Source organism: Dreissena polymorpha, chromosome 5 (assembly GCF_020536995.1).
Source record: "Dreissena polymorpha isolate Duluth1 chromosome 5, UMN_Dpol_1.0, whole genome shotgun sequence".
Classification (NCBI taxonomy): Eukaryota; Metazoa; Mollusca; class Bivalvia; order Myida; family Dreissenidae; genus Dreissena; species Dreissena polymorpha.
The window spans coordinates 19,339,116-19,558,016 of NC_068359.1; the positions used below are offsets into that span (position 1 = coordinate 19,339,116).

Genomic DNA, 218,901 nt, shown 5'->3' on the forward strand with positions numbered 1-218,901 from the left:
CCTTAGTTACAGAGCTAGGCTAATTAACTTTTTTTAGTAACAATTGGGACAAGACCAACAACGGGCGCTCGATGCACCACATTGTTTTTTTTGCCGCCCTACCCATGTGGTCCATTATATTGCTCGAAGCAGACATATTGGAATTTTCATCGAAATGCGAACTGAAAAAAACTCTTGTTGTTTTTTTTAATACAAAATTAACAGACCGTGCTACAACCAACGTCCTACTATTGAGCTGATTCAATAAAACTGCCTTTAAAGGGGCCTTTTCACAGATTTTGGCATTTTTTAACTTATTCATTAAATGCTTTATATTGATAAATGTAAACATTGGATCGTAAAAGCTCCAGTAAAAAATCAAGAATAAAATTAAAAAAAGGAAAAGAACATTGCCCGGAGCAGGTTTCGAACCAGTAACCCCTGGAGTCCTGCCAGAGTCCTGAAGTAAAAACGCTTTAGCCTACTGAGCTATTCCGCCGAGTACACACACTTCACGTATTTTATACCTTATATAAGCAATCTTCGTAGTTATACAAAATTTAACGACAAAAACAGAACTCTCCAAATTATTCAATCGTTTCGCGTTGCATCGCTTTATAATTTTTAGGTTTTATAATCGTCAAAAGATGCATATAATGGCTATATTAAAGCATGGTAAATGTTCAGTATTACTGTTTCCTCACAAATATCATAACTAACACGAAAATTTGCGAATCTGAAACAACTTTTTTCAATTTTGTCAATTTACCAAAACGTGAAAAGATCCCTTTAAGCAGCACCAAATCATTGCGTTATACTGAATCTTTTCATTGTACCTCATAACATAGAAACGAAAAATCAAACAAACGCAATGGATTTTAGTCATAGCTATTTATACGATCTCTTTGGAAGCACTTTATAACATAACAACAATAAAAACAGGATTGCTACAAACACAAAAGAAACATTTAACATAAACGTGTTGGTTTAAGGTTCACATACACAGTTAGAATAGCAGCAAAATTGTACATTGTCGTTAACAATAAACTGCGTCACAATTAATGACGTAGAATTTGTTATATTTATCAGGAAAACTCGTTGTTATGCGTTAATAGGTATAACATTATCACACCCATGTTCGGGTATTTATCAGGAAATTTGATTAAAGTTAGCAAATAAAATGACAGGTAAGATACATGGCAAGTATGGATCTAAGATGTTAATGTTAACGATGGATATGTAAGAAACATATACACAGTTAGTATATTCAAGTTAATGGTAAACTTGGGTTGTATGCAATTCTTTTGGTGTTATTTTTTTATCTTTTGAAAAATGGTTGTAATGAAATTCAATAAAAATGTCAACGTTCCCGAGGGAAAAATAGCACCAATCGATGTATCTATTTTTCAAAAAAATAATTTCTAGCATTTGCGGTAAGTCAAATATTGTTGTATGTCGCTAGTAAACGACCGTCTTTTGAACAGAAACAAAAAGAAACTAAACATATACTGAGATCAATCATTTAAGCTTGGTACAAATGGAAGAGTTTACCTTCAAAAACGAAAAAATCACACATAAGTAGATTTACATAATTGTCGATACTAAAAGACATATGTTTTATCAAAGGCTATGCAACTGTTAAACTGGTGACTCAATGTTCCAAAAAAGTATTTAAGTTTCGATTTCACAAGGGTTGCCCTAAAAAATATGTGTATTACCTGATTTTTTTTATTTTATTTTACTGTTGTTAACAACAAGATGTTTCTCTTTACAAGAAAAAAGAACGAACATTTAATTACATTCAATTTAAAGAATACATGTGTAATATAAATTATTCAAGTTTTAATACAGTCAACTCCACAGACGTAAGTGTGATTCAACGACGTATCTTCATTCAAGGAAAATCTTAATATTAAATATATTACTACATGCATAACGATTTTTTACAATACACTGCTTATGATGCAAAATAACAGTTTCTGTTATTTTTATCCGATTCCTTGTCAAGAAACGTCCGCATAAACAATTTCCTGTGATACATAAAAGACTCTATTAAGATGCGAACCCTGAGTATTCCTAGAAACAACAACAACAAACGTAACGAGCAAGCACTAACGTAACGTAACGTGACATTTAGTATCACCATGGTCGCCACATTGATTCGACGTCGCCATTTCGTCCGAATTGTCTCTCATTGGCGAAGTTAACGTCACCGGTGTTGGCTCTTACACGTTTATTTGACATTAGATCAACTCCGTCCTCGCACGGGCGTTTGGGACTCGTACGTCGCCCGGTGACATAATCATGTGGCGGCGACGGTTCGTGGCGGAATTGTTCGGTCCGACTGTGCATTCTATGGTCAGTGTCCAGTCGCGCTTGTTGACCATTGACGTTAAAGTGCGAGTAATTCCCATTTTCATCGTGCGAAAACGAGTTTGAACTGTCACTTAGACCACTGTCGGAGTCACACGGCGAGGGAACCCGTCGGACGGGCGACGGAGCATGAACGTTACGCTGTTGAACGTCACCGTGGGTAGGTTCCGTTTTAATTGGACTTATACTGAGCGGTTGTGGCTTGATTTCACGTTTTGACGTCACATGAAAGTGTTCGCGTTGATGGTAATGTTGTGGGTAAGGGGTGCTCGACGCAACCGGCATGCTTAACTGTCCGAACGCTTGTTGTGACGTCACCGGTGACGTTATCTGCATGTGATAGGGCACTCCTTGGTAGACTGGGATCACCGGAAATTGCATCATACTGTTTGCTAGGTAGCCCATCACGCGCGTTTTCAGTTCCGGATTGCCGCCGTTGACGGTGTCGAGATAGCGTGCAATTTCCGCCGCGCACTCGTTGAATCCTGCCCGGTACCGGCTGATCATGTTTGGATCGGACGTCATGGCCACTGCAATACACACATTAAGACATTATGATTTCTTGTTCGTATCTTGTGTAGCGGACGGTTAATCAACTTGTATCATATGAACCAATAACAAAGCACATAAGAGGTATGATGTTGATTGTTAAAAGCGTAGTTTTGAGAAATGAAAGCATGTTTTTTTGTTTTGAAAACTTGAGAATATATTTCGGTAGAAATGAATGTGAAAAATTATTGAAAAGCAAGTTAATATAATCCGGTGTGGTCTAGTGGCTAGGATTCCTGGTTTTCACCCAGGCGGCCCGGGTTCGATTCCCGGCACCGGAAAGCCTGTTTTTAGTATTTTGAAAAGCGTTAAGCGCGGAAGAATATGACTATAGATAAACATTATTTAATTCACAACAGCTACATCTTCGAAATCATACTATTTTTGAGATTTGTCATGCAATATTTTCATTCTTCTAGTACGTTTTACTTACCGTTCATTTGCTGTCTTTGGACCATTTTCAGATGCTTTACGGTCATTTCGAGAATGTCCGCCTTTTCTAATTTGGAATACTGTGTCGTCTGCAAATAAACATGTAAATATGTTAAGTTCCGTGAAAAGTAAAATAACGAATACCGGTACAAGAGTTTCTGACATTAATATTCATTAAATGCTAAAATGTAAATGCCCAGCGTGGGCTGCATACTTACTTATAATCATGACGTTGAAGTAATTTGATTATTAATGTTATTCTAATATATGCGCCATCGAAACGGATCGGTTTCCAGCCTTTAGATGACAATATGTTATATGAGTTTGTATTAGAATACATTACAACGTGATTTCAGGTGGATCTTTAAGTCTATGTTTTACACTATAAAAATGGTTAAATATGTAACATTCGCCTAATTAACACCGCGCACATACAGTATCATAATATAAGTGTTCTCTGCAAGTTAAATTTACATCAAACACACGGTGAGCCATATTTTGTTTTTATGACCTTTTTACAGACTACTTCATTATGCTTACATTTTTTACGACAACGTAATTGCTTTTGGAAACGTATTTGATGCGCGCTCTGAGAAAACGGGGTCAATGCAATCGTCACAGGCTTTTTATCAGGGACGAAATTTTCGTCCTTAATGGATTTTTTGTATAAATTCCAGTATACCGGTTAGCGGAAATTGCAGTCCCTAATTAGCCTGGGTGGACTGCACGCACATGCATTAAAGGCCGTTAGCGCAGAGCACCGTTCTTTTTTTCCTGCAAAGAATCAAAGGGAAGTAACTCTTACATCTTTATTCATGGCCTGAAGCACGAGCGACTTCAGCTGCACGAGACAGTCGTTGATTCGCTGTCGTCTGCGTTTCTCCATGAGAGGCTTGTTGTTCTGTAAAGAAAGAAGCGATATGATCGGTATTGATACCAGTAAATGTTTCCTCTATACGGCATAGACCCGTAATATTGAGTATTATAGGTCATTCACATTATTATTTGCACGGTGCACTACATTACAATTTCTTCAAGAAAAAATATATCATATTTATTCACAAACATCTGTTTGCAAGTTCTTTATATTACGAAGATTTTACGAAGATTTGCCCACAAGTGTCGATAGTACAATAAAGCGATTTCTGCAGATGTATACAGAATAGTGTAGATCGAAATAGCAGGGGGCAGATACAGATTCCTTTTTTTATACCCCCCCCCCCACCCCACTAACGCCCGACTAGGTTGGGCGTTACAAACAGACGTGCAAATATGTTGCAATATATTATACGTTTGAAATATTCAATGGCAAATGAAAAGCATCTGATCAAACACGTTTATACAAAAGCGTCACACTACGACATCCTTACATATATTAAATAGTTATTTAATATTTGCATACTGGTCAGGGTTTCCTCAATGTCCCTTTTGAGCAGTATGATGTAGATGTTCTTAAAGTAACACAACAAATAACGTTGATTTCAAAAGCTTGGTTGCATGGAGATAACGACAGAGACCATTCAGGAACCCCTGCTAGCATACTGAGATATCCACGAAATGCGCGTGAGTGCGTGTTGAGATAGCGGGGTAGTCGCGATGCACACCTGTGCAAACATATATCACATTCATCCAAATATGCAACAGATTAGCAACCCTCTACAGGTCCCGTATGTGCACACGTGATTGACGTTTTCGACTACCAGAGACCGTCACTGGAAATCGCTGCTGTGAAAAGGGGGTTTAATGCATGTGCATTAAGTGCCGTCCCAGATTAGCCTGTGCAGTCCGCACAGGCTAATCAGGGACCACACTTTCCGCCGAAATTGGATTTTTGCTAAGAACAGACTTTCTTGAAACGAAAAATATCATAAAGCGGAAAGTGTCGTCCCTGATAAGCCTGGGTGGACTGCGCAGGCTAATCTGGGACGGCACTTTACGCACATGCATTAAACCCCCTTTTTTCGCAGAGCACGGCCCATTTAGTCACGTCGACTATTGGTATGCGAAGTACTATCCAGTCCACAGGGGCCCCTGTGATCAAGTCCGAACTGCGTAGAAACGTTTGTTTGAGCAAATATTTAACTATAAACGAGTAAAATCAAATCAAGTAGATCTCAGTTAGTTAACAGTTCTCTGGTTTTCGTGGGGATTGCAGAATGTTTCAATATGATGCATTAAAGCAATTCATTTCAGATGGTTATCATTCTTAAAAAATCTGTTGAACGTACGCGGTACAGTATTTCTTCTTAAATGTAGTTTGATGGTTTGGACATCGATAAGGTTCCACAACCGTATTCAAAGACTTGAAAGACAGCTTATTCTGCAGCAGCTTTGAATGATATATGGATTATCTTACTTCGATTTAATAGTTGCCAATTCTACTGAACATACTAAAAGAAAATAATTTGTACAAAACCCCAAATACTTCTCCATTTACTAAGAATACTATTGATGCTGCTGATGGCTGCTAATAAAGTTAAATACATGTACTTATGGGCTTCTATAAACTTTCCGATTTAATTTTTTTTACACAGTGTTGCACCGATACATTTCAACAAAAGTATCAGATACAAAGCATCCTTTGCCTACATACCCGTCTATTAGATGAGGAAACCTTCTCGGTTTTTTCAGGAGATTCATCCATTGTAAACGATCACGCAATGCTGTAATTAATTAACAATCCAGATAAAAATGTTTCTCCATATGCACTTTGCACATTCAGTGGTTTTGCGGCGTTTTGTTTATTTGTCGATTTATATATTTTATCCACTGCTTAATCCAAGCGCAACAGTTCAAATCTTCGGGGAACCGCAACCTGTTGCTATCATGAAATTTGTCCGTTTGCGGACTGACATTTCTCAAGACTTTAAACAATTCATTTTCACAATGTGAATTTTCTCAATTACTCGTTCCCACGATGATCGTTCATTATCGCTGGCCAATTAAATTGGCCAATTTGCAGCTAACAAGTGTCTACTCGACGCCGATTGGTCGAGTGTCTTAAATCCCGCCTACGCGCCTGTCAATCTTGCCGTAGAACAAACGAACCGAGGTGACCGCACGCGCGAGCCGAGGTCATCCGCATACCGATGCATGGGAAAGACACGCCCCCGAATAGAAACTCTTTAAACCGACAAACTAACAAATTTTCTGACCAAACGATGTTTCGTGCTTATACCTACTTACACTAACAATCGTGTTTATCTTGCGACGGTCGTGTAATTACGCTGCTCTTTTGTGCGGTCTCGCGACTTGGTAATCTGACGCACAGTAAGATATTCAAAACCGTGGGAAAACGGGCGACTTCTGTAAACTTTTTTGAAAGCCGACAAACGGTGTAGAATTTGACATTTATAGAATTACAAACACATATGGTTAAAATATTGTTCCATCGGATAATAAAGCATTTAAATGGTAGAGGTTATATTGATTGCCCGTTTTATATTAACAAAGAGAGCGGCGATAGTGCCTATATGCGTATTCAGCAGAGAATTATGTACATGTACGTCTCATTTTCTTTTTTTTAATTACGTATACACTTTACTATTAAATGCAGCTAATCACGTGATCTCATAAAACAAGTATTAAAAATTGAGTTCGTCAAAAAATTATCAATTGATAAGACATCCCAAATAGCGCAAATACTAAAATCAGAATAGTTTTAAATTGTGGATCATAACAGGTTGGATGTTATATGTGAAATACATATAACAGGTATCTGCAAACAACATAGAATGCAAATAAACAGACTGGCAAACACGTTTGTGTCCGTTAAATAATAAATTTGTTAGAAGATAATCAGAGAATTCATATTGTAACAAAGACTCGCTATGTAACAGTCATAATAAATAATTATTTCTCCCAAAGGCGTCGCAAAATAACGGCGCTCTTTAACGAAAAGCACCCAAAGGGTTTAGGTCACGCCTCAAGCAATGATGCTGCGAACGATTGTTTTATTATCTGATAGCAAGGCGCGGGAACGTGCGATAGCCCGTATTTTACACCGTTTTGTCTAATCTTATCGCGTGGCAATAGCCATATCGGCCCGATATAACACTGGATTACTCGGACAAGGTTCCGCGCTTTAGGTTGCGCATTTTGAGACATTTCTTTGGCACACAATTCGGTTGGAATGATAAAGTAATTCTGAAAGACTCGGTGATTCACTGCGAAGATTAAACCCATTCACGCATAGCGTCTAGAAAAAAGGCATTGGCAGACAGCGTATACCCAGATGAGACGCCGCACGATGTGGCGTCTCATCTTGGTCTGCGCTGTTTGCTTACAGGAATTTCTGTAAGAAAAATTCTTATTATATAGATAAATATACTAGACAACCTTAATTTTGGAAATAAATTGATCCAATTTAGAAGGATGGCAGAGTCCACTAGGCATAAATGGGTTAAACGCATGCCGTTCGTGTGCGGACTGACTATGATAGGAAATGAATGAGAGCGCTTAATATTGATAAATACGAAAACGGACCAACACATTGAAAAGTCTCGTGAACGAACGTACAAACCAGTCGAAGACGAATGTAAGCTCGCTACTTATGCGACCTGGGGCCATTCTTGTGATATACACACTCTCTTGTCACTAAAGTACCGCAACTTAACGCAGAGGTTTTCACAATGCTGAACCTGTCAATCTTAAATGTTTATTGATGTCGCATGTAAACCAAATGCGTTTTAGAACTGTACGAAGTAACTAAAGGGAGACAATCCAAATATAAAGCGATCGAAGCTTATAACTCTTTGTCTCCCTTGAATAGTATCGTTTGCTCCCCAGCTCCCTATCATTAAATGACGACAATGCTAGAAAACAATGAAGAATCGAATGGTTCGCAACATATATTTTCTTTGCGTTCACAATTTTAATATTCACACTTCAGTAAATTTTGTTCCAACATACTACACACATCATGTTATAGCAATTTACAAAGGTCTATTAACCAGAATCAAGTTTAAACAACAAATCTTAACTATCATGTAATTCTTCTCTTAGAACTTAACATGTAACTTATCAAAACAAAAGCCAGACATACATTCATTTGAATCAGCGTCACAAAACAAGCACTCTTACCGGTATTCAAATTTCCAAAATGGAAATCACCCCTTATTCTAAATAAAACCTTAATATCTTTCTATTTCAACAAAACATGACACATCAATGTACATAACAAATTCTATGAATTTACATTTACTGAAACTCACTTTCATCAATTTTACCATTAACAAAAATAGTATTAATTACACACATACTGTATTTACTCTTAAATACAATAGCTGCTTTTTAGACAAATGGAATATTTATGACTTAAATAATGGAGCAATAAAATGTGTCGTCGAAGGAATCAGTAATAAAAATCAACATTTCAACAATGTTTCAGTTGAGACAAAAGAACAACATTTTGCAAAAACAAAAAACATGTAAAAAATCATTACTAAATTTTAGTTCGAAACAAAAAGAGTCAAATTTATTTGAATGTTACTAAAACTTCAATACTCGAACCATATTTAAGACAATTGTATGTTCCTTCTTCTTATATAATTTCATTCATTATTTAATGGTTGACAACATAAAAAAATGTATTCCTAAATAGTTCAGAAAACTTGACAAAACAATGAACAATGCACTACGTGTGGCAAGGGACACAATTTCAATTATTATTTTAACAATTGATACATAATTATCTACCTTGATAGACAAAGGTGACTAACAAGTGCCATCTGTACTGGATTTTATACACATGTTTAGCCGCCATTTGTAACAAAAACATAAAAGCAAAAAAAAAATCTTTTTAATTTTAATTAAGTTTCTAACACATACTTAATAAACATAAATATAATAAAAATATAAGCAACAAGCCAAAAAATATATGCTACTATCTGTATTAAAAATATCAGCATCTTGCTAGTTAAAACTTTAAATATATTGTGGACCATTAAATGGGGAATTTTATTTTTTTTTTAAATTTTTTGTTTACATAATTGATGTTTACAGTTTTAATATTTACTTTATTCACAAATTAATATCACACAAATCAATAAAGTTGAAAGTGTTCAGTATTCAAATCGTTTGCAAATGACTCACATACAGAAATAAGTGTATAAACAAGACAAAAGCACGTCTGCTGCCGTAGATTCTACAAAATATAATTAAAGTAGAAATGTGTCACAGACTGCATTGAAACTTATTTTGATGTTATACGTTTTTGTAAATTTAGTTTATTAAGGAGTAAATGAAATGATTAATAAGTGTGAATTTAGTAATAATTAACGTGAAAAGACTCCTATATATGCCCCGTGCTCTGTGAAAAGGGGTCTGCACAGGCTTATTAGGGAAAACACTTTCCGCTTTTATGATATTTTTCGATTCAAGAAAGTCTCTTCTTCGCACAAATCTTGTTTAAGCAAAAAGTTTCGTCCCTGATTAGCCTGTGCAGACTTAACAGACTAATCTCCGACGACACTTTACGTACATGCATTAAATCCCCTATTCACAGAGCACAGCCCATATATACATTTATAAGCAGACAGTAGTAACCACTATCGAGCAGATAAAAAATGCACATCATCTGCCTTGCTGTGGAATCATGAAAATATTATTGATTAAGGATTTTAAGTTAAGAACTAGGGTTGAAAATTCTATTTAAACAAATAGCATTGGTTTATAATATTTGTGCTTGCAAAAGGGTGAAAAGGGAAAACATGTTTGCATTCATTTAACATTCACATGTTCAATTCTACAACAAAACAAAAATGCAAAACTTAAATGATCAGATTTATAACAAATCTATTTTCAAATCAACTTCATATCACACATGTTTTTAACAGTATAACAAAATATTATAGCACTTTTTAAACAACTCAGAACTAAAGGCCTAATTTAGATACAAAAACAACAACATTTGCCAATTATACAAGGAAAAACAATAAAAACATTCATGGTTTCATAATCTGTGGAAATGGTTTCAGAAATACAAGATTTCATTTGAAATATAGTGAAAATAAAGATGAACTACTCTACAAGGACAAATCAAATAGACTCAAACATATTCATCCTCATTTTAAACAGATGTCTTAGTAACGAGCTATTTTTACATGAACATACAGGGGTGTCAATTGGCCAAAATCTTAAATCCTGAAAATAAGCCTAGCATGTGGGGGGCCAGTGCCAAAAAAGGGTTAATTATTAATTTAATTATGTCAACTGTATTAACAATATGTCAAATTAAATAATTTATGTTAAAAATGACATTTTGTGACAAAAATCTTTAAATACCACAACAAAAATCCTCTAATTCATATCAACATCAAAATCAGTTTTTGAGGGCCAAAATCCTGAAATCAGGAATAATCCTGAACTTTGACACCCCTGACATACCAAATAGACCTCAAACAAATTCATCCTCATTTTAAACAGATGTCTTCGTAACGAGCTATTTTTACATGAACATACCAAATAGACCTCAAACATATTCATCCTCATTTTAAACAGATGTCTTAGTAACGAGCTATTTTTACATGAACATACCAAATAGACCTCAAACATATTCATCCTCATTTTAAACAGATGTCTTAGTAACGAGCTATTTTTACATGAACATACCAAATAGACCTCAAACATATTCATCCTCATTTTAAACAGATGTCTTAGTAACGAGCTATTTTTACATGAACATACCAAATAGACCTCAAACATATTAATCCTCATTTTAAACAGATGTCTTAGTAACGAGCTATTTTTACATGAACATACCAAATAGACTTCAAACATATTCATCCTCATTTTAAACAGATGTCTTAGTAACGAGCTATTTTTACATGAACATACCAAATAGACCTCAAACATATTCATCCTCATTGTAAACAGATGTCTTAGTAACGAGCTATTTTTACATGAACATACCAAATAGACCTCAAACATATTCATCCTCATTTTAAACAGATGCCTTAGTAACGAGCTATTTTTACATGAACATACCAAATAGACCTCAAACATATTCATCCTCATTTTAAACAGATGCCTTAGTAACGAGCTATTTTTACATGAACATACCAAATAGACCTCAAACATATTCATCCTCATTGTAAACAGATGTCTTAGTAACGAGCTATTTTTACATGAACATACCAAATAGACCTCAAACATATTCATCCTCATTTTAAACAGATGTCTTAATAACAAGCTATTTTTACATGAACATACCAAATAGACCTCAAACATATTCATCCTCATTGTAAACAGATGTCTTAGTAACTAGCTATTTTTACATGAACATACCAAATAGACCTCAAACATATTCATCCTCATTTTAAACAGATGTCTTAGTAACTGACTATTTCTTCTGTAGGGTGTCCCCCTATTAGTAAAAGTTTTTCAGTCCAATCACAGCAGGGGATAGATCTACCCAACCCAATTATGCCTAGTGTCTACAAAAAAGGCCTTGGCAAACAGCGCAGACCCAGATGAGACGCCGCATGATGTGGTCTGTGCTGTTTGCTTACAGGAATTTCTGTAAGAAATATTCTAAATATAGAAATAAATATACTAGACATCCCTAATTTTGGAAATAAATTGATCCAATTTAGAAGGATGGGAGAGTCCACTAGGCATAAATGGGTTAAACGTTTCGTGGACACAGTAAGGCAAGAGTCATCAACCAAGTAGGACAAGTTCTCAACATTACAGGTATAAATGAGCTGTGCTCTGTGAAAAGGGGGTTAAATGCATGTGCGTAAAGTGACTTCTCAGATTAGCCTGTGTCCGCACAGGCCAATCAGAGATGACACTTTCCGCTGTTATGATATTTTTCATTTTAAGAAAAGTTCTTTTTAGCAAAAATCCAGTTAAGGCGGAAAGTGTCATCCCTGAATTTTATTCTAAGAATTTCAAGACTTGCATACATACTTTTAACTGTGATCTCTGCCCGGTTTCATACATATTCTAAGACTCAAGAATAAAGAATAGACTTTGAACCAAGAAAATAATTCAGCGTTTGATAATACAGGCAACAAATGTTTCTTTTCACATAAATAAATTGTTATACATGAATAATTGTGTAGTTAGGTGGTAAATTTAATATCATATTGAAATGCATAATATTATTGGAACATTACAGTTTAAAAGAATAGTTTTTTTATCATTTAAATTTCCATACATGCACAAAGTGTCATCCATGACTTATCTGGGAGGACACTTTAAGCATATGCATTAAGCCCAATTTTCCCACAGTAAAGCTTAAATCTATTAATTATTTTCCAACTGACAAAAGGTAATAAAAAAACTTAAATAAACTTTTCAAAAGAAGCTCACATTCTATTATATTTTTTTTTTAAGGTCATATGAAAATATTAATTCGCAGCTATCATATTCTATGTTATTATACAACGCAGGTTAGTAAGAATACCAGTACACAGTTAGGGATATAGGACTTCACTGCACAGCAAGGCCTTGACAACATTAAGCTGAACGAGAAATTATCATGTATTGCACTGAAAATAGTAATGAAACAGAGGCATTTTGGGAGTGTTTTTACAATTTTTTTTAAGGACTTATTACTAAATAATAACAGTATGGAATGATTTTAGTTATATCTTTATTATAAATCAGCAAAAAAATATATTTATCATAACGACAAAACCTGTAAACTGTTTAGAATGCATGACTTGACGTTGCAAAAACATAGCCCTTTTTAACAGTAAAAAAACAACAACACATGTTTAAGATAAAAATGTTCGTAATGAATATATAACATAGAAAACTAGGCTTAACTTGTGATAAAATGCAATATCCATAAGTTTAAGTACCGGCATCTTGTAGAACTACAGAATACAACTCACAAAGTCTCTGAATAACAACACATTGTACCTTTCCATCACCAGGGAGCTTAAATCAAATATACACACACAACCTTCTACTACAAAGAAGAAGTTAACACACAATAAATTAGCCTCAGTCACTTAGAAAAAACCGGCCATACATACCGGTATGTGCAAAACGTATCAAATGGGATTAGCCTTTTCAAGCTGCGCAGGCTACAGGGACAACACTCTCCACTTAGACTGGATTTTCATTAATTAGAAATTTCCTTTTAACAAAAAAATACCATTAAAGCAGAAAGTGTCGTCCCTGATTGGCCTGTGCCGACTTCACAGGCTTATCTGGGATGTCACTTAAATCACATGCAATAAGGCCTGTTATCCAAGAGCACAGCTAAAATAATTTTCCAATTTGAATTTTGAACAAAGGATACTCGTCTTAACTTCATATAAAAATCAATATAAACATGGTTAATTTCTTGAGACTTACTGAAAACATTCTTAGCACACATACTAACCGGTATTCCATTTAATTTACAAACGCGAGGTACATTGATTAATCCAATATAGCCTACATTAAGCCATGTAATTTAACAATAAATTTTGCGAGCAGTACATAGTCTTTCTTTCGGTTTAAACGGTTTATTTTTTTACAAAGACAAAAACATACCATCACTGGACATGACATAAAACTATATATACACATTGACAAAACTGGTAAAAAAGTTCCTGATTACAAAATTAGTATTGCTCCAATGTAATCACATTTTCAAATGACTCTAAAATCCGTACACAATTTCAGCCTATTATAAACAAGAAGGTGAAAACAATCATCCATGACATTGAATAATAACCTTTCTCCTACTGGTACCTTTTTTGTCCATGACAATATGTGTCTTGTTCTGAGAAAACTGGGCTTAAATCATGTGTGTAAAGTGTCGTCCCAGATTAGCCTGTGCAGTCCGCACAGGCTAATCAGGGACGACACTTTCCGCTTTAATGGTATTTTTAGTTTCAAGGAAGTCCCTCCTTACCAAAAATCAAGTTTAGGCGGAAAGTGTCGTCCCTGATTAGCCTGTGCGGACCGCACAGGCTAATCTGGGACGACACTTTACGCACATGATTTAAGCCCAGTTTTCTCAGAATAAGACACAAATTGTAATGGAACCTTGGTCTGGGAAAACTGGTTTTAATGTTTGCGAAAAAATTGTTGTCCCAGATAAGCCTGTGCAGTATACACAGGCTTATCATGGACGACACTTTCGGCTTGAATGGAATTTTTTGTTTAAGGGAAGTCTCATCTATACCAAAATCCAGTTTAGGCGCATAGTATCATCCCAGATTAGTCTTTGTGAACTGCACAGGCTAATCTGGAATGACACTTAAAATATGCATTAAGCCCAGTTTTTCCAGAACAAGCCTCATATGATGCATTTCATGACACTTGCCGCAAGTCTTAACATTTGTGATGTCTACATAACAGCTGAATGCTTTAAGACTGAATGTTGGGAAAGAAGTTTGAAAGGCTCATTGGTAACAACCATCAGTTGACTTGGGGGGTTTCATAGTCTTAACCAATATATGTGTTATAAAGACCATTCACTTAATGACAAAAGCCAACCATCATGAAAAAAGATTTAAAGATTTTGTTAAGTGTATAACACGTGAAATTGTTACGGAGAGCACCCTCATACTTTCATATCCGCTCAGTGTGAGATTTGGCACGCTTTATCTTCAGTATTTTTGGTGATGTGCCTGGTTATGACACTGGTAGGGTTTCTTTATAAAGGACATACAAACTTCCAACACTAATAAGGGGAACCTTTTTTCACACACAGAAGACCAGATGGTTACATAATTTTTTACAGTTTAATTTTTGCATTGAACAATTGATAATCCACTTTATAAATTTGAGACAACAATGCACCTAATGTACCGAATCACAGTGCATAGTGACATAATGATGAACAATGAACCTTTTAGTCATAGCAATATTCCCATAAGAATATACTTGTTTCACTGTACAAGCATCTTCATTCTATCATCATAAACAATAACCTGATTCCTATGATGATTATCTATCAACCATATCAATACTGTTGCACAATGTAGCATGAATATATTCAAAACACATCTGTATTAACTCTATTGTTAAACTCAGGAATGGGTTGCGCTCTTCATGTGAACTGGTTACACTGAACTCTTGACGAGAACAGGTTTCTACTCTTGCGATACAAAATTTGTAGGCTATCATCCAGCCTATGAGGTGATATGATGCCATTAAAAATCGACTAAGTTCTTGTGACAAACTAAGTTCTCATGGGATACTCTAGGGACGGGAGGACAGGTAAAATCTGTTTTTTATTGCGGGGTCCAAAGACTTGTGGAGGTTTCTGCTCAACACTGAGCGAACGTCATTACAAAACCGTAGTGCGTCCAACATTGGAAGTAGACACAGCAAAGCCGTATCTGTGGCATCACTGAACCACGATGTGATGGGTATAGCATTGTCTGAAATTAAGAAAGAAATCACTTTTTAACACTGTATAAAAACAGCTATCAATTCTTATTACAAATGAGTATTGCTCTGGGAAAATGGGGCTTAATCCATGCGCAGGCTGCACAGGCTAATCAGACACAATACTTTTAGCCAACGCTGGATTTTCTTTTTAAGAGACCTCCTTTAAAGAAAATATTCACTACAACAGAAAAGTGTCATCCCCAATTAGCCTGTGCAGACTGCACAGACAAATCAGGAATGACTCTTTGCACATGCATTAACCATTTGCATGCTGGGAAATTTGTCGTCTGCTAAAATGTCGTCTGCTGAATTTCTAGAATAAGCATTTTCTTCGATTTTTTTCAAAGAATACTATCAGAATAGCAAACAGTTTGGATCCTGATGAGACGCCACGTTCTGTGGCGTCTCATCTGGATCCAAACTGTTTGCAAAGGCCTTCAAAATTCGGTACCCGCACTGAAAGAGTTAATTCAAACCCATTGTTCCCAGAATGAGACTAATACTGCATATTCAAAGTTAGCAATTCCTATTACAAACAAAATATAAAATATAACTAACAACCAACATAAACAGTACAAAACGATGTTTTTTGGCAACGATTACAATACAAGTTAACTTATTTATTGATAAAACAAAATGTCATGAGAAAATAACCCCTGAAAGTCACCTATTCAGGTATACAAAACTTTATAAAATAATCTTTAAGTAAACACAATTTCAATAATTGAGACACAGGTCGACAATAACATATTTTTGAAACTTCAGTTTTGTCTCAATATTCAACATTCTTTTCTACAAGTGAATATCAGATAATTGTTGCATAGTAATGTATACATGTATGTATGTAATGTATGTTTTTCTTTTGACCATGCAGTCAAGGATAACCCATGAAAGTACAAGCACTTATTTCCAATGGTGTCCTTTTGTTTTTGCTGAAGAGACAACAAGCAGAAGAGACAGTATTAAGTTACAAGGAATCCGGGTGCGATACCCTAGGTCTTTGTGAATAGATCCCTAGGTTCTTTTACATGCTCAGTGTATAGCATTGACACACGCAAGAATAACCGGGGTTTCATACCAGTACATCTCTAGTTGGGTGGGAAACACTTAAAGCATTTCTGAAATGTCCAGTGCCCCGGCCTGGAATTGAACCGGGGACCTCTGGAATGGTAGACCAGTGTGCTACCACTCGACTACCGCACCACCATGATGGAAGATTCCATGCAGACTTGATTAGGGGAGTTGCAACAAAGAAAATAAATGTAACCTTTTTTCCTCTGATTTTTACTTCAAACACTTAGTGGGAGTAAAACAATTACCAAATACAAGTATGGTACAAACAATCAGGGGAGAAAATCCCATATGGGCTAACTTGTCAGCTGATTTTGCCAACCCTGAGAAAGACTTAAAAATATATCTGAGCCACACTCTGCGAAATCCAGGCTTAATGCATGTGACTCAAGTGTCATCCCAGTTTAGCCTGTGCAGTCCACACAGGCTATTCAGGGACAACACTTTCTGCCTTCACTGGATTTTTGCTAAAAAGAAACTTCATGCGAAATGAAAAATTCCATAAAAGCGAAAAGTGGCATCCTTGATTAGCCCTAGCATACTGCACAGGCTTATCTGGGACAACACTTTATGCACAGGCTTATCTGGGACAACACTTTATGCACAGGCTTATCTGGGACAACACTTTATGCACAGGCTTATCTGGCACAACACTTTATGCACAGGCTTATCTGGCACAACACTTTATGCACAAGCGTTAAGCCCGGTTTCTCAGGGCGCCATTTGTATGCTCTTTTTTTCCTTTTTACGAGGCTTCACACAATTAATAAAAATGTTTAACAGATTCACTAGTTTGGCACTCAAAGACCATGCTGCTTACCTGGATATGCCCTATATGCTACTGGCGAGTTGTCCAGGATAAATATACTGGAGAGATCTCTATTGATAGCAGAGAGGTCCTTAGTGTAGCTACCTGCCTCCAAGTTACAATGCTGAAACAGATAGCATGAGTGTGTGTCATAAAAGGGTTGAAATAATCCAGGGTCCCACCAGCCAATGACCCCCTAAAATTTGGTGGTTTGCCTACAGATTCTATGAAAAACTCGTATGTCGTCTTTACAAAGTATTTTAAGAAAAAGGTAGGGTCAAATTTCGGCAATTTGGATCATTATCTTGTTTTCTTTTATATTAGATAAGTGTAAGGATCAGTTCACATTGATATTGGTTAACACCTCCCTCCAGGCTGTGCATTGACCCTTCCATGACGGCCAGCAATTTGGTATTGTGGTCTGTCATAAAGGCCAATTGTCACTTGCATCAAACAAAAGACTAACAGATGGTTATAATAATTGTTCGGCTGATATTGTTACTTCAGTTTCATTTTTACCCATATTATATCTCATATGGATATCGTCTAGAAGACTTGCTTTATGCAGATTTTTTCCTGGCATATCGACGGGTCCGTTAAACAAAACCATTCCCAAATATATAAATATTATAAACAGTTATGTTAAATTAGTTTATCCGAAATCAGAGAACTTTTTATGCGAAAAAATTCCCAACCCCAATATTGCATTTTTTGCAGGAATAGGCCTGTCATAGGTTACAGTGGCTGGCACTTAATGCAAGAAACACTTTTTTTCGGACTTTGCAAAGCATTGCAGCCAGCTGCCTTTTATAGAGAGCCTTTCAGTTTTCTGCGCAATTTATTTTAGAGAGCCTTTCAATTTGCTGCGCATTTCATTTTAGAGAGCCCTTAAATTTTCTGATACCTTACATTCCTTTGTATAGCGCGCAGTTTTTTACCTCCAAATCTCAAATTAAAAAGTTGGTGCGCATAATACATTGATACTACGCTTTCCTTGCTGTTAAATTGCAAATAATACATTTCGTAATCGTAAATAATCATAATAGCCACCATTTTTGTAATCCAGAAAACTACACCCTATAATCTTACAGACTGAAGGGGCCGTTGTCGAAACAACAAAGTCTGTAAGGGCAGATATGAACGGTGTCGCATTAGTTATGAACAATAAAATAAAATGTTGAATTTAAGTATGCAAACATTTATTTGTCTGTGTTTGTGCATTTCTACATTGGCAGCTTACGTTGGACTGGTAACGTAACCGTAGGTGTGAACAGGGACTTCTTAACAGTGCTCCAGCTAGGCCTAAATCGAAGGGCGCCGCGCCCTGCCCTCCCGAACCTCCGCCCTGCCCCCCCGAAACTCCGCCCTGTCCCCCCCCCTCAAAAAAAATAGTATTTTTTTAAATTTTTTTTTTACATATGATAATTCATAAATCTCTCATTACATTGTAATTAGTTTAATCCTCATTGTAGACATTATATTTGAATGGTTTAATAATAATGGAAATAATACAATTATTTATAACATATAAATTTACATGCAATAGGAAGCATTCCAGAAACACCTGCGCGCTCGAAAGTGCCCTTTTCACAAAATACTGCGCGTCGAAAGTGCCCTTTTGACAAAAAAGCCCCCCCTGCCCTTTTCAAATCCTAGCTGGAGCACTGTTCTTAAGTGTTTTCCAGTTTGGTCCAGGTTTTTGGCGCATTCATTGTTCATCACATTCACACCTGTGTAACGCGACAAACAATAACCCAACTTCATACTTGTCCAACATCATATATTAACAGTTTTACGTCAATACTGACATGTCTCAACAGCTGTCTCTCATGTGCCACAAAGTTTTATTCAGCATTCAAATTTAATTTCCCCAAGGAAGAATGACATGATGTACATGAATTCTTATTTTCTCATGTTTTACACGAAATGATGCGGACTGTTAATCTGTTGCTAGAAAATTACAAAATTGTCAGAAAAGTATAGTGCTATGCAACCCATGCTCCTAATCATAATGCCGTTTCCTATTTTGAATGCTTACCAGTAATTAAGCTTTCCAATGCACCGGATTATTGGATTGCGCAATAGTAAAATAGCGGCCATTTTTGGTCCGATTTGGTGGTTTTATTGTCTTTAAATATTTTGTTCTCCATTTTTGCATTAATAAAACAGCCTGCGCGCTAAACATAGGAGCGCGCTATACGAGGGAAAATTCAGTAAATATCCTTTTGGAGAGCTATTCATTTCAGAGAGCCTTTAATTTTTCTGAGAAATTCATTTTAGAGAGCCCTTACATATTCTGATAAAATTCTTTGTGGGATCCTTTAGATTTTCTGATAAACATGTCTTTTTATAATGAAAGAATGAGGAAAGACAACCATGGACAACAAATTAGATTTAAAACCTGCTTTATCTGATTCAATAATACGGGGTTGATTTACCTGTCTATAGTATCTCCGGTTTAATATACCGCGACTATTATCGAGCTTGTCGGCGACTGCTGCGCCGTATATCTCCATACTAGCCGTGAACACGACCAAGTCGTACCACTGACTCGCCTGAAACAAGGGAGACAACTGGGTGAGCAATTAGTACCATGGGCAGCTATGGTATTGTACACTGAGATTGTTTAGCCTCATTGTTTATAAATGGGCTTAATGCATGCATGTAAAGAGTCATCCCAGATTAGCCTGTGTAGTCTGCACAGGCTTATCAGGGACTACACATTCCACCCTTAAGGTATGTTTGTTTTAAAGGAAGTCTCATCTTTACAGAGCAAACATCCAGCAACAGAAAGTGTCATCCCTGATTAGCCTGTGTGGACTGCAAAGGTTTATCAGGGACAACAAGTGAACCACGTGCATTAAGCCCAGTTAACTCAGAACAAGGCTTCATTACAATAGCTGTATCCCCGAAAACTTGCCAGTCCTCAGACAAACCAGTATATCTGTATAAGGTCCCGCATAACATGTGCCAACGCTCGGCTGCGGATGCAGTTTTGAATAAATGAAAGCTTGTAAGATTACATTTTTTTAGGTCACAGTGACCTTGACCTTTGACCTAGTGACCCCAAAATAGGTGTGGTGTGTAGAACTCATCAAGGTGCATCTACATATGATGTTTAAAAGTTGTAGGTGGAAGCACTCTGATTTTAGAGCCAATGTAAAGGTTTCAGCACGACGCCAGCAGACGATGAGCTAGCTATGACAATACCTCGGGTTTTCTCCTAAAACAGCCGAGCTAAAACTTATCCATTGTAGCCAGCAGAGCTCCAGATAAGAGGCGTATCTGCATATTTACGCACTGTAAAAAAATAAATAAAACTCATTAAAAATCAGCCCAGTACGTCACAAAACGCAATACAAATCTTGGTACGTATTTTAAATCGATTAAAGTGCGTAACCTGTTTAACCAATAATCCAGTTAAGTTTTAAGTCTAAGTTAACCTTTGAATCAAAAGTAAGTCAATCAAAATAAGCTTGTAATAAAAATGGCGGCCCATCATGTTTGTGGATCTAAAAAGGGATGTTTTAAGCGACCAGCGGCTCCTGTGGAAATATTTTTAAAAAAGCTGTTCATATCGTCATTTTAAATTAATTCTGTTTGCATTTAATAATCTAAATAACAAAAAAAATATTTCTAGATTAAACACGCCATTTACTTTGTCAGTTTTCAATGGAAATGGAAAATACCCCTCAATATTCCTAAATAGTTTATGGCTGAAACAAAGGAGTAAAATACGCTTTAACAATAATATCAGGGGGTGAAATACCCTTTAGACTAAATCCTTATCTGGAGCTCTGGTAGCCAGTAAACAATACTGGTTGAGTATATACTTTATTTGATTTGATTTTCCAGACAACAGACATTATGATCAGTTATAAATAAGAGATCAGGGCTTTTTCTACTTTTCATGATGGACCACATTCCCAATCAAATTTGTTTTCCAAAACAAGAAAAAAAAACAATTTAGGACAAATGCTAAAAGTGACTTATCATTTATCAACTGAAATCTGCTTAGTTTACATTTTTGCCACAACAAAATTCTATATTTTAGTTTCACCTTAACTAATTATTTTTTTATAATTTCTAAAAGTGTCTTAATTATGATTAATGTCAATTTTCACTCTGAGTAACCATTTACAAGTACCCTGTAAACCTTTATCAATGGTTATTATACATGAATACATACATTGTTATTTTCTGATTTTAGGTACTCATGTGATGAAGTTTATCCCAAAGAGGAGAATGTCACATTAAGTCCTTAATTTCCAATGTTTGCATTTTTCAAAAATGGAGGAAAAAGGGCACAGGAGATAACAAGACTGTGAAGCTAGATGTGAGTTGAAACTTTCGCACAGACTGAAATATCAAATTCTGATATTAATTTTAAGGCCAGTATATATAATTAGTGATTTCTTATGACTCCAATATGAATTGTTCCCTTCAGATATTGATGTTGTGTACTCATTGCTTATTGATTGTCGTACATTCCAAGAATCTCTTGCTTCAACATATTTAAAGGTGCTTGAAAATAGAAGAGAGATAAAACTGCCGTTTGAATGAAGCCATTATTTACATATAAAATATTAAAGACAAGAATCAAATTATTATTTTTTTATTTTATGACAAAAGCATGTGTTACCGCAGAAAAGTTGAACAAAGTGAAATACGTTGAACTATGAAAGCACATAGAAACAGTTTCTTTGAAACTCTAAAGCAAATTTTGGTACTTACAACTTCCAAGAAATAATCTACATGAGGTCGTTTGTGGACGAAAAACCTGACTGGATGTCTGTCTATCATCACCTGAATGTAGAAATTAAGATTTGAACTGGAAAAAACCAGGCTTTATGCATGTGCATAAAGAACTTACTATTCCAGATTGTGCAGTCCACACAGGCTAATAAGGGACAAAACTTTCCACTTTTATTGAATTTTCATTAACAGGGGTCTCTTTTATACGTTTGTGCAGAGTCTGTGACAATACTTAATGCACATGCATAAAAAAGTAGTCATTCTATGCTGCTTATGTTTATATTCTTACTTCGTTTATCTCTGTGACACAATTGTATGTGAAATATCTAGTGTTTAAACGATGTACACATTGCAAGCCTGAATAAAAATTTGTCTTGTGTTATAAACATTTACATTGAGATTTAAACAAGATGCAGTGTTTTTTTTCACCTATAGGGGAACGGCGGCGGGGCCCGTCCAAAGGGGAAAAATGCGTTGTTTTTTAGGAAAAGGGGAAATTAAAAAATTCACTCTTTTATATGTAATGATATTTATTATATGAATACACATGTATGTATGAATGTAATATTCACAGCTGAATGTCTCCATCCTTTTTCTTAAATATATATCAATGATTTTTTCAACATTAGTTTCAGACTGTTCAGCCTTATGCACACTGAGTCTCAGTTTTCCTAGCCATTTTGAGTCTAATAGGGATTTGTTAAATTGATACATTGGCAAATTTCAGCATTTTTTTCAATAAAATGGATCAAATTGACATTTTTTTATCAACAAATATTGACACAATATAGAGATACATCAGACCTTTTCCTGATCATTTTGGGGAAACAATGCAATTCATGTGAAAAGTCCACTGATTTTGGAAAAACTAATTTAATATAACTCTTTATAATAATTCAAAATCATATTTATTTTAGTTATATACTTTGTTAGTTGTTAATGATATAAATTTGAGATATATTTCTCATTAGACAGTTCTTTCTAAAAAAAAAATAATTTTTTTTTTTTTAAATTCTGGAATCGATTTTTTCTACAAAATTGGGGAAAAATATATACTCTTTTTTTAGGGGAATGGGGCCGAATATCGGCCCCAAAATTGCCATAAAAAAACCACTGAGATGCTTTGTTTAATAACGCAGCTGCTCCAAGTATTAGCCTTGGCACTATTGACTTCTTGGCCCATTACAATAAGTCTAAGTCTAATAGGAGGTCAATGTCAAGGTCTAATGAGTTGAGGTGATATTAATGTGCTATAGTTGAATGGATTATAAAAGCTTTTTGGTAAGGAAGACTGCTATAAATTGAGTGGTCATTGGTTTAACTTAGAATATGGACCTTCTGAATTAGTCTATGTCGTTCCGGCTTACCATTTTGTCACTTTTTGACAGCACCCTTTACTTTTAGTGTTCCTAGAACTTTCCATAGCTAATAATACAGTCTTACCCCTCTTAAGCAGCCATTCAAGGGAAACGGCCAAATTGGCTGCTTAAGCGGGTAGGCCTCTTAAGAGGAGGTCGAGTCATAGGGAGTCTGGAGTTGATGAGTGCATGGCCAACTTTTCAATTTTTGTATAAACAAAATAGTACATGTGTGTACATGTACTAAACAATGTATAGCCTTTATTTTTTTATTTCTATCTTTCTAAAATCAGCTATAAAACAACATTTTCATTAAAAAAAATTTTTTATTCATCTTTCTAATCATCATCAATATCATCATCATCACCAGAATCAAGTCAATGAAAAAGAATCATTCTCATGATTCGTTGTTTACACAATGCGCGTTGTATGGCCTCTTATGCACTTAAGATGGGAACAGTTGTGAATCAGTTATGCATGAATAACTCCTGTGTCACTATCAATCGATAATTTAATGGGTTTATCGCAGTTTTATGGCTTTGTAATACCTACCGCACGAATTGGTCCCGACAGTGATCTCCTCCACGCTAAAATCATGGCCAGTTACTTAAGAGGCTGATAATAGCAATCAGGTGTAATCCTGGTAATCGTGCTTTTCATACATAATATTATAAAAACATTTTTTCGCCGCGTAAAAGGTTTTATCAAAATTAATATTGAAAACATTGTAAATATTAAACAAATATAAATGTTTTGTTTAATTCCCAAATGAGAATAAAAATTTGTAATCCGAAACACACTCCAGATTGTTTTATGTTAACGAGAGATTTAAAAATTCTAGCATCAAAAAAGTCCTCATGTATTTCCTTTGTCCCGACAAAAGCGCGCAAAAATTATGCACCAATGTACAATGTCACGCCATACCCATGTAAAATGTGTGCGTATTGATGTTTGGATAAGAATTTGTAGCACAGAGAACACGTAGATCAGTTGATTTCAGTTACAAGTTTCGTTGTTCTTTCTAACTTTTAACAAGAGTTCCGCGGTCGGAGATGACCGCATTGAAGCCGGATTTTTGATTTAAATGACAGGAAAGTACCTTTCGTGTTTTTGTCAATGCAATACTTAAATTACTGAAATATTGTTCAAAGGTCAAAATGAAATGTAAGTACTTTTCAAGGCATGAGCAAACCTTGTGTTATGTTTTGAATGCATGCATATACATGAACAACAATAACATTTAAGGTCACAAATATGAACTTGAATTGACAATTAGGAAAGTTTGATCTCAATTTTTTTATTAGCAAATTAGTAACATATTGTTTGAAGTTTCCATCAATTTCATTATCAAATGTAAGAAAATAAACTTAGATGAAATAATACTATTTATTGTTTTGCTTTCACATACCTACACAGAAATCCAGACAGCCTTATGATCACTCCAAAAGGTTTCTATCACACCAGTTCTAGCAGTGACCTTGACCTTAGAATGAATGACCTTGAAATGACCAGTGGTCATCTAAGTGTGCTTGCAAACCTTCATGTCAAGTTTGAAGACTCTATGTCCAAGCATACCAAAGTTATAACAATTTTAACATTTTAACATTTAAGGTCACAGTGACCTTGACCTTCAAATGAATGACATTGAAATGACCAGTGGTCATCTTCTAGTACTGGCCAATCTTTATTTCAAGTTTGAAGACTCTAGGTACAAGCATACCAAAGTTATAACATGAAATAAGAACTTTAACATTTTTACATTCAAGGTCACAGTGACCTTGACCTTCAAATGAATGACCTTGAAATGTCCAGTGGTTACTTACTAGTTCTGGCCAACCTTCATGTCAAGTTTCAAGACTCTAGGTCCAAGCATACCAAAGTTATAACAACTTTAACATTTTTACATTCAAGGTCACAGTGACCTTGACCTTCAAATGAATGACCTTGAAATGTCCAGTGGTTACTTACTAGTTCTGGCCAACCTTCATGTCAAGTTTCAAGACTCTAGGTCCAAGCATACCAAAGTTATAACAACTTTAACATTTTTATATTGAAGGTCACAGTGACCTTCACCTTCAAATGAATGACCTTGAAATGACCAGTGGGAATCTGTTAATCCTGGCCAACCTTCATGTCAAGTTTGAAGACTCTAGGTCCAAGCATACCAAAGTTATACCATGAAATAAGAACTTCAACATTTTTACATTCAAGGTCACAGTGACCTTGACCTTCAAATGAATGACCTTGAAATGACCAGTGGTTACTAACTAGTTATGGCCAACCTTCATGTCAAGTTTCAAGACTCTAGGTCCAAGCATACCAAAGTTATAACAACTTTAACATTTTTTATATTGAAGGTCACAGTGACCTTGACCTTCAAATGAATGACCTTGAAATGACCAGTGGTCATCTGTTAATCCTGGCCAACCTTCATGTCAAGTTTGAAGACTCTAGGTCCAAGCATACCAAAGTTATACCATGAAATAAGAACTTTAACATTTTCGAGCACGCCGCCACCCCCGCCCGCCCGCCCGCCCGACAACATCAATCTATAAGCCGAGATTTTTTCGAAAAAAATCCGGCTAATTAGCCGATAATTGTCATAAATGTGTGCTTGAAATAGTATGATTCAACACCTACAAATAATAAATTATAAATTAAGAATCTCTTTTCCAGGAATAATAGGTGATATTTGCATGGCGGAAACAAAAAGATCAAACGGTCGCATATTGCTTTTAACCGGATAACCCGATAATCTGCCGTTAATTAATTGCAATTTGCAAACTGGCTGTCAAAATGTTTATCACACATCATGCTTCAGTACTACAGAGCCTAAACCGCAGACTGGCAGTACGTATCAATTTTTTCGCTATTGCGTCGGTGTAATTTTGCCAATGTACATGACTAACTTACTTGCACGTGACCACTCATATGGGGGAAATTTAACATTTGGGATGCAAAATTGCTGGCCGCTGGGCGAGGAACGGGGTAACTCTTAAGAGGGGTGCATTATATAGTATTTATCGACGGTCGCGGCACAGACCGGCCGCCTACACGGGGCAACTGGCGATGAGGGCTGACCGGAAGTAGGGGTTGGACTGTACATGCAATCATGTGAACCACAGATATTCCTAGGTTTTTGATTTTTTTATAATACAAAATAAACATTAATAGCCTATTACATATAAGTATTTATTACAATTCAAAACAAATTTCTTGTTCAGCCTTTACAAACATCCTTCTTATTATTTCCAAATTTGATCCAAGAGAAGAAAAGCTGTGTTACCTTTAGAACAAAATCCGGTGGTGTACCAGGTTTCACGGTCTGTCGTATAACTCCATCATGGTGCGAGTGTATAAGAGTCTCGTCTAAATCTAGGACCAACGTCTTCCTTCGTAACATACCTTAAACACAATGAGGCGGCACTTTATGGTCAATAACCTCTATATTTTTTTTTAAAGACAAAGTGTAATATTATGGTTAATGTAATCAGTTGTGAAGGATTACTAATTGCTTACAATGTTATAGTCATTTAATATGAAATTTGGTTGAGTCATGTGGTTGACAGTAAATGCTGTATGATACACAATTATTTCATGCCAATAAATCTGCAAACAATAAAAAAAGTACTGTATTCACTTACATGTGCTATATTTGACACTTCAGTGTTCAAGTACAAATATTTCTAATAAGCATGCACTTAGAAAAATGGGCTTAATGCATGTGTGTTAGGTATTGTCCCACATAAGCCTGTGCAGACAGCACAGACTTATCAGGGAAGTCACTTTTGGAACCTATTCTGGATTTCATTTGGAAGAAGTTTCCCTTTAAAAAAAAAACTCTGTAAGAGTTGCGACGACTGCACTGGCTAATCTTGGACGACACTTTACACACATGCATACAGCCACCTTTTTCAAGAGCGAGTATCAAATATATCTTACTAAGCCTGTGCTTGGATAGAGGTGACAACGGTATAACTTCATATCGAACAGTCTGGTGCTGAATAACCTGTAGGAAAAGGAAAAACCTTTTGTTAATATCTGATAAAGATCACTTTATGATACCAGTTATTATTTAAAGTGTGTTTCTATTTTATAAGTATGAATTGCACTAAACATGGATTCTATCGTTGTTGGGTAATATTGTATCATATTTGTAATAATCTGGTACACTTATAACATGCTTATCTGATATACTGCTCATCATGAAGTATACTTGACATACCGATTAGCAGGAGTCTTATTTTCTGCCTCTTGAAACATGGGATGACATAAAAAACAAAAACAAAGGATGTCTAATTTTAACAGAATTAGATAACTGTTATCTATGTCTCTGATTTTAACAACACAACAATCTTTATACAAGAGAATATATTTTTATTAAAAAATCTAAACAATAAAGTCAAAGATAATGATGTTTTGTAGCCACATTAACATTGGTTATAAATGTATTACCCTGAATCAAATAAATCAATCAGAAATATACAGATCATGTAAAAAATCTAACACTTGCTACTGTTTACAATTTTGTAATATTGAAATATGATTTTCAAACTTTTAATTTAATAATAATGGGTAAACAATTTGTTAAAACAGACTTGTTCTAGAAATTGAGATTTAAGTATTCATTTTATGATCTATCAACATTTATCATTATAAAATTCCATGAAAAACTTAAGATCACAGAAGCTGAGCTTGAAATTTCAACTAAGTGAAACTTAGTGAATATTAAGACATACATTGTTTGCAAATTTGATCAATACAGGTGTGTAATATTTCAGTCTCATGCTCAAATGGGCAACTTTGATTTTGTCTCAAAGGATATGGGCGAACAGATAATTTAACAGCTATATTTTGTATTAGGTGTCTGGGTGCAGTGTTGAGGCTCTAACTATATTATATATTTATATAAGTGTTTTAGGGTTTCACAGTCAATAAGATTGCGCGTGATTGCTGTGAGGATACCGACAGAGTTTATTCTACCACAAAATATAAAACAAGATTGTTAATTGCACTTTATTTGGAAAAAAAAACATGTCTAAGAAGAATTGACTGTGGCAAACATGAGACAAAGTGACAGCAGGGCCCTTGCTACACTTTGGGAGATTGGGGCCGGGGCCCTTAGATGGGGGAATTTCGAGTCGTTTTGGGCGAAAAGGGGAATTTTAGGAGATCTTTTCACCAACCATTCAACACTTAAAATTGCTATATTTTAATGTAATTTACATAAATATACATTTAATCAAAGGTTAATAGCACGATACCAGCTGGCAACATGGATATAAAAGTGAACAAGAGATGTTTTTGTCAGAAACACAATGCCCCCTAATGCACCGCTTTTTTTTACTTTTGACCTTGAAGGATGACCTTGACCTTTCACCACTCAAAATGTGCAGCTCCATGAGATACACATGCATGCCAAATATGAAGTTGCTATGTTCAATATTTCAAAAGTTATTGCAAAACTTTACTGTATTAAAGTTTTTAATTTTCAACCTTTGACCTTGAAGGATGACCTTGACCTTTCACCACTCAAAATATGCAGCTCCATGAGATACACGTGCATGCCAAATATGAAGTTGCTATGTTCAATATTTCAAAAATTATTGCAAAACATTACTATATTAAAGATTTAAATTTTTGACCTTTGACCTTGAAGGATTACCTTGACCTTTCACCACTCAAAATGTGCAGCTCCATGAGATACACATGCATGCCAAATATCAAGTTGCTTTGTTCAATATTTCAAAAGTTATTGCAAAACTTTACTGTAATGTTAAAGTTTTGGGATAGAATGACAGACAGAAAGACAGGCCAAAAACAACATTATGAACATACCCCCGATCTATCGATCCAGGGGCATAACAATTATTAATTTTTTTTTTGGGGGGGGGGGGAAATTTTAGCTGAAATATGGTAAAAAAGTATACTATTTTAAGGGGTGAATGGAGCCGAATTTCGGCCCCAAAAACGGCCAGACGAGGGCCCTGGACAGTGACCTGATTTCTTCAGCTGGTTGCCCTGCAAGCAAGAGGCTTCTTACAGAATTTAACACACCTCACAGTGTTTTCTTTTTCGTTAAAATTGTCCCCGTTCTCAAAGGAAAAAAGTGTATATTTTTTCCCAAATTCCCAATTGAAGATTTCCAAAACATTTAGTTAATTTCCCATCCAGCTCTATAAGTTGAAACTGATAAACTTTAAATTTAACTTTAGCTTTGTGATTATGGTGGACGAACCAGTTATCGAACACCTAAGGAATTATGTTAAAATTGAAACATTTAAAAGAATAAAAACATTATGTTTTAACAAATGACTAACAGTTCAATCATTTAATAACTTATCTGTAAAGTTTTCCAGCAAATATCCATCAAGAATTCATAACAATGTTTCCCTGGTTATTGTCACCTCTAGCAGGGCTCACGCAACTGGGCGACTCTGGCGATTATATCGCCGCGGCTTCCCTGTAATCGCCCTGATCAAAAGCACCGGCGATAACCACTTCGCCCTAAAATCTGGCAATTATCATATCCGCAGCGCTATCAAAGTTGCTTCTGTTTATTACCGAATACACGCCGACGTCAATCAACTGACCGAATCGACGAAACTCCGCCCCACTGGCGTAGTAAATTACCTATTGAAAATTGATAAGCAACCATTCACAGCGCTCGTCATCCAGGTATTTGGCAGGGTTCTCTCCTGACTAATCAGAGCATGGGTTACAAACTCCATTTGGGCTAATAGAAAACATGCCGACACCGGCCGAACCACTTTGTTAACTGATGACAATTATCGCATTCAATGTCCCCAAAACAATGTGGATTAAAAGAATGTCGGTCTCTATGTATTAACAGGGGTGTGATTGAGGCAAAGTCAGAGGGGAGGAAAATTCTGTTGACTGATTTTGACTACGCGAATGGCGCGCATAACGCAATGACAAACATAAAAACAGACATTAAATAAACAACTTTTTGAACTTCATAACAATATTTCTTTACAAAAACCTGTTAAACTTCACATTTAACATACTGAGGATGCAAAGTAAACTGTTAAGTATTTATTGTGATCAATAGCAGCAGTTTTTCAATGTATTGAATTACAGTTAATAGACTAAATATAAACAAACACACTTGAGTGTTCTTCTGGTGTTAATGATGTATTAACTGAGTTAAATTAATATATTTAATTTGTTTACCTTTCAATATCTTGCATTTCACATCTTCACATCTTCACTCAGTTCAAAGCTATTTCAGTTAACTGAACAGCGTGACAAACATTTGAAACGTGGTCTTTTTTTGACAAACACATTTCAGTATTCCTATCAGACTAGGTGATGTCAGTCGTTTATTCGATTGCTATTTGTTATTTCAATAATCTTTATTTTCTCTTCGCAGCGGCGCCATTTACAAACAAATCACAGAGCGCATTTTAAGAACACGATTTTAATTGGAAGATTGGGAAACGACAGCCAATTATATGGCTCGTTTTAAAAATGCTTAGGCAGAATCTACCAGTGTAAAATGCGGAGAGATTTCGCGGGCCGCGGATATTTTGGGCCGCTTATGAAATACGTCCGCGGAATCGGTGGTAGCCCCTCTCCCCCACATTTTTTAAAACGAATTTACGCAAATCTCAGAAGTGACATCCGGGACAACCCGATCCGCGGAAATCCGCGGAAAAATCACACCCCTGATTAATTGGTATCTGTTCTTGGTAGACAGGTATGTATATTTTATGCTCCTCGCCCGTATTGTCTGTTTTTCAAACCGTGAAAACTTGCCTTTCGCGAGTAGTAGATGGCTTAAAATGGTCCCGGATGGGAAAAGATGAGTTGATGCCGACGAAAAGTGCGAACAATTAACGTATGTCCCCAATTATGATGAATCTTTATACTCATTATCTTTGTCATGATCATTCTGAATCGAGAACTCGGACTGTCAACACAAAATTGAAATCTGAAATGTCTCTAACGAGTTGGTTACAGGGCGATTCGCCCAAACCAAGTTCGATGAAACGTAAGTCGTTTGAGATTGACTCTGAATCTTATTCGTGTGACACATCTAAAAGGAGTTTTTCTTCATCACTAAATCAGGCATCTTTTGACTGGTATGTTAAAGATAGTGAGGGACTTTGGCACTGTAAGTTGTGTCGAGATGCAAAATTGGACAATCAGTATGCTAAGGGTCATGAGATTCCTGCAAAAAACACAAATCATGGACGACATGCTGCATGTGAGTATATTTTACGATACTGTTTTGTTTCGCTTAAAGTGATATTCTGCGCATATATCGAAAATAATACTTTAAGATACGCTCGCCAAAACGCTTGAAGTGATATTATGCGCATATAACAGTATATGCTATGTTTATAGGTGTCTATCGCAACCGGTGTTTATTTTTGGTGTTATCACTTCATATACACTTATATTTGTTAATGCATCATCAACATACTAAAACAATATCCCGGAAAGAGAAAAATAATGCATTTAATATCAACCCTACTTTCGTTTGACAACTGCTCATGTACGATGTAAATTTAGTTTTAGTGCAGAGTCTAGCAGACAAAACAAAATGGCTGCCGATGTAAACATGACCTATCATCGGACAGTTCATAAATACTACTCCAGTTTATACAAAGTCACATGACTATCACGTGACCTGGACTCGGAGAAAAAATCTGCGTCTGCTGCAATAAAAAATGCAAACGGAAATATCCTTTTTGGTGTGTATATTCAGGTTTTGATAAATGCATTCAAAAAGTAATAGCAAAAAACACATATAACCGTGTAAATAACAATAAATGCATTCCTTTAAACTGTTTTCGGCGCATTTTTTTCAAGCTAAGTAAGCAAGTTGGTCATGGACTTCATGTACGACCATTTGTTTATGGATGTGACATCATGTGCACTTTTGCGAATGTGCATATAGAACCAAAACAAAAACGTCCAATAATAGGTGCTGTTTGATAACAGGTACTTCCACGATAATATGCATGGTTTATTTGAATGCAAGCAGGGTTTTTTTTTTAGAAAAAGGGGAAGACGCTGGACGCTGGGTGAAAGGGGAAAATAGAGTGCGAAAGAGTCATATTTGGGAAAAAAATAAAAACTGTTTTAATCAATGTCTATAATTCGTCTTCTCTGATTTCAGGGGTTTTTCACCACTGTCTGCGCCTCTGGAAAATGGAGGCATTCCCAAAGCAAATCTAGATGACATTTTCCCCAATTAATTTACAATAAAGAAGTTTTCTGTCAAAATCATAAAAAAACGTTAACCAACACTAATGACATTTAGAGTGACTTCCCTTTATCCTTTACATTATAAATCATGTGCTTAACGACTCATATGTAAGGACGTTTAGTTTGTGGATTCTTCTACCAAAATTTACAGCGATAAAGTGCGAAATAATCTGCGTGACTTTGCAAAAATTAATAGGAACCGCAATTCGTGTAGGGGAAGACACCGACTATAGGCATCACTTTCTTAGTAAAAAAACAACAAAACCTGGCAAGTTACTGGAATGTCAGTAAATAGATAAGTTTCATTTTCAGGGAGCCTACAAGTTTGGATAACTTAGATTTACTCAGATCTTCGAAAAAAAATGCAAATAAATGCTACTCATTTCTGAATTTTTTAATGATTGTGTTCATAAACAGAAAGTAGTAAGGGGAAATATATTTCCATTTCACTTTTTTTAAGCTCAAAATATTATTATGAATCCTACAAGCGTTTTGATCGTGATCTATGATAATTGTTCATATACACCGAGCATTAAAAAAAAGCAAATACAATCTAGACATAAGAAAATAACCACAATGTTTCGATTTGTTTACAATAAACTCACAGATCGAATTTGACGTTTGAAACAGTAGCATATAAAACTCCAAATCTTCGCCGCCAATACAAAAAACCCACGCAACCCCATAACAAGATACTTGATCATGGGTGCAGATAAACCATTAGATGCCAGAAGCAACCCAAAAATTAGAGAAGCTTGTCGAGGATTTGCAATTTTGAAGTCAAAATTAGAAATTTGTCATTGCAAGTCTCCAAAGGCAGCCATGATTTCCCACAATTCGCAAATCTCGCGAGATAGGAGCACGCGACTCGAAGCAAATGGCGTCTTTAGCAACAAGTCACGTCAAGTGCTCTGATATGTGTCACGTATTGATTTTCATTTAAACGTGAATGAAAGTGAGGAAAAGGGTGGCAGTTGTGCTTACTGTAAATATGTTTTGTATTCATTGAAAGTAAACACGCCTGTGATAACACATTGAGTGCATTGTGTATTTAGTGTGATAGTTAATTGGATTTTAATCTTTATGGATTAAAAAGGTGGGTGGGGAATGGTAAACATTAGTATTGTTTTATATAAAAAAGAAGCCAAAAACTGTTTCTTGTTTATTTATTTTTATAAGAGTCAAACATGTATTACGTAAATAAATTCATACGTAAATAAAATAAGTAAACGTATCAATATATAAATGTATACATAAAAATTGAATATAAATAAAAATAATACCAAGTTTTTACCAATCTTTTTTATCATCAAGCACTGCATAGTTTTAATCCACTGACACAAAACAATAATTATTGTAAGCTTAAAAGAAAATCCAAGGTGTGACAACTTGGATACCAGTTTATAATCACCTTCAATCAGTTTCTGATGTTTTTGTTATCAACAACTTGACAGTCTTTTGATACAGATAGCTGTTTGTTATGCAGAGCAAAACAGTTTCTTAGCCTTTTGATTATTTAAGGTGTTTAATAAACAGATTTTTGAAAGAAACACGGGTATCTGTTGCACTTGCTGGAAATTAGAATGTCATTCTATGGTTTCACAATATTACCTTTGAGCGATGTTTTGTAGTAATTGCACACAGCCATAATATATGGATTTATAATAATTAAGTGTTTTTTTTTCTGCCCCCGGATCGAATGATCGGGCGTATATTGTTTTTGGCCTGCCTGTCTGTCATTTTGTCTGTCATTCTGTCTGTCATCAAAACTTTAACCTAAAACTTTGTCATTCTGTCTGTCATCAAAACTTTAACCTTGGTTAAAGTTTTGCGATAACTTTTGCAATATTGAAGATAGCAACTTGATACTTGGCATGCATGTGTATCTTATGGAGTTGCACATTTTGAGTGGTGAAAGATCAAGGTCATCCTTCAAGATCAAAGGTTAAATATATGGCCTCAAAGTGGTGCAATAGGGGGCATTGTGTTTCTGACAAACACATCTCTTGTTTTTCAAGAAAATATTCTTGACATTGGCATATTTTATGTAACTTTTGTGAGAATAATGTAAAAAGCTTCAGTAACTTTTGGAGGATAATGTCAAAAGCTTCACAGGGGAAAAAAACGTGAAAAGTGCTAGTCTTAGTACCAGTAGTTATTTTTTGTGTAACAGTTCTGAGAGAAATGGACCCCAGCCTTCAAATATGGGACAAAGAGAACCTTTAACTTAATTTGGGGATAACTTCTACACAGTAAAAGTGATAGGGGAATGAAATTTTCCGGGTTTGATTTTTAGGGAAGACTGCATGAATAAAAAATGTTTGTAGGGGATGAAGCCTTTGATAAGCCAAAACCACAAAAAAGCCTATTTAACATTTGCTAAAATTTATTAATAGTTTCAAAATAATTGTTTGTACATGTTATCTATTTTAGAATTTGTGTCTGTTAAAACAGTAGTAATGGCTGTATAAAAAGGTTTTTATATCAATATTATTTGCTCATTAATTTAATTGTTTTAATGTACATTATTTCTATTGTAGGATGAGTAAGACCATGCAATGGGGGACCAGGAAGGTCAGTTTGATACCAAGTTACATGAAGCTGTGAGGTATGGGGATATTGCGGAGGTCAAGGTTGCCTTACAACAGGGCTATGACCCCAATCTTATTGGACTCTATCAGTGGAATACGCTACATGAAGCATCGCATAATGGAGAAACAGAAATCCTACAGCTGCTTTTACAGAAAAAGGGTGAGCTTCATTACATTGTAAAAAGGATAAACATCAAATTAAAATCACTGTAATGTAAACAGTATATGTTTTTTGTGGTGAACAAGCACATTGCTTACCAGTTTTGTGTGTGCGTTTTTAATGGTATTACTTCTTTTTTTTTAGATTTAAATATATAATAAATAACCATTTTTACTCTTAAGTTCTTGCAAATTCTAAGTTTTTCAGACATCCTCTCTTTCAGCCTAGACAATTATTGTTCATGTCTCCTATTTTACAGAAACTCAGATTTTTCCCTTCAATAAATGGCTTAAAAGTTTTTAACAGTTGAATTTTATCTGAATTCTACACTTGTGCGTTCATTAGGTGACACATCGCACACGTTTTTACAACCTGATGACGGCCATTTAATCCTGCAGACAAATGTAAGAAGTCAGTGGACAGTAGCATTTGTGTTGTTGGTGTAAATTGGCATGTACCCATTAGCTAAAATATTATTCAGTTAGAATTATCATACTAAGTAAATAAATAGTTCACATGTTTTGAATCACTTTAAGTTTGATCTCAATTAAAGCCATTTGTGATAAATAACTGGCTTAATTAATTAATTAATTAATTAATTTGGTCATGCAACAAGGATGACAAATAGGCTGCACATATATTGTTCCATATTTTAAGATGCTAGATACAATTATTCAAATATCAACAAAATCATAATATCTACAGTCTATTTTATTTAAACTATACAAAGTCCTAAAGACAGTTTTTCAAATGCTGACCATCAGGTAATGCACAAGAATATTAAAAATAATCTCAATTTTTTTGGACACAGTCACTTATTTAGGGCATACTTTGGTGTATCTAAATTTTTGTACAAAAATAAATTTATTATTTGACATGTCCAAAATCTTAGAGTAGTAAAGGTATTTGTGTAACAAGTATCATGTATATGTATGAAATAGGATTCTTAAACTAAATACAATAACAGAAATTTAGACAGGTTAAACACATGTTTATAGAATGATGTAACAAAGATGTGAAAGTGCTATTTTTATTGCTTCTTGTTTTTGAAGTGTTTGTCTTTTATCAAGTTTGATGATACATGTAAAAACAAAAGAAACAACTTATCTGAAATAGCTCAGTTGTAAATGCCGATGTATAAAAGGGTTGTAAATCTAAATATTGTGATAGACTGCCTATATCTCCTTACTAAAGTAGATTCGTGGAAACACATTGTTGGCAGAACTCTATCCAGCTCGTCGTGTCCGTGTCTGTCGTTGTGTCGTTCACGTTGTGCTAAAACCTTAATATTTTGTTAAGGTTTTTAACATTGGCTCTAAAATCAAAGTGCTTCTACCTACAACTTTGAAACTTCACATGTAGCTGTACCTTGATGAGTTCTACACGCCACATCCATTTTTGGGTCTCTAGGTCAAAGGTCAAGGTCACTGTGAATTAAAAAAAAATAAAATTCTGACAAGCTTTCGCAGCCGAGGCGGCACCCGTTATGTGGTGCTCTTGTTAAAGTTTTCCTACGAGACATTGAACAGGGGTGAAGTGCATTAGGAGGTTCACACAATTATAAGACAGACAGGCAATTTTATTGGCAAATACACAGTACATAACCATATAAACATAGCACATATTTCATTAAAAAACCTGTTAGCTCTCAAAATAACAAATATTTTGTACAATATTTAGAAAAATAAAGCTAACACATAAAAAATTTATGTTCCTTATAGCAAGAGAAAAAATTTGAACTCTAGATGTGGTCTGGTAATAAAGATTGAATACAAAATGTTTGTTAATATTTTTTTGTGTCACAATATATTTCATGTGAATTTCCGACTAAAATATCCGAAAATTTACAAGCGAATGCGAGATTGACTTTGGGCAGCTTTGGAAGCATGACGTAGTTATCATGATTCCGTCGCTGCTAGCCAGTCAAGCATTCATTAACCCTTTGCATGCTGGAAAATTTTTCGTCTGCTAAAATGGTGTCTGCTGAATTTCTAAAATTAGCATTTTTTTCAATTTTTTTCAATGAATTCTATCAGAATAGCAAACAGTTTGGATCCTGATGAGACGCCATGTTCTGTGGCGTCCCATCTGGATCCAAACTGTTTGCAAACGCCTTCAAAATTCGGTTCCAGCACTGAAAGAGTTAAACACCCTTTTCACAGAGTGTGGCTCATATAATTTACGTTTACGGTAAGTGGCATTTAATAACAGAAATTATATTTAGCAAACACCTTTGTAATAGGTGCTTAAGGTTAACATCCACCATGGGAAATTCATAGTGCCTGGGACAATGTCCTGTAGGACAACTAACAAGTCTTTAGAGGGGTCGGCCATTTGGAAGATATCCTTGCGCTCCTGACAACAATCTTATACAAAAACAGCGATTTTTTTGCCCAAATGGGAAAAGTACCAGTATCAGTCCAATTGTGAAAAAAATTAGGTGGAAAACCCTGAAATTGGGAAAAATTGCATTGTAAAGTCTTCACATTGGGTTTGGTGTATTTGATTTTTTGCTCACAAATGCTTTAAAATTGATAACTACCGGAAAGTGTTGTCAAGTTGTCAATATTATTTTCACTTGTGTTCAAGCCATAGAGCTGCATAGGAAACTAACTAAATGTTGCATTTTATTTAAACAATTTTTTTTTCAAAACCTTGATTTTTCCGGATTGGGAAAGTGCAGTTTTCCCATTCTATATAAAGAAGGAAAAAAGGCTGACATGAAATACCTTTATCGCTGATTAACCTTAAGGAGGATTTTTTTTAATGATTGACACCATTTTGGTAATGGGGCAGTGGTCCTTTAGATTTGAAACAATCACATTGTAATGACTAAAATTGGGAAAAAGGTAATTCTTTAAAACTAAAATTAGGAAAAAGGTAATTCTTTAAAACTGAGATTAGAGATGATTTAATTGTTTTATTTACTTAAGTTTAACTTATAGAGCTGGATAGGGAAATGATCTATACATGCAAATTTATTATTTATATTTTATTTATATTTTTTGTATACCTGCAAACAGGAATTTTAGGCAGTCATTTAAGAAAATTAAATACTTTTGAGATTGGGAATTGGGCCAATTTCAGACCCCGAATTGAACTAGAAAAAATGCTGTAATGTGAAGCCAAATCTCAACATCGCCGTGTATCCCCTTGCAGGAGACCCGAATAAGGCTGACTACCTTCAATCTCGCACTGCCATGCACTATGCATCGGAGAAAGGTCATGTAACCTGCCTGCAGATGCTGTTGGAGGCTGGCGGTCGTTACGACATAAAGGATGCAGACGGAAAAGACAGTTTGGACCTCGCCACGCCAACATGTAGAAAAATACTGGAAAAATTAAGTAAGTTTGACATTATGTAAATAAATATTTGAAAGTGAAAACAATTTAGATATATGATTTGCATTAATGTTATCAGAGAGGGTTTCAGCAAATAGTTGTAAGCGTTTATTTCAAATTAATATTCGCTCTTTATCTCGACTTAACTCGCTGCAAATTTTCTTAGCGGGAGCGGTAATTGTTTAACCTGCTACAAAAGTTTGCAGCAAGTAAAGTCGAGATATAAAGAGAATTTAAATATGTTATAAACGCTAATCACTTTGTGGTCGATATATCTGGAAAGTGAGCGATATTTTAATAATAAACACAAGTAATAAAGGGTATAAAACAGCGAAAAATACCTTTCTCTGCATGCATGTCCCCATCTGTTTGGCACAGGATTACCCCATCTGGTTGTTCATTTTAGCATGAAAAAGAATGTGGTCATATTATAAAATGACTTTTTATTTTATTTTATTTGATGAAGTGTTACAGCCATGACTTTTGTCTCTAGATTCGATGTATGCAAACAATTCAATTGTTAATGAAAGTAACAGCTATACTGCAATAATTTTTTTTCAAGATAATGCCTATTTCACAATATAAATATAATAGTAAAAAAATAAATAATTATCATTTAATTTTTCAATAAGAATATAGGATCTTCAAAATAGACAATTATTATCATTACTATAATATTTTTTTCAATAACATATTTAACATTCAATCAAGACAGCATTCTTGTACTACTAAATTATTTTTTTAACCAACATGCCAAAGGAACTATTGTGCAAATATCATTAATAATGGATGTTTGCCCATATCTCTTTCTACATCATTGATCAAACATGTTTATTATTTATAGCGCTTAAAGCTGTTGGCAGTCAGGTGTTTAACCCATTATGTTAAGGAATTTGTTCATCAATTAATCAACTCTAGTAAAGTTTTGTGTAGATTAAGAAAAATTTACTACAAAAAATATTGATAAACTGAAACTGTTAACAAAAAGCATGGGTGAATGATATGCAGGCAATCTCCTACAAGCCCTTTGGCTCAGAATATCTGACTTAGTTCCAAGCCAAAATATGAGTATGTACAATATTGGGTACACTTATTTTTTAATACATGCTAGACATCCATATCAACTTCAACAGGGCTAGGTTTGTCTTATCTAAGATTTTAGGACAATTAAATGCTGGTTATGATGGACTTAAGCTAACATAAACAACAACATTTAATAATATGTAAATGTATACCAATGAGCAATTGGAAGATTTCAAGGACATGACAATTTAAAATCCTGTTGTTTTTAGCTCGGCGTTTTGGAGAAAACCTGAGGTATTATCATAGCCAGCTCGTCGTCCGCCTTTTGACGTCCGCCGTCTGCGTCGTGCTAAAACCTTAATATTTTGTTAAGGTTTTGAACATTGGCTCTAAAATCAAATTACTTCCACCTACAACTTTGAAACTTCATATGTAGATGCACATTGATGAGTTCTACACACCACACCCATTTTTGGGTCACTAGGACAAAGGTCAAGTTCACTGTGACCTTTGAAAAAAAAAAATTGTGACAAGCTTTCATTTCAAAACTGCACCCATCGCAGAGCGTGGCACCTGTTATGCGGTGCTCTTATTTAATAAGGCTGTATTTTTGTTGTCAAATTAGGGGCCAATCTCTGTAAAGGATATATTAACCCTCAATGAATGTGCCTAAAATTTCAAATAGATAGTTTCCAACCAAATTTTGTGTTGTTGTTTAATTCAAAATATCCTTAGCAAATATAATTAAAAAATACATGAGTACTTTGAATTAATAGTGTTGAAGTATTTTAGAGCTTTATTGGTATTTGTGTACTGATGGGTATTTTTAGCTCGGCTGTTTTTGGAGAAAACCCGAGGTATTGTCATAGCCAGCTCGTTGTGTCGTGTCTGTCGTCGTGTACGGCGTCCGCAAAACCTTAACATTTTGTTTAGGTTTTGAACATTGGCTCTAAAATCAAAGTGCTGCCACCTACAACTTTGAAACTTCATATGTAGCTGCACCTTGATGAGTTCTACACGCCACATCCATATTTTGGTCACTAGGTCAAAGGTCGCTGTGACCTCTAAAAAAAAAAAAAAAAAAATTCTGACAAGCTTTCATTTCTTCGAAAATGCACCTGCAGCTGAGCGTGGCATCCGTTATGTGTAGCTCTTGTTTAAAGAAAGCTTTACACTGATGACTGTTTCTTCATCATGAATTGAATTGGGGGTTAGTCAGATCAAATGCAAGGCCACTGTTACTAAAAATAGGCAAATAGTGTGTGTAGGTAGCTCACATGCAGATCAAGCAATAAATCGCGGTATTTGTTTTTATTAGCTCTGCTGTTTACAGAGAAAACCAGAGGTATTGTCATAGCCAGCTCGTCATCCGCCGGCGTTGTGCTAAAACTTTGACATTTTGCTCTTAAATCAAAGTACTTCCACATACAACTTTGAAACTTCATATATATATGCACCTTGATGAGTTCTACACCCCACACCCATTTTTGGGTCACTAGGTCAAAGGTCAAGGTCACTGTGACCTAAAAAAATATTAATTTTTTTTGACAAGCTTTCATTTATTAAAAAATGCACCCGCAGCCGAGCGTTGGCACCTGTTATGCGTTGCTCTTGTTTAAAGAAAGGAACTTGTTCACAGATGTTCTAGCTTTAAAAAAAAAACATTAAATCTGTTTACTTACAAATCTATACTGTTTTTGTAAGTCTTATCTAATTAGGGCAACAAGAAAAAAAGTCAGCTATCATTGTGTCTGGCTGGCTTTAATACTAATTAGCAAATTATAAACGCTTTATTAGTATGACAAATAGTTTCCAAATTACTGCATCAAGGAAAAGCGCCTTTTATTTTACTGATTTTAAATGATGATTATAGATTTAAAAACCAATATTTCGAACATTAATCTTAGTAAAGAGTGTTATTAAGTTTATTTTTAATAGAATGTTAACAATACAGTTGAATCTATGACAATTACTTTTTAAATCATCAGTTTACCAAACAGTGAACAAACTTCATTAAATAGTGAATATAAGTTTAACATGGAAAACCTGGTTTCACAGTATTGCTGTGTTTTCCATTCCAGAGATGAAAGACCTCATGCTCAATTCTGACAAGGATGCTGATGACACAAGTATGGTCTCTGACGAGGGCATAGCCAGCGACCGCACGTCTCTTGTCTCTAGCAGGAGATCTTCCATCGAGTCCTTCAAAGACAAGGGTCCCGGTAAGTGTGGTTTGTTAACTCTTTCAGTACTGGAACCCAATTTTGAAGACCTTTGCAAACAGTTTGGATCCAGATGAGACGCCATGGTGTCTCATCAGGATCCAAACTGTTTGCTATTCTGATAGTATTCTTTGAAAAAAAATGAAGAAAATGCTAATATTAGAAATTCAGGAGACAACATTTAAGCAGACGGCAAATTTCACAGCATGCAAAGGGTTAAAACTTTGATGATGTGAACTTGTGCACTTGATACTTTGGTTGGAATACAGGCATAACTGGAGTTAAAAATTATTTGTGCTAGAGATTTTAAACTTATAAACATATAACAACAAACATATAAACCAGCATGTGAATTTGCGCACATCCTTGTTTAGATTTTTGTTCATAACAACTTGTGGGTCATTTTATATGAAAAAAAATCACATATTATTGTATGTCACACATAATTCAAAAAGACAAAAGAACAATGTGGAGGTGTCCATGACACATATCTAGTTAGTACTATAGACGGGGCATTATAGGGCCTCCTCGATCCTCCCTTAAACATTCTTTTATGTCATACAGTTTTTGTTTATAACTGATTGTGCACCAGGTTTTTTCATTCACTATTAACCCATTTATGCCTAGTGGACTCTCCCATCCTTCTAAATTGGATCAATTTATTTCCAAAATTAGGGATGTGTAATATATTATTAAGAATATTTCTTACAGAAATTCCTTAAAGCAAACAGCTCAGACCCTGATGAGACGCTGCATCATGCGGCGTCTCATCTGGGTCTACGCTGTTTTCCAAGGCCTTTTTTCTAGACGCTAGGCATAAATCGGTTAATGTTTATCCTGAAATATCCAATAATAATTGACTACAAAAAAGCCCCTACCTAAAGATGTGCAAAAAGTGTTTCTGAAGGTTTTTTTAGACTATCATTACATGATTTGTGCTTTAATTAACATAAATCTTCAGAATGAAACCAAACCTATTCAAAACTAAATTTTACACCTAGATATGATTGAATCGATATTTGATCTTCAAGTTGTAAATATAAACTAAAATACTCTGTTGTCAAAACATGATTTGACTCAATAGATTTTCACTAGCTGGGGGCATAATTTGTAAGAGAACAAAACACATGTAATTTATTTACTTGAGTTTCTGATTCAATACAAAGATTATAGTAGGAGTAAGAGTTTGACTATTGAATGAACATATTGATATTTCTGTAGATTTTGAGAACATGATGTCATGTAATGGAGAAACTTTAAATTGATGTGTTATGCCTTTACCACTTAGATACATATTTTGAGGCATTTGTAGTCCCTTAGAACATTAAATTTAATTACAGACCTTTCATACTAGATTCAAGTTTTAAAGGCTTCATTTCCAACCCAAAGTTACTGATGAGCAGCAAACAGCATAAAACCTGAACAGACTGCGAGTTACTCACAGGCTGTTCTGGTTTTATGCTGGTTGCAAAAGCCATTTTCACTTTTCTACTTATGGGGGAAAGGGTTGCAATTCAGTTCTCCTTAACATTGGGAATAAAGTTATAGACAGATTTTTGTTTGCTTGATGAAATTAATGATTTTTTTTATCCTGATTATACATTTTATTTTTTAACATCACGCTGATTTGAGAAAAGAAAATCAAAATCATGTAACTTAAATTTTAACATGTTGATTTTTTATTGTAGTATTTAATTCCCGACTTGAAATATTTTGGATAAAAAGAAAAGTATGGCCACATGGTAACTGAATTGTAAAGATAAAAATATTTCAATGCATGCTCATTTTGTAGTGATAATACTAAGTTTTTATATGTTTGATACTTTTGTTTTGTTTTGTACTGATAGTTTTGTATATGAATCTGTTTAAGTTGAACCAATGACTGACAGATGAACATTTTAAAAAGCAAAGCAACCATTGAAAGGGGACTAAAAATTCTTTGACACAAATTGTCTATTCATTCCTATTACATAATTATGTCCCACCGTAAAAAATGCACCCCACACCCACCGCTGGGGAAATGAAATACCATAAGAAATTTTATTTGAAAATATAAATTCAAGTTATTTGCTGAGCCCAGCAAATCTAGGTAGTTTTGAAGAGTGGTAAAGTGTCAGGCAGCAGATCCTGAGTTTGAAACCCAAACCTCGTTAACCTGTGTAGTGTTTGGTAATTTAATTATTTCTGCAAATTATAAATGGGGATATTATCCTTCTACCTCTAAATCAAGTAGGGCAGCTAACTTTTACTGGCATAAGTATGTACAATAAGCATCGAACAACAACTAAGGTTGGCTAAGTTTGCAGTAAACTAAGGTTGGCTAAGTTTGCAGTTACAAAGACATAAAAAAGGTTGACAGCATTTACCTTATTTACATTTGTTTATGTTCTGGCCCATGTTACAGGATTTTAATATAGCCATGACAGTATATTTTATATGGTACTCTTTAAATGATTTCATTTATTTTCAGTACAGAAACAAAATATACATGCATAATTGTTCTGTATATACATGTACATTATAATGGTGTTGTGATATCTTCATTCTTAAAGGTCAGGGCCAGGTTAATATTGGCAAGCTATATATGACTGTAATATTGTTTAAAATGGTACAAACACCCAAGAAAACAAAGAGACAAGAAAGTGTTTATTGCATGTGCGTAAAGTCTGCACAGGCAAATCAGGGACGACACTTTCCGCTGTTTTGTTTAAAGAAAGTCTTTCTTAGCAATAATCCAGTTTAGGCGGAAATTATCGTCTGTGATTAGCCAATGCAGACTTCACCCATATGCATTGAACCCATTTTTCACAAAGCGTGGCCCTATTGTTTTCAGGTCTAGGGTACCTGCACATGAGTGTGGAATACCACTCCACAAAGTCCACGCTGAAACTCCGCATCTGGCAGCTTACGGACCTCCTTCTGCCACCCTGTATGTACATAGTATTGTTTACAAAGTTCAAAGTAAATAACTATGTTATGTGAATTTCAAATAAAACATCAAACTTTGAATGGATATCATTTTGATGATTTTCTTTAATAAAACTGTTTATTTTAAGTTTTTAATGTATTTTGTAATATTCTGTCTACATTGTATGCTTTTAGTAAAAAAATGAGTTCTCCCTGACTTTTTGTCCCCTACCGGTTTCACCGGAGGGGACCTATGGTTTGCGCTCTGTGCGTCTGTGAGTCTGTGAGTCTGTCACACATTTCTGGATCCTGCGATAACTTAAAAAGTTCTTCATATTTTTGTATGAAACTTAAAACATGGATCGATGGCAATATGGACATTATGCACGTCATTTCATTTTGTTCCTACGTCAAAAATTCTGGTTGCTATGGCAACAAATAGACTAGAAATACTGCTGAAAATGGTTGTTTTCTGGATCCTGCGATAACTTTAAAAGTTCTTAATATTTTTTTATGAAACTTGCAACATGGATAGATGGAAATATGGACATTATGCACGTCATTTCGTTTTGTTCCTACGTAAAAAATTGTGGTTGCTATGGTAACCAAAAAAAAACAAACAAAAAAAATCTGAAAAGGGTGGAATTTCTAACAATGGTGGAGCCGGTAGGGGACCATATTGCTTGACAATAGCTTTGTTTTTATTATCGATGATGACATTTTTTATCATTTGTAGTTTATTTTTTAACTGAAAGAAATCCGATTTCACATCCAATTTTATAGTTAAATTAAATTCAATGATGCAGCGTTATATGCAAGTTTTTTTTCTTTTAAATATTTTGTTAAAAAATATTTATACACCTGGTAAAACATCGTACAATGTATTGTTGAAAAAACACAGTTCATTCCAAGATTTGTTATTCCAACTCCCATTATTTGTGTATTTAAAGAGGATTTGTAGGAACATGGCTGCGTTGATCTAGTAGGTTGTATTGCATCAGTTGATTATGTTATTTAGTATTCCAAATGCCCTGAATACGATGTCACACAATCAACAAGTGCAATAGGAACACCACAGTAATGGAGGGCTTTTTTTCCTTCTGGGAGAATGGCCGTTTTTCACAATATTGGAAAATTCCTGACTCAAATTTTCACAATTTCAAGAAGTTCGCGACTCAAATGTTCACATTTTCAAGAAGTTCGCGACTCAAAATTTCACAATTTTAGAAAGTTAGCGACTCGTTTTTTTCACAATTTCGAACAGTTTGCGACTGCATGTTATTTTTTTCAATAAATGGTGCAGGGGGGGGGGGGGGGCTTCTATTGCTCCTCTGTATGTTTTTATGGAAATTTAATTTTCGTTTAGTGCTACATAAGATAACTTAATTGCAAACATACTTAGTGATTACATTTTTTGTTTGTTTATTAAAACTAACATTGTTCATTTACTTTTTCAGCTAATACTTCGATGATTCATTCAATATATGTCAAGAGTTACCTTCAACCTGATAAAAAGAAAGACTCAAAGCGGAAAACAGAGGAGGTCAAAGTTGACCAAAGTGAAGGTCACATCCACTGGCGACGCAAAAAGGTTGTTGCTATTCAACATGTCTTTACCCCGTCCACATTCAAATTTAGTCGGCCACTGGAATATGCAGGAATTACAGCAGAGCACATTAAAGAAAGAAACTTACAGATAGAGGTGTGCATAACGCAGAGATACTCGCATAGGAGCTTTCTGATTGGAATGGTGCGCATGTCTCTTAGATCTGCTGTGAAAAAAGTTGTGAAAGAGAAGTTGTCTCTTATTCCCTGTATGAATCACACGATTCCAGCAAATATGAAAGTGTACAGTGCCTCTCAGCTTGACATTTCAAGTGACAATACAATGCCTGGTGGTGAAATATTTTTCAGTAATCCCAATGTAAGAATTGTGCTTCCAGAGGACGCAGATAATGCAAGTGATAAAGCAGCTAGTAACCCCGATCTTCAGCGTAGAAATGATAGTGTTTTGTCACCCTCAACAGAGGTTGACATGAGCAGCCATTACAGATTTGTGTCTCAAGTGCCAAAGTTGGACCTTAGCAACATGGCGCTTGATGAAAGTGGGTACTCAAGTGAGATACATGTGTCTTTGCAAAGTGGACTTGAGAGTCCAGACTCAAACAGTTCAAGCAGCAATTTCTCCAGTACTGTGAACATTGCTGAATTGTACGAATCAAAGAAGACTAAACCTGTGCATGTTTTAGAGGGAATAAAAGAAGATAAATCACATCACCTTGATGGTTACAGTGACAAAAAGAATAAAGTTGATTCTGCCATTGAAATAACTGATATTGAAGATGAATCTATAGAATTAGTTACCATGGTTTCAGACGGTACAACGACTTTTTCTAGATCAAAACAAGAGAGTTCTGAAGAAGAAACACAACTTGAAATAAAAGTGGAATCAAAGGCTTCTTTAAAATCAAGCAAACATCAAAAACAAACAAACTTTGATCTGTTTAAAAAGAAACCACAAAAGACAGACACATTGTCAGGTAATGATTCCAGTGATGTGGAACCAATAGGAATTAAAATTGATTCAAATGCTCAGCTAAATATTATTAAAGACATATCAAAACTTAAGCAAAGACTTTCAGGTATGACAACTGATGTTAGTGCTAATAATGTTGAACCTGTAGAAATTAAAATTGAAGCAAATACTCTTCTTGATAAATCAGCAGACACTAAAAGAAAGCAAAGACAATTGGGAAAGAAATCAGGTGATACTGATACTGAACCAATTGAAATTAAAATTGAACCAAATTCACCAATAGAAGTGAGCGATGGAAAGGCAAAAAGAAATCGTAGGAAACTTGGAAAAAAATGTGATGAAAGTTCTGATGCTAAACCTTTGACAATTACAATTGAATCTAATTCCAAACAGGATGCAAGTATTGAGATATCTAAAGTAAAATACAAAAAGTCTAATGAAAAGTCTGATGACAATTCTGCTGAATCAAGGTCAAGATCAGAATCCCCACAGTGGGACTTCTATGACATTCCTTCAGAAGTTGTTGTTAATTCAACGGAAACAACTGCCAGTCCCTGGAAGGAGGGAGCAGCCCCTGTTATTCTCCCGATGGAAACTACTATGGGAATTCCAAATACCAAAGAATTTCGATCCTCATTTTCTAGGAACGAACATCCAGAAAGTGGATCTAAAAAGAACAAGAATTCTCCTAAACCTGGTCATGCTGTTCCAGTTGTACCTAGCATTATTGTTACTAAGCCCTCGTTTAAGGGAAAGCAAGGTGAATCACGCAATCTTGTTGAAGACTTTTCTGTAAATATTCCTGAATCATTGTCAAAGCAAAACCAATCAAATACCATAACAAGGTCTGAATCAGCAGAAATGTTAGAAGGAAATATAAGAGAGACCAAGCAGAAAGATGTTGATGTTAAAAAGGAAGAAAAGATGGGACTGAAGAAACTTGATAGAAAAGCATTTGTCAATGTTGGTAAAGCAATAAGTAAAAAGCCAGAGGTCCTTAAATCACAATTAATAAAAAATGATACGGAACAGATTGCAGACAGTGATTCGAAAGTGTCCATGTTTAAATCTAGGTTAAGGAAGTTACGAATTGGAAAAGAATCCAAGTATAGTGAATCAAAAGTAATTGTTGATAAAGCTGTTCCTAGTTTGTCTGCAAACACAGGGGCTGAAATAGGATTGACAGGAGTTAAAGTAGAAAGGAGTGAAGGAAATGTTAAATCAAAGACGAGCCATGTGACAAGAAGAGCCGAGAGGACTGCTTCATCTGTTTTCATAGACATGGAGAGGCTTTCATTGCAGTCTTCAGGGGCACATGTCATTGAGTTAATTGAAGAGGACATTAGCATTACAGAACTTGACGACAATGATCCACTGTTTACTGACAGGTCAGAAGCTACAACATTCCAGCATTTTACCGATATCGAAAGCGGGTTTGGCGATTACAAACTACCACAGTGCAAGTCGCCGACGCAATACATGGTCCCTATGCATGTATATGATGCTGATGATACAAGTTGTGATGAGTCCATGTCGTGTGATTATGTCAATCATTTAAATGAACCTGTTACTGAGTTATAAATAACGCTTACAAGCTGTTCCGTATCTTGAAAAAAAATACATTTATATTTTTGTTCCCATAACCTGCCTATTGCTTTCATTACATTTAAGTGTTGTTGCGAGGGAATTACTGCTTAATATTCATGATTAGAAGGTTTCAGAATCTATCTAACAGTGTATATGAAAAAAATGTAATTCAGGATAATTTGTATGCAATTTACATGTACAGGGTGCATCATTTACATATTAATGCCTCATTAATGCTATTAACAATAAGCTTTTTATAGCAACAAATTACAACTTCTAAGCCTTCAGAAAATTCAGTTTGACTAAAACACTTTTCATTAAACTATAAGATACTGAAACTTAGCACAAATTCAATGAAGTTACGAGGTAGGGTTTGATTTGCGAAATGTAATATTTGAAATATAATGAACTGTTAAAAATATATTTATTGTTATCATGTTTTTTGTTAATGAATATGAATGAATATTGTTTAGTTATTATGGATGATGTGTTTAGGCCAATTTTGCAATTTTAAGAACATATACTTCTCCGTTGATCGGAAATGTAGGGCGTTAAATTAATTGTTGATTTTAGCACGCGTTTGCAATATTATATTTGCATTTAGTGAATTTTTTGAAAGAGATGGTAGTTACTATCTCATTGAATATTCTTAGCCTTAGAATTGACTTTTTTTTATTTCACTTGTAAATAATGGACACTCACCTGATATTTGTTTCATGTGACATTTTAGATACCCACTTACTGTTAACATAATAGTACTAGTAATGCACTAGTTTCCATTATGATTATCGGTAAGTTTGATAGGAAAAAACATGTTTAGAAATACATGTATGCAAATGATAGATAAGAATTTTTTTTGCCTGACATACTTTTTAAAAATATATTCTCAAAATATACACAATCAATTAATCAATTAATAATAAGATAATTCAATTAATTAACTGATTAAAGGAAGTCTTTATAACGGATTCTTTAGACCTGAATATTTTGACTTACTAATAATGTATTTAGAATTACGCATTAAAATGATATTTTGTTATTCAATGTCGATTATGTTGAAAGATTCTAAATGGAAAGTACATGTCGTTTATTGAATGTGTGCATACTTTATAAAGATGCAGTTATATTGTGCTGATAAACTGTTTTAAGCAAGCCAGAAAGGTTTATCTGCTTTGTTTTTTACATAGGCTGTTGGTATGTTCTGGCTTTCAGCGCATGATATTCAATTTTAAACTGGTAGAATACAATATTTTTAAACTCGTTAAAACTTGTAAGGTTAAGTTTTAAACCCCATAAATAACAAAATACGGTCAGCCAAATATTGAAATATTTTGGTAAAAGAAGCTTTAAAATTAGTGCCAATTTTCTGTTATCATTGTAAAATATCCAATAGTTGACACAATGAGGTGGGCTTCTATCAATAAGGGAAGGAATTTTATCATTTCGGTCAGTCTACTTAAAATGGCAATTACCGTTTCAATACAATTGAACTGTTTCGTGCTAGTATTAGAGGGTACTATATCTGGTTTAGAGATTTTTTTTTTTTACTTTCAATACTTTGTCTTGCCGAAGGGGTATTTATACCTATATAGTAAGCATTCCCAAAATAGTTGTTTAATTATGTTTTCACAGTCAGGCAGTACATTGTGCATTTGTTTTATATTCACTAAGTTTTCGTACCAGATTCAATTTCATATTTGTAGTGAATGTAGTCAGAAAAGAGTTTAAGAAATTTTGAAGGTTAAGGGCGAGTAAATATTGTATGATTTTGGTTTGTATAATTTATAAATTTTTATAAATCATTCCTAAAATTTATATTTGACTGATGTTTTTTTTTACAACAGTACTTTTTAAAATTATCTATAGCAAAGAATGACATTTGAGTAATGTTTATATGGATGAATCAATAATATTTTGTAACCACTTAAGAGATGTTTTAGGTTAAATATGAAAAAATATAAACACAAGATATGCAGCTATTGTTTTGGTGCCTAAGATTAAAATTTTATGTAGTATTCAGTTTAAAGTGTAGAAAAAAACAAAGTCTTCATTTTTGTTATTATTGATGTCGTATATACATATTTTTTTCGTTTGGGGTCAGTCCTCCATTTCAATTTATCAGAGCTTTTTCTTATCATTTTGGGAAGATGACCTATATGCATGAAATTTTAGGGTCAATTTACAAACAATAATTGTTTGGTATGTAAATTTCAAGCAATTTGTGATTAAAGTTACTTAAAACAGTAAATTCCAAACAAAAAATCAAAATAATGGATATTGCATATTCACAAATCTTTATTTCAAGACATTTAATCTTGATTACTATACATAAAAAAGTAAAACAATAAATACCCCCCCCCCCCCCCCCAAGGCCCTGTATATAAACTTCCATTTTCTCTTTTTCACAGAAAAGAAAGATAGTAGCCATGAAACATTATTGATGCATAGGGACCAAAATGGTAATACATATTACGAAAAAATAATGTGCTGATTTGACGTTGTAATAACTGTATTCACTGGTGTTATAACTGTAGCTGAATTGCCATTAATTTTGCATGTGCCTTATAATAAACCAGGATGTGTTCTTAAAGGGACCTGTCCACAGTTTGATAAAATGACCAAAACAAAAATGTTTCAGAATTGTAAATTTTTGTTTTAGCTATGCTTTTTTGCATTTACATTTACCATGCTCACAAATATCCATTATATGTTTTTTTTGAAGATTTGAAAATCTGAAAATTATCAAGCGTTACAAACACAAAAAGATTGAATAATTTAGAGAGTTATATAAATTGCTTATATAATTTATAAAATAAAGCGTTAACTAAAGCATCACAGATGACAAAGTGGTTTAAGCGCTAGACTTTTACTCCAAGGGTTAGTGGTTTGAGCCTTAATTGGTCCGGATTACTTTCTTTTTTTTCTGGAAGTTTATTCTTGTTATATATCGGAGCTCGTTTAATAGTTCCAGTGTTTACATGTATCAATTTAAAGCATTTAATGACAAACTTCAAAACATACCAAAATCTGTGAACAATTCCCTTTATACATTTGCCATATGTGTAAAATTTACTTTTGCAGAGTTTTTTAAGATTAAATACACATTTCTAGACAAATTACGCAACTTTAATTGGATTATATTGACAGGCAAGCTTAACCAGCATACTGTTTTCGGCCAAGTCTTTGTCTCTAAAAAATTGAATCTAGTTTTGGGAGGAAACTTCATACTTCTGTATACAGTTTAATTATATAGATGTCATTTAGGTTTGCATTCAAGGTCAATGTCATAATTGGTAAAATTAGAAATGATTGCATGGTTTTCACAGAGCTTTAATACCTTAACTTGAATGACAAGAGTTTATTACCCAGTATTTACTTATATGAAGAGGTTGTCGTGAAATATTGCATTTATACCTTTATGGTGTTTGTATCGTGTCCACTTTTCATATTGAAGTATCCTTGTTTTTTGTTGTTTTGTAAACAGCATGCATTGACAGATCAATCTTGAGTCATCTTGTTATAGTTTCACATTTCCATCATATGTACAATATTCAATATTTCACTTGACTCTATTTGTATAATAAGAAATATATTCAAATTCTTCATTTTTCTTATTTTTAAATTAAGTATCGTTATTTTGGGTTCAATAGCATTTCTGCAGTTGGCTTATTAAGCTTTGCCTTGAAATAAACTGCAATAAAAACAAATAGCAGTTCAAAGAGGTTTTTTACTGCTTAGTAAAAAAGCAGTTAACAGTTCACACTTCATATAAAATTAGATCTATTAAACTTTTGACCTTTTACTGTACTGTGCCATCATTTATAATATAAATATTCAATGTAAAAGCTTGATTTGGCTGTTTCAAGTTCAATGATTATGTGTTTTGGGGGCATTTATTTGAGTGTTAACACAATGTTAACAGCTGTTGATTGATTTATATACATTCACATTTGCATGGAGTCATTAAATCTGGCATTTTTGTTTGTGGATTTTTTAAAATTATGTATGATATATGACTTAAGGCTGGAATGTTAATTGGGCATATGATTTTGTTGTTAAGTGGACCTGCCAAAAAATAAATAAATTAGTGTCAAACAAATAATATTGATTTCACAGTAATATCTGTTACATGTCATGTCCATTACATCTGGGTTAAGTAATGTAATCCTAAGCTAAAAAGAAGCTTAATTATAACGATTGTATTGTGCATATTTGTATCAATGTTTACTGTATTGGTTTGTTTCTTTTTACTACCTCATAACGCATGTGCAAATGTCACTAAACATGTTGTGCCTTGTCAAATTTGTGACAATCAAAACATACGATTACCAGAGGTTCAATGTTTGCCTTATTTATTTAAAGAAATATACTAATTTATTAAAATTTTATAGAAAAAATATAATTTATCTATATAATCATGTTAATAATAGAATACATTTATTATATTATTTAATAATTTCAGACTTGAACTTTAAATAATATTGATAATAGTCTTTATATTATTTACAGTTAATGGGATTATAGTTGAACATCAACCTGATATAAAATGGTGATGTTATTTAGTGTATTTGTATTTGTTTGAACGTTATTAAGCTTTTGAGGTACAATTATACATAAATGCACTGTAAGCATGATGTGGTTTGCTAATAACATTAACAAATTTATCTGGGTCTGATAATTTGAATGTTATAAATTTACCACACTTATAAATGTAACTATGATTAATATGTTATAAAACAAAGGCATAATTGAAAACTACAATCATCTAAAAGTAGAACTCAATGTATTAATCTGAAAGTTTAGACTTAAGACATTTCAAGATTGCCATACAAATATGTATACATATTTGTACATATATTTGTAGTCCCTTAGAAAGTTAAATTAAATTAAAGACCTTTCTTACGAGATTCAAGTTTTACAGGCATCATTTATAACCCTTAGATACTGATGAGCAGCAAACAGCATAAAACCTGAACAGACTGCGAGTGACTTGCAGGCTGTTATGGTTTTATGCTGGTTGCAAAAGCCATTTTCACTTTGCTACTTATGGGGGGAAAGGGTTAAAGGCATCATTAATAACCCTTACATACTGATGAGCAGCAAACAGCATAAAACCTGAACAGACTGCGAGCGACTGGCAGGCTGTTATGGTTTTATGCTGGTTGCAAAAGCTATTCTCTTTTTGCTTCTTATGGGGGAAAGGTTTAGTCAGTTACTTTGACCACCTCCTTTGACAGGGTGCTTAACACAGGTTCACCTGTATTTGATTTTCATTCTAATCTGAACTGGTTTTGTTTATTTGCTGTAGTTACCAGCTTGTTTTGATCATATCCATTTTCCCTCATTGCCTATCCCACTTACTTGAAATCTGATTTGATTGTGAACAAGGCAGTTTTGTAATATAAAAACACCACCTGTTGATATAAATATTTAAAAGAGTAATTCAGATTTGTTTCCAATAGATCAACTATATAAATCTTTACCTCCTGTCTATTGCCCGAATATAGATTGCTGTGATGTGAGAGGTCAAAATGTCATTAAAAAGTGTCCCTGTGGTAGAATCAATATTTCTGCAATACTTCATTTCAATCATTCAATATTAAATCAGTAAATGAATTGAGGAAAGATATTAATTGTAATTGATAACCATTTATGTGGCGTAATAGTCAAAGATCAATGAAAAAAGCAATAGTAAAAGCTGAAGAAAAAATGGCTACAAAAATAAATAAACATACAAATTATTATACTTGCTTTAAAAATCATTAAAAATAAAGATCCCCCTTACATAATTGTCAACACACAAGGAATGTGTGTTAATTTAAGTGTTTTGTATCGTTTTTTGGTAAAAAATTACTAAGCACTTATATACCTTAAAGCTTTTTAAGCTTGACTTTTCATTACATGTGTCTTGTTCTGAGAAAACTGGGCTTAATTCATGTGCATTAAGTGTCGTCCCAGATTAGCCTGTGCAGTCCGCACAGGCTAATCAGGAATGACACTTTCCGCTTTAATCGTATTTTTAGTTTCAAGGAAGTCCCTCCTTACCGAAAATCAAGTTTAGGCGGAAAGTGTCGTCCCTGATTAGCCTGTGCGGACTGCACAGGCTAATCTGGGACGACACTTTATGCACATGCATTTTGACCAGCTTTCACAGAACAAGACACACAGAGAAAGAGCTCTTCATCGAATAGTTTGAGTTATTCATCAAATAGTTGAGCTGTTCTACTAAATCATTTATTGGCATTGATGTCCACATAATTCTATGATTAAAGTTTGAATGCAACACTCCATGTACCACAGGTAGTCATACTGAAAAGTCACGCATGTGTAAGGAATGATTTTGTTAGGTCACTGGCCAAGGCCCATAACTCTGACTTGTAATTTAGCAAAATTATGCCCTTTTTGTATCTAGACATTTTTGGTTAACTTTTGTGTACTTAATATCTCCAGAATTATCATCTACAGGTATTGAAAAAAAACTACGCCGCTGCAGACAAGTTTACTTGTTTGTTGCAGACCAAAAATTTTGTCTGTGGTATCAACAAATCTGCACTGATAAATGGGTGTACATTCACATGTCTTGTGTACATGAAGTTGTTTTCTGCTTTAAAGGGGCCTTTTCACGTTTTGGTAAATTGACAAAATTGAAAAAAGTTGTCTCAGATTCGCAAATTTTCATTTGAGTTATGATATTTGTGAGGAAACAGTAATACTGAACATTTACAATTCTCTAATATAGCCATTATATACAATTTTCGACGATTTGAAACCTGAAAATTATAAAGCGTTGCAACGCGAAACGATTGAATAATTTGAAGAGTTCTGTTGTTGTCGTTATATTTTGTTAAACTACGAAGATTGCCTATATGAAGTATAAAATACGTCTGTTATACATACTTGGCAGAATGGCCGAGCGGTCTAATTGGTAGAGTTTTTACTCCAGGACTCCAGCGGTCAGTGGTTCGAGTCCCGCTGAGGGTTACATTTTATCTCTTTTTAAAATTGTATTCTTGATTTTTTACTGGAGCTTTTTAGATCAAATGTTTACATTTATCAATATAAAGCATTTAATGACAAACTTCAAAACATGCCAAAATCTGTGAAAAGGCCCCTTTAAGGCATAACATTACTTGCACTTGAAAAATACTGTGCCTTTGCTTATTTCTTGAAAAATACTGTGCCTTTGCTTATTTCTTGAAAAATACTGTGCCTTTGCTTATTTCTTGAAAAATACTGCGCCTTTGCTTATTTCTTGAAAAATACTGTGCCTTTGCTTATTTCTTGAAAAATACTGTGCCTTTGCTTATTTCTTGCTACTCTTTCTTCAGAACTTTTATTGTAGGTTTCTATTGCAATTTTTTATTCATCAGCATGTTATCTGTTTTGAAAAAAAGATCATAAAGTATATGCTTGCTTTACGGTTAGCATGCAAGATGGATTTCTGTTTAACCCTTCCCCACTTAGAAACAAAGTGAAAATGGCTATGTGCAAACAGCATAAAACGAGAACAGTCGGCGAGTAACTCGCAGTCTGTGTAGGTTTTATGCTGTTTGCTGCTCATCAGTATCTAAGGGTTGGAAATGTAGCCTTAAAAGCTTTAATCTAGTAAGTAAGGTCGTTAATTAAATATAACTTTCTAAGGGACTACCAATGCATCAAAATATTAAGTTGAAAACGAATCTATGTCTTTGTAATCATAATAGATGGTGTCTGACTAAGGCGGTAACTCTGCCCCACAAAAAATACACATTATGTTCTTTATGTCAAATTTTGGTTACAGTGCGCATTTTGGCAGTTAAAAACTTAAGTTCCATTTACCTTGACCATTCCATGTAGGAAAATGTAAATGATACTTTCAAAGGGCAAGGACAATCCGGTGGGCTGTGTGTTCTCTTCTTTCTCAGCTGCTTTTGACAAATGTATGTGCTGTATGTCAGTCTCCATACCCTGCTTAACCCTTTGCATGGTGGGAAATTTGTCGTCTGCTAAAATGTCGTCTGCTGAATTTCTTAAATTAGCATTTTCTTCGATTTTTTTCAAAGAATATTATCAGAATAGCAAACAGTTTGGATCCTGATGAGACGCAACGTTCTGTGGCGTCTCATCTGGATCCAAACTGTTTGCAAAGGCCTTAAAAATTTGGTTCCCGCACTGAAAGGGTTAAATTCTGCTATGCTAATGAATGGGATTAGTATGATACATGCAACACAGTATTTGACATTCAATGTATTGAAAGACTGTATGTTAACCCTTTTAGCGCTGGAACCGAATTTTGAAGGCCTTTGCAAACAGTTTGGATCCAGATGAGACGCCACAGAACATGGCGTCTCATCAGGATCCAAACTGTTTGCTATTCTGATAGTATTCTTTGAAAAAAAATCAAATAAAATGCTAATTTTATAAATTCAGCAGACGACAAATTTCCCAGCATGCAAAGGGTTAAGTTTCTTGTACACTTAATTAGAAAGTCATGAATACCATGTAGATTTGTTCTAACCATACATGACAATTATAACTTTCCTTTAACTTTACATGTTTATTATGTACATGTGTATAGTTGTTTAATTAAGACCCTCATTTTACTTATATTCTTAATATGAATAAAATAAAATAATTGTTAGTTTTATTTTTGGCATAATATATTGTAGTATATATGAGTAAATTAATGCTTTTCCTTAAATGTAAAATTATTATATGTAGTAATGTCATACTTTATATTTGTTTCATTTAAATGTAACACTAGTCTTAAATTTCTGATATTCTTCCCATTACTATTATTGCATTCATAATATGATGCAAAATTGCATGTACATGTACTGTTCTTTTTTGTTTATAATCATCTGTTATACATTATTTGACAATCATTTATGTATATACAAGAGAAGACATTACTTTGTACAAGTAAGCAACGTTATATGTACTAGATTACCCAAAATACTGTTAACACGTTTAATGCTTTATTTATTTCTTGTTATGTATTTTATCAACATTTTAAATATGTTCAAGGAAGAATGTAGTAAATTGTAAAATATATGTAAATTATTTAAATAGATAATAATGTCTTTTTACCATTAATATATTTCTGTGATATTAATAAGTGTCTTATTTTCTTGTTGGTTATACCGAATAAAATCTATGCAATTCTTAACCTGTTTGTATTTATTTACAGGTTTCTTGTGACAATATCCAAATTATTGAGTCCATCTGAACTATTATCCGACATATTACAGAACAGAACTTAATAGTTTATTTTGACTGATGCATATATACAGCTCATCAGCATAAACATACATATGCAATAACAGCATGCGTTTCAATTAAATACAAAACAAACATCATTTCGAAGAAAGATCGATTTTAAAAGGAATACAATAACCAAGGTCAACATGAAGTTATACATGTATATAGGAAAAACACACATATTTTATTGAGAAATAACTTGAATAGGACTAATCCCTTCCTACTATAATCTTTAGCAACATTGTAAAACTATTTCGTTATTAGCAATGTTTATTGTCCATCAACAATGGAATATAAGATCTGGTTAATATTTGTAAATGGAAATGTTTGTTATTGGGCTGTATTATGTCTTGTATTGCATAAAAGCTTAGGTCAAGCGTCCATTATTTTTATAATAAGCAGGGCATGATAATGCCCGAACACTGACGTAAGAAAAAAATCTGTTAAGATTTAATTTCATGCAAAAAATCCCTTAAACTGAACAGAGTGTTGTACTTCTACACATTACTTTGTTTATTTTTTTAAGATATGGTTCTTGCCTTAAAATTGACTGTTGACATCAAAGGCCAAGGCCTGCATTCTTCTCCATATTCTAGGAAGGACTAGCCTGCTCATTCAGGGATAACCAGTAGTCAACAATTTGAATAAGGAAAATTACTCTGAGATTCAAATAAAAGTAATAATCAGATAAAGCATTTCCAGTGTTGTTGATGTACTAAATTATATGGAAATAATATTGGTATGAAATAACGCTAATATTTACGCTGCTAACATTTTATTCTAGCAATATTTAACCAACATAATTTATGATTATCAGCCAGGAATGTTAAATATAAACATTAATTGATAAATTAAACGATCTTAAAAATTAGGGCTCCATCAATCAAATATTGTTTACTTCAAAGAAATGTATGACAAGCAAGTTACCACCAACAAAAAACGTTCACTTGTGCTTGTTGTTGAACCTTAATTGTGTCTCTGTGAAGAATGTGCTAATGTCCCCACAATCTACATGCCTAATGTACATGAAAGAATTTTCTGCTGTATAGAAACTGATTTGCAATTGAATAAAACTTATCTTTTTTCATGGTGCTACTACTTATGAACTTAAATTACAGTTTTTCATTCATCAATATTTTATCTGTTTAGAAAGTAAAGATCAGTGTCTTGTGATATGCAAGAAAGGGATCTAATGCCATATGATGCCAGCCTAGATCCATACCAGCCTGCACAATTGCAAAGTCAGGTCAAGGGCTACGATGTCCGTTCTGTTATACAGTATGTCCGTTCTGTTATACAGTATGTCCGTTCTGTTATACAGTATGTCCGTTCTGTTATACAGTATGTCCGTTCTGTTATACAGTATGTCCGTTCTGTTATACAGTATGTCCGTTCTGTTGTACAGTATGTCCGTTCTGTTATACAGTCACACAAGGTTTTGTGGTCTTATTAACAGACAGGGCTATTCTGGAGCTATGCTTGGCACAAATGACACAAGACTCATTTTCTCATAATGCAGATAGTGTATACTCATGTTCAGAGAACCAGATTGTAAAACCCATCTTATTAAATAACGTACCACAAATTTAAGTAAAATACAATTTTTTTAAGCAGATTATTCGTGAGTATTATATTCCTTGCCTTTCAAGGTTCATATCCTCTTTATTTTAGGAGCATACTGGTCACAAATGCTTGTTTGTGAACCTTAAATGCAGTTGTGTGTCGTACAATTATTAATAAGGTAGGGTCCTGGATACTAAGCATTTTTGTATCATATAATTTTTACAGGCCAAATAGCCAGATTGTCAGACAGACATCTCAAAACTTAATTTTATACATACAGATAAAATGTGATCCAACAGGAACTTTGCACTTGCTTTCTTTCTATTGCTGTAACCCATATCATTACCATGCATATCCTTGATAAAAACAGCACAAATTTGAGAAATAATAACGCACAAGACAAAGGTTGTATAGAAGAAACCTCTGATATATGGTTATAATGGCAAGTAATATATTTAAAATCAAGAAGGTGGTATAAATCACTATTACAACTTAATGCAAATCACATACTTGTTCAAACTGTCAAGTTTAGTTTAAGTTTTAAAGTACCAGTATTCATTTTATATCTATTGCTCAAAAACCAAAGGATTATTGAAATGCTCACTATTCCGAGTCCTTGGTACAACCAGTGCTTGTGGGGATTAAACATATAATCTACCGGTCCCTTGGCAGACGCTATATCCACTACACCTAGCTTTTACCCAATAGTTCGAACAAAAGAATCCAATCAGACCAGAGCAGTTCTCTGGTTAAACACTAGTGCCAGAAAAAAGCGGTTGCAGATTCAATAACCTGATGAACAGTACCTCACTTACTTGTCTTTTGCACGAGACATTTAACTGAGGTTAAGTGTACCAGATGCTTTACACTTGGGACTAAAAGACCCTGGGATGTCTCTGTAACTCGCACCCGTAACACAACTAACAAGCAGTTTGGGTACAATGGCCTTATGGGAAATTTCCCATGCAATCACGAAAAATAAAGTACACATACACCTATCAGACAAAACTGTTATCTTTGGTGCAGGAAAAAATGCAAATTTAAAGATACAGCTCAAAACTTGGCAAAAACAGCAACAAAATAAAAAATATTTAATACCTTTTATTTTTATTTATTCAAATCTTATATTAAGTAAATATTAATTTAAATACAATAAAAGAAATTATTCATTATTGCATATTTCATACTCAGTGTTTTGTCTCAATACAAATTCAAACCATGAGCGACAAAAAAGAAGAATTGACAAAGCCATCACCTCTACCCACCATTATATGAGAAATGAAGAAGAAATGAATGACAAAACATAGCAATTAAGTTATTTAGTTGACAACATCAGCTTTTTTGTTCTCAATAAAACCATGCACAATAATTGTTAAATAATTTATATTTATATTGAACAATGCATGAGGAAATACATTTATATATAAAACTAAGATATGATAGAAATTATTTGTTGTGTTGAGTTATCAATTGTGGCAATATAAAACTGAAACTCATAAAATGATTTATGGTTTTGAAAAGTTAAATAAACTAATATTCTTGTTTGCTGAACCATCATAAGATTTTTTTTACAGTTTGTTCATATAGTTAGAAAATTGTAACTCAGTGCTGTTATACAAAAATAGTTCTTGGTTTTTTGCTTTTAATGCTTAATTATGTGATATACAGTTAAAAACTGAAAACAGCGGTCAGACAAGGGAAATGGCCAAAGTGTCCGTTGTCAATGAGTGACCGCTATTCTCGGATCACCACTTTTTAGATGGTTGGTCAGTTTGTAGTATTGCCACGCCGTTACTCCTACCAGTCGCTCCCACACAGTGAAAAACAAAAGCTAATTGTCGATAACTAGGCCTAAGCATAATAACATACATAATTCCTATTAAATAATATAGAACAATGTCGTATAAATAAATTAAATTTCATAACTATTTTTAAACTGAATCAATGATTTTATCAACGACAGAATTGTTGTTTACTCAGGCGTCTCATTCATTTAGGAAATCGGAGTTTGTATTACATTCATTGGGATGAAACTGAAGTAAAAATTGTCATGTGTCATTGTGATTGACGTCACGTCTAAACTAACATAAAAGCAAGCAGATTTGCTGTTATAAACCAAAAGTACCTTATAACTGTATTGTTCTAATTCAAAGAAAAAGACGCCAAAATCTTGTAAAAAAAAATTGTGTTTGTTATACAAATTGTAATTCAATATATATTTTTCATGAACAGATGATCATTAATCTTTTGAATGCCTTCTAATAACCACTCTTGCCAACTTTGTGTTGTTTTAAACACCTTATCAGCAATAAAGATTATTTGACTTTGTCACATACTCATGTGAAGTCTTTATGAATGCAGCCGATAATTGCTTCTAATACACATTCTTATTGTTACGTGCGCGACTCGAAACGACTGACGCTGGTAGTTGTTTTCAGTTCAAACATAACTTTCTGAGTGAAATATACTTGCTGTTGGCCGTTAAGGGCAATTGACCGTTATTCACAAGTGTAATATAGAGTGATTTTCATCGGGGGGAATCCAGACCGATTGTTGTCTGCAATTGAAAGTTATTCTCAAGTGACTGTTGGGTAAGTTTTGACTGTACCGGTATTACATTTTATTGTATGGCTCTTTGGTTAACACATTGTCATTTTATACTGAAAATTAAGTTTATTCACTTCAATAAACACAAAAATACATATAGAAATGGATGAAACTCATCAAAAGTATTTGTCTCGTCTTTTAAGAAAAACTGATTCATATTGAACAAATAAATTAAAATATCACAAACACAAACTGATGTCTGTAAAATTCCTGTCTGCATTACAAACAGTGTTTTGTCAGCACGGACAGCCAAGTGGTTTAAGTGATATACTTTTACTCCAATGGTCAGTGGGTCGGGCTCAGGTGTGGCTTACTTTTACTCCAATGGTCAGTGGGTCAGGCCCTGGTGTGGCTTACTTTTTTTCTGTCTTTAATTTTATTTTGTTTTATACTAGAACTTCTAAGTTTCGATGCTTACATTTAACAATTTAAACTTCAAAACATGCCAAAATCTGTGGAAAGGTCCCATTAAATAACATACACAATTACGTTTTAACACATAAACATCTCTATAATAAAAAAGCAAATTTAGTAATAACTAAAATGTGTCTTAACATCTTTGATGAGATACAACCATGTCCAAGAGATGGCAGAGATTTATTGCAATGAGAAACATGATTCATTTTGAGTTTAACTCATTTCATGCAGAACATTTATAAATAAACTATAGCTTATAAACTTCAATTTCAAGTGTCAGATTTACAGTGAAAAATTAATTAAACTATCCTATGAAAATCATCCTTATATCAGGACACTTTCCAAGCCTTCAAATCTAATTCGTCCAAGTGCTTCACTTTCTTGCGTCCCCATAGCAACCACAGGAATCCTATGACTATACACAGTGCCGACTCCAAGTAGTAGCCGTCCAGCGTTGTAATACAAGTGCCACCAGCTTCCTTACAGGCCTGAAATTGGGAAAGCAAAACTCAAAAACTGATTGATACTTAATTTAAATTATTTTGAAATTATTACAGGGATGTAGCTAGCCATATACTGTTCAATCATTTATCGTCATTTTTGGATAAAAAGATAAAGTTGTGTCAGTTTTCCGATGTGTTTGTGTTAAATTTGTGGATGAGTAAACCCTGGAATTCAATTAAAATTAATTTCCCACTTATAATTTTACAGTTCTTTTATGGATTCATATCATTATTCCTGATTATTAGCGACTACCATGCCTCAACCACCAAAAGGAAATTGTGAAATGTGTGTATTTTAGCCGTTTTAGTCTAGATGGGTGAAAAGCACTTATATTTCCTTTGAACCTTTTATTACTTAGATACGTATTTTGACACATTTGTAGTCCTTTAGAAAGTTGAATTTAATTAAATACATTTCTTACTGCATTGAAGTTTAAATGCTTTATTTCCAACCCTTAATTACTGATAAGCAGTAAACAGCATAAAACCTGAACAGACTGCAAGTTTTAAGCTGGTTGCAAAAGCCATTTTCACTTTGCTTTTTATGGGGGAAAGGGTTAAGGGTCAAAGCGCAAGACTGCTGTTCCTGTGTAACCTTCCCATATCAGATACAATACACTGAAGCTAAGGCTGTGAAAATTAACAAGTGCCACCGGAAATTAAACGAAGGAAAATTCTTGCAAATTACAACTGGACAAATAAGCATATTATTCACTAAATTAACAATCCAGAATTAGCTGATAAGTTCGAATTCAGTGAACAGCCAACATAGAATGTTGTCTGAAAATAGTCTACTATTTGCAAACATTAAATTGTCTAAAAAAAAGAGAGTTCAAATTATGTGGTTTCGTTGAGCCTTGTTCTTTGAACACTGGTCTAAATAATGTGCTTAAAGTGTCATCCAAGTTTAGCGGCCTGTATTGTCTACATAGGCAAATCCATGACAACACTTTCAGCTTTTACGGAATTTTAATTAAAAGAAAGTTTCTTTCAAGCAAAAATTCCAGTTTAAGCCAAAAGTGTCATCCCTTGTGCGCACTGAAAATGCTATTCTGGGACAACACATATCAATAAAACCCCTTTTATCCATTGGGAGGCTAAGTTGATGACTCACATGGCTTTCATCAGCACTATAACACGATTGTTGGCTAGCTCCATCACATGACTTCCATGTCAGGGTATCCACCGCCCAGAGAGCTACAGTGGTCGGCCAAGTACCACCTTGAAACAGAAAGAAGAGAAATGCTCACTAAGGTAAAGATGTCAAGCATAATAGCAGTATCCCTTACCCTAAGCTTTAGTTTGAACCTATTTATTTTAGCTTGATTGTGACTGTAACTGCATTTCATTGAAGAAATTATAATACATAAATAATGAATCAGATATATGCCTTTTGAGTGTATTTAGAGCCCCAGTGGGAATGCTTGCTAGAAAATAAGCAATGTGGATCGTTTTTATCTTTAATGTGGGTATGCACGATTTTGTCAAATATTTATGACTTTATATAAAATGTGTAAAAAAACTTATTATACATATAATTCAGTATAAATAAAATTTAAGAAGAACATGTTGAAAAATGCGAAATAAACCAGATATTTAATTCTGAAATCAAAAATGTCTGTACAGTCGAATATCGCCAGTATCATGCATGTGAAATGTAAATCTAAATTTAGTTTTACGGATCATTTTAATTTCCTGCAACGAAATCTTTTCCCATGAACACTAACTCTGATCCATATAAAAAGACGAATGCTTCGGTTATTGCAGGAAAATATGTAAGAAATATCTTCGTCACAATCGGCTCAGGACGCTAATTTGTCTTTGCTGCATTTTATGAAATTCGTCTTTAATGTATATTTTTTCTAACCTATTTGTGTCATTCAAACATATTTTTATAAATATATTACAATTCAACACATATAAAAATTGTGCATACCCACTTTAAATAGCAGCATGACTTTATCTTGTTTTCACCTTTGTTACATTTGTAATAAACATTTTAATGTAAAAAATATTTCTTATTTGAAAACAACAATTATCTTATTTCACATTTACATATCATTCAAACATTTTAAAATTACTAATCATACTTATTAATAGATTTTAAATTCTTTGTTATTATTAACTATTTCAAATGTCTATCCACTAAAATTTTGCCCCACTCTGTTAAAGGCTTAATTTTCAAACCTATGGTACTGATGAACAGCAAACAGCATTATGCCTTAACAGAATGGGCTGTTCTGATTTTATGCTGTTTACATATAGCCTTTGTCCCTGTATAGTGGTATAAAGGGTTGAGTACTGACCCAGATTGGCCACAGTGTTCAGCAGGGTCATGTAGGTTCCACCGATGACCGGGTCACTGACCTTGGCGTGGAAACCCATCACAGAGACAAACATACAGTACACAAACACCTGCAAATATCAACAAAATAGTATCTGACACAAGTTTTAATGAAATCATTTTCTTTTCCAACATGAGTTAATAAATTAAATAATGAAAATTTACTTAAATTAATAAAAACATATCTTTGTTGTTCTACAACATAAATACAAAAACATCAAATTTTACTTAAAGATGTTGATTCAATTCTAAAAATTTAGTATTGATGAAAAGTCTTTTAATGTTGATGGCATCATTTCATCAAAACAACATATCATTCAGAGTGGTAACTTTAACTAAAATTTTGGGACTAAATTCAGTCCTATGCCCAATCTCTAAAATAATTTATTTTTTCCACATGCATGCCTTAAATTCCCAATTGAAGGTTTCCAAATATTTATTTTATCAACACATTCAATCATCTTACTATCCAGTTATAACAGTTCAACATAGGCAAATACAAAATTACAAACACTTTTAGTCTATATGTTTAAGCATTTGTAAAAATAAAGAACTCACACAATTTCCCCATTTGAGTCATACTGCCACAATGTTTCCCAAATGCAAAAGGCCACTACCTAATTACACAAATGTTGAAAAAAAACAGACTCTGACTCGATTGGACAAGGGACAGTAGCCAACTCTACAGCTTAAAATATTATCTTATGACAAAAACATATAAAGGACAATAATATTCCTTGTAACTATAGTAATACAGTGTTGTTTTTTGGTAAAATTAGGGGCCAAAACTTAGCCCCATTCCAAATCTCAAAAAAATTATATTTCCTAAAATTCGCAAATGAAGATTTCCCCCCAAAAATTGTATCCAACAAATGTAACATTTATTGCATTTCCCTTTCCATCTCTATAAATCGAACCTTTATAAATATAGTATTTAACACAACTTTTGTTGGAATTTTAAAATATTTGTAAGCAAAATAAAACAAACACATATTTCTCCATGCAAGTCGACTCAATGACCCGACACTATTCCCAAAAAGGTCAAATTTAACACTTTAATATCACAGCATGATATAACAGTGTCATATATGCTCACCTGGTGCACTGCATAGCTGCCCAGGATAAGGATATAGAAGTATGTAGGGAACACCCCAGGTGAGGTCTGTATGTAATGGGAGATGTAGACAATATAGGCATAGACAAGCCCCATCAAGATCCTGAAATGACCAAAGGATTATAAATAATGAAATCTGTATGTAATGTGAGATGTAGACTAAATAGTCTGAACATCGAAAGGATTCTAAATAATGAAATCTGTATGTAATGTGAGATGTAGACAAAAAAGTCTGAAACATTGAAAGGATTCTAAATAATGAAATCTGTATGTAATGTGAGATTTAAACAATATAGGCATAGACAAGCCCCATCAAGATCCTGAAATGACCAAAGGTTACTACATAATAAAATCTGTATGTAATGTGACATGTAGACAAAATAGTCTGAAACATCGAAAGGATTCTAAATAATGAAATCTGTATGTAATGTGAGATGTAAGCAATATAGGCATAGACTAACCCCATCAAGATCCTGTAACTTCCAAAGGATTCTAAATAATGAAATTTTTATGTAATGTGACGTGTAGACAATATAGGCATAGACAAGCCCCACCGAGATCCTGAAACGTCCAAAGGATTCTAAATAATAAAATCTGTAGGTAATGTGAGATGTAGACAAGATAGGCATAGAGTAGCCCCATCAAGATCCTGAAATGACCAAAGGATTCTAAATAATGAGATCTGCATGTAATGTCACATTATATGAGACGTAAAGATATAGGCATAAAGTAGTCCCATTTATATCCTGAAAAGATGAAAGGAACATGGAGGGTGGGAGGCTTATGAAAACTGAAGGTAATGGGACATAAGTTAAGATATAGGTATATACCAGTACCATCAGTATGATGAAAAGGTGAAACTATTTTCAGTGAAGTTACTACGAGGTCAGACAAAAAAGTCCACACTAGCATACTGTTCTAAACCAAACACATCCAAAAATGACCAACTCAAAAACCTATTTTTTTCCAAAATCATAAGACAACAAATTCACATGTTCAAGAAATAATTTTTTTTTTTTTAATTAATATAAAAGACGATATTTCATCCCAAAGGAATAAAATGATATTAGAGTATTTCATAGCTACAACTAGAACTTGATTCTATAACAAGAGCTGTCAGAGGACAACGCGCTCGACTATTTGAGTGCTTGACGGTATAACGTAAGCCATCACGGGGAAATGGTTCATAAATACTGGGGGGGTAGGGGGGGGGGGGAGTAGGGGGGGGGGGGGGTTAGGGAGAGAGGGGGGTATAATGTGGGGTGGGGTAATGTATTAGATGAATTAAAAAAAATAAAATTTGGGGGGGGGGGGGGGAGGTTGGGGGGTAGGGGGGTGAGAGGGGGGTATAATGTGGGTGTGTGGTAATTTATTAGATGATGTTTAAATTTTTTTATTTTTTTTGGGGGGGGAGGTGGGGGGGGGGGGGTTGGGGGGGGAGGGATTCTGGGTAGGGGCGTGGGGTATTGTTTGGGTGGAATCCATTGTGGTATTCAGATAAGTGTTGTTTTGTCAAAGTAATAATAAAATGTGATCATAAATAAAGAAGTTATGGCAATTTAAGCAAAATGTTCAATTATCTAAGTGTAAAAGGGGCCATAATTATGTCAAAATGCTTGATACAGTGGTCTGCTCTTGTTTATTGGTTGGGGTCATGTTGGTAAACAAGTATGCAAAATATAAAAGCAATATGTCAGAGGATATAGGAAATACTTGGGGTAGTACACAAAGTTTAACATAGATTTATCAATAATATGCATATTCTAAGTATAAAAGGGGCAATAATTCTGTCAAAATGCTTGATACAGTTGTATGCTCTTGTTTATAGCTTGGGGTCATGATGGTTAACAAGTATGCAAAATATGAAAGCAATATATCAAGGAACATTGAAAATATTTGGGGTAGTACGCAAACTTTAACATTTGCTGCATATTCTAAGTGGAAAAGGGGCCATAATTATGACAAAATGCTTGATAGAGTTGTCTGCTCTTGTTTATGGGTTGGGGTCATGTTGGTTAACAAGTATGCATAATATGAAAGCAATATGTCAAGGGACAATTAAAATAATTGGGGTAGTACGAAAACTTTAACATTTGCACAGAAACGGCACGGAAACGCCGACGCCGGGGTGAGTACCGGTAGGATAGCTCCACTATATATATTTCATATATAATAGTCGAGCTAAAAAAGGCTCCTATAAAAGGGTGTCCTAGGGATTCAAACTCATTAAGTCCCGTATCACAAACCAGCCACCATATCTGTTACTACCTACCACACTGTGATGCACAAGGCTAATTATCCAGAGGGAAACATTCAAACCAACCTAGGAGTTATGGCCCATGTGAACAGCTTCATAGGCCTGGGCCCCGAGGTGTATTGGGATATCAGCAGGGGCAGTATGATCTGTATGGGCACCATGGGTACGGCAAATATGGCCAGGGTGGTCTTGGGCAAACCGGCCTCAATCAGCTTCAAGCCTGATAATGCATCCGCAGCTGCAAACGTGACCTGTAAGCAACAGAGTTTTTTCCATGAATTCTTATGAGTCTCTTTCTGGGAAAGCTGGGCTTAATGCCTTGTGCTAATTTGCTAAAGTTTTGTCACAAATTAGTCTGTGCAGTCCGCAAATTTGACACTAAATTTATCAACTTTCGGAAAAGTACTGTAAACCTCGGCTTCGCCTCGGTTGACATCATTTCCTCAAGTTGGCAAATTTACTGATACCCTGTCAGACAAGTAATATTTATAGACTGTAAAATAGTGAACAGGCGGAAACAGGGTGCTATGTTTTTTTCAAATTCATGGGGGCACCGGACAATGGGAGAGTACAATGCAGTGTAACTTTACAAATAACAAAATGTGCATGATCCAGCATAAACTGTTAGTACAAAACTATTTGAGCCTCATTCAGAGAAAACTGAGCTTAACGCATGTGTGTAAAGTATCATCCCAGAGTAACCTGTGCAGTTTGCACAGGCTTATCAGGGACAACAATTTCCACCTCGACTGGATTTTTGTTCTATCAAAGCAGAAAGTGTCGTCCATGATTAGCCTGTGCAGTCTGGGACAACACATGTATTAAGCTCAGTTTTCCAAAAACGAGGCTCACTATATATTATTTATCACTATTTTTGTACAACAATACCTTGACAGTCAACAGGACCATGCAATGGGCAATGACAGGCTTGAGTCTGATGACCTTGTACAGCTGTTTGTACGTCTCCACAATGCTTTGATCAGGGTCAACCTCAGGGTCCACCTTCTCTGACTTGAATATCCACACCAGTGTCGTCGAAACAAAGAACACCAAACCCCAAAAGTACAGGAAACCTATAAATATTCATGACATTAAATGGAGAAAACAAAAAAACAGAACCCAGAAGAAAAGGAAACCTGAAAATGTTGATCAGTGCTCCAGCTAGGTCTAAATGGAAGGGAGCAGCGCATCCTGCCACCCTAAAGTCCCAACCTGCCTCCTCGGACCCCTTTTTTTGATCTACTAAGATTTATAAACAGAAATTCTATGGATGTTTAAATAAATAAACTAAGTTTTTACAATGAAAAAAGTTTTATTGATTATATAAACGAAAGAGAAAATACATGTAATATGACATGTATATATTATATATTACACATGCTAAATTGATAATTTGCCTAGGAAAATACCGGAATGTTCTTTTACAAAGTTGCCCATAGCTCATTTCAAATCCTAGCTGGAGCAATGAATTGTTAATGATATTAATTTCAGAAAAGGCAAATAATTCTATGTCAAAAACATGACAAATGCCACAGAACCACATTTTCAGATATGTTCAAGTGCAAATAACTCTGGATTGTGAGGATCATTGGGTATAAAAGTGTCTTTCCAGGGCTTTTTTTCCTTCTTTAGCAAGGGCCTTATATAGGCCCTTTCCCCAAAAAGAAAGGCCCCTTCCCTTAAGAATTTCTTTACAATGATGCAATTATCACCAAATTTCAAGCTCACTTTGGAAAATTTCTTCCTCTTTTTCAATATTTGTTTCCCAAAAAATGGAAGGCCCTTTCCCAAAATCAAGTGAAAAAGCCCTGCTTGTGCATCTACACTTCGTGGTGATGACATTAATTATCTAAAGTTTCAATTTAATATCTAGTTAAATGTTAAAGTAGTTTGCTCCATAAACATATGCCGACAGAACAACTTAGAGACCAACGGAGAGTGATTCCTAACTACCCCCTCCCTGATCATGTAAAAACGTGATTATGTTTGATTAATAAACAAGAGATGTGTAAATCAAAAACACAATGCCCCCTAATGCGCCACGTTCAAGCCATATATTTGACATTTTGACCTTGACCTTTCACCACTCAAAATGTGCAGCTCCATGAGATACACATGCATGCCAAATATAACTTTGCTATCTTCAATTTGCAAAAGTTATTGAAAAAATTTAACCAAGGTTTAAGTTTTCCACAGAATGACAGACAGACAGACAGACAAAAAATAACATACCCCTGATCATTCAATCCAGGGGCATGAAAAAAGACGCTGAAAAAACAACTTGAAACACTGTATGACAACCTACCGGACAGGGTGACGATGCCCACATCTTGCGGTACAGATCTCAGGTACTTGTTGCAGAAGTCTGCAGACTCCAGGGCCACAAAGAGCACATTCCCCAGGAAGTATCCCGCAGTCTGACCCACTGTGTTGCACGTGCTGGCCCAGCCCACGTTGCGTCTAGAGTAAGAATGGAAGAATGCTTGTGCTTAAAGTGTAATCCCAGACTAGCCTGTGCTCTTTGAACAGGCTAATCAGGGACACCACTTTCCTCTGTTATTACCAACTATCATTTTGCCTGAGAAAGAATGTTAGAATATAAGTCTTACCCTGGGAAAACAGGGCTTAACCCTTTGCATGCTGGGAAATTTGTCGTCTGCTAAAATGTTGTCTGCTAAATTTCGAAAATTAGCATTTTCTTTGATTTTTTTCAAAGAATACTATCAGAATAGCAAACAGTTTGGATCCTGATGAGACGCCACGTTCTGTGGCTTCTCATCTGTATCCAAACTATTTGCACAGGCCTTCAAAATTCGGTTCCCGCACTGAAAGGGTTAATGCAAGGTGTTCTTGAATGCTTTGAGCTGTTATGAGTTCATAAATACAGCTGAAAGCCGGAAGTTCAGTTATTATTGCAACTAGGCTTATTGCACGTGTGTTAAGTGTTGTCAACATTAGCTTGTGCAGTCTGCACATACTTATTAAGAACCACACTTTTAGCCTAGACTGGATTTTTTGTTTAAAAGAGACAACCTTTAAACGAAAAATTCCAAAAAGTGTGAAGTGTTGTCCCAGATAAACCTGTGCGCACATGCATTAGGCCCAGTTTTCCCAGAGCACAGCTCATATGGAAAGATTGTTAAATTAAGAAATGCATTATGATACTTGTAATACTTGTCATTTTATGATTGGTAATTGATAAAAGGACAATACGTTATTGGTAAGTTGTAAATCATGAAAAGAAGTCATAATTAAAAATGTTGCTTCTGTTGAGTAGATTCCGATGAATCCGATTGAATGATTATTATTTCACAATCAACTTGTTACATGAGTTCTATATTTTGATTGTAAAATATATCCTACAATTTGTGAATGTGAAATAATGGAATGCTGGGAATGTTTGTCAATAGAATTTTACAGTCGATAACCCTCAGATCCCCTCTAAACTTGAATCAAAACTGCAATTCAAAGAATATTAAGATTGGTTGGTGCAATTAAGTACCAAGCAATTAAAAATATCCATAATATCCAATCTGAAGATTTTACAATGCAAATTTTCAATTTCAGGGTATTTGTATCTTTTTCCAATTGGCATGGTACTGGTACTTTTCCCAATCAGGCAAAAAAAAATTGCTGCATAAAGCCATCTATAGTCACTTCACGTCTGATTGAGAAAGGGAAAAACAAACTAACCTTGCAAGCATGGTGAGCGCCCACCCATCCACAGCAATATCCTGAGTGGCAGCCAGAAAATTCAAACAGAAGAACACTACGGTCAACGTGAAAATGTCCACTTTTGTGTCATTGGAAGTTTCTGTTCCCAGCAGATCATCGACCCTCGTCGACAACGTCAACATGAACACGCCTATCAAGTACTGAATTGGAACCAGCCAAGTCTTTCGACGTCCCATCCAATGCACGTACACTGCGTCAACCAGTGGGGCCCAGAGCAACTTGATACTAAAGGGCCAATGTACAAAACTGAACTTTGCCTGGTCACTGTAGCTGACTTTGCGACTCTGAAGCAACATAGGTAAACTGCCTCCAAGCCCTAGTGGAATGCCTTGTAACACATAAAGGAATGTCAAAAGAAGGATATTAAGGTAGTCTCCTTGTAAACCTCGCCTGTCTATTTTTTGGTTATCATAATTTTCTTGTGAGGTTTCAAGACTTTCAGTGTCGATCTTTGAGTTTTCAATGTCTTGTTTCTTTTTTTGAGCATTTGAGCGACCTTTTGATCTGGTTCGTGTGTTTTCTGACATCGTGAGGCTAGGGGATGCTTTTCCCTTGGTTGATCAATGCAGAATTCTGTAAAACAAAAACATTGGTGAAACTGATGGATGTTCCCCGATGATGCGCTTTGCAATCTATGTGTTAATAAACACCTTAAACAAAAGAGTGACGGAAAAATATATTATTAGCCTCAGTGACCTTGATCCCAGTGACCTCATCAAAAGGTAGAGGTCCATGCAAGGTACCTACATGCCAAATATGAAAGAGATCGGTTAAGTATTGAAGGTGCTATGAGAAACTGTAACAAAAGAGTGACAGAAAAATCTATTATTAGCCTCAGTGACCTTGATCCCAGTGACCTCAAACCTCATCAAAAGGTAGAGGTCCATGCAAGGTACCTACATGCTTAATATGAAAGGGATGGGTTAAGTATTGAAGGTGCTGTAAGAAACTGTAACAAAAGTGTGACAGAAGAATCTATTATTAGCCTCAGTGACCTTGACCTTGACCCAAGTCAGGGTTTTTTTCCCACTTTTTGGGCAGATAGCCCATGGCTTTGGAATTGGGAATTTTATCGGCATTTTCATGAAATTGGGAAAATAAATTAATTAGCCTTTTTATCCACACGAAAAGTCCACTGATTAGGGAAATACTAAATTTGATTTAACGCTTTATAATCATTCAAATTAAAAGAAAAAAAATCATGTAATACTTTGTTAGATGTAATTGAATTAAAATTGAGATTAAATACACATAAGACTACTTTCTAAAAAAAAAAATAATAATAATTTTTTTAATTTTTTTTTATTTTGGCAATTGGGAATTTTTTGCCACATTTTGGGAAAAAAGTATACTTTTTGGGATTGGGAACATAGCCGAATTTCGGCTATAAAATCGGGCCAAAAAAACCCCTGCAAGTGACCTCAAACCTCATCAAAAGGTAGAGGTCCATGCAAGGTACCTACATGCCAAATATGAAAGAGATCGGTTAAGTATTGAAGGTGTTATGAGAAACTGTAACAAAAGTGTGACGGAAGTAAGGAAGGACAAACTGGCAACTATATGCTCCACGGCAATTTTATTTGGGGGAGCATAAAAAGAAAAACACAATTTTAATACAACATTTACAAAGAAGTACAATTATTAAATTATAAATTTTCTATAAACACGTCACCATACATGCCAGAAATTTTCGGGTCCAAATTGGGACAGCCGTTTAAAAATGTCGGGACATTTGACCAAAAAGCAGGACACCTAAAACGATCAATCATGCCACCTTTACTGAAGTCAGTAATCAGCTAATTACTTACAAAACCTCATAATTTCTGGCAAATATTGATGATAAATGTGTTAAGAATTGCATGAACACAGACTTTCTCCATTTTCCGGAAGTAAACAAACATGTGCACTATGCAGATGAACCCATTTGTGACTAAGGCAACGTTTAACGGGATGTGCGCACATCGAGAACTGTTTTTATTCAACCAATCATCCATTAACTCTAAATTTAGATTGATGCAATATGTACAAATTATTTTCTGAAAATCAGCCAAAAACGAAAGTAAATTTATGTCTCTGGTATCTGTCAGCGCTCTATTTGTTTGATATATAATACACTGAATACCGCGTAATAATAGTATCTTTGGACTTGATTTGGGCCATGAAATACAAAAGCAATCTGCTTAATGCACTACGATGCATCTATCCCTAGCAATTAACGACTCTTATCATAAAAATACCCTGGAGATAAAGAACAACGAAAGTAAATTAAAATTGACAAACCGTACCGTATCCGAAAACGACTGTGATACCTCTTTTTCACATAAAATAAAATATGCATATCGTTTGACTGCAGAAAATAAAAACCCGTAATCTTGCGAATACGCAATCATTATAGGTTTAAAAATATTGTTTTAAAATGTGATATTGCAGTGCTTTACTTTACTCATAGATACATAATTTAATATTATGGGATGGCGGACATTTGCAACATGCGCAGAATGGTACAGTTTTCAGAAAGTAGCGAAAACGTGAATAATTGCAACATTGCAAAACATAAGTTTTTATACTACTTACCTTTTAAAAATGTCGAATGTTTTTAACGTTAATTAGTATATTGAGCAACAAAAACACATTAATTATAGAAAAATAACAAAATCGGATTCTTATAATTATTATAAAGAAACATTAAAGCAGACAACAATAAACGCAGGCTGACTTCAAAGCAATTACAATATCATTTTAGCAACGTAAACAAAATAATTACAAAACAAAATTGAAATCATTATCACACATCAAGAAATGTTGAAGCAGACGACAGATAGCGGTAATGACGGGGATAATCATTTGATGGCGATTAAATAATTATTTAATCAAGAAATGTTCAACATAATCTAATTGCAGAAAAAAAACGGCGTGGAAAACTAAACCAGCCGACAATATTCGCGGCGATTTTCAATAATGCCGCTTAAATAATAATTGGTGAAAAAATAAAGAAAATCTAACAGTTACCAATAATTGGTAAAGCACTGGGAGATTAAAGACGTTTTTTTCCGAAATATATCACTCCTGTCGGTCACTGATTCAGAACAAGAGGGCCTGAAAGGCCCAAAGTCACTCACCTGAGATAAAAAGAAATCATTGCAGCCCAAGATATCAATGGAACAAAATGTTCTAACCAAGTATCATGAAGAGTGATTAACAAATGGCCCCTTGGCGGCCATGTTTTTTTAACAGACCTGAACCATTTTTTAACTCTTCCAAGATAGGTCCAAATTTCATGAAGATTGGGAAAAAAATGTGTCTTCGAGACTGTTCACATGTTGTCACTATATACATATAAAGAAAACTGCTCCACTCCCTGGCGGCCAATGGCCATGTTTTTTCACTGATCAGGACCATTTTCAAACTCGTCCGAGACATCCACATAACTAATGTTTTGACAAAATTTCATGATGATTAGGCAAAATATGTGACTTCTAGAGTGTTCACAAGCTTTTTATTATATAAATATAAGGAAAAAGACCCCCCCCTGGTGGCCATTTTTTTTTACCAAACCAAACCATTATCGGACTCAACTGTCAAATCCAGGTGTGGTAATGCGGTCTCCTTCACTTATGCAAATGAACCGGTCACAGGACGGGTACAGTTATGTAACTTTGTGAGCACTTATGTAATGCGGAAATATTTATTTGATGAACTCTTATTTCCGGTCAGGATGACTATACTGACTGGTTGTAATTCAATTAACAAAAGGCGTTCAGTCAGGGACGCCTAAATACACTCAAAGAATTTATTTATAAGTGAAAACCAAGGCAGCTTGTACAAAAAGAACAGGTACAAGCCAATTCTAAAGAATCTAAATATCGTTACAAAAATGAACAACATACAGTAAATACCTTAATTAATGTAAAAAGAAGTTCAAAATCTGTCAAAGAAACTGATATAAATATAAGTTATTGTTAGTCTAGATAGTGCTTCAAAAATGTAGTTTACAAAATAGGTCTAATTTAAGCTAGAGAACAATATTTATGGAGATAGGAAACTTCAGTGAATCAAATGTAACAAGGGCTGTTTGTAAAACATGCATGCCCCCCTATATGGGCTATAAGTTGTAGTAGCAGCCATTGTGTGAATACGTTTTTTTGTGGTGGTGGTGGTGGTGGTGGTGGTGGTGGTGGTGGTTGTGGTGGTGGTGGTGGTGGTGGTGGTGGTGGTAGTAGTAGTGGTAGAAGTAGTGGTAGTAGTAGTGGTAGTAGTAGTAGTAGTAGTAGTAGTAGAAGTAGAAGTAGTAGTAGTAGTAGTAGTAGTAGTAGTAGTAGTAGTAGTAGTAGTAGTAGTAGTAGTAGTAGTAGTAGTAGTAATAGTAGTAGTAGTAGTAGTAGTAGTAGTAGTAGCATTAGTAGTAGTAGTAATAGAAGTAGTAGTAGTAGTAGTAGTAGTAGTAGTAGTAGTAGTAGTAGTAGTAGTAGTAGTAATAGTAGTAGTAGAAGTAGTAGTAGCAGTAGCAGTAGCAGCAGCAGTAGCAGCATTACAATACCAATACTTAAGAATGATCAAATGGGAAAAGGTAACCTAGCACTGGCAGTAAATATGGGGCTCATTTACAGGTCAGATTTGGAATCTCTGCTGTAAAATGAGATTTTGAATGAATTAAAGGGAGGCAAATCTGTAATAAAAAGAACATGCATAAACCATAGTTGTTTCCCTTGTTTGAACCATGCTTAATCCTTATAAATTTATAATGCCTATTTCCAGTAACTGTGACCTTCACCTGTGACCTTGACCTAGTGACCTCAAAATCAAAAGGGGTCATCTGCGGGTCATGATCAATGTACCTATGAAGTTTCATGATCCTAGCCCCAAGCGTTCTTGAGTTATCATCCGGAAACCACCTGGTGGACGGACCGACATACCGACCGACCGACCGACATGAGCAAAGCAATATACCCCCTCTTCTTCGAAGGGGGGCATAAAAATAAGAAAAATTTACTAAAGTTATTGAAATAGAATAGAGGCAGAACTAAAAATAGATTACTGAACCAGGTTAAACAAGGGAGATAAATACTGCATAAATACTGCAAAATTATGTTCATGTTGTCTTTCTTTCAGTTATCTCTTAGTTGAAAGGCTTATCATAAGTGTTAATGACTAAAACAGTTATGTTAACTATGAAAATTCTGTGTTATGAAAAATTATATAATACAGTTAACGTCACATATTAACATAATAAAACCAAACTTTACTGCACAGGAAACACATGTTCTGACCAAATTTTATGAAGATTGAGCTAACTAGAAAGTTAACAAGATTTTACTATAGCCATACATGTATATAGTCATATAAGGAAAAATGCCCTGCCCCTTGGCAGCCATGTTTTTCAAGCCACGGTTACCATTTTAGAACTCATCCAAGATATCACTGGGACAAATCATCTGAGCAAGTTTCATGAAGATCGGAAAATAAATGTGATCACAAAAGCTCACCATGAGTCATCAAAAGACTCTATGGCGGCAATTTATATTGACTACTACTAGCCCTCACCAATCTTTCATGTGCCCTGACCCAAACATTATCAAAACCTTTATATTTATCATTCAACTTGTATTTTCTTGTGCGTGGAGATGCGCAATTATGATTCAATCAATTATCAAAACCTTTATATTTATCATTCAACTTGTATTTTCTTGTGCGTGGAGATGCGCAATTATGATTCAATCATTCTTATTAGCTTGCCTTACTAATGCTAATAAATTCAATATCCATCTACTTAAGACATCTTAAAAAATATATGTTTTCACATTGTTAGAACATTTAAGTTTATTTTGAATACGATAAGACTTTACAATATGCATATTATATAATTACCTTAATATATAAATGTTCAAAATATTTGTTTATTTTGAATATGAATGTCTTTAGAGTTGCCAATTCTTTCGTTACAAATTGTTAACTTATATTGCCTAAAATAGTATATATATATATATATATATACCTGTATGTCATTGACCACGGTTTACTACATTGTGTATTATATGTTTGTGTACTCATGGGCTTAAAGCCTAATGTATTCTGAAATAAAACCATAAAACCATCTATTTGTAATCTTCACGCCAAGGAGAAATTTCCTTGTTTTTTTTCCCCTCATACTTTCAATTACTTTCCCCCTTTTCTTTTCTTATCCGAGGAACCCCCATCCCCACCCGTAAAGCCAAACTTAAACAACATGAATGTTAAAACCTGTTTTACATAGATTGCCGCCGTTGCCGTCTGACGACAAATGGTAAGTGAATCTTAGGTGTCGCAAAATAATGTGTTACAGTAGTCATAAAAATTGTACAGGGTTAACTCTCTACTAAAAGCCGGAATCAACCATTAATGTTAGTTTTGCTAATTGAATTGCGTTAAAAAGATTGTCAAAACACTTCTAATCGATCAAACAAATTAAAATTATTTAAAATTGGTAAATAACTAATAATTTTATAGTAACTTTGTGTTAATGTCAAGTTTTATACCTTCATTGATCCCGGACGATCCTGGGCGATCCCGGCTTTTAGTTTAAAACGTATTTTTATCGAGAAAACATGTCACTTCGAGGAAACCAATCAAAAACCGTATCTAGCGGAATTCTGTTTAAAAAAAGGTACTTATGTGTTTTACCAAGAAAACCGCCGGGGATTTTCTGAATTGTCGGCCTCTTTTTGATTGCAATCAGGGGGTTCCAAATATATTTTGAGATATGATCCTTTTGTTGTCTAAAAATTCACTCTGGGATTTAATTGTCATCTGATCATACTGTATTAAGATTTCTGCATCTTTGAAAAGCTTATTTAAAACACAGTTTATTGATATAGAACATATAATCCTGCCCAAAATACACACGACCGGTCGGGCATGTTCCTGGGACATTGACTAACCCGGACCTAGGTACAGGCAGTGAATGTCGTTCGGACGTGCCTAAGTGTTAAGCTTTGATTTATAGCCATTTACATGTAAGGAACAAGATATGTGTTCTTCAGAAACACAATGCCCCCTAATGACCAAGTCAGACATAACTGACAACCAAGGCCTGCGGTTTATTAAAGAGATCATAGCCAGAGTTCATCATGTAAATAAGGACATAAGTCCACAGGTATGTAATGAACCCTACTATTCACAAATTAGTACAGGAAATAAATGATAATTATATCATTAAAAAAACTTTGACAAATCAATCATTTGAGTTATAAATAATCAAAATAAAAAATCTGTACAGTAACTATGAAAAGAACTTAAATTCTTGGTAAGCAAATATATAATATGAGATTTATAATTATATAAAAACAGTCTATTATATAAAGTTGGAATCTGACATTAATTCTAAAATGGACTGTTTCAGCACCGCACGGGCAAACTCCCTTTGCTCATACACCGCATGGGCAAACCCCCTTTGCTCATGCACCGCAGTGTATGAGCAAAGGGGGTTTGCCCATGCGGTGCATGAGCGAAGGTCGATCTATTTTTAATTGATACCTCTATAATTTATGGCTTTAATCTTTGTTTTTATTACCACTGACATTTGCATGGCCAAAACAAAGCAAATGAAGCTGCAACAGTCCATTCTTAAATTAATGTAATTTTGTTGTATTTCAACTTTACATAATAGACTGTTTAAATTACTTCCCTTGAAAATAATTGTCTCTAACAACTCTCTATTTTTAGTAGCAAATAATTAAAAGCCACTACCGTGACTGTAGATTTGCCACTCAAAATGTGCAGCTCCATGAGATACACATGCATGCCAAATATCAAGTTGCTATGTTCAATATTGAATAATTATCTCCCTTTAAAGCTTATGACTTCCCTTGGATTTGTATTTTTGACCTTAGACCTTAAAGGATGACCTTGACCTTTTACCACGATGTGTTTGTCAGAAACACAATGCCGCCTACTGCGCCGCTTTGATTTATTTAACAAAAATATATAATTTGGCAGGTCAGATAATTATGTCCATTTAAAGCTTATTACTTCCCTTGGATTTGTTTTTTCAACCCCGTGACCAAGTTTTTGACCCGGCATAACCCATATTCGAACTTGACCTAGATATTGTCTAGATACAACTTCAGACAAAGTTTCGTAAAGATTGGATTACAGCGCCCTCACAATACTTTGGGGGAAAGGGGTCCGCAGCCCTTAGGAGGGGGAGTTTCGCGGTTTCCCTTTTTTGGGGATTTTTTTTACTTCCTCTCTCATTATTACATTTGTACATGTTTGCACTATATTCAGTGCATTTTTCATAATTTAGTATGCTTGAAAAGATTAAATTGAAATAAAATTGAGATATAATAATTAGAGACACATCTTTCTATAAAAAAATAAATAAATTTTAGGGGGAATTTTTTCCCCCAAAAGGGCCAAAAAGTATACTTTTCAGGTGGGGCCGTCAAAATTAGGCGGCAGATTTGATAGATTGAGGGCCCTGGATGAAAACTATTTGAATGAGAGAGCGGACACGAAAAGAGTGACAGACTGACAGACAGACAGATGCGAAAACTATATACCGCTTTTCTTCGAAAGGGGGCATAAAAAACCAAGTTCGAACTCATCCAAGATATCATAGGGACAAATCTTCTGATCAAGTTTTATGAGGATCGGAAAATAAATGTGGAAACTAGAGTGTTAACAAGGTTTACTATAGCCATATACACATGTGAGGAAAAATGCCCCACCCCCTGGCGGCCATGTTTTTCAACCAACCGACACCATTTACGAACTCCTCTAAGATATCATTTGGATGAATCTTCTGACCAAGTTTTATGAGGATCGGACAATAAATGTGGCCTCTCGAGTGTTAACAAGATTTTGCTATAGCCATATATAGCCATATAAGGAAAAATGCCCCGCCCCTTGGCAGCCATGTTTTTCAAGCAAACGTTACCATTTTCGAACTCATCCAAGATATCATTGGGACAAATATTCTGAAGAAGTTTCATGAAGATTGGAAAATAAATGTGGCCTCTAGAGTGTTAACAAGGTTTTACTATAGCCATATAAGGAAAAATGTCCCGCCCCCTGGCGGCCATGTTTTTAAACCAACCGGCATCATTTTCGAACTCGTCCAAGATATTATTGAGATGAATCTTCTGACCAAGTTTCTTGAGGATCAGACAATAAATGTGGCCTCTAGTGTTAACAAGATTTTACTAAAGCCATATATAGCTATTTAAGGAAAAACGCCCCGCCCCATGGCAGCCATGTTTTTCAAGCAAACGTGACCATTTTCGAACTCATTCAAGATACCATTAAGACCAATCTTATGACCAAATTTCATGACAATAAATGTGGCCTCGTAGAGAGTTAACAAGGCAAATGTTCATGTCCCACAACACACAACGGACGCCTGACAAAAGGCGATCACAAAAGCTCACCATGAGTATGTTGTGCTCAGGTGAGCTAAAAACCAAAACCATTTTCGAACTCATCCACAGGGCCCTCAATATGTCAAATTCGGCCGCATTCCCCCCCTGAAAAGCATACTTTTTTCCCCTTTTTGGGGGAAAAATTCCCCCTAAAAATAACAAAAAAAACATTTATTTTTTTTAAATTTTTTTTTAATAGATAGATGTCTCATGATTACTATATCTAAATTTTATTTTAATTTAATCTTGTCAAACATACTTAATTATGAAATAAGCAATGAATATAGTGCAAACATGTACAAATGTAATAATAAGAGAGTAAGTTTAAAATTCCCCAAAAAGGGAAACGCCGCGAAAATTCCCCCTGCTATGGGTAGCGACCCGCTTCCCCTAAAATGGATTGAGGGCCATGCATCCAAGATATCATTGGGACAAATCTTCTGACCAAGTTTCATGAAGATCGGAAAATAAATGTGGCCTCTACAGTGTTAACAAGGTTTTACTATAGCCATTTAAGGAAAAATTGCCCTGCCCCCCTGTCTGTCATGTTTTTCAACCAAAAGGCATCATTTTTTAACTCCTCCAAGATATTATTGGGATGAATCTTCTTACCAGGTTTCATGAAGATAGGACAACAAATGTAGCCTCTAGAGTGTTAACAAGATTTTACATACATGTACATAGCCAAACTATCTTTTTTTTAAGAAGATGTCAGATGATTTTTATTTATTAATCATATGTATGCATTATTAGAAACAACGGGTACCTATAAAATAATAATAACTAGAGCTTTGTCACAGATGTGACGAATACCCCCACATGCCCCATTGACACATAATATTTTGCATGTCGTCTTCACAAAAAACAGCGGATACCATGCTCAATTTCTAAAACCCACAAAGTGACCCCTTAACCTAGTTTTTTGACCCAGAAATGCCCATGTTCTAACTTGACCTTAAGATCATCTCCATAAAACTTCTGACCAAGGTTGGTGAAGATCGGATGAAAACTACTTGAATTAGAGAGCGTACACCATGCTGAATGTTAAAAAACGCACTAAGTGTCCCCTTGACCTAGTTTTAGGCCCAGAATGGCCCATGTTCAAACTTGTCCTGGTAATCATTTAGATAAAACTTGTGACCAAGTTTGGTTAGGATTGGATGAAAACTACTTGAATTAGAGAGCGGACAACATTGTGATGTTTAAAACGCACGAAGTGACCCCATGCCTTGTTTTTGACCCAGCATGACCCATATTCAAACTTGCCCTAGACATTTCAAGATACAACCTCTGACCAATTTTGGTTTAGATTGGATAAAAACTCCTTGAATTAGAGAGCGGACAACATGGTGAGGTTTAAAACACACTAAGTGACCCCGTGACCTAGTTTTTGACCCGGCATGGTCCATGTTCGAACTTGACCTACACATCATCTAGTTACAACTTCTGACCAAGTGTGGTGAAGATCGGATTTAAACTACTTGAAATAAAGAGCAGACACCATGCTCAATGTGTAAAACGTACTAAGTGACCCTGTAACCTAGTTTTTGATCTGGCATGGCCCATGTTCGAACTTGGCCTTCAGATCATCTAGATAAAACTTCTGACCAAGTTTGGTGAAGATCGGATGAAAACTACTTGAATAAGAGAGAGGACACCATGCTGAATGTTAAAAACGCACTAAGTGACCCCGTGACGTAGTTTTTGACCCGGCAAGGCCCATGTTCGAACTTGGCCTTAAGATCATCTAGATACAACTTCTGACCAAGTTTGGTGAAGATCAGATGAAAACTACTGGAATCAGAGAGCAGACAACATGCTGAATGTTTAAAACGCACTAAGTTACCCTGTGACCTAGTTTTTGACCTGGCAAGGACCATGTTGGACTTTGCCTAGACATCATGAAGATACAACTTCTGACCAAGTTTGGTGAAGATCGGATGAAAACTACTTGAATTAGAGAGCGGACACCATGCTGAATATTAAAAAACGCACTAAGGTGACCCCATGACCTAGTTTTTGACCCAGCAAGGCCCATGTTGGAACTTGGCCTAGACATCATGTAGATACAACTTCTGACTAAGTTTGGAGAAGATGGGATGAAAACTACTTGAATTAGAGAGCGGACACTTAATACGGACCGACAGACAGACCGACCGACCGACAAGTTCACTCCTATATACCCCCCTAAACTTCGTTTGTTGGGGTATATATTTTTTTTTTTGAAACATTGCCATCGAGCGACTATGGTTTTCATTTTGCAATGTTGGTTTTCTGAATTCCAGAACAGTTCCAGATGGTCGATTGCCGCACTGTTCAAATCGACTTTTTTTGTTAGAACATTACGAGATATTTTAAACCGAATTTTCTTATACCACCATTCATTCCATTGTACGTGCTAGTAAACTATAAGTAGAATAATACTCACTCAAATGTATATTATAAAATAGACGTGGCTGAAACAATCTGCTGTTGTTGTTTTGTGTGCTGTTTGTTGTTGTTGTTATTTTTAGAAAGGTTACACTCAACTAAATGTGTTATAGTACATAGCAAACGCATACATGAGTCAATAACTTATTACTAGTTTATTTTACATGTAACAAATGTTGGGGCCTAGAATCAAAACAAACCATTAAATTTCGGTTAAAAACGGTCCACGTAAAGGGACATCACAATTCTGCGGCCACTGCGGCCATATCTGCGGCGCTAAATGCGGCCGTTCTGCGGTCAAAATAGAATGCGGCATCATTGATTTATTGATTGATAAGATGATAAGATCTACCCACAGGAACGATAAACACTGTCCCTGCTACCACTTTCCATGCTACCACATACTGTTTTTGTTTTATAGACCAGTTGAATGTTATTGTTTACATTCGGGATTTTCCGCGCATGCGCACTGGCTGGTTGGCAAAAAACACTGGTTACAGTAACGTAAAGCATGTATACATGTCGTTTATTTAGTCAATAAAACGATACAAACATTCGAAAAAAAACATTAAAACCCTTAAATAATAGTGCAAAAATATAATATTTAGTACCAATAAATGTATTTTCATAAATATAATTTCCTCTGTATAAAAATACGCATTAGTTATTAACATTAGAGTAAACGTGGTCGGAAGACTAAAAACTGGCAATCCAACAAAACAAAAAAATAAATATTCTTTCCTATTCTATGTGATTGTAAGATTTTGGTAAATTATATTTCAAAGATAATAGCACATACATTTATTTGATTATGATTATAAGTGGTGTAGATATTGTTATTGGTCATAAGCGAGCGAAAGTGTAAGAGGGGCATTTAATCAATTTTAAAACGAAGCCCTAAAAGCGGAATACATTTCAATTTATAAACATTGTAGTAATTTTATTTCCATTGAATGAATTACCGTTTCGTTTCCATCGAATGACAATATCATAAATTTTAGCACACATATGAAAAACAAGAACTGCATATTAAGCAAACTAAACTGTCTTTGCTTGCACTCTCTTTACTGGTGATGAGGAGTGATAACAATCTAGCATTTTATGATAAATAAATCTATATATTAATTTATTTTACGCAAGTATTTTTTACCCTTTTGTTGTTTGCTTGTTTTCATGATGTCATTTCGTACACTACAGAAACGTACAATGTTAACACGTAATAGCCGAGTTTACATTTGCCGGTACTCTTAACATACGTTAATTGTGGAGCAATGAAATTGCACAATATTTTTAATTTATAGTTATTAACACTCTATTATTATGATTAAACAGGCTAATATATACATACACTAATTCCTGTTAATTCATTTCGGACAAATATCTTCATTTTTTTAAATATGTTTTAAATATGTTAAAATATTTTATTAAAGCAACTGTTTCGTATTTTGTCTTTACAATTTTGCTTAGATGATCGCTCAATATGCCAAGAGATGACATGGAGGTATCATAAATTGTGTTTAATGACCAGACACTTGTATGCCACATGTGGTTTATGCAGGGGCCCAAGAATAGCTCCCTGGATTTATGACACCATGTGTTCTTTGTAATTGTTTGGACAGTATCCGATCATAACGAGATAATCGCTTTATGATGAACAAAGGTGCAATAAAACACCGGGTTAAAAACGCTGAAACAAAGAGTTTCAAAAATTGGTGTGAATAATTAAATAAAAACAATTACATTTATCAAGAGAATTTATTTAATGTGTAACAAGGAAAGTTTTTACAGGCATAAATGTTCAAATCAGTTACTATATGTTGCGTTCATAAAGTTGATCTATTTGCTGTTTGTTTACATCCTTATTTTTGTTCGTTCATTAAATTTGATTTATTCTGAAAGAATTTCAATATCAGAGATTTTTTTATCTAAAAAATGGTCGCGAAGATGTGCCAAGTAGAGATTTTTATGGTAAACGCATACCGCGCTCGTATATTGTGTTCCACTCCAGAGTTCGTTTATAGTAAAAACAAATAATAACAACAATATAATCGTTCCAAAAATGCATTTCCTTGCACGCTTATGTTTTATTCAGACATAGTTAGTAAAATTATATTTGATATAGTGCATGATTATCAATAAAAACGATGATTATTTCAACCTTCTCTATATGCGCTTATATGAATTGACATGACGCCTTATCAGTGATCGCTCCGCCCACTTAATCACGTGGCTCAGCGGGAAGAAAACCTAGACAAGCTAACACAAAAATGGCTGCTTTGCCTATAGACTGCATATAGATTTACGCGATATTCCGGATGATTTGGACTTGTTTAACACAATATTACACGCGTAAAGGGATTGGTGCCATTAAGTTATTCTGCAAATGCAAAAAATATACGATTAAAGAGAACATCAGCTATTTATAACGGGTAAATTGGTACATTAAATACGCTCTCAAACGCTTGCGCGCTTACCGAAATCGAACCCGTTATTACGTGTAATGGTGGTATTTGCAATAAATTAACACTTCACCGGTATTTACCCGTGTTATTAACAAAATTATTACCGAAACATTCCCCCCTACCCATGTATTTGACACGAAATAGCGCTTTATAACTGGGATTTTGGTGAAGTTTTACGCGCTTTCTGACGCCGGGTGGGTACCTCAATCCCACATGTTATTGCGTATAAAAGTGATATTAATCATAATAAACATTGCTTATGGGACATTTATCAATCACTATAATTTAAAGCGCAAAAACAACACAGTAAGTTTGGATATTGTCTGATATAAAATAAGCGTTGTACGAAATGGAATACGGTCAGGCTATTATAAATTAATTAGGCTACCAATATCAGACGCTCGCGCAGGTACCGACTTCCCCGAAGTTACCTCATTTATTGGTTAACTAATATCAGTAATAATAGCTCTTTTACAATAGCATTTATCGATACGTCTTTATTTAAATAATAACAAAATGGTTTTTACTTGTTTCTGACACACACAGAAACGCGATTTTTAACGGGGATTTCGTAAAGTTACACGAATTGGGTACCAAAATTCTCAATTATTTTACATGCACGCGTGACATAATACATACTTAATAATGCTTAGTTATTGCTTATATGACATTTCAAGTTTGTGAAATAAATAAATGTTCTATAAAGGGGATCTCGGTAATTCTTGAAGCTTCCACTCGCTCTTGTCAAGACCGCATCGCCGCGTTGGAAATGGTATAAATTCAATTCATCTAACTTATCTTTCTGGATACCAAATGTCAAAGTTGCATTAACCCTTTTTACACCGCTTTTGCCATATCACATTTCTGTTTTTTAATCCGAACAAAATAAACGAAACTCGTTTAAAAAATGAGATCTAGGCATTCGAGCTCCTAGTGTGGATTAAAAGCGTTTTTTGGTGACACCACATGAGTGCAAATGTGTAGATACCGTTAATAAGATAATATATCACATGTCGACTTCAAATAACATGTATGATGTCAATTAAGTGCATTACTATCAGAGTAATAAAACACAGCATGAATTAGGCCTCATGCTGGGTTTTATTTCTCTTTAAGTAATGCAGATGAACCTCGCTTCTGACCTAGTAACTGATAAAACTATTTTAAAAAAAGTGAAATATTTTGTGATAATCAGATCGATAACATAAAATATTTAAATCTGCTAGTATATCCGATAAAAATATATTATAATTGTCTTTGACAGTGTTGACGTTCAGTTGTTCGTGGTGACGACCGCATGTATTTATACATCTCTTACACTTCTCAAGATCTCTTTTCGGCTTTGGAAACGATATAAATTAAATGTCACCAGCTAATCTTTCAGGATATCGATTGTCCGAGTTACATAATTCCCATTGACACCGTTTAACCATTTTTAATCGTTTTTTAAATAGGAAAACAAAAGAAACTCGTTGGAATAAAAGTGAACCTAAACATGTAGCTTGTCTAGAAAATGGCGGACAGGTCGTTGCTAACGAGTGCGCCCGATTAATCGATCGCTGATTGGTGGATCAATTCAGTGGGCGGAGCGATCATAGATAAGGCGTCATGTCAATTTCACCTCTTTTTGCCAACCAGTGGGCGGAGTCTAATATTTGCAGGTGCGCGTGACGTCACTCGTCAACTGGTCTATAGTTATTTTTTTATTTATTTTGTATTTGCTGTATCAACTAACAATGTATACGGTTTTGTTATTTCCCATACGGTAGTACGGATAAGTGAGCAGTGTAGAGTTTTGCAAAAGTAAAGCGCTTTATACATATTATATTTGTACATAATTTATAAAAAGAAATATAATGATACACGTGATGTTTTATAATTTTTTAAAGTGCGCGCGCCATTGAACGATGAGTTAATCGAGAGATGCGAATTAAATTACGCGTAATTAAAAACTGATACTATTTTGTCAGCTTGATTTATAAATCATGTTCCATCGCGCCAATATATTCATTGTTTCATGAAATTGTGTATAAAAGCAAAACGATTGAAATTATGTCAGAAACCCAACTTTTCACATTAAATGACCTTTATGATAACGCCAGCAGACCCGAATGAATATTTTATTTATTCCAATCAGGTAAATAACAATGATAATAATCAAACAGGGGAAGTCTACACTGTGTATTAGCAACCCTATCGTATCAGCTCAATACACAGGCACATGGCTACTGTACTGAAAAAATGGTTTTACTGCAAAAATAACGGATTTAATTTATTTCCAAATGGTTGTGTACATTTAAAATTAACAACGAGAATGGATCCACATCACCGTTGCACATTTTTATTAAGCTCCCAGATGTTTAAATAGAGATAGCATAATTAAAGACGGCGCTAATAAAGTGTTGATGTTGATATTAAGAAATAAGATCCATTTTGGCATGACACTGGCAATATAGCATGTAGTCTTATATAAATAAGACACATTAAAGACATGGATAAAATATAAATAAGACACATTTGAATATTTCATTTCTTTAAAAAAAAAAATAAGCACGTAGTCACATATAAATAAGAAACATTAAATACACAGAAAAAAAGACACACGTGCATCTTTCATTTCTTAAAAAAACCATGCGAATCTGAAGAAATACATTTATTACTGACACATTATTCTACAAGTCGACATGCAACATAAGTTCAAAGAGGGAACCACAATTAAATAAGATCCATCCTCGATTGATACATGTTGTATAGCAAGTAGTCCGTTGGCCGCTAATTTGTGAAAAAAAAGAGTCGCGAATTCTTCAGAATTGCGAACTTTCAATAATTGTGAAAAAACGATGCGTGAAGTTTCCCAATTGTGAAATTTATTTTTTCATGATGAAATGTAGTAAATGCAAGTTTTTTTTTTTTTATTTAATCTTACAATACTTGGAATTTCCATAACATTAGTATTTACCAAATGATTTATTAATATTTATAAGTACCGGTAAATATTTCGTTTCAATCAAATCTAATCCTTATTTGTGTATTTTCCGAACCGATCAAAATTGATTATTCGACCCATAAAATTGAAAAGAACCTTTCCATGAATCTTAAAGCGATGTTTTTGATATTTATATGATTGGCCGGCTCATGTGTAAGACCCGCCTTTTTCCTGACGTAATCAAGAAATTTAGCCAATTGCGATTTATTGCGCTTAAATTATGACTCACCTTCATCGCACATGACAAAAGAGGCGTTTGCATTTATGCAAACTAGTACAGCGCAATGATCAGCAAAACTCGTTGAGTTAATATTTCATATGATGCGTAAGAGCTTAAAATAAATCAATTTAGCTCATAGGGCCTACATGTCGAAAACACACTTGAAATTAGAACACATGTACAATAATGATTCATATTACCGGTATGTATGTTTTCAATAATGTCGATTTTGTTTTTTGAACTTTTTTTATCCGGTAATTTAAATATCACTTACCATTAAAATGAAATAATGGCCCTTAGATTATTGTGTCCATGTATAAGATTATTTCTTTGTGAAAGCACCTCCTCTTGAAATTTCAATGGATTTTCATTCAAACTAATGGTCATTCTTCATGGCAACATGCAGTTGTGCGTTAATGCGGGAAGTATATATTGCCTATTATTTGCGAAGTTATGGCCCTTGGAATATGTGCTTCTTTTAACCCCAATTGTACAGGGAGCTGTCAGACTCTACCTAATTCCCACATACAAAGGCTATATACTTATGTGTTAAGTTAATTCATGATAACAATTCACTGTCTCAGTAAAACGGCTTTTCTAACACGGCACGTGACTTGTTTTCTACATGCAACGAAGGAAGACTACCGTTGGTTATTCTGCAACAAACCACGGGCGAAGACAAATGTTTTGAAAACAGTTCTGGAAATTCCATGAATATGGTCATTAAAATGCACGTGCGCTAACTCGCGATTCGGAAAAAAATAAATTTCCGCGTACTGGAGTTCACTTCAACCAAAATAGTAGTAAACTGTCGTGCTTCGTTCATTTAATGTATTTGTGTTATGGTTATTTCTCTTTTATTTGAATCAATATGCAAAATATTTGTGGTTTAATTACAGCGCATCGGAACTCCAAACCGTTGGTTATTACCGCAATAACCAACGCTTACACGTCGATTATTTCTTAGGCCAAAATGAACTGCAGCTTGATAAACATGCAGTACATTAAAGCAAACTTGTCATTGAGAGATGCCGGGTATTTAAATAAATTTAAAAACGTTACTTTTTGACCAAGACAAACATATTAAATTAACAACATAAACACTATTTTGAAGACATGAATGCTATTAATTTTAATCAATAATATTAATTAATGCAAAGAGACATACATGTATCTGCAAGTTTGTTTTTAAATTAGACTTAAGACTGTTTATTGTGTGTGGGCAATAGTTTTCCTTCATATTGTTGATGCCAAAATGTATGCATGGTGGTGTGTAACCTTAAGCGAATGTTGACATTTTAGCGGCGTTGAATTATAATTTCAAATTGGTGAAGTAAGTTATAATTGAATGGAATCTAAGACAAATAATATGAAGTACATCACTGATGTCGAGTCATCTAAGCTGTGAGCAATCAATCGCATGAATTAATGAAATACGTTAAGCTAGCCAATCAAATGTAAAAAAACACACATTTCAAACACAAAAACCAATGGGACTGTATTTGGCAATTGAGGCTGTGTTATTTTATATGCTGTTAGCGCAGTGCGTGGAACCAAAATCAGGCCCTCCCAAAACAAGCCGTAACAGCGGCAAAATACGCGGTCGCAGCGACGCAACCGCGACTAGGACTTCCGTGCAGTACGGAGATGTCACAGCAACGTTGACACGGCCGCCACGCACATGGACATCAGGGCGGTTGACCAGCCAGATATCTATTACAGACATGTTACACTTCCGGGATCCAACGGGGATCTCGAAAACGAATTCAGGGGATACCGACACGGACGGCGACGATTAACAATATTACACATATCTTAACTTTGGTCTTATTCTTCTGGAAATAGGCACGGACGAACAAGGAATACATAGCAAATTTGATATCCTGACACATACAGTAAATCAACTTAAATCAGACAGCTGAAAAAAAAAGTCAATGACTTATCAAAACGTCTAAAGCAAGTTGAATCTGTCTCCGAAATTAGTCAATGCAAAGTAAACATAATGTTCCCACACAGCAAAACGAGATCGATCTTAATAAACACTATAAAACATCTACTAACGGAGAAACTTCGCATTAACTTTGATTCAATTCTGATCGACGACGTTTTCCGCCTACCGTCGCGAACCGGCATAATGCCGATTCTTGTTCGATTCGCCCTTCTGCAAGATCGAGACCGCATTCTGAAGGCGTTCCGGGGGAAGCGGAAGGAGGGCGATCCTTGATTCCGAATAGGTTAAGTTCTATCTCCGAGAATCGCGGGTTATGCCTCTATTTCAGCGGTGTATCGTCGAGAAGACGCGTGTGCATTTCAAGTTTGACAAACTAATTGTTGAAAACACAACTTACAAATACGACGAAGAACAGAAAAAGCCCATTTGCGTTGATGAAATGGGGTGTGGCCAAGGCTCAAAATACAAACTTGATGAAACTTCTATAAAAGTATGTTCCCTGAATATTACAGGGTTAGTTAGATTTACAAATGACATAGATTGTAAAATTATGTTAATCAATTTGATTTAATAGCTTTGTAACATAGTTCGTGGAGAACACAATTACATAAACGTCAATTTTTGTTTTTTTTTGTGATTTATTTTTGCGTATTTAGTTCTCTAACACAACGTTTTCCCATGTTCATTCAATATTCTGAACTACAAGTTACACGCGGCGCAACGGCCGAAGCCGCCCAGCTACAAAACAAATTGTGTGCTTTGTGCTTGATACTGACTATTAACTGAAATCCAAATTCAGATATAAACGATGAAACAGTTGATCGCAACGCGTGCAAATTCTGAAGGTCCATGTGTAAAGTCACGTGTCTAACAATTGAAACGTAAATATGACGTATGCAACGGACAAATAAAGAATACATACAGAATTCAACGATGTTTGACGTTTTTTACCCGAGGCAATGAAATGATGATTTAGGCATGACTGCCTATTGAAGATTGTATGAAAATTGGGTTATTGCGTTGATACAAAGTTCGATTATTATATTTATTCAATAATGCCCCAAATATTCGTCACGTTACAGCTATGTACGAAACTTGACAATCGCGTTTGTATGAATATGGTGATGTTCTCAGTGATTCTATGTATGAATATGGTGATGTTCTCAGTGATTCTATGTATGAATATGGTGATGTTCTCAGTGATTCTATGTATGAATATGGTGATGTTCTCAGTGATTCTATGTATGAATATGGTGATGTTCTCAGTGATTCTATGTATGAATATGGTGATGTTCTCAGTGATTCTATGTATGAATATGGTGATGTTCTCAGTGATTCTATGTATGAATATGGTGATGTTCTCAGTGATTCTATGTATGAATATGGTGATGTTCTCAGTGATTCTATGTATGAATATGGTGATGTTCTCAGTGATTCTATGTATGCATATGGTGATGTTCTCAGTGATTCTATGTATGAATATGGTGATGTTCTCAGTGATTCTATGTATGAATATGGTGATGTTCTCAGTGATTCTATGTATGAATATGGTGATGTTCTCAGTGATTCTATGTATGAATATGGTGATGTTCTCAGTGATTCTATGTATGAATATGGTGATGTTCTCAGTGATTCTATGTATGAATATGGTGATGTTCTCAGTGATTCTATTGCTTTTTAAAATATAAGATCACAGAGTAAAAGCGGTATTTGCAATTCAGGCGGTGTATTAGTGTTAATAAGAGAACCTTTTTGTCGAAACGGCATGATAACATGAATATACAATCAGTTAACGGATTGTATTGTATTATATGTAAAAAAGGAAATGCTTTCTTTACCAAAAGATCTGATTATGTCCTTTACATATGTGTCTCCAGAAGGGTCTGTTATATATGACTCGGAGAAAAGTGACGGCATAAGTCTATTAAATGACAAATTAACTCCACTGATTCAGATTTCCCAGATACCTCGTGTCTTGAACGTTCATATGAAAGATATGCTTGACTACACCCCCCCAAGACGATATTGATTTTATTTATAATACAGAAACCGACTACCCAGGTGATAACTTTGGCCTGCAGCGTAATATATGTATCCCGAAAAAAGCAACTTTTTGGAAAAACCCACTAATCTGCTGGTACAAATAAACATGACCCATTTATAATCCTTTCAAAATCACACACCGTATTAACCGTTATAATTTAAAGTAAGCTATCATTGGCTGATTTAATGTACCAGTGTTGTTTGTACCGGGGTGATAACGGTCATAGTTTTGTAGATTATGTTTTGGCTTCATCTGATATTTTTCACATCATTTCTTCATTTGGTGTTGATTTTTTGTTTGATTTCTCAGATCATTTTCCATTGTACTGTACTTTGTTTTGTTATGACAATGATAATCAAATGCGCACGGAATAGAATAATATGTCTGCTAAACATGAATGTATAAAATAAAAATGGCGTCAGCAGGGCAAAGATGAATTTGTAAATAATTTTGACAGATTATATAAAGCGTTCATCAATACAATCAACACAACGAATACCATTAAAAAACTGAATGGCTTTATAACTATATTTGAACAAAAATGCGTGTTACTCGAAATATGTGTACAGCAAGGCAATCAGAATGTAACCTGTCTGATTGGTGGTGCCGCGAAAGTGAAGTAGCAAAGCAAAGCAAAACAAGTATAAACTATTACGTCGGTTGCGAATGATAGACACTCGAGAAGACCTACAGGGTTATATTGATGTCAGAAACGTGTTCAAAAACTTATGTAGAAAGAAAAAAGAAGGTTTAAAAAGAAGTAGAAGAGACAACCTGGTAAAGGCCCATACTAGGAAGAAAATGAAATAATTATTGAATATCAAGCTGGTTTTAGTAGAAATTATTCTACGGTGTTCAGTATATTTAACCTGCAGGCTGTTATTCAACAATACTTGTGTAAAAAAGGGAGAGAACGTAGGTGTTCTATATTGACTTCTTTAAAGCATTTGATACGTGTGCCCCTGACAATTTATGTCTTTGTTTATGAAACTGAAACGGGAATATTTGCTAAAACACCTATTTCTACATTTAAACATAGTCAATGGCGTTGTACAAAATCTATATAAATAAAACTATATAATTGAAAACAAAAACAAATTAAAAGATAAGAAGTTTTCATATCACAATATCTGAAAACCAATTAAGATATAGAATAATAATATAAATACAGATAAATATTAATCTTCTAGTTAACTGTCACACAATTCACTATTTAAGTTCATTGGCTTGTTAAAACAACGAGGAATTGTCTTTAAAGAAGTGCATTTTCAGATTTCTTTTAAAACAGTCTATCGAGGAGTTTTGTTTCAGACTCAATGGTAGATTATTCCACAGTTTGAGTCCAATTATGCTGTAACTTATGTCGCTAAATATTTTGCGTTTATTGAATGGCACGGTGATAAACTCGATTCAGGACTCTGATGATCTGGTGGAACGTCGTTGAACTTTTGGTGTTAACAGTTCAATCAAATACGTTGGAGCATTTCCAGTATGCCAATTTAAGTGAGAATCTTAAAGTTAATTCTTGCTTTAATCAGGAAAGGTATCAAAGAAGACAGCAAGTTTTTAATATCTTTAAATCTATTTATAGCAACTTAAGGTCTTAAAGCAAAAACGGTTACTTGTTGACGCATTTATTTTACCTAAGTGTACCTTTAATAACATATGCTTGAAGTTTGTGAAGTTGTTGGGGGTCTATGGAAGCATTGAGGTTGACAAAAAACATTTCAAATTCTGTAAATATATATATATGAGGTGTCCGCGTACAGACATCAAATGCTGCCGTCATATGTGAACTGGGTCGTTTACCATGTTCTGTAAAGAGATGTCTCTTATACTCTGCTGTAAAAATTTATAATTCGCAAAACACACTTATAAGTATGTTAAGTGATGTGACTCGGCTTGTACATTTGTCTATAATTAAGATTGGAGTTAAATGATATGTTTTATGTTCTAAAACATAAGACATTATACCATAAATAGTAAACAGATAATTTAACTAACACAACCCTTGAATGGGAATAAAACTGAATTGTTGACAATCACTTAGGAACAAACTCTAACACATTTTGGGCCATTTGTTTAGTTACATGTTTCATGTGTGGATCCTTCTGTCCGAAAGTATGGTGATTGATACAATCATAGTTAATTTATAGTTTTTTATTATATGCTTCCCGGTGGTTTATAGAGAAATATCAGTGAATTAAAACTGATATTTCACTGTTATAAACAGTGAAAAATAACACTGACAAATATCGATATTTTTACTCACTGTTTTACTGTGAAATGACGTCATTTTTTCGACGAAATGACGTCATAAATACAGCGAAATTATCCAGTTGAACACTTTTACAATTTAAATTAACGTAGAAAAAAAACGTAAAATAAAAAGAGAATTTGTTGGATTCGATGGAATATCGATTTTAATTCACTCGTGAAAATATTATTTTATATGATCACTCGTGAAATAAAATCGATATTCCACCGAATCCAACAAATATCCTCTATGTATCATTTGAAGTTGAATGAAATATTGCCAGCTCCCAATGGCTGTTCAAAAACGTTTTGATTAAAAAAAATATTTCAATATAATTACTGTTTCTTTATTAAATGTGTACGATTATATATATATATATATATATATATATATATATATACATATATATATATATATATATATATATATATATACAGCTCTTATAGTGGCTGTGTCAGTTAAAATGGCTCTCATGTGGAAATAAATGTATCAATAGTCTGAAATTAATTTATTAAAGGTGACTTATACTAATGGTCGGAACTGCCTATTTTTATTGACAAATGCGAACATTCTAAGCTAAAAACAATTACACTGGTATATTTTAATTTGGCTTTTTTACGTAAAATACACGTGGTATTTTCTATAAGCATTTTACTTATAAGGTACACTAGGGTGGTTTATTAAGGCGCTGTCCTTTGTTATTTCGCTTTTTGATTTCCAAGTCTTTAGCTACATGCCACTTTGAGATTTTAAGTATTCACAATTTATTTAAGTGATTTTTTAAATCGAATATCTTATTTTCTGTATTATATTTCGTTGCAAGTGTATCTAGTTCAAATTGATTTACAGAGTAATTGGTTCTTAGTATCTTTGTACGTTAATTTTTAAAAGGAGTTCGGGAAATACATTTATAATATATACAATACGATACACAAATACAAATTAATGTGAAGATTTTGTTTTGACCTAATAACATTTCATGTTCAAATTAATTTGATCCTTTCATCTGGTTTTCAAACTCTACTTTTCAATATCCTTTCTGTCTTGACAATAGCTTCTTGATAATCTTTTTTTCTTCTTTTACAAAGCATATACATTCCTTTATTGTTTCAATGGTTTCGGTTGTTGAATGTAAAATTTAAATGTAAAAAGCAAGTCAACCAGTACTGGGAATTTATTTCCGCATATGATGAGAAAGTAAATGTTTGCACTTTGGTATTCTATTTACTTTTGGCACGAAGGCTTGATATTATTTTATAGCATTTCAGAAGCGTTTTAATTGCTTGTCTGGTATCAGTACACTAAGAATGTAATTCTTAAATTATGATGTCAAATGTAAGCCAATCAAAGCGGTTAAAAGTTCGACAGTCCGAAAAACGTCACAAATGACTTCAATGGCAGTTAACGAAGGCATGTGAATTAGGGAAGTCGTTCAATTTATATTGCTCCATCAAAATACTTTAAATATAGTTTGAAAAAAACAACAACACAACATTAATCAACCACTTGCGTTGTCACTAAAAACCTGTACAGTTATTACTTTTCTTTGGTAAGTTCGCATTCCCTAAATTTAGCCAAAATGCATTTTTATATTGATGAGCAATTTGTTCACTGTTAGTATTAGCGTTAACATATGATCTAAGACAGCTTTGTACTGTAATGTATCTTCACAGAACAATGTGTTAACAGGTGACTGACTATTCAAGCGATTACATTTTCTTTCAATTGCAAGGGCATTTTACAAGTTGTCTTCCTCTATCCTCGTCCTCTTATTGTTCGGTAACTGCCGCAATCACAACTACGTATCTAAATAAGACAATTATAAAAACGGTGTTGTGTATTGCTTGTTACACATACTTAATTACGAGCAAGTGAGAATGGGCCAACACAATTACGCATACAAAGGCAAATGTATGAAAACAATAAAGGGATGCAAACATAATTACCAAGAACATCTATGAAGTAAGAATTGTTTATTTGTTAAGGAAAGTTAAGAATAAACGATACGACAATTATAAACATATACAAGCACAATTATTGACTTATAAACCGTATACACTTAATTCTAGCGAAAAAATTGTCATGCCATCTTAACTTGATTTCTTTCTATTCATATTTGAGAGATGCGGTTTAAACTCATCAATCACATTTGAAGAACGGTGATTAAACCATCTAAAATATTATGCATTGATGAATATATATTTAACATATTCTTTGTTATTGTATTTATTTAGTGGTCGTTTATAGATAAAATGGAGTGTCACCAGTCTTAGCGTCTTCACATGTTCAAGACAACTACAAGATAAACAAGAAAATTTGTTCAATAAATATCACAGGCTAAAATATTATTAATAGATGGATGCAATCCCTTGATATACGGTATTATCCTGAAACAATAAATTAAGTGTAGGGTAATTGTCTTATGCAGTGCAATTCTGTTTATCGATATATATTTACACCCATGAATGTTCATGTTGAAATTGTGTATAATATATTTGATATAGCCTTGAAAAGGAACATCATAAAAAAAATGGCAATAACTTTTATTTTAGAACGTGTTTTGTTATTCATCATAAGCATGACACTTCTCCTAATTGATACCAATACACTATGAGGTTTCATGTTGAAATCGTGTATGGTATGACATATAGCCCTCAAAACGTAAATCATAAAAATACACAGGGGAATAACTCTTATTTCAGTAAGTTTAGGATAATGATAACATTTTGTGAGAGACGGGCAGACAACGCCAATTCTATATTCCGCCCGCCTTTGGCGCGGATAATAATTTTCAAGTTACAATTCTTCTAACATTAGTATGAATACTATATTTTACTAACAAAAAATCGAAACATGCACACACAGACAATAATCAATATATGTCAATAGTGAAAAGTTAACAAAACACCAAAATAATATATATAAGCCATGTATTACAAGGAGCATTTAAAGAAGCAAAGCAACACACAATTTAATGTTCGTGCTAAGGAAGTTTTACCGGCGTGCTAAACTGATAGCACACCAATATATACGATTTTACACGTAGTAACTATTTAAACCAAACAAAACAGTTAATATTTTTGTGAAAAGTTTGTTCCATTTTCCCATGACATCGACGAATGGGACAAGGCTTTAATATAGGATCAATAATTGCTATATATATCAAATTTGAGGATTCTATGTCGTATCAATTACATGTACATTTGAAATAACACATTTTTATATCGTTCTTTTAGTTTTGCAATCGAACCCGTAACCAATAAGCTAGTACCAAAATCAAATAATAACCAAACTTACTACCAAGCTTACGGATTCTATGTCCAATGATGTAATTTTTGCTAGGGCAATATGTAGTCGCCCAAGAAAATAACCAAGACAAAAACAGACAAATATTGGATTTTGTTTTTAAAGACAAGTCCAACGGTAAATTTACAAAAGAAAAACTCTTAGTAGTGATTGCAGAAGTATTGAAAACAAACGTGCTAACAGACGTTAGAGCTTGTGGTTATTAATACACATATTTTTACATAAATTGTGATAATTGGCTGTATCTGGAGTATTGTATTCTATACCATGCACACGTTAATATTTAAGTCACACTTTCAATATGCACGATTTAATCTGAACTTCAGCATTATTTAACATTTATTCAGATATTATTTAATACGTAAGTAATGTTTCGTGTGAATCAATTTAGTTCTTATTTATTGTTCTATTTTATTGTTTTCGACCGCCTCTAGTGTGTAGTAAAATAGGATGTTACATTCAAGCTAACAAATATGCTCTTTTTTCATCGTTCGAGTTAAACTGTTGATCCTGAATCGAGCACAGTATAAAAAAGACACCCCATAATTGGTCCTTAATATTTCATTGTGTATTACGATTTAGTGCACTTCACACAAGTATTACGATTAAGTGCACTTCACACAATAAAAACATGTTAACAAAGTTTAATGAACATGCACACAGTACTTTGACCATACAAAAAGGCACGCATAAAAACACAAAGTGAACATGGCAATGTAAATATCTTGAAGAAGCACATAAGTATATTTGTATGCGGTTATATGTGTACGTAAATGCAAAAACAATAAGGTTAAAAATACACACATATTTATTTGAGAATAAAGTGTTCAGGATGTTATACAATATGTATCCTAAGAACATAATATCATGTTTTTTTTTACAATTCATTGATATAAATATCAAAACATCATGAGAATACTAAAGTAAAATATTTCTTTCCTGGATCTAGATTGTATTCATAATGCCTTTATAAAAACGTTTTCAATAAACACGACGCGAAGTTATGAGGGCCTAAAATCTACCTATCTGTTAGAATAAAGTAACATATGTTAACGGGTAGCATATAAAGCGCTGCACACCAACAACACCATTAATTGTATTAATTATAGGAATCATGATTATTATTATATTGATTTAAACATTATATGCCAAAATTTATTATGGAACATTTACAAAATATGACAACAATCTTATAAAACAATTAACAGGGGCGGGTCAAGGATTTCTGGTTAGGGGGGATATTGAAAGATTTGCTTGGGGTCCAGGGTGCCGCAAGGACCCTGGTGGGTGCAGGGCAATGCCCTGCTAGGGGGTGCAGGGGGGGCAATGCCCCCCGTAAGCTCCACGATTAAGTGATAACGAAGGCTTTGAGAACCACTTCTCGAGCATGTCACGTCTTATATACTTTCATCAAAGTGCCTTCTTATAAAGCCAAAAAGTGCATAGTTTATCGTTTATGGGGTCCAGGGGGCGAAGCCCCCTCCCTGCTCCGGGAGCTTCACGATTTTAATGATTTTGAAGGATTTGAAAACCACTTCTCGAGCATGTCACGCCTTATATACTTTCATCAAAGTACCTTCTTATAATGCCAAAAAAGTGCATAGTTTATAGTTTTGTAGGTCCAGGGGGGCGAAGTCCCCCGAAAGCTCCACGATTTTAGTGATTTTGAAGGCTTTGACAAGTTTAAATAGGTGAGTGTGAAACATCAAATGAATTGACTTTACTTTGGCGATTTAAGGGGGGGGGCGTGCATACATTACAGGCAACACTATAATGGCACATAATAACGTGTTATATTAATATCCGACAAACTGCGTATGCTACACTTAGTAGTACAATTCAGACAAAATCCTTTAGTTTTAAGCATGAAAAATCTCTCAGACATTATCGATTTCAAACATGTGTTTCAAATATAAATAGGGAAAAACTAACACGTTTACAATTTGTATTAAACGAGAATAAAAACCTAAGACAAACTCGATGCCAACAATTAATTTTTCTAGTGAAAACTATGATGTACATATGTCCAATGCACAATTTAGCTTTTAATAATTATATCTTGTACAAACGGTATTTTTTAAATTAACATATGGTATTTGTTCTGCATTATAACTATTGAGTATTCATTATATTAAGCACTCGCTTGCCAAATCGATACGATAGCATAAAGTGATATTCAAACTCATGTTGTCCAAAATGATCTATATTGAACAGCTCAATTAGCTAAACAAATATAACATTATAACATCTATGTACAGGCCAACTTGCCTGTTTGCACATTATTGTATATAGATGCCACCACATATTATTCATTATCCAATAATAGTGACATATCGATTTGAAGTAAGTGAAATATCGTCAGTGTATTGCTTGGTAATTAAATGTGAAGCGATTTGTACACAACTTAATATTTAAGCTCGATTGCATCGAAATCGTCAATCTTATTGCGACACTCTTGAGTGTATTGAATGAAAAAAGTGACTACATAACAAGGGACATGAGGCATACAAGCAAAGATATGAGTGCTAAAGGTGAAAACGTTTCATATAAAGCCGACCAATAAAGTCGTGTTATTAATGTTTGCATTTAGCGGATTAAACTGTTGACATATGATACACACTGTCTAGTCTTGCCGAAAGATATTCCGGATTAAAATCAAAAGCATAACAGATATGTGTACCTTTTTTCAAGGTAAACTTAGAATTCATATTGGAAGTTCGAGATTAATGTAAAAATAATCCTTGACCACAAATAAGACTAATTGACGCGAGACCCCGACTGATCATGGACAATTAAACAATTTTTAACCATGTAAATTCGATCCGTGCATGGACGAGTCAGTATAAGGTATTTTCGATCCGTGCATGGAAGAGTCAGTATCAGGTAAATTCGATCCGAAAACGGGAGAGGCATATTCCAGTCAACGTTCGAAATAACAGCATTTCCAGTCAACAAAAATAAATAATAAATGACCACAACATCCAGCAAACATGGCAATGTAAATATATTGAAGAAGCACACACGTAGATATTTATACGGCGGTTAATATGTTCAAGTAAATGGACAAACAATCAGGTTGAAAATACACACATTGATATTAGAGAATATAGTGTAAAATATGTCATACAGCTATCATAATACAATAATATAATGATATTTTTACAAATCCTTGATATACCAATACAAATATAATGCTAATTCTGTAGTAAATTAACATTCCTGGAGTGAGATTGTATTTATAATAACTTTATAAAAACCTTTTCAATATAAACAACGCGAAGGTATTCACTTCAGTTATTCATGATGGGCCTAAAATATGCTTATCTTTAAAATACAGAAACATTATGGTAGCGGTCGGCATATTAAATTCTGTAGACAAACAACCGTATTAATGATACACATCATGATTATTTAATATACATTTTTAGCCCGACATTAAATGTCTTTATTTATTTATTACAGACATTCACTTAAAACAAAAACAAAACATTCAATACAATACACACTTAAATGTCAAATAGTAACTTAATATTTTAATATCCGCAAAACTGCTTATGCTACATGATGTAAAGCAATTATTACTAAATCTTTGCGTTTCAAACATGAAACATCCCTCAGACATTTTATATTTCCAAAATGTGTTTCAAATAGAAACAGAAGAACAAATTACACGCTTTGTATTAAGCAAAATTACAATAATTTGACGAACTCGATACCAACAATTAATTGTTCTAGTAAAAACTATAATGAACGCATGGTCAATGCTTAATTTAGCTTTGAATAATTATATCTAGTACAATTGTTTTATTTTAAATTTACATATGGTATTTGTTATACATGAAACTATGGAGTTTTCATCATATTATAAACGTGCTTGTCATGTCACTTAGAGTGCATTAAGTGATATTGAAACTCATTTTGTCAATACGATCTTTATAGAACAGATCAATATACAGTAACCAAAATGCTTGGAAATTATTGCAGATTCCAACGCATATGATTCACTGACCAATATTCTTGAAATATCAATTGGAAGCTAGAGGAATATCGCTTTTGTATTGCTTTGTTAATGAAATGTAAAGATCTTTTACAAACCGATGTATTTAAGCCTGATTGCATAAAAATCCTAAAGCTTATTGCGACATTCTTGAGTGTATTGAATGAAACAAGTGACTGCATCACAATATACATTGGAGATACATTGAAAACAATGAGCGCAAGCGGAGGACACTTTTCATATAAAGCCGACCAATAAAAGCCTTATATAAATGTTGATAGTTGACGGATGAAACTGTGGCATATGAGACACGATGTCTTTAAGTAATGTCTTGTCTGGCCGAATAATATTCCGGATTAATATCGAAATCGTTGCATTTATGTGTACCTATTTTTAAAGGTAAACATATAATTCATATTGAAAGTTCGAGCTTCAATTGCTTTATTAATCCATGACCTTAAAGAACAACTGGAAGCGGAACACCGATTGTTCAGTGACAATTTAATACCTTTTACCTGTGCATGGACGAGTCAGTACCAGGTAAATTCGATCGTAAAACACAATAAAAAGTACATGTAAACAAAGCAAAATCAAAATGCACACAGTACTATTAACATAAGAAGAGACACGCACATTTAACACCCAGTGAACATTGCAATGTAAATATGTCGAAGAAGCACATAACTAAATATTTATGCGGTGGTTTATATGTGCAAGTAAATGCAACAATTAGGTTTCGAATACACACATAGATACTTGATTATATAGTGTTCAATATGTCATACAGCTATCAAACACAGTAATGTCATCCAATTTCTACAAAATGTATTATTTTTTTATTTACATAGGGTATTTGTTCTGCATTATAACTATCGATTACATTTTTCATATTTAGCCGACAAATTAAGGCGTTTTATAAATGTTGACATTTGACGATCGAAAATGTTGGCGTATGAGAAACTTGTCTTCAAGCACTCTCTTGTCTTTGCAAACAGTATCCCGAACTAATATCGAAATTATGACAGCCATTTGTATCTTTTGTGAAGGCAAGCATAGAATAAATATGTGAAGGTCGAGCTTTAATTGTTACATAAATCCTTTACATCCAACAATAAAATGGATGCGAAACATCGACTTATCACGGTCAATTAAATACTCTTTGTACCACCTAACTCTGATTCATACAATAGCGAGTCAATGCCAGTTAAATTCAGTTCGAATATGAGCGAGGTGAATTTCAAACTATTTTCGAACAAGTTGTAACATACATAAATAATACATGACCAAAAAATGTGAAAACAGATTGGAATGCGTGACGAAGAATCATAATGATGTATATATCCGTTTTTTTTTCTATAAATGGTATTGAACATATCATTCTCATTCATATGAAACAAGGTAATACCATTATGCTGGTTTTTCATAAAATAACGCTTACGGGATTATTTAATTATCTCTTGAGTTTGATCTGTCTCCTTTGCGCGCTCATGTTTCGTCCCTGTGTGTACTGCTGGCTTGGAATCTAGACAATACAATAAGACAATGTAATGTCATAAGTTTCTAATACATATATAAAAAAAAATCAGCAAGAACACTCTTCAACCATACCGACTGTTGGCTTAAATGCCTTTTGTGTTATCGTAAGATTCAGAATTAGAAGGACTTCTACAATAAAAAACTACTGCTGCTTCTGCTACTACTACTACTACGACAGCTACGACTTCCACTACTACTACTATACTACTGCTTCTACCACAACAACTACTACTACTACTACTACTACTACTACTACTACTACTACTACTACTACTACTACTACTACTACTACTACTACTACAACAACAACTACTACTACTACTACTACTACTACTACTACTACTACTACTACTACTACTACTACTACTACTGCTATTGCTGCTGCTGCTGCTGCTGCTACTACTACTACTTCTACTACTAATACTACTTCTACTACTGCTACTACTACCACTACTTCTACCACCACTAGTACTACTATAACTTATTTTACTACTGTTTATCACATACAGTCAGTCAAAATATTCATAAATATATTTAAAATAGATATTTCGAAATAGAGAGGTCGATACAACATCTTTACCTTTAACTGGACTGCATTTAATCAATTTTGTAAAATGAAGTATCAAATCTTATTCGATATTCAATTTAATTGGTGTATATAATATCATTGTTATGATTGCATTACATAAATCCAAATTTTGTTCAATTGGCATTCAATACTGAATATTGTTATTGCAATATGTATCTATATGAAAACTTATTTTAAACAGTTACGCCGATAAATTTCCAACCCAATGTTTTTGGTTGTTAGTCAAGTTATTTGTTAACACATACGTATTAAAGAACACCAACTACACCAACACTTCTTTATACAGTTGATAGTATTGGTGCTAATCCGAATTTTGCCTGTTGGACGAGTTGAGAATATTTGCATTCTTTTTCCTGAAATGACTGTTCAAGTCCATACTTCTTACAATGTATCATGAACTCAACTGTAAAACTCGTGAAATAAACAATGACAATATAACCGTCGGTTACCGTGTATCGAGCGGTTAAGGAAACGAGTAACATAATTTCTAACAATATACGATTTACCTTTAAAGATGTATTTAATTCCCATTAAATCAATGTCCTAATTGTTTATTTACAGCGTGTTTAACCACGCAAAGCCGTTAGTTCCATATACGCCCGCAATAACATTCACTATGCGCGTTGCTACAACTTCTGGAGACGTCAAACCGAAAAGCGAGAGTACTCAATTGCAATAGGCTTTAGTCCAAGAAAACATAAACATTTGATTAAATGAACATATTGTATTCATTATATTTACAAGTAACACATTCCTGTTGTATCGTTTATCTAGTGCTCAAGACAAGTGCATAAACACACACGTTCGCTATTTGTTCTAATAATAAACTTCGGCGGATATGTTTCTATTAAAAGATTCGATAAAATTAGTGGGGGTATTCTCACTGACACTATATCATCTGCCGTGATATGAGTGCGCAGCTCTTATGCTAGAATCTACGATGATTTCATGCACCGTTTCCTACAAATCGGGCAGTGAAAGTTTTAATAAATCAAACAAAAATGTGTTTACACTAGCGCACTAGTCTGCTTCACTTTGCAATGTATGTGGAAATTAAATGAAGAGGACCATTAAATGTATGGAATAAGGATACATTTGGGCTATTTTATTTGAAGTAAAATTTTGAAATGCAATTTTACTTGTTGTTTTTACCTTATTTTGGTTTTATTTGTTTTATATACAAGCGTGTAGTAATGTTAAGAAACAAAATACTCGGAGCGTAAACGTGTGACGTCATCACTGGAGCCTCGTTCATAATGTAAACACAATGATCGATACGAGGGGACGCTCGATATATATATTTGATAAGATTTATATATTTGTTGTCACTTAAGAATAAGATGGTATGCTATCATTTTGGTATCAAATGATTAAATAAAAAAAATGTTTATTCAATATAAGACAAACATTGCATACATGCATATGATCACACAAAAAAAGTTATATCATGTAGCAGCAATAATGTTCAAACATGTTATACAAGATATGCTAATATATAGTGTGTGTTTTTTCAAAAAAATCTACAGAATAGTTATGAATATGAATGAGTTGCATAAAGTTGGTAAAAAGCATTCTGGACTTGTTATAAAAGTTTAATGTGTTGCCATTTTTGTTCAAATATATGAAGTTTATCATTGTTAAGGGCAATTTGTTTTTCAATTTGGATCTTAAGTTTTAAATAGTTCATAAAACAGTTGAAAGTAGGTATATGTTTTTTGTATTTGATGCTGAATATAAAATATTTCATTAATATGATAATGTGGTTCACAGTGTTATAAATTTCTGGTATTTTAAAAGTATTTACACCGAAACTAATATTTAAGAGAGACAGTTTTAATTGTAATTGTTGTTTCTCTAGAAATGTTGTTAACTGGTTCCATAGAATTTGAATATGTTTGCACTCCCAGAAAAGGTGTTCTATTGTTTCAATGTATTTGCTGCATATATCACATAAATTTGTGTTGGATAGGTTGCACTTAAAAAGATATTTATTTGTAGCTATGATTCTATGGACATATTTATATAAAAAATTTCTCAGTGTGCTATCTATAGTTGTTTTATATGGCATGATAAATATTTGTTTCCAATTAAATTCTTGTTCTCGAAGAAGGCTTTGCCATTTATTTTGAATCTTGGAGTTTTCTGCTGGGTGTTTAATTGATAGTTTGTAAAATATTTTGTTTGTTTTGTTTTGCAAGTATGTTTTCCATGAATGATGTGTGAGTACATGGTGTGTTATTTGTATTAATTGTAGATTAAATATGTATGGATATGCTTTTAATTAATGTGTAATACATTAAGAAATTGCTTGAAGGTATTCCGTATATATAACATATATTATCAAAAGAATAGAAGTCCTTTATTCTGTAATCGTAAAATTGGTCGACATATTTAATGTTTTGTTCAAAGCAGTGTTTATAGAAAAAAAGTCTTATTGTTTGAATTTATGTCTTTATTGTTCCATAAAATAGTTTTACTGGTGATTTTGGTTTTTAGATTATGAGTAACATTAATCCATGCCGATAAAACACTAGATAGAAATATGTTTTCGTTTGCATCTTCATGCAAAATGGTATTGTTGATGTTACATTCAAAAAGTAAGGAGTCACCAGCTTTGTTTAGGATTTTCTGGTAGAATAATTTCCATTTACTCGTATTGGTATTACCTAGGTATCTTTTAACCCAGCTGCATTTGATTGCTTTCAAGAATGAGTCGATGTCTGTTAATTTGATACATCCATTTTCTACAGATTGAATTAACTGAGTTCGTTTTATTTTATCAGGCTTACCGTCCCATATGAAACTAAATATTGCTGATTTTATATCGTTAATAATATCATTTGGTGGATTTGGGAGAACTGTTAGTGTATAAATTAATTTAGGGAGTGCAAATGTTTTGAACACGGTTTTTTTTTCCGATAAGTGTTGCCATGATTTTTAACAATTTTTAAATTTTTGTAGTTTAGGCAATATGTTGTTAAGAATTGTTTCATTTTCATTGTTTGTAAAGGTTATTCCTAACGTTGTTGCTTCATCTGATGTCTAGATGAATTTCATTTCTTTTTTAAGATGCATATTACTTTGTTAAATTTACCTACTCTTAGCACAGTACATTTGCTTTTGTTTAATTTAAGACCCGATGCCATTCCAAAAAGGGTTAGCGATTCTATCAGATTATTGAATGAGTCACTACTGTGGTTTAAAATATAAGTTGCATCGTCAGCAAATAGGGACTGTTTGAATGCCAGGTGTGTTTGCTTTCGTTTGGATTAATTGTACGCCAGATGTCTATTATATTGTAGTTTTCAATTATGTTATTCAAAATATTTCTATTTTTAGAATGAGTGTAAAGGTTTTCCCTTTACCATTTAATTACACCATGCTCTTTAATTTCACATGTATATCATACCGAACTGTACATTTCGTTGTTTTCTTTCCTAAGTTAATGATGTCATGTGTACAGACGTGATTTCACATAAATTTTCTATTTTGATTATTGTTTTTTCTCTAATTCAATAAGCTTGGGCATGTTTGTTCGTTAAGTACGGCAATAATGTCACGATGATTCCCGACAGTAGGTGTGAGCACATAGTCGTAAGAGTACTTGAATACGTAAGTTTGCCCATGAACACGTGGTAAGGTTGACTAAATCTCCGCGATATGTGTTTAAAACAGCAAACACTATCCAACAAACGAATTAATTATCAAATATAGTATGTGCACTGATGTGGCTCTGTTATTTCTGTTTGAAAAATTTATTTAATATGCAAAATGAGAAAGCACGCATAAGAGCGAGTTTTATAGATATTATACAGCTGTTATGATGTTTATATACCATACTCGCTACAACGTTTACAAATGGCAGGTTTAAAATAATTCGTTTTCTTTACACTCATGATCGCGTTTAACGTTAATTATACACGTTTTCATTCGCAATTTATTTACAGAATCACTACAACTGTCAAATACAATACAGAAAATGCATAGTTATTTCATTGATCTATAAACATATAATGGATTGAATATAACTGATTTAAAATTAACGTTTTCAAAATATTATTAAATCTTTTTCCCAGAATATGCTGCGCTATTTATAGCTAAGCTTCTTTTACCTTTATCAATGATAATCAGCGAGGTATGCCGATTAAACAAATCGAGCTATCTCAATCGGACTGGCTCGATCTTTTACATAGGTCGCCATTGTGAAGAATTTATTCATAGCATGATAACTTAGATGAGCTGCTTTGCAGCATCGTCAAAAATAGATGGCGGCGTATTCCTTTGCATTTCTTAACACGTTGACATATTGGCTTAATGAATATTTCCAAAACGAGGTTCCGAATCGAAAGTACACAGTATATTAAAAAAAGCACAATAACCCGCATGACTATGAAAAATACTCACAAAATATGTTGTTTTGTGTAAAGGTAATCAAACCGCCCGTCAAAAGTAGCATGCGTGTTTCATTAATATAGCGTTTAAAACACAATGTTTAAATATTTAGTCTGAGTTGGTCGGTGGACGCTCATTAGTTATCTCTCCGCAATGACAATTATGTGTAACCCGGGAAAAGCAACCTGATTTATTTAAATTTATTGCTAAAGAAAATACTTATTGTACATCAATCCAAATATTATACGTTGTTAGTTAAATCATTTAATGATGTATCAAATGTGAAAACAATGTAACAAGTCCCTATTTTCTTCACTACACTACGCTGTTAACGAGAATAACGGACATCATTCCCATAAAATGTGTACACTATTTATTAGAGTGTTAGTATTAACAAGATTTAGATCGTGCGCAAGTTAATACATAGCTCAGAATGACAATACTTCTGTATCGAACTATTTAAGAACTGTTATATCGAGAGTAATATCTCGGTTAAGTGGCATTTTAAGACGACTTAACCTACCTCCTGTATCATATATGCTGCCTTTCTTTAACAGGCCCTTCGATCTTGGTGTGACAGGTATTCTTTAAAAATAAGCATAATACAACAATTTTAGAATTGATTACAGACGTTTCTAAGCAACACACTTAATTAAAGGACATGCGGTCTAAGTTTACCTTGTGAATACAACATAAAATTAAGTTTCATGGTCGTTTTTTAAACTTTCAAAATCACTTTAATTCCCTTTCGATAACAATTTTCTTATTGATACTTTTCGCAGATTATATTTTGATAACAAACAAGTATCTTTTTAATGACACGATATTATCTATATCTGATCTATTAACAACTTTGCTACTGATTGAAATAATATTTGTATACGCACACGCTGGTTGGAGTTAATACAAATTGAAAACTAAATCAGTATATTTGAACGTAAATTGGTAAAATGATAACTAACTAGTTGACAGAGAATAAGATTATCATACTCACCATAACACAATCAGTCTCAATCCAAAGGAAATGAGTTCCGCTTACTTTCAGCAAACTTACCTGCTGGTTGATAGCTGAGATTTTCCATAATGTGTCCACTCGCCTGTTTTTCGGTTAAACCTTGCTAAAGAAAATATTTATTGGAAATCAATCCAAATATTATCCGTTGTTAGTTAAATCTTATAATGACGAATAAAATGTGAAAACATTGTAACATGTCCCTACACTACGCAGTTAACGAGAATAACGAACATCATTCCCATTAAATGTGTACACTACTTATTAGATTGTTAGTATTCACAAGATTTAGATCGTGCGCAAGTAAATACATAGCCCAGTATGATAATACTTCTTAATCGAACTTTTTAAGAACTGTTTTATCGAGAGTAATACCTCGGTTGAGTGGAATTTTAAGACGATAACCTACCTCCTTTATAATATATGCTGCGTTTCTTAAACAGGCCCTTCGATTCTGGTATGACAGGTATTCTTTAAAAATAAGCATAATATAACAACTTTAGAATTGATTACAGACGTTTCTTAATAACACACATAATTAAAGGACATGCGGTCTAAGTTTACCTTGTGAATACAACATAAAATGAACTTTTATGGTCGTTGTTTAAACTTTCAAAATCACTTTTATTCCCTTTCTATAACAATTTACTTATTGATACTTTTCGCAAATTATATTTTGATAACAAACAAGTATCTTTTTAATGACACGATATTATCTATATCTGATCTATTAACAACTTTGCTACTGATTGAAATAATATTTGTATACGCACACGCTGGTTGGAGTTAATACAAATTGAAAACTAAATCAGTATATTTGAACGTAAATTGGTAAAATGATAACCAACTAGTTGACAGAGAATGAGATTATCATACTCACCATAACACAATCAGTCTCAATCCAAAGGCAATGAGTTCCGCTTACTTTCAGCAAACTTACCTTCTGGTTGATAGCTGAGATTTTTCATAATGTGTCGACTTGACTCCTTTCCGGTCAAACCATGGATTCGTTAGCTAAAAACATTTCGTAAATGAAATATGTAAAACATACAACGTATCGTCAAACAGTGATTGAATCATATGTGAGTCGAAGAGCGTCGTCCGTTTGGCATCGTTCATATGGCTTAAATACTAATGAAACAAAAAAACAGAAAATCAATATCCAAAAACAGCGATCAGCAAAAAAAGTATTCATGTTTTACTTTCACCAATAGTTTAAACTAATTCATTTTTTGTTTGTTTTATATGTACAGATCCTTTCAAATTATTTCTAACATAAAACTCTATTATTTTGTGTTTTCGTGCAATTTTACGATATTTCTGAAAATAATTGGCATTTCAGGTATTGTCTAAAAATTATTAAATTTGATCAGGGACCTGTACAAACGTTTGTATAGGTCCCGGATTTGATATTACCTGAACAGAGCGAGCGAAAAAGATGTGTGAAACTAAACGGATTGTAGATGGGTATGAATTAACATATACTTAGCGTTTTTTTTGCAGGCTACATTTGTAGCTTTTATTATTCAAAATGTCAAAAAAGTATAATAAAATAATGTTCGACATTTTAGTTCATATTCCATAACAATACATATAATTCTATGCAAATAAGCACATATTTAAGTAAGTAAATACTGGTTTAAATATTATTTGTCATCACCTTTTGTGTATAATTTAGCACTACCCGAAATAGTCTCTCCATCTTTTTTTTAAACATTTAATCAAAATAAACACATATTTAAGTAAATTAACAATATAATATTATTAAAATCAATATTTCATTTAATATAAAGCATCCTTACATCATCGTCACTCGACGAAAAATTGTCCGAATCTGCAACGTAACAACAAAATAGGTACATTGTCATTAACATTAATATGGTATTTAAGCGAATTTGTCATAAACAAAAAAGCGTATAAAATAAATATTAAAGACAGCAAATCGAAATATGCTAAGTTTAAATCGCAGTCTAACACTAATATATTTTGCTTTTTACGTCATTACATTTAACGAATAGGGTTTATCATTACTCGTGTAAAAGAGTTTGCCATATGATTTTATATAGCACAACTTAAGCTGAGGGCCATCTATTAATTAACACTATATAATAGTTTGACAAACCAAACAGACATTCGCCTATCAATATTATGACATAACATCTTACTCTACACAAGAACAACAATATCAAAAAAAATAATAAGATTCTTATACTATTGGCAGCTCGAATTCTCACAAGTTGATTATGTAAATTGGTCTAGGGAGCTTAATTTTACAGTACTGGTTTCAGCAAGGTTCAAAATGGTTGCAGTACAACATTTATCTTATCCCAGTTTACCATCGTTCGTCGTCAAAATGATCAACGAACGCTTCGTATTGAGTGTATCCTCTTGAGCTTCATTATGTTTTATGTAGGACTCGTAATCTTGTTTGTTGCACATTTGAAATTGCCCGAAATGTAGTTAAGATAAATTATCTCAGCAAGATTCACTATCTGTAATATATAGTGGCGTATTCCTTTGCATTTCTTAACCAGTTGACTAAATGGCTTAATGAATATTTCCAAACAAAAGAGGTTCCAAATTGAAAGTACACATTATTTTCAAAAAAGCATAATACCCCGCATGACTATGAAAAATGCTCAAACAATATGTCTTTTCGTGAAAAGGTAATCGTCCATCAAAAGCAGCATGCGTGTGCCATTAATATAGCGTTTAAAGTACAATACATGTATTTTAATACTTATTCCGAGTTTGTCGGTGACGCTCATTAGATATGTCTTCGCAATGACAATTATTTGTAACCCGGAAAAAAGCAAACCGTTTTATTCACATTGATTGCTAAAGAAAATACTTATTGGAAATCAATCCAAATATTATCCGTTGTTAGTTAAATCATATAATGACGTATAAAATGTGAAAACATTGTAACATGTCCCTGCACTACGCAGTTAACGAGAATAACGAAAATCATTCCAATTAAATGTGTACACTACTTATTAGATTGTTAGTTTTCACAAGATTTAGATCGTGCGCAAGTAAATACATAGCCCAGTATGATAATATTTCTTAATCGAACTATTTAAGAACTGTTATATCGAGAGTAATATCTCGGTTGAATGGCATTTTAAGACGACTTAACCTACCTCCTGTATCATATATCCTGCGTTTCTTTAACAGGCCCTTCGATTCTGGTGTGACGGGTATTCTTTAAAAATAAGCATAATATAACAACTTTAGAATTGATACGCTTCTAGGCAACATATATAACTAAAGAACATTCCGTCTATGTTTACCTTGTCAATAAAATACAACATAAAATGAAGTTTCATGGCCGTTTTTCCAACTTTCGAAAGCACTTTTATTGACTTGCAAAAGCAACTTACTTACTGATACCATTCATATATTTTGATAACAAACACGTATCTTTTTCATGAAACGATTTTATCTATATATGATCGTTGAACGACTTTGTTACTGGTATAATATCCTATATATAATAATAAATAATATTTGTATACGCACAAGCAGGTCGTATGCCAAGCGAAGGGAAAAATATTTCAGTATATTCGAACGTCAATTTGTAAAATGATTGCTAACGAGTTAACAGAGAATGGGATTAACATACTCAACATAACAGAGTCAGTCTATCTCCATATGGAATGAGTTCCGGTTACTTTCAGCAAACTTACCTGCTGGTTGATAGCAGAGACTTTTCATCAGTCAATAAGGCTTGTGTCCGTGAAAACAATGAACTCATTGGCTAAACAAACGACTTACATAAAATATGTATAACATACAAGCTATGGTAAAACAGCGATTGAATCATATGCTAGCTGAAGAACGTCGTCGGTTTGGAATCGTTCATATGGCTTCAATACTAATAAAACAGAAAATGAAACAACAGAAAATCACTATCCGAAAGAGCGATCAGCAAACAAAGTATTCAGGTTTTTCATGCAAAGATCCTTTTAATTAAACATTTCAAACATTACCCTGAATTTTAAAAATATTTCGAACATAAAACTATTATTTTGTATTATCAGTACGCGTTATTCATGCGATTTGACGATATATCTGAATATAATTGGCATTTACGTTAGTGTCTAAACTGGGCTAGATTTGATATAATCTTTGCTTAACGAGAACAATAGGATGAGAAACTTTACGGACTGTTCATTGGTCTTTTCAAAACCATATACTTTGCGTTTTTCAGGCTACATCTGCAGCTTTGATTATTCAATGTCAAAAAAGTATAATAAAATAATGTCCGACTTTGTTAGTTCATATTTTATAACAATACATACACTTCTATGCAAATTAACATATATTTTAGTAAGTAAATACTGGTTGCAATATCAATTTTCGTCACATTTAGTGCATAATGTAGCAATGCCCGAAATAGCCTCTCCATATTTTGTCAAAACATACATAATTATCTATTTCGTTGAATTAAAATTTACACATTAATTAGTGAATTAACTCTATCTTATTATTAAAATATATATTTCATTTAATATGAAGTATCCTTACCCAATCTTCACTCGACGACGACGAAGCTGCAAATAAAAAACAAGTTATATATATGTACAGTATTTGTGTCATTAACATTAATAATGTATTTAAACGCATGTGTCCTCTTGAGTTTTCTTATGTTTAATGTTGGACTCGTAATCTTTTTTGTTGCACATTTAAATTCTTCCGAAATATAGTTGAGATAAATAATCTCAGCAAGATTCATGATCAGTAGTCATACTTTTGGTTGCATTGTGTGTCTAATAGGGCCCTAAATCATTCGTTGTGTCGGGCATTATCGGGGCCGGCTGGGTACTGAGACTAATGCAAATATATTTCAACTTTTACTTCGCATTGAGAATTACACTTGACATTATTACATATATATTGGATCTGGCACGAGTTGTCATATCATATCAAAGCCAAAGGCTCGCTTACTAACAAAATTCCTGAACTCGTTTTATAAAATATGGTATGAAATGGTACCGATTGTCAGATCTTTTTTATCACATGCTTTTAAATGAGCAAATTAAATAAATATTTACGCAAACATAATGATAAATCCCGAATGTTGTTTACATTTCGTGACGTCATTTGATGTTGCAACGTCATTTCAGCAAAATAACAAAATGCGATTGGTCCATCGAACGAAAACTAAACCAATGAAAACGCTTAAAAGTATATTACAAGTGTGTAAGAAAATTTTTTTTTCGTAATAATTCTATTACATGGGAAACAGGGTATGGCATGTGATAAACTGTTTGTCGTAATGGTATCTTCAGTTCGTTAAATTGAACAAAAACAATGTTTAAAAATGATTTCAACATCAAGGAATGGAATATATGCATTATCACTTTTGCTTCAATTTGCCCTTATATCAGCGTTATAATGTTCTTTCCAGTCATGTTTACGAGCAGTAAGTATACAATCTTAAAAACATCATTCGGTATTGTACTATGCAAGGTAAAGGGTGCAAAATTTAAAAAAAATTAAGACGGAATAGAAACAACTGACTATTCAAGAAAATTAAGTTTCAATCCAAAAATGAATGAGAAAGTAAATCGACATGCGATTATAGTTTTGGGCTGTTTAAGAATAGTTCCCATCTTTTAAATGGACCTTTTCTCGTTTGTGTAAATTGACAAAAGTTTCGTTTTAGTTATGATATTTGCGGGGAGACAGTAATACTGAACATTAGCCATGCTCTAAAATATCCAATATATGCATCTTTTGACGACTTAAACACCTGAAAATCATAAAGCGTTACAAACGCGAAACGATTAAATAATTTGAAAAGTTATGTTGTTATCTTTGTATTTGTGAAGGATGGCGTATATTAGAAATATCAAATACGCTTTACAGTATATGAGAACGGAGCGCCGAGTGGTTTCAGTGCTAGACTTTTACTCCAATGGTCAGTGGTTCGAGCCCAATTGTGGATTAATTTTTTTCTTTCTGTAATTTATTTCTAGTTTAATGCTGGATATATTCAGTTCCAATCTTTACTTCATCAATTTAAAGCATGTTATTGCATACGTTAAAACATGCAAACATCTATGAAAAGGTCCCTTATAAAACAAAAGACATTATTCAAAATGATGAAATAATCTCCAAAGCACAAGAATAGCTGTGCTTTTAAGTCGTCGAACACTTTTTACAGAGAACATTTAATTTTAATTTGTTCCAACAGCAAGCAAACATTACCTCCGCCATTTTGTTTGTTTTGATAGGTAGTAATTTCTCAAATGTGCTGGGCAAACTAATGAGAAACACTGTTTTTATGGGTTAACTTTACTTTACGAAATATATTGCGAAATGTTCTTTGATTTTGAATATTAATGTTTCTTTAAATACGCATGTGCATTTTTATGGAGTAAAATTTTAATTCGGTTAACTTGAAGATTATAACTACGAAGTCAGCAATGAGCGTTTCTGTTAATGCCTGATAACCGTTCACCGAGGAACGAAATAATCCTGTGTACGATTACTATTAGAAAATTGATTAGTAAGAAGAGTTATACTACATGAAATTCATGAACAATAATCTTTCTTAATCTAGCATAGAGTTAATGTGAATCATCGTTTACTTGTATACATACAAGTATGTACAGTCGAATGCCTGCTGAAGCATGGCAAACCATTATTGTTATTGTGCTTTTGTGCAATGGCAGATTATGTTTTTCAACTGGTCTCCAGCCATCATTGCAGGACCTCACGCTTTCGTTAAAATCATTGTGTTTATGAAACGCAAAAGATAATATTTGATTTATATTTAATGTCGGTGTACTCAATTTAGGGGGAAAGCATTTCAGCCAGCAATACGTAGCGAAATACGTGTCGACATACCGTACAGTGACTGTATTGTTATTGCAAAGAAGCCTAGCAGATCGATCTTGGCGATCTCATGACATCTTGATGATTATTTTACTCTTTTTTTTTTATTACAAATAGACAGCAAGATTAACTTTCTGCGAGTTCTCATCAGTTCTTATTGAGTGGCCTCCAATTAAATAGCAGGTTAAACTGTCATCCGCTGATTGAGTGGCCATACAAAAAATATATCCAAACAATAACGCAGTTGAAGCAACACTTTACAGAGATAACTGAATTTACTTATAAAGCGTAATGCCACAATGAGGATCGAGTAAATGGGCATCGTCAGTATACTACAGCAATATACACGAACTGTGATCAGGGAATTGACTATGGTTTCTTTTGTATTGAGTGGGTGTTCCATTTTATCTGGATTGGTCTACAAAACATGCAGATCATGCTATGCATACCGAAAATGAATACATTTGAAATGTTTGTATATGATTCCAGTGTAACGACCGGTATTCCAAAATGGGCGTTTACAAGTCATATCGATCATAACTTTATAGAGTTTAAATAAAAATATATATTTCACTTAACGACACACGAATATTTGTTGAACAAATATTATGTACCAACAATGGCACATACTGTTCTGCACTACAAAATAAAATTGAAATCCCCACCATCAAACCTGTGTCAACTTATATTAAGACGAAGTGCGTGGCGCAAACATGCACATATTGGCTAGCCCATATTACCCATATAGCAGTTTAATATTGGCATGCGTATATGGGTTTGCTTATTGAACTTATATGGGAATGCTCATATCGACATGCTAAGATACTACCCATATGGAGCCTATATTGCACTACTATTAGGACAAAATAATTTAAATGTATTTTAAATACATGCATAGTGTTTGCGTACGTGTATAAGAACGCAGCTTCAAGTAATAGTAATTTTATCTAAAAATGTTTATAAAACACGTTAAAGCAGTAAATGAATAGCCATGTTGGGCCCTGTGTGGGGCCAACTATATTTTCTGAAAAGTTGAGATAACTCCAATTGGAAATTTGAATATTACGGAAGCGCCAACAATTAAGGGAACCGGCGTTTATTTTTTATTGTACATATAAGTTGTTTAATTGTACATGCATATATAACAATATGTTTTAATTATTCCGTTGACATCTTGCATAATCAATATCGCATATAAATAAATGTACACACTGTTTGTAATTAGCAGTATGTTAACATGTTTTATTTTGGAGTTATCCGGTTCTATGTTGGGTTTGTAATATATTTACGAAACCGCTGTGTCCAATATGAGTAAGTATGTGATATTACGTTAGAATATGTTTCCAGGTAAAGGTATACATGTAATGCACTTTGTAAATAAGAAGAGGTTTGCTTGTATTTTGTGTGGTTAATTGATGTACACATGAATTTGAAAACCAGAAGAAACAATTTCTTGGAAGTTTAAGAAGCCAGAAGCCTATGACAAAGAGAGAAAGGCAGATGTGATTTCATTATTACCAGATGAATATGAATCTAAATGATGCATTATGTAAATCATCAAGGCTGCAATTTCTTTTTGTAAATCCTTATCGAAAAGTTAATCCTGTTATTTTGTAAGATTATTGTCACTGAGGTAAAGTTTGCATTTTTCCAGACAATAGCTTTTAAGCAACTAAGGATATGTTATGTATATCGCCAATAAATAAACGTACACAACCAAGTATACACATTGTTTCTGATACAACAATAATATCGGTGTCTTCGTGGACATGCATGACGATGATCTGAATATAAAGCTACATATACATAACAATGTGTCTGAAGGTTTGTAATGACAGACACTATCAAGATAATTTATATGTTAATATTATTTCATATTACCAACAAAGGTTAATATTATGTTGCTTTGTTTGCATATAAGGAGCTTGAGTAGTTTAGTGGTAATTAAATTAAACTATATTCTCTTTTTTTTTTTCAATTTGAATTGTGTTGTATACAAAGCATTGTATTTTATAGCTCAGTGTGAGGTTTGGGGCTTCTTGAAACCGATTTTACCCCGAAATGCTTTGCATTTCGTTCCAAAGCGGTTGTCCTAGTTTAATCGTTGTGTATTTGTGTGTCATGTTAATTTCATGTGTTGTATGTCATATTGTTTTGCGCTCAATTCCTTGGTATAAAGAAAGTACCAAATGGTATTATACAGTTTTGATCCCATTTGTGCCACTGACGTTTCACAATGTATTTGTTAGAGACTATTTTCGAACGAAGTATTTAACAACATATGACCTTAAACCTTCAACTGTGATATCGACCTTATACCTGAGATATTGGTTTTTGTGTAAAACAGGCCGAGTATCTTATTGACACCTAATTAAGACAATGAGATTAAAATTTATCAATACATCTTACGCAGTCTAATATGCGACGTTGACGGGCATATTATGTATAGGAAGATTTCAAATTATATCAAATGTAGCTTTAAAGTTGCTACAGTGAATGCTTCTATTTTTATTAATATTGACCTGGATTGAAAAACGGTCGTGCATTATCCTCACCTTTCCAGTTTGCTAAAAATGTTATTCAAAGTTACATACGGCATGCTACCTTTTAAGGACGACCGAATATTAACGTCTGAAGAGGTCTGAATAACAATTATAGCATAAGTATATATTGGTGTGGTTGTCTCAAGAATAAACTTTGATAAGATTTCTAGGGCAGTGTCCACAAATTCAAAGGAAAATGCTAAACTTACGGTTTGATAGGGCAAATTGGAGCCTCAATAAAACGTCATTTTTTGTGGAGCATAAGTATATTTTGTCCAAAACTTCATTCGGAATAATGTCCCAGGAAATAAATCTACAAGTAACAAAACATAAATAATTATGTTATTACTTAAAAGCAGTTTGTTAACATATAACTTCTATCTCAAGTATTAATGTGTCGTGTAAATCAAAGGGACTATGGGAACATCGTGTATAATAATGGCTATTAACATTGCTTAATGTTATAAAAACAATAATTGTTTTAAGTTTTAATCAGGTTATTCGTAATTAATCATTTGAATCCGATATGTCTCTCAATAACTCCTATTAGACCGATTTTCTTTTCTCTAAGAACTTGCATGGAATACAAACTTAAACTATAGTAAAATCAAATTTATTTCATTTCCATTTGTATTAAAATATCAAAACAATAAACTATATTGAAATTTATGTTTTACTTGTAGGCGGCGATTGTTTGTCAAAATCATTGCTACAATATGTAGCATAATTATTTCATAAGGTAGTGTGCACGACTTTAAACGCCATAAACATAAAATCATTATAAAACTTACAAAAGGTTACCGCATGTAAACACAAGATCAAGTAAATGTGTAGTTTCGAAAATATAGCTTCACTAGATATCATAGAGATACACACAGATATTGTGCCGATGTGGAGGGGATGACTCTGGAACTGGTGACCCAAAGCTTGTATGCCGAGTGCAACAATTCCAATTGTCATCAACGACCATAAGGGTAGAACTGTTCTACATATCAATGATATAACTTGTCTATTTCGTTATGAAAAGTATAATTTACATGACTGAGGTTGAACGATGAGTTGTTTTGGACCACTTTGATTGTGTGACACCATCACGAAGGGAAAGCGGAATAACATTTTACGCAACAAACGAGTGCAATAAAAATCCGCAAGATCATGAAACAAAGTACAGACCTGCGCAAACATTTATGTCTTATAATGACGTCATTTTGGCGTTCACATTAATGATGTTTTTCATTGTCCGGAAGTTGCCAGAATGGAGTGAGACAATTACTTCTTGTTATTTGATAAAATACTAGGACTCAATAGCGTCTAGTGCATTTGCAACCAAACTTAAACTATTAATTGAGTTAGATTTGCAGGTAAAAGATATTGACAGCTGAACATTTCGCTGTGTAACTTGATTGCAAATCATGGTTTAAGTCCAACATTTACAAATAAAACAAAACAGACACAAATCCGAATTAACATGTATATCATGCGTTCGGTAATACCTTTTTATTAAAATTTACGAATAACTGTTTTAAAGTTAGAAGGAAAATTGTTAAACGTAGTAACGACTGCCGTTTGATAGTATTTGTATAATCAGATGATAGAATGCATAGCAAAAGGTTTATTGTTATAGACATATTACATTTTTAAAACACACGTGATGAATGATTGCAGGTAAGAAAATACCCATTCTATTTGGCAAGAGATATTTTGCGACCAATAGCATGGTTCGAACCAAACACACAACACGGCTACACAGGCATCAGTTTTTATTTCAATAGTATTAATAAAAAAGTTACTCGACTGTCAATATAATGTGCTTGTGTATTTCAGAGCCCCAAGCTATAACTTAACAAAAGATCATTATGACATTGTCTCTTTATATAAATAATTTACGAGCAAACGTAAACAAATATAACAAGACTAACAAATTAACGGATATTAAGTTGGACGGACGGGTAAAGAAGAACAGTCTGTCTCTATCATATTTGGAGGGGGCTTCAATGTACAATACCTGATAATGGACTCCTCATCATACTCATCAAGTATGTACCCAATCGACTTTAAAGTAAAACGTTTCGTCCATGAGGAGAGCATTTTAAACCTATCGCTTGTTTTCCAAATATATTTTGCGTGGACGTATTGCACTCCGAAGTCGGTAACGCTTGTATGTGTAAAACCATGTCTTTCTAAAAATGAGAAAGTTAAAATGGCGTTTAAACAATATGTTACATATCACACGTTTGCCACTAATCATACGGTTCCAAGCCATTCAATCATGTTGCTAACATTGCATTTAAACTATTTATGTTAATCCGCATCAAATTTAAGTGTACCAATTCAAAAGAGTAAACAAGCAACTAACGTATTTCGTGAAAGTTCATCTCGCTCCAATTTCCTTGCGAAACACATACAGTAAAATCTCCAATCCGCTTGCAGCTAATGATGTTAGGTTCACTGCGCTCAATGCAAGTAAAATATCGATGAACGGTCACAGTTTGTCCGTCAAAATAATGCTCGGTACCCAGAGCTTCGTTTGCATCTTGAAATGTATAATATTACATGCTAGAACCATAATATTGTTCATGAACGAAATGAATTGGTCATATTTATTTCTTCCGCAAAGTAGGCTTTTTTTGTAATCTTATAAATCTAGTGATTACAATTTAGTGCTGGTTATACATTTAGAAAAATGATAATTTGATAATGTTTCATTTGGTTGCATATTGCAGATTGGAAACAGAAATCTTAAAATTAATAAAAGTAATATGTTACTGGAGAAAAACTAGCATTTTCATTACTTATTAATAAATAATGAAACTTTATATTATTTTGTTTTATATTGATTAACTATATGGTCATTTATCATACATGATGTAGTTTATGTATAAACATTATCTTAAAATAAATGAAGTACGAGAATACAAATAGCCATACCATTTTCTTTATCAAAGAAAACTAAACAACGCCCCTTCCTCTGTTGAACGTCTACTTTATGAACAACTGGTCCATTTCGGTTAAAGTACGATAAAATCATTTCTTCGTTCACCGTTTCCTTTAATTTTGAAAGGATAACGCAATGTTGAATTTGCACTTTAGAAAATCGTAGTTTGCAGCCTTGTAATTCATGGGAACTACACTTATCTACGATACACTGGTATTCTGAAACAAAACCATATGTCAGCACTAAAGAAGAACCATTTGCCACCAAACCAGAAACACTAATAGATGCGCACACTTTCCAATTGTCATTACTTTTACAATTAATCTATTACTTACCTATATCATTGTCAAATGTAACCATAGCAGTGTCTGTTTTTCTCGCATGAAATACCATGGAACCGGTTTTCAGTTTGTATCTTGTAAGGCTGCCAATAAATTTCTCCATATCAGTTTCTCGTGTCTTTTCTGACAGTCCTGTGACAAGAAGTTTATTAGAGTACGTTGAAGAATTATCAGAGTCCACCTGTGCAAGAACAATTGGCTGATCACAATCTGAAACACAAATATACGCTTTCAACATTATAGCAACAGGACTTACTTTGACATCGATGAAAGGAAAACAAAAGTTGAATTAATGTATAGTACTCGCTAGCCATACCGATTTTGGTTGAGGCATTCATTTCCTGTATTGCTTATGTCAGTGATTGCAATAATTCGGGACTCGACGAGCAGAGATATATTTTATCCAAGGCTATTTTGTTTGCGTCAGTCACATTATCCAACAAGCGGCTAAACATCGTTACATTTGGTCTGAAACACGTAGAAATGCATTAATATAAAACACATAACTCAATAAAAAAATCGCGGTGAAGAGATACTATTTTCACAACAATGAAACAAGAATATTGGTAAAACTAACATGATTGATTGTAAACATGGACCATCGTAAAAAAGCATTACTTTACGAAAGGTCCTACGTTTCACAAAAGATCAATTACCGCCGAAAAATTATTTGAGCGAAACTACATGAAACTATAAGTAGGTCAATCTGCGAAGGATACTTTATTAAAATGTTTCATTAATTCGAGATATAGATACATATTTCGGACAAAAACGAGCATTTCATTGTAAAGTAACATATTTGTACTCAACTGACAATAACGTCACGAAACATTCGTTGATTTACTTTAAACTATGCATATGATCACCCAGAGTTTTTTTTTAATTTGGATCGATAGTTCTTTAGACACAACGTGTCGTAAATGAACGGAAATTACAACACCCACTATCATTAAAATGGTTTAACAATTCTTATCATCACTTCCTGAAAACACTGATACCCATATCTAGAACAAAAATGTCGTTTTATTTTATATTTATTTATTGTTGAACTTCAATACAAGCATTCCCTTAAAAATAATAGAAACATCATGACAATATGAACATCCCTCTCAATGCCCAGATACCGTATATACTGTGATAAAGCTGTTTTCTAATGCGGATCACTGGTTCTTAATACAAAATGTAATGTAAAAAGTAAAAAAGCAATAACTTCCTGAAAAATTATTGGATCTAGTCGACCTGATAAAATTTCCACCTTATAAGCATACTTCATACCATGTTCTAACAAGTTATGATCATTGGTTCTTGTGATATCGCGCGGTAAAAAGATAATATGAATTGTAATTTTTTGTTATCAAAATGAACTAACCCCCTAGATAATCAATGGAGCGGAACGACTTGACAATGTAGGCGGAGATAAATACAAAATCAAAGTACTGACAGTACTGGTGGGACGATGCTTTTGAAGAGGATTGATATAAAAGCATATATTTAAGTTTATCTACATCACCACATTTGTGTATGTGGATACGAAAATTTTGGGTTGGAAAAAAATGGGTACGAACATTTTGGGTACAAAAATTATGCCAAAAAATAATTAAGTACGTAAAAAGATTTGGTTACGAAAACAATTTGGTAGGAAAAAATTGGGTACGAAAAAAAAATTGGTTACGAGCAAAAATTTGGGTACAAAAAAATAATTTGGTACGAAAACAATTGGGTACGAAAAATTTAGGGTACGAAAAAAAATAGGGGTACGGAGAAGTAGTACCCGTGGGGGACTTGATCCTTTCAGCGAAACTGGGCGGCGGGTTACATTCTCGATCAAATATAACAAGAAATATCTTTAAAAAGGTATTCGACTTGTATTTTCTGTACCACTTATCTTAAAAAACTGTCTATCAAAGTAAAACGTTTGTGGGTTATAACATTACGTTTCAGCATATAAATTCAAAACTTAACATGCTCTTTAATTACACCATGCTCTTTAATTTCACATGTATATCATACCAAACTTTATATTTCGTTGTTTCCTTTCCTAAGTTAATGATGCTATGTGTACGGACGTGATTTCACAATCCCATGTGCATGAACATATACTTTTTCTCTTTTGATTATTGTTCTTTTTCTCTAATTCAATAAGCTTAGGCATGTTTGTTCGTTAAGTACGGCAATAATGTCATGATAATTCCCGATCGAAAGTGGGTATGAGCACATAGTCGTAAGAGCACTTGAATACGTGAGTTTGCCCATGAACACATGATAAGATTAACTAAATCTCCGCGATATGACCTAATATGTGTTTAAAACAGCAAACAATATCCAACAAACGAATGAATTGTCAAACATAGTATGTGCACTGATGTGGCTCTGTAATTTATGTTTGAAAAGGTTATTAAATATGCAAAATGAGAAAGCACGCAGAAGAGCGAGTATCACAGATATGATACGGCTATTATGCTGTTTATATACCATAGTCGCTACAACGTTTACAAATGGCAGGTTCGAAATAATTCGTTTTCTTTACATTAATGATCGCGTTGAAAGTTAATTATACACGTTTTATTTCGCAATTTATAAAAAATTTACTGAATCACGACAAATGTCAAATACAATACAGAAAATGCATAGTACCATCTATAATCTCGCTCTTTTTCATTAATTGCGACACTAGACACACGCAGCGATACACGATATTTTGCGCGACAGTCGCTGCGACGCACGATATTTTGCTCGACAGTCGCGGCGACGCACGATATTTTGCTCGACAGTCGCGGCGACGCACGATATTTTGCGCGACAGTCGCGGCGACGCACGATATATTTGACACGATATATCGCCGTTGTGTAGGCAGCTCAAAAGTCGATATATCGTGTTCAATATTTCGCGGCGACGCACGATAGTTTGCGCGACTGTAGCGAAAAACATTGTGCGTTGCCGCGACTGTCGCGCAAATTATCGTGCGTCGCCGCGACTGTCGCGAAAAATATCGTGCGCCGCCGCGACTGTCGCGAAAAATATCGTACGTCGCCGCGACTGTCGCGAAAAATATCGTGTATCGCTTTGTGTGTCGTTTCTTGCGTTCAAAGGGCGACACAATACACACGAAGCGATATATTTTGCGCGACAGTCGCAGCGACGCACGATATTTTATTATTCAAATATCGCCCATATTATCCGATTCTTGTGTATCGCGGGCTTATTTCAAACCGCGACACTAGACACACGAAGCGATACTCGATATTTTGCGCGACATTTGAGGCGACGCACGATATTTGTACTGTTCAAAAATCGCTGTAATAATATCGCCTGTCCATCTGTCGTGTTTTTTTAAACGGCGTTACAGTAATTTTTAACCATTTATTATCAATATTGCTGCCCTCGACACACTAAAAAGATCATTCTAGCATTAGTAAACCGAGTACAAATTAATCAATTTTCATAATAATTTAATATATATTGATAAGGATATATCTTTAAAACTATTCAGAAATTTCAACAATGGAGTAAAATTTCTATCAATTTTAAGATAATATATCATTATAATCTGTATCATTTCCAATAGGATTGCAGATTTGTAGATAACGTTCAACTTCAAGTAAGACCTCAATATGAAGCCAGAATATTTCTTTTCAGTACATGTGTAATCATCATTTATAGGTTATCCAAATTATTGACGAGCAACATTAATGTCCAGTCTATTGATACATTAATTAGACGGTATTTTTGTTGCTGGTATTGTTTTACCTTTTAAATACCTTTTATAATGCCTTATCAAATAAATTATCGGCATAAATAAAACTGCATACAGTGCAAACAACAATTTATAATATTTATATTGGCTAACAAAAACGCTTTTGAAGGGCGCAAAACGTTTGTTTCATATTGCTTAACAGGGTTCCAGATATAATATAAATGACTATAATATAATTATATTCAGATAAAGTTCACACTGTTACTTTTGTGCATGTCTAATATGATTTAAACAAAAAGCACGCAATGCACTTTGAACCGTAGAATCAAACAACTAATAACTCAACATTGGGAACTGTTATATTCAAAATCGTTATTCCAAGCGATTTTCCTATCATCAAATATACGTTTATATAAAATATTTATTTGATATTAAATACGTATTTATGGCCAGATTGAAGTATAAGAAGCAAATAGCTTGCTAAATCAATCATATACCTTTCAATTGCTGATCAGACATAATCATTATTATAAAATAATATTATATCATAAGATATATATACGACATGATTCACATGCTTAATGACGTAAAAATATCCCCTTTTTGTCTCCCCTGATTTTTTGAAAACGCGACAGTCGACAGGCGATATTATTACAGCAATATTTGAACAGTACAAATATCGTGCATCGCCGCGACTGTCGCGCAAAATATAGAGTATCGCTTCGTGTGTCTAGTGTCGCGGTCTAAAATAAGACCGCGATACACGAGATTCGGATAATATGGGCGATATATCGTGCGTCGCCCCGACTGTCGCGCAAAATATCGTTTATCGCTTCGTATGTCTAGTGTCGACCTTTGAATGCGAGACACGACACACGAAGCGATACACCATATCTTTCGCGGCAGTCGCGGCGATGCACGATAGTTTGCGCGACAGTCGCGGCGACGCAAGATATTTTTCGCGACAGTCGCGGCGACGCATGATATTTTTCTCGACAGTCGCGGCGACGCACGATAGTTTACATGACAGTCGCGGCGACGCACGATATATTTAACACGATATATCGCCTTTTGAGCTACCAACACAATGACGATATATCGTTTTAAATATATCGTGCGTCGCCGCGACTGTCGCGAAAAATATCGTGCGTCGCCGCGACTGTCGCGAAAAATATCGTGTATCGCTTCGTGTGCCTAGTGTCGCCCTTGATGAAAGAAGGGCGAGATTATAGATGGCACTATCCGGATTCCGTAGAATGCAGTACAACAGCAGAAGTGCACTTTTACATGAACCAACTAAGTACACTCATTTTAGTAGCGCGACATGTGAATAATAGCAATCCATGACACAACCTTCTAACAGCTCCTTTTTAAATTTACTTACTTTGTTTCAAAATGTGTACAATCCAGTCTTAAGTAATGTAGGAATGTTCATTTAATGTCCAGTATAGTGGATATATCTATCTTTGATTTTCACTTTTGAAACATGCTGTATTTAATTTATAAAATTCAATATAATTTAACAATGACAAACACATGTTTGTTGCATGCATCTGCTACCTTTAGTTAAATCGCAAATTGATATATGAGTAAGCGATATTTATGTTTTGGAGATTTAAAAAAATGACTTTACGCAGTGAAAAATTACATCAGCAATGTGAAACACAACGAATATGCATTATTGGCATTTTCGGAGTTTTATTCCAATACTTTCCCCCCTTGTCTGTGTTTTATATGTTGTAGAACGTTTTAAGTTTGTGAATGTAGCTTCTTAACTTATTTACACCTTTTGCATTCAAAACCGCTGTAAAACCAGCATTACCTTACTTATGTCGTGGGAGAACTCTATGAAAGTTACTTCGAATCATCATAGGGGCGCCACATTTACTTTTTATAATTAAATTAAATTATTTTCTTGTAACGATGCCACCTGCCTAAATAATAAGCGTGTTGCCGTTTACAGTAAAATAATATGTGTAATAACTAAACATATTGTAAGTACAAATTTACAACATCAGGAATGAATTGTAGCGTGAACAATGTAATAACTAATAATAATTGAAGAGTATTTATGTCTTTGTTTTAATGAGTTCAATGAAAAACGGATGTAAACATGATAAAACACATATAACAATATTAAACAAATGAACAAAAAGTTGAAAAATATTAACACTACGAATATTGAAATTGGACTTGTTGACTGAAGATATGACTTAATATAGATGCTTGACGTTAAATTCCTTAGTTTCTTTATCGTTAATCATTAAGACGTTAAGTATACTCAACTTTAACCAATATCTATAGTGAAGACTCCGTAAAAGGAGAACCAAAACTCTGAGACATAAGACTACTTAATCACTATTCAATTGATTACTTAGACTCGGTTAACGATCAATAACCATATTAAGACCGGCAATTAATATACATCTATTTGTATAGCCACGTTTGTTGATTGTTTGTAAAGGATGTAAAAGATAATCGATTATATTATGCAACCACATACTTTAATTACCAAAACCAATGTAAAAAAATGATAGGTTAACTCATGCATTGTTTTTCTTTACAACTGGTAAAGCAGTTTTCATGATGATATAGACCTTGATTACCCCATTACATATGACATCACAAGCGAGATCTTAATATTCATTTGTATGATTTCTAAACACTGTAACAATGTCATAAATAGTTATTTATTTAGCTATTAATTCTGCGTTAAGTTGACATTGACACTATCTACCATTAATACAGGTGGTGTTTATGTTTAAAGTCACAATTTATTTTCGAATTATTGGGTAAAAGTCGTTTTGTGTGGATCCCATCAATTCCATATGATATCCCAAAAACTTTTATTGTTTATATACGTGCATTTTATTTTAAGGTGAACGTGACCTGGATTTCACACCACACTATGAGCAATAACAACGAGTTCTTACTTAAAGGTATATATTCATTAATTATCATTAAATAATCTTTTAAAGCAATCAGTTGCAATAAAAGTTTGCATTACACAGACCATTACGACTCAGAATCTACTCGTCGCACGCAACTACTTGGGTGTTGCGCGCGACATAATTCCTCTGTATGCTAAAACTCGTGCCCTGTTGACAAACGTATGCTTCAAACGGTATCTATGGCTTAAAATGCTATATTTGACCATTAACCTCCACACGTTTTTTTTGCTACTTTTGTCCTGAACCTTGGGATCTTGTTATTGTGCGCGCAACCAACGCACCACACTTAAAGGAGCCATATGTTGCAAAACATACTTTTCCTAGTTCAAGCGCAGAGAATTAGAGGAAAATTATTTTGTATTGAGTAAGAACGTCTCCGTAAGGCGTCGCTCAGTTTATTGTCTTAAAGGGTAATTATGTTCGTGGAAAAGCCATTCGGCTCTGCCTAATTGACCAGTGAACACGTTAATTTTTTCTTTGTCAACGTTCACATGTGTATTTGGGAAACCTGGCACTCGAAATTTAAAATGACGTTATACACGCTAAATTAAATGTACCTTTTAGTGAATTTCAAAACATGAATGAAGAGTTTAGGGGTCGACTTTGAGTGCTCAAGAGGAGGTCAAACGGTACAAGAAAGAAAATTGCAGTTTGATTTCAATGAGGACATTGCAGATAGTCTCAAACAAATAAACCGGAGCATTAAGCATGGCAAAACGATTAATTGTCATGAGCTGGTAGAGGAAGCGTTAACTAAACTAAAGAAACTCAACAAACTGATACATAATTACAGACACGTTCGAGGGCGGCTCGGATTAAGTGAAGCCGTACGTGTCCAGCCCTGTGGCAAGCGACAGCAAGGTCGAGAAAAAGGTCAACCGGGTTGAGAATATAGCAGTAGGGAAGAAGAAAAACGCAGCAAAAGGCCTCTGATGATACCATAAGGGAAGCGTTTCCTCCCGTATGCTGCTGCTACCATGCGGGGGTTCTATGGCGGTGGTTACGGTGATCTTTTTCACGGAAGCAAACAATTCTACAACGGTTGACCCAGTTATGCAAGTGCAACCGGTCCCGGACATTGTTTTTAATGCGGAGAATTCTCGCACTTCCGGCGAAACCTTCCATACGTCCCGAGAGGCCTAAACATCTTAACATCCACTTCCGGTTCCGGAGCCAAGAAGCAGTCCAAAGCGCGAGCAGTCAGAGACATTGAAAGATGAGTATACCTATGATTATACCAAATTTACTAAAGACTATTTTGAAAATGGGAAATGTGACAAAGACATTCTTGTATGGGAATAGCTACGAGAAAATATCAAATTTTTGGAAAGTATTGCATAAAATTATTATTTTATTGATATTATTAAATTCCATTTTACATACAGTTACCAAGGCAGTTAGTGAACAATGATATATCTTGTTTCAGTAATAATGAGTTTGTGTCTGAGGCCATTCAACATTTGTTAGATCTAAACTTAATTACAATATTCGAGGAACCGTCACATGTTATTAATCCTTTGACAGTTTCAGAAAATGGTAGATTTTATTTTAGAGTTAAGAGCAGTAAACAACCATTTGTATTAACAAAGTGTTAAATCTGATGATTTAACACTTGGCTTTGTCGTGTTTTTTTTAAATAAAATGTTTCATTGTAAAATTTGACATTACAAGCGCATATCATTTAATTGAAATGTTCAAACTACATTTCGATTTTCTAGGATTGTGTTGGAAGGGGACGGACTGCCAGGTCCGCTAATTCCGGTTTCTAGTAATTTCGTTTGGATTGAAAAGTGCGTGTTTTATTTTGTTACCAAGATATGTCGTCCTTTAATCAAGAAATGGCGTAGCGAGGGAAAATTCTTACCTATGCTTCTTGTTCACATTCATACAAAAACACTTTGGTTTAAGAAGGCACTCAAGTAAAACAAGATGTACTTAATGCATGTTTTATTCCAAAATCAGACACATGCATTTGCAGTCCAAGTCGTACAGTTTTTTGGAGCTGTTCTAAAGTATTTAAAGGTCGAAATGCAGATTAACGAGCATAGGACAAGTAAGGAATTATGTACATTCTCTTTTTTATTAAAGAATCCTCATTAATTAGGTATATTTCCGTGAAAATGCCCTGTTTTGTTGGTCAAATCGAACCAATGTCAATTGTAATTAAATATCTCTTACATTCAAGACCAGGTACGTTGATTTTGATATCAATTCAGCCAGTTCATAGAATCCTACAAGCAAGCTTCATGGATGTAAACAAGAAAGGTCACACGTACACAAACACACACACTCAAGATGACGCAAACTATATACAAAAACAAGCATAAACCGTTATTGAACGGAGCCACCTGAGTCGACAAGCTTTCAGACCATATGTAATGGAACTCTATTAAAAAATCTAATGATGTGATCCAGTTTGGTGGCCAGACGGATATGCCACAAATAATTTTTCATCAAATTCAGAATTATTTGCAAAGTTCTCCAGCTTCAACACGATTCCTTACCAAATGTTTTTCGATAATTATAGGACAATAGCGCAGCGAAGAATCACTCGAGAGGCCTAACTTTAATCGTTATTTTTACTCACTGAACATTAATGTCTTGTTTAAAAAAATTATGTTAATAAAATGTTTATCAAAATTGAAAAGGGAAATTTTAATACACGTCTTTCAAATCATGAGCCTTTCAGATCGTATTTTTAGGCATCATTTTTACATATGTGTGTGTGTGTATATATATATATTTATATACCAACAATGAATCAAATAGCCTTGTGTTTTTAAACAAGAATTTTCAGAAAGTAAATTCATCAAAAATATTGACTTGACAATATTGACAATAATACAAACCCACACACGTACATAAGTATGTACCCATTGCCATGGTGCAATCGTCGCACGTGACTGTTAATAAAATGAGCACATGTGTTTAATTTACTTACGTGCGACATCCGTTTATATTCAGTTGCATAGATCTGTATTCGCCTAAAACTGTGTCTGTCATGTATTCGGGGCCATACGTCGAAAAGCATTCGAAGTGCACACAATTAATTCCACGTTTCCAATTGATCGCATCACCAAATAAATATTCTATTAAAAAATAAAATCAACAAATATAAATTAATAGACAGTCGTCATATAAACTCGTTTGGCCATATTTGGATATAGTACTTTAAATTTATTGGTGTATGTACAGTTTTCTTACCTCGTACACAATAAGTATGTTTAATTGGCTATGCAGTCCGTTTTTTATTGCATATTAAGTTAGTAGCTTTTCATGTCTAGTCACTAACAGCAAATACGGTCGCGGAAGAACACAACGCCATTAATAGCTCAATTACATATTTGCAGCAAAGCTAACTTTTTGTCATGTTAATAGATTCTTGCTGGGGAAAAAAAATGGTACTTGGTTACACGAATACGTTCAGGGCGTCGTACTTACCCCGCACGATGTGATACAGGATAGGAAATTGTCATTTAGGTTGAGGCAAGCTCTCGAAAAATATTTTCTTGCTGACAGTTTTTTGTCATATCACAACGGTCAGTTTACCAACAAACTCTTTCCTAGGTTACTTGGTATAGCAGTAATTTAGTACACATACTTATGCCAGAAACTGACCACTGTATTACTGGAATCAAAGGTAGTGGAATAATTTGTTGTCAGCGCATTGCATTAATGATCACTTTAATGTCTTTCTAAAGATAATTTGTTTAATAAAAAAAACTTACCACCAGGATTGATATCAAAAACATCCATTTTTTCGTTTCGAGGTCGACTGACGCAAACGGTAGTTCTTTTATATACGGCACTTGTAAGAATGTCAGGTTCACTTCTTTCGATACAAGGAAAATATCTGTATACTTCGACATGCCGCCCAGCTATGGCGTGAGTGAGTCTCAATAGTATGTCAACAGCTGGAATTAAGTGAAATGTGCATTATGCTCCATTAATACGCATGCTGTTGAAACATATCTCAAACGAGAAACGGAAGTGGAAAAAATGGTTCAGCAATAATCTGTCTTTCAAACATAAGATCATTTGCATATTATGTCGACTTTATAAATGTATTTATTAGATGTATTTAAATACGTTACGTATATTAACATAAAGAAGGCCGACAATGGATTAACAGATTTAAACTTTAGTCTTGTTTAAGAAATAAGAAAAGAAAATGCTTTACAATTGTTTGCGTCTCTATGTACAAGAACGGTTATGTTTGCTCACCGTAAAAAAACTGGCTAGTTGAATAATTGACTGTTATACTAAAGCAAATATATTGATAGAAACTGAAAACATGTTTATATCATCAGGTATTTCTTTTTTAAATACATACCAAATGCTCGCTAAATAGGATCACAATTTTTTAAATATTGCACGAAACGACAACTGGTGTTAAATACTATACATTTTATCATTTGTGCAACAGCAGATGTTAAAAAAAAATGTATTTACTAAACATAATTGAAAACCTTCTTACAATAACTGTAGTAAATGCTTACACCATGTCAGAGTATCTTATTTTGCGAAACTCAGGCGAGCAACCACTAGACATGTTGAAAAAATACATAATGTTCTAGTAGATCCACTATACGAATGTCTCGCTTATGCAACAACTATACGTTCTAAAAGATATATAAACATCTAATTGATTATGTGTACATTTTCTCTTCCGAGTTCTGCAATGCACAACTTATACATATAGTCACGTTTCGATAAGTGAAATAGATAGCAACTTTTGTGTTTATATATATATAGCAAAAGGATGCTAGAGCATTACAGCGTGGTAAGGCAAAAATTGCCTTCTTAACGTTGTCCGCTTTAACATTCAGAAGTTATTGCGAAATCTATGTTTCGTCAGTTAAGTATACCCATCTTGGAATTTTATGCTAACAAAACCAGTGATTAAAAAGCTCTTGATTAGTGCAATGGTTCTAGGTTAAAACGGATAAATTAAATGAGGACACTTCGCGGAAACATACATTTTTAGGAAATTCAAGGTAACTTACTCGCACTGTTTCTGAAGAATACTATACACGAAACTCTGTCTTCTATCATTCTCACATCTTGGACATGGGTTTCTCCTTGACTGTCAAAATAAGATTTGACGGTTTTTGTGTCCAAGTCAGCAGGTAAGTGTGTGACATAAACACTTCTTGCCATAGGGACTGGGCTGAATAACAATTCTGCCTTTTCCAATGGATATGCCGTGGATGTCGTGATCACTTTATTGATATCTGTTACATAATAGAACAACTACTTTTAAATGACATATTTGAATATATATAAGCCAATTTGTATCAAAACATTGTTAGGTTAAGAAGGTTTTACCTGATCTTGCCACATACTGACAAACTTTCGTACACTGTATCTATTCCACAGTGCAGATCTTATTACTTGTTGCTTTGTTTCTTTAAAAAAAGTATCAATTTAAAATAATCACAGATTATTTAACGGGAAGCTGTATTTTTATTCAAACGGTTGATTCAATCAATAAATATAAGAACATAATAAACTAGTACATATTAATTACCTGTCATAGTCTACATAACCTGAACAATTCAGAGTAAGACAAGGCAAGTGTCGATATGAATCGTAACCTTCAGATGGAATTATTAAATTCATGAAATAATGTCATGACAATCGATAAAGATGCTGTTGTAGTGTTTCAATTTTTAATGTTGTTGTTTTTTTTATTTAAAGTTGCTTATTACATAAAATTAAAATAAATTGTATTGCTGTTTAACAAAGCAAAACTAGGAACTTAATTTTTACACGATATTAAATGCATACAAATAACAAAATCTATCGGAATAGTAAACACGTTTTGCACCATGATTTTTAGATGGTCGCTTTAGCGACCGTCTAAAGTGCTTAGTGTAAAATTCAGGTCGGTACGGCCTAGGTATGATTAGCCCAATTCCCGCTTACTACGCGCGAAGAAAGAGTTGTATAATTTATGCAAGATGTTTGAGTTCTCCAATTGTTTTTATTCACAAATGGAAACATTATATTAATATCGTGTTAAATGCAATAGTTTCGAATTGTGTTTTATAGAAAAGAATAAAAAAACAATGATCGTATTGTACGTGTCGCGGAGGAGATTGTTTATGAATGATTAAAATAGTCCACTTTCTGTTGCGTCTGCGTGACGTAGTATTTTCGCTCATCTCATTCATAAATCTGAGGCTGGGGATAAACAAAGGGGAGTCCGGGTGAGAATAACGCACTAGTATAAGGTTAGGCTTGTTTATATTCACAGGTCTCAATTAATAATACGTTGACCACGAGTTCAACAATTATAACAGGGATACGATAGACAACATAAAAAATGTTTCATTATCGCTGAAATTGTTAAAAAAAACATTTAAATATAACAAGAATATTCTCTAAAAAAATGTAGTCTTGCTGTTTTGAAATAAGGTTTGGAATTTTGGTTTCTAAATAACTTAATTCAAAACAAAAGTTTAATTATAGTGGGGTTTTTTACTTTTTTAGTCGCATATTTACCGCATTATAATGTGTGTTATAATAGGCAAACCATACATTAGTAAAATTCAATCTGCCTTCGCACATAGAAGGAATGGGTCAATTAGGTGCTGCGTTTCCTTTGCTTACTTTAGTTAGAGGTCAATTCTTTACGTAATAGCAATCACAAGGCCCCGGCTTCAAAGGAATTGTGGAGCGTTCTTACATAATAAAAGTCGTAGTCGCATGGTATTTGCGTTTAGCGTCCTATTTGGTCACGTGGTTCTTTTTCGCGGTTGTTTTGGCATTCATGATATGAGGCTATTAATAGATGCGCCTGTCGATAAACAAAGGAAAGTTTACGGGCGATAACAACGCAATAGGTTACGCTCTCACATACAACTCAATGACGTAGTACAGGTCGTAAATTGAGAGATTTGGGGAAAAGTTGACGCCTTTTTATATTCTCAATTTATAAAACGTTGAACATAAGTTCAACAATAACTTCAGCGATACGATAGACAAAAACAAAAAAAATGTTTCATAATCGCTAAACCCGAATATAACAAACAATTTATAATAATAATACGAATGACCTGTTTCATAATCTCGTTCATGCTACTACAGCGGGTATTTTTGGAAAACGTTCTTTGGTTCTAAACAGATAGCGGCGATCTTTTGTATTTACGGGTGCTAGCAACGCAATAGTAGAAGGTTAGTAGAAGGTTTAGCTTGTTTATATTCACAGTTCTCAATACATAGACAGTTGGATATGAGTTCATCAATTACTACAGGCAAACTATAGGCAACCTCGAAAATGCTTTATAATCGCTAAAACCGAAAACAACTAAATATATTATATTAAATATATTTATAACAATAAATGTCTTTTAAAAATGTAGTCGGCGTATACGCTGACTTTGAAATAAAGTTAGCAATTTACTTTTCTAAATAATTAAATACATGTACAAGTAAACAAAAGTTAAACTATTGTGTTGTGTTTTTCACTTGTAAGCTGCATATTCACCGCATGAAATGTGTGTTAGCATTGTCAAACCACACATTAGTGTGAGTAAATAAAAAATATACTACGGGAGAGCACTTCATATGTGTCCTCATATGCCTTGTTATGAGTATCTTTCTTCACTATCGAAATATATCGTATGTTTTATTTGATTTAAACGCAGTTTTCTTTCGACACATTAAAATCACACGTCAATAGCGCCGTCATGCGAAAATGGGTCTTATGCGTTTCGGCAAGCGTTTGTTAAACCCAACATGTGCTCTTGCGCAGTCAGGCCATAGGCGATGCTGTTCGCTTTAAAATCACTCAATATGTTATGTTTCTCCTTACCAGAAGGAGGGATAGCTGAGTGGGCTATTTATATGATGGGCGCATATGGAATAAGACCCATTTTCGCATGACGAGGGTCATTACAAATCTCATTGCGAATTGAAAATGCCACATTTAAGAACAATGCTTTTTGATACAAAATTGAATTAAAAATAGCAAACTTGTTAATAATGGCAGCCTATCCACACATTAAGGAATGATTTCCAGACGTGCTGACCAAGTACGGCAAACATTGTGGTATGATAATTAAACGATTTTCTCTTATCGTGACACTATACTATTTCGCTAATGATTGTTTTCTCATCTTGGAGGCGAAAGTGAAATTCTGCGAGATGGATTGTAACGCGTAATTGTAACAGGGCCACACTTTGTGTCGTTTGAGCATACAGAGAGTAGTCCGGAATTCCTTACACTGAACAGTGCTACATCCTTTGAATTGAGCACATACGCAGTAATGTAGCAAAAATTCAGAGGTTGTATCTCGAATCAGCTTATTAAATATTCGAAAATATTCATGCGTGTCTGTTGGCGTTATGTAAAAGTCACTAAGATGAAAACTGAAACAGCTTCGCCTAAAAGCGTATTAGTGCTCTATACCTATGTTTATGTTAGCGTTGTTGACACCGTGTGAACTGCCCGGGTAACAAGTAAAGCATAAACAGCAATTATTCCTCCATATACAAGATACGAAGATTATTGTATATTTTGAATTTGTATATGGTGTCAAAAATCAAAAGTTTTGTACACGGAACTTTTATTATGAATTTATATTCTTGTTGAGATAGTCATTTGATATTTGAAAAAATATTCCTTTAATATGATGGTGACTGCAAATTTTCTTTATATTAAGTTCTCATTACCATTTTCATCATACTTTCAATGCTTTCAGAACTTCCAAAAAGCATGCTGTTTTTATTTTGTCTTAGTTATTTCTATGAAATAATGATGATAAAAAGTGCACACAAAACTCGACCCGTGCGCTATGAAACACACTTTATGAATTTGAATGGCGTGTGTTCATTTCAAACTTGCGATTGATTTTGAAAAATGAATTGCGTGTTAAATTATGCATTAGCGAACATCTTCAGTGCCTTCAGCGCTTTGATATTAGTATATAATAATGCGACAAGCAACATGTGAAGAACGGGAATACCAATATTCTCCTCGAACGTTGCCATGGCGACACTGGGATCACATTTATGAAACGTCATCGATCCCTGGACCATGGAGTATCCGGTTTTTTCAAGCATAAATTTGGCTATTTGCACCTCGGTACAGTTCAAGGGAATTCCTCTAATAAGCAACTTATTTGGGTAAGTAGAATCATCACCTGAAATTATATCACTTTCATTAATGTTTCCAAACATGTTTTGGCTGTGAATTAAAAATATATAGGGTCTAAATTGTATTGATTAATCGACATTACATCTCTAATTTACCGTGTTGAAACAGATATACAAATTTGACAACCAATGCTGCATTTCGACCTTTGATCTTCACCGCAGTGATGTGCTTTTTGTGCGCAAACAGCCATCTCATATAGTTTTAAAATGGTCCATGTTATTTTTAAATGATTGAAATGTATAAATAAGTTACGAGTGAACAAACATTTACATAAATCTGCTTTAATCTGACCGTTGAACTACTTGTACGACCTTGGCCTTAAAGGTTCCATGTGTTTTTCGTTGCGATTTTCAAAAACACCGAATTATTAATTTGAAATAGTGTGCAACATACTTCGAAATCCCTTCGAAACAACTGAAAATGCACTGTGAAGTAATACCATGGTCTCCTATTATTTAATGAACGTGCCTGCTATCTTGGCATTAGACCTCAAACATTGACCTTGAACGTAGTAATACGATTGTTTTATTTTAAAATAATTTAATTTCTTGTCAATTATTACTGTGAACGAGAAATATAATGACTGGCAACAGAAGATAACGTGTTGTATTCATGACATTTGATCTCAAAGTTCCACATTAAAGGTGTTTTATTTGCGGCACACAGAAACATAATCATCAACATTTGTGCAAAAAAATCCCTTTCCTTAATGCGCAGGAATGTTATAGACAAGAATTTTCCCATTACAATTGTGATCATAGGTCTATGTCATACTTACACTATCAGGAAGCAGACTGTACACGGTCATGTTATTTCACATATTTTCTACGATTGATAACGCTACGCATGCGTTGTACTAGTATCAGCAAGTAGTCGGTACGTATCCACTAAATGCCATGTTACCGCTTTTCGTTGATTTATTTCGCTGAGCCTGTGCACTACTTAACCACTTTTAATATTAGAGTATAAGAGTTAAAGCGGTAAATACGGTTGAAAATTAATCTTGATTAAACGCTTGAATACGAAACCCAATTGGTGGCCAAAAAGAATTAGGATACTATGACAAATAACCAACCAGATGATTATCTTAAAAAATACATTTTGACCTCGCTTTGACTTGACTCAAATTGGCCTGTACGTTGCCAATATCAATATGTTAACCAAATGTCATCAAAATTAGAAAAAGGTTGACCCTAGAATTTTTACTAGCTCAAATTAAACGAACGACTACGGATGCCGGAAATGTAGTGGTCACAATATCTCACCTTAAGCACATCGTGCTCAGATGAGCTAAAATAGATTTACACAATGACTCTCCCTTAAGGAGGTTTCGTTTCCAATGATATTAGAAGATTAAAAATCTTGTTTACAATTATAATTAAAACAGCATGACTTATACATATAAAATGTAACTTCCAATGTTAGTAAGAAAGGTATTTACAATTATTTGATTTCGGCTGAAAATCGATTTTCATTTATAAACATACCATAACATGATTAAAATTGGGATCACCTCCTTACAATCTAAATTAAGGTGATCACATGCACATATGCAGAGTACCGAAACAATATGAACAACTTTGCAAAAGGGTCACTCAAGGATAATTCCTGTGAAGTTCAGCGAAATTTGACACAGCGTTTGAAGATGAGTCGTGGTGTGAATAAAAAGTTTAGGACGGACGCACACAATCACAATGGTATTATTTGAACAACATAAGTGAGCCACTGTACGGTTTTACATAAAAATATTTAACCTATTGGAACTGTGTTTTTAGAGAACAAAATCTGTGAGTTACTCTAAGAACTGTTCGACCCACGGAACATTCTTATCACATAAATTGTAGAATACTCTTGGCCATGCTGTTCCATGATTAAGATTTAAACCACTTGAACATGAATTGAACAAAAACTATGTAGAAAACCCATTTAGTTTCATACCAAAAATGAACGCCTTTGAATTTGCAAATACAGACAGATTTTCTTCATTTCAAAACGGGTGAACCAGTGGCATATGCATACTTTTAACAAACTTTGTACAGGAACCCTTGATAATGACACATACCAAATATGAAACCGTAAGCATTTCTGCTTCTGACAAGATTTTTAATAGTTTCTCCGATATAGTGTAATACGTGTGAACCATAAGATTTGCCCAGTATTTATGGTAGGGAAATGATTTTTATCAAACTTTGCATAGAACCACAATACGATGATATATTGGAACTAAAACATATCTGCGCATTGCGGTTTTAAAGAAGAGCTTCTTAAAGTGTTCATCTTAAAAACCCTTTTTTGGCCCAAAGACCTTTATTATGAATGTACTGTGAAGATTCAACATTTGTAATAACAGACTACTCAATGAATATTCCTGTGAAGTTTGGTCGAAATATTCACAGCAGATCACGAGGAACTGTCGTCAATTAAGTCTGGGGCAGACATCATGCGCGGACGTACGACGGACCTTACGGTTTTAAATATCTTACCAAGAGACAGATGTGCTCAGGTGAGCTTAAAAAAGTGTGACATCGTGTTCACAATTTTAAAGATTAATATAAAAATGAACGCGATCGACAAGAGTATACATGGCTCGTTTTCTATACTTTTGGTTGTGTTCTCAATATACCGACTGTCAAAGACCTCCCCACCTGCAATAGCGATGCGGGAAGATTGTCGGATTGATCAAAGCGTTCTAATAACTAGAAATGGTTCAGTAATTTGAAAACAGACACTGACAGAATTGAACATTACCAGTTAACACGTATTCCTGTGTTACGTAACTCTCGACTGGTCTTCCTGGAGAAACATAAAGTGAGAATTGGTCAATTGTATGAGTTGTATCGTTCCTCTCGCCTGCTTGCCCACAGACAGTCAACATGGTTGGTGCCAGTTGATAGACTGAAAATGAAATTTAAATTAATTTTACTTCAAAAGTGCAATTAAATAAATGCTTAACTATGATAATTAATTATATGATAATGATAGTTTTAAATCGAATTTATCCTCAATAAAACTGTTTCATACTTACGGATTGACTGGACACACTTCTCGAAATCCTCTTCATATACGTCTACTTTTAGTTCGAGATCTTCAAACCCAAGATATGTCCGTAGGTGTTCTTGAACTGGTAGAAATGCCTTCGTTATTATTCCAGTCAGATATTTGCTTAAAAATTCTAACCAGCTGTTAAAATTGGCAAATCTTATGTAAAGCGCCATGCATTCATTTTTTACGTCTATGAGGTCGACTCCTCCTACAAAATACACCTCATTATAGTGATATTGCAAAGGCATAGAAATATAAACGCTCACTAAAAAGAATATGTTACACGTAAGTCAGTTTTACCGATATTAATAATATTACATTACATATGGTGGTCTGATTTACTCACTTACATTGTGTTATTCCCTTCTATTGGATCATATTTTAACATTACTTCAAGCAACAAGTAGCCTATGTTTTGCACAACTATATTTTAACACATGCAAACTATTTGAGGGCCGGCAGTAAATGTATTAATGCTAAGCAAACCTTTAAATTGTTCATCAACTACTTTTTGGAGTAGTTGCTGCAGAACAGTTATTGGTACACCCTGGCGAACACCGTTCATGGATTTTACTAACACATCGGAAACGAGTGATTCGCCCTGAGAAATGTTCACGTTCACCACGAGTTTTGAATCTGTGATATTTACATAAGACACATAAAGTAATTAAAAGTGCATAGGTTTTATTCGCGCTAATTCCAATATAGATAAATAACAAAAACAGCATTGTAAAATACTCGAACAGAACGCAGAAGGAAATTCCGACCCGAGCACAGAAAAGCAAACAATAAAGTTATCTTAAACTGAAAAAAAAACTTATGAAGCCTTGGTACAATTGAATTTCGTTTAATTTATTTATCATTTAACATACAACCCGCGCTGATGCTTGGCTATGTTTCTACTCGGGACAACCTCATCGTCTTAAAGTTCGTACGCATTAAAACTCAAATTCATTATTGAATAGAATTAAAATTTAGAAGGGATTCAATGGCTTCCATAGCATGATATACGTTTGCCATTAACAGCTTCATAGTTTATGATCAAAAATGAAGAACACAAAACAGTCGAGCAGAAACGCATAACTCGACGTAAGTATTTCCAAAGCCGCATAAGATGTGATACAGTTCAAAGGAAACATATTTGAAAAAATCAACGTTGTCGGAAAGTCCAAATAGAGGCACCGAGTTTTTTTATATAGTAAATACCACTTTTACTTCACGAGAACATCAAAGAATTGTATGACTAGCTTGTGTTTATTATTTCTTTCCATGGATTTCGATACATATATATCCTATTTAAGATTATTAATCTACGCCGCAAAATGACGCTCATTTAATGATTAAGAAAGAGTAATCTAGCCAGGCGACAACATATCAAATATGGAAGGGTCTCTCTGCTAGTATATGCTTGTTGCTAGATACGAGTTGCATATATTGCTTAATGACAAGTGTATATTGCTTATTGACAAATCCATGTTGACATAATAAAACCTGCATTTGAATTGTGTTACATAACAGCTGTATATGTGTTTCTTGCATTTGCTGTAGAAACAATTCATCGTTCATGCGCCTTAATGCTAATGTGCAGTCATTTTAAACTTATTATTTGTTTTGTGTGTGCATGACATATGCTTTAAACTCTAACCTAAGTGCATTTGGCTTTGTTGCTGTCTCCATTGATGATTAGTCTACGCATGTACTGGGTTTTATTTTTTCATCGCAAACATAATTAATTTGACATTATCGCGCACATTACTATACAGAGAGACTTCTCTTGCAAGTTAACGATAACATCCGGTGTGAAGACGTTTGACAATAAGATTGATGTCCGAGCTGGTCGTTGTGATAGTACATTTCACAAAGAGATCCGTATTTGTTAAGACTAGTTAATACTAAAGATTATGATTAATTTGCAGATTTCAAAGCATAAGGGCCCTTGAACGTACGCCCACGTAGTTAATGCTCAATACTTACGTGTGTGCTTGCACATGTATGCGTGCGTTTACACTTGCGTCCGCGAGACCGATTTGATTGTGTTGTGTGTGTTCGTGTGTGTTTAAATGCTTACGACGACTAAACGAGAATATATTTCGAAGCTTATTTTTTTACTTAGCGCAATAATAACTGGGTTTGAACAAAGTCCAGAGTTGAGAATTGCGTGTACCAACCACTGCATATGGACACATTAAGCCGCGTGTATACATGATTAAGCGACACAAAATTAGGGAGCATAAAAATGGTCATATTATTGTTGGCACCAAGTAAGGTCCTGTGCTGTTGTTTTATATATGTAAGTAAAATTGTGTGTAATGAAAAGTAATTCACGAAATGTAGACTTATATCATTGCATGTCTCCCAGTAACAGCAGTGGTCTGCTGGATATACAAACCAGCATGTAACATGTGGCGATTGCAAGTTGTTACGCAGTGAGCAACATCAGGCTTACAAAGTCAAAAAGAAACATACTTTTGGCATATGGGAGATCGAATGTACTGGACCACGTATTTAAACAGACCACAGAATGATAAACTAAAGATTCGTGAACGTTTGGATCAAGCAATCAAGCATCATTCAATCAATCAAGCAAACAATCAATTAATCAGTCAAACACGATATAACTCTAACCACATAGGTGATAACGTCAGAACCCAACCCTGAAAAATTTATCTACAGTGAGTTCGTCATAACCGATACAGTCGCACGTCATTTAAAATGTTAAAAAATCTGTGAAACCATTTAACTGCGTTATGTCAACAAAATATCGATGTAGGATTCCAATGTTCAGCTGTGTTATTAATGGGCGAGCTTTGTTACGGACAGGAAAACATGGACGTATGAAAGTACTGACAGACAAACGTATTAAACATGCATCGATTTGCTTGCGCTCACAAAACTGGCATTTTATTGACTCGCAGAGACAGGAATTTTCAACGAAAATAGCCATTGTGTGTATAGTGCTCAAGTTTCATTACGCAATTGTCATTAAGCAACATGAATGGACTAGCGGATATTCACTTTCATAATCGAACACATCGTCAGTATTTTTTTATTTTCTCTTTTACAAGCTTAACAATACATATGTAAGACATTTATCTTAGGGGTGACACTTCTTCTCCACATGGTTAACATTGTTGGTAAATGACTTTACAATTGCATGATGAATGATGTGGTTATGGTTTGGACCAACTGCCTTATAAGCAAATTTAACCTTGACCTTTATGAGTGACCTTAATCTGTGAAATTGACGAGAGTTGAAACTGACAAATGACATACAGTCTCAACGTGGTAAACATTTGTTATAAATAATGGTGTAGTTGCATGATGAATGACATGGTTGAAGTCCGGACAATCGGTTTTATTGCCAAATTTAAAATCTGATTACTAAATGTGACATTTACGGTGGAGAGGTAGAGATGCGGAGAAGAGTGTTTAATGCGACACATCGTCAAATCCTGGTTGTCATTTATGGTAAGTTATTTTACAGGCGCAAGATGAATGATTCAATTACAGCCAGTAGAAACTATTGCGATGCTAAATTTTGTGACATTGATCTTTGAGGTAGGCACACGCGTATTACACGCGACACACCATCACCTCATGTGGTTGTCATTTGTGGTATTTTTTTAAAGTTCAGGCTGAATTGCTATGTTACATTTCCATCAAACATTTTTAATGTAAGCTTTGACATTTGACCTTGAAGTATGACATTGACCTTTGAGGATTGGATACATTTGTTACATGCGGCACACCGTCCCATCATGGCAATCATCAGAAGTAAGATATTATTAAATTGTATGATAAATGACAAATTAACAATGCTGACAATCAGTTGTATTTGACATTTGACTTCTAATCGTTACCGTGACCGTTGAGATAAGGCGAAAGCTAAAACACGCGACATGTCGGCTAAAGATTGTGAAAAGTTTTGGTAAGTAATGTCGAAACACACACACACACACACACGCACACACAACAGGCTTTCCAGCTTTTTGTATGAACACAATTCCCTGACTTTTTCCCGATGGAAGATAAAAACTACAGGATCATAATTTCTTGTTTCAGACACCCTTAATAAATAGCAGCTGCAGACAGTTACATGAATTATAGGTTTTTACTAATAGTATAATAAGCTACATGTATACTACAAAGCCACCATAGCCATGCATGGGGAAATCGATTTGCTATTTAAATTGTATGGACTTTTCGACACAAGTCAGGAAAGTCAGACCAATCAAATTCCCTGATTTTTCACTAATTTCAGGAACTTTTCCCAAACTCCCTGGCTTTTCCCTGGCTGGAAAAGGTGAAAGTCTTTTTCCAGGTTTTCCCTGATTTCCAGGTTGGCTAGGAACCCTGCACAAAGTTTAAGTCCAGAGGAGCTCGGATGCAAACACGCACACTCAATCTCGACCATTGTGACTTCTCGATCAAGCCTTCTGCAAGTTGGCTTTTTTTTAACTAAGCAATCGCTAACCCCTAACCGTTTACATGTATGCGATTTGGCACACCCGATAGTTCAGTGTTACTGTTTATGCATTAAACAAAAAGCAACATTTAAGTTTTGTTCTCAGAAATCATAAAATAAATAAATAAAACAACCATGTTCATGGGGTAATCAACAAATTGTTAGTAATTCAGTTGCCTACAATAGCAGGTATACGCGTATTGTCAATACGTTTGCGTACATTTTCAAAGACAGTGTGATACTATCGCAAATTTCAAACCAACGTTCTTACATGTTTCTTGCCATGCTTGCAAAATATATATGTAATATAAATCCATTACCAAGGTCTATAGAATATATATTATATAGAAACCAGGTCAAAATGCTTTGTCTGACCAGCTACATTTACAGTTCATTATCAGTTCATAAAGCAAACGTCAAATGTTTTTTACCTGGTACTTGAACAGTAATAGGTGTTGGCGACTGCAATGACTTCTCGTACAATTGATTTACAACTGCCAAAACTGGAAAAAGAAAAAATACAAGTATCATAATAGGAGTATAAGATGATGCATTTTGTCATTGTGTGAACAAGCTAAAATGATCATGGGTTGTGTATCACTAAACAATTAACAATATAGTGTATATGTGTAAGTTAAACAAGAGTAAAGACAACGCGCGACGAAATGGGGTAGGTAAAATGTATGTTGTTGAAGATTGCATAACAATCGTTTGAGCATAACGTCGGACTATTGAAATACTAGTTCACTCAGCTGAGACATGAAGAAACTAAACGTGTATGTGTATATTTAATAGTGCAAGCTATTAACTATTTAAGTCCATATATATCATGTGGCCCATGGGGTTTGGCCAGTTTTTATCCCAGGGTCATTATCTGAACAAACGTGATAGAGGTCTACCATAAACTGTTATATGCCAAATACCAAACCTAACAGGATTTTTAAAATAAGGAAAACACTTAAACACAAGGACATGGCCAACAGTAACACAAGAGCATTATTTGAACAAACTTGGTAGATTAAAAACCAAATGATTTTACACAACAATATTAAACCCCCGACGCAAGAGGTTACATAGATGATTAAAAAGGCAATATCAGTGTATATAAATCATAATGTCCCTGGGGTTTGGATAGTTTTGACAAAATGGGAATTTTTTTAACGAAGAAAGTAAAGAAACACTGTACGATTTTACAGACCAATCATTAAATCCGTAACCATTACAATTATAGGCAATGTTTGAAGTTTCTATTTTCAAAATCTATTTAAGCTCCAGGAACCGATAAATGCAACGGGCCGGAACGACTTACAATTTCGAAAGAGTATTATGTATCATTATTACTCAAATGTAACGTTTCATTAAAATCTGCCCATCGGTTCACGTGGAAAAATGGAGAGAAGAAAGTTAACGGATGAACAATTAGACTCGATGAATATCACGGTATCCTTAATGCCCCCAATGAACACTATATGCTCAGATGGGATAATAAGGAAAGCAAAAACATATTCATTTAATGTATTTGTCACATAAATTAAAATGATTTGAAAAATACATTTGAAAAATCTGGACAAAACTAAAATATGTTCCATACCAAATACACAATCTCTGGGCCTTGCAGCGTTAGAAGATATTTTATAAATGAGAAAGATTCCGTTTATTTGAATAGCATATTTCAGTCATTTAAAACCCCGAATATTCAATTATCCAGAGTATTCAAATACATGGAGTCAGAATTATTCGCCACTATTTTATTTTTACAATAATATATATCGTTACTATCTATTGAGAAAAATGCTAAAACTGTTATAATACTATTTATTTGATTTGACACTGGACACAGTGGTCTAGTGGATGGATGCTGGTCTAGGAATCGAAAAGTCAATGGATTTTTCTCAGCACAAAATTAATCACACGCTTGCTCCTCTCCACCCAGGTGTATAAAGGGGTACCTTTGAGGGAAGTAAGCCGTGGCTGCTTACTGCGATGATTGTAAACGGAAGACTTATCCGATTGATCAGGGGGTGAATGTGAAAGTATGTTGATGATACACAAGTCATCATAACAGATTCTAAACCCGAATCGTAAACCTTTTAACATTCTTATAAACACGGAGAGTGGCATAACTTGTGTTTTCTCTTTTAAATGTATATGATGCTCTTGGACAATAATATATATATATATATATATAAATATATACATATATTTTGATATATATATATATATATATATATATATATATATATATATATATATATATATATATATATATATATATATATATATATATATATATATATATTATAATATATATACATATATTTACATAATATTTCGGAAGTAATAGTGCATTTTAAATTAGTGTGCATAAATTGTTCTGATATACAATCTTCCGATTAGTTTAAATTTGACATATAATCTTTGAAACATAATTAGTTTTATAAATAAAAACACTAATAAAAAATCAAAAGAGCACCTTTTTTATGTGGACAAAAGGTTTCTTTTATTCAAAACTGAGGCGACCATGCTTACCTACAGAGTAGATACACTGTGGCAACCTTAGTATATGTTTCTGGATACGATTTCTGAACTTTATCAAACTGTCCTCAATGCTGATGAATTCGAACATAAAAAGAGTAATCGAGTTACTGTTTCAACAAACACAGATCTTGCTGTTTTGAGGTGAACTTGACTGTAATTTTATGGGAACATTTCAGCCAAGTGTCTACCCCTAGGGTAGAACGAGGGAAACACCATTGTTTATCATGAAAGTCTCGAAAACAATTCCTTTGTTGTTGTTTTTCAAAAAGTTCATTTGTGCTGGTCCCTACCTAAATTCCGTGTCCAGATGGGATTCATCACAGAAGACTTAAAATACCAGTTATATCACTGTGAAAGCACTACATTTGAAATCCGGATTTAGCTGTCGTCAATTAAAGTGTTATGTTTATATTATTGAACACTGCGTGCTCACATAAGGGCAACAATATAGCTCCATTGTGCGGAAAATTCGAACTCTAATGGCATGACTTAAACAAGCTTGGCAGAAAACCACCAATATGTGTTTTATGCACAAAAGTACACTGCTTAGTCTTGTTGTTAAAGAGATTGAATTTAGGTCATTTTACTAAATAAGTGTACAGACATCACGTGAACATGAGGCGTGGCCATTTAATAACCAAGAGGCATGAATGAACAACTTTAGAAGATGACCGCTAGACGATCTAACATACAAAATATTAAAGCCCTATCCCATGAAGTGTTAGAGAAGACGATTTTTTTTATTTTTTTTTAAATCTGTTTTGAGATCTACAATTGCAACTGATCGGAACTATTTGAAACACCTTGTAAAAGAGTCACACAATTACCAGTCTTGTATTATCAGTAAAATCTTTGAAGCAATTCAGAAGGCGAAGTCGTTAGACGAAACAATTAACGTGTCTTTTATGCACTAGTTGAAATACTTTAAATGTTTTAAAAAGGTATTTAAAAAACACTCCACATCTGTTAATGTTTAATTGTGAATCCCACACTGTCACGTGAGCCTGCACCATGTTGGTTGTATACCAATTCACTTTCTTTGTCGAAGTATTTAACTTATTAATATTTTAAGGCACCCGATATGAATTTGCTGTATACTTTTCTTCTTTGTTAATGTTGGACAAAGTTATTTATATTGTTTATTTTATCAAATTGAAGTAATTAAAGGTAATAAAAATACAGTGAAATGGCATGATAATATTTACACTTGTGAAATACAATCATAGAATCTAATAACATGTTTGACAAAATCTACCGATATCGATAAAAGCGATGGACTTGCTCACATATTTTTTTATTTTTGAAAAATGTCATTCAGTATGTTTATGAATAAATCTAGCATGGGTATAATAGTCTTAACTAATGATAGTAGCAAGAAAAAAAGATGAATAAAAACAGTACCGTCCCTGGGATTGGAACCCGCGACATCTGGAAGCAAAAGCCGGTGCCCTACATTTGCTACTCGCATGCTTTAGTTTTTGTAGCACTCACGTTTAAACATTACGTTAGCACTTCACTTAACAATTTTCAGCGTTACAAACGATTTTTGATTATAATACTAGTTGCGCATGATGATCATCCATATCAATTCTTGAAAAAAAAAGGTATTTGGCTTGTTAAAACATAATTAAATATACTTAAAGTAACAATCACGCTCAAAAATATCGAATACTTCGTTAAATAAAGCTAACCCATACAAAAATCAATGTTCCTTTTAGCAAAATGCAAAATTTCAACGTTAGATGTTGTCTGGTAGAATTGATTTAACGAGATACAAAATGCTCGTTTTTATTTTTTTGTGGCCACAAATAATTCCATTTATATCTCCCGTGAAATATCCGAACATTTACGGGCGAATACGAGATTGGATACGGTAAGCGTCGGAAGCATGACGTAGCTCTCATTAATAATCATTCTGTGAAATCAAAATGAATTCTGGGTAACTGGAACTTAGCGAATGCGAAAATGGCTTGTATAAATTATGCAAATGAACGCAACCCGAATGAATCCGATCCTGACTCGAAAGCGAAAGTAGATTAAATCGTGGAACGATATTTAGATATTGAGATGCTTAAAACTTGCCGAATGCTTGTAATATAACGTTTTTACATCAATGTTACTTGTTTTTAGGGTCTTCCTATTGTAATTGACCATCGTATGGTACTATTTGTTGTCGAATATTTTTATATAGCATAATACAGTAGCCGTATGTATTGGTGAGCGTGATAGTGACTTTAAACATTCTGTTTTGAATATTTGACAATTATTTTGAAATTTGTCGGTTTACCAAACTGTGGACAAGTCCTTTTAAGGGTATTAAATCAAACCAATTATACTTCATATATTTATTATATCTTCTTTAAAAATGTAAATACATTAGATCGTTTTATTATAAGCCGGCCATTGACAATGGTAGGTTTTGGTTATGAGATTATGGTATACTTTGGCCGATTATGTGTGGTGAATTGCGCAATGACCAACTAAAACAGAGATCCTGTAATGACGAAGGCTGTGATACATACAAATGCGGACGCAAATTCCAGCACACAATAATACCTGTTTATTGCAGGAATCACGAGGTTTGGTTTTTATTTGAAACACGCATAATGGTTAGCTGAGCATTTTACTAATTGCACTTAACAAAGAATTATTAAGAACTTTTGTCAGTCATTTTAACGTGAAGCCTATTATTAGCGGCTAAAATAACCCCAACAAATCACTTTTAATATTCACTAAAATGCATTAATTTCAAGCGGCGATATAAAAACTTGGTCAGCTTAGTTCTGCAAAGAAGAGGAACGCAACATGCGTACAGTGCGGACAGTCTTGCGCACTAAATTTAACGTAATTCAGGCAATATGACGTAACATAGTCTGCGTTCTATTGATTAAAATGACTATGCTCGACGCAGTTTAATATTTTGTGGAAACAGTGATTTTAAGTATTTGCAAAGTTTGCAAAACTTAATTTTGTTCAAATCTTTTTACAAAATCATATCTTTAATGAAACATTTTGAATATAAACTTGAGATGCCGACACTTTTTTGTAACTAACATTAAGCCAATAGGGTATATCTAGTGTGCAGGAGCTGTATTACTGTCTTACGCAATTATGAGAATCGAAAGGTATTATTGTAGTGGCAAGTGGTATGTTTTAACATACTTTATCTCATGTCAGTTTTAACTGTGCTTTTCCTTGCGCAATCTATACAAAATAGTCAGTAAACAACTTGTTTTAGCAGAAGTATGAAACTCAGACTATTTCGATTTTGTTTTGTTATATAATTGTATTCATTTATGAATACATAGTTATGAATCAAAGCATCGTTTATAGAAATATTGGTACTGATGTATAAGTAATACATTTAAAATGTTAAGCTTTTCCAAACTACATGTGGCACGCCACGATTATCCGCGTTTATAGCACGCCACGATTATCCGCGTTTTTATTCTTAAAACAAGGTGATTTCCGCGGTGCTGTTTATTAAGGGCGTATTTACTCCCTAAACCATGCAAATTAAGTTTGTAAACGTAAGTTATTTTGAGGGGATCATCCTATACCTGTTGCTTAAAAGAGTTATTAGCTCCGATATGAATCTGGATTTAAAAGAGAATAGTTCATTTTAATATATTTTGCTATTTAAATAATAATGAAATAACAAACACATTTCTTTCTACTTTCTGACATAAACAAGTACACAATTACAACAATTAAACAATTACAGGATAATTTAGTATGGGTTTAAATGCCATTTTAATGGATCATCGGAATAACGTGAAATTTGGGAATACCTCAACTTAAGTGATTGACAGGACTAAAACTAGTATCCACCGATTCGATGTAGTGAAGAAAGTAAGTGGCATGTTTCAGACTTCGTTATTTTTGGACTCACCCATATGTTTTTATGTGTGTGATTTCATTTTTTCAATAAAACTGCAACGACTTTTCAATATATATAACCATGTATTGTGAACGAAATTTTGGCACCGGCATCGAAAGAAACATAAGTTTTTAAAGCGCTAAAGAAACTCTGCGAACAATAAAGCAAACAACGAACCTTCAGAAACTCTAGCAGAAGGAAATATCTTGCAATTATCTAATTCGTTCAGAACAAAACACGAACTATAAGCATAAAATGGTCCAAACTGAGAGCGCCGCATTGGGACGATCGACAAGTACAATTCTTATTATTATTAAATTTAACAAATCAATTTAATTTCAGATTAATATGTCATGAAATCCATGATATATTTATATCAGATTTAATTCAAGGCAGTATCTACTTTAAAATAACTAAACTTAGCTAATTACACCCTTAAAACTGTGTTCGATTACTTACTTTGAGGAATCTGTTCAGAGTGACCTTAAATTTTCTTGGCATCCTGTAACATAACAAATAAAGCATTAACTAACAAATAAAGCATTTACTATACAACAATCAATATAGCGTGATATGGTTTAATAAAATACGTATTACAAAATTGCACCAGTCTTCATTTGTTATTTGCAAACAGTTGGGCAGACTAGCATTTAGACTTTGGTAATGTGACGGAAAATTATTATTGCATGGATTTTGAGATATAGCATTGTCTGATAGCACATGTATGTTGCGCAACACGAATCGATACTTTGTGTATAGGCGTTAACGTGTTTCTCTATATCAAGAGGGTCATGATGGCTCACATGTGTTCATGGGACATCAATTGCTGGAGACCTGGCCCACATTTAAACTTGGCTTAGATATTGTCAAGATGTTGACCAAGTTTAATAAAAAAAAAGAGTCATAAATGTTGCCTCTATGGTGGTAAACGGTTTTCATAGTATTTGACCAGGTGAATTGGTTTATGTCCGCACCTGCCCTAGATTCGAGCTCGCAGTAGGAAGGTCGAGATAAACATGACCAGGTTTTATTAAGATTGAGTTAAATATATTGCATCTAGAGTGGATACAATTTCTATTTCTTCCTGACATCGGACGTGGTGAACCAATTTTGGGATGAACATGACTAAGATTCGCATGACGTCTACATTGTTTACATAACATTCTTCATTATGTAATCAAAATTGAGTAACGGATTTGGCCTTTAGAATGGCAACAAGATTATCTCTAAGAGTTGACATTTTGACCAGTGGACGCACGTGATTCATATTCAAACTCGGCTTAGATATTGTAAAATAAACATACTGACCAAGTTGTATCAAGACTGAGACATATTGCAGCTTTCGAAGTGGTAAAAAGGTTTTGATATGATTTGTCTCGGTGACATTGTTTTCCGGAGGAACGTGACAGCGATTTGAACTCGGCGTAGTCAATCCAAAGATGAATGTTATCAAGATTGTGTTAAAAGTATGGTCTCTAGAGTTGAAATCGTAGTTTTTCTTTTCTCACATTGGTGACCGAATTTATAGACGTACGCGACCCGTATGAGGACTCGGTCTATGTTAAGTAAAGATAAACATTCTTAACATGTTTCTTCAAGATTGAGTAATAAATGTTGCATTGGTAGTGGAAACAATGTGATCAAACAATTTGATCGTATTACCAAGTTTAATGACGAAGGTGACCCAGATTTAAACTCGGCTTAGATATGGTCAATAAAATTATTATCACGATGGTTTATCAATTTTTAGTTGGAAATGTATATTGAATGGTGACAAGGTTATTTCTAACATTTGACCTGTTTATCAACTTATTGAACGCGCGTACACAAATTCGAGATAAACATTCTTACCACGTTTCATCAAGATTGTATGAAAAATGGGGTCTTTCAAGTGGAAACAAGCTCAAAGTTCGCGACGAACACCGCACTACAGACACCGCACAACGCACGACCACGGACGCCAGACAACGGGCGATTGCAATAGCTCGTTTTGAAAACTTCGTGCTATGTACAGCTAATTATAAAAACAATCACACTTACAACAGCAATCTCGTTAATGGTCGTATGTTGAGCAGCAATTCCGTTTTGTATGTTGCTTAGGATTTTCTTGTGCTCTTCCAAACGCGTTTTGTTTTTCGTGTGGTCCTCTTGTAATGTCAGCAAATGTTTCTCTATATAAATAAATCTTTGTTCTAGTAATCGTATGTGTTCGTCTTCGTTACTTTTTAAATTGGCTATTTCTTTTTTGAAATGGTCTGTACTGACTTGTTGCTCTAACATCTTTTTCACCTCTCTGATGGCTTCAATAGTTTCTTCTCTAGCAGTCATTTCGTCTTCTATTGTTACTTTTCCGTTGTCATGTTCTAACTAATATCAAAAGAACATGTATGTTTCTAAGTAAGCTACACACGCAATATGGAACAATCTCTATATATGATGTGAATTTTTATTTTCAAGAAGGCGCTCAACCTAGACCCCAATAAACAAATTGTTCTCAGCATGTATTGTTCACAATATTCCAAAATAGACTTGTACGACAAACTGCTCCAACACCTGACAACTATAGTTAAGAACCAACCGCAAACAGATTTACGAGATTTTGCTTATATTAAACCTACTAACCTAGTTTTGGAACCCTTTGATCCTGCTTAGAACTCTTCTGATGAATTATTAGGATAATTGTTCTCAAATAGTTTTACCCCACGTGATCCATTTTAACAAGGCTGAGTTCGCATTTAGAAAACTGTTTGCACAAAGTTTAACAAAAAGTGGGCAATACATGTGGTATATGGTGCATTCCCAAGCTGTTTATTTAATTTGACCAAAAGAACTTTATTATGTGTGACCATATTTGAAACAGTTTCAAAATCAGCCAAAATATAATTTTGAAAAATGATGTTACCAACTTTTATAAAGATTGGTCAATAAATGTGATTTCTAAAGTCGTCCCAATCGTCAATGTAATTTTACCGAGTGACCTAGGTTTTGACGGCATATGACCCAGATTCCAGCTCGTCTATGTTATCTTTGGAACAAGTTTCGTGAAGATCATGAAACATCTGACGTATATAAAGGTGTGTAACATGTTTGTGTTATAATTTTGACGCATTACATATGGTTTAACTCATATGACCCAGTTTAAAACTCGACCAAACTATCACTCAGACAAATGTCAAGACATGTTGCACGGAGATTGGACTTACAATGTGACTTGTAGTGTCCACAAGCTTTTTCTTCAATTTTCTAGGTGACCTATTTATGTTCCCATGTGACCCAGCTTTTAACTCGACCTAAATATCATTGAAACAAAACGTTGTGCCCAAGTTTCATGGAAGTCTATCCATACATGTAATTTGTTGGATGTTCATAAGCTTTTTCTTCTATTTCACTTAGTGACATAGTATTCGACCTTAAGTGAGCCAGTTTCAAACTCGGCCGAGATATCTGTAAAACAAATGTCCTGACCAATTTTCATGAAGATTAACCTCAAATTAACATCTGGAGTGGTCAACCGTTTTCTTGAATTGGACCTGGTGAATAGTTTACTCACATCAAAAAGTGTCAAACAAAAACGAATTATAACATTTACACATGTTGTGACTAGGCTCCATTACGATTAGAAAAATAATATGGTATTCACAGGGCAAATGCTGAAGACTAGACACTTGACGGACGACAAATACTCTTATGACCTTGAATTACAGTTTACTACTCTTGCCAAAAAAGTAGAGGTTTATGTAAATTAAAGATTCACATATACTAAACATTTATCTAAAGGAAAATGTACGTACAGTGTGCAGCTTTTTAAGCTCTTCATTGGCAGATGGATAGCCATCAAAAATAGTAAGCTTGAGTGCTTTTTCAATAAGTCTCACGTATGTCAGGAAATCAATACCAGACACCGCCATTGATCCTGAATGACACATTCCGTTCCGAATATCCCGAACCTGAAAAAGAGTCAGACCAAAGAATGAGAATACGATTTAAATGTATAATAAATGTAAGTTTATTTTGTTAAATGTTATATGAAAATATAATAACAAGATTTAAACTACGTTAATAAAACATAGAAAAAACAAGGTCATTTACGTCAATACTATGTTTAACACATTTACGCCTTGTAAATGAAACCATCGTCGGATACCCACGACTAATTCATTCCGTTACTCTCCAGCATGATAAATGGAGAGTAGCGGAAGGGGTCGAACGTGGGTATCCGACGATGAAATGAAACATGATCACGTTCAAGTAAAAAAGGACAAGTACAAAAAGGGACTCAAGAATAACTTAAGGGGACAAACTGCTACATATTGACCTCCATAAAAAAGCAGTTTAAGTGTAAACAAATGTCCATAATAATGACGACCCAAAACCTTTTTTATTGACAAAAGTAAATGCCACGCACTTTTTTCCTTTAGTAAGTTGAACTTAATTATGTTATGTTAAGAATAGATCCATCAAAGAGTGAATGTTGTGAATCCTGGGCCTTATGACAAGATAACTCTAGAAATCGCAAAAGGAATCCTGTTAACCATTACGTTCGTCTTTAAATATTTTAGAAAATACATTATTTAAGTAAAAATACGTACACATTATGCAATTATTTGTTTGATTAGACATATCCAAAATGACACTAGTCTTAATTATGTAAATTTCAAGTTTTAAACTGTGGCTATAACACATATCGATTGTTTGTAAATACTTTATAAAAGTATAAATAGACCATCACTCACTGCGGTATTATTTGATAAACACATGCATATTGTGATATGTCTTATAATATTATTATATATCGTATAATGAGCATGGGTATGAACAAATATTGATTAATTGATTAATGAAAATAAACAAGTATTAATATTGATTTTGAATGTATTTGCTAGAAACTGCTTCTTGTTATTCATATAAGTATGGAACATTAAAAAACATTACACAGCACAATACTTATCAGCCCTCATAGCAATCGGACCTCTCCCCGCTCACTTTTCCCTATCATTTTATATTTAAGTGATATCAAAGGCATTATCTTGTCTTATGGTTTTATTTTCATAGATATGCATACACTTACATGTCATGCTCAAGTTATAATCAGAAAATCCAATGACAATAGCAGGGAAATTTTACCTCATAGCGGGGAACATAAAAATCAGGAGATTCTTTAAAGGTTGATTGACTACTGACGATGTAACGTCTCTCATTTTCAAAACCACTAATCATAAAATCAACGACAAAATAATCCTCCCCATGTTTCTGAAGTACGAAACTTTTTTGGATTGGTTTCCAATGTGACGCTCATCCAATCGAAATACCAAGCGTGTATTATCGATGTTCACAACATATTTTGAAAACGCGACACAAAGCAATTTTTATTGCGCTATACGCAGCCATGCAAATAAAACGTGCGTCTAAATAGATTTGACTGGAACCAGCATATCTGGATAAAATCCATGCCTTCATAACCAACCACCCGATGATACCGAGCCACGTGGTACAATAATTTTCCCGTTGTTATTCTTACTTTGTTTAATTTAGTGTGTTTTTAGTATGAACCTAAACTTTTACGCTATTTTTCAAATATAAAAGAAAATTATACTACTTGTCACAATATAATACTAAAACAAACAAATAAAATCCTTCCAAATCTAGTAGGATTTTCTTGTTATGGCACCACTTCCGCGCAGAGATTTGACTGGAACCATCACAGCTAGATCAAATCCCCAACCAAGCACGTGATGATAGCACGTCGTTACACTCTGTTTATTTAGGTTATCAATGTTTTATTAGGAACCTGAACTTATACACCATTTTCAATATATAAATGAAAATGAAACTACTTTTCATAAGTTAATACTAAAACAAACAAAACAATCCTACCAAAATCTGGTCGGATTTTCTTGTGGTGGCAGAGATTGTATGTGAAAGCAGTGAACGATAACTCTGCGTGGAGATTGGTGATGGAAGAGATTGTATTTTGAGATAATGGAAGGACAAATCTTCGTGAAAATTATCGATTGGTATGAAATTAGATATATTTGCCAAACGTATTGGAACAAATGCTCGTGTATTTCCGAGCGCCCTGTAAAATTCACAAATTCTGTTTAATGTCAAATATATCAAACAAACCATAATGGACGTTAGTTAAGCTTAATATCGATGTCATCTTCATTAAACATACACAGCAGCTATATGACAAGACTCTTGAATTTTGATTTATCGAACACCATGACACATAATTTCTTACTGTAATTTGAACATAGCGATCACATTCCAATTCATATTGTTTTATGAATTGTAAAGCCTATTTATCAAATTATATTGAAAGAATTACGATTGTTTGAGGATCTAGTAGAGTTAAATATACTACACGCATTATTCTTATTGAAAATGGTAGGTTTATGAGAGATTTTTAAAACAAAGATAAACGCATTTCTTTCATCGCATTTTCATTAAAGAAATGTATTTACTATTATAGCTTGAATCTAACCTTCTAGATAGCTTATTATAAAGGTGCAGTTATAAGTAAGTATTTCATAATATGACACTTAAAAATTTAATGTACGCATTCCTTTTTCACAGAATCAGTTTTTTTTATTAATTGAAAATTCAAATAAAGGCATTTCATGTAGAAAATAAAACTCGGATATCAGAGTGCCCGCTTTGTTGAAAGTCTCCGTTATCCGAAGTGCCCTTCATCGGGAATCAAAGTGTCTACAACATCATTAATATCACCTACTAAAACATGCTCTCTCTCTCTCTCTTCGTCTATATTCCATAGAATACTTTCAAAATTTCAGTATTTGAAGCACAACGATTACTCTACATCCTGGAATAGCAAACAATGTATTGCTATATGTCTAAGTATTTTTATTTTGTTGAAATGTGTATTGATTATTCAGTTTATGCTGTTTTCCGATGGAATTTTCTATATATTTTTTTACAAAAATCTAATATTGATCATTGAAACCACCCATTCTTCACAATACAAAAAGGATATACAATTTATCAACTTCGCCATCAAAAACTAATATTAAGGATATACGTTTAAAAATCTCGATGAGAACTTATCTTTCGAGCGTGAATTTTGTTTATCTCTGTTATCCAAGTGCCATTTGTTATCAAACTATCGCCATACCCAGCGTGTTTTTGAAGCTTTATACAAACATAGTGTTCATGTATGCATTTAAAGGGACTGTCAACCACGACGACGAAGAAAAGAAAAGTTGTGATATACCGTATTTTTTACAATCATTAGTTCATATTTATTAAAATACCACGACTGGTATATAACATTACTTGAAAAAAATGGTTAAGTTTTCATATGTTCAGTATATTCGGTAATAAATTTTACTGGGTATGTCTACCAGGTAACTACCAGTTAACTATAAATAACGCAAGTAGATTGATCATCATCGTCACGTGGTGAACCCAGTAATGCAAATTGTGCATGCGTTGTGAATTGTATATATTTTATACATAAAATGACCAATCTACTTGCTTTATTTATAGTTTGTATATCGTTATGTCACATATTTTCGCGATGTACTTTCGATTTCACATCGCGAAATTTTATTACCGAATATACTGAAAATATGAACTTTTTTCAAGTAATGTTATATACCAGTCGTGATATTTTAATCAATATAACCTAATTATTGTACAAAAATACGATATTTTAGAACTTTTCTTTTTTCGTTTTTCGTGGCTGACTGTCCCTTTAATATTCTTATTTCACAATACAATAAATAATATAGTTTTACCCCACGTCATTAATATTTTATTAAGTCGAGAAAAAAACGTCTGAATATTTGAATGTATGTATCCAGTACTAATTGTTATACATGTAACCATTGTTAGTTTGCATTATAAGCCTTTTATTAAAATAAATTAATTTGATATATTTGGCACCCATATTGTTAGTGTTTTAAAGATTTCAGACCTTGTTCTAGCAGGCAAAAAACAATTTTAAACATGTTTATGGGGCATAACCCTCTCGATAATTGACGGATTTAAAACATTCATTCAGATTTGTAGTTTCCATGCTGTAATCTTCAATTTGAATGTCTTAAACCTGTATCCTTTTGGAAACGAAATAAAAACACTATGGAAGTGTGTTTGTTTGAACGCACTATTATTTCATACAGTAATAAAACAATAAGGAGATGATTTAAGTCATGTTCACACATGTTCGACCTATAAACGTTTTACTATTAAATAATCACTGTGCAGTGTCGGTTATGATAGTTATGTACGTTATATTTGTAAAGATAAGCACAACATATTTTAGTTTATAATTAACCATCTAAATTTAACAAACAAAAAATCTAAACGATATATGTCAATGTAAAACATACGTATTACCTGCCCAACCCCCATTTCAATCAAAAGTACACAAAATTACAAAATGTTAATCAATTATGTTTGGATATTTAAAAGTACGCTTGTTCAAGAGCTTTCCGGATAGCAATATTTTTGAAATTTTCCATATAAACCAATACTAATTTCCTGATTGTTATTGCGTTTTTGTATTTATATTAGTTTTTTAAATAAACGTCTGTATTAAATTCGAATTAATTAACCCCGGTGTGTGTCTATAAATTGCACTGTAGACTTACTTAACAACAAAACAAATAGGAATCAAACTAACACCTGCAAAATATCAAATTATGACCATTTACAACCATTACATTTTTAAGTACTTCACATTTACAAAAATAAGACACACCTTTTCAAGACATTCTAAGTCGGTGCCGAATGCCGTCTTCAACAATTCGTTGCTGGTGCAAATCTGCACAAAAGCTGTTATATCCGCCTCTGAAATGTCTTTCTTCTCTTTGTACCCTGAAGTATGAATGAAGCACTTGATCCTTTCCCATGGACCACGTGTATCATCTGACCAAAATTCGGAATTGGTATTGGACCAATTGGGATCATTCTTGACATGCAAGTCTATTATCCGATCACATAAATACCCACAACTCCCTTTGTCTGGACAAACCTTGTTTGTCTTTTTCTTTTTGGGTGGTTTTAATTCATCAACTTTACACAAATTGCACGTATATGCTTTCGATCCCGAAAGGTGTTTAATATAACTAATGTCCTTCAGGTATTGTTCAGCACATTTGTCTTTCATAAAAGGTAGAATAGCGTCTTTAAAACATCTGAGCGCTAGCCACGTTTTTACCCAGTTTCGTGTACCTATGTCCTTGAGTTCAATATCCATTCTTCAGTCCATGCACAATAACTAAATTTTCAAATGGTACGACGGACATAAATCCTTCTGAATGACGTAAAGTAAATATTAAACACAACGCCGGTTTTCTTCGTATTTTCATTAGATCAGACACGCAAAACGACCAAATAACATGTACTATGCTGTACATGCACAAACATGTCTTATAATATGTTTGGAATTTTATGTTTAAACCTTCACATTAAGTTTTGATAATAAATAAGTTTATATCATTCAAAAGATTAAATGTATGTGCCATTAGATATAGCAGTGTTATCCTTCATCTGTTCACGCTTGTTTATTTTTGTTTCGGGGATTCCCGAACATAAATTTAGTGAAACAGTTTTATTATAACAATGCAAAATACGATGCATATATGGAGAATTCCCTAAACAAAGATGTATTGGTGTATAGTTACGTTCCATATATATTGTAAAGTATGGTTTAATCTCACACTTTGAAAAAATGCCTCTGATATCTATTTTAAAAACAAATTGCGACTGATTTAAATATATATATATCTTATGCACACTAGATGTAAATGTCGCAAAGGTGCTACATAAAGGTCAATGAACTATATAGACGTTATTCCAGCTGATGAGTTAGATTATTCTTAACACTCTTGCAACATATAAACGAGATTTGTTTTGTTTAATGGGCTCCAATCTAATTAAACCACTTTGAAATCGAAAGTACAAATGCTAATTAAGATGACAACATTCAAACGACCCATGATCCTAAAGGTCTAAAAAATGGTTATATCTTCCAATTAAATAGACTTTGGTATCGAACAGATTCTCAAGGGGATGGAGGCATTCGAAAATTCGTATAGTAATATCATTGAATTCAAACACAATATTAAGCCAGTTGGTAAGTAAACTATTTTCTTCTGTCATTACTTTGTATGACTTATTAGTCGTGAGTTTGATCCCTGTTTTAATTGAATATTCATGTTCGCGAATTGGTTTAAAAGGGACCGTCAACCGCGATTGATGAAAAAAGAAAAGTTCTAAAATACCGTTTTATTAGTTTATATTGATTAAAATATCACGACTAGTATATTACATTACTTAAAAAAGTTGTTAAGTTTTCATTTTTTCAGTTATTCGGTAATAAATCTTACTGGGTACAGGTACCAGGTAACTACCAGTGAAATATACATAACGCAAGTAGATTGATCATCATCGTCACGTGGTAAACCCAAGAATACAATTGTGCATGCGTTGTGAATTGTATATATATATATTATATTTAAAATGACCAATCTACTTGCGTTATTTTTAGTGTGTTTATCGTTATGTCACGATGTTATGATTTTACATCGCGAAATTTTATTAGCGAATATACTGAAAATATGAACTTTTTTCAAGTAATGTAATATGCCAGTCCAGTCGTGATATTTTAATCAATACAAACTAATAATTGTAATAATATGGTATTTTAGAACTTTTATATTTTCGTCTATCGCGGTTGACGGTCCCTTTAACACGTAATATAAATATATAATTTACTGTACGTGTAATTTATAGTGGAATAAGAATGTGTAAATAGTATTTGGACGACATGAATGAACTCACAAACTTTACCCCGTTAACTGCAACAATTTTACCGATGATTACTAGCTATGAATCAAACCAATATCTATAGACACACCTATACAAATTATAAAGGCTTTATTGGCATTATGAAAATGAACTTAAAAATGCAAGTAAACTCGAAAAGAAAATATATCAGACTCGAGTGAAATAATATCCATCTATTTTAGGTAAATGGACTCAATCTCATATATTTTCATAAGACAAAGTAAATTTTAGTGGTAGCATACAATCTATTCAATATAGTATGCAAAACATAAACAATCAATAGCTTATAACAAACTGAGACCAATTGGATATTTTAGTTGTGTCTCGGACACTGATCAGAACTCAAATATAATTGTTCGCGTCCCTAATTACTCGGGTCTTGGTAGAAATAGATAAACAACAGAACCTGTGTCGAGCCGCAAGATGTATTCGAAAAAAAATTGGCGGGTCGGCGAGCTTAGTTGGAAGAGGGCTGGACCACAAAGACGTGGATCGCAGTTTTGATTCTATGACAGGCAATGGTAATGGAATTATTTATACGATATTTCTTTGTGTACCTCTTACTCAAAGTGTTCAGTTTTTTTAGTAAGTATGAACTGTAGGTACCTTTAGACCAGCTAAACTAAGAAACTGTGGGTAGGTTATTTGACCACCTCGATATGACTTTGTAGCCTGAATGACATGTATATTGTTTTCAAGCCATGGTGAAGAAACCGAAACAAACAAGAAGAAAAAGTATCAACTATGATTTATCGCGATCTTTAGCATTTCCGAATGCTGGACATGACACTTTTGATTTTGTGTTTCAAATGTAGGATCTCCTTTCCCGTGACTTGAGGCTGTGTATGGCTTTATACGATATCAACGCTCTACGATATCAAATACAAAAACAAATAATATCTCTTTATAAATATAAAGCGTGCAGAGATAACATCAAAGTATATAGTTACTGATGGGCATAAAAGCTTTTAGTACTTGTTATGAACAATAACACAATAAAAATAATGTTTCTTGATTTTCCAAAGAGAGACTCTGACTTTGTACACTCATTTCAAATAATTCGCTACAATATGTGATAATGAGGGTGTCTACGATATGCGGGTCTAAAAGACGCTTAAAACTTTAACAGTAAAACTGTGTGGAAGAAATATATAACCTCTGTGTTGATTACGACCAATAACCTCTGTATTGACTACGACATAAACTTCCAAAGAAACATTGTCTGTCCCCATGACAAGTATTATCTGTCCCCATGACGAGTGGTTGTGATGGATCATGAATTTTGACCGGTAAGCATTTGGGCCTTATGTATTGACCATCCCGACTGTAAAACACTGTAGGTTACATCCCACTAAACTACTGTGTATGCCTACGCGCCCTTTTCTAACGAATTAATTTTTTCGTCTGGTTCAAAAATCTAATTAGCGCTTGAACCCATGTAGTTTTGTTATTTCTTTTATCCAATGTTTGTCTGCAATATTTTGGTACATTTTATTGGGGACTACATTGAAAGATGAGTGTTTTAGTGCGTTTATTGAAGTATACTGTGCTTCGATGGTCTTTCCATTTGGGCGAATGGTATTTTCGAATAAATTTTCGATTTTTATTGTAATTTAAAAAACAACAACAAAAAATCCATAAATCTTCAAATTAAATTAGGCCTGCGCGATCTAAAATTAGGAAAAGGCAAGACATAAATTTTGCCGTTTCGTAATGGGACTTTTTGAGAATATGATTTAGTGTAAACTAACCTTAACGCAGAATATCGAGGACCGGATACAACAACAACAACAATGACGACGGTGGACATATCGATTTATAAACAAATTCGAAAGCTAAGGAAGAAGTTGAGACAAATCGAACATTTAGAGAGCATTGACCGAGACCTTTCAAATGAGGAGGTGGTTAAGGTATCAGCACAACTCCACAATGCCTCAAAGTAAACTTCTAAAATGCCTATGGGTATTTCTATAAAATTTGCCATTCAAGATCTAGCAAACGATTATTAAAGAATGTTATTTCAGTGTTGCAATATTAATTTGTCTTATTTAATAGTCTCTGTTTAATCGATATTTTTATATGTCCGTGCATCAGAAGTGCCTTTCTTCATAATAGAGCGTTTTGAATAAGTCAAGTGTCATCTCAACGTCATTTCCGCAACTAACCTTCAGTTTACTCCTATCAAAAACTCCAAAGCGTCTGCCGCAAATTTGAAAGTTGTGTTGATTTGTATGGTCAACCTTAACATGCCGTTGCGAAAATATAGAATATTTTCATATCAAATATAGTTTTCAGAGTTATCTTTCTTTAATCATCATTTCCGCAACGAAAAATATCGACACTTTTCTGTTTTGACAAGTTTACGAACGTTATGCTTCCAGTTTTAGACAGATAGTATTTGTTTTAAATAGTTTTTAGCACAATGCATAAAGAAGTGACTTATATAAACGTCGTTGTTCATTAAATCCATCACAAATAGTTTGCGTTACGGAAATGACGAACTGTTGCGGTAATGATAGAAACATGGATGATATTTATGTTTGTTACACAAAGAAAATTTCGGAATAAAACAGTATAGTAAAAGCACAAAGCGCAATTATAAATGTATATGGAATTGGAACTTTATTAAATCGAGCATATTCATCACAAAAAATCGGGATTAACTATCATTGAATTCATATTCTGTTACGACTATTGTGTCAAGTATTAATTGGTCGTTAAATTAAAGTGCATACTGTGCCTATTACATGTGTATGTAATAGGCACATTATACACTATGATATAATGACCAATTAATACTCGACACAATAGTCGTAACAGAATATGAATTCAATGATTGTTAATCCCGATTTTTACGTACATGCAACACAAAAATACAACCCGAAAAACATTTTCATATCAAAGGATAATGTTTAAAGATCATATTTGTCTTTCACTGCCTCCCATATTGGTAGAGGTAGGGCCTGGTGACGGCCACTCAACTTCTCTGGTTCACAGGGTAACATGGTAATGATACGATCTTTTTCGTACCAGCATTCGTCCTTATGTAAAGGCCAGAAATATCGATTGATACCGACACAATGCATTGCACTAACTTTCACACCGATGTCGTCTACTTCGGTAATCTTTCCTGGATATGGTTTGTTATCATACTCGACCAAACAATAGCTGTCAACTAGACTCTCGTCAATACTGACTGGTACATTGAGAATCTGCAATTCAATAAATAGTCATTATAAATAGTTCACGAAACTATAATAATTTCAAAAATGGTCAGTGTTGTATCCCTTTTGTCGATGTTGATCAAACAACAATTACCTGACAAGGAAGATCAGCCCCGTTTTGTGGACCTACGATGCTGTCGTCATCCAACGGTACGGGATTTGCAAACGGCTGGAATTAAAAAATAACAATAAAACAGTCTGCATAAAAAAAATAATTAGAAACAATACTTTAGGCAATACTATCTGCTGTCAAAATGAGTCAATACTGTTTTTATAATAAACATCGAGCATCACATAAGCAGTATGCACTATTTGCAAGGCGCAATGCAGATACTTAAACTGACGACATATGTTTTCAATATATAAATCTTTAAAAAAAAATAATTCATGTATTTAAGGTACTAGTATGTTAAACAAATATATTTAACCTGGACATTGAAATTGGTTGTAACCGGTTGGTAACATGAACAATCCAGTGAACAGAAACAACTCAGGATTCTTGACTGAACTGTCCCGCTTTCTTTGACAACAACCTGAAACAGAACAAGACTGTGCCTTAGATTTGAGGTGGGGTTTGGGCGTAGTCGTCCAATTGTAAAAGTCAAGTAGAAATTATTGTGCAAAAACGTAATGGTTGTTATATACTTTGTAAGATAAATTTAGTCATTTTATAATTGGAAATGTACAATATATTGATTGTGTTTTTAAATGATCCATATAGAGTCATTTCACGAGGTAAATGTACTGGCTTCAATATATTTAACGTACGGTCTTGCATTTTTCGGGGGCGCGGGCCGGATGCGCACACTACATTCCCCCACCCCGCATTTGCTAGTGGTCACGGCGCTAAAGTTTATAGAGATATGATCGTTAAATTTTGTCGAAAGTTATTCTCACCAGTCTCTAAATATACATTACAAAATGCTATTTAAAATTACCCACCTGATGGAGTTTCATCGTCTCTGGAACGCCGGTAATCTTTGTTGGAATAGCAGCTTCCTGTTGCGTGATGTCATCGTTTTTCACTTCGAAGATCATCAAACGGCTTCCTAGTTTCTCCAGACCTTGTGAAAAAAATCGTAAGTACTATATGAGATTTTTTTTCCATATCTTAATAATAATAAACTCAGAAAGTACCGACTATTGACAGTCTGTCATTCAAATTACATGAATGGTATTAATGGCGTAAGTCTCAAGTAGCAAAATGTAAAAAAATATTCTTAAATCACACCAGTATATAGGTTTAAACGTGAATTTATGTATTTAAAACTACCGATAGTCGAGTATGGAATCAATGATCTACAGTATTATGTATTTTGGTTGTGCTGCGAGTTTTTCCATTTACATTCCATTACTTAAAACATAAATATTTAATTGGATCTTTAATAAATGTAATTTAAAACTGTAGTGAAATCAGTGTAACCTGTTGTTAACCCTTTCAGTGCGGAAAGCGAATTTTGAAGGCCTTTGCAAACAATTTGGATCCAGATGAGACGCCACAGAACGTGGCGTCTCATCAGGATCCAAACTGTTTGCTATTCTGATATTTCTGATAATATTCTTTGAAAAAAATCGAAAATGTTAATTTTAGAAATTAAGCAGCCGACATTTTAGCAGACGACAAATTTCCCAGCATGCAAAGGGTTAATATTTTCAAACACATTAATAAAGTCTGTGCTAAATTACCTCTCATTAAAGCACTAGCACCCGTTATGTCCGTCTCATGGGTGTTGACGAGTGTATCCGCCTCACGCTTGACTACGGCTCCAATACCATCAGGGGCGCCCTTGCCGTGTCCTGCCTCCATAAAATTCCAACTTCCGCCATTTACAAAGCCATACTCGAAAATTTTCGTAGAAAAGAGGTAGAAATTTGATTTACACCTGTATTGTGTGGTAGGCCCATCGGAGACGAAATGGATTTTATCGATGTCAGGAGTGGTCCGCCGGATGTGCAAGAGGATAGGATCGAGATGTGCCCATATTCCAGGAGGGGAGTGTTTCAAATCGTCCGATACGGTTGCGAAAGATATATGCTTGGATTTGAAATAGGCGACACCGGTGTGAATAGAAATTTGGCGTTTTGACGAACCGAAATGTACACTCTGAATCTCAGATGCATATTTACATGCACGTCGCTTTGATCTTTTTTCTCTTTCGGACATGTCGTGAACTAATTTTATATTGCCCCTTTCCTTCCTTTTCAAATATCGCTCTCTTTCTTTTTGCTTGTACTTTTCGTGTTTTTCTGTATCATTTCTCTGTCTTTTGCGCCATAGCGCCGATCTTTCGCCGCTTGTCAACGCCATACTTCCTGAATGAGAATAGGGTTTGCTACAATAACATATGTAGCAAAAAAATCGTCATTTCCGAAACGGTGCATATCTATCTTTTTTTTACAATTGTCGCACACATATACTTTTTTTACAATTAAAAAAATAATATACGGGCCTTTTTTAAACTGGGTGAATATTTACATGTACTCTTTATGATGACAATTTATTACAAACTATTTAAAAAAATAAATAATAGATCTAACTCTTTCGTCAAAATTATTTCTATAGAATATCTTTAAAAACATGTTTCACATCTTTACGCTTATAGTTGTACGTTATTTTATTCACGAATTGACATTAAATTATTTTATTTACGTAACCCACTTTATTATAATTGCTAATATTAGAATATTATAATGCAGCCGTCATTACCGAAACGATTGCATCATTATCGAAACGATTTTAACGTTTCGGTAATGAGCGTTTCGGTAATGTTTATTTTTAGCATTTTTTTCATGTGCGTCTGACTGACAGAGATTTGTTCACTCGTTACACTGCATGATATCAAGATCGAATATCAACTCATCATAAATACAAAACATGTTTGTGCTTTTACATATCATTTTGTTATTTATCAGCATACGGTAATGATGCGTAAAAAACATACGACAATACAATGCAAGCTTACCTATGCCTTTTAATTATTTCAGCTCATGAATTCGCGGCCTCGTCTGTTGTTAAAACGTTCGCGCCCAAACAAGCTTTTGCATACGTCATAAAACAAAGGTTACAATAAACCATATATACCACTGGAAAAAAATATTAATTAAGTTGCGGTAATGACGACAATTCTAGTGACACAAAACAAAATCTTTTTTTTTCCATTTATAATTTTTAGACTAGTACTGAATGAATAAAAATTGTTTTTTAAAGGCCCTGTATACGGATTAAATGCATAACCTTTATATAAATTTGCTTCATTATTTGAAAAATATGCTTCTATAATTAGGTATTTGGAGAAGTGACAACTGTTTTTTCCTGTATTTGTCGTGACTGGTGAGTTACATGTATTATTTAAAATGTTGAATAGATCATCTTTACATACAAACTATTTAAAACTATTAATTTAACAATTATAAATGAACAATATTTTCAAAATTGCTCCAAAACTTCCATCGAAAACCATGCATGGCTCGAGTGACAAAAGTTTGGCAATTTTTATAGAAATACCCCTATACAATTGCACCATATTTCGGACAGTCTCTATATCGGTGCCCTAAGTGAATAGTCTTACATTCTAGCTCCTAAATAAAAAAAAATAATCGAAGAATGAAATTGTAATGAAGGTCATTTTATTTGACTGCATCATCTTCTTAAATAGTGATTCAGAATGGTCCCACTTTCCTAAAACAGGTGTATTAATGCATGATAAGTTCTTGTTGGCTCAGGTACTCTTAAGCAGGGTTCGCTCTTTCATTCCCCATTTGAGCCATTTGCAAAAATATTTAGAATTTAGCTCAAGAAAAATCTGATTTGCAAAAATGTTTAATCTCGTAAAATTTCATTGAAAACATCCCCCATTTTAATCTGGACTGGTTTTCTATAGACCAGTTCACAAGTGACTTAGTTCATGCTTAGCTAAAGAAACTTCAGCATACAGTTTATCTAGTATTGACATACCTGTACGCTGAAGCCAACATACCTGTACGATGAAGCCAACCCCATATCGAAAGTCAACCAGAGTCGTTACATATTTATGTCACGCTATAAATCAAAGAAAGCTCATTTTCTTGGATACATTTCTACAGATATTGGTGAATGAATATAAATTACTGCATCGAGGAATATTTTAAGGTTCAAATGCATCTTACAAAAGATGAAAATAACTCTCATCAGTCTGAAATTCACAATTTTGACGCCATTGTCGCTTTGTCATGTGACGAGTTTTCATTTGGATACTTTCGGATCGACCTTGACATTTTATGCTGAAATTGTAAACATTACTTTCGTTTTCTGAAAGATATTATTTGTGATTAACAACTTACGTCTGGTGGATTATAAGACTGATTTCATTGTGAATCAGGTAGTTTTATATAATATTTACTTTGACTTTGTATTGACAGGTGCTACAATTTGTTTACAAAATAAGCCAGAATAATTAAAATACCGGGATATGTCATTCTGAATTTGAAAACACTTGAGCACATGATTAGTTACTAAAAATAAAAATCACGTCATATGACCTTTCTCGATACAGTACACTCCACGCATTTTCCCCAAAAAACGAGCTCCCTCTGTGGATTTTTTTCTGCTAGCGAGTGTTCATGCGGCGTTGAGAGAGCGAGGTGAACTTCATAAAACGCTCTGCGTTACGCCGCGTTTGCTAATTCCCGCGGCGTGTATTACTTTAGCCTAGTCGGTAAATGCAGACAATTTCCGTTCTTATCAGTGATCGCAGCGCAACGCCGCGTTAGCAGTGTGCTACTGGGCATGCCAGAAAATAAAGAAATTGTTATAATAAATTGTTTAAATACTGTAGTACATGTAAAAAAAGATAATTGTGTAGAAAATTAATGCATATAAAAAATGATGTTTTTTAATTCACAGGTACGTCTACAATATGAATGAATATAAGACATTTGACAAATTAATATTTAAATCATAACACATATAACACAAGAATAAATGTTCCGTAAAATTTCCAAATGAGAATAATAATTAGTAATCCGAAACACACTACGATTTTTTATGTTAACACGACGTATACAAATGATTCCAATATACAGTCATCATGTTTATTTCCCATCAAAAGCGCAAAATTATGCTGCAATGTACAAGGATAAGGTATACTCCTGCAAAGCGTGCGTGTATTGATTTTTTGATACAAACTTTATAGCGCAGAGAACATTGAATTTTGTGTATTTCGGTTAAAAGTTTTTTTGGTATTTTTTAAAAAGTATGTCGCGAATAAGTTGATATTTCCTCCAAAATAATTTCAAATCGAACAAGCCGAATCTTTATTGTTACGGTTTTTTAGTAGAGTAATTATTTTAACAGTAATTATACTGTAAACTGATTAAAGAAGACATCTGGGCGGAACTGGATTTTAAGTGTTTGACGTTATGAAAACACGCAAAGCTTGTCTACTGACCTATTGTGTAGCCTGCTGTCTGCGGTGTTTTGACAAAAGGGATTAACATGTGTGAATTTCACTCTGCCGATTTGGTCCATAATTACTGGTAAACATTGTTTTGAATGTCGATGCAACAAGAATACAACTGTGAATATTAAATGCAACTATCAACTCAATAGTTACCACCTTCTTTTAGCAATCAATGGAATAACCTACCTACAAAGAGAAAATAAATGCATTAGCGAGCAGAGAATTGACTTTGTTTCGACAATTAAAACCATTCCTTATGCATTCGTTGAACGTGTTTACTTAAGTAAGTTATGCCTTTAGACAGGAAGCGGCTTTTCTTTGATTACGTCAAACTGTCAATTCACACAGATTTGCGAGATTTTTAGGGTCCTTGGTCATTTGTTTACATGTTCAGTATAGAAAATCACCTGCTTACATGAAAACTTTGGATTAAATTATCAAAATAAAAACAATGTTGCAAACTGTGTTTATATTAATTGGTAAGTATTACATGTAGTTAAAAGACGACGTTTTGTTTGTCGTAAATCAACGAGTTTTTTATACAACAACAACTACTTCTTCAACCACGTCGGGATCGATCTATCTTGGTTGGGTTTTTTTATTGTTAATATTATACTACATGTACATGTATGTACTTGTAATAAATGTTATTTTATTTGAAAACCAGGAAGTCAAACAAAATTAAATTGATTGTTATCTCGTAAAACGCGGAGTTTCCCTCGCGTTGCCAACGACGAGGGCCACCGTGTCGGCTTATCAGTTTTGCCGATCGTTAAACGCCGCGTCCAAAATCATGCAAACGCCGCGTCTCGCGGGATTTTCTTAATCTCCCTCCAGGTCAATCCCCGCGGAGTATGGAGGGAAATTGGGGAAAACGCGTGGAGTGTACTGTATGTAAGAGCAGAATAGATACATTTTAAATGTTTAAGATAGTATTTTGTGAAAAAATATATAAGTTAAATGTGAAAAATGTCAATCTTTCCGATCAAGTGGTTGATTTGGGCCAACAACTGCATTAAAAAGCTGCTTTGGACCGGTCTTTGTTAACTGTCAACTTTTCGGGAATTTCTGGTTGACTTTCCTAATGGTCCCTATAGTCCATAACTATAAAGCTGCGCCAGTCAAAAATCATAAAAAATACATTTAAAGTTATAGTAGCCAGAACTACTGCATGCTAACATCCGGACTACACTGGTAGGCAAAAGAAGGACATAATCAAAGGGGAGAAATAGAGCGTGATCTTTTATATTTAAATGACTATAATAAGATTTTATTTTTAAGCAATCCATCAAGTTGTTCTACTGTACTGAAACAAATAAAATTGTAAACAAGCAATAAATAGATCTATTCGATATAAACAACATATAACAATTAACCATAATGGTATTTGTCTGGGAAAACCAACTCGTTGACACATTAAATAAACATTTATTTCATTGCTTTGATTTCATTTTTGCATCATTCTTAAAATCCTGTAAGCCTTTGTATTCCGGTGTTTAATTTCCTTTGTTCAGCACAAACCTGTTATCTCGTTTTGATCAGATATTGTTGAGACTTAACGAACAGCATTGTGTCACAAATCACACTGGGTGGCAGATGACAGTCTGGTAATTAAACACGATGATGCCACAGTGTCTTCTCGTTCTGGTAGTATTAAGCAATCGTTTGGTTGAATTATTTACCAGGAAAGGAATTAAGTGTTTCTTAAATAAGATCTGTTACATATTGTAAAATATATATATATATATATTTCCCATAAAGATTATCAGAAACTTTACACTGTTAAAAAACTAGCCCATTTTATATTAAGTATTTAAAAACTGTTTACGTATTTAGCGGATATTGGTTATAAAAAACCACGTCATTCCGTATGAAGATTTATTGTTACAGCAATTCATGTACGACATCATAAAAACCAGAAAACAAGATTAAGGCATATGTCCCATATACATGTAGATTATCAAAAACTATACACCATTAAGATACTAGCTCTTTTAAATTATAAAAAGTAAAGTCTTAAATAATAATAAATTTCCAAAAATAACAACAATATTTATATATAGATAGATATGTATGTTTGTATTAAATTTTAAAATGATAGATATGTGTCATTCATATTCTGTAATGCATCCCTCACACTTTCTATCACTCATATTTTTTTATCAGTTTACATTAGCGTAAAAATTCCATTGATAATTAGAATTTTATAAATGGATGTTTTATTATTTTTGTTATTTATTGGAGCTTTTCTGCAAAATAAATAAAACGGCTAATGCATAGAGATTTTTTGTGTTTAAATGTCGGTATTTCAGTCTTCAGACCATCTTTACTTTGATGGATAATGACGCGTATTTTTTGTTTAAAGAAACACATACATGTATTAATAAAGTTATATTGGTGGTGCCACATATGATATATTTAAAATTGTATTTAGGTGTTTTTTTGGAGTTTCTTCCGATTTATTGACTAAACACTTGTCGTTATCCATTTGTTGTATGTAACTGTAAACAGACTTTTTGCTTACAGGGCCCTCAATCAATTAAATCTGCCGCCAAAATTCGGTGGCAGTCCCCCACCAGAAAAGTATACTTTTTTCCCCTTTTGGGGGGAAAAATTTCCCCTAAAAAAAAAAAAAAAAAAATGTTTTTTTTTTTTTTTAATAGAAATTTATGTCTCATGATTATTATATCTCAGTTCTATTTCAATTTAATCTTTGCAAACGTACTAAATTATGAAAAATGCAATGAATATAGTGCAAACATGTACAAATGTAATAATGAGAGAGTCCCCCAAAAAGGGAAACGCCGCGAAAAGAGGGCTGCGGACCCCATCCCCCAAAGTAGTGTGAGGGCCCTGGCCTACCAGTGCATTACGCATGCGCAAAAATCCGGGATCAAAACAATAACAATGAACTGGTCTATATTTCTCTCTTTGTTTCAATGAAAGTGTTCGTGATTTGAACAATAAACCAAAACCAGTCTGCACCAGAATATGAGACATCACTTGACCTTATTGTTATTGAAGCGTACATGGTAGCTGGCCAATCAACATTGCCAGCATTGAAAAATCAACTCAACCGCTCGCATATGCGAGTGAAGTTGACGGTCGGGCGAGTAAAGTTAGTTAAATACTCGACCGACCAGGTGAGTGCTGTTTTTCAAGTTTAGAAATATAAATTCAGTTCCAGAACTCCTGCCACATCGATACAAATTGCGAACAATTTTTCGAACGAACAAAAAATAGGTTGAGTACACAAAGAAACTGCAAAATATTGTAACCATTTGTCAATCAAGCGTGTCTTTCAGTAAAAGTTCCATTCTCCTAGCAGAGTTGTCGTTCGTTCCTCACCATACATGAATGCAATGAACCGCAGTGTAAGAGAGTGTAAAAGTTCGTCTGAAATAATATATTTAAACTCAGCATGGAAAAGGGTTCTATTTTAATATATCTGCAAAGTGGTGGAGACAGGGAACAGAAAGAAAGGTCATCAAAACAAGAAGCGGAAAGTATTGAGAAAAGAAAACAGGTGCAGAAAACGTAAGGAAAGCAAATAAAATCCATCAGATAAGGTAGTTAATTTGTTTGCAGTTAAGTGTCACTATGTTACGTAGGTTAAAAAGGTTCTGGTTGATCATATCTATAAATATTGATATATTTTTTTTAATGCAGGGTGAGTAGATTCAAGTGAACGCCGAGTGGATTGTCAGGCCTACTCGCCCTGCAGGACGAGTGGCTCTGGAATTTTTTTTCAATGTATGCATAGAGTTCCCATACACTGCTACACATGAGATGACTTTTTTTTATAAAACGTAAGAATGGGTGGAGCTATTGGGTAATATTGGGTCATTCATGCACAGATACTGTATACATGTACTTGGAATACACAGTTGATATTGTCGTCTGCCTACAATATAGCGGCCAATGCAGCACTCTTGATAAGGTACTCCTCAGAGAAAAAGAAGTAACAAAGAAAAAGAAGGAGTATGAGTACTTTATAGACAGAATCTATAGAGGGGTTTGCGAAACAAAAAAGATAAAAATCATTTATCCATACATTTATTGACCCCTGTTTACATTTAACTTCATTTACTCTTTGAGTTTTTGTCGTGGCTTAAGTTAACTTCAGTCATCAGTCTTTTTTTCTTCCTTTTTTCATTTGCTGCCACACATGTATTGCCCTGGTTGGATCAAATTCAAAAACACAGGGCTCTGGCCCGAGCATGCATATTTTAATAAAATAATGGTTTTATTGATCATTTAGTAAGAGTGGTATTGGGTTTTTCCGCTTTTCTCCCATTGAACTGATAAGGAATCGGCTTTTATCGGGGTTGCTATTCAAAAACACAGGGCTCTGGCCCGAGCATGCATATTTTAATGAGGACAGTTGTCATATGCTTAAGTACAATGCCACGGAAACAGTGCTGTCCATTCGCATAACGTTTTGTCATAGTTTTAAGTCACATTCTCCAAAATAGATTCCAATATTGGAGCAAAACAATGTTTTCAAACATCAAACTGCACCGTACTGTCCTTGCTGAAGTACTTATGAATGTTGTTGTCTTTTTCAAAGGTCCCCAAACCCGAGCAGACGCCATTTTTCCATCACCAAAAATATAAACGGATTGCTTGATCGGCGAATACTACAATTTAGGGCAATATTATAGCGAACCAGTCTGAATTTAAACAAGTTGCAGTTCTCTCCCTTGCTAAGCCGTTAATATCCACTTACTTTTTCGAAATTCTGTACGCAGTCAAAAAGAAACAAATGCGCAATCAACATTTTGGAAGCGTAGTTGATACGTTGATTGGTATCTGTTCTTGGTAGACAGGTATGTAATTTTTATGCACCATGCCTGTATTGTCCGTTTTCAAACCATTAAAACTTGCTTTTCGGGAGTAGTAGATGCCTTAAAATGGTCCCGGTCCGGAAAAGATGAGTTGATGCCAACGAAAAATGCGAACAATTAACTTATGTCCCCAATTATGATGATTCTTAATGCTCATTATCTTGGTCATGATCATTTTGTATCGAGAACTCTGACTGTAAACACGAAATTACATCTGCTTAATCTGAAATGTCTCTAACGAGTTAGTTACAGGGCGATTTGCCCAAACCAATTTCTATGAAACGTAAATTGTCTGAGATTGACTCTGAATCTAATTTGTCTGACACACCTAAAAAGAGGTTTTCTAAATCACTGAATCAGGCATCTTTTGACTGGTATGTTAAAGTATGTTTGTTAGTGCTGACTGAGAAAGAACTGATAAATTAGTGCTCATAGAACTGCTTTTTCAAAATTATATTCTTATGATTTGATGTCAGTATTTTTGTCAGTAATAAATTTATTAAAAGGAATGATTTTATTACTTCAAATACATTTACAGGTCATGGTTCACAATGGTCCATTCTAACATAGACAATATGAAAGCCCAATACCGAAAAACCTCAGGCCATCATTAAAAAATTGTTTGCTGTAACCCTACCGAAGGTTTTTAAGATGTGTAGGTATTTCATTCTAATTTTATTTTGTAAAAAATCCTGTAAAAAAATTGAGTAGCTATGGCCATAAAAGCAAACATTTTAAAAAAACCTCTGAGTAGGGACGATTTTGATGGGTATGTACATGTAGCGTTACTGCAAACAAACAATTTTTTAATGAATGGTCTGACAGTATGGTGATCGCAATAGATCCACTTCTCCCTAACACTGCCTCACTTCTCCTTATCCAGAGCTTAGGGAGAATAACTTCTCCCAAAAATGGAGTCTAGCTTGATCCCTGACGCCCTCTATCAAGAGTGCTACCCATTGCAAAAGTCATATTAAAAGATAAACAAATGAATAGAGAAAATAGAATGACAAATACACATGCGGTGATATGGACGGTGTGGATTATAAATTATAATATTGTAGTCACCAGAAATTGCAATTGGAAAGACTATAAAAAGTACAATTAGTAAGGGCTCTGGGTGTGGTTGTGTGTGTGGGGGGTGCTCTGCCCTTTATTCCCGTTGGGTTCCTGCGGCCCAAGACCCCCGTCCTTATTTTCAAGATTTTAAATTTGGAACAATTGACACCGCTGTTAAATGTACATGTATACACTAAATTATGTTTGTACTTTGACAAGTACCATAATCATTGTTTATTATATAGAAAACAGTATGTTATATTATGATATGTGATATGCCCTAGATGTCATTAAAAGAAATATAAAAAAGTTAATATTATATACTATTATTTCAAAACCAGTTTTTGCGCTGCCAAAAACGAAAACTGATTGGCTCAAAGTAATTTTTGGCCAGCGCTAGACCTGCTCTTAAGTATACTTAAATGTTCTAAAGCTACAGAAAATGAACTAAATCCTATCCGGGAATAGTAATAGTAAATTGGTGGTTGTTGGCTATTGTTTTGAAATTAATTTTACATTTGTATGTCAATATTTTGTAAAATGGCCTCTTTATTATCAAAAACTCCTACTTAAAAAAGGAATGTTACTGCAGGTTTTATTTAAAGAGAATTTTGTTTCATATTCCGTAGTGCACTTCAAAACATCTGATTTTGGCAAAAAATAGACTGCAAAACTTACCAAGTTGGCTATCAAACTTTCAAAATAGCCAAAAAATAATTATTATTTTACGGAGACATTATCATGAAAACTACAACAGTCAGTATATATGTATTGCAATTCTGGGTTTGAGTGGTAATAAATCAGTAGACTTTTATTATATTCTTGACATCACACCTATTTATACCTCAGTCACAAATAGAGACCGATTACGGTTGACCGTCAGATCAGCAGACGACGTATTTTTACGCTCACCAGGCTTGAACCCGGCGGATGAATGCACGTACACCTAGTCATTTTGTAGCATCTTCCAACGTCTGGATTAATTTTAAGTCTCACTTAAAATTTGACCCAACGTTGGGCCAAGACAGGAATCGAGTTGAGATTGAAAAAAGATTGGATGATCAATGCATGGTTATCGCCCAGCTATCGCCTGACATCGGATACATTGTATGTGTATGGGCTAAGACCTAGGTATTTCCCAGGGGCATATACATCAGACATGGCTTGTCATGATACACATACAACAAATTCGATGTTGAGCGATAACCGTGCGTTGATCTTTTTATGCCCCCAGATCGAATGATCAGGGGGTATATTGTTTTTGGCCTGTCTGTCTGTCATTGCATGTGAGTGTCTGTCCCAAAAACGTTAACCTTGCTCATAAAATGAAAACTCTTGGGTCTATGTTCTTAAAACTTCACATGTGCATGCATCTCATTGAGAAACATGGTTTGATGTCACTAGGTCAAAGGTCACTTGGAGCATTGTGTTTCACAAACACATCTCTTGTTTCGATCTCAACTGGATTCCTTCCTAGGCCCAACGTGGGGTAAAATTTTAAGTGGGACTTAAAATTAATCTGCACGCGACCTGATGCTACTTAATGACCGGATGACCGTGGGATCATTGGCCGGGCACCAGCCCAATGTGCCGAAAAATACTTTGACCGCTGATTGGATGGTTATTGGTCTCTATTTGTGAATGAGGTATTAAACTGTGTCTCTCGGTGGACGGCTCCGACGTTTCCAATCTTCCCGATGCCTGGAGACTGGACACATCAACCAGCGACCAGATTATTTATGACTGAGGCATTACTTGTGTTCTGAGTGTTCTTCAAAGTATTGTGATATCATTATCATGTCATCATCTGGCAAATGCTAAATCTCAAGAACTACATCATGATCCATTTGAATTTAAAAACTGCAAGCTGGACTTTAAACATCTTAGGGAGATAACAAAAATTAGACAAATACTCAGCGGTTCCGTTATAAAGCTGTTTGTAGAATTTGCGGATTGTGATCAGGATATATCCAGATGGCGATACAACTTGCCAGGTCATGCATGCATAAAAATGTATGCATTAGTATAGTTTAATAATCACATAACATGTTATTAACCTACCTCATTGCATAATGTGTTATATCCAAATGTTATATATTGGTAAAACAAAAAACATTATTTAATATCGATTCGGAAGTATTTTCAACTTGGAATTATTTCAGTTTTCATCCAAAAAAGATTGCCATATTCTATGGTTTACTCTAGTAACAAATAAACATTTATCTTGTATCAAATTTTATATTTCGTGTTAATCCTTTGTACTGATTAAAAGCATGCAAAAATTAGACTTTATACATAGATATATATATAGTAAACCCTACCATATGTGTTGATTGCTCAATACATACATGTTTGAACTCTATCCACTACCCAAAACTCCAATATAATGAAGATTTTTTTTTTTTTAAACCAAAAAATGACCAATGACTATAAATGTAAGAATTTTATAAACACAAACATCCACCATTTTACTTATGTGCATTGTGGAATGAGTGAATTACCCTTGAACATGCGAGAATCACACATACCCGGTATGTGCGAGCATCAAGCACTGCTCATATTTAGTCATTAAGACAAATGAACAATTAATTTTTAAGTAAATTTAAATTAAGATTGAATATTACATGAACCTGTAAACAGATTGCTACCTCCAACAGTTTCCATAATTTATTTATCCGATATTTAAATTCTGAACTCCATTGTACATGTAGTTAACTAAATCCTAAAATTGTAACTTTTGCTAAAAGACGGACAGTATATTTGTCAGCCCATTAGCCACAATGAATTTTATTTCTTTTGTCATTTGCAAACTAAATTCACCATTGGCTAAAAGGCCAATCCAATCTGAATCACACTTATAGCACCTGAAATTTGCTGCAATGCTTTGTTCTATTTTCATTGCGGCTTAAAACAATTTTTAGCTTCAGTGCAAACCCTGGAGTCCTGGGAAAACATTGTAATTTTATGTTCATACCGTAGAGTGAGTACTTCTTCCATGCAATTATAGCACTACGAAATGGTATTCAGTTTCTTTTTATGTTCTGCAGTGCATGAAGAAAGATTCAATCAGGGAAGAGCTGCTTGACTTACTGCAGGACTACAATGCAGACAATGTTAGCCCAGTGGGAGAATCAGACTTCGACTCTACAAGGTCAACCATCAATGTCAGTAGCTGTGATCACAATGCCCTAGTTACACATGTTACCAGTCCACAAGATCGGGAATCAGATCCTGGTCTGATTGAGCTAACAGAGGAAGCTGCTGTAGACAATTCAGGAGAACAAGAACCTAATTTTAACAGTAATGCTGATGCTGACAAAAGTTGGGGTGATGCTCCTATCCTAGTCAATGTTAAAGATGAAAACAATGGTGATGATAGTGGACAACAACAAACAACAGCTGTCACAGGGTAAATTAGCTTTATTGTAAGTGGGCTATATTTGGGAAAGTTAGTGCTAGAAAATATTTTTCATTCACATAATCGGTACAAGAATTACAGAGAAAAAGTTTTGGATAAAAAGGTAAAATAGCATTGTTCATTGTATTTTACATACATTTTTTGTGGATGGTCAGTTTAAAATTATTATTAATACAGGCCTTTTCCTAGCGCTTTTACGGGTCTATTAAACCCATTCCAAAAACGTAATTGTAAACAAATTTCCCATTATTATTATATATCAATTTTATTTAAATTTGATGTAATAAAGTATAAAACTATAATTCATATGATTTTGTTAATCTTAATAAATTAGTTTTTCCTAAATCAGTGGACTTTTCGCGCAAAAAACGCCCAATCCTAAAATTGCATTTTTTCCCAAAATTGCCAGGAAAAAGCCTGAGATATACATGTAAGAATCAGTTTCTGTATATACAGAATAGGTTTTCACTTGTACTGAATGGTATTGAATTTAATTAATTATTGAAATTTTATTAGCGAGGATGTTTTCAGAGAAAACCCCAGCTATTGTCATAGCCAGCTCGTCCGCCATCCGACATCTGCCGTCCGCCGTAGGCGTCGTGCTAAAACCTTAACATTGGCTCTAAAATCAAAGTGCTTCCACCTACAACTTTGAAACTTCATATGTAGATGCACCTTGATGAGTTCTACACGCCACACCCATTTTTGGGTCACAAGGTCAAAGGTTAAGGTCACTGTGACCTCTAATATCAAACTTTAACATAGGCTCTAAAATGAAAGTGCTTCCACCTACATCTTTGAAACTTCATTTGCGATTGCACCTTGATGAGTTCTACATGCCACACCCATTTTTGGGTCACTTGGTCAAAGGTTAAGGTCACTGTGACCTCTAATATAAAACTTTAACAAAAACCTTAACATTGCCTCCAAAATCAAAGTGCTTCCACCTACAACTTTGAAACTTCATATGTAGATGCACCTTGATGAGTTCTACACGCCACACCCATTTTTGGGTCACTAGGTCAAAGATCAAGGTCACTGTGACCTCTAATATCAAACTTTAACATAGGCTCTAAAATCAAAGTGCTTCCACCTACAACTTTGAAACTTCATGTGTAGTTGCACCTCCACCTACAACTTTGAAACTTCATGTGTAGTTGCCCCTTGATGAGTTCTACATGCCACACCCATTGTTGGATCACTAGGTCAAAGGTCAAGGTCACTGTCACCTGTAATATAAAACTTTAACAAATACCTTAACATTGCCTCTAAAATGAAAGTGCTTCCACCTACAACTTTGAAACTTCATATGTAGATGCACCTTGATGACTTCTACACGCCACACCCATTTTGGGTCACTAGGTCAATGGTCAAGGTCACTGTGACCTCTAAAAAAATAATTTTCTGACAAGCTTTCGCAGCCGAGCGTGGCATCCGTTATGCGTTGCTCTTGTTTGATATATATGATTTTTTTTCTTATAACATTCTTTTAAAGGATGTTTTACTTGGGTCACCATAGATGACAGTCAATTCCTTGTAAACTCTGTATGTCTGTTCATAGAAACAAACTAGTGGGCAATTTGTTTCATTTTAAGTTGCTAAAGTTATATCCCCTTTTCAATTTCTATAACACTTAACATTATTATTACAACTTGCGAAGTATGGGTGTCATGCGGCCTCAAGGGTATTTGTCACTCGTGTTTTTTTCATTAAAAATTGAGTCCGTTGTTCAGCCCCATTCCCAATGGAAAAAAGTATATATTTTTCCCAAATGGGACCTAAAAATTCCAATGGAAGGTTTCCTAAATAAACATTAATTTTTATAAGCACGTTTTTAAAAACGGGACGTATTATGGTTTCACCCTTGGCGGGCGGGCAGCGTCCACAGCAGTGTCCGCTCTCTAATTCAAATAGTTTTCATCCGATCTTCACCAAACTTTATCAGAAGTTTTGTCTAGACAATATCTAGGTCAAGTTCGAATATGGGTCATGCTGGATAAAAAACTAGGTCACAATGGGGGAAACTTAGTGCATTACAAGGATTAAGCATGGTGTCCGCTCTCTAATTAAAGTAGTTTTCACCTGATCTTCACCAAACTTGGTCAGAAGTTGTGTCTAGATCATATGTAGGTCAAGTTCAAATATGGGTTATGCCGGGTTAAAAACTAGGACACGAGGTCACTTAATGCAATTCAAGCATTTAGCATGGTGTCCCCTCTCTAATTGAAGTAGATTTCATCCGATCTTCACCTTATATGGTCAGAAGTTGTGTTTGGATTATATGTAGGTCAAGATCGAATATGGGTCATGCTGGGTCAAAAACGAGGTCATGAGGTTACTTAGTGCATTTCAAGCATTTTGCATGGTGTCCGCTCTCAAATTGAAGTAGTTTTCACCCGATCTTCACCAAACTTGGTCAGAAGTTGTGTTTAGATGATATGTAGGTCAAGTTTGAATATGGGTAATGCAGGGTCAAAAACAAGGTCATGAGGTCACTTAGTGCATTTCAAGCGTTTAGCATGGTGTCCGCTCTCTAATTGAAGTAGTTTTCATCCGATCTTCAACTACATGTAATTTGGCCAGAAGTTGTGTCTAGATGATATGTAGGTCAAGTTCAAATATGGGTCATGCAGGGTCAAAAATGAGGTCACGATGTCACTTTGTGCATTTCAAGCATATAGCATGGTGTCCGCTCTCTAATTGAAGTAGTTTTCATCTGATCTTCACCTAATTTTGTCAGATGTTACGTCTAAATTAAAAAGGTCGCCGTGGTGTAATGGATATGGTGTCCGCCTAGCGACCGGGAGGTTACGGGTTCGATCCCCACCGTGAGAGCGTTCTTTAGATCTCCCCCAAAGACACCAAGTACTGGTTCTAGGCCCAGGAAACGGACTCGAGAGTATTTATATAAGCCTTAGGCTTTCGATGCAATCGAGCTAAAATAAATAGGTTTAAACTAAATGATATCTAGGTCAAGTTCAAATATGGCTCATGCCGGATCAATAACTAGGTCTGGAGGTCACTTAGTGCATTTCAAGCATTGAGCATGGTGTCCAAAACCTTCAAACGGGCGTATCTTGTGACAGTTTGGCACTCTTGTTTATTTTATAAGATTTCAACATTTTGTTAATCTCAGATCCAGCCATATAAGTTCAACCTTAGTAAAAATAATACTGAAAACACTTCTATTCTCAATTTGAAGCATTTTTTAGCAAAACAGCAACAACACTTATTTCCCAATTTTAGTCAAACACCGCCAATTTTCCCAAGGGACCCAGCCCGGCCCCATTCCCAAAATGATGAAAAAAAAGTTGTCAATTCTGAGTACTGTGATAAGCTCTAGTAATGGAATTGATTTCTACTTATTAAAAATACACACTGAATAACTTATTGTGGATACAGAGGCTCATGTGGTCTATTAACTGGGGTTACAATGCACACCAGTAGTTGATTTGCACGTTTTGATACTGAGGATATGTGGGTTTTTGTAAAGGGACCTTTTCACAGATTTTAGTATGTATGGAAGTTTTTCATTAAATGCTTTACATTGATAAATGTAAACATAGGATCTAAATAGCTGCAGTAAAGAAAACAAGAACAATATTAAAGAAAAAAAAAGTAACCCTAAACTGGGCTGAAACCACTGACCCCCGGAGTAAAAGTATATAGCTTAAACCACTCAGCCATAGGTGCTGATACAATGGGTGATGTGTATTATACTTTATATAAGCAATCCTCGTAGTATCACTAAATATAATGACAACAACAGAAGTCTCTAAATTATTCAATTGTTTCACATTGCAACGCTTTACAATTTTCAGGTTTTTTTATCGTCAAAATAATCATATAATGGATATTTGAGAGCATGGTAACTGTTCAGTATTACTGTTACCTCACAAATATAACTACAGTGAAAATATGCGATTCTGAAACTATTATTTTTTAATGTTGTCAATTTACCAAAACTTGAAATGGCCCTTTAATGACCATGTGCTTTGGTGAGTGGACTAACTTTATTTCACAAATGATTACAGTAAAAGCAAGCATTTTCACAAGTGTCATAACCTTGTTACTGTTTACAATATAATGTGATATTGCAACTTCACGTGTATAGGATCTAACACAAGTGGTGTTTTATACCACATTAATTAAACCAGTTGAGGAATTATATATATACATGTAATTGGCAGGCAAGCATTTGGCGTACTTACAGTTCTATCAAAGTTTGTGGACGAGTTTAATAAAATACATGTATGGTTTGTGAAAATCAGTGCTCGATCTTTTTATGCTTCCCCGGTAGGGTGGCACATAGCAGTTGAACTGTCAGTCCGTTTGTCTGTGTGTCCGTCTGAAAACTTTAACATTGGCCATTAACTTTTGCAATATTAAATATAGCAACTAGATATTTGGCATGCATGTGTATCTCATGAAGCTGCACAATTTGAGTGGTAAAAGGTCAAGGTCATCCTTCAAGGTCAAAAGTAAAAAAATGCAATCCAAGGGAAGTAATAAGCTTTAAAAGGTAGATAATTTATAAACCTGCCAGATGATGTATTGAAATTTTATTTCAAAGTGGCGCAATAGGGGGTATTGTGTTTCTGACAAACACATACCTTGTTTATGAAATTTTGTAAAATGGGGAAAAAAGTCAAAAAGAATCATGCTGTACAATTTTAAATGATGTTGTTGTACATGCAATACACAGTAAACACATAGTATCATGTAACAGTGATTTTTCAGGCTGTTCCTAATTGCAAAAAAGTAAAATAAGGCTGTTTCCCAATGGCAAAAAGTAGCATTTTTTCAAAAATAATCTGACCAAAATTTCCCACATAAATATGCCAAACTTTTCCAATAAACTCAATAATTGGTTTATTGAGTTTATTAAGTTAATCATACAGCAATTTAATTCCCTAGCACTTTATTGTTTACATTTCAGAAAGCAGTTAGACATGCACTTATAAACAATTGGTATACATACTGTTATTTATAATCATATTAATAATGTTTTAATTTTTCCCAATGTCAATGTCTATGACATGTCTACGCTTTTTTCCGTTTAAAAAAGTCACAGGCTGTAAAATATAAAGCAAAAAAATCACTGTGTAATTAATTTGATTTTTTCAGATCCTTATCCCCTGCTAGACCTGAGCAGAAGAGACCCAGCAGTTTATCACCAACCAAGAAACCAAAAGACAGCTCAGGTGATGTCTGTGTATATGATCTTTTATATTCCAAATCTTGTTAGTTCATCTCAGAAATTGGTTCTATTGTGATACTATGTATAATAATTCATCATCATCATCAATCCTCTCTGCGCCGTCTGGTGCTTGAGGGGACGGCAAGGGAGCGCCACTTTGGTCTGTCAGCTGCTGTTGCAGGTGCTGTCTGCAGAGTGAGGCCTCTGTTCTTGAGTTCTTGCTCCACGGTTCGGCGCCACTTCTCTTTCGGTCGTCCACGGTTTCTTTTCCCCTGTGGAGTCCATCTCAGTGCCACCCTGGGTAGCGAGTCGGGTGGCATTCTGCAGGCGTTGCCTAGCCATCTCCATTTCCTCAAAGCGATGGTCTCAGCGATGTTGTTTGCGCCAGCTCTTCTACGCAGTTCCATGTCCGTGATCATGATTGGCCAGAAAACTTTCATGATCCGTCGAAGGCACTTGTTCTGGAAGACTTCCAATCTGGCAAAGAAGCTGCGGCCTCACTGTCTTCTGCTTTCAGCATCTGAGGGCACACTCCATTGTCGCCAGGCGCCTTCCCATTCTTCAGCTTATGGATGGCTTCATTGACTTCCGTTACAGTGATGTTGTCGAGGTTGATGTCAAGGTCCTCTTCAGCTTCAGGAATGTCGGCTAGGGTTGGTGGATCTGGGCGGTTTAGGATGGACTCGAAGTGTTGCTTCCATCTCTTCAGCTTCTCCTCTTCCACAGTGACATGAGTTCTGTCTACAGCTCTCACGGGAAGGTCATGGTGCTGGCTGTAGTCGCCCTTCAGCTTCCTAGTGTTCTGGTACACTGTCTTCATGTCATTGTGCTCGGCTGCTGTCTCCGCCTCCTCTGCCAGCCTCTCTATTTACCTCCTCTTGTCTCTTCTTGCTGATGTCTTCACCACCTTGTCTTTCTCACTATATTCCTTTTAAATTCTTTCCTTAAGTCTTAGGGATTTGGTGTCCAGCAGTTTCTTTTTGATTTGTCTTCTTTCTTCTATATGAGACCACGTTTTTTCTGAGATCCATTCTGTCTTCTTGCTCTTTTTGAAGCCTAGAACTTCCTCTCCTGTCTCTTTCATTACTCTGTTCAAGCCCTCGATGGTCAGTGCTGCCTCATCTTCCAAAATACTAAATCTATTCCTGAGGGTTAGCCTAAACTCTTCTTTTTCTTTCAACTTGACCACATCGTAGCGTTGGTTCTTGATGTCTCCTGTCTTGGCTTTCCTGAGCTTCAAAGTCACCTTGGCCACCAGAAGACTATGGTCGCTGCCGATGTCTGCATGTCGCATCACACACATGTCCTGCAAAGAGTGCCTCCACCGACCATTGATGATGATGTGTTTGATCAGGTTCTGGGTCCTGCTGTCTGGTGATGTCCATGTTAGTTTGTGGATCTCCTTGTGCGCAAACAGGGTCCCTCCTATGACCAAGTCATTCTGTTGGCAGAAGTTGACTAGTCTCTCCCCGTTGTCGGTGATCACACCCACTCCATGTCGTCCCATGGTCCTCCCTCTGTCTTTGATGTCCCTGCCAACCTTAGCATTGAAGTCGCCGAGCAACATCAGCATGTCGTGTTGGGGGATGTCCTCTAAAATACTTTGAAGGGCGTCGTAGAATGCATCCTTGTCCTCTTCTTCCGCATCGTCTATTGGTGCTTAGCACACAACAACAGACAGCTTGGCGTACTTGGAGTTTATCCTGACGTACAGCAGGCGCTCGTTCACAGGTTTCCTCCATAGCACGGTGTTGGCCTTGCTCTTGCTGATGGTGACGGCATCTTCCCGGTGGTCGTTGTAAGTTCTTCCTGACCAGATGATGACTTCTCCGGAACTCATCTTCTGCTTGCCAGAGCAAGTCAATCTTGCTTCTGTTACTCCCATAAGGGTCAGGTTGTATCGGTTCAGCTCACTCACCACTTGCGCTAGCTTTCCAGTCCGGCAGAGTGTTCGCACGTTCCAACATCCAACTCTGATCCATCGCTTTGGCGTCAAGAGTTCTGCTATCGGGGTGGAGACGTCCATGTGGCTTTGATCCCCATCCTTCATAAGTCCAGTTGCCTGGTCTGCTTCGCTCCCGGCCTGGCCCCGTTTGTTGTTTGTTCCCTTGTTGTCATTTCTGTAGCAAACATTTTTTCACAGGGTGGGGTTGCTAGCCCTACGCCATACCCTCCTCCTTTTTCCGGCACGGGCTTGGGACCGTCCTTGGCGGAGTTATGTATAATAATTACTTAAACAATATGTTTGTTTTTATAATAGAATTAAAACAATTTGTCTTATTTTTTTTATAAATTTTTAATTAATGGAATTATTAGAATTTTGTCAGATTTTGCTATAAATAAAATTCCTCTTTGATTGAAAGAAGGCCAATATTTTAAATTTAATGAGTACTGAAACCATTCCTAAAACCTTGGTTAGGATAGATCAATAGACGATCAAGTAAAGGAGAGCTTCTTTGTTTCAGCTAAACCACAGAAGAGTGTGGCAGAGAAATGGAGAAGTTCAATATTCAGCGTGACGGCCCTGGAAGGTCACAATGACATCACCTTGGCAACAGACATGTGTGACAAGCTCGTTGTGTCAGCTAGGTAAAACAATGTCTTTTTGATAAAACTATTTTGGATCTGAAAAATATGCTAAGGATAGTGGTAATTGCTATATTTTGTGATAAATTTCGTAAACATTATTGTTGAGTGTATTTATATTTACATGCTGATTCTAGAATACACTGGTTTGTTTATAGCATAAACAAATTACTATTTGTAAAAAACAACACTTCTAAGCTGCCATTCTGCTTGTATAGGGTGGTTTATCTATGGATTTATAGTAAGTTAATTTTATGATGCAACCACTAGGTGACATAGACCCAAAATATGTCAGCTGTCTTCTTGATCAACGAGTTGCAACTGGTCAATTACACTAGAACATTAATCTTTGTGGAGAGCCATTAAAGCCCTAAAAAGCTAACTTAAAGAGACCTTTCTAAAGATTTTAGCATGTACAGAAGTATGTCATATAATTCTTACAATTGGATAAATCTAAATATTGGAACTAAATCACTTCTGTAAAAAACAAGAATAAAATTACAGAAATGTAGTTGAAGTCTAGTACTGAGACCACTCGGCCATCCCTGCTCATACAATGAGTTGAGTATTTGATACATTATTTACGAAAACATGAAAAGGTCACTGCGAAGTGCTCTTTAAAAGACTATTATCCATGGGCACTAATTTGTGTGGATATTGCGGTTGAAACAAATCATCAATTTAAGTTTCCAACAAAGAATAATTCTACTAGATTTTTATGCCTGCAAAAATTGGGTCATCTGGCAAAACCATCATACAGCTGTTGGTGTCTAAACTTGTGCAAAAGCAAGGCCTTTTTTTCTTCTTACATAATGATGTTTTTCACATGTTTTAGAAGTTCGACATTTAAAATTTCACAATTTTAGAAGTTTAACATTCAAAATTGTGCAATTTTAAAGAACTCATTTATTCAGAATTTTAAAAAAGTTTGCGACTCATTTTTCGATAATTTTGAAGAGTTTTCAACTCATTTTTCCATCTAAATCAGGGGTCAAAGTCAGCTTTCCAAAGAAGGGAAAAAAGCCGTGGTATTAGGGGAGTTCCATGCATGTGACTTATCCAGTGTGTTTTCACAGCCGTGACACGACTGTGAAGATCTGGTGCATGGACAGTCTAAGGGAACTGAAAAGTCTTGGGGGACACACGGGCTCTGTCACTGATGTCCTTGTGAAACCATACAAGGAGGTGCCCAACTTGGGTAGGTTACTTTAATGAAGTATATACATGAGACTCACTCTGGGAAAACCGGGCTTGAGGCATTTGTGTATAGTGTCATCCCAGATAAGCCTGTGCCATTTGAGCAGGCTTATCAGGGATGACACTTTTCCTTTGAATATTATGTTTTGTTAAAGTAAGTCCCTCCTTACTGAAAATCCAGTTAGAACTTAAATTGTTGTCCCTGTTTAGCTTGTGCAGACTGCAAAGGCTTACCTTGGACAACTTTTTACACACATTAACACAGTTTTCAAAAACCTAGGCTCATATATAAACATATAACATGCAAATCTTATTGTTTCAGGAGAACCTTAGCTTGCGCATAACAATTTTACTTTACATGTTCTAATTTACTTTAAATGTAACCTACATTTTGATTGGTCAGACACATATTCATCACTGGAAAATGTGAATAGTGTATGTTTAACAATGGTAATATTTGCTACAGCTTGGGTTTCGGATTGTTTAAAGCAACCAATCAAAATCAAGACTTAAATTGTGTTTACATCATGCTGTTAAATATAAAGCACATTTTTAATTGATGGCTGCAATTCAGCCTTTTCAGTGGATCAAAATGTAGGTTATATTAAAAAATACTATTGGTATAATTGTTAGACGATAAATATTGATATTCAGACTGAACAGTGTGTAGTGCTTAAAATGTTTTTACATGCCTCTATTCAGGAAAAATGCGCACAAAAGAAAGAAGACATTTTAAAAAATATTAAAATAAATGCTGTAATACAATTGAATGAAGAAACTGCTATGTTATCAACGCAAGCAATCTCAAATTACTTTTGTTTCTATAGAGTACATGTATGAGTGGTATGAAATGTTAACCCTTTCAGTGCGGGAACCAAATTTTGAGGGCTTTTGCAAACAGTTTGGATCCAGATGAGACGCCACAGAACATGGCGTCTCATCAGGATCCAAACTGTTTGCTATTCTGATAGTATTCTTTGAAAAAAATCGAAAAAAATGCTAATTTTAGAAATTCTGCAGACGACATTTTAGCAGACGACAAATTTCCCAGCATGCAAAGGGTTAAAGGTTTACTTAAACATTATTACTACTACAGGTATTTCGGTTAACTGGTTAATAACCAGTTACAACAAAAGGGTAACAGGTTAATAATTTTTGTAACCTCTTGCATCCCAAATTTAAATGATTAATAATCATAGTTTTCATTCTGGTATCAGTCTATTATTGTAGTATATACTCTTTACATTTACTTTCAGGGTCTGCATTTGAGGTTTCTGATAGTGACCATTTAGTTTTCAGTGTTTCAACAGACTGTTATCTCAAAGTATGGTCTGCAGACACTGGTAAGAGAAACTCTTTTGTTTTGATTTGTTCCTGTGTTTAAAGATTTTAAGTTTATTAACAACGTGTGTATGGTTGCAGTTCTTTCCTTATAAAAATACCTGTATATTTCACAATCAGAATGTATTTATGCACCCAGCATCTACAGATGTGGAGAGGCTTAAAGCGATTGTCTTGTTGACCATTATTTTGTTCTTCCGTTTGTATGGGGTTTATCCAAAATAACATTTTTTTCTCAATTATATTTTGTCTAATATCAGTTTTATGCTTAGTATCCAGCAAAGCTTTGCTACTTAAATGAACAACTTCATGGAATATCATCAACACCCCCACATTACCTGACTTCACTTGTACCTTTATATTGACCTTATTTTGACCCCCAAATCACATGATTTCACTTGAACTTTTATATTTAACTAGTTTTTTACAAAGCCTAATTCAGAATGTCCAATTCTTGTTGTTAACCTTACCAATACCATGAACTCACTTTTAGACTTGCTAAACGAAAGATCAGGGGTCAGTGATTTTTTTGCCCAAAATTACCGCCGATATTCGGCTGCTTCCCAATTGCAAAAAATGACGTTTTTTCCCAAAATTCTGACCAAAATTTCCCAAAAAATGATAAAATTTTCCCAATAAAGCCAATAAGATTACAATGCCATTTAGCGTTAATTTCGTAGAACGAGTGCCGATCGAGCTTGTCGAGTCTTCGCCGAATGACAACTGACTTACGAATGTTCGCGAATGTAGCTGAATACGATTTTACGTTGCTATCCACACAACTCTCTCTATATTGCGGAGGATACCGACGATAGTCGATGTATCCCGATTGTTAACGCCTTTTTTTACACACGTCCAAGATGGCGGCGAAAATGATAAATAACACTAAAATTAACAGCGGATATCACATGGTTATTGGGAGATAATTAAATGTGTGTGTCAATTAACGCAAAATACTACGTTTGAGATGAACAACAACAAATGTTTATTAGAAATCTTAACAGTGAATGTGCGTCAAGGAAATCTGTGTTGATAAATTGGAGTTAGTTTACTCACAAAGTTTAAGCATTTAAGATGGGTATCGTTCGAAAATGGAAAGAGACAAACATGATATGATTTATATGTTAGTGGATCTGTGTTTAATCAGATTCATATGCATATTCCGCTTTATTATGTTTGTCACGCTGTATAGTTTGGTGAAATAGCATTGAACTGAGGATGTCAATTGTGCAAGATATTAAAAGGTTAACAAATGAAATGTATTATTTTAGCTCCATTTAATACAACATTGACACAGCAAGAACACTAAAGCGTGTTTGTTAAAATTTGTTAATGTTTTCACCATATCATATTTTACTTTAAAAAACATCCTGAATTAAATTCATACTCTTAAAGAGATTATGATTAAATCATAATGGTACATGTATATTGAAGAATCTATAGATTATTGCAAGTTTAATATCCATGTGGAAGGATATTAACTAAACGTTGTAAGAAGACATGAAAGCAACACTTTATAATATAAAAATGCTGTCAAACATGAACTTAGCAATTTTTATTCTGTTCTTATAATCATATTTATAATGTTTCCCAATTTCATGGTTTATCGCGCTATTTTTCCCAATTTCATGGTTTATCGCGCTAATTTTCCCAATCCAAATGCCACAGGCTGTATCAAAAAAAAGCAAAAAAAATCACTGGGGGTTGACAAATTTTGTTTCAGCAACTTGCCCTGCAATTTATTGAAAAAATGTAATAAATCAGTAACTAATATATTTTATTGTGATTTTCTATTTGTTATCATATAGAAGTGTTAACTCATGAACTTTAATGAAGTTAATAAACTGTTTTAACACACTTTTAACTTGTTTGTTTTTCATTTTGTCCTCATGGTCACAATCATTATGATTAAACTTTAGGAGCATTGAAGAGTCCGTAAGGAATTTTGTTAAACTCAAACAAGCCTCTGTGTGTACAAAAGGCAGTTTTCTCTTTGTCATTTTCGTCCATTAAACTTGCCAATAGCCACTCTTTAAATCTAAAGATGTGAAGAATTTAGACAAATATTTTAGCAGTAAAAGACCGTATACCGTACTGTATAGGATACATTCACGGAACATACCGGTATTGGCGCAAAGCGGGAACAGGACTTATTTTAGCGCAGTGTGCAATTATCAACATCCGGTTCATTTTTAATCGCCGATTAAATGTTGTTTTGTTTGGTAAATATGTGTTCAAACTTGAAATTTTAATATTTTCGGCCAGAAATGCCACTCGCCCTGCAGGACGAGTGCTGCCGGAATATTAACTTGTTCGGAGCCGATTTCTACTCGTAATTACGAGCGGGCGAGTGGATTTGTCGACCCCTGAAGATACTGTTCGCTCAACATCAATACCACTTATTACAAAGCGTTTAGACTTCCATTTAACACTCATGTAAAATGACCTCATTTTGACCTATCAACACACTCACATCATCTTTACTCATTTTTGACCATGACATAGACCTTGTTTTGAACTGTAACTTTTTTGAATGTTAATGCTTCTAAAAGCTTTCACTGGAGGCATATTTATTTTATGCTTTCCGGTGGTTTATAGAGAAATATCAGTGAAATAAAACTGGTATTCCACTGTTTTATACAGTGACAAATAACAGTGAAAAATATCGATATTTGTCACTGTTTTATTGTGAAATGACGTCATTTTTTTCAACGAAATGACGTCATAAATCCAGCGAAAGAATCCAGTTTAACTCATTTACAATGTAAATAAACGGTGAAAAAAGTATGAAATAAAAAGAAAATTTGTTCGATTCGATGGAATATCGATTTTATTTCACTCGAGATCATAGAAAATATATATTTTCACTCGTGGCTGCGCCACTCGTGAAAATATTGTTTTCTATGATCACTCGTGAAATAAAATCGATATTCCACCGAATCCAACAAATATCCTCTATGTATTTTTTGACCTAGCATATTTTGCTATGTTATTCTGTTTGTCTTAGAATTATTTAAATGCAAATGTATTTATATGTAAGAAGCCATTTTCATAAGAAACCATTTTTTAAGCATGAATGAGGGATATTTTGAAACACATGTTTGTTATACACTCAAACATACAATCATGAAATTAAACATTGTCCTGTTTCTATGTTTCTAACATCACCAGGTGAGCAGTTGCAATCCATTTACACATACAGCCCTATCACCAAGGTGTGTTACTACCCAGAGGACGGATTGATCATCACAGCCTCAGGTACAAATATTAATATTATGTATAGATATTTTACTTTACATGTATAGATATAGATATTGTATTCTTTACTTTTGGCATTATGCTCATGGGTAAACATTTATATGAATTCTACAAATAAATACTTTTAAGGCAATTGTCAAAAGTGTACAGTTACAAATTAGTTTAAATGATAATACATACATACATCTATTAGGTATCTTTTAAGAGTTGTATATAGGTTACAATAATTTGTTTTGATTGTCATAATTTACCATGACTTAACATAACATGATACGTATTTCTTAAGACTATTGATACGTAAAGTAATAGTTTGATGAGAACATAAGTAGAAATTTGTTAATAAAAACATGTATTTATTTTATTTGGAGAGACACTCAATTGTTATATATTATTGTGATCGCGTGTGGAAGGACCTAAAATGAAAGTTCCAAACCATGAAATACATGTTTAATGATTCGTACTAACTCTTCATGTTTGTGTACAGTGTAGGTCATCACATTCACATGTTCATTCAATCATTATGGATGAAGTAATTAAAGGTGAACATAATATTGAAGTAAATGAAAAGTTAACATGATAAAATGTTTATGAAAATGGTGATAATGATAATTTTCGAGCTACAATATGTGGTGTGTAGGTGTGTTTTGGTTGGGTATATAAAAGAGGGTTTCTTTGGGAAAATGTGGTTTTCTGCATATGTGTAAAGTGCTGTCCCAAATTAACTTTGCAGTCTGCTTTTCTTTAGCTCACCTGTCACGAAGTGACATGGTGAGCTTATGTGACCGTGTGATGTCCGGCGTCCGTTGTTCGTGCGTGTGTCCGTCAACAATTTGTTTGTGTAGACAACAGAGGTCACAGTTTTCATCCAATCTTTATGAAATTTGGTCAGAATGTGTATCTTGATGAAATCTGGGTTGGGATTGTATTTGGGTCATCTGGGGTCAAAAACTAGGTGGTCACTAGGTCAAATAATAGATAAACCTTGTGTAGACAATAGAGGTCACAGTTTTCATCCAATCTTTATGAAATTTGGTTAGAATGTTTATCTTGATGAAATCTGGTTTGGGATTGTATTTGGGTCATCTGGGTTCAAAAACTAGGACTTGGTCAAATAAGAGAAAAACCTTTTGTAGACAATAGAGGTCACAGTTTTCATCCAATCTTTATGAAATTTGGTAGAATGTTTATCTTGATGAAATCTGGTTTAGGATTGTATTTGGGTCATCTGGGGTAAAAAACTAGGTCACTAGGTCAAATAATAGAACAACCTTGTGTAGACAAGAGAGGTCACAGTTTTCATCAGATCTTTATGAAATTTGGTCAGAATGTTTATTTGATGAAATCTGGGTTGGGATTGTATTTGGGTCATCTGGGATCAAAAAATAGGTCACTTGGTCAAAAAATAGAAAAACCTTTTGAAGACAATAGAGGTCACAGTTTTCATCCAATCTTTATGAAATTTGATCAGAATGTTTATCTTGATGAAATCTGGTTTGGTATTGTATATGGGTCATCTGAGGTAACCGGGCCAATTCTAGTTAAACCTTGTGTAGATGAAAGAGGTCACAGTTTTCATCACGTCTTAATGAAATTTTGTCAGAATGTATTAATTAATGAAATCTGGCTTGGGATTGTATATGGGTCTGATAGAATTTAAGTTGATGTAGCAAGGTTAGTCAGGTGAGCGATTCAGGGCCATCATGGCCCTCTTGTTTACGTTTTGTGCTATTATGGTATTTTTCATTTAAGGGAAGTCTCTTCTTAATAAAAATCCTGTTAAAGCGGATTGTCGTGCCTGATTAGAGTGTGTCAAGGCTAATCTGGGGCTACACTACACACATGCACTAACCCCCATTTCCCATAGCCAGGCTCAAATATTTGCATCTTTTGATCACCCTCAAGGATAAACCCTCATTACATGTTTATTATAAGCCGCCATGTTTGTGTTCAGGAGGTGGCAAGGTGGAACTCTGGGATGTGGTGACCAAGGAGATGGTAGCATCAGAACACGCACATACTGAGGCTGTCACTGGAGTGTATGTATGTATATACAGAAGAGAGATTATTCAATTTGCGACTTAAAGTCTGTAGCTAATTGCCTTGATTGGTAGTTTTTATGCCCCCGGTAAGGTGGCTTTTAGCAGTTGAACTGTCTGTAAGTCTGTGCGTCCGTCCGAAAACTTTTAACATTGGCCATAACTTTTGGAATATTGAAGATAGCAACTTGATATTTGGCATGCATGTGTATCTCATGGAGCTGTACATTTTGAGTGGTGAAAGGTGAAGGTCATCCTTCAAGGTCAAAGGTCAAAAAACAAAATCCATGGGAAGTAACAAGCTTTAAAGGCAGATAATTTCTATTTTATATCATTTGGCAGTTTCAGATCATTTTCACAAGGGAAGTAAAAAAATTTAAAGGGATATAATAAAAAAACAAGACTATTGCCAAGCAATACATGACCCCTACCAGCTCCACCATTGTCAGAAATTCCACCATTGTCAGATTTTTTTTGTTTTTTTAGCTCACCTGAGCGATAGCTCGGGGTGAGCTATTGTGATCACTCAGCGTCCGTCCGTCCGTCCGTCTGTCTGTCTGTCTGTAAACAATTTGTAAACATCTTCTTCTACTAAACCATTGAGCCAATTTCAACTTAATTTCATGTGGAGCATCCCTAGGTCATGGGACAAAAGAATTGTTAAAAAAAATTTGATCACATAACCAAGATGGCCGCCATGACCATATATGGTAAAAACCTTAAAAAATCTTCTTGTCAGAAACCGCTCATCAGATTTTCAAAAAATTTCACAGGGATGACCTTTGAAGGCTCCCCTGAAAAAGTTGTTCAAAGAAATTTGATTTGTCAAAAAACATGGCCGCAGGAGCTCGTTGAACTTTGCATGTTTATTCGTTTTTGCCTATTTTGTGAAAACTTTCAAAAATCTTTCACATTTTTCATGCAATCTGTATGTAATTTTGTCAGAATGTTTATCTTGAATAAATCTGGGTTGGGATTGTATTTGGGTCATCTGGGGTCAAAAACTAGATCACTAGGTCAAATAATAGAAAAACCTTGTGTAGACAATAGAGGTTACATTTTACATCCAATCTTTATGAAATTTGGTCAGAATGTTTGTCTTGATAAAATCTTTGTTGGAATTGTATATGGGTCATCTGGGGTCAAAAACTAGGTCACAAGGTCAAATAATAAAAAAACCTTTAACAGCATAATTAATAGTTTTTCACTAAGTGTATTATAATAATTTAAAAATCAGATTAAAGAGAATAAAATTTTCTTTATTATGGTTTTTATTTCATGAAAATCCATAAAGGATAAGTGTTATTAATCGTTGCTTAATTATTGAACAATGCGAAATATCGGTATTGATTTTTTCCTGACATGCAGTCCCAGATATTAACCGCTTTCAGCTGTAGACTGTGCTTCAATACATCGCCGTGTTATTGAGCTAAAAAATTTATATGCAGTCGGCATACACACCGGTCATCGAGACAAATTACTGATCCGAAAACAAATTGTACATCGTAGCGGCTTAAATAAACAATTACATCTGATTAAAGATTGCTGCCAATTTAAATCAATTTGAGTACTTTTTGCATATATTTAATGCCGAATGGGAAGCTGTGTTTAGACTCAAGTTGACAAAAATGGCAACGAGATAATTGCCTGTTGGATATAAGGTGAAAGATCTTGAAGGTGTATAAAATAAGTGGCGCTGGGAATGGTTACACGAGAAAGACTACGCTGTAGTCTACGGGCGGGGAGTGAACTGGTTGAGAAAAGTGGAAGCTTGTGGAAAAGCGACTTGAGAAGTTTGTAAGAAAACCCTAAATTATCAGTCTTGTGGGAAGAAGGCATTTCGTCTCCACGCAGAGGACCCTAATCACATAAAGAATATAAGAACCATCAAGACCAACCAGGTAGGGTTTTTATTTTTTTTAAACTAACACCCCGAATTTGGTCGTATTTTCTGTTGCTAAAGTTTATTGTTTAGTTTTTTTTGCATCAAAAATCGGCAAGATAGATCTAGCAAATTTGCCAATTTTTTTTATTAATAACGTTTGATTCATTGATTGTGAGCTTTTAAAATATTTTGACCTTTGAATAAAGCATAAAACAGGAAAAGAATTTTAACAGTAATTGAAAATACGATCAAATACGCCATTTTTGCTGACTGGGACAGGTCTTTTTTAGTTAAATAAAATGTTTTATTGTCCCCAACATATGAGCCCAGCAGCAAGAAATGTTTTTTTTTTACTTTTTGTAAAACAAATATGGGCAACCTACAGTAACCCAAATTCGACGATGTTCTATTTTTATCGATTAAATGGATGATTATTGTCTTGGAATCATTTCAAAGTAATACAGCCGAGTTTAGAATTATTATTTTGTGCTATTTAACATTTCATTATTTCTTTAATTATTTGCTAAATATTGCTTCATGTAACCATTACATCGTCGAATTTGGGTCACACCGGGATACAATTATTTAGCATTCAAACAAAACGATTGGGATAAAAACTAGGGGAACCCATGCTGAAATTTTCAATTTTAACTGTTGAGCAGAAGCCACCATACCCAATTTTCTTAGGTGAATGTGGAGGCTTCTGGAAGCATGATTCTGTGAATATAAATGGTGACAAGCATTTGATTCTGCATTTATTAAACATGTATTATTGACTTTTTAAAGTATGTGTGAAAAATATAATAATTTGTAACGACTGTTACAGGTTTGACCGGGTTCTTCAAAAGCAACACCTGCAGTCGAGTCCATGCCAGACAGTGGGTGCATGTGAATGAATTGCCTTTTGACTAACTTTTGTGTGTTCCTTATCAAATACATGAAGATTTTCAAATATATGTGTATGCTGTTTTTTTTAAGAAAATAGAATCACCAGAACAGGTACAGGCACCCATTTAATGCATCCAATCCAGGAGCTTCCGGGGGCCTCTGGCCCCCTTGTCCCCTGGATCCACTGAGGGCCCTGCGGCCCCCTGGCCCGCAGCTTTAAGTTCAGGATTTTCAAAATATCCAACTTTGACCCCTGCAAATGCTTTGCTAAAACTTTGGCTACAGTTTCTAAAATTTGGCTACACAAAATTCCATTTGGCTAAAAAGTTGGCTACAGAAATGTTTGGGCCAGGGGAGCCCTGTTTGGATTGTATTTGGGTCATCTGGGGTCAGCAACTAGGCACTAGGTCAAATAATAGGAAAACCTTGTGTAGACTATAGAGGTCACAGTTTTCATCAGACCTTAATGAAATAGAGTCAGAATGTTTGTCTTGTTAAAATCTGGGTTGGGATTGAATTTGGGTCATGTAGGGTCAAAAACTAGGTCAGATTAAAAAAACTACTTTTGTAGACAGTAGAGGTCACAGTCATTAAATCTTTATGAAATTTGACCAGAATATTAATCTTGATGAAATCTGGGTTGGGATTGTATTAGGGTCATCTGGGGTCAAAAACTAGGTCACCAGGTCAAATCATAGAAAAACTTTGTGAAGACAATAGAGGTCATAGTTTTCATATGATCTTAATGAAATATGGTCAGAATGTTTATCTTGATAATATCTGATTTTGGATCGTATATGGGTCATCTGGGGTCAAAAATTAAGTCACCGGGCCAATTCTAGTAAAACCTTGTGTAGATGAAAGAGGTCACAGTTTTCATCACGTCTTAATGAAATTTTGTCAGAATGTATTAATTAATGAAATTTGGCTTGGGATTGTATATGGGTCTAATAAAATTTAAGTTTATGAAGCAAGGTTAGTCAGGTGAGTGATTCAGGGCCATCATGGCCCTCTTGTTTTATATTTATATTTGTTGCCATAGCAACCAAAAGTTTTGACATAGGAACAAAATGAAATGACATGCATTATGTCCATATAGCCATCTATCCATGTTTAAAGTTTCATGAAAAAATATGAAGAACTTTTATAGTTATCGCAGGATCCAGAAATCCACCATTTTCAACAATATATCTAGTCTATTTGTTGCCATAGCAACCAAATTTTTTGACGTAGGAACAAAATGAAATGATGTGCATAATGTCCATATTGATCTCTATCCATGTTTTAAGTTTCATGAAAAAATATTAACCCTTTCCCACTTCAAAGCAAAGTGAAAATAGCTATGTGCAAACAGCATAAAACCAGAACAGCCTGCGAGTAACTCGCAGTCTGTTCAGGTTTTATGTTGTTTGCTGCTCATCAGTATCTAAGATTTGAAGACAAAGCCTTAAAAAATTGAATCTAGTAAGAACGGTCTTTGATTAAATATAACTTTCTAAGGGACTACAAATGCGTCAAAATACGTATCTAAGTGGTAAAGGGTTAAGAACTTTTAAAGTTGTCGCAGGATCCAGAAAAGTGTGACAGACAGACAGACACACAGAGCAAAAACCATAAGTCCCCTCCGGTGAAACCGGTAGGGGACTGATTAAATTATTCAAAGCGGCGCAGAAGGGGGCATTGTGTTTCTGACAAATACATCTCTTATTTCATGCTAAATTACAATATTGTTACATACAGAATGACATTATGTATACTGAATCAAATGAAAAAAATTAATATCATTTATTGATAGTGAATATATTTATCATCATAAATTACAGCATACTTGGAGCTTGTCTTACCATTTTGGGAATATCTGTCAAATTGGGAATTTTAGCATCAATTTATTTTAAATTTGAAAAATGTATTATTGGTTAGTTCATAAAAATTGAACTATTCTTGATACAACTTAAATTAAAAAGGAAATTTAAGTCCCAAGTATATCAGTAAAATGGATATAACAACTTCAAAGCATGCTATTTCTACACTTAACAGCTCTATTTCTAAAAATCTGAAAGTAAAATCATCAATTTTGAATTTTAAGACTGGATGTGGTGAGCAAAGTTGTTTTGACATATGAATATGAATGAATAAAAGTTATTAAATAAGCCAAAAAAGTAGTGAGACTTAATTCATTTAATTCTCATAGTAAAATATGTTTAAAATAGATATGCTAAGAATAACAAAATCCATGTAATTCTTATAGTCTCATATTTTTTATATAACAAAAAGTCTATATAATTCTGATGTTTAAAATTCTTCAAATTGAAACATTTTCACTAGGTATCTGGGAAGACCATATGTTCCTCCTGTGGTATTGTCGGGGAGATCAAGGTGTTTGAAGTGCGAGACAGGAAACTCCACTGCGTGTTTGTGTCAGAGAACATGAAAGATGCAGCCGGACACGCCGTACCCATGAGACATGTGCGATCACTTCTTGGCAGTGGAGACAACCTGTACTATGGTGATGATGGCGTGAATGTTAAGATAATGTCTTGGAGACAAGGTATGGTACACTGGTACTCAGGCCTTTTCCTGGTGTATCTTTGTCACCTTTAAACAGACCCATTCCCAAAGGGAAATTAAAAAAAAAATTATAAGAAAAAAAGACGTGTCTTATGATGGTTATATCTTAATTTTATTTGAATTACATCTAACGCAACAATTTACTTAAATTAATTTGATTTTGTAATTATAATTTAAATTATTTTAAAGAGTTATATTGAATTACTTTTTCTCACGCTGTTTGCAAGAAAATATTCCTAATCGAGATATTGCATTTTTTAGCTCGACTATTATATATGAAATATATATAGTGGAGCTATCCTACTCACCCCAGCGTTGGCGTGACAGTCTGCGTTACCGTTAGCGTTAGCGTGCAAATAATAAATTTTTCGTACTACCCCAATTATTTTCATAGTCCCTGGACATATTGCTTTCATATTTTGCATACTTGTTTACCAACATGAACCCAACCTATAAACAAGAGCAGACAACTCTATCAAGCATTTTGTCATAATTATGGCCCCTTTTCCACTTAGAATATGCAGCAAATGTTAAATTTTTCGTACTACCCCATTTATTTTCAATGTCCTTTGACATATTGCTTTGATATTTTGCATACTTGTTAACCAACATCACCCCAACCTATAAACAAGAGCAGACAAATCTATCAAGCATTTTGTCATAATTATTGCCCCTTTTATACTTAGAATATGCATATTATTGATAAATCTATGTTAAAGTTTGCGTACTACCCCAAATATTTCCTATATCCTTTGACATATTGCTTTTATATGTTGCATACGTGTGTACCAACATGACTCCAACCTATAAACAAGAGCAGACCACTGTATCAAGCATTTTGACATAATTATGGCCCCTTTTACACTTAGATAAGTGAACATTTTGCTTAAATTGCCATAACTTCTTTATTATGCCCCCCTTCGAAGAAGAGGTGGTATATTGCTTTGCTCATGTAGGTCGGCCGGTCGGTCGGTCGGTCCGTCCACCAGGTGGTTGTCATACTATAACTCAAGAACGCTTAAGCCTAGGATCATGAAACTTCATAGGTACCTTGATCATGACTCGCAGATGACCCCTATTGATTTTGAGGTCACTAGGTCAAAGGTCAAGGTCACGGTGACTCGAAATAGTAAAATGGTTTTTGAATGATAACTCAAGAATGCATACGCGGCCAACAGGGCACACTCTAAACAATATTACTGAAGCAACTGTTCTGTAATCCTAAATCTATAATTATCAGTCCAATGAAACATCATCCTTTTAGTAAAATACAGTGGATCAGTAAAAATATTATCAGAATATGAGATTTTTTGTATATTTTGTATATTAAATATTGTGTTAATTTTTAAATTTTGTTGATTAATATAAATATAAGCAGGACAGGGGAGGTAATACACTATTATATCTTTCTTATATACTGGGGAAACAAATGCAATAAGTATAAATTTATTGTTACAGCATTTGCCTCCCTTGTAATATATTTAAATTTTACCAAATGTAAGGCTAACTGCATTTTTGTAATGCATACTACTACTACTACTACTGCTGCTGCTGCTGCTGCTGCTGCTGCTACTACTACTACTACTACTTCTACTACTACTACTACTACTACTACTACTACTACTACTACTACTACTACTACTACTACTACTACTCTACTACTGCTGCTGCTGCTGCTGCTGCTGCTGCTGCTGCTGCTGCTGCTGCTGCTGCTACTACTACTACTACTTCTACTACTACTACTACTACTACTACTACTACTACTACTACAACACCACCACCTACACCACCACCATACCACCACCACCACCACCACCACCACCACCACCGTTCACAGTGACAAAAAACGTATTCACACAATGGCTGTTACTAAAACTTATAGCCCATATAGGGGGGCATGCATGTTTTACAAACAGCCCTTGTTTATGATCACATTTTATTATTACTTTGACAAAACAACACTTACCTGAATACCACAATGGATTCCACCCAAACAATACCCCACGCCCCTACCAGAATCCCTTCCCCACCAACCTTACCCCCCCCCATTTTTTTTAAAACATCATCTAATAAATTACCCCACCCCACATTATACCCCCCTCTCACCCCATCCCCCCACCTCCCCCTACCCCCCTACCCCCCTACCCCTACCCCCCTACCCATGTGGTATAGGATGATGTTTGTGTAAACCCTCAATGAAAGTTTTAACACATCAATGAAAATAATTGACCTTTTAAGGTTTTTCTTATTGAATGATTATAAAGTCAGTTTAAATGTTCTAAATATGTAGCTTCCGGATTTGTGCAACTTTAATGTAAGTAAATAATAACTAGTAAAAAAAATAATAGCTATACTAACAATAGGTTAAAAAAAACACCAATCAGCTTAAAGCCACAGAACACAAGTGCAGTGAAACAATACACTTTGTAGAGATCCTTTCTAATGGACATCTTATCAAGCAACATACCAAAACACTGTTGATATCAGTAAAATAATTATTATTTGGTTACTATTTTTCTATTAGTAGTATTGGTAAACATGAAAGAGTGTGAATTAATGAAGGACATACACGATTGTCATATTGAGCGCACAGAAAATATTATGATTAAAGCACTTTCAAACATTAACAAACTTAAAAATTTGTTCGCAAAATAAATAGTTTTCATTGAAGTGAATATTGATTTTTATCCCCCCCCCCCCAAAGGCAGAGGGATATAGAATTGGCGTTTTCAGTATGCCCATCATTGTGCCTGTCCGTCATTCCGTCTATCAGTCTATCCATCTTTTACACAATTTTGAAATTAGTGGTGGATATCAATTCAACGAATTTGCTTGTTTTTATAAAAACTAATGCCACTTTATAATTGATAGAATTGAGACGTGTTCTGGGAAATGGAGCTTTATGAATGTGTGTGAAGTGTCAAACAAGATAAGCCTCTGCAGTCTGCACAGGCTAATAAGGGATGAAACTTTCCGCTTTAATGGTATTTTTTGTTTAAAGAAAGGCTCTTCTTAGCCAAATCCAGTCTAAGTGGAAAGTGTTGTCCATGATTATCGGGTGCTTGCTGCACAGGCTAATCATGGACAACACTTCATGCACATGCATTTAGCCCTGTTTTCCAAGCATGAGGCTCAATAATATTTGTTGGACGGGGTTTTTAGCTCATCTATATTTTTGAAAAAAAATTATGAGCTATTGTCATCACCTTGGCGTCGAAGTCGGCGTCGGCGTCCGGTTAAGTTTTGCGTTTAGGTCCACTTTTCTCAGAAAGTATCAATGCTATTGCATTCAAACTTGGTACACTTACTTACTATCATGAGGGGACTGGGCAGGCAAAGTAAGATAACTCTGGTGTGCATTTTGACTGAATTATGTGCCCTTTTTATACTTAGAAAATTGAAAAATTTGGTTAAGTTTTGCGTTTAGGTCCACTTTTTTCAGAAAGTATCAATGCTATTGCATTCAAACTTGGTACACTTACTGACTATCATGAGGGGACTGTGCAGGCAAAGTTAGATAACTCTGGCGTGCATTTTGACAGAATTATGTGCCCTTTTTATACTTAGAAAATTGAAAATTTTGGTTAAGTTTTGTGTTTAGGTCCATTTTATTCCTTAAGTATCAAAGCTATTGCTTTCATACTTGCAACACTTACTAACTATCATAAGGGGACTGTGCAGGCAAAGTAATGTAACTCTGACTGGCATTTTGACAGAGTTATGTGCCCTTTTTATACTTAGAAATTTGAAAATTTGGTTAAGTTTTGCGTTTAGGTCCACTTTATTCCTACAGTATCAAGGCTATTGCTTTCAAACTTCAAATACTTTCATGCTATCATGAGGTTACTGTACCTGGCAAGTTGAATTTTACCTTGACCTTTGAATGACCTTGACTCTCAAGGTCAAATTATAAAATTTTGCTAAAATTGCCATAACTTCTTTATTTATGATTAGATTTGATTGATACTTTGACAAAACTACTCTTACCTGACATACCACAATAGACTCCACCCAAACCATCCCCTGTGCCCCAAGAATCCCCCTCCCCTATTTCTTTTTTTTTTTGATCATCTCACAAATGACCACCACACCCTCACACTATACCCATCCCCCCGCACCTTACCCCCCAATTATTTTTTTTAAAACGGTTAAGAAACGCAACTATTTATTTTTATTATTTTATGTTTGAAATACCGTCCAACCATCGCACCCAAGAATCCCCCCCCCCCTTCACCCCCCCCCCCCCCCTTCACCCCCCCCCCCGATTTTTTTTTTTTGCATTTTTTTGGCATTTTTGGAAGATAATGTAATAAATGTCCACACCCCCACACTATACACCCCTCTTCACTCCACCCCTCCCTCCTTTGTGATTGAAAATGAGAGTCTGTTCACCTTTAAAAAGAAAATAGATGAGCGGTCTGCACCCGCAAGGCGGTGCTCTTGTAAACTCTTAATACAATGTGGGTGCATTTCAGGTCTAGTGAAGAAGCTATCCAACCACAAGGGTGAGTGCGGTATGACTTATGCCCTATGCCAGTGTGGGGACATCATGCTAACGTCTGCCTATGACCTGGACACCGGCAGAGGATATCTTAATGGTAAGGTGGGAGTTGTTTTTTAATGTGTCACCTATTTTCATGATTTCTTACCCGTGGAATTTTGTCCTTTTGTTAGTGATATGTAAAGTGGTTGTGCCATTCTCCTATTTTCACTGCTAAAGATCCGTAAACACTGCCCAATACTATTATGCTATATAAAACTTTATTCAACAAAAAATGCCATCCAGTGTTTTTTTTGTAAAAAATCGGGTCCGGTATTTGGCCACATTCCCAATGGAAAAAAGTACATTTTTTCCCCCAAATGGGACCTTTTAAACAATTCCCATTTAAAGGTTTCCAAAAAAAAAAAAAATTTTTTTTTACATTTCAACATTTTGCTCATCTCCCATCCATATCCAGCCTTATAAGTTCAGCCTTTGTAAAAATAATGCTGACAACACTTCTTTTCTAAATTTGGAGATTTTTTAGCAAAACAGCAACAACACTAATTTCCCAATTTTAGTCAAAACTCCTCGAATTTTCCCAATTAAAAGGGACCTTGCCCCATTCCCGAATTGGTGAAAAAAAAACACTGCATGCATAGGTTAACTACAAAAGCAAGATCCTTTAACAAGTAACATTGGTGCAAATTTGATAAAATGCAAACATTCTGCAGCTTTTTAGCTTTAAAAAATCGTTTCAAAATGGCATCTTGTTTTGATTTACGGATGATCGTTAGTCAGGATCGGGTTCATTCAGTTTGCATTAATTTGAATAATTTATGCAAGCAAGAAATCTGCAGCTGCTGTCATAAAAGTCAACTGTGTTTGCAAACTGATAGCACGCTCTCTTTTTTTTTTCTTGCTGAATTACTAAGAGCATGACGGCCTCGACCATTTTCTCATGAATAAAATTGTGATTATTAATGGAACTGTGTCATGCTTCTAACGCGTTCACTCTATAATGTTTGGATACTGTTGTGTGAAATTCAAATAGAATATATTGTCCCACAAAAGATAAAAATGAGCATTTTGTATCTCATTAAATCAATTTTACCAGACCGAATGTAGTGTTGAAATTTTGGCTATTGCTATAGAAAACACAGATTTTTTTATTGGTTAACTTTATTTCACTAAGTATTTGTTGATTTTGAGCATTTACAAATCTTTAACATTTTTGCAATATAATCTATATATCATCTTTAGATGATAAAAAATAAACATAAAGATACATAACGGTAACAGTTTTTCTGGTTCTTTTCCATGCCAAATTTGGTTTATTTTTCCTGATTTAAATGATAGAAAATTCCTAAATCAGTTTTTGCAGAATCCTTTAAAAAAATTTGGATAGGAAATGTAAATCTTCTAGTGCTTTGTTTAACATGCAATTACTTTTTCATGATGTTTTATTAATGACATTTATCGAAATTATTGTAGTTACACCATTTACAATTCTAACATTTATCAACTGACCTTTAAAATTTGTTTTCATGATTTTCTCTAAGTTTAAGGTTGGGAAAAGTCAGAATTTGAATTCTTCTAAATTTAACCCATCACTTTATATGATGGAACATACAGGTCACTACATTTTTGTCTTAAATAGGTGTGTAATATCATATGTTGTTGTCCTGAGCCTTTACATTTACATTTTTAGCTCGGCTGTTTTCGGAGAAAACCTGAGGTATTGTCATAGCCAGCTCGTTGTCAGCCGTCCACCGTCCGCGTCATGCTAAAACCATAAAAAGCATTTTGTTAAGGTTTTGAACATTGGCTCTAAAATCAAAGTGCTTCAACCTACAACTTTGAAACTACATATGTAGCTGCACCTTGATTAGTTTTACATGCCACACCCATTTTTGGGTCACTAGGTCAAAGGTCAAGGTCACTCTGACCTATAATTTTTAGCTCCCCTGGCCAGAGGCCAGTGGGGCTTATGTCATGGTCCTGTGTCTATCGTGCGTGCGTGTGTCCGTCCATGTGTGCGTTAACTTTTTCTTTAAGCATCTTCTTCTCCTAAAGTACTGGTCCAATTCTGATGAAATTTCTCAGGAATGTTCCTTGGGTGAACCTCTGTCAAATTTGTTTAAATTATGCCCCTGGGGTCAAATATGACCCCGCCCCGGGGGTCACACAATTGAAAATTTGCTTATATAAGGCCTATTTTGTGCAAACTTTTAAAACCTTCTTGTCCATAACCGTAGGGCCTAGGGCTACCAAATTTGGTATGTAGTGACATGTAATAGTTCTCTACTTAGTTTGTTCAAATTATGCTCCTGGGGTCAAATTTGACCCTGCCCCGGGGGTCACAAAAATGAACATATGCTTAATATATCTGCGGCTTGCGAAATCTCTCCGCATTTTACACTGGTAGATTCTGCCTAAGCATTTTTAAAACGAGCGATATAATTGGGTGTCGTTTCCCAATCTTTCAATTAAATCGGTTTCATAAAATGTGTTTGGTATTTCGTATGCAAATGGCGCCGTTGTGAAGCGAAAATTTAGATTATTGAAATGACAAATATCGAATTAACAAATGACATCATATAGTTTGATAGGAATAATGAAATGTGTTTGTCAACGAAAAATACTACGATTTAGATACAAGAAACACATATTTTGTTTGGAAATGTGCACAGTGAATTTGTGTCACAGAAACCAGTTTGCAAATTGGGATTTCAGTCTACTCGCGAAGTAAAACAATTTAGAAGAGGATCTTTCGAACATGGAAATAGACAAACATGATTTGATTTATATGATAGTGGATCTGTGTATAATCAGATTCATATGCATATTCTGCTTTATTATGTTTGTAACGCTTTTCAGTTAATTGAAATAGCATTTAACTAAAGATATGAAATGCAAGATATTGAAAGGTCAACAAATTATACATATTAATTTAACTCAGTTTAATACATCGTTAACACAAGAAGAACACTCAAGTGTGTTTGTTTATATTTAGTCCATTAACCTTGTTTGTATATAACATTTTATAAAAAAAAATGTATTGTTTTGTTTGTTTTCACCAAATTGTTAGTATTATTCTTTTATGTTAACATTCTCAAAATTCTTGTTTTATTATAGGTCCTATTTATCCAAAAAAAAAATGAATGACATCATTTTATGATTTATAAACAGATTGCAAAAAATATTTGTTCAAAATAAACTTAACAACAAATTGTTACATTGAAATTAAGTGATTTTAATATTCAGTAGCAAAAAAAGTAAGGAGAATCCAACTTTAAAAAGATGTATCTATTAAAAGTATATTCCACCAATGCTGTGAACAATCCCCTTGTTTATAACATGACTGCCGCTAAGTGTATTACTAGCAACCTATCAGAGAATAGGTCAGATACCTTATTTCAATGTATGGAAATCCTAGTATTTTTCAAAAACAAACATTACAGGTAACCAATGTCAGATGGAAAAAGTAAAGGAAAGTTAGGTCAAGCTAATTGTTTGTCATGATATCTCTTTAAACCTCACGCCATATGCAAGTAGTGTTGCCATGATCGCAGCATCTTGATGAATTATAATTCAATTTTTTTGTCTCATAAACATTTACTTTGTTTAACAAACAACCTCTACAAAGTTATCATTCCTGCTGGCTTTCGGCACCTCATGAATCTGAAAATCTCGTAACTTTATGTTTCCTCAGGCAAATATGTTCTTTGTACAATAAACAATTTCTTCACCACGTTAACAATCCTGCTACACTCACTAATGCCTCAAGAATGAAGTTAAGTTCAGGTGATCTACGTCATTAGGTATTTTGCATATGTCATGAACTATATAAGTAACAGAAACTTTGAAACCTACAAACAGTTTTTGGAAAAAGATTCATGATTGAATGAAGGAACTTTCATTAATCTTGTAGAACATGTGTAGATTTGATCTTCAGCATCTAAAAATATGTGAAATAGAAAGAACGACAATATCTTTTGGAGAGATAAATGTACCTACGTTATAAGCAAAGGACCTGTGTGACAATTCCCGGACTTTTTAGTCTGTTTAATTAACACCGTTGTAACATTTTCCATATATAAAAAATGCTCACCCTTCCAACTTTAAGCGCCCAGTGGGACGAGGGATAGAAAGAAAAAGTCACATGCTTGAGTACATACAGGGCCACCATGGCCCTCTTGTTTTTTATATATGCTGACCAGCTTTCATTTATTCAAAACTGCACCTGCAGCAGAGCTTAGCACTCATTATGCGATGCTCTTGTTTACTTCTTTTGTTTTTAGCTTACTTGATGTTACACAGATTATGTTGTATATATTATGTAAAAGATGGGAGTAAAGCAGATAGTTCTTTGTAACACAATTCAAGAACAATGTATTTTTTACTTTATTTTTATGTATTTTTGTCAAGCATTTTCCACTGCTTATATTTAACTGGCAGAAATTGTATATTTGATTTATAATGTGTACATTTGTACATTTGACCACAGTCTATTTGATAATAAGAACTATGTATATATTTAGTGTTTGACATCTCTAAAGAAGCCGTCTATTTGGCAACTATCGATGACGGGGAGACAGGCAGAATTCTTGACATTTGTTGCCATGCAGCAGAGGAAGGAGTCATCACCATAGTGACAGCAGGGGTAGATCTTCTTGTGTGGAGAAAGGTTGCAAAGAAAAGGTTTAATTAATTTGAAAAAGTTAAATTGTTTAATTATATTGGGTTAAATAAAAATTGAGATATTCAAATGATGATGACTACCGGTACATTGGTATTATTTTATTGAAACATTTAACATGATAATAAAGAATGTTTTTTAAATAGGTGTATTGACGAGTTGTGAATTATCCAAACCAATGGTAATTTATAAAAGTGACCAATATGCATTTGAATCTGTTTGATTCAATATTTCTCTGATTTCTTCACATGAAACAACAAGATGAGCAAATCTACAAAAACTAAAACTTACACTTTAACTCACAGTGATCTTTTGTGATTGTCTTTTGTCGACTGTCAAGATTTATGAACACACCAGAAGCCACATGTATTGCCCAATGTCTTTGGAAACTACCTGGTACATGTACTTGTAAAAAGTAAACAATTATAAATTATAATTTATTTTTTGAGGGTACAAATTGTGTTTTGTCAATTATTATTCTACAACTGACTTGGCCATCTTGGTATAAATTACAATTATTTATGATATTTGCCCAGCCACAGTTATTTTACAGCTGTATTGGAGCTCGTGATATGAATTAAAATTATTATGTCCATCTTCAACGAAGATGTGGTATATTGTTTTGCACATGTCAGTCGGTCTGTCTGTCCGTCCGTCCACCAAATGGTTTCCGGATGATAACTCAAGAACTTTTAAGCCTAGGATCATAAAACTTCATAGGTACATCGATCATGTCCGGCAGATGACCCCTATTTGATGTTTAAGTCAAAGGTCAAGGTCACAGTGACTTGTAACAGTAAAATGGTTTCAGGATGATAACTCAAGAATGCTTATGCCTATGAGCATGAAACTTCATAGGTACATTTATCATAACTGGCAGATGACCCGTATTGATTTTCAGGTCACTAGGTCAAAGGTCAAGGTCACAGTGACTCAAAATAGTAAAATTGTTTCCGGATAATAACTCAAGAATGCTTAGGCCTAGGATCATGAAACTTCATAGGTACATTGATCATGACTGGCAGATGACACCTATAGATTTTCAGGTCACTAGGTCAAAGGTCAAGGTCAAAGGTCAAGGTCAAAGGTCAAGGTCACAGTGACTCGAAACAGTTAAATGGTTTTCCGGATGATAACTCAAGAATGCTTAGGCCTAGGATCATGAAATTTCATGGGTACATTGATTATAACTGCCTGATGACCCCAATTGATTTTCAGGTCACAAGGTCAAAAGTCCAGGTCACAGTGACTCGATACATTAAAATGGTTTCTGGATGATAACTCAAGAATGCTTTGGCCTAGGATCATGAAACTTCATAGGTACATTGATCATGACTGCCAGATGACCCCTATTGATTTTCAGGCCACTAGGTCAAAGGTCAAGGTCACAGTGACTTGAAACAGTACCATACTCTAATGTATTCACACAATGGCTGCCATTACAACTGACAACCCATTTGGGGGCATGCCGGTTTTACAAACAGCCCTTGTTTATCTTTTGTCAGTGGTGCAAATGTTGTCAAAGCCAAATTTATTTTACAGCGGGCTTGGCCCTCTCGATAAGAATTACAATAATAACTGAACTGTTTGCAGTGGTACAAATGATGTCCAAGCCAGGGTTATCCCACAACTTACCCAGTTTGCCCAGAACTCAGACCTCGAGTCCGAGACGGAATTCTCCGAGACCGAAGACGAGGCCAGTAGCCATTCTGGTTCCCGGCGCACCAGTGTGCAAGGTCAAGGCCAGGGCTGGATGTCCTGGTGTTCATTGGTCTGAGCCAACCATCTTGACCGCATTGACATGGACCTAACATGCTTTTTTTAGGCTCCAGTGTACATGCAATTGCTTGTATCATACCAGGGAACTATCTTTGCCACATTCACATGGGCCTAGCATGTATAAGAGACCCTATGCCAACTTCTTTTTGTGTTATCTTTGGCTTATTCAGTTTGTATTGAAAATTAAATTAAAGATGTTCTTTAGGATTCAATTGCATTCTGATGTTTATTTTTATAAATAAATTTAGTATTAATAGTTTGTATCATATATAAGTGATTTTCTGTAAGAAATATGGTACAACAAAATTCTGTTTAAAAAAATATCTAGAAAAGTATCCATATTTGTGCAGTTATTTTGAAATTTTATGGATGTTTAAATGGGCATTAAAACTAGGCAAAGTTCTTGCATAAAAACTATGTCAAGTTTTTGAGTAATTGTTAATGTGCATGTGGTAATACCCCTCAGTTAATATCACTGTCAGAGGTCAGAGCCATTTATTTGTGTTTACTGATTTTGCGAGGTGTGATACTAAATTTATCAAGTTCAAAGTGCTGAAAGTTATGGTGCTACCTTTGTTAAACAATTGAAAAAAGTGGTATGTTGAAAAATTCTTTAAATTGCTCAATTCTTATGCATCCTATTATCAAGGACAAGTCATAACTAATTAAAAAGGGATTTCTAGTAATGGGCAGTAAAGTTATGCTTTTGTTTTGTGTAAAATGATGTTATGATCATCATTTAACTATTTTGTTGTTCTTTCAAACTGTGGTATATCTTTTTTGTTGCTATTGGTAAAGGTGAACAACTTTTTCTTGAAATAATGATGTGCAATGTATGACTATCACATGCTTTTGTATTTTGTTAACCATTGACTAAATGTCATTATGGTCATTAGAGCATAATACATGTAATCATTTTAAGGTAATTATATTATAGTTTATAGTATTACATGTATATGAATATTGCAAGCATTTTGGTGGTTTACCACCCCTTAATTCATTATTAAATATTTCAAATAAATTTTGAATGTGTGTCATTTTGCATTCATTTCTTAAAGGTTTGTCAAGTGACTATTCGCCATTGCTTTATAATTGTTTATAATTATTTACTTCATTTCCATCAGCATTATGTTATTATTAATATAGTCAAAGTGTGAGTTTACACTTAAAAGGTCTTAAATCAGTATGTTGTATGGGTTTGAAGGAAAAGATTGTGAATGTTATGCTTGTTTATATGTTCAGGTTTCATGCTGTTTGCTGCTTATCAGTCTTAGGGTTGGAAATAAAGCCTTTAAAACTTACATTTCGTAAGAAAGGTCTATTATTAAATGTTTCTTTCTAAGGGACTGCAAATGCGTTCAAATACGTATTCAAGTGGTTAAGGTTTAAATTGATTATTAACACCAACCATGTCAACAACTTGACACTTATAAATTAACAGAATGCATTAATTTTTAATGAAATGCCGATTTTCTTGAAAAATGCTTATACAGTAGACTGCCAATACCGGACTCTTGGAATACCGGAACTCTCCCGATTCCGGACGGTCGGGCCAGTCCCGTATTTTCTCCTTCTCTTTCTTTGTTAAAAAATGTTGAATATACCGAACTCTCTGAAAACCGGAAACCGGACGGGTATCTCCGTAAATTTTGTCATTTTCAACGTAAAATACATTGAGTATACCGGACGGTCTAAATTCTCAAGATGCCCGAGGCGTGAAAATAACAATATCTAGTCGGCAAAGCGAGTTCGGTGTCACATTTTGCTCGCGCAATTATCGATAATCGGATTAAACAAACCATAAAGGTGTCAAGTCGTTACCGCGCTATGGGATTCCGATTAAGTAATGTAAACAAACTGTGGATGTCTATAATAGACGTGCGGAAACACCAAAAAGTGATTGACTCGATCGTTTTATTAATTATTTTTTATCGCCTATGATAAACAATTTAATTAAGAAATTAATGCATGCCGTTGCGACGATCACTTTCTTGTGATCTTCTCGGGTATTTTAAAAGATCTTATAGCCATGTTTTTAACGCTGAAATGGTTGTTTGTTTGCTTGTCAGATAAACTGTTAGAAATATGACTGTTAAATATACATCCATCTGTATTTGCTTTTAATCGATTAAAAACACATTTTTTAAGAATGCAATTAACATCATCAGTACCTGCGTACAGTTATCACATGGTACATGTAAATGTATACGGTTTGTTTTATTTTTATGTGATTCTGTACACAATGAATGCCGTGTATATTTCGGCAATATGAAAACTCTTGGTAAACCGGAACTCTCTGAAAACCGGACGATTAGGCCGGTCCCGAGACCGTCCGGTTTACAGAGAGTCTACTGTATCTTTACATGGCCCTTAATTTTAATATGAAAAGTTTTTGCAAGCCACAGTGTTTCAGTGCTAAACCCTTTATATTCTTGTTGTATCAGAAGTCGAGAAATACTTACATTGTGTACATAAAACAACGAAGGGTTGTTCACAGGCCAATAAATAACAATTATGCAAAAATCATTTTGCCTCTAACAAATAGAAATAATTTGCCTATGGAAAGTACATACTTTTTACTGTATTGCATATCCGTTTTTCTTTTGAATATTTGTATTGTTTTTTTTTTATATATAATATATTTACTAGTATCGTGTTAATTTATATTAAAACAAAGATAGCAATTCTATTGTATGCAAAACCTAATGTAAGAAAATTATTAGTGGATTTACCATTTACAGACCATATATTAACCCTTTCCGTGCTGGAACCGAATTTTGAAAGCCTTTGCAAACAGTTTGGATCCAGATGAGACGCCACAGAACGTGGCGTCTCATCAGGATCCAAACTGTTTGCTATTCTGATATTATTTTTTCAAAAAAATCAAAGAAAATGCTCTTTTTAGAAATTCAGTAGATAACATTTTTGCAGACGACAAATTTCCCAGCATGCAAAGGGTTAACCCTTTCCTTCTCAGAAGTGAAAATGGCTCTATGCAAACAGCATAAAACCAGAACATCCTGTGAGTAACTCGCAGTCTGTTCAGGTTTTATGCTGTTTGCTGCTCATCATTTTCTAAAGGTTGAAAATGAAGCCTTTAAAACTTGAATCTAGTAAGAAAGGTCTTAAGTTATATTTAACTTTCTAAGGGACTGCAAATGTGTAAAAATATGTATCTAAGTGGTAAAGGGTTAAAGATAATATGTAACAGTGTTTTTATTTTTCAGTTGTTATTTTATATTACTTTATTACTGCTCACTTCATGGAGAGCCTGATATGTGCGTAAATTTGATTCTTGTTAAAACTGTTTACATAACTATGCATATATTATTGCTGTCTGCATTTGATTTCAGGCATTTCATTTAATCAATTCTCATAAAGCTGCAAATAAATTGTAAGATACATGTTTATTTTTGTATTAAATACAGAGCATGTTGAATGTGAATGGAATGGTGATATATTGATTTATTTATGAAGTCAGTTAATACATAAATCGCTAAATTATGAACTTATTTTCTTGTTATTATTTATTACCTCCCTTTTGTGAAGAATACATGAGCTTTTTATGCTGGGTTATTCATATATTTAACTATTGAACATTGAAACTTGTCAAGTAATTTAATGTGAGGCGCTGATACACGAACTGGAAAAATGACAATCGTCACAATAATGATCATATCTTAAAAGAATGAAGAAATGTAAACCTGCAAAATATGTTAAAAGACAAATATTTTCCCTAATGGCCCTATTCCACTACGAAAACAAGCCCACGATTCGTTACGATTTATCACATTTATTCAATCGGGAAGACTCGTGACAGTCTACGATTCAGTAACGACACTGGTACGATTGAGTTACGACGAATCGTGGGGTCCGGTTGAAGTCTTGCGAATAGGGTCACAACTTCACTATGATGTGTAAGAATCTACTGTGACTGTACTACAAACGATGCAGATCGGTCACGACTAAACTAGGACCTAACCGAACACACCCATGATTAGGCGCCAATATCTATTGATATTGATACACATGTATAATATCCCGAGAATCTTAGCGGGGCTCGCAACTCACTCGGGTTGAACTAGTGAGAGCCTTGATATAAATTGCTCGCAACTCACTCAGGGTGAACTCGTGAGTCTTGACAAAGTCGTAG

At 34.3% G+C, this 218,901-nt stretch overlaps 6 protein-coding genes, 3 long non-coding RNA genes and 1 other non-coding gene across 18 annotated transcripts; 3 read left to right on the top strand and 7 right to left on the bottom strand.

The window, feature by feature from the left end:
- Window positions 1–854: 854 nt before the first annotated feature.
- On the bottom strand, window positions 855–6,503 carry LOC127831817 (transcription factor HES-1-like). The gene is made up of 4 exons (XM_052356890.1): window positions 5,927–6,503; window positions 4,139–4,234; window positions 3,335–3,422; window positions 855–2,882 (listed from the first exon to the last, which is right to left on the bottom strand). Exons 1-4 carry the CDS (start codon window positions 5,975–5,977, stop codon window positions 2,119–2,121), a joined length of 999 nt encoding a protein of 332 aa, XP_052212850.1. The 5' UTR covers window positions 5,978–6,503; the 3' UTR covers window positions 855–2,118.
- Window positions 3,111–3,182, top strand: Trnae-uuc (transfer RNA glutamic acid (anticodon UUC)). The gene has a single exon. It is a non-coding gene; the product is annotated as a tRNA-Glu (tRNA).
- Window positions 6,504–8,168: 1,665 nt separating the features above from the next.
- Window positions 8,169–12,464, bottom strand: LOC127831743 (uncharacterized). Of its 4 annotated transcripts, none has more exons than XR_008026478.1 (3): window positions 11,629–11,799; window positions 10,804–11,028; window positions 8,169–10,380 (listed from the first exon to the last, which is right to left on the bottom strand). It is a non-coding gene; the product is annotated as an uncharacterized LOC127831743 (long non-coding RNA). The 4 variants fall into 4 exon arrangements; XR_008026481.1 differs by lacking the exons at window positions 8,169–10,380; window positions 11,629–11,799 and adding exons at window positions 11,104–11,178; window positions 11,479–11,572 and having other exon boundaries at window positions 10,614–11,028; XR_008026480.1 differs by lacking the exon at window positions 8,169–10,380 and adding an exon at window positions 11,104–11,178 and having other exon boundaries at window positions 10,615–11,028; window positions 11,629–12,464.
- Window positions 12,465–14,256: 1,792 nt separating this feature from the next.
- Window positions 14,257–33,754, bottom strand: LOC127831930 (CTD nuclear envelope phosphatase 1-like). The gene is made up of 7 exons (XM_052357017.1): window positions 33,513–33,754; window positions 27,613–27,679; window positions 26,957–27,075; window positions 22,292–22,363; window positions 19,996–20,112; window positions 17,570–17,681; window positions 14,257–15,668 (listed from the first exon to the last, which is right to left on the bottom strand). The coding sequence occupies exons 1-7, from the start codon at window positions 33,609–33,611 to the stop codon at window positions 15,487–15,489; spliced, it is 768 nt and encodes a 255-aa protein (XP_052212977.1). The 5' UTR covers window positions 33,612–33,754; the 3' UTR covers window positions 14,257–15,486.
- LOC127831931 (uncharacterized) lies at window positions 25,342–26,168 on the bottom strand. The gene is made up of 2 exons (XR_008026570.1): window positions 26,045–26,168; window positions 25,342–25,743 (listed from the first exon to the last, which is right to left on the bottom strand). It is a non-coding gene; the product is annotated as an uncharacterized LOC127831931 (long non-coding RNA).
- Window positions 33,755–63,267: 29,513 nt separating the features above from the next.
- LOC127882250 (acetyl-coenzyme A transporter 1-like) lies at window positions 63,268–84,965 on the bottom strand. Its single transcript, XM_052430791.1, has 9 exons — window positions 84,879–84,965; window positions 73,014–73,628; window positions 71,626–71,780; window positions 70,209–70,393; window positions 69,387–69,571; window positions 67,046–67,166; window positions 65,912–66,020; window positions 64,720–64,826; window positions 63,268–63,590 (listed from the first exon to the last, which is right to left on the bottom strand). The coding sequence occupies exons 2-9, from the start codon at window positions 73,580–73,582 to the stop codon at window positions 63,432–63,434; spliced, it is 1,590 nt and encodes a 529-aa protein (XP_052286751.1). The 5' UTR covers window positions 73,583–73,628; window positions 84,879–84,965; the 3' UTR covers window positions 63,268–63,431.
- A 19,698-nt stretch (window positions 84,966–104,663) lies between these two features.
- Window positions 104,664–163,420, bottom strand: LOC127881588 (uncharacterized). 3 transcript variants are annotated; one of them, XM_052429573.1, is made up of 16 exons: window positions 131,882–133,151; window positions 124,614–124,765; window positions 124,292–124,507; window positions 123,950–124,174; window positions 123,378–123,554; window positions 123,027–123,201; window positions 121,231–121,334; window positions 116,163–116,188; window positions 115,322–115,392; window positions 114,776–114,837; window positions 113,435–113,466; window positions 112,573–112,646; window positions 112,042–112,103; window positions 111,675–111,734; window positions 111,144–111,205; window positions 104,664–105,625 (listed from the first exon to the last, which is right to left on the bottom strand). In XM_052429573.1, exons 2-15 carry the CDS (start codon window positions 124,633–124,635, stop codon window positions 111,171–111,173), a joined length of 1,341 nt encoding a protein of 446 aa, XP_052285533.1. In that variant the 5' UTR covers window positions 124,636–124,765; window positions 131,882–133,151; the 3' UTR covers window positions 104,664–105,625; window positions 111,144–111,170. The 3 variants fall into 3 exon arrangements, with proteins under 3 accessions (XP_052285533.1, XP_052285532.1, XP_052285534.1); XM_052429572.1 differs by having other exon boundaries at window positions 111,675–111,738; window positions 131,882–133,150; XM_052429574.1 differs by lacking the exons at window positions 104,664–105,625; window positions 111,144–111,205; window positions 111,675–111,734; ... (9 more) ...; window positions 123,950–124,174; window positions 131,882–133,151 and adding exons at window positions 133,884–134,031; window positions 134,671–134,856; window positions 135,949–136,176; ... (7 more) ...; window positions 157,822–157,977; window positions 162,753–163,420 and having other exon boundaries at window positions 124,380–124,507.
- Window positions 163,421–166,607: 3,187 nt separating this feature from the next.
- On the top strand, window positions 166,608–218,256 carry LOC127881826 (WD repeat-containing protein 5 homolog). 3 transcript variants are annotated; one of them, XM_052429965.1, is made up of 13 exons: window positions 166,608–166,752; window positions 182,458–182,642; window positions 182,877–182,894; window positions 187,956–188,032; window positions 190,494–190,617; window positions 191,691–191,812; window positions 193,068–193,154; window positions 196,324–196,410; window positions 198,362–198,450; window positions 203,545–203,767; window positions 208,263–208,385; window positions 212,812–212,971; window positions 214,563–218,256. In XM_052429965.1, exons 1-13 carry the CDS (start codon window positions 166,636–166,638, stop codon window positions 214,744–214,746), a joined length of 1,596 nt encoding a protein of 531 aa, XP_052285925.1. In that variant the 5' UTR covers window positions 166,608–166,635; the 3' UTR covers window positions 214,747–218,256. The 3 variants fall into 3 exon arrangements, with proteins under 3 accessions (XP_052285925.1, XP_052285923.1, XP_052285924.1); XM_052429963.1 differs by lacking the exon at window positions 182,877–182,894 and having other exon boundaries at window positions 182,458–182,819; XM_052429964.1 differs by lacking the exon at window positions 182,877–182,894 and having other exon boundaries at window positions 166,645–166,781; window positions 182,458–182,819.
- On the bottom strand, window positions 166,803–171,565 carry LOC127881827 (uncharacterized). 2 transcript variants are annotated; one of them, XM_052429966.1, is made up of 6 exons: window positions 171,030–171,562; window positions 169,753–170,379; window positions 169,009–169,130; window positions 168,495–168,599; window positions 168,161–168,235; window positions 166,803–168,054 (listed from the first exon to the last, which is right to left on the bottom strand). In XM_052429966.1, the coding sequence occupies exons 2-6, from the start codon at window positions 170,372–170,374 to the stop codon at window positions 167,755–167,757; spliced, it is 1,224 nt and encodes a 407-aa protein (XP_052285926.1). In that variant the 5' UTR covers window positions 170,375–170,379; window positions 171,030–171,562; the 3' UTR covers window positions 166,803–167,754. The 2 variants fall into 2 exon arrangements, with proteins under 2 accessions (XP_052285926.1, XP_052285927.1); XM_052429967.1 differs by lacking the exon at window positions 169,753–170,379 and having other exon boundaries at window positions 171,030–171,565.
- On the top strand, window positions 200,188–201,283 carry LOC127881828 (uncharacterized). Its single transcript, XR_008050304.1, has 2 exons — window positions 200,188–200,347; window positions 201,158–201,283. It is a non-coding gene; the product is annotated as an uncharacterized LOC127881828 (long non-coding RNA).
- Window positions 218,257–218,901: the final 645 nt, after the last annotated feature.

Coding starts and splice junctions, on each gene's coding strand:
- LOC127831930 (XM_052357017.1), bottom strand. CDS start 33,611: ATGATCAAGTATCTTGTTATGGGGTTGCGTGGGTTTTTTGTATTGGCG. Junction 22,364..26,956: donor CACCGGATTTTGTTCTAAAG/GTAACACAGCTT, acceptor TTCTACATTCAG/GTGATGATAGACAGACATCC. Junction 20,113..22,291: donor TAGATTATTTCTTGGAAGTT/GTAAGTACCAAA, acceptor CCCTTGTTTCAG/GCGAGTCAGTGGTACGACTT.
- LOC127882250 (XM_052430791.1), bottom strand. CDS start 73,582: ATGTCAGAAAACACACGAACCAGATCAAAAGGTCGCTCAAATGCTCAA. Junction 66,021..67,045: donor GCAGCTATGCAGTGCACCAG/GTGAGCATATAT, acceptor TGATATTTGCAG/GTGTTTGTGTACTGTATGTT. Junction 64,827..65,911: donor GAACACTGTGGCCAATCTGG/GTCAGTACTCAA, acceptor TTCTGTTTCAAG/GTGGTACTTGGCCGACCACT.
- LOC127831817 (XM_052356890.1), bottom strand. CDS start 5,977: ATGGATGAATCTCCTGAAAAAACCGAGAAGGTTTCCTCATCTAATAGA. Junction 3,423..4,138: donor TTCAGGCCATGAATAAAGAT/GTAAGAGTTACT, acceptor GTTTATTTGCAG/ACGACACAGTATTCCAAATT. Junction 2,883..3,334: donor CCAAAGACAGCAAATGAACG/GTAAGTAAAACG, acceptor TGTGTATTGCAG/TGGCCATGACGTCCGATCCA.
- LOC127881827 (XM_052429966.1), bottom strand. CDS start 170,374: ATGGCGTTGACAAGCGGCGAAAGATCGGCGCTATGGCGCAAAAGACAG. Junction 169,131..169,752: donor TGCTAGTGCTTTAATGAGAG/GTAATTTAGCAC, acceptor TTTTTTCACAAG/GTCTGGAGAAACTAGGAAGC. Junction 168,055..168,160: donor GGGCTGATCTTCCTTGTCAG/GTAATTGTTGTT, acceptor ATTGAATTGCAG/ATTCTCAATGTACCAGTCAG.
- LOC127881588 (XM_052429572.1), bottom strand. CDS start 124,635: ATGAATGCCTCAACCAAAATCG. Junction 116,189..121,230: donor CCAATTTGCCCTATCAAACC/GTAAGTTTAGCA, acceptor TTTTATTTGCAG/CTTCGTCGTCGTCGAGTGAA. Junction 114,838..115,321: donor TCTCTGCTATCAACCAGCAG/GTAAGTTTGCTG, acceptor TTATTTTTAAAG/AATACCCGTCACACCAGAAT.
- LOC127881826 (XM_052429963.1), top strand. CDS start 166,636: ATGACGACGGTGGACATATCGATTTATAAACAAATTCGAAAGCTAAGG. Junction 182,820..187,955: donor CAAACAACAGCTGTCACAGG/GTAAATTAGCTT, acceptor TGATTTTTTCAG/ATCCTTATCCCCTGCTAGAC. Junction 203,768..208,262: donor GATAATGTCTTGGAGACAAG/GTATGGTACACT, acceptor GGTGCATTTCAG/GTCTAGTGAAGAAGCTATCC.